The sequence below is a fragment of the Cyanistes caeruleus genome, chromosome 1, assembly GCF_971803275.1.
Source record: "Cyanistes caeruleus chromosome 1, bCyaCae1.hap1.1, whole genome shotgun sequence".
NCBI lineage: Eukaryota > Metazoa > Chordata > Aves > Passeriformes > Paridae > Cyanistes > Cyanistes caeruleus.
Window position 1 is genome coordinate 100,010,257 of NC_141701.1, and position 288,358 is coordinate 100,298,614.

At 40.7% G+C, this 288,358-nt stretch overlaps 1 protein-coding gene and 1 pseudogene across 6 annotated transcripts; both read right to left on the reverse strand.

Annotated features, from left to right (window-relative positions):
* Positions 1-10,574: 10,574 nt before the first annotated feature.
* GLI3 (GLI family zinc finger 3) lies at positions 10,575-218,829 on the reverse strand. 5 transcript variants are annotated; one of them, XM_086844807.1, is made up of 15 exons: positions 218,519-218,829; positions 203,165-203,327; positions 151,244-151,486; positions 106,459-106,564; positions 83,480-83,685; positions 78,495-78,641; positions 70,775-70,976; positions 55,459-55,675; positions 53,888-54,001; positions 52,475-52,615; positions 27,389-27,538; positions 26,645-26,809; positions 22,240-22,530; positions 18,716-19,043; positions 10,575-17,545 (listed from the first exon to the last, which is right to left on the reverse strand). In XM_086844807.1, the coding sequence occupies exons 2-15, from the start codon at positions 203,286-203,288 to the stop codon at positions 15,255-15,257; spliced, it is 4,725 nt and encodes a 1,574-aa protein (XP_086700933.1). In that variant the 5' UTR covers positions 203,289-203,327; positions 218,519-218,829; the 3' UTR covers positions 10,575-15,254. The 5 variants fall into 5 exon arrangements, with proteins under 5 accessions (XP_086700933.1, XP_086700916.1, XP_086700941.1 ...); XM_086844790.1 differs by having other exon boundaries at positions 53,888-54,004; positions 218,519-218,826; XM_086844815.1 differs by lacking the exon at positions 218,519-218,829 and adding an exon at positions 217,908-217,987.
* LOC147655770 (uncharacterized) lies at positions 216,728-218,929 on the reverse strand (annotated as a pseudogene). Its single transcript, XR_015273980.1, has 4 exons — positions 218,849-218,929; positions 218,003-218,643; positions 217,414-217,759; positions 216,728-216,918 (listed from the first exon to the last, which is right to left on the reverse strand). The product of XR_015273980.1 is annotated as an uncharacterized LOC147655770 (transcript).
* Positions 218,930-288,358: the final 69,429 nt, after the last annotated feature.

The following is a 288,358-nucleotide window of genomic DNA, read 5'->3' on the forward strand; positions in this document are numbered from 1 at the left end:
TTTGAGCATGTCATGAACCAGGTCCTCTCTTGAGGGATTTGTGCTAAGGATCCTCAAGGCCTTATGAGCATCCATGGCTGTAGCCCATGAGTAAGAGTGTGAGGCATGTACACAAGATAAATAAATAGTTAGACAGAGCTTCTTCAAGTCAATTTCCCCTCCCACTCTTTTTTCCTTTCTCACCATTGAAGGGCAAACAAAAGCCTAAGTGATGTCATGGGGAAATGCATTTGTGAAGTTCCTTGCTGCTGCATTGCAACATGCAATAAGGCTATTTACTAACCCTATTTTTTCCTTCACCAGAGGTGATGTGCAGAAATTATGGCTGTGCCTGTCCAAGCAAAGCAGAGTGCAGAGGAGACATGAGGCTTTTCAGATCTACTGCAACTGGTTCTGCTCAGTGCTAACCTGTGCTAATGCATGGGCCAAATGCCAAGTTTCCAACTCCCTGCTGTAGGTTGTTGGCTGACAGAGGGGGGCTGGTGCTCTAGGGGATTTTAGTTTCCCTCACAGAAAAAAAAGATCAGAAAAGTGAGTTAATTTGCTTAAAAACAGGCAAACAAATTAACATGTGTGTATACATATATATTTGCACCTGCACATGACGTACTTTGGAAAGACCTAAAGAGGGGAAGTCTTCAGAAGCTGATGTTAGAGAATTTAGTACCTCTCCTGAACTCAGGACTTAGGCTCCTCAGTCTCAGCAAGATGGTCATGAACAATTTGTCCTGGGACTTTTCAGAAACTGCCTTTCCTTAGGTGACAGGCAGAACTGTGATTCTGGTGCCTTTAAACCTGCCAAAGGATTTAGTATCAAGGCACCTCCTTGCTCTGTGCTCTGATATTTCTGGGAAAGCTGGCTGGTAAGTAAGGAGAGGTATGTTCATTAAGTGCCCTCCCTTGGAGTTAAAGGGCCAAGCACACTTCTGCTCTTCCTCCTTCACCCTTCAGCAAGAAGCTCACTGGGAATAAATAAATTGGTTAAGGGGGCATGATGAGAAAATAGCCTGGTAATTGCATTACCCTCATGGTGGAGTGGCTGCTGGTAGAGCCCTGGATGAATGTTGGTTCCTGTTCCCTCCCACTAACCACAATCCCTCTCTGGGACAAAGAGCCATCTTTGCTTTTCATTCCTTAACACATTGGCTGTGTGATTTGTGTGTTTGAGGGCTGACCTGCTTTGTAGGATTGAAACAAGCAGACCCAGATCACCTCCCTCACTAGAGATGCTAATTCCTGGGTTTCCCAGAGATCCTGTGTGTCTGCACCCCATGACTGCATTGGTACTAATACCTATTAATAAAAGTAGAGGACGAGATTGGAAGAGGAGAAGATCGCAATTCTTTACTGGCAGTGCCTAGCTCTGCTTGGGTGGAAATCTTTCCTCACCCCAGTGCTTGTGCACCACGTTTTCTATCTATCATCTCTACCAGGATATGGATAGCTTTTTTTTTTGCTTCAGAGAGCTAAGAATCCACCCCACACAGCTGAGGCCTCTGTAGCACCCATGCAATCTCTTTGCCTCACATTGAAGCTACTACAATTTTGCTCTGAGGTTCATATTCTCATCCCTTACTTTCACTATTATGGATAAGAAGCTTTAAGCTTTCCTGAAGGTAATGCGGGAGAAACAGCTGAAACCATGGATTTCCCTCCTCCACCAAGAAATATATCCAAAAATGTTTCACTGTTTCAGTCCATGGAAAAAGAGAGCTGGACTGGACCCCGTGCAGCTCTGGGCTTGCAGTGCTCCAAGAGCCAAACAGTCATGTAGGCACTCTAGCTTTAAGAATTGATTTCCTAAGTGAACTGTCAAGTCCCGGTGGCTGGAAAAATCTGCAAACAATTTCTAGTCTCTGAACAAAGCAAATCTTTGTACTGTGCTGTAATAGTTCATTATTAAATAAAAGCTCCTTTGTTAGGATATAAGGAATGGTGTATACTCCACCACTCTTCACAATGTGCCTTGGTGTGACTTTGCAATGCATATGAAATTCCATTTCATGTCCTGTGAAAAGATGACATAGTGTGTAATTTTAATTTTGGCAGGAAAAGCTCAGGGTGAAGTAAATATCACAACACAGCTCTGGTGATTGAACTTTATTGCCGATGCATTTGATTCACAACCATACAAGAGAACACGGAGACTGGACTTTATCTCATTTGCAGAAGAGTAAATGAGGAACCACATGGGCAAAATGACTGGTGACAATACTGAAGGAAAACTTTAGCAGCTGCAGTTCCTACAAGCTGTGTTACTTACTGGGCTGTCTTATTGCAATTCCAGGCTTAAATGAGTCAAAACAGGAATCAAAAGGCGTCAGTGTTTTCTCATCCAGAAAAGCAAATGTGTTTCCAGCTCCCTTTTTTCTTTCTTTTGCTCTGCACCCAGTGAGTTTCCAGTAGTCTGCCAGTTTGGGCCCTACAGCCACATAGCCCTGTCACCCTGCTCAGCAGCTGCTTGTGTTGCACACTGATGTTGCTTTGCAGCAGACCAGGCCAAGGCACAGCTGTAAGCCTGTACCTTTTGTCAGGCTGTGACCTTTTAACTGACCCCATCAGATCATGATTTAAGATTGTATCCCCCAAAGATTTTCTTCTCTTGCTATGTTTTGCATGGGGTTGGCAGTGCATGAACAGGAATGTAGTTTTCCTCATCCTTCCTTTCCTCTGTCACACCATCAGGGCCAAAGGAAACCCCCAGAGCTGGTACTTCCCTCGCAGCTGGAAGAGGCGGCAGCCAGGGCTGAAGTGGGCATTGGGCAAGAGATTTCTCTGAGCTCTGTCCACTTTTGTCTCTTGGCTGGCCTTAAATGAGGCTTTTCTAATAAGTGTCCAGCTCGGCTCAGGCTGAGGCTGCTAATTCCAGTCGTGTGGGTGATTCATATGCCATCTAATAATAGCAGCTCCTGGCCATGCCAGCACAATAACTGACCATGGAAAACTCCACACTGCTTTGGGCTGCCAGCCCATCAGCCTTCCCAAGCTGAGCTGGCCACAGCTGGTGGTTTGTCTTTGAGGGCAGCACTGTGCAGCTCAGCAAGAGGCTGCAAACTGTGCCGTGGGCATTGCTGTGAGCAGTGCTGCTCCTCCAGCCATGGGACCCCTGTCCCAGTGCCAGTGCCACCACCGGGCCACTTCAGGAGCTGTGGATAATGGACTGCTCCTCCTGCTGCTTTATATAAAGCAGTTGCTATTAATTACCTGCACCAGCAGCCAGCTTAGGTAGTTTGCTTTCAAGGGCAAAGCTGTGTTTGTCCTTACTTGCCATCCAAATACTGTTTAGAGCATATGCAAAAATCTGCCACATGGCTGCCAAATTCATCTTGGCGGCAGAGTCACTGCTGTTCCTGCTACTGAAAGGCAGCAGGGGGGTTGATTGGGATGCCTCATTCACTTGTTTGGATGCTTCCAGGGAGGAAGGGTGATGACAGGGCAAAATGACACACGTGTTCCCCAGACAGACTTCTGCACCACCTTTTTGCATGCTCCAGTGGGATTTACTCTGCCTGGTGTTTGACCATCTAAAAACAAAGGCAGGAAAGTGGTGGTGGAGGCTGGAGAGGTCTCAGTCCAAGGAACATGCAGCTGAAGCCTTGACAGGTGATGGCTCTATGTCTTGGCTGCAGACCAGAAGCCAGTCCACGGTGGGGGTGAGAAGTTCATCGCTACCCCGAATTACAGCCCCAGACAGTCAATCAAGGATCTCCATTCACAGGGGGACAGTGGTCCCAGCAGAGCCCACGGATGGGAGCAGCATGTCCACAGTGGGGTATCTCTGCAGCCAGGCTGGCACTGCAGGCTGGATACAGGGCACATCAGCATCATGAGCCATGATTCTCACAGCGTGGCAACACTGAACTGCTGCTACAGCCTCAGGACACTGGACACAAAGATGGTTCTTGTGTCCTGCTCCAACCTTTCACCTGCTTCCAGCCATGTGAGCTGTGGGCCAGGGGAAAAATGTACATCCAGGGCAGACAGGGTGGCTGCTGAGTCCTTGGAGGTGAACACCAAATACTGGAGGAGGATAATTAGAAGCTAGAAAGCCAAAGTATGATAGAGCCAAAGAGGTGTGTAAGACTGAGAAAGATGTGACAGCACAGTGAGCAGTACTGCAGCATAAACCAGGTGCCCAGCCCTCCTCCTGGGTGGAAGGACAGGGGCAAGGCAAACCCCTTCCCTCTTGCTCTCGAACCCTGTGGCTGCTTCCCACACAGGGGTCCTGCACAGGTACCCCAGAACTTGGCTGACTTTAATTCATAGGGATGGTAGCTGGTTGGGCAGGCCAGGTTGTGCAGGACATGTGCTCCTTGAACACCATCACTGCCATGCCCCTGGCTCCCACAACTGTCTGGAAGGGCCCCAAGTTCCCAGCAGTCATGGGGCTGTGCTCCCACATCACCCACACAGCAGCTGGGGGATTTTCCTGGTAAGGAACTGGCTCATTGTTTCGCTTTTGCCATTTGTTTGCCTTTCAGGAAGGATTTCTTTTATTCCTCCCCTGACCTAAGATGGATTGGGATTTTCCAAGCCCAGGGTCATGGTGGTACAGGTCAGCTCCCTGTCCCAGCTGTGCTACCTGGAGAAGGACCTGAAAGCCAGGCACCAAGGTCTGGCTTTCCTTGTACCAGTGGTGGTGAAACAGTGGTGGTGCTCAACTCCTGAGAGCTTCAGACGTGCTTTTTGGAGCCCTCTTGTATTGCAAAAAACATGAAATGGTCCCTGGGCAGAGGAGGAAGAGCTGGCCCTGGAGCCAGCCCTGAGACTGGCTGAGCTATGTGGCTACAGCTTTCAAGGACACCCCCAGTTTGAAACTGGGCTGGCTCTATTTTTGCTGAGTGGTGTCTCTAAAATAACTAAATTCTGTCTGTTTCCTTTGTTTTTCTTCTTGTAAATCTGATGTTTTCATTGCAGTGGACCAGCACTTATCAGCTCAAAGACTGACCAAATACTTATGCTCAGCAAACATAGCGGCACCAGCAAATCTAAGCAATGCCACTGTCTAGGGCACAACATTTGGGGTTTTGAGGCTCTCCATTTTTAAGTTTAGCACAAAGGCAGGCAAGCATAGGATGACTTGAGTCAGGACACTGTTGTCATAAAACTCATCATCTGGAGAAGAGGAAGCCAGTCTGCAGCTTGTTCTCTTGAAGGAAAATACTTTGAGAACATGCACAAAGAGGAGGATCCAGTTCACCAGGGCTCATATTTAACTGGGTAGATCAAAGCCTGCAATATTTGCTTCAGGATTTTGGGTTTTTTTTTGGTTTTGACCACCTCCTCCTCCACAATAAAAAGTCCAAGGGGATTTTATATTCTCCTGGGCTTTCTGCAGAATGGCGCTCTTTGCACCAGAGCTTCTAAGCAAAGCTTGGCACACAAGCCTCTGAAACTATGGGAGCTGCTAAAGGCACAGCTGACCCCAGCCCCCAGTCCTGTTTCAAACAGGAAAGCCAGGCCCTGGCTTTAGCATCAGCAGAGATGAGGGCAAGAGGATTCCCGGTTACATTTTGCTGGCTGATGCTCCAGCTTTCCCTTTCTCTGGTAATGTTCCAGCTAAACTGGAGCCCGGCACTTTCCGGCTGCCCATGCCAAGCAGAGCTCAGGTGAAGAGAAACTGAAACCTAAGACTGAAACCTAAGATGTCTCAGAGTACAAGGGTAAGCAAGAAGTGCTACAGTGGTTCAAGACTGCACTCCACAGAGCTAAGAAAGGCATTGCTGCCTCCCTGACTGTGTGGCTAACTCTCTGCACAGCTTCAAGTGTTTTCTGTAATTGGGAGAAAACAGCAGCAATCTCCAAGAGACCAGCCAAGGAGAGAAAAAAATAGCATGCAGTATTTTTGGTTTTCCTCTATGCTACAGCCCAGCCTTGAGAGAAGGAGAAAAGGGCAGGGAGAGGCATCCAAGGCAAGGGAAGGACTGGACACACAGCAGGTGTAGGAGCTGTGCCACTGGGCTTGTTCATGCTGTGCCAGCTTGCAGTGAGGCCATATGGTGGGTCTGGACTGGGACACTGCACTGCAAACTTCAAAGTGACATCAACTTTAATTCCCTACAACAAAAAAACATGGTGTGTCCTACTCATGGTGTCCAAAGGACAGCTCTTGGCAGCTGGACCAGCAGCAGGAGGTTGTTTACTCCAAAGGTGAAGAAGAAACAGTAGCCCTGGGGGACAAACCACGCTGCTCTTCCCTAGATGGCTGCAAAGGGCATCTTGATTTACTGTTGCTGGAAGGGAACAAAGCTCAGTGCCCACACAGGCTGCAGCACACTTTGCCACTTACGGCAGCCCTGCAGCCCTTGGCTTCTGCTGCACCAGTCCCCAGCCTCACCATGGGCACTGGGGCCTTTGCCATTGAACTACACTACTCTGAGGGTTCAGTGCCTGATGACTGCTTTCACAAAAGGTATGACCTGGGGATTTTTAGCCCTCTTTTACATCTATAAACTTCATGAGAGCTCAAGTTCAGCTTCTGGAGCAGGATGATACACACCATTTTTTCTTCTTCAAAGCTCTATCCAAAAAGCCATATTTAAGCAATGCCACACCATGAGGTCCCACACACAAAGTTGAAGGAGTTTACTGAAAGCAATTGACTAGAGGCTGAAGTGGTCAGCAATGACAGGAATGAGATATATCTGCCCTTTCCCAGCAAAAACCTTCCAGGTAAAAAAAATTTGCCTGAAATAGTGAAAGCATTGCCACAATTCCTTGGCACCGTGGGATATGCTGTAGGACTTGAAAATGAAACTGCCTCAAGGCAAAATAGGCAAAGCAAACTTTTCCTATGTCTTGGGAGGGCTGGCTGCTCATATAATGGGAAAGGGAAGTCTTCAAGCAGCAAAGGTGCAGAAGGGACCACGCTCAGGATGGGGAAGCGCACATTTCTCATGGTTCTCCTTCAGGGGATGCTGCCTGGAGCCACAACCCTTTTTCTACCCAGCTCTGTAGATGCCTCTGCTTTTTCACTAAGCGTTGCTATAGGAACTTAATTGCTTCTGTTCATCCAGGTCTGATCAGCTCCCTGCTCCCACTCCTCCTCTCCCAGGGCTGGCAGCATTGGGGCTCTGAGGACAGCGGAGGATGCTCAGGTACAGCAGGAGTGGGGTCGTTCAGCTCAGCTAATTAGTGCTACTATTTCTGTCTCTGGCCTTTTCTCGGTTTGTATCCATCTGGGCCTCTCTCAGTCATTATAGAGCTTTCCACCCTCTTGTTTTTTTCCTCTCTCCTCCTCTGTCTCCAGATTTTTGCCACTGTTTCATGTTGCCGTCCAAGTTATTTGTCTTTTCTCTCTTGCTCCAGTCGTGGGAACATTAGTAATGTTTTTCTGCAGAGCAGGGTGGCTTAGACACCGCCTTGCAGACCTGACAGCCATCCTAATGCTCCTGGCAAAGGCTGGAGCAGCTCAGCCAGCCGATGGGAAACGATCCTGTTTATGGTTCATCACCATCTGATCTACCCACTGCTTCTTGCTCCTGCCTGGGCCCAACTGTGCCGCTGCCGTGCGTGGCCGTGCGCGGGATGCAGTCCTGCTCTCTGCTCCCCGCTCTCCTGCCGCAGCCACCCTGCGTGTGGGGCGAAGGGAAGCATGACTCACATGGGCCTCCCACCCATGAGTAACAGTGTTGGTCTATCACGTCTCAGCCAGCTGGGGCAGCTCGGAGGGAGGGCGGCTGCTTCCTTGGCAAGGCATGAAATAGGTCACTCAGTCCCCAGAAGATGGGTGAGAACAGGGGACTAAGATTGCAAGGCATGGCAGCAACGAGCAGCCTCACATCAGATGCAGGAGCAGTAACCCGTGATGGGGGAGGGCAGGCAAGGAGGTACAGACATGGGCTGCAGGGATTCCAGTTAAACACCCTCAGTTCTTTCTTCTTCCTTGCCCAGACCTGCTCCTTTAATTCCTGGGAAATGAGCAGGGAGAGTCCAAAGCCAGTAAGAGAAGACGGGCAGAGATGGTGGGAACACAAAGCAGTTATGTGCTTCTCGGGGTGGAAAGAGGCCCAGGTTATTAAATAGCAGGCAATTTTAACATGAGTTATTAATACTAGTTGTTTGTACTGGGAAGTGGTGCCTAGGGGCTCCCATTGCACTAATCATGTAACAAAGCTGTGTTCCTAACACAAATAGCTTGTGTTTCAGCCCGAAGAGAACAAGTCGTCTCCTTCCCATTACCCTCTCTTTGAAAAAGCAGCTTGAAGATTACACAGTCAAGCCCGCAAAAGCTGGGAAAGGAAAAAAGTTACTGGGCTGCCCTACAGTGCCATCGCTTACACCCAGCCAGCCCAGTAACTCCATCAGCACTGGGGGCCCACACTGTCTGCTCTTCCCCTGCTCCATCCCCAACAATGGCAGGCCAGGTCTTAACCTTAATGGTGATTTTCGTGTTGCCTTCTTTGGGTTTGAGTGCAGTAAAGCCACACCACCTGTTTAGGGCACTGCTCGGCTGTGGGGGGTTTTTTTCTCCCTTGCTGATTGATGCTGTATATCTCTGTTGCATTTTTTTTCAGGTTTTGCAAACTGCAGTTCTCTCTTGGGTACATGCCCTTCTGAAGTAAGAAACCAATTTAATGAATTAAATTAATTCATTTACAGCCTTGGCACTAGAGCACAGACTAAAGGTCAACAGCATCTGCTGATTTTGGATGGTACAAACCATGACTGCCCCGCTATTTTTTGTTTTCCTGAGAACTTGGCATTACATTGAGCTTTACCACATGGCAACACAGGTCCTCCTGTCTCCGGCTGCAACTTTGAACACGCAGCTTTTCATCAGCCCAATCGCAGTCAGGCTGGAGGGCCAAGAGCATGACCTGGAGCCCCAGCCCTTCACCTAGTAGTGCTCAGCTCTGGAAATGCTGTAACCTTGGTGCCTGACCTCGCACCACTTGGCAGCAACTTCATCTGCAGCCTCAACACAGCAAACAACTAACGTGCTGAACAGGACAGGGGCCCCATCTCCTGCCCTCTTGACATTCATCCTGAAGTAGATCCAGCTGGTGGAGGAGTTACAGCTGGAAGATGAGCATGCAGGGGTTGGTTAAAGGTAGAGGCAGTGGTGCAAGTTTGGTGCACAGAGCAGACAGAGGAGTTGTCAGGCCAGGTGTGTGGGCTCCCTTATGGCAGCAGGCGTGCAATGCTGGTGACACTTGTTTAGCACGATGCTCTGCAGGTGTGCATGTGTGCAGGACTTTACTGCATTAGCATGTAACAAGTGGGAGTTCCCCACCTCCCACTACCTGTAGGCAGCTGCTAAGGCTCAGAAATGCCTTGATCAGTCCTAAGCTCCTGACAGCCATGATCTGTGGTCAGCATGAATCCTGCTACTGACCCACCAGTCTCCATGGGCCTGCTCGTTTCTCTGCTGGTCCATCATGTCTTTGTGAGGCTTGTTCCATCCCTGCTGCTCACCTCCTCTTAGTCAAAGTTGTGGGGATGCCACTGTCACATGCACCCATCCCCCAAAGTGAGCTAATACTGAAGCACTGCCAAACTCTGGGAGAATTTTGGATTGCAGCATATAAACTAAGGCACCATGGCCACCATCAACCCCCCTTTCAAACTGCAAGATCTCCTTCACCCCTACCAGGCCACTCCCAGGGCTCTCCTGCCTCACTGGCTTCTCAGCTGGGCATGCTTTAGGCTTTAGCTCTCCATTCTACCCTTGGTCCCTCCTAAACCTTAAGGCCTGTGCCAAATGATAAAAATGGTGAACAACAAAACAAAACAGGACACACACACACAAAAAAAAGAAGTTAACATGAGCAAATAATGCAGTTACCTCCCATCACTTGGGAAACAGCTCACCTATTTTAGCTGATGAAGGACTACAGCAGAAGCTGAGCGCTGATAGCTCAATAGAGCACTCTGGGTCTTGCCACCAATGGAAACAAAAGAGAAATGAGAACAGCTCAGACACCTTAAGACCAAGCAGCGCTACAACATTTTCTATACTGTAAGCCACCACTAACTTGACATCATCCATAACAACTGTGCTCAACAGGAACACTCATTAAATACGCCCAGCTTTGAAGATAACTGTGTCTAGTTCTTTGCAGATCACACTGTAACCCACCTGAGTGGACATCTACTGATTAACACAGCCAGGGGAACTTCTCTTCCTCCTTCCTACGCTTCTTCATGGGTGGGCAAGCCTTTGTGAGACACCCTTGGCAAGCAAGGGATGAAACAGCCCCCATAGATCAGCCTGAAGTTTAGTACGGCTTGGCTTTGGCCTCTGAACTGACTCCTCCTGCAGCAGAGTTAACCAGGTCAGTCTCTTTCCTCCCTTCAAACACTTTATCTGTCTGTGTGACACCACATTTTCATTTATTTTTCCCCCCACCACCTGACAGCCATTTTTCTTTAGCAAGAAGGTAAACACCCTGTTTTGTTTTCCCATCTGTATTTAAACTGTGAATGGAGTGAAGCAACAGGCTGGGAAGCAGAAAGAGGAAAGCAGCTCTGAGTGGAAGTGATACAAGCACTGATTGCAACCAGCTTTTCAGATGTATGAAAAAATAACTCCCTCCCCCAAGGAGATACTTTAGAAGCTGAAAGCTAAGAACTTAAGTACAAAGGCTTTTGTTTTTATTGACATTGTAAGAAACATTTTTTTTTTCTTTGTTACAAAAAAAGCTAAGTGGTTCTGAAAGCAGAAGTACAGTTCATATGTACACAGTGCTACAGACCCTTCAGATCAACCTAAGGCTTGAGAAACATCAGATCATAACTGCAGGTTTATCAAATGAAGACCACTAAGGTCTGTTACAGCTGAACACTATTCCTACCGTACATAAATGTATTTACACATTCTCTTTTTTCTTTTTTAAAAAAAAGGATTACAAGCTTTATAAAAAAAAAAAATTAAAAAAATTTTAAAAAAAAAAGCAACACTTTTTTATCTTACACATCTGCAGGACTGACAACAGTAACTGTTCCATAGGAGACATTCCACCAATCCAAGGACAATAATACATGAATACCAGAGGTTTACAAGACGTTTCAGACACTATTAACAGTGGTATGTGCTAGTAGCTCAATGGCAAGTACAGCCTCATCAGGAAAATTTGGCAACACATCCTGGTCCCTCTCTTTTACAGGGTCAACGCAAAATAAGGCACATACATTGTGGGAATACAAACACTGCTGTCCAGGTGGACAAGCCACAGCGGGACAGGCATGGGTGAGCTGACCAGCCATCTCACTGAGGGGCAGGGGAAGCAGTGATGGGAAGTCAACAGGCAGCCAGCATCTTAATGCACGCACCATTTGGGGCCATTCTCCAAGGAGAGAACAACATCATCTGCCATGTGGATGTGAGGGACCATTGTACTCCCCAGCAAAGCCCATGTGGAAGCCCACTGACTTTCATGCAAACACACCTCATCTTTACCTAGGTGTACCTGACAGATAAACCCTTCACTGGCAACTTCCACTTCGTGGAAAGTGAAACTGTCTGGAGAAACACACATGCTTCAGGCAGGCTGAATGTTACTGATGTGCCCAAGGCCAACAGTAACGGATATGGAAGACCCTCACAGAGACATTACAAGAAACGGCAATTTAGACTTATGCTGCAATGCTTTAAAAATAGAACATTCACAATATTTTGTGCATTTCCTCATACTCTTGGGTGATCAGTGTGTTTCCAACAGCTATGCAAAAATCAACTGATGTGCCACATACACAAAAGCAAGCTTTGACTCTGTAACTGGAAGAGCAGAGGGGTGCTAGTAAACTCATCCCACCAGTGTTGATGGGACTTTCCCCAGACTGCCACATGCTGAGAAGTGAAAGCTGGTGTCCAGTGTAACAGTGCCATGCTCAGAGAGACCAGTCTACCTTATCAAAACAGAACCAAAATCCAGACAGCTGGGCTACAATGTATTGCTACCCTCACAGGTACCAAAACCAGGCTCTTGAGTATAAAACAGGAAAGTGTGAAAAACCACTAAAAACTGAAAAGTGACACATGAACATAAGTGGCACATACATTTAATGGTGAAAATGATAAATCATTTGCACAAACTCTCCAAGGACACAGTGGAGTCTCTGATTCTTCAACTTTGCCAAATCAAATGGGATGCCTTTCTTGAGCATGTGGTTTCTGCCAAGACACACTGTTGGCCCAAAACAAGGCTAAGTGAGTGACGAAGGTTTGTCAAATCCAGGAAGGCAAACTGGCTACTCAAACAGTCCCTTTTAGCCTGGAGCAGTATGAATGGCTCCTTCTAAGCTCTGATGGATCACATCTGTTAATAGCTTCCCAGCATCAATTGCACCAGCAGATACAATTATGAACTGGAAAATTGAGTTTAAAAAATAGTTTGGGATGTCTGGGGGTTTTTTAATGTATTGGCTCCATAACAATAAAAGACTTCTCTCCCAAGCCACCTACTCCCAGGCTGGTCGCAAGTCTCCCTGTTGAAATTGTTTATAAACATGTAATTGATGGCTTTAATAAATAGCCAGGATTGGTTACTGAGAACTATCTGAAACTTGTCCAGCACAGCCTTTCCTCATGCCTATACTGCTGCTTCTCTGCAGGGCCATGAGCTCTATCCCCACGCTGCAATGCACAGCACAGCCCTTGGAACATCCCTGTCCCTGGGAACCTGCCCAGTGGGATGCATCCCTTCTTGTCCCAGCAGCAAGGCAGGGACAATGGTTGTGTACAGGCAGTAGGTCTCAACAGGGCCTTTGGGCAATGAGAGGGCAACAGGGAGCAGCTTCCTTCTGCTGCCACGGCCACTTGCCATGGTGAGCTGTGCCCAACTGCCTGTGCAGCCCAAGGACCACTGCAGGTGGGTTGTGGTAGCTGGTCAGGGGCAGGGAGGCTGGAAGGGAAGCTAGCAAAGGGAAAAGTGTAGGATGAGTGAATATGTGTGCATGAGACAGGGTAAGAAAGAAATACTGGCTAAAGATACAAAGAAAGACAGGAGCTAGATCATGATAAAACAGGTAGGTTATCTACATTTGTCTTGATTTCTGACATTCCAGCTGAGTGCAAATCTCTTGGTATGTGTTGTGATAAGCTCAAATATGGCCCCTGCACCAGATTCCTAGGATGTTTTCCTACTGATTTATAGATTCATCCTCAGACTCTAACAGCTGTTAACAGACCAGTGTTATCTGACAGATTCACTGAGATTTCATTCCTACACATTTCCTCAAATGCCATGTCCTCAATCAGCTGGTATTTCACCTTTTCTTTTACAACTGAAAAAAAATGCAATTTTTTCTGTAGGGTTTTCTAGCCTACAGAAGCCATCTTTTGATTTTGACTGGGCTAAAGTTTATCTGTATTTCAAAACTGACTACACTCCCTCTTCTCACTGTATGTCTACTATAACATCAGCTCCTTACAGACATCAAATCCATGACTGTAAATGCCTGCACAATTTACATCCTGTAGAAGGACTTCATTCACTTTTGGGACTTAACTGAGAAGTCTGCATGGGCTGGAACTCCATGCAGCTTCTAGGAGTGGGTGAACTTAAACTGTGGTCTTGTGCTTGTTCCCCACAGCAGCCTGTTCACCCAGGAGCACTGTGTGTTCAGGGGTGCAGACACAGAGCCCAGCAGAGCCAAAACAAGCCTGTGTTCACAGAGCAAATGCCACTCACCTCCACCAGCTTCATGATCACAGCGCCTTGGTTTCAGTTTTTTGCCGGTATAACGAACCCTGGGCACTGAACCACTGGTTTGCTTTGAAATTAAATGCACATGGTGTCACCAAGAGAGAGAGAAAGAAGCTGGGTTGGTCTTTCTGAGCTTTGATTAGTTGCCAGACAACTCAGCTGGTTAGAGCATGGTGCTAATAGCATCAAAGTTGTGGGTTTGATCCTCACACAGGCCATTCACTGAAGAGTTGGACCTGATAATAATTCCAGATCTGAACAGTCTGTGATCTCTGAATACTTGCTGTTCCCCTTGTTTCTTGGCTTTTTTTAATGGCAGTTTAAATTTCTTAATTTTGTAAAGCCTGGACACAGTGGAAAAAAACATTTAAGATTATCAGATTTCTTGCAACTGCTTTGATTTATTTGGCTAGTCTGAGAGCTGGGCCAGCCATTCATTTTCTGCTTCTTTTACATGACATGCCCATGATGTTTTTGAAGCTGTATGTATCCATGGAGCTGTCTGGGATAAAGGGGATGTACACAAAGTTTTACCAGCAAATAAGAACCAGTGGCTCAGCAAGTTACACCTCAGTAATTTGCATTACAAAAAAAAAATAAAATTCCCCAGTACGAAATACTGCTATTTTGTTATTTCATTGCATGAAATACTGCAAAAGACCCTGATCATAGCTCCACAAATGTGGTATGCAATGAGAAGACTATAGACTACCCAAGTCACTACACACACCCATAATTTTGCTATCCAGTCATTTAAAAAAGAAGGTTGAAAATCAGAATACCAAATACTGCAAAAGATGAGAGTTGGACTATGAACAGTTTTCTGGTCCTTCCTCTGAAACAGGCTGAACATGACACAGTCTCAGTAGCGTTATTCAAGGCAGTGACAGCTATCTCTGTGTGCATTTACAACAACCTTAAGCTTTCACTAGAGGTCAAAGGGCTGATGGTTTTTACATTTCTTATTTTCTTGAACCTCCCAACATTTTGTGCTCCTTGTCCCTGAAACTGCAGGTACCCAGGGGTACCATGGCAGTGCATCTCTAAACTGGTTTTCCACCTCAGTGTGATGTGTCCAGTGCATCCAGAGATGATTTCATTGCTGTATGCTCACTTCACATTGTGCCTGGTTATAGGTTCGAGGGGAAAAGTTGCAACAGTTCTACAAGGTCTAGCTTCATCTGAGTAACAGAAAATTATCAAGTCATTTCATCAGGCCTTTCTTTACCAAAAAAACTCCAAAACAAAACAAAACAAAAAAACAAAACAAAAACAACATGCACTTCACACGTTTACATTGGTTTACAATTAAAAAACAAAAGAAAAAAAAAAAGAAGCATACAGACATTCAAAAAGAATGAGAGAGGGAGAGAGGAAAGAGAGAAAGGGATGGAATGGGCGTAGCAATACTGATTCAAAACTGAAATGGAAGACAGTTTCTCCCTAGAACACTTTAGGGTTTTCAGAGTCCTTATTCCATAAAAGGAATATACTTGAAACACATCCCATTTAGGTGAGATGAGATTGCTAAAATACATACACAACTAAAAAATATGAGTCTTTTTTTTCCATCTGTTATCTCCTAAGTGTTTTTGTTTTTTATGTCTATTGCATAACAGCAAGAAACTTGCTTTCTTCTGCAAGTGAGGTCAACAAAGAGCTCATGTCCCCAATAGCCATGTTGGTTGTGCTTACAGGCATAGCTGGGAATGTAAGAGATGCTCGGGGAGTGGTGAGGCGTGAGGAATTGCGGGAGACATTTTGAATGATACTTGGGCTCAGGGCTCCCGAAATTAAGCTGACATGGTCCCCATCATCTATGATAGCATCAAAATCTATCTGCACACCCTCTAGACTGTTGTTGTCAATGCTGTCAACTGTGCTTGACACTTGGTTAGCCCCCGGGGAAAGAAGCTCAGATGAGTTTTCAGTTGCAGTCCCCTGCAGCAGGCAGCTGGCTTCTGAACCAAAGAAAGAACCTGTTTTCATAGCTTGGTGGCTAAAGCCCATGGTTTGGTCATATAACTGACCAGAGTAATTCTGCATGTTAGAGCAGAACTGCTGTGATTGACCTTGCATTTCCATCTTAATGGTGTTTACCCTGTACGTCTGGTTGCCATCATCTACTTGTCTTTGCTGCTGGGACAGGTTGTTTCTCAACACGTTTTGCCGTCTGTTGCTGCTGTAATTAGAGCATGACTGGTAACTTTTGGCCGCTGACAAGCCTGAAGGCTGGCTACCAATGGTGTGAGACACCAGTGGACAGCTCTGCGGCCCTTGATACAGGCTGCCTTGTGAGGTAGGACTAACCTGCCCTAGCATCATTTGACCAGAGTGATTGACTCCCTGGTAATGAACACCATCTCCAGCTGGCTGGCTTTGCAAATATTCCTGTTCCATCATGTTCCTGTCCTGCATCCCATTTGCCATACTGGTGGTTTGATCACTGGATGCCAGGGGATGGCTGAAATTTTGCTGGTTCCCATTCACCGGCATGCTGCCGATTCTTAGCTTCTGCCCTTGCACTGCCATGCCACAGGAACTGTCTGTCACCCCAGCCATCATCGCTTGCCTGCCCATGCTTTCACTGTAAGGCTTGTTGGAATGCATGCTGAAAGAATTCCCAGCTCCGCTGCCAAGAGTCACGTTTTGCTGTAAACTGTAGGAAGTGTTGTTCTCCACCAGGTTCTGATAGCCATTCTGCTGGGCCATGTTGCTTCTCTCCAGGTTCTGCTGCTGAACCATCATATTGTTATAAAATCTGAAGGCCCGAGCCTGCTGCACTGCTGACCGCTGACCACATTTCAGCTTTGACGGAGATAAGTCAGAACTTCCTGAGCTTACTTCATTCCACTGAATGGGCAAGTCACTCTTATTTGCCTCGGGACCCGCCTGCTGACTGCTCGGTGGAGGGGCTTGGTCAAAGTTGCTGGGGTTGTTGTTTCCTGAAACTGAGCTGTGATGCATTTTGTTGCTGTCTAGGACATTGTTCAACAAATGGTCGTACGTGCCCTGGTTCTGAGAATTCAGATACTGGACCACGTCATCTGGCAGGAGATCCTCATCATTCAGACTGCTACCTGCTTCCATGGTAGCAGCCTCCAGGGCGACGTTCTCACTGATGCTTGGAGGACAGGGGGAGCTGAAGCTGCGGAAGACGCCACCCTCAGAACGGGTGTAGTTCTGAAGAACAAGGTTGCGCTTTTCCATGGATGGAGGCAAAGCAGGAGGGTTAAAGCTATTAAGACTGTTGAAACGCTGGACTCTTGGGACAGAGAGATTGTCAGAGGCCATTCTGACTGGATCACTGGCTCTCCTTGTCCCATTTCCTAAAGCTTCGTGAGACAGAAAATGCCTCCTGCTGTAACCATTTGCCCCACCATCGCTACATCTTCGAGGGACATTCACTGGAGGCAGTGGAGATACTCCAGACTCCCTGCAGTCACCCAAGAGTGCCATCCTTGTCTTGAGGCTCATCCTCTCCATGTTAGGCAGTGGAGTTGGTGGGGGTCCACCAGTAGCTGCTGCATATTTAGCTTTCAGCCTGTATTGCTGGGCCGGGGTGAGGCTGAGAAGACTTGGCAGGTCATCACACTGGCTCGCTTCACTGGAGCGCCGGGAGGCATCCGTCGAGATGGGGTCGTAGGAGTCTGCAACGCTCACGTTCTGCGGTCTTCCCTCTGCCTGGGAGGCATCGCTGGACCTCCGGCTGGAGAAGCAAGGCGAGATTCCAGAGGACCTGCGGCTGCTCAGGTAAGCTGAACTGATTGTGCTAGTATTGCTGTCCCTCCTGTTCAGCATGTTCAACACAGTGATGTCTGTACTTGAGAGTTCATTCCTGTTTGGCAGAATAGTCATGGATCCTCCGACACTGCAGCTGCTGTTTGACTGGGTACCTGCAGGTAAAATTCACAGTTAAACAAAGAGGTATTATCCAGAAACTGGTGTGGAAAACACACAGTAAAGAACTCAGTGGAGTATAGAGGAAGAACATCAGCACACCCGATCACAGCAGTGCTCTTTCTTGAAAGAAGTAGGGATAAAAACTGTGTCCTTAGGTTAAAAGCTAATTCAGAGACTCAAGGGTAACATTTCAGTGTGAATCCCAGCAGAAAATTTATAGCCCATAGCCACAAACTGTCATCAGCTGGTGCAGTGCTCCAGCCTGCAGTGCAGCTCATGTGCCAGGAGGACACATTCATAAGGGAGCTTTTTATAGGCAAAATATAATTGAACAGGCATTTGCATGGAATGGCAAAATATACAAATTGGAGGCTATTCAAGGTCATTTTCTTCTTGAAATATTCTTGAAATAACTCCTAACAACTGCAAAACATCTTTGTTGGTTTCCTTGTTTTGTTTTGGTTTTAATAAACAGGATAAATGTCTTAATTTTACATAGTTTGTTTTGACTGAATGGGTCTCAGAAAACCTGGGCTGTCACTGCTGGGTGGAGCCCAGAAACCTACAGGCATGCTGTAGGCAAAATAGGGGCAGCAGCAACATCCAATTTGGTCATGAGCAGCTCTTTGGAGGAAAACAACTGGGGATCTTTAGAGTTCAGCCTGGCCTTGCTCCCATTCATGGATATCTGCTCTTTGCAGCAGCAGCAGCATCCGTACATTATGATTCCTTCTATGTGTGGGAACAGGTTATTTAAAGGGAAGCCCACCGCGCTGCTGCAAAGGCTGCCTTGCAAGGGCCTCAACAGAAAGACTTCCATACAATAAATTCACAGGTATTTATTTCTTCTGCCTTGCCTCAAAGCAGGACAGAATTTTGATGATCTTGGGTCAAAACCTTTAACTGTAGGGGATATTTAAAATGTGATTCATGGCTCCCCTGCTATCCCTTGTTCTGTAAAACACAGGGACTATCTGACTTTTCAGAGGGTGGGTAGAAGGACTTGCAATGAGGGCACAAACAGAAAGTGAACAATTTACAAACCATTTCACAGCTGCTGAGTTCCCTAAGCTGTGCAACTCCTGCAAGAGTTGCAAGACTGAGCTAGGAAGCAGCAAGATAAGGGACAAAAAGCATTATCACTCTTATTACGTCTATCTCACCATTTCCTATGAGAGGCGGCAAGGTCGGGGCTTTGGAAGGTGGAACGGGGTTCAGTCTTGGAAGCATTCCATTAACTTGTTTCAACCTTTCTAATTTCACTTGCTCCATCCATTTGGTCCCTGTCATATTCCTCCTGGCCTGTAAGCCAAGTGCTGTGGTGGCTGTGGAAATGGTAGAGTCCATGATTGGGGTTTCATCGATGACACTGAGGTCTCCTACACTACCACCACCGGTCAGAGTAAGCTCGATCCCATTGTTGGAATAGTTGCTGATGGGGGACTGTTCGCTGCTGCATGTAGACTGACCACCAGGGCTTGGCTGAGATGTCTGTTGGAGGGAAGTAAGAGACAAAAGAGTGTGAGGATTAAGCAAACAATGTCAACCAGAGCATTTGTGCTAAATGAAGGTCTAAATGGAGCCAAAGATATAGGTACAGAAAAGTTCAGCATTAAATGATAACAGTGATCATTCATATAGAAGCTTTCTAGATATTGGCTTCAACTGCAGTGAATGGCACTGTAAAGCACAAGACTAAAGTTCCCTTTCACATGTTGCTGATGGTATTTAATATATCTCCATAAGACATTTATCCAAATTATTCCCAGAGTTACTTCTATCACTTCAAGCCATTTGTGAGCACCTACGGATGGATACCATACTTTGCTTAATGTGCTGTTCCCAACTGAAGCTGCAGCTCAGAAAAACCAAACCAGAATTCAGCCATGTTACAAGGTATTAGTTTACACTGCTAGGCTTGCAAACAAACAAACAAGACTCCAACAACATTGGAATTTGGGTTTTTTTAATTAGACTTGTGGCCAAAGAATGTAAGCATTTTCCAGGCTTAAGGCTCATTGTTACAAGCAGTGGTTGGCCTGAAATGTTGGCATGTAATAAAACAGGGACAAAGCATCAGTGCAAAAAATACTGTGTCATATTATCAGCATCTCATGACCCTGGCAGCACTCAGGTCTAACTTACACCTCCTCTTATACCTCTTATACCACCTAACTTACACCACCTCTGGCCTGAATCAAGGGATGATCTACTGAATCAAATCCTTTGTTTAATTAGAATTTAAGATCTGAAGTGCAAGACTTTAAGTAGACAATACAGGCTGCTAATCTGAAGGGATATAAATATGCCACAATAGCATCTTCTTTCTTAACAGGGAGTGTTCCCTGCTGCTCTAGCAGAACTCTTGCTGTGGGGAAACACAGGCTTGATTTACTTTTCAGATATTTTATGAAGTTCTCGTAAAAGAATGGGAAAATTGACAAACTGACAGACAAAACAAAGACAGACAGAAGTCTCTGGATTTAATATCTCACTGTAAGGTTCTATCAGTGTGATCACAAATCAGTGGGGCATGCAGTATCATTTTGCTCACAAGAACAGTTTCGTGTAAGTATTTAACTTTTAGGGTTTCTGATGTGGTTTTGTTTTTTGGTTTTGTTTTTTTTCTGCCACTCTGTGATCTTTATGTACATCTTACTGAAAAATGCTGTCTTGAATTTCTGAAGTGGCAGGGACAACTCTCACTTTAAACATCAATGAATGAAGATTCAGATTCATTGCACTACTGTAGTTTCATGCCCTTAAGGAGTCCATTTGAGATTCAATAACTATTTTATTATTTCTAACTTGAATGATGATACTTAGAATTTATGAGGCCACACTGAGCAAGTTAATTTCCAAATCCTGGCCATAGCAGATTTGGTGACAAGAATAGAAATAACAGTTGTTATACAGAAGAAAGTTTGTGCTTCTGGACAATAGCTCCATGCCATATGGAAGAAGAGTAACAGTGATCAGAAGCCTGTTCTTGTAGCACATGTCAAGATCACAGTGAGGTAGGGTACAGAAATAAGAACTGTATTATGCAGGACATACATTTCTAAATGTGCAATACAGAAGAAAAATGGATGTGTCATCTAGAGGGGAAAGTACAAAGACATTTCTGAAGATGTTTCACCAATATAAGCCAGATTTTTCACATGTCAAGTGTTGCAAAATGCTCACAACATTACAACTGGGAATGTGCTTGATGGATTGCACATTACTAAATAAAGGAATTATTGAACAACAGGCAGAAGACTAAAATAAAAACATAAATAATGTTGCAATAAGAAAAACAGCAGAAAAGTTAAAATGCCCTCACCTTATTACCCACTGTCCTTAGGAAGTTAGAATAAGACATTTAAGAGCATTAGACAGAAAAGACATTGGATTAGTTGAAAACCAGAAAATATACCTTAATTCATACATGCAATGAAAAACAAGAAACAGAATTATTTTTAAAATATACTTTTCCACAAAAAATATTTAATACTATGTAAGCTATAGGCATTAGTACCCCTCTTGCACAAATTTTCCTGTTAGAACTGTGTTCAACATGCCTCAATAATGCTACATGTTTACCTAGCAAAGCAAAAGAGACTTTGCTCCTTTGTAAACTAAGGTAGTAGTTATCAGCAAAGATGGCAGAGGACTTCCTTTAAACTTCAGCAGGAGTTTACTCCCAGCCCTTCAAAGTTCTTTAATTCAGTATTAATACTGAACAGTTTGAGCATAAGCCTTAGGCACAACATAGCAGTAACTCACATTTCAGTGAGTAATCACTTTGAATTGCAGCATGATTAACAGTATGAGCAGAATTTGGAGGGCTCATATTTGTATTCCCCAGGGGCTGGATACAGATGAATCATAGACCCAGATGGGGAAGAGGATGGAGTGGCTGCCTTTGAATTAACCCTTGTGAAGAGGGCAGATGGCACATGAAATTCAGGCAAATAAAAGAACCTGTGTATTTAAGATAGCATCTCAAAAAATGGAATACAGTCCTTTCAATAGCTTAATGCAATACGTTAAGGTAAACCAGACTTGCAGACTGTCGATTTAGTTAAACTTGGACTAGGTTAACTTGAGTTAAGCATCAGATAAGCATAAGAGGTCACATCACAACAGAGATGTTATTAAAAAGATGCCCATCTGCTGTTTAAGAAACTCAATTCATCCTGCTTCAGTTTGATCTATAACCCAAAAGCCTCAAGCCCCTAAAATCTGATTGTTTCCCTAGGTTCTCCAAAAATGATCATCATCAATACCATCATTTTAGTAATCTGGATTTCTTGTGGTTTGGTTTGGTTTTTTTCTTTTTCTGGCTTTCAGCCTGCAAGATTCAGATTCACCATCTTTCTTCTGGAAACAGAAGAGTGGAAAAAACGTGTTATTTTTTTAAACCATGATTTTCTTATACTATGCTTATTCCAGAAGATGGAGCTTTTTAAGAGAAACAATTATTGTGGCAGCTGCCAGCACCACGCTTACTCCATATTACACATACTAGATGTCATCTTTTTATTTGCTATTAGGCTTTAAAAACATTTTGCCATGTAAACACAGAAAAAGACCTCACAAAACCAAACCTTGTGAGCTAGAGGTTACAGACTTGAGAATTTCATACAGGGATTATTAAGGAAGGAAGAAAAGGACAAAGGGAGTGGCACGGTGTATTGCATACCATTGGTTTTTCTGACTTGACCGCTTTCACTTGGAGGCATTCTTCACGCTTTGAGGTAGTGTTGCTGAGGTCCTTCTGCTCACCAAGTGCACCCTGAGTCTGATGGCCTGGTGACCGGGTCTGAGAGTGGCTGCCTGGGTCTCTTGGTGGAGGAGGCCGTGGGTGGATGTCTCCCCGCTGCTTCTTGGTGACATGTGCCTCCGGGCCATGCACGGTCTTCACGTGCTTCCGGAGAGAGCTGGGGTCTGTGTAGCGCTTCGTGCAGCCCGGTATCTTGCAAACATATGGTTTCTGACAAGACACAAAAACCACCTATGTCAGATTCAATTCCATGTGGGACTCCTGAAGAACTCCTTGGAGCACAGCTGGTGTCGCAGTTAAATGCTTTCACAGTGAATTTTTTACCTAATTTATGGTCTCTTCAACAACTGAATCATAGAATGATTTGGGTTGGAAGGGACCTTAAAGATTATCTAATTATCCACTCCCCTTCCAACATGGGCAGGGACCTCTTGGTAAAAGCCACATTCAAACCTGGCCTTGAACACTTGAACACTCCTTGAATGAAGCATCCACATCTTCTCTGGGAAACCTCTACCTCTGGGAAACTCACTACCCGCACAGTAAATAATTTCTTCCTTTTAACTAATCTAAATCTACCCTCTTCCAGTTTAAAGCTATCACCCCTTGTCCTGTTGAACTGTGACTGTACCCAGTCAAAACCATTAGCTCCCCTTGGTTCAGAAAGTAGCAATTAGTGCTGCACAGCTGATTGAGGGAAGAGTCTCTCACGGCTACCAACTAGCACAGCTTTCACTTATCTTAGCAGAAGAGTCAACCGAGCTATGGCCACTTATGAAGACTGGTCTAGTTTTCAACCTTGTCCCTTGCCCTCAGCAGTTTGATAGTGTTCCCCATATGCCTAATGCCTACTACTTGACACTGAGAGAAACAACCCACTTCAAAAGGTGCTGGGCCATTTGTTCAGGCAGAATTAACCGAGGAAGCATTTTTTTTTTTTTTCTGGCTCCTTCAGATCACCAGTCAAAGCATAAGATACAGTGCCATGAACATTTTCATGTTGCAGAAATAGATGCACTATTATTACTGCTACAAGCATAACTCATCACTCATTTTTTAAGAAACCACTTCCTTTATCTGTGAATTTCTATAGCTGACTAAGCAATGTAGAATAAAGTAAATTTACTGTCTTATAAATTAACAAAGCCTTTGTTCTTGTATTATGAGGGTATTAAAAAGAAGAGCTGAGCACTTCCTAAATCCTTTAATTGCCCTGGGAAGCAAAGTATTGTTCACACACTTTTATTACTGAATTATTTCCACAAAACTACTATTTTAAAGTTTTGGTTTTTTTTTTATACTAGCCTTCAAAAAATAGAAAGAGACCCTCATGCAGAGTTTCTCAGAGGGGTTTTGTGTCTGCTTACACATGGCACTGTGGAGCCTTGGACAAATATAGCTTTGCCATAGCTGTCTAAGGCCTGAGATTGCTTCCACTGACATCAGTGGAAAAACCCTCCCACTTACCTGAATAGGAGTAAAAATGAGCAGTTTAGAGACAATGTTGATCTACTAAGGCAGGTTTTCTCAAGTTGCTACAGAAGTACAAGTCCCTTAGTTCTCCTCTACATGAGTAAGGCATATCGTAATCAAGAGATGTCAGCTGCTTTTAAAGCTCTCTGTAGGTTACCTACTGAAAACCAAAATGGCACTGCAAACTGCTGAATTTGGTCTGTGTTTTTCATGGTATTAACATCATTCCACCAGTATAGGTTGCCCTAGAAGATTAGCCTGTTTTGGTGTGAAGTAATGGTGAAGTAAACATTTCATTTGCCCCCGTGGCTGCACCTATCAGAAATCATATGCAGCATAAAATTTCTCTGGTTGACTTACTGTTAGACACAAATTCTGATCTTAACACAGGGCAGGTCACATTGCTAAGTAAGAGAAGATCTAAATCATCAACTAGGCAGCATACAGATTAGTTCAGTGTATGAGAAAAGAAAGCTCAGGCAGTTATTGGCAAAACTCGGTGAACTTCCTTCTACCTTGGTGACCATTCACTAAATCACTGCAGGGCTTCAGTGCCATTATTGCTTGGGCTGCTGAAAACACAGCGGGGATGAGGAAACTCAGAGATGTGCAATGCCCTCTGCTTCCCTTTTGACTAACGAGATACTGCAGGGCAGGGACTGGAAGAAGATGAATGCTCCCTGGAGCATCCCTGCTGGCCATTGTGTATGCCTGCAACTACCCAGTACCAGCTAAAGAAAGATCCAAGCTGTGTAGAAATGGATATAGCTGCTATGGTACATCCCGCCCTCCCAGTACTTCCAGGTTTAGGCTAGAGGTGAAGGAGTTCAGGGACGTGTCAAGGAGAGGAGATTTGATTCTGAGTTGTGAGAATGAGACAATGTGACTCTCTGTGCAACTTGAAATAGGGTAATAAAACATGGACAATGCATGAAGATGGTGTGCTTCCTGAAAAAGGAGGAAGCAGTAACAGGAAACACAGTAATGAGAAGTTATGCTGAGTGTTTGGGAAACAGCTGTGACTGCCACAGCTGGTTTCCTTGAGAAAAGTTGTATTTCCTCTGCTGCATCCCTAGTCCCAGAATCACAGAATCACTGTTTGGAAGAGACCTTCAAGATCAACCCATGCCCTAATACCTCAATTACCCAATACCTAATACCCCAACTAAACCATGGCACTGAGTGCCATATCCCATCTGCTTTCTAAGCACATCCAGGGATAGTGACTCCACCACCTTCCCACACAGACCATTCCAGTACTTTATTACTCTTTCCATAACAAACTTTTCCCTAATATGCAACCTAAATTTCCCTTGGCACAGCTTAAGACTGTGTCCTCTCGCTCCATCAGTTGCTGCCTGGAAAAAGAGACCGACCCCAACCTGCCTACAGCCACCTTTCAGGCAGCTGTGGAGAGGGGCTAAAGTCACCTCTGAGTCTCTGTTTCTCCAGCCTAAACAGCTCCAGCTCCCTCACTTGTTCCTCACAGGGCTTGTGTTCCAAGGCCCTCACCAGCCTCACTGCCTCCTCTGGAGGTGCTCAAGCATCTCAAGGTCCTTCCTGAACTGAGGGCCCAGAACTGGACACAGCACTCCAGGTGTGGCCTCACCAGTGCCAAGTGCAGGAGAAGAATGACCTCCCTGCTCCTGCTGGCCACACTATTCCTGATCCAGGCCAGGGGCCATTGGCCCTCTGGGCCACCAGGGCACACTGCTGGCTCATGTCCAGCTGGCTGTCACCAGTACCCCCAGGTCCCCTTCTGCCTGGGCACTGTCCAGCCACACTGTCCCCAGCCTATGACACTGCAGGGGATTATTGTGGCCAAAATGCAGGACTCAGTACTTGGACTTATTAAACTTCATCCCTCTGAACTCTGCCCATCCATCCAACTGTTCCAGGTCTCTCTGCAGAGCCCTCCCACCTTCCAACAGATCAACACACACTCCCAGCTTAGTGTCATCCACAAATTTACCAATGAAAGACTCAATACCTTCATCCATGTCATCAATAAAGATATTGATCAGAACTGGCCCCAGCACAGAGCTCTGAGTGACACCACTGGTGACGGGCCCCCAGCTGGATGCAGCACCGTTCACCACCACTCTCTGGGCCCAACCACCCAACCAGTTCCTAACCCAGCACAGAGTGCTCCTGTCCAAGCCATGGGCTGCCAGCTTTTCCAGGAGTGTGCTGTGGGAGACAGTGTCAAAGGCCTTGCTGAAGTCCAAATAGACAACATCCACAGCCTTTCTTGCATCCACCAGGCAGGTCATAAGAGGACATAAAAAGGAGATCAGGACCTACCCCTCCTAAACCCATGCTGGCTGGGTCTGATACCCTGGCCATCCTGTGTAGTCCATGAGGTCTGCTCAGGATGGAAAGAAAGAGTGAAAGAGGCCAGAGAAGAGAAGAAAAGGCATTAACTCAGAACTTAAAAGGCAGCCCATGATTTCAAATGCAGAAACTGGCTGTCTGCAGCACCCTGAAGTATTCTGGGGAAGCTGCATCCCAGCAGATACCTGGTGCCAACTCAGGCATGGGGATGGGTTCAGGCACTCAACAAGCCCTTCCAGCATCAGAGGAAAAAATAATCCTAATTTTACAGGGAGAACAGGATCTGTCCCAAGTTAATCCATGTGTTTCCATTAGACTCCCTCACTCAAACTCTCTTACACATAATAAAATGCCAGGTCTGTATGACATACTGTGCTGTAAGAGTCATCCAGATCTTACATTCCTTTCAGGTTGCCGAGGGTTGCTGTGCCTGTCGTCTGTAATAGATTGCTATGACCACACTGAAAGTCTGTTCAACAATGAATTATATTAATCTTCTGAAGCTGTGCTTACTTACCTCATTGGAATGAGTCCTGTTTTGGTGCTTGGCCCTGTCAGATGCATTGGAGAAAGCTTTGTTGCAGCCTTCATGTTCGCACACATAGGGTTTCTCTCCAGTGTGAGATCTCAAGTGCGTTTTCAAGTTTTCTAGTCTGGAGTAGGCCTTTGTACAACCTTCAAACTGCAGATGAGAAATAAGTCTGGTTTAGTTTTAATCTTTAGACTTGCAGGAAACAGTAAAAGTGGACTTATAAAAGTTTAGAAGTTTTCCAAGCCCTCATAACCTTGTCCAATGTAGGTTTGATTGGGAGGGTTTTAATTTAACCCAAGCAAACTCCACCACAGCTCAAGTTAAAATGCTTTCAGCATTATGTAAATATTTTCTTACAGGAGAGCATAGTGTTTGCCTACTTTGACTAAGACTGAAATCCATTGCAAAGCCACCCAGAGGCTGGTGGCCAGCAGTAATATCAAGCTCTGTAAGAGAAAGTGTCTTTAAATAATTAAGCAAACTGAGCCCTGTTTAATAATGCCTTTTAGGGCTTCTTTACTTTAAACTTGATGAAGTGGGCCAAATCATCCTCTCCTGAAGCTTTTGCCATCTGGTTGTGATGGATAACAAAACAGACATGGCAGTCTCCTCTCCACAAGGGTCTGACAGACAAAAGCTCAGAGAATGCAGCACTCGTCCTGCTCTTTTTGTTCTCCTCACAGCCCCAGCTTCCCTGTACAAGCCTGGAGCTCAGGCCCCTTTACTTACAGTGCATTTGTGTGGCTTTTCCCCTGTATGTCTCCTCATGTGGACCACCAGCATGTATTGGGCTTTGAAAGGTTTCTGCTCCCGGGAACAGTCCAGCCATCGGCACACAAACTCTTTCTTCTCACCGTGTATGTGGTCATTGTTGATATGCTGTTCAGGTGGAACAGAGATTACAGCTTAACAGAAATACAATTACTGCAATTTCACACTGGAAAAGCACTAGAGATTCAGTTGAGAACCAGGTCCTTGCGGTACCGAAAGAATAAGATAATCTGCACTTCCAAGTGACCACAGGGTTCAAATTATAGATCCTACTGGAAGTCACTAAGGCCCATGGATTTTTTTCTACTGAGATCAACAGACTTTGGATCAGGCCCCAGGGATACAAGCTGATAAATGGATCCTGGATAATCTCATGCACTGGGTGATTCACACTGGGTACTGCTTTTGCAGAGCAGAGAAGTGCTCACTTAAGTGCTGCTCAACATAAACAAAAGGTTTACAAATCGGGCCTTTAGAAACATATCCTCCAACCCGAAAAATCAACACAACTGCTAAATCAAGTTTCCACCCCAAATTTCAACTCACTCCCTGTTACCCATATTTTCTCTCAGTAAACGCATTTGGTTCCGTAAATGTACAGGTCGTGGCGGTGGAAATAAACCCCTACACACTGTGAATATAAACTCTGAGTACTGAAGCATACATCAAGCCAGTTTTTGCCATTGCCAAGTCTGGCTCTGTCTGAATGTGTGTGGGAGTGACATCTGCCCCAGCCCTGCTGCCTCACAGGCATGTCTTTCTGTGGTCAGTGTCATCCACGTGAGTGTATCCAGAAGCAGGACAGGGCTGTGTACCTTCTACTTTTCCACAAAATTAGCCTGTTCTGTTTCTTTCAGTAAGATCTAGCTCATTAAAGCATTTTAAATTGGATTTCATTCTCTCTGTGTTTGAGTGGAAACAGGCAGGTGAAGTAGGGTCGGCCTCAAAATTGATTTGTTTTTTTTTTAAGGCTTAACTGTTTGAATATTTTTGCACGAGTTTAGAAAACAAAAGGAAAGAAAACTACACCTGGACTTTCAGTCTTTTTTCCGATAGGGGCTACCCGACTCATCCTCCCAGACTCTCTTGGAGAAATCATTCCACACTGCCGTACTTCTGTCATTGTGCCACTAGATGGCTGCATTACTCAGCGAATGACATTATTCCCACTAAGGTACCACCAAAAAAAATCTCCGGTTTTTATGTGATCACAGCGCAGGGATGCAATCTGTATCTGTTCCGTAATGGGCCCACAGAAAATGCTAGCCATACAGAAACTCAGTAGTTCAAACTGGAACACAAAGAAGATAATCCCAATCTTTTTGTCTTGAAATCAGTCAGAAAGCCACATAAAATCACGTATGTTCAAAATTATGCACCATTGCCATGTAAAACAGACATCCACTGCCTGTAAAAGATGACAGCTCTTTTCCTGAAACTTTATTGCCATTTCTTTTAAGCTGTTATGGGGCACAGGATGCATGACCAGAGCAGAGGTGCTTGGCAACATACGAGTGCAAAAAATCTGCAAGAGTTAATGTTCCTAGTGCAGCTTTGTAGCCATTGATAAAACACACACCTCTGCCAGAAGCAAGCACATGCCTTGCTCTGTGAAATGGTATCAAAAGAGTTCAATGGGTGTAATGTGTGCTCTCTCTTGAAAGAGAAAAGAAGTAACAGGACAAAATTTAATGCATTCAAGTAATTCATGGCCAAATCTCTCTGTAAACATTACAGAGTGCATTATGTGGTTAAACCTCCACAGCTGGGGGGGGATGAAACTTGAGTGTGTGACACAGGCTCTCCATTTGATACAAAAACCTCAAGGCAGGAGGTTCAATCACTTTACCACAGCACCTCCTTTTACCTCCTGCTGCGTGGACACTCGGGCACCATGGAGGCTCTTTCAGAGAAAATCTCCATAGGACAGTTTTTTTCTCTTTGTCCCTTCAAATCAGCTTGGTCCCTGTGCTCCAGACCTCTAGCCTTTAACAGCATGACAATCCTCTAAAACTGACCTTTCTCATGGGCCTAAAAGTCCTTTCCTCACTCCCTCCCCAGCCCAGGCTCACTGCAGCAGCTGACAGAACTTGCCAAGAGTGGTGATCATTTGCCTCTCTCCATCACCACCTTACCTGTCAAGTATCTTGTAATCATCCTCTGGTCTCCCACAACTGTGGCCCTCCATACATTCGCCCTGCTCTCTTATTTATCAATCCTTTCCTAGACTCTCTGATCTTCCTACAATCCAACCCCTCTTTGTGCTGTTCTCCCTGATTGCTCTGATGCTCCAAGTGGCCCTTGAGAGCTCACCCACAAATCCATCTCATTCTCATCCAATCCCTCTGAGGATCCTCACCTTTAGGGAAAGCCTGGAATAAATGAGCCTGTGATCTGCTAATTCAGGTAATTTATTTTGGTTCACAGGTAAGCTGCTTAATTGCTTTTTGCAGAGGGGTGATATTTTAGCAGACCTACAAATACGTCCAAATACTGAAATGCTGGTCTGGAGGAAGACACTTGCTAGACACAAAATCAGCACCAGCAGTGTACTCAGGTACAGAGATTCACAGTTTTTGTAATCCTGAGATTCAAACACTCTCACTGGCTCAAGATATGGTGAGAAAACTTGTCTGTTATCTGCTATGGACCTACAGGCGGAACCACACAAATGAAAGCCATGAACTAAATCTACACTGGGATTTTTTACCATTATCATTTGACAGAAAGAATGTACAATTTTTGCAACATGTTTAAAAAGGAGGGAGGTCTCACTGTGCAAACAACACCATTTAGAAAAGTTCAGAAGTTTGTGAACTCTGGCATTCAGGTTCCTTGACTCAGATAATTACCTTTGGATTTTACACGGTGTTTTTGGCTCCCTGGTCTCTATTATGAGAGGAAATGAACAGTTTTGAGCTTGTAAAACAAAGAACAGTCAGGAATAAGAGTATTATGCAAAGCAGAAGCTTTGGTACAGTACAATAAGGATTTATAGGGTTTCATTTTATAATCTGTTTGTAACCTTATTACACCCATGAAATGTCACATTCCAGGGACTAGATCAGAAGGATTTTTTTTTCCTGGTGAAATTGAATTTTGATGCAGTTTCAGGGTGTGAAAAGGCTTTTCTTTTAATTTTGTGGGCCCAAACCTGCAAGTTTTACTTATGTCTGTAATCCTTATTACAGTAAATAGGCTCATGAAAGCCAATGATATTACTCCCTAGTGTCAGGTTTGCTAGCATAAGGCTCTGAAGCACCAGCTCTGTATTATTAAGAATTTCTGACCTGAAAAAAAAGCCCCCATTAAAAGCTGGAATTCTACAAGCTATCTCCCACTGCACACAGCTCCAAAAAGCTGCTAAACAGGGGTCATTTGCAGAATACCAGTCACTTTCATGCTACTTCAATGTTCATTACCAAACCTCTGTTTGTCCTGGCTCATTTCATTTTCTTTAAAAAATGTTATTATTATCATCCAGTTCCAAAACACCCTAAAACGAACAGAGGGAGGTGACCTAAATACTGATTTTGGTCTCAGAATGACCTGCCTTTCAAGGAGGAAGCTCCAAGATGGATTTCAATTCCAGAGCATAAAACCACACCAGATTAATTGAAATGAAGCCTGAAGTTTGCCTGTCTTCTCTACTGGGCAATCTCAAAAAACACAGGTAAAGGGAAATTCAATCCACAGTATGCTGGAAGCATAAATGCTGAAATGGTAACAAATACTATTGAAAAGGGAATGCCTAAAATCATACATGGTCTTGTGTAATCCATACCAGCCATACCTGTTACTTGATACTGTGGCAGATGAGATGAGGTGACACTGGAGGTAGGATCTGCAACAATCTTAGTGCTCCATTTCCCTCCTCCAAGAGAGGTTTTAGGAGAAAGGAGAATATGCACACGCCCTAGCTGACTGCATGGTACCCGTCAGCTATTCAATACATAAACAAAGGCCAAATGTGCTCTCACAGTAGTCAAACAGCAGGAGGAAAAGCCTCTCCATACCAGTGGAAAAACTTAGGAACAACAGGAAAAGAATGTCACTGTAACTGAGACTGCACCTGAAAGCAAAGTGCTATTTGGTGGCAAGAGCAGAATACTCAGAGAATCTCCCATTTCTGTTTCCTACTCTAGAGTTTAAGAGAAAACTGGGCAGAGACCATGCTGTATTGGTATCATGTAGTAAGTGGCAGTGAAAGGTGTATCACCATTGCCAAAATTACGTTTAATTTCAGTTATATAGCGACAATTTCAGACTTTTATCTTCTCGCAGTTATTTCCCTGTATTTTAAAAAAAATTATAAAGGAAGTGCTAAATAATTTCTCACTAGATCTTACCACAGACATTAAGCAGAGGCAGCATTTAAACCATCTTCTAGCAGAAACCTCCCTCTGTACTGTACTGTACTGCTACAAGAAGTCCCTCAAACCAGTGGAGCTGCTGCACTTGATGCTTAGGGAACAAAGTGAGAAAGGTGAAGAGACATCGAGTGGAACGGCTGCTGAACACAGCTCGTCCCGCACAAGAGAGCTGTGGAGCCCACAGAGAGGACATATGCAGAGGCTGTGTCTGGCAGTACCAGACTAGCTCTGAAGCTGGTTTGGAAGGGGATTAGCTGTCCCTGACCTGCAAGTCCTGCAGGGAATGCTTTTATTTCTGTGTTTTGCATAGGGAATGTAGATTTGTCCTTAAGCCCACATACAGCTAGAAACAGGTTCCTGGTCATCAGGCCCATCCCCTCGCTATGGCAAGTCCCACTGCACATAATCCTGGTCATGAACAGAGCTTCAGCTTCTAAGTGCCTTGGTGATCAGCTCCCTCTGCTCCCAGCGGAAGGCTCTTCTAGAAACTCACTCTTCTGCTGGTTAGCAACTAATTTCTAGCTTCGATTTATTCACAGCCAATTTAAATTCATTTGTTCTCGTGCCAACACTATCCTTTAGCTTAAACAGCTCTGCTTCCCTGCAGTGTTTAGTTCTCTCCCTTCCCCACCTTAACTAACTGGCAGACAGCACTCTCCTCTCTGTCTTCATTTGCTGGATTCAATAAACCAGCTCCTTCTGGTCTCCCCTTCAATGATCAAGTCCTCATTCCCCCCTTAACCTGCTTTGGCTTGAGGTGGGGAAGCCCAAATTCCATTTGTCATTTTGTTCTCAGATTCCCCACTGCCACTTTGAGGACTGTATTAGTCCATTAGTGGCTCTCTCAGCCTCTTCACCTGCTCTAGTACAACTTCAACCTTCTTGACCAGAACAGTGTGAAGTATACCAGGGCTCACCAGACCTGGTGTAATAGAATTCTAACTTCCCTGTCCCCGCTTAGGTGTAAAGTACAGATCTCACATTCACTTTAGACTTGAGACTATTACCAAAGCCTCTGAGTACCTCATAGGTGGTGGACCTAACAACAAACTTCAGGAAAGAGTATCTTCTACTATGGCCACAGTTGAGGCAGAGACTTAAGGCCCGGGAAACCCAAAGGCCACATTCATAGAAGTATTTGGATCTCTGATTCCCACTAAAAGCAGTCACTTGTTCATGAGTGGTGTGCATACTTCTGAGGTTCTTGACCTACACAGCTCCCTGAGATAGCCAAGTGACTGCAAAAATGGTATCAGTGCTCAGAACAGTGACAGGACAGCATATAAGCAAGTGTCCAAGCTTGCCTGCTCCCCAGGGATGCACTATGAGACTCATCACTGCTCCTTGTTACCATTTTAGGTAGTCAGGCAACTGAGAGATGACATCAGACGGGCCTCCCTACCATCTCATTAACATCTTGATAAAGGTTGACTCCATGATCCACGGCAAGATGAACAGACAAAGGCATCGTAAAAAAGTCAGGATATAAAGGAGGTCCTGGTGAGCCAGGAAATCTCCTGTGACAATAGAAATCTCATTGTGAGGAGGAAAAAAAAATGCATCTCCATGGAGTGAAATCCCCAGCAGAATTCTTGGACACATTCCAATCACTGCAATCGAGTCTCTCTCTCTAACCTCGGCGACTCTCTGTTAGAACAATGCATGCATTTTAATTTCTTTCTTTCTTTCTTTCTTTCTTTCTTTCTTTCTTTCTTTCTTTCTTTCTTTCTTTCTTTCTTTCTTTCTTTCTTTCTTTCTTTCTTTCTTTCTTTCTTTCTTTCTTTCTTTCTTTCTTTCTTTCTTTCTTTCTTTCTTTCTTTCTTTCTTTCTTTCTTTCTTTCTTTCTTTCTTTCTTTCTTTCTTTCTTTCTTTCTTTCTTTCTTTCTTTCTCTCTCTCTCTCTCTCTCTCTCTCTTTTTCTTTCTTTCTTTCTTTCTTTCTTCCTCTTTCCATCTAATGGAAAATAGGTACAGATCCTGTCTTTTCCTTACTAAAGATTTTGCCTGCTGCTCAACCTCCCTGCTGCTCAAGTTGAGAGTACACTTTTGACCCCATGTCCTTAGGGTGGCATAAATACTTAAGCCATTTTTAGTTCCTGAGACGGAAGAAGCACTTAAGCTGCTTTAAGCCCTTATGGTGGCATAAACACTTAAGCTGCCTGCCTGCAGTTCCTAAAGCCAAGCTGAAGCTATAGCTATACATGAAGAACTCTGCACTTCCACATAGACACATGCCTGTGGAGAAACTCAGATGACTATCTCCAATCCTGCTTCCTTTCTTTTGGATGCACTTATTGTTATTCTATTAGAGTTCTTGGTGCTGTCTTTCACACTTTATGGAAGACTTAAGAAATGCTGTTGTGACAGATCTCTGCTAGCACTGATTAGCAACATGACAATTTATACAATTTGCTGATCTGCCCAAAGCAGGTCAGTGCCTCCACAGTCTTGACTCCTTTACTAAAATGGAATACACACAGTTAAGGATCTTAAAAGCACTGCACTGCAATTTCCTCGGTGTATAATGAATACACTAAATAGTCTGTGCACTGCACTCCTCACCTAGCAGTGTTTGATCTTGCCAACCAATCTCTATACTTAATTATCAACATTTGCCACTATTAAAAAATGAAGCCCCTTGCTCCCCCGAAATGTGTTCATGACTGTGAACCTAAATGAAGACTAGTGGCATGCCACATTTCATAATCAGATAGTTTTGGGTTACATGTGAGAGGAGTGTGGCTTTTTTAACAGCTGTAGTAATTTAACACTAGCCAACAACTACCTACCAGGTTCATTCCCACCAGCCCCTGCCAGCAGGATGGGACGAAGTGGAAAAAGGTAAAATCCATGGGTTGAGATAATGATAGTCTAAAATCCAACTAAACTAAACCTAAAACAACTAAGACAGCACTAATAATGATAATGATGAAAAGGGAGAAAAGAACAGGGACACGAGTAATAGCCAACAGAAACAAGTGACGCACAATACCCTTGGTCACCACCTGCTCACTGATGCCCAGCACACCCCTGAGCAGCAATTGTTCATCCCAGCCAACTTTCCCTGGTTTATATCCTAAGCATGATGCTCTGTGGTATGGAATATCCCTTTGGTCAGTCTGGGTCAGCTGTTCCCGGCTGTGTACCCTCTCAGCTTCCTGTGCACCTGCTCCCTGGCAGAGCATGGGAAACTGAAAAGTCCTTCACTTAGAGTAGGCACTGCTCAGCAACAACTAAACCATCTGTATGTTATCAACCTTATTCTCAAACTGAATCCAAAATATATAATGTACCAGCTACTAGGAAGAAAATTAACTCTCTCCCAGCCAAAACCAGGATAAAAGCATGCAGAATTAAATATATACTGCAAATATTTGTTACTCCAGTGTGACTAAAAATGTTTTACTCATTAAGAAAAAAAAAAAATTTAACTACAGAATGAACGTTTCATTTAAAAAAATGGTTATTTCAGAAAGGACTGAAGCATGTGGAAAATCGGAAATGTAACAACCTATTTTACAAACTTAACATTTGAACTCTCTGTCCATGACTGTTAATATTTACTTATAAGAATAAAAAGAGACTCCAGTCAGCACTCCAGCTGAATTCATGCTTGAAGCCCATTTATTACTGTGCTGTTCTGGATACCCATTTCTGTCCCTTGAGAACTGGTGACAGCAGTCAATGAAGAAAGGGAGGAATCAAAATTAGAAGCCCTAAGTCAACTGCAAAAATTATGATGATTTATAACTTGAGATAACACATGTATGTAGAAGGACAGGGGTGGCAGACACAGGAGAAGGGCAGCATGGAAACCAATATCTGGAAGAGAGGACTGAAGTAGTAAGAAAGAAGGACTTCAGTGTTTGAGGGAGCATCCCCAAATAAACGGCAGACTGAAGGGAACCTCAGAGATGTTGCAATAAAAAATTGGGGCCAACAGCTTTCTTGGACCAGACGAGCACAGCTGCTACTGGGAGAAGACTGAGTTTATAGTCATATGTAAAAATTTAGTAAAGATCTGAGTTCAGTGTAACACATGGACAGAGACTGTCCCTGTATCATGGGGCATACAAGTTCAGAAGCATGAAATGCACAAAGGCCAAGAGCAATCAAACTAATAATAACTAATGAACTTTTGCATTTTGTGGAGTTTACTGTATGCCTGAGCAGGAATCAGCTTTTTGCCTCAAATGATGTTTAAGCAAGCTGTGGTGAATCAAATGACTTTTTACGTATGGGATTGGATAAGTCTTGTTCTCTAAGTGTGAAACTGTATTACTAATAAACAGGAATATGCTAATTCAAAGGACACAGCTCACTAGGACTGTTTGCTTTTCACCTCTCTCTTTCAGCTGAAAATATAGGTCTGATATTTTTTTTTATCTCTCTGCCCTAACAACTGCAATAAAATTTCTAAATCACCCAGAAAAAAAAAGTTATTTTCTTTCTACTTCTTTTGTTCTCTTGCAGTAAATCCTGTAGTTGTCTTTGTTGCCTATCAATAGGTTAAACATATCCAACTTGTATGTTTAAATGCTAAAGACAGAGAAGTCCCCATGGATACGTCAATCATTGGCTCTTGTACAAAGAAAATACTGTATTTTGCTCAGAAGAGCTTTCTGTGGCAATTTAAACACAGTGAGACAGACACAATATCCTGGAGAGAGGAAAACCTGCCTTATTACATTCCTGACCCAAGAGAAAGGATCTGCCCTTAGGATATAAAGAGAATCAGTGGGGGGAAAACAAGAGAAAAGTTATCTAATCCTAAAAATAAAGACTGGTTCATAATACAGCATGACCTTCTTTTAATCTCTGATATAGCAGTTATCCAGTATGGATGTGATAGAATACCAACAGAGCAAACACAGCTTTCTCATCAGGCGGGGAACCAACTCCCTCAGCCTGTATCTGTTTCCAGGTTTTAGACAGCTTTTTGGTAGGCTCTGGTATATTCTGAGGAGTGAATGGAACTTCTGGGATATTGCAGGGATTCTTTCCCAATAAGATCACATCTTGTTTCGTTTAATACACATATATTCACGTATGCAGTACAGTTCAGTCTGCTAGCAGCAAAATGCACTCCAGCAAGGGCCATGTTTTACAGCTCTCCCTTGATTTCCTGTGTCAGAGCATGCAGCTATAAAGCAATGGGCAGAAATCACATCTTTATTTGCTAAACCTGAAAATCTAATAAATGAGATTCTGCCAGGACAGCAACAAATGCTGTGGACATGAATCATTCCAGTTTTACAGTGGTAGAGAATCTGTTTTGATGATTCTCAGGTTTGTTTCTTCTCTGATGTTCTCTTCCATAACTCTGTCAAAAATCAAGTGCCTTGTTTTTCTTGGAACTTGTTTTCTTATATTACTAACTGGGACACTAATAGGTTAAGCTACTACGGTGCAGGAATTCCAGCTTTCTTTACTCCTTATTTTTTTCCCCAGCTGTAGAAAAGTAATTTTTCAATGTATGCTGTCATGATAACTGGGTTTTAACATTTTCTCCAGCACTAATGCTTTGTATCACATTTGCCTTAGTTCAAGCAAGGTATCACAGCTTCCTTATTTTAACAACGTTATTAAAAAAAAAAAAAAGAGCTCCACTTCCCTCTTCAACCACCTGCCCAATCTGTGACCTGCCCAGGGACAGGCTAATTGCATATGCCTGAGGAGGCTGCAGAAGGAATTGGCAGTGGAAACCACAAGCCAAATGCTCAAGTCAATTGTCCTCAAACAGGGATGTTTTTGTTAAATCTCTGCTCTCCAAGCAGGAGCCCTGCTCTCCTGAGAACTGCTGAAGCAAGGAGAGATGCAAAAGGGTTACATGAGGATGACAAGTTCTTGGGGCACTGGGACAAAGGAGCCTGTAGGGCAGAAGTGCCCCTGCAGAGCTACTGGAAGAGTACAAGGGGCCAGCCACAAGCTGGGCACTCCTGGTGTTTCTCCCAACACCTTCTCCTACCTGCCTGCAGTCTGCAGTGATTCCCAGCTCTCCTGGCTGCCCTCCCAGCTCCCTGCGCCGCAGCGCTCCCTGCACAGCTCCTGCAGGTTGTCTTACACCCTCCACACCACTGCATGTGTGCTGGCAAACTCTTCTCCAACTTCCACTTGTTACAGGATCTTTCTTGGTGTAGTCTGTTTTTGAACACACAGGCTGAGAGCTGCTCTGAGCATCTGAACTGCTGTGCTAGCTGCACAAAAACCTTTTGTTGTAGGGTTTTTTCCTTTTTAAAAGGCAACATCACCGGTAGAACTCCATTGTAACTTTCAACATCACCAAGACTCCAGCAATGCACAGAATTCACTTTTACAAAATTTAGCTTATATATTATATATGTGTGTGTGTGTGTGTGTTATATGTGTGTGTCGTATATGTATGTCTTTGCCTCACTTTGTTTTTTTTAACACTCTTCACATTTAGGTCTCCCAACTACATCTACATTTCACTTGCCTTCTATGTAAAGGACGTATGAGAAAAATATAGGGTAATTTGGTACCTGCAGCCTAACAAGAGCCCCAAAACAGACTACCAAGGAGAGAAGTAGAGGGAGAAAAAAGAAAGGTGAAGTGTGTACCAGTGATAGAGAATTCAAACTTGTCTTGAAAGACCAGGGCTGGAAGGAGGAAGCTGATGAAGGCCATTTGCTGAAGGGTTTAAGACCCACTGCGGATTGTGATGAAACTGTGGTGTTGATCTTTATAGTGCAATAGCAAATGAAGGTGGTCTTCTCCAAAATCCTATACCCCAGCCCTGCACTGATGACCTTCAGCCTGTTCTGCCTGCTTTCCTATCATTCTTCTCCATCACACATGCATCCAAGCTCTCCCACAGGCTTTCTGAGAGGTGGCTACAGGCAGGAATTCTACAGCTTGAGCTGCAAGAAGATCTCCTGCCTTCAGGAAACAGCTCTACAGCATGATTGCAAGGAGGTGCAATGCTTTTTCAAGTCATATGCTCACAGGAGTGGAAATTCACACTGAAAGAGCTCCACATTCCCCTCAAATCCATTAGACATTCCTCTCTCAAATTAGCCAAAGCAGTTGTGCACAAACAAGAGAGGGGTTTTCCTACAGTTGGATGGGGAAGAGGGTGAAGACTGGCCAAACATCTGCCCTTCACTGGTTCCAAGACTGCCAGTCAATGTTGCCTAGAAAATGTACTGTCTGATACCTTCTAGGAGTGGCTGAATATGGAAGGAGAGAAAACCACCTGAGGCTCAACTTCTAAATTTTCTGCTTCATGATCTTTGCATTTAAGGATAAAAATTGATTTTACGTGCAACTGCTGGAGAATTTCCAGGAAAACCATGTTAAAAATCTCCCTCATAGACAGTACCCAAGGCAAGCAATAGCTTACTCTTCTTTACAAATCTGAACTTGTGTACATCTGTGTACAATCTTTAACAAAAACATACAGGACTTACCTTAAAAAAAAAACCTGAAAAACTTGAACAGCTCGACACTTAGCACTCCTACAGATGTGAGTATAACACACTTAAAAGCATATATTCTGTTTCTGGATTTTTCTCTCTGGCAAAGACAGACCACAGAGAACTCCTGCCAGCACACATGAGAAGGAAGTAATCATAAAGAGGCATTACAAAAAGGTATTTCATCTTATTTGCAAATAGTATGAAGAGTGAAAATACCGTTCCTGCTTTTGACAGAAGCACACCAGCACACACGAGGCAGAATTAAATACTTTGGATGTTTTCCCACATTTCTGCAAAAGACAAAATCTATAGGCCTCCTTCCTGCCACCATAACTCATCTGACTTCAATGGAAATCAGACCTGCTGTATATATTAAACCTGAAATTAACTATTCTCCCACCATATTGTTTGGCTTTGATAAATTCCAGCCATTGCTCCTGGCCAAGATGCACATATCCTGGTTCAGTGAGCTCTTATGGCAGCCTGGAGCCCATTAAATTCGACTGGGTCCAAACACACTGAGCTCTCTGCAGGAGTGAGGCTTTAGCAACTCTTATAGTTAGTTATTGAACCATGGGTTCAGATCATGCTAGAAGTAATAATATTCTCCTTTAACACAGGGCATGTTCACAAGAAAGTAAAATTGGAAGAGATTCCTAATCTTTACATTCCATAGCACAGACAAGAGCAGGGGAGCCAAGAAATAAAAGCTTAAGAGTAACGATGCCTAGAGAAGAAAAAAAAAAAAAAAAAAAAAAAAAGAAAGTACCCAGCAAAATATCCCAACAACTGCTGCACCAAATGAATGTATAAAGAGAAATGTTTTATAAAAATTGTAAGGCTGTAATGACAAAAATCTGTTAAAATTTACACTGCCTTTCAGTGCATGTGTTTGGAAATACACTGGACCAGTTTAGAATCAACAGACTCTTTGAGTTAAAATGTAACCTTCTATTCTAGCACCTTTGTACAATTTCATATTAGCAGAGACAAACTGCTTAATTCCATGAACCAATTTAGAAACCTATGAAAGGCTATAGCAAGAGAAAATAAGGAAAAGCTAAAAAGTACCATTCAAATGAGATTTTGAATTCTTCCAAACTCCGGCAGTGGTACAATGGTTAAACTATCTATGAAGGAAGATTAGCAAAATACCTGATCCTTTACAAGAAAGTTAAACCACTGCCCCTTTTGCTGAAAATCCTTTGTTCCCAAAGGGGATAAATAGCAAGGTAAGTGTCAGATATTTAAATGGGATCTGCATTTCAAGGTGCATTAAACATATGGGCACTAGTACTAAGCCTGTATATAGGACTTGTTGAAAAACATGCGCCCCCTTTGGTTTAACCTGGGACCAAATTTTGTAAAATCATGCTTCTACTTTTAGTACTTTATTAATAATTACAGCACAGCTAATACTGATCCATTTAAAATGAAAGAAAATGTATTCCTCAGCAGGATCTTCCTGTGTAAATCAATCAGTAAATCCTTCTAATTTTTTGTAAAGAGAGCCCCTGTGCTTACCGCATGGACACATACAAATTGTTTGTATGATTAAAATACCAGTGTTTTGTCTGCAGAAAGAGACTATTGAATAACAGCTTTTTTTTTCAATAAATGCACACAGTGTCTCCTTATACATAACCTATGAAAGCTGCAGTTCATCTTAAGAGATAATGCCTGATCCACGTTTAGCAATGAAAGGCACTAAGAACTTCTATAAAAACTGGAAATATAGTGACTTAAAAACACAGAACTTTCCACAGAAACTACAAAGAAAAATGCTGGTAGTGATAAGCAATGCCAAAATCTCCACTAGGCAACGTGTGTTTTAACATTTCTAATCACAGAGGAGACCCTGGTAGAATTAATCCAGCCTCAGTAGCTGACAGCAGCAGCAGTGTGTTAAAACCACGACATCACAACTGGAATGGGTGAAGTAATTTGGGCTCTTCCTCCTAACACCTCCAAGAAACATGTCTAGCAAGCACATGCAGCAGTTTATTGCTTCTCTAAGACCTCCCTCGGATTTCTTTTACCTAACATCCACTTAGAATTTTCCTTTTGAATCCATGATAGGCTTAATCATCCCTGTCACATTCTAGCAAATTCAGAGCTAGCAAAGGTCTCTGTGCCATTTTAGAAGAACACTTCATGTTTCAGGCAGCAGCAGCAGCAGAGTTACCTTCTTTCATCTTTTTTTGCCGTGGGATAACATTTTTCTATCCTCTTATAAGTGCCATAACAGTCCTGCACTGAATCTAAAGATGTATGTTTGAGCTGTTGCGATGAAAACTGTGCAGGAATTCTTAGAACATTGGAGTATCACCTAAAATACTTACACAGGACCAACTCTTTTCTGCCCCTGCATTCCACACACTAACTTTCATTGACTTCCAGTGAACTTACAAGGGTATTTGGTAACTAAAAATCAGTCCTAAATAGTCTGGTTTATCTCAAAGATTCTTATCTTTTCCTATATACTGTGGCACTGGCTGAAAGAGACAGACTTGTTCTGGCAGTCAAACACAGAAATCTGCAGCAGCAAAGCAGAGGGCAGTCCTGTATCTCTGTAACTCTTCCTCACGCAAAAGCTATTCAGAACTGGAGGCTGGCACCTTCAGAATGTCATATAAAACACACTTCTTTGTTCAGGCTTTTTTTACTAACCGTGTCGGGATCCCCTTGGCAATTAATTTCCTGGCTGGTAAACCCTTGGCTCTGATCCATGCAGAGAGAGTGGCTGCACTGGAGGGAGGCGTGCAAGGCACATGCTCTGACTTTGCAAAATGAAGTGGTCTCTTTATTTAAATGACAGTGGCCAAGCCTGAGAACTTTGTACTTGCCCTGCATAATGGAGTAAGCTAAGCTCACTGTTAAACACTCTTTAAAGCCAAGTATAATGTGGCAAATGGTCAAACACTGCAGGCAGGGTTTTCTTGGTTATCTGAGGCAATACTACAAATAATATAGGCACAATAAAGAAAAGTAAATACTACCCCAATGGCAGTGAGATAGAGGAATTGAACAATACATTGGTCGATAATTAGCACTGATAACAGTTTAAAGGATACAGCCCTTCACCTTAAGAAAACTTACTCTAACAACAAAATCACTGCATATCCACAGTGTATTAAGATTCTCTACTCTCAGCTCTTGTACAGAGGTACAGAACTCCTGTGGCAATCCTGCCTGATGCTGGAAAAACACTACAATCAACAGACCAGAGCTACAGCAATGCTTCTCCCTAGCAGCCAGGCCAGATGGGCTTGATCAGTTCTGATATGTTGTTTAAGATATTCAGAAAAAAAGGAACAGAGAGGCTTCTATAGGTAGCCAAACTCTCAAAAATTTTTTTTTCACTAAGTTTCTTTTTGTTTCAGACAAAGGATTTCACAGGAGAAAGAAAGTTGGTACCATGCTCACATGTGCTGTGAATAGTGAGATATTACCTTTTTAATTAATTCAGCCTAAACTAACGCAGTTGGTAAGTAATGTGCTCCAATCCTGAATTCCTCAAATTAGGAAGCATCAGAGCCAAATAAATATGGGAAGGACACTTGTCCTTCATGCTACCGAATCCTAAAATAACACACCACAACCTTCCCCTCTCTGGACCTCCCTGGATACATTCAAGGTGTTGCCCTTACCTGGCAGGAATCACTTCTGAGGTAAGGTACTAACCAGAAGCAAAGGATGAACTTATCTGTACTGTGCTTCTCTCTGAAAATTTAGTGAGTGCCTACCTGCTGCTGTGCTGCTGCTGTTCTTTCTTTTCGTGCTTTCTTGGCACATGTAGGAGAGGATAAAAGCCTAATGGGTGCGAGTGTCAGCACAATATAAATTGCTGCAAGAAAAAACTTGATGCATGGCTTGGGATCTGAAAGAAGAATGTCCACCATTGTTTGTGATTATGGATCACATCACAATCTAATAGCAATTTTTATTTAATCAATAATTTCCATGCTGAACAGACAGCCCTGTTACAGAGAATCGACAAGCAAGTACTGATAGCGACTAGGCTTGTTATTAATCTTTACCCTGCCAACATTTCAACCAAACTACTGTAAAAAAGCACCACCAAGATGGATTTAGAAGTAGGTTTTTGGGGTTTTTTTTCTCTTTTTTTTTTTCTCTTTTTCTTTCTCTCTCTCTCTCTCTCTTTATCCCTTTCTTCCTTTTGCTTTTCTTTTCTTTTTACCTACACAGTCCCATTACCCTTCTCCCTTTTCAGATAGGTAATGTTTCATACACTTTATATTCTAAGTTTATTTGAAAAACCTGGGGCTTGAATTGCACAAAAAGGCAATTCATATTAAGCAATTTCACAAATCAGTGGGACCTAGCCCAGTGCTGAGTGTTAGCCATTATAGGCTAATAAATCATACTTTCTCTTTGAGATGTCAATCGCCAAAGTGCTTTGTAAAAATGTTGGCATCTGTAATTCAGCGAAGCCTTTTCATCTTGAAATAAGATGCTCCAGACTGATAACAAGAATAATCCTCTCTTGATCAAAAAAAAAATCTGCATTTTACCAATTAAAGCTGCTGCCAGAAGCCAAACGGAGCAGCACTGAGACTCCACTGTAGTTTATCTCTGCTAAACACAAGGAGGGATACAGTTGGAGCTTTGTTTCATTTTCAGCTTGACTACTTTATCTCACGGAGAACTGCAGCATCTCAGCCCTGCGATACACATAAGAATGGTATATGCAGACCTCATACCTACAGTGCAAGCCACCAGAGGACCCACTCCTGACAAAACCACCACCCATTCATTTTATAGATTAGGTAATCAACATCTTGAAGAAAAGTCACGCTCACACTTAAGTTTAAGCACGGGAAAGAACTAGATTTGTTTCCCCATGATAAAAGGCTCATCTGCTTTTCATTTTTCTTTTTCTTTCTATTAAGAGGTTACACAAACAATAGAGACTGCAAAAATGAATCCATGCAGTCCAACCCTTTCTAAACCAAATTCATGAACTTCACTTGTGTCTGTATTTGAGTTGCCTATCTCTGCCTCCATTTGTACATGCTGATCTGCCACTTCTGTCTCAGAAAAAGCACTTCCACATGCAGCTGAGCCAACACTCACAGGTATCTATTTTTCCCAGGACTGGTTTAGTATGGGTAGATTTTTCTGGTAGAATACAGGTGACAAAAGCAGTGCAGAGACATTCCACACCAAACACAAGGTAGATCTCTCACCTAATAACACAGGCTATGTAACAAAAAAATTGAATCACTTAACAGAAGCAAGGCATGAAAAAGCTGAACAGAAAGAACAGCTCTGTCCAGATGAATCTGCTTTGTCCTGGCCCTTTGGTCAGGACTGAAAGGTACCTGAAGTCCATGCACAAACCCAGCCCACCTGCAGCTATGAGGCAGCAAAATTACAGCAGAGAGGGACTTCCCTTTTCTCTCTTCTCCATGACATGCCAATAAGGGTCAGGAGATGAAGAGTCAGAATAGTTTGCTGCTTTTCTCTTGTCTATGCGTTTGTCACTCAGTCAGCATGGGCTCCCCTGAGACTTGGCTGGCAGCTTCTTATCCTACATTTCTCCCCAAAACTGGAAGTCACCTATAAAATATCAGTAACTTGGAAAAGTTCACCAGCTGAACTCTCAGGCAAACACTTCAAGTAAGTATATATATATGCACAAACCACCTAAATAGTGCTGTGTGATTTAAAGCACAGACCAAAGTCAAGCCTTGCACAACCCTTTCCATCCCAGTGCCCACTCACTATGGGTAGAGTGGGTAGAGGAACTTCCTAGGGCACAGGAGGATCACTCTTCATTCCTACCTACAATAGTGAAAAAGATGTGTTATTTAAAGGACGTGTCATAGTTTAGCAACCTCTTTCAAGGATACCAATTCAAAGACAATGACTTTGGCAATTCATATGAACAGAAGCCGCAGCAGCAGCAGACTAACAACAAGTTTTCGTAATGCTGTGAAAGAAATGCTAATTACAGAGGAATTAAAATTTAAAAAATGATTACATTTCTCTCTCTAAATCCCCTCTTAATACTTCACAGATTAGCGTGGATTTATTTTGTTGTAAACCTTTCTCTATCAAAAAAGAAATCCCCATGTTATTTTTTTTCCCCTCTTCTTTTCTGTGATTCATCAAAAGCCAGACTCTAGGCAGGGAGACTGCTGATGCACTTGTGTAGTGGAGTGCTCAAGAGGACCTGAGCCAAAGCACAGCTGGCCTTTGGGTCAAGCCCACAGTGGATAAGATCTCTTCACAAGGCAGCACCGATGACTTTTAACACTGCTGGGAGGCAAAGGGCATCGCGGTGACTGACGCAGAACAAGGATGTGCTGAGAAGCACAAGCTGGGGCCATGCCAGAGCCTGGGGGCTACTGAGGCTCCAGAACAGCAGTGAGGTCTGTCTGTGGTTACTTAACCTTAAAACCCAACAGCACTTACATGGACACCTCTGATGGGGGGTTAAACACTTGCTTAATTTAAACAAGCCTGTGTTAGGTACCCAGACAGAAACCAAGCGAGAATGAACATGCTCTCAAGGGCACAGATCTGCTTAGCAGCTTTGCTATGCCATCTAATAAATTGCTGGCCTACAAACAATTCAACAATTCCGGCACAGTTCAAAAGGATGGGCTCAGCAGCTTATAATCCGTCACAGTAAGGTGGTGTCTTAATTAGAAATCAGCCTTTAAACAGGTAATGAGGAAGAGATTTCAAAATCTAAAAACTTCTGTACAGATGTCTCTTATGATTATTTGCTATAATCTCTTCTTCCTTTCCTTTGTACCCTCACAGCTACATAGATCAAATACATCGAGGGGATGGACAAACTGAAAAAAAGCCATCCTATGGCACTTGCTTGCCAATGAAACAACTCCCTGCCTTCTCCAAGTTGTCCCAGCTTTCAGCCCAAGCCTTGGGCTTTTCTCACTTGAAGGACTGATTTCTTTTTTCCACAGCACTCCTTCTCCAAGTATGAGTTAGGGTCCAGACCTCAGTGAGTAAAAAATAAAACAAGATGAAACAGAATAAAACCACCAACAAAACCCCCTTTGCTGTTGTACGTCGAACATTCTCCTTTTGTCAGGAAAAAATGATTACTATAATGGATTTCATGTTCTTATCTAGTCCTTACTCTTTTCAATTTAAAGGAGACATTCCTGAGCCTTTCAGAGCAATAGCTGTCACTGCCATGCACAATGAGTTTGTGAATGGGCTGAGGCTTCTCTATGTTACTGTGCTAGAGCCAAATAAAACTATAATGAAAATGCACCAAAAACTGCCTCTGCAAAGAAGAATTAAATATTAAATAAATCCCTGAACATATTTTGAGAAGCACACAAACTGGGATGCGTAATTACAGCCCTTTGGGATTGTAAGGGACTTGCTTCACCAAGATGGGACTTCACCTGCCCCACAACCAGCAAGCACACCTCCACGACCCAGAGAAAATAAACCATTAATGCATGAAGGATAATCTGTTTGTGTGCAATTGCCTCCATTTGGGTGCAGATGCCTGCTCACACTGCTGCACCCAGCACTTGCTTGGCTTTGGCAGCTTTGGGGCCCTTTGCTCACAGGGCAATTTCTCCTCTTTCAAGTGGTGGGCAATGTGCAACTCTCAGGGTCACTAACAGGTCTGCTTCAAAGTAGCTGATACGCAGGGGAACTGCTTTAATCTGGCTTACCCCCCTATTGCAGTTGGATCTTTGTTTAGAGAAGAGCAGTGAAGCTCTCTCCAGTCCTTACCTACAGCTGTCCTACAGGAGAGGAGCTGAGGAAGAAGCCACAGGCCAAAGTCAGCACAGCAACAGAGGAAGTGGGACTTTCTAATCTATTGACTTTGAGTGTTTTTATTACTGGGCATCCAAAATCACTCACTGTAAAGTGGGCTAATCCTTCAGAGCGGTGTGTTCCCCACCTCCTGATATTCCTAAGTGTTGCACAGAATTGATTAAGGTACCTCACAGATGCTGTAAATCTAAGCAGAGATTGGATGTGGGCACAATTTGGGGTTTTGGTAGGTGTCCATGGATTGCTGGCCAATTCTGTTGGTCAGGGTTGAACCCACTGTTTTCTGTAGGAACAGAGAGCAAAAACATTAAGAAACTCCAGTCTCAGAGTTGCATGTAATGGTTCTTTTGGGTACCCTCAGTGCACTGTGATGCCTTGGGAACACCTGAAAAACACAGGAAGCTGCCCTCTGCCGCAAGAAGGGAACCATGTGGAGCAGTACAATCCTCAGGGACTGCCAGGGGAGTGCTCCAGTCACCAGGGCTTTGCAAACAGGCAGGAAGACCTCAGTAAATGGAATCCTGAATGTCTATCCATTCCTGATAGTTTAGGGCTTTTTGATCTCATCTAATCAAATGTAACAACAATGAAAGAATTTTATTGCTGCACAATTCAGGAGAAAACACTAACAAAAAAATAGCTCCACAGTTCTTCAAGCATGTTTTTGAATAAAAAATAATTATCATCAAGGCTACGCAGCAAGGGGGATGAGAAATAGGCAGCACTGCATTTTTCTGATTGCCATTGTATTAATATTTAACAATAAATTCAGTCATTTCCTTGAAGGATAATTTTCTTAAATAAACTTTTATCTTTAGCGTCTAACCCTTTTGCAATACTTTATTCTTAACTGATTTCTGGGGGAGAAAAAGGGACAAACTGCAACAAAAAGCAGATTTATAAATATATACAATATCTTATTAGCTTCTAGGCGCTCACATATTTAAAACAAACTTGAGCTCAGCTAAGCCCAATTATAATATCTCGCTGGGCAGAGAAATTAATTAAACAGCTGAATGATAAAGACCCCAGCAGCAAACTGAGGCTTTAAAATAAATAAGATCTTTTTTTAATTTTTTGAGGAGAAGAAAAAAGGGGAAGAAAGAAGCCTGTAACAGACATTTCAAACATTAATGTAACAAGGCTTTTCAGGAGTGCAATGCACTGTAAATAAGACTACCTGGCGGGAGAATGCCGTGGCAGCTCTAACGTGGCTCACCAACTTTGTGTCTTGCTAATGTGCAACACAGGCACCCCTTTTGCATCGACTTCACATAACCCTGGGATCTCAGCAGTGCAGCTCAGCAACAACCAGAACAAGGGCAGAACTTGTCAGGATTTAAGAGCTTTCAGCAAAACCCTTCAATTGCAGCCGGTACCCTATTCCATAGAAGGATATCAATTATAGATAGTGACTTGCTTTAGCAGCGCAGTCGGTACTGTCAGACGCTAGATAGACAACCATGAAGAATCATGAATCTTTCTATTAACTGTAAGAGAAGGAGGGGGGGGAGAGGAAGGATGGATAGGTGTTATAAATAAGGCAGAGCGTCTGATGGTTTAACACCTTGCCTTTTGGTGCATGCATCATGAAAATTTAACCATGCTGAATTCTAAGTGGCTCGTATCACTGGAAAATAAGAGCACCCATGCCAAAATCATTTCAGTGTCAGACCCTTCTGGGTGGGTCAATAATGTTTCTTTTAGGTAGCTTTCCAGTTATTTATTCATAGCAGCTCAGGTTCTGTTCATAAATTAAGTCAGAAAACATTGGGACCAAAGAACACTTTCAGTGGCACCCACATTTTACACTAATAACTGCAGGACTTTGCTACAGAAATGCAGAAAATGACATCAAATACTGACTACTGTGCACAACACTGCAATTTCTACTGTAAAGCTATACCACATATTTAGACACATATTTTGTTTGCATTACCATTTAATACATGCTGTCACAAATCACGTTGTAATGCTGATTCAAGTGCAGTTGATTTCAAAGTAAATCAGGTCTCAAAATTCTCCAAGAAATAACAAAGTTATATGACAGAAGGACCAGAATATACATGAACTCATATTTACCTTTTTCAAAACACATGAAAATGTCCTTGTGTACACTCCATAGAGGGATAATGACATCTATACCATGAACTGTGTGCACTGTGTATTGTGGAAAAGCTTTTCTAAGCTCTGTTCAACCTGGCATGACTAGAATTCACACAGAGCTACCTAACCCTTCAAGAAACAAAACAAACAGCTTGCATCTCTTCCCTTAACACTGCAGCTCCTCTAAAATGTCAGTGCGTTGGGAAGCAAGGCTTGGATAACAGTCTGTCCTGTGCCACTGGACATTCTGGGTCTGATCTCTTGCTATTGTACATGGTTATAACCATACAGAAAGATGGCAGATGTTATTTGGATTAGTCTTGCTAGGGCAATTTAACCCTTTATTACTTTTATCTATGCCAGTTGCCCTTATCTTGGTGATTACCACCCCACAGCAGAATCAACAAAACCCGATGGTTATCTATACTTTTGACATCCTGTCCAGCATCTTACTTCCAAACCTTCAAGCTCTTCAAGCTCAGCTGGAGCAGCTCAGGCTCTGTTGAGTTTGCCAGTGGGTTGGGGATCACTGAGAGAGCAGCAAACTGTGCAGCCACGAGAGGCATGGTGGCAGAACTCTGCTGCTAGATCAGGTAGCTCCTGACAGCACAAACAGCCCAATGCACGCGGCCCCGGAGCTGCAGGGTGAAAGACCTCGTGCCTGTGTCACCTGCACTCCTCCTCCCATGTCTGAGCAGCCCCTGGCATCGTGAGGTTCTGGGCTTGGCGAGGCCTGCAGCTGCTACCACAGTGTCAGGGCTGTGGAGCCAAGTGTGTTCATGGGCCCTGAGACACACGGCATGCCTGTGCTGGTTCGGGCACACACATGCACATACCACACACACAGCGCTCAGAAATGGGCTGACACCGGTTTAAGCGCAGCTACAGCAATTTGTATCTACTTGGATTTACCTACAGTATTTGGATAGGAGGCACACATGAGCCACGTATTGTAACTTTCTCAACTTAGATTTTCAAGGACCTAATACTCAGGGATGGAACACTTTCTACCAGAGTGACACACCTAAGCAAAACCAGGACTGCCCTCCTGTGAAGCCCTACTGAGACCAGACCTCATTTCCCTAGTTGCTGCAGATGTACATCAGAGGGCTGTGGCAATCAAGGGCAGACAAAATGTGCAAAAGGCAGAGTGAGGTGAGTGGCCAGGCTTTCAAACAGAGATAGATGTCTAAAGCCCTTTGCAATTCTGGGCAGAAATAACTCGCTCGAGTCCCCACAGCAGGGCTCTGCCAGAGCAGCAAAAGAAATCACAAACCATTGCCCCATCACTGAATCCCGCTGACTCTTACAGCATGATTTGTGCTACTTAAATGTGATGGTTGCCATGATGAATTTATTGTCTTCAGGGTATGGAGTCGAGTCTTGTACCTTGTAATCCTAAACACCATCCTAACATACCTGAATCCTGAGCCCTGCCAAAAAGAACTCCCTGTCACAGAAAAACTTTTTATATTCCTTTTCTATGTCTAGAGAAACTTGTTTGAAATGTTGCCATTGTTCAGAAGCATATGAAATACACTTTTTCAGTCTTGCTGTTGGCCATTACAATGCAGGCAGATTTGCTAGAAAAATCACACCAAAACCAACAAATTAACTTTAAAATTAAACTCCGGAAGAGCTAAACTACCACCCTGTCAAATTAGTTCACCTTCAAATACAAAACACAAGCTATTAGCTAACATGCTGGACTTCCATTAAGTTTTACACCTGGAACATCAAAAATCCTTTTTCTTTTTTTTATTGCCAAGGGTACCTTTATTCTGAATTTCTCTTTTATTTCATATATTTTTGTGCATATTATTTATCATCATCATCATCATCATCGTCATCATCATCATCATCATCACTGGGATCTCTTCTGAATACTGAAAGGTTTTCCAGGCATCATAAACAGCAGATATAAAGACTCTTCCTATGCAGAGCCCCATATGATGTCTGTTTGGTCTGTTTAAACAGAACCAATTCAAAGACCAACATTTGATCTTTTAATTTACATGTGTCAAACCACTTGCAGAAGCCATTCATATGGCATTTCTTCCCTCAAAGGTACTGTGACGCCAAAACAGTTTCTCCTCATATTTCAATTTGCCCTATTCAAATGCTAGGGCAAATGTGTGCAAAATGTCTCAAAGAATTCTTGGAAAAATGTCACATTTTGGCTATTATTCTAATTGTTGACAGTCTTTAATTTATCATTACTGTTGTTACTGCTGCTGCTACTACTTAATAAGAACCTAAAAATACATCTTGGTGAATAACTGCAACACCAAGAGGTTCTCACACTCCAGCAAGTGAAAGCTGACATTGCTTTACTAAAGTCAACTTTGCAGGATAAGTTGACCATTTGGCATAGTGTTTGGAAATATATGGTGGGTTTGTTTTTATTTATTTTGTGTGAAAAAGGGGATTTTTCAACTAGCTATTTCACAAGTACTAGCCACATTCTGCAATAGATTTTGCATGATCTCCAGTCAAGTATGAAACAGTTTTCTAAACTAAATACAATTCTGTCACATTGCTCATTTGCTGAAGATGTTCCTCTCTATTCTGTACTAAGAATTCAATTATTTTTCAGAATATTTAATATGTTCTATGATGTCAGTAAGTAAGAGAGGTTCTGCTAATTAAGGAGGTTAGAATTGCAGGGGATTGTACTTGTCAGGTTGTGTTCTGGATTTTGATCACTCACTTTCTGTCTTACAATACTGTCAAAGAGTACAAACTGTTTATTTGGGAGAGGTGGAAAAAAGGAATAAAAACAAAGGAAATAGAATTAATATTTGGTGTAGTACAGAAAAGATTATAGTTTGCTTTTCCTAAAATGACTGAAGTAACTCGGCCCCCATTTATTTAGCCAAATAATCCCTTTCAGTTTACACACAACAGTAAATTGATAGCAAAACCTCTCTTAGGGAAGGGAAAAATTTCCCCTCACCCATTTCTACTGTTACAGCCCCTTTGGGGAGAAAAAAATCAAACTTGGCTAAAGGTTAATAATCATTCATGTCCAGCTTACTATTACTCAATAACTATCAAAGTCTCTAACTCAAAATAGCGTTTGCTGGCTTACAGGATCAGAGCCATTACAATCTCTGTGGAAGACTTTATTGAATTTTACACTAAGCTTTAGCTGACTGAACAGGTCAAGCACTGTGGCTTCGAGTTTTCTTTATTCTCAGAAACTCATAAACCCCTCTCCAGTTTGCAGCTCTGTTAGCTAAGAAACTTGACTCAGCATAGGGTCACAGAACCTGACCCCCATGAAAAAGGTCGCGTAGTTTTAAAACCTAGTTCCTGAATACCATTAACTTACATGCACTAGCTGTTCCTGCGTGTCAAACTCCCGGGAACAGCCTTCCCAGTGGCAGTTTGTCTCATAGACCACTTCAGGCTCCTGTTTGCTTTCATCTTTGTCCCCTTCCTCCTTTACCAAGGTCATTCCTTCTGGCTGTTCCTGGAGAGAGGAAAAAAACAGGGGTGAGAAGAGAGAGGAAATTCTGAAACTGAGAAGGAAGAAAAGTGAATTACTTCAGCATTAAAAGAAAGATGATGGGAGTGTGTGTGTGAAGGAGGTGGGGGAGAGGGAGGATTATTTTACTCTCACTTCACTATGCTACTCCATTCTACAAAATACAGAAGCCCAAAACAGGCCTGATAAGCCAGAAGCCATTTGCAAACTATGCACATAAAATAAATTCATCATTCCCCTTACATTTCAATTTAAAATAAATTATAATGGCCTGGTTTCCCTCACACTTTATTTAAGCAACTTGTTATTTGTGCACCTGGCTTTCATGATTCAGTGGCACCGCTAATGTGAAAGGCACTATTCAGTATAGTTGAATTAATTGGAATTTGATTTTAGTACTAGGGTTGGACAGAAATTGGATCACCAGTAATCCAGTGTGTTTCCATTGTTAAAACAGTAACAGGTTTGCATGTTAAAACCTTTCCAAAAGCAGACTGGTAATTTTGGAGTTACTTGTTAGTCTGTTCTTGCCCTTAACATGTGCATAAAATGGGTGAGCAGAGGAAGAAAGTATTTCATTTTTGGGGTTAGGATTTCCCACCTCCAGTTCATCAGGGTGCCTCATTCTCCTTGTTATTTGCTGAGGGTAAGAGTCAGATGTTGGTGTAAACATTTGGTTCAGATTATGCACTCCTGCTATTTTTCCATTTCAAACCTGCTGAAGGATTTAGGCCTCTGCTTTGCTTTCATGGATTCACTTGCAAGACTGAGGCTCTGACTCTCATCTCCCCCGAGTCACTGTAAATCAAGAGTCACTCTACTAAAACCAGTGGCATTAACTGGTATAGAAAGCACAGCAAACAAGACTGGAGCCCGACACTGGAGCCTCAATGCAGTACAGCGCTAAGACCCAGTAAAAGTCAAGGTGGCCTTAAGTATTTCTGCTGAACAGAAAACACGCTCTTAATAAAGACCTGAATGTCTCTTGTTCATTTTTCCGTGGCAAACAGAGCGTTGAGCGTGCTCTGACTGGTCAGGGGTGTCTCTGCATCAGCCTCCTTCCCCTCTGCCCCCATCCTGCCACAGACCCTGCTCCCCAGGAGCTGCTCCTTTAGCCCCGACTACTGCGAGCAGAGGCTGCCCATGTGCGCAGCACACAAAGTGCAAGGAGCCTGAAAACATGTGTGTCACAGGAAAAGTTAATTTTCCCTCCAGCAGCAAGAAGAAAGGCTCATGACTGGAACCTGGCTGCCATACCTGCATGCTTCCTGCTCCTGGGCTTGGGAGGTCCTCATCAGGCTTTATCTTGGAGCGCTTGTTGTGCATGGGATCTCCTGTGCTGCTCACTGCAGATTCACTGGTGGGTTTATTCTGCTGCAGGCAGGTGGGGGTTTTTTTTCCCCCCAGAAGAAGACAAAATTAGACTGCAATAAATATGTGGCTCCAAACAAAAATACACAGCATCTGCTCAGTGACTTTGTATGGAGAAGCTGCACTGTTAATTGTATTGGATATGCAATTAAATTGTTCTTCGATTACATAGCATTAACTCATGGAAGAGCTGCATTGCTCAGCCTTGTAGCAGAGCAGGGAGGGAGTGGGAAGGGAAGCATTTGATGTAATTTCTTGCTAAAAACTTATGCTGGGTGTTTTTCAGAGCAGCCAAGAGGTAATAAGAACTTGATTTTGCACATAATTACAACTTTGGAAAGGCAATTTTGAAAAGGAAAATCACTATATGCTCAAACAAACACAAGAGAAACATTTATTTTTTCACACTTGAAGAAAAGGTTTTGCATTTAATATCTGCACACAAGATTTCAGCTTCTTCACTATTTTTCCCAATATAATGGGTGGACTGGAATAAGAGCTGAATGCGAGTGTGAGACTGAACCAAAAAAATCCTAGATGAAGTCCTGGATTCTCACAAGTTAATAGCAAAATAGCTGACATAAACAGGCCAGAATCTTGTTTTTCTCTTGTTGTGCTCGACTGAACACCATTATCTACACCTGCAAATGGATCTTGTAGGAATCGAGAGATCTTTTAGTGATATCTGAACTTGCAGGGACCCCACAAAAAAATCAATACATTTTCTACAGCAGTATGTTCTTCCTCTACATTTGTAAAAGCTAGCCAGGAGATAAACAGCTTCCAGACTGATAAATAACATATCCCAGGTCATCTAGAAACAAACAGCACTAGTTAATAACAGGCAAATCACAAACCGTGTTAAACTCCATATTAGGGGCCTGATTCACTGCTGCTCATTCCCAGCTTTCGAGAATACACCTTATGGAAATGATTCATTCAAACTCACTAAGTCAAATTTTTTCACAAATCAGAGAAAAAAAACCTTCAATCCTCTTCACTGTCTCTGAGTTACTCTCTTGTTCACTGAATTACTTGCTTCAGGTTACTCACAGCTGTACAAGGAGGGCAGAATATGACCCTGTATATCCTAGGGTCAGTCTGATTTGGAGCTGAAGCTGCTAATCTTTAAAACATTGGTGTTTTGATGTGTTTTACCTCTTTTCTTACTCCCCACCTCTACTAGGTTCCTGTATAAGATCGAGGAGGGGCAGTATGGAACAAGAAGCTGCTGCAGTACACTGGAATGTTTATGAGGACTAAAAAGCACACTCCTAATCTGGAGCTGCACCAACACTCCTGTGATTCATAATGCAGCGACTGCGAACACTGGAGCTACAAGAAGACTGCTATCGACAGGTCTCAGTTGACAGAGGTGATTAATTGCCATCCAGACAATGCCATTTATTTAATTTTTAAATTAATGGGGTGTAAAACTTTCTTTTGTTGTCTCTCACCTGTGTGGACTCAGAAGGTCCAGAGCTGACCTGGACAGGGTTCAGGACACTGGGGATGCCAGGGATGGGTCTCTGGGTAGGAAAAGTTGGAGCAGGATGGATGAGTGGAGGGCTGTGTCCAAAGGCTGAACCTAGGGTTTGCTGACGACTTATAATTTGCTGATGCATTTGCTGGAGGGATACTGGTGTAGGAGGGTATGTGAAACTCAGAGCAGGGCTGGATTTGGGAGAAAAAGGAGGGAAGAGGGAGGAAAAAGATGAGGATCATTATGGTAAGGAACCATACAGATGAAAACTTTAAAACATATTTGATATCTTTAAACTACTTGAAGCCAGATTTCCCCCTCCCCCTCATATCCCCTTCATGCCCCAAAGGATGATAAATCCTGATTTTAAATCCAGGCCTGCCCTGGATTTATTAGTGAGTACAAAAATGATACCAATAACAAAACATAACATTTTTTCCTAGCCTCTACCAGGAAACCACAGAAAGCTGACCGAAATAAAATTCAGAAAAACTGAAATAAAAGGCAGGCAGTTCAATAACAGCTATTTATTGCAATAACAAACTTTATATAAAGAAAAAGAATGGGTGCCTACATGCTTTATAGTACTTTTATTGATAATGCAGTTCCCCTATGTTCGCGTGTATGAAGCAGTTCCTTTAATCTTGGCTCATGCTACTCTCTTTCATATGTCTCTAGATCTTATTACAAGAGGAGAGAAAATCAATTGGTTAAATGTGTTCTGAACACCATGCTTGTCATATCACTCATTTGTTTGCAAAGATGGAAAGCTCAGTTCATCCAGAATGTCACCTAAAGAATTTCCATCAGTGCCGTTTGGTTACAGAAACTGATGGATTAACCTTTCCCCTTTGAAATTGGTGATCAATGACTTCCAATGTAGAAATATTCCAATGGGAAAGCACTTCTCCTTCTTCCAGTAAAACAACATTAAATGTCTATTAAAGCCCATTATGCATGTTAATACCTGTCATCACTTCATTACTTCACCGTATTTCCCAGACCACAGTGACTTAGGAGGAAATTACGCTGCCATCTAAGGACCTATTCCATGGGTAGTGCAAAAGCATTCTTTGTGTCACACTTGAGAAATAAATGGTGTGGAACTAAGTCTTCACACACAGGAGTAAGAGATCCTCCTGTAAATATTTGCCAATAACTTCAAGCCATAAAGGGGAAAAAAAAAAGAAAAATAATTTCATTGATTAAAAAAAAAAAACACACTGAACTATCAGAGTTCAAAAAAGCCACAGGAATATAAAACATTTGGTCTCAAAAGAGAGAGGTGTGGGCATTATACCTTCCAAGAATCAAGGCTTCTTCTAATGTCAAATTTATCCAAATTAACAGTCTGGAGTCTTAATTGCTGTTGCTGTTAAGTACATTAACTGAAAATACTGTAATACAAAAAGCCAAAATAATTTCAACCATTTTAAGTAATAATTCCACAGAAATTCTGTTCATTAATATGACTATACATTTTGTCTGTTTGAGTACAGTCCATAAAAAGATAGCTTCAATGTGATTACATTACTATTATTCCTGGTGAGAACTCTGCATTACAATAGTTTGCCCATTTAGGACAGAATATCATTAAGAATACCCTGGGAGAATTTTACTGGTCTTTGAGGAACTCCCTTTTCATTCTGCATTGTATTCTTTCTAATAAAGGGAGGCAGAAACGTAGTGAAAACAGTAATTGTTCACAGCAAGAGTTAGGGCGAAATCAGTAATAATATTCAGTTATTGAAGCTCTATAGTCCCTGCTAGTGCTCCTGTAAGCAACCATGAATGATTACAGCACGACTTAGCTAAGGTAGCCACTATGGATGATTAATAGGACATTAATCAAAAGATGCATATCAGGCTCAGAATTTGTTCACAAGCTTTCTTCTAATAGCTGATTTCATGTTCACTGAGCTCTATGCCAGTTTGTTCAATTTATTCTTCAGTGTACAAGCCATTCATCAAAGAACATAATGATTTAACACCCCTTTTCCTTTTTAGTGAACAAACATTACTAAGTGTAACTACTCTGGTCTGTTCATTAAAAAAAACACAATTACACTGCCATACATGAGGCTGAAAAAAAAATAAAGCCTCCTTACTATTACCTGGTCTTTTTTGCTTCCACACATACACTATGAGTTCACCTCAGACACTCAAACACTAGACGGCACCATCCTGAAGATGCAGTCAAATTCACCAAGATCAACAAACATGAGACACAAACAGTTTGGATGAGGTATTTTATTTCTTTCTCTGTGAGTGGTTAAAGCCTAGGAGACTTTCACCCTTCAGATGAGTCAGTTTAAAAGAAAAAAAAAAAAAAAAAAGGACTGATTTCATTGGCAGTTCCAAGCACATAGAAGCATTGGAAATGGTTGAGTTTTGGGGATTTTTTTGACTTTTTTTCCCATTTGACCATGCACAACAATACTTATCTTTTCAAGTCCAGGTTCAAAACTTCTGTCATGTCTTTCAGACTCTACATGCTAAAAAGACTATGGTATGACTCAAGCAGTGCAGTGCTTAGACATTTAGTAAGGATACTTGCTATTCCCCCACCGACATAAATTAAAATGGCCTCCACTAAAAGGATAGATTTTACCTGCTAGAGATGTCCTTGTTATCTACATCTGTCTTAACACTGTACAAGCAGTATCCACAAAGAGGATGCTAAGCCAGGCACTGACAAAATTTTAAAGTACAGTATAGGAGACAGACATTGTCTTAGCTAGAAGTTCTTACTGGAAAACAGTGACACCAGCAGCAGATGCATTAAGACAAAGCTGGACAGATGTGCTAGGGGAAGGAGGAATCCTTTTCTCTTTAGTATCTTTCTTTTACCCTCATCAGCAAGGGCTGAGTCTAAGGGACTAGGATTTTCCTATGGAGCCTGAAAACCTGCACTTCATTTCCTCTACCTCCAAACTTCAAACATCTCAGAATGAAATGAAAAGGTGATTGTGAGGGAGCAGAGGAATAGCCAGCACAGCTAAGGGGAGTAACTCAGAAATGGAGACAATGGTTCAGCCATCAGAGTGACTTCTTAAATAGCTCAGATAGCTGCCTTCAAATAACAATTCTCTCCAGCTATTTCTGGAGAGCTCCTCATAAGGCAAGTTGACCTGGCTGGGTTTAATGTCATTCACATGCAAGATGCTGTCACTGGGCAGCCTGGAGGATTTTTCTGATTTGAACAGATCAGAAGGTTCTGAAGAGAACAGAAGGTGGTAGGTCTTTCTCTGCCTTTCAGAAACCATACAATGAAGTTAATGTTGAGGGCCAAAAAGCAGAAAAATAAATCAAAGCTCTCAACATTGTGCTGGCATGGTGTGCTCTATTGGGAAGAGAAGGCCTGGATTCCTGCCCTCCTTCTCAAAGTTTTTCACAGCACTTTGTTCAGCAACTCCTGAATACAGGATGGATGGGGAATCTCTGTAGCCCAGAGCCCCATGTGATCCCTCTGCCTTGACCAGCAGCCATATGTTCTCCTGCTGGCCCTGCCAAGCTCACACTGCTTCCTCCTAGCCAGGTGGCCAGCACCAGCAGGGACGGTGGACAGTGGCACCAGCTGCCCTTCTCCAGTTGTTCCAACCATGTCTGCTTATAAATGCAGTGTCACTCAGGAACCACCTAAAATTTCATGCTTAAAAACCTGAAAGTAGCAAACCAACAACTAACAAGGAGTAATTCCAGAGGCCTCATTTTGAGTCATGTTTCTTTTAAGATAGTTTTAAGAGGCTGCATTTCAGACAAGGAGAGCTCAAGACTTCCGAAATTCAGATGCCAGAAGTACATGAGATTCCTGCCCAAATTGTTCATATTTTCCAAACACCAGCCACTTCCAAAAAATCTTGGATTCACAGAAATGTAAATGAACTATGAATCTTTTCCTTCCACCTACCTACTGAGATATGAAAATTTACACCACTGGAGGGAATTTAATTTGTACTTCTGTTTCAGACTTTAAACAAACTAGAAAAGGAAAAGAAGATGAAAGCATGTATGGCCACTAAAAATTACATGCCAGTTATCTTTTTAGTTGTTGAGTTTTATGAGGAATAAGGGTTAGAAGAAACATGTAATATTTCTGCTTAAGCATTCAATAACTCATATACACTGACAGAAAAGCCCATCAGTGATATCATTTATTTTATCATATAGTGGGCTTCTGTGTCTGTCTGTCAGTCTGTCTGTCTCTCTTCTCCTCATCTGCAAAGTCTCAAACTCCCTTCACTGGAGGTAATTCAGGGCAGTGAACTACATTGCAATTACATGAGCACATCAAATTTTAAAGAACAGACTTCAAGAAGAAGAAAAACAGACGTTATAATCAAAACCAAACTTTGTGGCTACTTTGTGGCTGTCCTGCTAACAAGGTCGTTCAGTTTCTGGTCACAGCTGCGGAATTTACCACAAAACATCTGTGAATTAAAGTCAGGAAAAAATCCTTTTTTCCTATGCATTGCATAGGTGTGCCTAAGAATGCAAAAAATGATGAGGAGATTTCAATTTTGTGAATACTACAAGGATTGTCTCACTATATCACAGTAGTTTTCTTCCCAAAGTCTCTGAAGGTACCCTCTTTGTGTTATAAAATACAAAGATGCATGGAAGACTTGCACAAGTATGAGTGCTTTCCCCTTTCTGGTTCTGCTTTGAAAGGTTTTAGGACAAGAGCTTCCTAAGCATAGTAATGAGGGAGCATTTAATGAAAGACATAGGGGAACAACTTGAAAGAGAGTTTAAAAAAAGCATTTGTGGACTTTTGGAATAGCTGCAGACATAGCCAACAGGTTCATATGTGACTAGACAAATCCTAAGACAACATGTCCATAAAGAAATACTGAAGAGAACAAGCAAGAGTGTGTACTTTGGAGTTGCTAACCTAAACGCTGGGAGAGCACTAAGAGAACAAAAGTGATCAAGCAGGGGGGGTTCATGTGCTTCTTTAACTAGAATCCCCTGTTTGCACCATCAGAGACATACTAACTAGAGTAACACCTTTAGTTTTACCCAGTGGGATATTTCTGATGTTTTTCGGGGTTTTTTTCTTTCATTTTTAAATTTCAGAAAGATAAATTTGTTTCTTTGGGGTATCTTTATTTATTCATATAGAAACATATAATGTTTAGTATAATACTTCTTAAAAGTTTCTTTCCTATCCTCTGTCTAAAATATTTCCTGTGTCAACTGAAGATCTAGCACTTTGTTATTCTACGTAGCACTCATTATCTGCCTTCCCCTTCCTCTCTTTTCTTTTTTAAATATTGGAAATTATTTCTATGCCTTCTTCCTGTCCAGTCTGTAAAAAAAACAGGTAAACTCTATTTCAACTCATCCATACAGTTTTTCAGACCTCTGATCTTTTTCTTTGCTTGTTCTTGTAGTACCCCAGCTGTCCAGCATCTTTTGAAATAAAACAATGTAGAAGAGGTCATCAGACAGGAACATGGGGTGTAGTGATACACACTGTCTCCATCTAGATCATGGGGCAGGAGAGGGCTTCAGGCCTTTTGGCCTTTTGTAGGGTCTTTGATGTCTGGGTGCTGCACTCACAATCCTACAACTCACTTCATGAGGGAGGGTGCAACCAGCACTGCACAGGGACATGCAGGCCCTTCCTGAGTCATGGAAAAGCCTTGGCACTCCCTGTTTGCTGTACAGCCTCCATCACCTGTTCTTGCCTTCAGGGACTTACACCAAATTATAAAAATCCCTCCAAAAAGAACCCCAGTTCAAGAAAGAGCTAAGTAATTTCTAGGTGGACTGCCTTCATGTTCAATAAAGCTGATCATCACAAACTAGGATAACACCTAGTTAACTTTAAAATGCACTTCTGTTTGTTTACCCACAATATATATAATACTCATATTCAAGTAGGTACAGATGTCACCACTTTGCCTCATTGTCCCTTAAGAGTTGCATGAAGCCTGTGAAGAAGGGAAACCGAGAAATCTGGGTTAGTAGGAAACCACTAATATTGGAAGAATATCTGGACTCACTGAATTCAATAATGCTTTTATCCTTCACTAAGACCAGGCCAGGATTTCACCTTCAGTTTTTCATTTCTATTTCCAAAGTCCTTATAAATTGTTTATGAAAGTTGTCGAGAGGCAAACAAGCACCTTTCTGTTTTACTAATGGACCCAGCTATTGTTCAGGAAAGCACCCTAATAACTCTTAAATACTTCAGAAGAGGGACTGACTTCAGCAAGTCCTTAAGTGCCGTCCTAAAGCCTGGGTCTTATAGACACAGTAATCTCCAGTAAGTCATAATACAAGTCACAAGTTAACAGTGATCAAATATAGCTTTTCACATGCTCATCTGCTGTTTTTTTAAAAATAAAACCTAATAGAAGAAACAGCTTCATTCATCCCATGATAAACTGCCATGTAGGAGCCACTATTCGAAATACATATGTAAGAATGGCTGGGAGCTGAGCCATGGGCGCTGAGAGGATCTGCGTAAGTTGACTTCATGCACAGAAGTTTATATAGATCTTTTGATGGAACAATGTATATGTATAAGATGGAGCCAGGAACACTGCATACTCAGATGTGAAAAGCTGTGGACAGTCAGCAGGACAGACTCATAGTCAGACCCCAGAAGAGGTGTAGAAGAAAGGGCAGTGAGTTCTCCTTAGACAAGGATGCAGAAGATAAGAAGAAACCAGTAACTATATGTAAGAAAACCATCTCCTGTTGTTTGAGTTGGCAGAAACAGGAATTAAGTACATTCCTTGTAAACACACAGGACCGAGTAAAAAGAAGTTTTTAACTCTGTCCTCTACTTCTCCTCATGGCACCAACCTGCAAGAGTGAATGATGATAAATTGCTCAGGACACATGAGTGACAAATCACTTGGCAGCCTTGCAGCCCTGAAGAGATTTGAGAAACTCTACTGTTTCAAGTATCTTAGACACAAAACAAAAACCAAACAGCATTACAGGAAGACTTCAAAATGCACTTCTGTTTGGAGCAGTTTACCCACAATATATGTAATACTTCTAGTAATAAAAAATTGTACTTTAAGTTCTGTTCTTCTCCCTGAATTTTTTAACTGACAACACTGTGCTTTGAGTAGGCAATGTAGAGAAGTCATCAGTAGTTTTTATGGCTTGTTACTCAAGTACAGGGGAAAACAATACCCAACTTTGGCTATGAAACACAGACTTCGACTATGAATCACAGACATACTGTAATCTTGAATGCAGGTATGAGACTTGAAATCCTTCGAAAAAATATTTCAAAAATGACGAGGTTTCAAATATTCTTCTGCATTTGTAATGTTGACATGTTGCATTAAAAATCATTAACTTAGAGACAAGTCATCTAAATGAATTCATAAAAAGACATATCTTGCATCTAATAAATTAGAGCATGTATTTTACTAGGTTTTCCAGTTTCCATCAGATAATAACCATCACTGTACAACTGCATTCAATTCACATACATCATTGCCCCTTTTTATTTTTTTACTTTTCTATTACCAGTTTAACAGTCTGTGGTTTGTAGTTTCTCTTCAGCTTACCTTATTATCTATTCTGTTTTATCTGCTAGGCTAGGTGAAATTTTTCTTCATGAATACATTGCCATACCCAGAGTAAAATGGCATCGTTTCACTGAGAGCAGTGGGGCCACGCTGATTAACCTTATGTGCTCAGACAGCACTGTCAGCTTTGTCCTTCTCACTGGATTATTCCTGTGAAGGAATCCTTAGTATCCTAACTGGACTTTGAATTAATGTTACCTTGCATAATTTATCTGTGCTCCCTCCATGCAAGCTGATGCTGCTTCTAGCAAACATAATGTTGAATTAAATTCATGGCTAAGCACTTTCAGGCTTCTAAAACTGGTAAAATTTATTACATTCAAAGTGCTAATTAATACTTGCTTTTAGGGTCTGAAAATGAAGTAATGAAGTGCTAAACTCCAGCACACTTGTCTTAGCTTGAGAACTTTGCTGGAACTAATATTGCTCTGGATTCGATGATTTTAAACTCTTTGAGCAACACTGAGCTGGTCTGGAGTAAGTTGCTTCAAATGGGCATTTAATTAGGAGATCTGTGACACAGATTTACAGGCATGTATACATAATCTCACTTGTATATAGGTGCACCTGTACATGTAAATGTGCATGCAATAGGTGCCTGCATAGTCTGCATTCTTTATGTTGGTCAGCTCCTTAGATTTTTCTCTTTCCAAAGGCAGAAATCCTGCCATTCATGGTTCTGGTGTTTCTGGTGAGAAACATCCACCACTTTCTAACACAAGGTGCGAGTGACCTCTGAAACAATGTCCCTGAATGTCACCCTCCTATAATCTACATGAGCTTTGTGCAGGAGGCCAGCTGCATGGTTATATTTCCACAGAGCCTGATACAGATGCAACTTTCTGTAATACTGGTGAATTTCACTTTTATTCACTTTGCGGCACTTCTCTGTCATTCACACTTCTTGAAAGAAGGTATGAAATGAAGCTATTATTGCAGGATAGAGCATTATATTCCCTTCTTTAGATTAACCACAGTACAAGACCATGGAGAATAAAGCCCTATATTGCACATATGTGAAGGTCTAGTTAGAGTAGGACCTGTTTCAGAGAGGTTGCACTCAGACTGAATTTGACTTAGTCTGAACGGAAACAAAGCTTTCATTTAAAACATATTGCATGCAATTAATTAGAAAGCTTTTAATGTAAAAAAGGCTTTTAGTCAAAGTCAGCTCTGCATATAACTTAGGCAGATCCCAATAAGAGTGATAAAAAAACAACAAAAAACCTATGAATGCTAATAATAATAATGATAATAATAAATACATCATTAAACTTTTTATCCAACACATCCTATCATAACAAGCTTCTTGCAAAATACTGCTGTGAATGTATTCTGTTCTACCTGTGCTATGCTAAATATGTCCTTTTCCATTTCATTAACCAGGATCTGATTGTGTCCTTTTACACAGACATAATTACAGAAATATACAAACTTACAACTTACAGTCTAAAACACCAATCAAAGGTAAGAATTAAAGTAGTTGGATTTAAGTAAAGATTAGATACAAATTCACAGATGGGGTCTTCTGTTTCATACTGCAATTGTCAGCAATCTGAGCATGGAGTTGAGAAATGAAAAAATTGTATCTGCATATGTGACAAAATTATTTTGAGCAGCATGGTGAAAGCTAAGTGGTTATCTTTAGAGCCCAGTATGCTAGATGAATGAGCAATACTGATAGCAAGATGCATATCGATACTGAAATGGAGTCAGAGCTACTCATACACTGGTTCTAAATTAACTGAGACAAATGACAAGAAGCACTTGCTTGTCTCAATGCAGAATTCAATGAAGGAATGGAAACTTGATCAACATGAAGCTATGGAAAAAACATGTTAAAACAATTGGCCAGGGGAAAAAAAACTAGAAAAAATCATGGTGCATTTGAATTGCTGGTCCTCCCCTGGAATATTATTGCATGTAGTAGAAGGAGACTTTCAGACAGTATCAGCAGAAAAGACAATGCAAGAACTCTAAAGAACAGACTGAAAACAACATCAGAAAGGAGATGAATAAGAGGAGACATAATAAGAATATATAAAATATTGAATAAAGAAGGAGGATTGAGAACATGAGGGCTTCCTGTCTTATAACTATGAGACATTCTGTTAAATTCAAAAACTGGATAATTTAAACCTGATAAAAGGATACTCTTTCCTTTTTTCTCTTTTTTTTAACAGAGTATAATTAGACTGTTGGTCTCTCTGCTAAAGATACTTTCACTTTTCTCTGTTGATATCTTTGTACTTCATTTGGATATCTTAATTCTATATTTATTTTTCTCTTGATTTTTTCTTTGTGTTTGCAAAGGAAAACTGGAGAAATTATTACCTAGTCACTCATCTCTAGATTCAATGCACTGACTCATTATACAGCAAGCACTCTATACGAGGAGCTTATATGAGATGAGGAAGTAACTAAGAATCCAATACCTGCTTGGAGAAATATAACTCTTCTTCACTGATGTTAATCCACTGCTGTCTAAGATCACCCTACAAACCCAGCTATCCCTTTCTAGTGCTTTTTGTGAAAATATCCTTTCCACCATTCCCTGATGCTTCAGATCAACTCAGAGCAAAGTGATGGGAGCCAGAGCAGCCAGAGTCTGGCTGTAATTAACCATGCTATGTTAATTGTTCTGATACTATCAGGGAAACAGGGCAGCTCATGGGGAAAAAAGAAAGTGCTACTGTGTTTTCTCAGTTTCTTTCAAACCTTCAAGGAGATCCCAAAGGGTTCTTCTGCTCACATGAAACTGAATTTTCACAGGTTACGAGACAGCTAAGTTATATTCCCAGTTTTATCTGCCTAGACCCAAAGAAAGTCTCTTGTAGTAGGTGGAACTACTGATTTAAACACCTTGGATCTGACAGGGAATTCAGATCATTTTCTGACTGACTTTATAATTTTGGTATCACAGCATTGCCAAGGGACTAGAGGTTCTAAATTTCAAATCTTACGGAACATGAAGTCCCAGCCTTCTGTGTTTATTAAAGACCAGTTAATCTTTTGTAAAGCTTTTAAATCAGTACTCTTAATATCATGGGAAGTGATTACCCCCTCTATACTCACTCTAAACCACACTGTCTCTCAAAAAGAAGTGCGACTGAAGTGCAAAGTCTAATAATTGTCACAGGTAGCAGATAGAACATTAAGTACATCTTGACAAAGGATTAATAGCAGGGGTGCTGCACTGCAGGACTGAGGCAGGTAACCAAATGAGTAAATGTCAAATGAAGGATTATCCTCATTTGATGCTATTTCACACACCTCCTTTCTGCATAATCTCTCCCAGCTGAGACCTAAACCAGGTGTTTTCAAATGCACAAAGTAGAAGCTCTACCTGGTGTGCTAAAGGAGATCCACTATAAGCTGTCAGCAGGAGTGTCATCTCCTTTTCAAGTACTCAGCCAGTAGTCAGGATACAGCACTACACTGCCAGCTGACAATGGCAAAGCACCCGCCAAGCCAAGCTCTCTCTGGATTGTGCTAAACTACTAGTATTTATTATTCAAACTACAGTAGTATCCATGTCAAAGACCAGAGCCCTTCTGTGCTTGGCTTTGTACAAACAGAGACCAAAATGTGGCTCTTTTCACCTGATTTCATCCTCAGCATCCCACAGTGCTCATACAGAGGATCCAATGCTGAAAAGCTGTGTGAAGCACAGGATGTACTCTTTCAGCCTCTTTTTTTAGCCAGTGCAAAGACCACTGAGGTCCTGGAGACACTTTCTTAACACAAGCAGTACCTTTACAAAAATGAGTGTAAATGAGCATTGAACCCACAAAATTAAACGTAACAGAAGTAAACCTGCCCACATCTTCATGTGCTGAATTTTTATTTTGCTTTATAAGCTTTTAGTTATGTGACAGCACACCCCTTTTCCCCTCCGCATGATTCTTAACTCATTCAGTCCACAAGACATGTGGTAGCCTTCAGCAAGAGGTCCTCTGGTATTTTTCTTCTCTGTGCCCAGAGTAATGCCCATAGGCCTTCCTTCCCTTGTATTTAAACCATCAGTGAATAAATAATTACTGACACCCTCCTGAGCTTCTCCACCGTGCTCATCACTGTATAATCTAATTGCTTCACAAAACATTAATGCTTTCAACCTCCCTCTGAGGTGAGGGGGAAGGATTCATTTTGCACAGGAATGTGAATCAAAGAAAGATGGAGGCAAAAAGCGTCACTCATTGAGGTCACCCAATTTCAGGCAAGAAGATCTGGGCTAGTAAACATGACACAGCACATGAAGTGTCCAAAACAGCTGTCAGTATCTTCAAGTCATGGCTGTGAAAAATTTGACTTCTCTGAAGAATTAAGAGTGGTAGGCTGGGACTTCAGAAGACAAACTGAGCCTGGCAGACACTTCTGACTAAATCAGTTTGCCCAACATCAGTCTGGAATTGTGATGCAAGAGCACATGAGGCCCTCCAGGGAGCAAACAACCAGGTACGAAGCTCCCTTCTCTTTCAGGCTGCCTGGAACAGGTGAGGCAGTGTCCTGTGGCTCTCACTGATCCACAGAGGATGTTCAGGATGTCCAGGCTGTGCACTGAAGAAGACGGGCCCTACAAAAACCGTGCAACCCTGAAGTTAAAGATGGTATCAGAGCACAATCACAAGGGGGCAGTACCTTCATTCTCCGAATGACTGACTTCTGAGTGCTTTATTTTGTAGCCTTTTCTCTCCTCTGCTCCAAGTCTATATTGTGTTAAAGAAAGGCATTTCACACCAACTTGCTTAGCTTGTACAGTTTCTGGGGTGTCTCCTGTCTCCTCTAAAGATTGCTTTATGTTTCAAATAACTGTTATGGCTGGACAGACAGCTGAGACTCCACAGGCTTTCCAAGGAGGTACCAGAGCTGCAGCTGCAGGGAAAGGTCCTCCTTCCCCTCTGTGGGCCCTGGACTGAGTGCTTCGTTTATTGAACACATGCTAATAGAAACCTCTTAAGGGCTTATCACTTGGCTGAATGGGACAATTTCTCAAGAACAGCAAAGACCACATCTACATCATCTAGGCAACATTCCTGGCAAAGTTCAGCTTCCCAGTAAAAAAGGTAAGCAATAGCTCTTCTAGTTTGTACAGAAAAATCTCTTCTTCCCTAACTTCATTTGGATAAATTAATAACCTTGCTGATGTTTTTTGGAAATATTCAGCATTAGATAGGTATTTACCATGAAGAATGCTGCCAAGTGTAAACTATTTGGACTAAATTAAAAAAGATGGGAAACAATATCAAGAAGTAGAAGGATTGTGTAATGTTAAGTATAGTTAATGCTACTGATATTATAGGAAGTATAAATCCTTCCTGTCTTGCAATTCCATCTAGTGGCTTGCTGAATTGTACCATTTTCTTGCAGCAACTCTGATGACGTTAACCTGCAAGTTTCCAGAAGCTGGGATTTTAGACCAGGAAATGTTTCTTTACAGACTCTGATCATGGTTGCTGACAGGATATTAAATGGGATGAACCTATGGTTTTATTCAATACAACAGTTATTGTGCTGAATGCATTATTTGCAAGACAGTGGATAATAAATTAGGTTTTAATGACAGTCCTGTTGGCATTTAGTCTTGGAATTTATTAAGGAAATTAAATGTGGTTTGCATTTAATACCTTACATCACTGTTTTTTTTGGTTTGTATAGACAGGTTCACACTGGAGAAGTTAAAAGGGCACCAACAGAGGTGAGCTGAAAAGCAGGAAGAAGAGTTCTCCCTTTCCTTCCTTTCACCTGAGAAGAATGGAGGTATATATTTCCAAATTTGCAGGCTGAATAGACATACCCTTATAAAAATGGAAAAAAAAAAAAATCTTAATTCAAAATCATGTGAAATTCTGTATTATGCATTCCTGGGAAGTATGACCAAGAGGGGCTGAAAGCTTTGGTCAACCACAGGTTCAGCCACACAAGCATTGCTTTCTCCAATGGCACCAGTTCACCAGACTCACTTTGAAGGCTCCCTAGCATCCTTACTCAGTCTTTGCCCACAGCTCCCTCCAGTTCCACAACTGTCTTCAACAAAACTATTCATCTGACTCCAGCTTTGCTTTGGAAGAGTAAGAGAAGACTTACTCCACTGCAGAGACTATCCCAACTTTCATGCACCATTTGCTTTACCAAAGTCACAAGCTGTGGGAAAGGAATTTAGTTATTAAGTGCCATCCCACCCTAATGACAGTGCAGATAGCACACCTCTGCACAGTTACATGTATTTGACAGATGTGGTCCAACTGCTGACAGCCATTGACATAAACCACATTCTTCATTAAGGAGCTTCATGACTGGGACCATGGCTCCATTGACTGCGAAGTTGTACTGCAGAGCTATGACACTGTACCTGTGAACTACTACACAGCTACTCAAGTACATCAGAGCTACGAAGCATGACTGTTTACAAGTGCTTAGAAAGGAAAACACAGCACTTACAAAAATATCAATATTTACAGTGTTGTCACTCTCAGAGTTTACCAGGCTCACGGTTTCTAACACACCACTTGCATGCTCCCCATCTTCTCCAGGAGTGAAAATCCCCATAGCCTGTTTTCAAAGCTGTAAATGTGTCATTTTTGCCACAGAAGCATTTCAAGATTTCACAGAATATTCTGAGTTGGATGGGACCCACGAGGCTCATCAAATCTGACTTTTTAAGTGAATAGCCCACACAAGGGGACAAACCAATTATCTTGGTAGTGTTTTTGAGCCTTGCCAAAAATGGGTGCCCCATCTCAAGAAACTGCTATAGGGACTTGCTCCTTTGCCTCATTGCAAATTGAAGGTGGAAGCTGCTGTTAAGCCAGGGCCCAGAAGCACTCTTTGAGGGTTATAACTGCAAGCCCAACATCTTCTGATACTTTGGAGAGGTGGGGGATTTTATTTTAGAATACCAAAGGAGCTTTTCTCAGTTAACATATAGCCATGCTACAAATAGAAAAATGTTCTGCAGTTGCATCTCCATTTTTTCTGCTGCAGCTCTTAATTTTCTTCCACTCTTTTGTTTTTACACTATTCCTTTAGTGCCCTCTCCTTTGTGCCTCATTTTGCTTCCCTTCTCTGTACAACTCCTGTCCATCTCTTCATTTGCTACTCTGTTCTTCTGCCTCCAGAACAACCATTTCTGACTGTTTTCTTGCACACACAAGTGAAGCAGCAAAGTCAAAATCACAGAATTTCTGATGACAGTACTTCCTTGGTGCCACAAAAAAAGAGAAAAAAAATTAGCCAGAGAGTGTCATATCTTTCAACACACGAAAAAAAAAATATAAAATTGGAAATGAATACCCAAAAGTTAAAGCCAAACATTTGAATTGTACAGTACCATATTTCTCTTCTTTACTTTCTGATGATTATAATGTAGGAACATTTCACTGTCCATCATATCTATGGCTAGAAGAACCCAAGTGACTTAAGTCACAAACCTATCCTAGGTTTGTGATTCCCGGACACAAAAACACACACCATTCCTGCTGGTCAGACAAAATACTATCTGCACTGGACAGTATTAGGCCAAAAAGTTCCTTCTGGTTACCTTTCTGAGCAAGAAAATTGTATTTTATACTTTAAGTTCCAGTGAATACACATTATAGAAACTGTAAAATGCACGTATTCACAAAAAACCCCCACAAGTTACTTAAAGATGTGAGTATATGTTAACATTTGTGTGTGTGTGACACATAAACGAGAATATACAATTCATGTAGAAAATACAATTCTTACCTTATTGCACTTGCAGATAAGTGGCCATAAGAGCCACTGGCTGACGAACTGCTACGAGAATTATTGAGAATGGTGACCAAGGAATTTGGAGATGTCCGTATCATGGTCTGAAGGTCAAAGCTGTGATCAGACAGGGGGGATATGGACAACGTGCGCTTTCGGCTCGGTCTAGCTGACAACCTCGGGCTCGGAAACCTGGCACCTGTTATGGAAACAAAAATAATTACCCACCAGGGTACTTCATGGGATTTATTTGTTATCAGTGATGGGTAGAGGGAGACACCAGCACACTGTGACAAGTCCGCTCACTTCATTTGTGATCTACTGGCTACGATTGAGGAAAATTAGGAAGAAAAATCTTTCTTCCTATGGCTTACCTCAGGGGAGCTCTGTTTATTAATGTGCAAGCAAAATGATAAATGGCTAAACAAAAGGAAAAGACTTTTATGAGTTATCCCTCTCATTTCTGGTGATTTATGAATCTGATGGCTTCTTAGACATTCACATCATTAATTCAACCATGAGCAATGAGACAGTGGTTCAGATGGGGGATACCAGCAAGCCCAAACCACAACACTTTAATACACACAGCCAAACCTACACATGTCAAATACAGTATAGAAATGAAGAGGCAGTCTTTCCTTTGTTGACCGTAATTCTGCCAGGGGGATACTTGATGCAAAACTAAAAATCAGGCCTAAAACAAATGCTAAAAGGGCCAGATCTATCAGCAGAAATTAGATTGACATTCAGAGCATTCACATGAGAACAGTAAGCTTTATTTGAATTTGTCCAAGATCCCATGATATTCTTTTGTTGGGGTGTATAGGGGCCTACAACTGCTAAATTTCTTTAAAACTGGAAATCAGACTTTTCAAAGCAGCAAAATGAAGGCAAACATACAGATACCACTTAAATAAATACATATTACATTTCTAAATTTTATGTCCTGTCCTGAAAATCTTTACCTCTTCTGATCTATTTTACCATGTCATCCCAACTCTCTGCAGTCCTGACAGAAGATATATCACCTTAAATTTATTCCCTTTATTTAATTATTTTCTATCTTGGTTGAAAGCAAGGAGAGAATTAGCTTCCCCACTGCGTACTGAACAATTTCCTTTAACAGTACTGCTGCTTCTACCCTTTTAATCCCTTTAACCTATAGCAAAGGAATGAATCCTAATGATCCTGACAGCCAGGGTCATGCAGGTCTTGGGTTTGATGCTTACTTTACAGCTACTTCTCCTAGAGTCCCTGACATTCTCTGTAACTTTCTAATAATTCACAGCTGGCCACAAGTATCCAGTATAGGTCTGTCTTTCCTATCTGTGTCCAGGACCAATTTTTTGCAAGGTAATTAAATTTACATGTCTAACAATAACCAGAAGAAAAACCCAAATGACTCTAATTAGAATAATCTTAAGACCTGAGCTAGATTAGAATCTATTAGTATGCTTTCTTAAACACCTGAGTGGGTTCCCCTTCTTTCTGTGCATGCTAGCCAAGATTTTAATACAGTATCAAGGGCTGCCATTTTATTGCTGTTGTGACTGTGTGATCAGATCTTCATTTATAACCCTTCTCTTTGGCATCTGGGTAATACAGAGTTTTGTTCCTTCCTGCTCTGTCTCCAGAATAAGCCTTAGTCCATACAGCTCCAATCTTTCAGTGAATAATCAAGGCCTTGATTCATCATTAAAAATTTAGGTACAGCCATTTATTTATTCGTAAAACCTACCACATGCTATTTTGTGTAATCTGTTTTATCTCCTTTTTAGGAGTTTGCTATTGTACTGAGTCTGATATTTTATTAGTCCTGTGCTTCATGTCTTTCAAAGGCAGAGATCTTTTTCTTGTGCTAAAATAAGAAACAACAACGATCAGCAGCTATAATAAACTGCAATATATCTAACAAGGAAATACAACATACATGTCATGGTAAAACAAAAATAGTAGTAATTTGCACTTGCATCTTTCATCCGCATCTCTTCTCTGCTGACTGCTCAGCTGGAATGAATTAAAACAATGCCTCTGGAGTTAGTGCTTCTAATGTAATTTACCCCAGATGAGGATACAATTCAAGTGTTTTATCATGGGTTTACAAGGGCATAGCTAAGTACAGGCATGATATTCCCTGCAGTGCCCTGCATAGTCTCAAAAACTGCAGAGACTTCCCTCCTCCTCCTCCTTGCCCTTTCTGGACTGAACCTGTCTCCTTTACCCCCTGCCTAAATCATGCTATGGCTCTTGCATGTCTGCCCTCTGCTTGTTACACCTTCCCCTTGCCTGCCAGCTGCTGCCAGGGCATCCCTGTGTCTGCTCTGGATGCAGGAGATCTGTGCCCAGGGATGGAGAAAGACACTCCTTACAGCTGCCAGGGGCAGCGCCAGCACTTGAGCCACACATACAGTAGTCTCAGCCTTCCTCTGTTCCTCCAGGCAGCACCTGTTTCAGGCCCCATCTAGCTCTGGGAATTCAGCAGCCCCTCCATCTACCTGGGACAGGAACAATCTCCTAAGGGAGATTTTGCAATATCCTACAAAAAGGGAACATTTCTGCTTCAGCCAGGAAAGATCTCTATGGAGTCTCATCACAGGAGACAGGGATTCAATGCAAGGGGGGGGATTCAATTCAATTCAACTTAAAATACAATTGAATGGAATTACTGTTTTGCCAGAATTTCGTGGTTTAATTAGGTCTCATGTGCCTAAAAAGTCTTAAGCATGAGCTGGCCATTCAGTACAGGACATTTGCTTAACCATTTATTTAGCATAACATCAGTTTCAGTTAGTATGCTACTATGAGAAGGAACAGGTCACAATTTGTCAGTGCCTCTGAACACTAAACCAAACTTCCCAGCCTTGCCCGGCATTTATTTTAAAAACAAACACTTGGATATTTACTTATCAATTTGAGATGTTCATCTGCCCACAGTGCTCTCCCACTGAAATATTACATTCCCTACTCAATAATGCTTTAAAATCAGAAAATGAAGGAGCACTGATTCACTAAAAATCCATTTACCTCTGTGGAAGTGCTGATAAAAAAAAACATCAGCTTTGGCAAAGCATGCAAATGGAAGCTGACAGTGAAGATTTGCTTGGAAATGTCACCCTTTTGGAGTAGACGTTATAGAAATAAAAAGTCAGTAGTAGACAGTAAAGACTTGAATGTGCCAACAAAAAATTCAGCAGGTGTCAGAAAAAAAGATCTTATTCTGAGGTGGAGATCAATTCTAAAATAACAGATATCTATCTCCATCATAAATTTCAAAAATGGAATATGCCATCCAGCAAATTTGCCCATGAATTTGATTTCTGAGTTGAAGTTTTTAGCATTGCTTAATCATTTATAAGGCAATCTTCAGACATGTATCATTTATTCCATCCCTTTAAATCAAACTTCATCAAACCTGTTTTATTCCCTTCCTTTAAATCAAACTTCTTTGAACATGTCTCAGGCACTAGTTTTTATTGAAGGCTGTGAACATGGGACATTTGTGAGGGGTGGGTTAAAGTCAAAACTTTTTTCTTTCTTCTCCTCCTGCCTTCTGTTTACAGAGGCGTAAAAACTTTGTTTTCACTTTATGAAAGTTTATCATAAATTCTGTCTTAGTTTTCAAAATGATAAATCTGTCATCAGTATGAGAGAAGAAGGAATGGATTTGATACTCCACCCTCATTCCCCAACTGTGCTTGACAAACAGAAACCCAACCCAGTCCAAAGCTTCTCACTCCGGTTTAACTCTTTGGGCTGGTGTTTGGGTCTGGCTGAGATGATGTTCATTTTTTCCCACTGCAGCCCTCGCAGTGCTGTGCTTTGCACTGGCATTTGGAAAACAGTTTTGGCTGCTGCTGAGCAGTGCTGGCACAGCCCTGTCTTCCAACATTCTCCCCCCATGAGAAGGCTGGAAGTGGGCAAGATCCTGGGAGGGGACACAACCAGGCCAGCTGACCCAAACTGACCAAAGGGATATTCCAAACCACGTGATGTTAGCTCAGACATGAAGGCTAAGGAAAAGAGGGAGTGAGGGAGCATTCATTATTCACAATGTTTGCGTTCTGGAGCAACTCCTCCCTGTGCTGGAGCCCTGATTCCCGGGAAGTGGATGGACATTGTCTGCTGGTGGAAAGTAGAGAATAAGAATTTTTGTTTTCTCTTTGCTTCTGCACATGCAATCTTTTACTTCTGCCTGAATAAACTGCCTTATCTCAACCTACATGTTGCTTTCCATCTATTTTTCTCTCCCACATCCGCTGAGAACAGGGAGTGACAGAGCAGTTTGGTGGGCATCTGGCATCCAGCCAAGGTCAATGCACCACAGCTGCCCAAACTCTTTAGGTCAGCTGGGTTACTAGAGTCTCTAATGCCAAAAGGAGTAGGCCAATACCAAATACCTTTGAAAAAGAGAAACCTCCTGTTCTGAGTGAGGATAGACAAAAGTAAATCAGAGTGAGGATATTAATAATTTGGAATCTTGAAACCCCACAGAACATGCTTGTGTTCCATTAAACCTCATTTAAGAGAGCAGAACATATTCCCCAAGTGAAAAATGCACCTATCAACCCAAAAGACACTGATTTTTAAAATTGTTATAGTGCTTAAAGATAGTTTTGGCATTCAGTATCTTTACAGCCACAACAAGCAATTTCAGTTTTGCTGCTGTGGTGCTGTCAATACCTTCCACATCTGTTCAGCTCCTGTTCTGATGCTACACTTAAAGGTAACAAATCAGACTATTTTAGAACAAGCAAGAAGATGGCAAGGCTTGCTCAAGGTCTCTGGCCACCAAAACTGTAGAGAAGCTTTATACTAGCAGAGAAAATTTTGGTCCAGTTTTCATGCTGCTCAGGACAGGATGAAGTAGAATTACAATTAAACAAGCATAATCTTGGAAGATTTAGCTTTATAATACATTGCAGAAGAATAAAGAATAAGCTTTATTATTCTGCAATTAGACAGCTCAAGGACAGTGAAGATGTCAGAGCTGCAAGAAGTCTATTGCTCTTTGGATAAGATTTAACCTCTGATTAATAATTTTCCCACTCTTATAATCCCCATTTGAAAACAGTTTTCCAGCACCACAGAACAAAACAGAAGACCCCAAACGGCACATACACAATACACTTTGGAACTCAGTGCATGCTGCTGTTGGAATTATTATTTGCACTACAGGAGGGGGTAGAGATTCCAAATTTCTGTGCTAGATGCTGTCTAAGCACACAATTAGGAGACAGACTTGCTTCAAAAAAGAAGAACAATGTCTTGCTTGTATCTATTTGGTTGTTGTGCAGAATAAATGAGCAGCAGCCTTTCAGTCAGTTGAGTCAACTTGCTCAGAATTTGATAGCAGATAATGAGGGAAACTACTCATGTGTCTTCTGCTTCCTTTGACAAGACTGGCAAAGGCAAAAGACTACTTTTAAGATCACCATATAAATCCTTAAGAAGAAAGATCCAAACAAATGGCATTGCTTCGCACTGATCGCTGTACTTTGTTATTAAATGCATACATGGGCATTCTTACTGGGGACTTTTTTAAAGTCTTAATATCAGCTTCCTGCTAATTGTTTTGTTCTTGTTTCTAATCTAAAAATCTGACAAAGAAGAAAGGGGTTTTCTTTAGCATGATGAATGATAGGACATTCAGATTCCTATTTAATGACAATTAATTTACTGTATACCCATGCAAGTTAAGATAGTTTTAATTAGTTTTTACAAAGTAAAAGGGTAACTTCATACTCTATTTAGATAAAAGCAGCTATTGCCTGACTAAACACATTCTCATCAAATACAGAAGGTGAGCTGAGTGACCTTACTAGGATTCACTCTTATTTTAATTCTCTATTTACTATTGAAAAATAACCCATTTGCATAATAGTGCAGTTTTTGTCTCTAACTCTGAAAAAATGCCTAATTGAAAAGTTGCTGGTATAATTAATCTCAAATGTGTGATCTTAATTTTTAAAAACAAACACAAAACAAATTAAAGTGTGCATTTCAAATCTATCCTAGCTAGAGCTGGTGAACATAAATATCCTTATTAAAGATGATGGTTAGGTACCTTTTATGAATGGACTGAAATCATGGGCAAAGGTCAAAATATTTCCCGTTAAGTAAGAAGTGATAACATTCTTGGGATGTAAAAGATGCAATTCTATGAATATTACAGCATACACAATCTCTACTAACACATGGAGATCCTTCTGCAAATGCATTATTTGCATGAGTGCTGCAATGTCTTCTGTTTTTCTCTGGTTTTCTGGCATATATATGGGTATCTAACTTTCTAAAGGCTGAATAAACCCATTAGATCAAATATGCATCCAAGAACGTAGTTTGGCACTGCTACTTATGTGCATTCAGACACTCTCTCACAGTGGGAACCAAAACCCTTGAAAATTTAAAGTAACCCTGTTCGTGGCAAGTGAAGTTTGACTAGTTGACCTTTGAAGTTCACTTCCAACACAAACTATTCTAGGATTCTATGATCCTTTGCAAGGAAGCCATGCCCAGTCACACAAGCTGGGGATCTGTCCTTGTGGTGGAACACAGCAGCAAATTTACATTACCTATTATTAATAGGCCTTCAGTGCATTAGCAGTGTGCCTCATCTCTCCCTATTCCTCTCCAAATCCAAGGAAACAGAATGAAAAAAGCTTTCCTGCATAGTTTCACAATTATCTGTCTCGCCTGATTATTATAAAAATTATTGGTCAGTCAAGTACATCACACTCCAAGGCATGTGTTCTGCAGGGATAGCTATACATATTCCTATATTCCCATGTGTTCCAGAGGTAAACCTCCCAACACCCAGGCTCCCTGAGATCGCCAGCTATGGTGTGCAGCCAACAGCAGGAAGAAATTGCATGTGAACAAAAAGCTTAAAATTCTACAGGAAAACAAGGTTGTCAATATTCTTGTATTGTCTGTACTACCAAGCAAAAGTCAACATCACCACCTTTTCTTGCCACCATTTTTTACTGCCCTCATCAGAAGGAACAGAGTACATCCTGAAAAGCATGTAAGCATCTATGACTCAAGGGAATGCTCTGCATAATCCCTTCTGGTTGATCAAAAGAAGCAGTAGCAAGCAGTTTGCAAAGGGGTCCTCTCTTTTCCTCCTTCAACAGAGAAACAGAGACAGATTAGAGGACTGAAAGATGCTAAGTGGATAAGAAGGCTCTTAATATTATGGAAATATGGAAAACTAAGTCAGGATCCTTGAGAATCCAGTAAACTGCTTCACTATACAAGTGGTTGCTGGTCTATTGGTCTATGATACACAATTTGTAAGTGCAGCTAGCACTCTCTGAGAGGTGCAGGGCACGCTCTCCTAGCAGAAAAACAGATGTAAACTTTCTGTTAACAGAGAGCTCATCAGGGAAATACTCAGACTAACTATGAAAGTGAGTTACTGATTGCAAATAGAAAAGGACATTTTCAAAAGCACTCAAGCCCTGCTAGAAGTAAAATTTATAACCTGCTTTCAGGAGCAGTCCTGCTCCTCTCCCTACTTTCTTTCCAAGTTTACTTTTAGGCTTGACATAACCCTTGTGCATTTGGCAATCAATTCTCTGGCCCTCTAGCCTCATGAGGAGGCTTATGTTGACTCCCACTTCTCTATCAGCACAGAGGCCTTTCGGGTCAGACCACGAACAATCCACGTGGTTCCCTTTATAGGAACCTTTCTACATTTCTAGAAAATATCACTCACTATCCATGGCATGAAGATATTCCATATGAAGAGCCCCGGCTCCTGCAGTGGCAGCTGAAGGAATGATGTCTGCATATGGGCTGCGCTGGCCTGCCAACAGAGCCATCTGATGATAATATTCAGCTGGACTGACGCCAGCATGTGGAGCTAGAAAAAACAACATAAAAGTACCATTAGTGACGTAAGATAAACAAGAAGGAAAGTTTTATCACATTGCCGGTTTCTCTGGCTATTAAAACAGCTTGTTTATTTTTTAATGTAATGCAATGTCTGCAGTATGCCACCACTGGTCAGTATTTTTAACCAATGGTACTGTAAAGACACCATTCACTAAAACAGCTCGACATAAAATATTAATGAGCTTGGTGATCTCATATTTTTGTATTTATTATTAAGTGACTCAAAAAGTGACAGGCTGACAGCAATGGAAACTAGTATGATTTATTTAGTGACATAAAAAAGCAGGAAAACCTTCCTAGCATTTTATTCGCATTCACCTCATCCCTGGCCCAAAGGAATCTGTCTCTAAGGTAACAGTGTGGCTGAACTTCCGTAAGCATCAGGTATCTGGAGTCTCTACTTAGGGGGCTAGAAGATTCTCCCTCACCACGTCCCTCTGTGTCTTGTTTGCCTCTTGTTTGTGGAGCAAAGAGCATGATTCCAGGACAAATAATAACTGTCCACAGACAACACAGTCAGTTTTTTATGAGGACAGACTGTAGTCAATAAATGTGACCATCCCATCCTTCAAAGTTCAAGTATAAATATGCTTGACACACAAGTCTGTTTGCAGAGTCAAAACTACAGACTGAACAGATGCTACATCAGTGAGGTTATCGTGATACAGTCTTCTGATAATGATTTGTATTAGCTGCTGTCTCATTTAAAAATAACATGAGAGCTTCCTGTTCCCCTCCAATTTTCAACCAGGCCTTCAACTAATGGGAAACCCTGGAAAAATACAAAAATTGTCATCACTTTAAGATCACCTCCTCTCAGCAAGCTTCAGGTGCTACTGAAGGTAGAAGGCTATTTCACAAACTTGTGTAAAACATAAAATAAGCTGGGCTCCTTCTCCTTGATCCTGACCTGCCATGAAACCTGAGGTGAACAGCCCTTCTCTCTGGTCTCTCCCTGTCCCACCTGCAAAACAGTTTATACTCTGGTCATCACAAGATGGTATGCAAGCTTGCCTAAAACACTTAAGGTTCCTTAGGTTAATGGGCTGCACCCCAAACTGGTATACCAGATCATTTTTATATTCTTTCATATAATTTGATTTCTTTAATCTCAGCAGTGGAATCTAGAATGAAAACAAAATTTTAGGCTGAAATTCTTTGAATATTGTTACCTACACAGAGCTACTAAAAAGGTACATTTTCATTAGAAAAGGTGATCCTAAATGTAAACCTTATAAACAAAGAATCAAGATTTACACTTTTAATGTTCTTTTGAACATAAACAAGGCATTGGAATTTGGAGAAAAGTTTATTCAGTAAAAGATTGCTGAAGTGTATAATCTGCCTTTATTACTACCAAATAAAATGAAAGAATGTACTTTTGATATTAGAATGTTAAACATAACATATAAGAAAGGGTTTTGAAAAAGAGAAGTATGTCAAACAGGAATAGAAATGGCCTAAGAATGAGCTGAGAAGAATGTAAAGTTGCTGGTATTTTTTCCAAATTACAAATTGATTTCACAATTAAACACCATCTTTCCACTTTCTGTGAAATGGTAAAGAAATTATTCAGACCAAATTTTCAAAGATGGGTAACTTACACTGAATCACTGATTTTAAAGTTTTACAGTAGTAGGCAACTGTGGTATATTTCCAGACAGACTGAAAATACTTCCTGAGCTTTCTGACATAAGTGTCTGGGTTAACTAATAATAACATTGGCTGCAAACTTTAAAATTAACTGCTGCAGAAAACATAGTGAACACATAACTGCATTACTAAATGTCCTATATGCCAAGAAATGCTCTGGTGCTCTTAGAAGATTATTCCTTACTATCTCCCTCAAACATAAAAAATTAGCCTACTAAATGATGTATTGTGTGAAGGGTAAATGAAGGATAAACAGGAAGATCCACAATCCTGAATTTTTTCCTGTTTATTCACGGGTAGTTTCAGCTTTTTTCCAGTTTTTCCATAAGCAGAGGCATTTGCTTCTGCACCGAGGCACAGCTGAGCTTCATTTGAGCACTGTCCTCTGCACACAGCAACAACTCCATCCTTACCCCTGCTCCAAATCCTCGGAGAAGTCCTCAGCCACCCCTGACCCACCAAATCTGCTGTCTAAGGAGAAGTGACAAGAGTTATGTTCCAGATTGTTTTGGCTCCTGGCCATCCCTAGATCTGTGAGTCAACAGACTGAGTCCAACAGTATACTGATGTAATTATCTAACTGTCCTAAAGCAATTAGGGTAGCAAGAGAAATCTCGCTATGGCTTTCAGAAGAATGGTAAGAACTTACAAGTTTTCACAGCTCAAATGCTGTTTCACTTAAGCCATGGTGTCCATCATGTTATTAGCATGTTATGTGCATGTACCCCTTTAAACCACAGGCGTATTTCATTGGCATTCTAGAAGTGCTCAAGCCATGATTCAGATTCTCTGATCCCAGGAACCACATCCAAAAGAGGCATTTCATTGTATCCCTGATGGATCATACAACAGACTATGGATTCCAGGGGACAAACCTGCAGCTTTTCAACAACATGTTGTTTGACTGAGATATCTTCAACGCCTCAACCAAGTGACTATATTGTCATTGGATGCTGCACAACACCAGGGCTGTGGTAACTGATCAAAGATGAGCTGTGAGCCTACAGAAAGTGTGAAGTTACATGTATTTGTTTAAAACCTGAAGAGACATTCTTAAACTAATACGTTTAGCATGCACTTATGACAGATTAAGGCTGTGTATACAGTCAGGAGTCAAAGCTCAGGGGATGAGCATTAAGACAGACTGTATTCAGCTGTACTGTCCACACCTGAGTGTCTCATGCCATTGAAAGCCTGGGAGTGTCCAAGCTACAAAGGCTGGCAGGAGAAAACTGTCTTTCTGAGGTGGCAGGTGGAGTTGAGGCAAGGTATTTCACAGTCCTGAACTGACACCAAGCACCTGCACTGTATGCAGATGAACCTTAGCACCTTCATAATTATGATGGAGCTCCAGACTCAGCTGCTAACACGCCAAGTGTCCGTTTGCTGGGGAACTGAATAGTTCCTTGAGGCTTCACTACCTACAACTCACTGGACTACAGTGGCAGAACAACACAGCAGGATCACACATTTCTGTACTGTACACAAATACATTTAGGTGCCAGAATCTGAAACCAAATTCTACCCTGTGACATCTCTGTATGTTTCTGGAGTGTCAGTTGGGTGCTGGGTCAGAGAACACTATGTACCTACTGTTTTGACGTGAATTCAGGGTGGTACACCTGAGACCATGACTGTATACAGTTTAATGTAATAGGTGGTGATAGGCGGTTTCCTTCACACCTACCTTTGTGTGCCACTGGAACATACCTTAAGCATAAGTGAAATTCTGCAGGAATGGGACCAGAGGAGTATTGAAGATAGCGAGGTATTCTGCATATTAACTCTTGTGAAAAAGCCTGAATGTACACTGCAAGAATGGTCCCAATATATGCCATTACATTATAGCTCTGTCATTTTTGTCCTGTATCTAAAGCTCCAAAGAGCCTGAAGTCAAAACTTGCCTTTCTGACCATTCAAATTTATTTTTTTTCAAAGTGTTTTTTTTAATACCTCTGCTAAAACAAAAAGGGTAGAATTAGCAAGAATTCATGCAACACCCTAAGTACTGCTAGGAAAGCCCTATGTGAATGCCATATACCTTGACTGACAATAGGTCATTAAAATTTATTCTCATAAGAATATGTGCCCATAACTAATGGATTAACTGTAAAGGTATATATTCTTATAAGCGAGGATTAATTAGTTATCCGTTTGGATAGGGTGCACCGCTCATTTTTCAAATTCAGCTAAAGGCAGTTTAACTCTGGTAAGTTTCTGAATTCACTGGGAAGATCTTTCCCATTGTTAAAGTACCAGTTTAATTACCTTTCTCTACATAGTTGATTCTGAATATGCTATATTTTGGTTCCCTTCAGCAAATGCTACAATTTTGAAATGTCAAACTGCTTATGTTTACCCACTATTGAAAAACTTAGAATTAACAAGACAGCCTTTTTTTGCAACTCTGTTGATGGCTCACTTTGGTAAAACTCCCACTGAAATGAATAGGAAATGTGCTAGAGTAATGACAAGACTGATCACAGGAGTTCACTTCAGCCCAAATAGCCTGAAAAGTAAAAGCCATGGTCACACCAAGACCTAAAGCACTGAATTTCAAGTATACTGCCCCATTTAGATTAAAAGGGACAATCTTGATCAACAGTCACTTCTACGTAAGCATCATTTCATTTGGCCATGTTGTTGTCTAGGATAAACTGAAATAATTCTACATACTTTAATAAATCTATTGACTAAATGCAACTAGTCAGTGTATGTTTTATATGATTGAAAAATACTATTTCAATTAACAAGGCTTTTGTGCCTGAAGAATTCCATGGTTATACACTGACATGCACTCATGAAGAATCTGACTCAATTCAGTGCGGATACAATGGATTTTTGGGAGATCAGAATTACACCCCATGTCAGCCCCACAAACAAAAGATATCACAAGACATACACCACCCTTCCAGTATAAATTTTGAATGAGGCAGCTTTTTTTTTTTTTCCTCTTCTCCCTGAAGTTTCAACATTTGTGAGATGTACAAATGAGCCATGATCGGCTGATGAAGTATTGAAACATTTATGACATAATGAATATGTCTGACAAACCTGGTGAAGCTGCTTTGAACAAGGGGGAAAAATGTTGACAAGATTAATATAACTTAAGTTGCTACAATGACAGAAAACAGGAAGCCTGTCTTAACCCACCGTCTGTTGGGCTGAGTCCGCGGGCTGCCGAGATCATGGAGAGGGACGGGCTGCTGTGCAGGGACCTGATGTAGTCCATGTAGGGGTTAATGTATGGGTGAGGGGTGCTGAAGGGAGACTCTGATGTTGCAGCAGGATTTCGGTGCGGGGAAATTCTAAGGAATGGAAGCTCTGAGTATGTTGGGCTACTAGATAAGGCAGAAGGCCTGGAAGAAACAAAAGGAAGAAAAACAAAACCAGCCAGGTTATCTATACAATAAAAAAAAAATACTATAAAGGTAACACACTTGTTTCTTGAAGAGTAACAACTAGGTTGCACACGTACTGAAGTCAACTGCCTGGAAAGAAAAAGGATGGGAAATTAATTCTTCTTTGTCCCCATTATTAGCAACACTTCTCCGACCAATTTTAGCAAGATTTTATATTTGGTTTAATCTTTACACCCCTCAATACCCTTTCCCCAAAGAGTTAAGGAGAAAATCATTTCAATTAGTGCAAAATAAGTACACTATATTACATAGTGATTCTTACTGCAATATGAAATTCATACTGAGATTCAGAATAATTTACATCTTCAAAACCATGTGGCTACTGAAAAAGGAGCTTTGAGAGCCACACTGCACCCATGCCCATCATATGCCAGCTTACTCTTTCTGAGAATGCAAGATAGCATGTTTATACAAAAATCTCCTCAGGAGTCCCAAACTCTGTAAGCCATTAAGACAGATGGGTCCTTTGGAGCATTTTTTTTTGTTGCTGTCCCTTCCCATGAAAAATTCACAAAACTTGGTGGCAGAGGAAGAAAGATTGCCGTGTATGTGTGTTTTTAGTATGGCACAGTGACCAATGTGTTTTAACAAGACCCCATTAATAAACTACATCATTTTTGTGAAGGGAAAGCTTGGTGCCCCACTCATGCTATGTGTGATGAACCAAGGCTGAAAGCTGAGTTTACAGCTGACAAAAGATAAATAACCCGCGATAACCCTCCCCATCATCCCACCCTGCCAATACAACAGTGTCTGGGCTCTGCTTGGAGACTTTTCTCTCACAGCATCCCATCACCAAAGGCACTGGAAAAAGTTCAAATTTCATCAGAAGGGGTTGGAGTGCCTGCCCTTGCCAACCTGCTCTTTGGCAAAAGACAATGATTAAGCCTGTCATGCATTTTCTGTAGTCCAACTGGCTGACCCGAACTAAATGCCTTTTTGTCCCTGTTTTTCCAATTAATTTAGCATATATACAGCACAGACACAGGCAGCAGCTGTGAGAGCAGTGAGGGCAGCCTGTTCCTTTGATGCTGTTGGCTTACAAAGAGTAATCAAACAAGAAATGTATTTTTTCCCCTTTAACATACACATATCATGATCAATGGAGGTAGTTGTCATCACCTAAAAGGCCAACAGAACATAATCTTACATAGGAGCCAATTCTGCCCTGCCATCAGCTCGGAAATGCTAGCATATGAGTGGGACAGTGATCAAAGTCATGAATTCCTAACATGACGCCAGCTTCCCTGCCACTAAATCCATGAGGGCTTGTAAAATCTGAGGAATGAAGACTTCTCCTGATGTGTTTTTCTCCCTCTTTTCCCTTCCCTATTTGACCTTTTTTGTGTTTCTTGCCCTCCAACAGCTTTCTGCAAGGTAAGCCTGTTCAGCCTTCCTGTATGAAAATACCTCCTCCTAAAGCTTTTTAGCATTTTGTGCAAGCAGCAGGTACCAACAGTGCAGTTACTCCTCTGGCACCCAAGAAAGTGACCCACATAAAGCTAAGCCACTCACTAGCATGCCTTCACCATATTTGAAATGCACTGAGAACCTGAAACCAGAAGCCAGCCACTTTCCACCACTGTGCAAACCAGACACCTCCCTTTCCTCAAAGAACTTTTTGTCTGCATGGTTCTAAAGTACCTTTGTTTCACAGTGGAAGTGCATCTTTTATCTTGGTACTATGGAACCCCATCAGACACGAAATATTCGTTGTCTCCTGATTCCCTATGAGGCCAAGTTTGGTGGGCAAGGGCTTTAAAAATCATGGTCATGTAGGAAGCAAAAGTACTACAGCTGGGTATCACATTACAGAGTGAATTTCCTATCCTGGCAGTGAGGAAAATACAGTAGTACAGCAAATCTAATACAAGAGTAACAAAGAAACTAAGTTCGGATGTCATTTTACAAGTGATTCTTTTTAAGTGTGATCCCAACTCACAGTTAGAAACACGAAGAGCACGCAGGCAGGCTGGGACCCTAGCCTTATCTGGTGCATACTGAACAGAAAACTCTTTAAATGCTTATGCAAGAAGGCTGAAAGTCTGTATCGGCCACAGTGATTCACTCTCCAGCTGGCCAACAGCCAAATGCTGCCGCAGGAGCAAGATTAAGAGCCAGGCTGTCAGCTTCTCCCTCCAGATCCAACAAGAGCCATTCAAGGACACCAGGACTCAGCCGCTCTTCTCCTCAGCCCTGCCTCTTTCTCCTCTTCTGAGCTCCTCAGTTTTCCTAGGAGTCGACGCAAAGGACACTGACCTGGGTAACATCAGTCAACAGCAGGCATATAAACAGTATTATCTGAGGCAGAAATAAGGAGTCATCAGATTCCACAAAGAATTCCCAGCTCTGTACTCTGATGTTTCCTAATTTCACTCAAGCATCTGATTTTAACATGCTGCTAACCACTGTGCTCACTTTCAGTCTCGACTTCTCTCACTACTCACTACTCTGTGTTCCCAGATCCTCTTTTCCCTACATACCCATGTTCCCTCATGCCCTCTTCATCTGCTCTTAATCCCACAATTTGAGTCATCCTGATTTATCCCAATAAATGTCACATATCCTTCCTTTCCCTCTGTGATTAAATTTCACTGCGAACAACTACAGTATTAACTCCCTCCTTCAAACTAAAATGCAGCTTTTAGAAAGGGTGTTGCCAAACACCCTTACTGTTGTTTTGCAGCCTAATTGTGCAGCAATAAGGAATGACTTCTGTCCTGTAAACAGCAAACAGTACAGCCCAGGAGTGCCTCTGCAGATGCTCATTCAGTGACAAACCAAATCTCCAGATGTGAATGGCAGTCCATCCCTATCATTTTTATTTCACATGTATAGAACAATATAATGGTTTGGACTGGAAGATACCTTTACCAGTCATCTAGTCCAATCCTGCTGTCATAAGCTGGGAAAGAAGCTGGAGACCCTCCTTCAGACTCAGGACCCTTGAGCCCAGCATCTTGAAACCTAGCCATGCATCCTTTGGAATGGTGTTCTGCCTTGGGTCTGAGGCTACTCCATGGGATGCAATGAGGCTTCAGCATGAGAAGAGGCAGGGAGATTTCCAGTGATACTGATTGACAGTCTATGCCACACCTCTAAACCATGGGAAGGCAGAACTTGCCCTGCATCTTCTCCTGTGCAGAGGTTCTTCTGTTATTCAACATATTCAGACTACTTAAGGGAGGGAGCAAAGCAGATATATGCTCTTTTCTGAATCAGGACCTCTGTGTCTACTTCTAGAGACCTTGCAAACTGAATTCAAATTTGATACAAAGCTGATCACAGTTTCAAGACACAGTTGAAATGTTTTTTAAAAATATTATTTTCTCAGGAACCTTGATTATATCTACAACTCTGATGTAAATGAGAAGGAACAGAGAACAGGGCTAGCTGTGAAGGCATCTCCTTCTTTCTGTCTAGAAGTCCTTCCTGTTCACTGCTAAGGTGCTGAAATATCCTGAGTGCCACACAGCTTCCATAACTAACACAGGACTTCCCACTCCCCACCCATATCCAGCCTGCCAGCTTCTTCCTGTCCCAACTCTGATGCTCTGGGGAATCTCAACTCCTCAACTCACAAATGGCACACAGATGCTGAGGCAGGGAGATCAACATAAGGGCAAACAGGTGTATTTTTTCCTATTAGTCATGACACTATTTTGATGAATTGTTGCAGAGGTGTCTGCACAGTCTTAAAAGCTTACATAGTCACACCAGTACAGCAGCTGTGAACAGCATCCGTTGTAGGGCAAATCACAGTATATGTGAAGCTGCTTTTTTAAAGAATGGGTTCTCTTCTGACCACTACTGAACCACAGGTGAGCTATCTGTGGGATTTCAGTTATTACTCATGAAAACAGTGTGTCATTTTGTTTTGTTGCTTACAGCTGCAATAGATGAACTCTGCACAAGAAGACTCGCAGCAGGGCTGGATTTTAACCACCACAAAAACTGAATCAAATGAAACTCCCTTTTCAGCCCATACAGCTCTTTTTTCACTGGTGAAGGAAGATCATGGGAATCTGAGAGTTGATGAGGCAAGCATGAGCAAGTTATACATATTTCAAAATGATCTGCATGCACAGATCATTACCTAGGTATTATCTCAAAAGGATCACACATTCTTTCCATCAGCAGAAAAAAATGAGATACAGGGACTCCTACCACATACTTTAGGCTGCTTTTTGTACTTAAGCATTAGCCAGTTTTACAAAGAGAAAGATGGGATTGCCCAAATTCGTATCCTATCCCTTTCTTTGGTACTAATGGAACAGGTAACTTGAGGTGAAATATTGCTGTCTGGCTATGACTAGAGGAGAAAGTTCCTGAGTAGGTGAGGCAGCACAGAGCTTGTTGACCGTGGATCCTTTCAGCCACCCTCTCAGTGCTCCACTGATGGGATTAGAGGATCAGCCCAAAGTCCATGAAACTATCTTAATGTGGATTCATGCCCGTAACTGAGTTAGGAATTGAGGAGGAGGGGACAGAAAAAGAGACCCAGTTTAGGGTGCTGGGGAGCAGCAAAGGCCAGCTGCTCCCCAAGAAAAGGCAAGCCAGGAGCCAATCACAGGCAATGTACTCCATGCCACCAGATCTGAGTGACCAGAGCCAGGTGCTAACACAATCAATCAGCAATCTGAGACGAGGCAAAGTGACAGATCAGGTCCGGGTTGGGCCAGTCAAGTGCAAAAGGTGACAGGGACAAAGACAGGTGAAAGACAAGCTTCACCATGGTTCTGAGGGCTCTATGCAGCTCCACACAGCGCAGATCCTGAGCTCAGCCAGGAGCAGGACCAGAAATTGGCACTACTTAAACCACAGGTCAGGCAGCTCAGCTAAAAAAGGAGTTCCTGGATGCATGAGGTGCTGGTAGAGGTCTCCGGTGAGGCCACTCAAGACAACTACAGCCAATTAGTAGCCTCAGGATACTTATTTGCTTTGGAGTGCTTGAACTGTTTTAATACACACCAGAATACCAATACAGTGAAAATTGTCCCTGTTCTTCTATCTCTTGCAACTGTGAAAACTACAGGAGGCCGCTGGGCACAGTACAACCCCCACACTTGTCACAGGCATTCTTCAATAGCAATGTTTTCTGGAAGCAGATGTAAAGCCACTCAGAACTGCCATGAAGGTCTGCACCACAGGAAAATCTGGACTACTGCTTTTGAGGTTGGTTTGGTGTTAGAGATCTCTCATAAACGGTTTCCAAATAACTTTAAGCTGAGCTTGAACAAAAACCTCTTCTAAGCATATCCTATCTTAAAAAAAAGAAAAAAAAAAAAAAATCATGGTGATTTAAGCTCTTTCTGATTTTAAAGGAAACTATAACTCCAGGACTGGAAATCTTAATGCCAAGTTTTGTCCTGTTAAAATTTTAAATGGCTCTTTTATGAATCTGTTGAAAAATACATTTATATTGAAAACAGCAAGTGATCCTTAACTATAACATTGTAAATATGACACGGAGCTGAGGTTACAGATGGAACAATAATCTATCTCACAGAACAAAGCTTGTCAACGAAGTGGGATGAAATATTGTAACATAACCTAATTTATTATTGCCTTTTCATCCATCTTGTTATATTATGAATGTGTCAAAGTTCAAACCTCGATATTTAATCATTTAACAGTACGTTATTCAATGCTGGAGCAAGCATTGATGGCATAACTCTCATACCAATGATATCCACACTGTTTCTCTGATACCTGTTCAATTTGGTCCTGCCTGGAGAATTGAAAAATATTAAACTCATTACACTGCCTATGATACTTTTATCTTTTTCTCCTTTTTTTCTGCAGTAATCTTCTGATGTCTGCCTAAAAAACATTAACACTCATTTCTAGTAGAACCTGGAAGATGGACAAACAAGGACTTTCTTGGTATGTGGTGACTCCTATTCTAAAGCACATGGTTCAATTCCTTTTGTAATATCTCCCATGTTAAGTTTCTGTTGTTTACTTAATACCATAGTTGTTTGTACAGACTGACCCTTCAGCACCAGCAGACAACTGACTGATAAAAGGTTTTTATATTAACAAAGTTGAGATCTGAGATTTCAATGTAAGGAGATTGAGCCCAACACTGAGCATTTTTAAAATGCAAAAAGGACTAAAAACATTCCTTTTTTCACTTCTCATTGAATTGGTAAACAATCACACCTATAAATACATACTATGTGAAATCAGTAACATCATTTTTAATACCTATTTTCTTCCCAGCTCCAAAGAGGCACTTCATTCTCCTAGAATCACTCACGGCATCAAAGCTGCTGTATCACATTCTTGGACTACGGAAAACTAAGCCAGTTACTATGAACATTTACAGAATTATTTGAACACACAGGAATGTCAGAGCACACTTCATATAAAACAGCTCAAGTGCTGCAAAAGAGTAAGCACTGTAACTTAATAACTGTATTTTCTTAATGGTGGAAATGAAGAAAAAGGAGAACATGAGCATGTTTTTTAAGTCCTAATACAAAAATACTCCTCTTGATTTCCTGTATTATTTTCCATGTTCCAACATCTAGTGAGTTTGCTCACTTTTCCTCCAGAATTCACACTGGGACTGTAGTCAGCATAGGGAAGTAAGTCACAGAATCTGATTTGGTAACAATCTCTCATTCAATAGATACATGTTCAAATAAATCATGAGTGGGCCCATGCCTATATAGTTCACACAGAAGCTAGATCAGGTTTTAAGGTAGACAGACTCTGATTTGGTTTTGATTACTTATCTGCTGTGCACCTTGTACAAGTTTGTTGTCTCCCTGATCCACTCTTCACCCATCTTTAAAACTGTGGTAAAGCACTTGGAAAACGTTCTGTATTACAGTAGGGAGGTCATATCAAGACATCCAATGTTATGAATATTTTCTCACTGAGGCAAGGACAGTGACCCTTATAAAATGTGTGCAGTTGTGGTATGTAAATTCTTAGAATATACAAATAACCTCACCTAGGGTTACAATAAAAAGTTTCTCCCACATAAAGTTAATAGGCATCATAGCAGAAAAAAAAAAAAAAAAAAAAAAAAAGGACACAAATGACTGTACAAGAGATGTTCATGGTTCAGGAAATGTGCACGACAATTAGGCAATGACCGACAGCAAACGAATATTACTCCGGTTCCCCTTTCCTTCTTTGGGAAGTGTTAACATTATGTAGTTACAGTTAAAAATTGACTACATTAATCAAGCACTAAATCCTTAGTCAGTGACTGTATTCCTATTTTTCAACTGATGGACTGCCTGAACATAGACCCCAGTTTTTTACATACACCGTCTGCTACTTTTAAGACTTCATAAATAACCCAGTCATCAGCTTGTGGATTTCCTCAAGAGCAGCTTATGCCATGAAAAGCAATGAATATTCATTCTGTTGTTTAACAGAATGCTGTTTACATAAGGTCAGCTGTAACACTGGTGACCTTCAGCCCACAGAAACACCTGTACTGACTACAGCAAGCAACTGCTGCTTCAGGTGATACAGCCTTGACTTGGAGTATTGACATCATGCATTCCTTCAATGTGTATGCTGATACAGTTTCAACTGTTTAATTTTCCTTCATTATGAAAAACATAAATAAAACTATCTACTGACTCCCAGTATTTCTCAAGTCAATTCTCCTTGTTCTCTTCCTCACATGCATCTCCCCACATCAACCTGCATCTCCTTTTCCTCTTCCTTCCATCCACCCACCACTGCTGCTGCCTCCTGGCACTGCTCTGAAACACTGTCCACTTGGCCTTTGACATACAGAGCATCCCAGCTTTCCTCTCCTTTCTCCAAATCCTTCCCAGGATCCTGTAAAGAAATCAGTGACTGGGGGAAGATTATATGGATTTACTTGGCAATTTCTTTGCGTGTACAAAGGATGCAAACATTCAGAAAAGTAACCAACAAAAACTACTCCCTGCAAATGTCACTTGCCCATTCTAGGCTTCTGCTGGAGGTTATCTGGCAAATTTTGTGCCAACTGTGTAAGCCTCTGAGTACCCAGCTGGTGCCTCTCCCAGGCAGAACATCTCTGCCTCTGGCCACTTCATTGCCCAGTTTCAGGAAGCCAGAGCAAAGCTGTGAGGCTGTAAATGGGGCAAAGGCACATAACCCTGCTGAGGGAGAAGGGATAATCCCCAGGGCAAGGAAACAGCTGGGGCTGGTAAACCCTGAGGCCATCAGAGCTGACTCACCAGAGTTCATTTGCCAAAGAGGTCTGACTTCGAGCTCTTCCTGGCAGAGCTCCTTGTATTTGCACAACACTCAGCAGAGCTCTGATCCTGCACAGACACTGTTGGACACTGCAGTAATGTAAACAGTAAATAAAAGTAATGCTAACATGGGATTTCCATCACTTGCTTCTGCTAGAGCCTTACCCAGGCATCACCTTATTTTGCTCAGCTTGCACTGAACCACAAGTAGAGTAATTATATATAAAATTACCTTATATCTTCATAGGACAGCCCAACCTCAGCACTGGTAAATTTTTCCTCCCCTGTCTTCAGCTGGTTCCAAGTTTACTGACTTGTAAATGTAATGCACTGACTTGTACATTAGCATAAAGAGGATCATGTAGCAATGTTGCATTTGATGCAGAAATCATCATCATGAATATAACACAGATGCACAGGACAAGAAAGTGTTATTGGAATAAGATTGACATGGACCTCCACACATTATTTCCTCTTCAAACTATGCTGTAGGACAAAGTGCAGCAGGAAAATCTAAAACCTCTACAGCCAACTCATTATCTATTGTCAGTATTAACAGACTGGGCAGCGAAATTACCAACTGCATTCCCACAGCAAACTTCTCTGCTCTGCAGTTCTCTTACGATGCTCTAGAGGTGGTCCCATTTGCTATTCAAATTTTAGACTCCTCTAGGCTACAGGCAGAGCCTGCCATCCTTTCCAGTGTTTAAGCAGAGGCACCCTCATATGAGTATGTGGACATATATAAATCTGGACTGCATTAATGTACCCCTTTCTTGCCTCCCTTGCTGCTCCTCTCCTCTCTCAGAAAAAGTGGGTCAAAGGAGTGTCAGAAGCTTTCTCACACTTAATGCTGTTAAGTCAGCTAATTGAATAAACATTTGTTTAACATTTGCTCCTATTTCACTAATGCACTGTGAGAATGAGAAGAATTTTATTCCCCTTCTTCCCCATCCTCCCCCTTCCTCAGGAGTGCCACTAGCTGTTATCGCAGTGACTAATGTGCTGTATGTGGCCATTATAGTCCTCAACTCTGAAATTACACCCAGGATGAACGATAGGCTCTGCCTGTATGCTGATTGGAGTTGGATGATGATTGATTAGAAGAAAGTCAGACTACGTAGCCATGCAAAAAGAACTGCACTAAGCCACAAGCTTAAACACTAAAAGAGCATTTCACCAGTGGCTTCAGAGCTATTAGATGTTTTCATATGAACAACATTTCTCACATCCAGGTTTGCGCATTTTATCTTTATTCTTTCAAATACTGAAATTGGTTGGATAAGAGGGTTATATATTTTTTTATATATATATATTTATATATATATATTTATACACATTTCTAAGAGTAGCCTGAACTTTTAGAGGAAATTGAAGAGGCTTTGTGTCAAGTACAGCTAAATCCAGCCTTTCTATATCAAACCCCTGCTAGAAAATTACTGTGCAGATGATAAGGCTGAAAGATATAATAAAAAGTGACTCTACTCAATTTACACTGCAATATTGGTATGACTGAATATTTTTCATTCAGGTGACTGATAAAATCACTAAACTGTATTGCAGATAAATAAAGGAGGCTTCTGTCAAGAATAAACACCATTAATCATGAAGTCTCACCCTCTGAGTGGCTGTGCTATGCAACTGCACAAATGCACCATCACAAGTGGCATGTGACCCACTGCCTCCTTTCTTCCCCCAGCTCCCTGGTGATGCTGTCCTCTTAGGAAACTTTCCTGTTGCCTTTACAACATTTGGAAGCCCGGGAATGTCTTTTCTATTCAAGTTTATACACAACTGCAATTGAAATCTGAATTTTAGTGGCAATACATTCAGCTAAAAATTGAAGCCCGGAGACAAAGTGAAGCCGCGCAGAAGGTGGCTGCATTGCTGTAAATCCAGCATTATAGTGAAAAGCCTGTGTTTAAACCGGTGAGGATGACACCTTTATAATTCTAAAGCTGAAACCAGTAGGAAAATTTTGCCCCAAGTCTTCTTCCCATTTTCTTCCAAACCCACGCATTTTCTTACTGGTTTTATTACTTAGTTTTGGTATTTCCAAATAGGTGCTGTGTTTCTTTTTGAACATACAAATACAAAATTTCTTAACATCATAAATCTACCTCAGTAGAATGTATGGGTCTCCTTTCAAAAAAGCAACTTACATATTAAAAAATGCTCATGAGCCGAAAGAAACTTACCCAGCAAAAGCACAGTCATACAAAAAGAAAAACAGACAACTTAGGTAACCTTTTTGTAACCTGCTTTAGAGCAAGTGATGATTCAATAGTGGCCATGTTATTAAGCCAGAATGAAGCAGTGCCCTACACACTAATGAGGTTAAAAAATGTAGTTAGGTCTTCATGTTAAAGGCACTTAGCAAGCAGCCTGCTTGGCAAAGACCAACTGTGTGCTGGAGCAGAGGACTAATCACACAGGCAGGAATCAAATCGACTGGAAGAATTAGGAGACTTGCGGCCCCGAGGAATGTAATTCATGCAGAAAAGCAGTTGTCAGAGCGAGGCCAGGGAACTGTGTGGGAAGAAAGCAAAATAAACAGCTCAACAAAGAAAACAAAGACGCTCAAATAGTGGCTTTTCTAATGCTTGAGTACACTGAAACTTCAGTGGGCACATATGACAAAAAACTCATCAAAGACGACCTCTATAAAAGCAATATACCAGTAAATAGTGAACTGGTTCAAAAACACTTAGAAAATGCCTGTAGGAGTTTAAAAATAAACTTGATGTCATTATGCAGGACAGAGAAAGTACACATATATACATGCATGCATGATAGGGAAAAGAAAAAAAGCAACCAAACGGTACAAAGCTAAGAGAGTTGAAATGGTTTCTACAATTACTCCTCATTTCTCTCTACCATTCATAGATGAGAAGAGGATGCAGTCTGCATGCAAGGAGTGCTCCTGCCTGTGTGCAGCAACACTCTCCGTGGAAAAACAGCATTGCTAATTAGGATCCACTCCCACGGCGTGAGGACCAGATTACTGCATCCACCAGGGGGATTATCTGACCAGAAAGAAGAGTTTGAGGCATGTCCTAAATCTCAAAAAAACTCATGCGCAATTCATGGGAAGTTTTCCTCATGACAGGTATGACCCATGACACTAAAATTAAATTTTTAAATCAACCAATATATATGAATTTCACAAATACTTTGTTCCCTTGAAAAACAGTATTTTTAAATAATGTGTCATTACTGTCATAATTTAATGGGTTTTTTATTTTTATTTTTAGAGAATGAAGCTTTTATCGCTTTTAATATTTTGGAACCTTTCTCCTCAACTCATTCATTCACTTATGATTTTTCTAAACTCTTCCTGCCTCAGACTCAAGAATGAGTTTTTGCACACCATTGTTCCAGTAAATTCTAGCTTCTCTTCTTCCCTTAACTCCCTCCTCCCATTAAGGCAGGTGCTCCTTCTCCTGGAAAAGCACCAAAAATGCTTCTCACATTACCTCAAATGAACACTGTCCTCAGCATCTGTTCTGTAATGCTAAGAAACACTCTTTTCCCAAATTCAAAACCAAACCACAACAAACCCTTTCATTTCCAGTACCTACTCTAAGTCATGTTCATAATATTACAAAACTAGGATATGGGAAGGAAGGAAAACTTGTCTTTAATTCTTTTATATAATAAAATTAAAACTTCACTGTTTAAAACAGAAACAAGTTGGCAATAACAAAAGAGAAATTCAGGGACTGAGTATTTCTCCTATTGCACTTGCTACCCGTATTTGATTGTGAAGGGAACATTTGACTAAAATTCTAACTTTACAGGACTACAGTCCTGACAAACCAGTGATGTGAAGGTTCAGCATTAATCATTTCTGTTAAGGTATGGTTGGATTTGCTTCAAACCTTCGTACTATCATCAACAGACAGCCCAAAATTGATATTCACAGGGATTAGTGACTGTTACTGAACAGAGTATCAGCTGGCATTTCTCATCTAAAACTACATGCAGCAGGAAAAAAAAATAGATTATACAAATCTATAGAAACTCCGGAATAGAATTTCATATATATATACACATTTCTGTATAAAACAAACAGATTATTTTCTGAAATGCATCCTCCCCCTTCCCCTAGACAAATACATGATTTGGGAAAGAAAAGCCATTTTGAGACAGCACCTGAATGACAGTATCAGCTGCACAGAACACATTTATGCTGTACTCAGGACTGGAGTCAAGGGGTGACCTTATGAAAACACGACTTCCAAGCTTTTCCCGTCCTCCAAGCACCACCACAAACAGCAGGTGCGCTAGTCTCAGATCAGCACCAACAATCACGAGGGCAGCAGGATTCACAGGTACATGAAGCACCACATACATCAAAGGTGAATGCTACTAAGGTACAAGAGAGGAAGAAAGATATTCTGCTAAGGGCCCCTTCTATTCTTTCTGCCACTATTGAAGGTCCGATTGAAGGTATGGGAGCTGGCTGAAGTGCAACCAGAGATCAGGAAAACACTCAGTTCTCATGCCAGGCTGAGAAGTCCTGTCTCCTTCAGGCCAGCTCTTTGATCCTGCAAGCACTGAAAGACATTTTGCTGCTACATAGTCCAGAGTACTAGTCCTAACAAATGGTAAACATATAATGGCTGGAACACTATAGCCAACAAAAGAAACAAGAGATAAAGTCCTTGCACTGCTACTCTTGTTCTACTTGTGTGAAAAACTGGAGTTAAAAATATTTCCTGGGCAAACCTGTAACTTTTAACAAGTGTAAAGGAAAATAATATTCTGGCTGCATTTTTTTTTTTTTTTTGAAAAGTAGTAAATTCAGTTTTGAAATCTTTGAGGTAATTATCTATATGTTGGAAGCATTATTAGGTCTCTAAACAGAGTAGGTAGCCGGGTGTGTAAACGAAAACCCTAAGGAGAACAACTTGGCCAGCTTGGAACACACCTGCACAAGCTACACATTTGCTCCCCCGGCACCTCTGCAATTCAATCTATTCACAGGACTAGAAACACAGTTCCCAGAAAAGGTGTCAGGATGGAAGCCTGATGTCCAAGGAACAAGCACGCAAACGAAGACAGAGGCAGGCTACACAAGCTTTCTTGGTACTGTCTTGATGATATACACTGATAGTGATCTTCCAGGGTAAAGCAGAGAACACCTGATTGCCCCTGGTCATTCAGCTACTGCTCTCTCTGCCAAATCTGTCTACAATGTTGTTAAATGGGGCTATTTGCGTTGGTGGCCTCTATAAACTGGACTAGACTATCAATCTTTTCTTCCACGGGCCAGTGGAAAAGGCATGATAAATCTAGGCTGAATTTCAACAGGAGATACAGGACTGAAAGATGTGTATCTTTAAAGAGATAGCAACTTAAATCTGATATGTTTAGAAATTCTCCCTGATGTGAAATACTCCCTAATTTTCTGTTGATCCTTAACACCAATGGACACAACACCTCATAAATAATGCTTTCAAAAAGATGTAAGTTAGTTCATTCCTTCAGAAGCTTTGTACTCCTGACTCATGAGCTGCAGGATGTTTTGCCTCTGTGTCTAACCTCCACAGAGTCTCCAGAAAATTGCCAACACACCTATAAAGCTGACTATAAATGCAATCATAATCTACTGTAAATTCAGACCTACACATTTGGTGCTGGAAAGGATTAAGCACCTGGTCTTTAGTGGCAACTTCATGGGGTCCAGCTTCAATGTAAATATTACCCTGACATAAGGTCCCAAGCCATCTCTTGGTCATGCATCCTAAAAGCAAAAATCAAACAGAATAACATTTTTCTTTAATTTTTTTCCTCTATTATTCAATAACATCAGTCATCAGTGAGAGCTCAGCCTGGTCCACGCTGCAGTGATGAAACACCCATTGAACACAAAACACAACCCTTGCAGTGAAATTAAGGTATCATTGGGTTTTTCCTAGCATCACACAACACAGAATATGCAAAGGACAGCTATTTAGTCTCCTACATCTCAGAAGCACAGCTTCAACAGCCTATGTTTTGCTACAGATATGTAAACAAATATAGACTTACACACACACACACAAATATTAATATATAATATATAATATATAATATATAATATATAATATATAATATATAATATATAATATATAATATATAATATATAATATATAATATATAATATATAATATATAATATATAATATATAATATATAATATAGTGGTATGAGTAGGTGATGCCAAAAAGGGAAACAAGGTGTTAATTTAACTTCTGTTTTTTTCGTCCTTTGGGAAAGGAAAACTCTCAACTACATTCAGTCCATACTCCAAGATTCTAGAACTTGATGTCTTTGTTGGGGGAGGACGGAGTTTAAGTCAAGGAAAGATTGTGTGAGAGTGTGATGAAGATGCTCTATGTTCCTACAACACATCCTGCTCATTACTCACATTTCTTGGAGTTTATAACTACTCTAACTTTAGGTAACTTCCAATCACAACACAGGAATCTCATAGGTATGCTTTAAAAAAAGAAAGGAAAAAAACAAAAAAGAAAAATCCCCACTAAGACTGTAACATTTCAGCTCTCTTTGAAGCAAGATTTAACATGAGTGGAAGAACTGTACTGAAAAAAAAGGAGTCTGTCACAGTCCAGTACCTCACAGGCTACTGCAACAAGTTTGACAGCAGCCTCTATAGAGTTGGCTTGCTTCTGGTTCACTGCACGTGAATACCACAGTCAATATCTGCTCACTCGACTAATACTGCTGACTACAGCACAAAGAACACAGGAATTTTGTCCAAGAAACCACAGGCTCAGAGCCTTTGAATGTGCACTATATTTAGAGCTTGCATTCTTTGCAGCTGATAACAGAATGAGATAATAGAAATTTCAAGCAGCAGAACTCAAGCATTGCTGCTATTCAATATATATTTTTTTTAAATGTTAAATGAAGGTAATGATCGACATGTTCTCAAAGGTTTTGCTATCAAATATTTTTTCTAAGTATTTCGTTAACATTTTGCTCTAATTTTCCATCTTTCTCACACTCTGAGTAGCTCCTTGCATTTCTTTTAACTGCAGAGATCTAAAATTACTCAGTCCATGACAAATGTAAGGAAAGATACTCACCCTGTTATGTAAAGAGAATACATGCACACACACACAAACTGGCACACTTGTACACACATCTGCACACAGCAAGCACCCAAACAGCTTGAAATCATGTCTAGTTATTCCTCAGTCTGCAGAAAAATGTTACACAGAACAGTGACCTGAGGCATAACTTTGCTGGCCATTCTTTTTGCTTCCATCATCCCTTAATTCATGCTGGTATGAAAGCCCGCCTTAGGGAACCACTTCTCACTGGCAGCCAAGAATTCATCTAAGGACTGTTAACTGCCCAGATGGGGTAAATCAGCTAAATGGCAGTGCTGACGAGTGCTGATAGACACCTTACTGCTGATAAACCTTGGAACTGCTCCTCTGCAACAGCATAATCCGTAAAAACCTCTTAAAGAATCCCTTTCGCTGGACTGGGCTCCACCAGACAAACCTGTGCCTCTCTAAGTCTCAGATGGGAATAAAGCAACCAAACCCCTTTAGACCATGGGAGGAGTGTTCCCGAGGGCTTTCCCCAATTTTTCCTCCCCCTTCATCACACCAGGAGGACACCCTGTGCGTTGTTGCTGCTCTGGAGTGCTAAAGAGAGGTGGTCGGCCAGCTGCCACCACTGGAGGCATGTCTTGCTCATTAGGGCTGGGGGCTCCTGCCACTTGAGTGCTTTTTTCAACATTAAAAAAAAAAAAAAAAAAAAAATTAACCAAAGATTTGGGGGAACTTTCTACCAAGGATTTTCAACAAAACAAATCATTACATTTTACAAGCTTTTCCTTCTACATTAAAAACCTCACGAAAACTTTCCTCTAATTTCAATTGCTGCAACTTCCCAATACAGCTCGAAATCAAGCTGGCTGTATGAAAAGAACAAAGGGCCTCTGTTAACTCAATATTTATCTACTGCTATTGTTTCTCCTTTATAAATCTGTAGTTCCTTGGCATTACAATTAGCTACTCCAGAGAAAATGATTATGTCACAAAGTATTATCCACCACAGAAACAGATGAATGATGTGAACCAAATGTAATCTGGTGTGCTTAGAGGCAATTCTGTTGACTTTCATGTAAATGTGCTGGCTTAAAACAGGGATGGGTTTTAGCAGTGAATCCTTATTTGATCTAGAATTTATTTTTCAGCAGAAATTAAGTAAGATAGCTTTTTTTCTAAGTACTGCTTTTTCCTAGAAGAGAGCAAATCAGTGCGAAATACAGAAGAGTTGAACTGACTGTGCAGTAACTTCAGACTGCAGCTTACCTAAACAAATGAATGTAACTGAACTTATGTAAAACAGTACATCAAAAATATTTAACTATTTTTATCCACATTTTAACCTACTTTTTTCCTTTAAAAAGTAGCTCAGAATTAAAAATTTAAGAGAAACTGTTATCCTCTTTTTATCTGCAATGCAATACATGCCACTACTAATTTGCTTTCCAAACTTTTCACAGCTTCAGATAGTTTGTAAAAACACTTCCTTTCTGAAGCTACTCTGCAAGCATTACAAAGCTTACAAAGGAGAATTTATGATCCACAAATCTTAAGGTAAATGCCAAGAGTAAACAAGGAAAAACAAGAATGAACAGCTGAACTTTTAAAAAACACTGACTCACTATTTTAAATGATGCAAAACTATACACTGAGTAAGATATCACGGTTTTAGCCCAGACAGAAGCTTCCTATTCCCAAGCTTTGTAAAAGGTCCACCACTGAATGAAAAAGACCTGCTGAAGTTTATGTGTGGGCATCTGGCCCTGGTATTTTACTTCCCTGAATACCACTAAGAAAAGAGGGATACAAGCTGCTTGCAGAGCCTACAACACGCATATCTGTGGCGCATAACAAATTCTGAGTAACCTTAAAGAGTCACCAGACCATGCTGATTCCTTCTCAGAGGCTTGCTATAAAAATCCTCCAGGCTATTAGCAGCCGCTTATTCTTCATGCTGCACTTCACTTCCAGGGACACGTTTCTTGGGGTGTTTCCCATTTAATACAAGATTTCTTCCTGTTTAAAGAAAATACTTTCACGGATGATTTTGGAAAGCTGTAACTACAGTCATCTTTTCATGTCCCAGGAGCTTCCCAGTCTTTCTTCTTTGATGGCTCCTGGCTAAACCGTAAAACCCATTCCAAGTCTTAAAGTAATTAAAGCCAATTCAATGAGTGATGTTTTTCATGCTGGGTGGGGCTCTCCTTCCCGCTGTGAAAGGATCAATGAATGCTCTGACAAGCTGACAAACTCCTTGCCAACTCTACAGCTTAGAGGTACACTAAGGTAAAGCAGCAGGTAAAAGATTTAAGAGGTTTAAACACTCAGATTTTAAAAAAGAAATTAGAGCTTAGAAATTAAAATGAAAAGAAAAAATCATAACGTCAGTGACAAGGCTGGGAAAACGTAAACATCCTATCCAATGTCTGGCTAGCAGTTTCTCTCATAATTGAGGATATGCTTTAATCTTCTCACATTTGGGCATCTCCTTTTTTCTGCATGGTCCAAAATCAGACAGTGATGAAAGCTGAGTGTCTGGGCCCAACTGCTTTTCTTTCCACCCTTGTCTAACTGATGTGTGTATAAACTAGGTATGAAATAATATATCTAAGAATCAGACTCCCTTTTTATCAACTTGGAGCTGACTGCAAGCAAAACAAGCGCTTTGGTTTAGTACCAGAGCATTGAGAAAGTTCAAAATACCTGCTCAAGGCATTCATGTGAGGCACACGCACGGTTATCAGCATGTGAATTATTTCAGGGCACAAGACTGACAAACTTGCTAGTGTCAATCAGCAGTTAGGGGGAAAAAAAAGGAGCCTGGAGTATCATTGATCCTAGGAAGCTAAAATACACCAGCTGTACCTTGCAGCTTCCTCCTGGCAAAGGCAGCCTGCCCCGACTGTAAGCATATGGATGGCATCAGTGCACCTTGCCTCAGATTTACCTGCTCACTCTTCCTTATGTGCAGTCCAGAGCTACGGTGAAAGGGGATAGCAACAGAAAGAGATGGAGACTAAATGGATGAATGTTTTCAAATGTGCATGATGCATCTTGTAATTTATTCTGCCCTGAAACTTTAACTTTCCACTAGCCTCCTGCAACACATGTATTTACCGCTCCGAAATTTACACAAGCCACTGCCCCAGAGCCATCCCTGATATTGCCACCTGACTGTTGCCTCCTGCTTCATCTCTGCAGGAGTGCATTCCCTCCACAGCCACGGTAACAGTGCCTGAAAATACCAGGATAGGTCACCTTCAAAGGCTGTCCAACTCAACTTTGAAATGAAGCATACTGGGAAAAACCTACTGATGCAACTTGGCTGAAGCATGGGAATGAATGAATTAATGGCCAAGAATAGTAGCTTCCTGAATCACTGAATTTAAATCCATCAGTAGAATTTTGCCTCTGCCTTAGGAACTTTTTAATTAATAAATAAAAACTCTCGTCCTGGCTAAGATAGGTTTTAAAAGTTGTGGGACTATAAAGTTATTTACACTTGCACTGTCATAAAAATATACAAGATACCCTTTTTCTTCTTCTCTTCACTGCTAACAACTCTCATTCCAAACAAAGACATCAAGCAACTGTAAGTCAGCCAATAATGAATTTGTGATTTGGATCCTGAAGAAAAATAGCACACTCATGGTATTAATTTCAAATAAACACCCTCATTAGTGGCATGATTTTGAATCACTGCACACCAACCAGAGAAGGCATCACTCTTATAGATGACCTAGCAGATATCAAGAACCAAACCATAGATAAGCTTCAGCTCCTCCTTTAATACTATACTTTAGAAATCAATTTTGGAAATTAGGAAAGTGATCAACAACAACAACAACAAAAAGAGCACAGAATGTGATTACTAAAGCAACACTTCTTTTGTTAAGTTTTAATCATATAGTGCTTATCGCATAACTTAACCTCCTAGTTCAATGTAAAATTACAGTTTACTGGATTTTTTAAAACTGAATTTGAGAAAACAAAATAATAAAATAAAAACATGAGGTCCAGCCTCAATTCTGCTATTCCTCCATTGCCACTGAAGAACAACTTAAGTTTCATACATCTTCTTGAAGTATATACCAAAGATGTACTGTAGAAATTCCTAGATAACTACACAGTCCTACCAGGTTTTGGTAACACAAAGTGACACATTTCAGTACATATTCATAAGGGTTGGGGGTTATTATTGGGCTGTAATTGCAGTTGTTCTAACACCTAATAAGGCATGGCTGGAAAAACAAAGGCAGGTTAATTTGTGATTTCCTCTACTCATTCAGAGGCAAATTAAGTGTCAAACAGCTAATACAGAACATATTTCATTTTATGAGATTTTAATTTAATTCTGCACCATATCGTTGATGCCTTAATGTAGGGTGGTTTATCTAAGAGGAAGAGCAATTTATAAACCTCTTTCAATTGAAATCTTTAATGATAGGATACGATAGCATAATTACAGCAATGCCTGCTAGTCCTACTATACATAAGCATCTGTCAGCAATTCGATCATAAACATAAACCCTTATTTTAAGGGTTTATAACTCAAATTATAAAATTTGGCTCCAGGCTGAAATTTGGGATGCAACAGTTCTGATCATCAGCAATTAAACAGTAAGGGTCACACATATAAATATATATATATACCTTTCTAGAGCTGCAAGTATGCGAGAGCTCTGTAACATCTTTAAAATTCCTGCTTTTTTTCTTTTTCATTTGGCCAGTGTTCAAAATTGTGTGCAGACACTGTAGGTACCATGCAGACAAGGCCGTCCTCACATTTTTTCTGCTCTTGTATTACACCTAAACTAACTCCACTAAGGCCTGACAGGTTCTGGAACATATTTCAAGGAGCCTGGATAACTAAAATCATGCCTTTTTTTAAATTTTCTTTTTAATTTATATTACATACACACATTTGAGAGTACTAAAAAGCTAAGGAGAAAACCACTCATACAATGAAGTAATTGTTGAAGCTGTAGGTAAACATTTGCTTCCTGACTGGTTTCTTGCCATTTTCTCTCAGAATTCTGAAATACCTTCTCAAATCCAGTTCTTTCTTTTTTTCATTTTTTTTTTTTGGGTGCCAGGACAGCAGTTCAAGTAATAGCTCCAAGTGATCCCAGGTGATCCTAAGTGCTACTCACACCAGGCTCTGTAAAACTTGGCAAGAAAACCACTGCGTGCCTACCTCACATGTATGTACTTTAATATATTTTCCTGAAAACTGCAGAAGCATGACAAACACTAACATCCACAAAGATGCTAAAGCCATAAGGATTTTTAAGTTGCTTAATTGCCTATTTATATTAAATTACAGCAACCATAACAGCTCCAAGGGTCCACCACAGCTCATCATTCCAGTGGTGACATAAACCAAATGAGCAAAAGAATCAACATAAGTCAATGAGGAAAAATGGCCAATATCTAGGCAATTTTGAGTTTAAAGCTTGGGCTGATATCAGAGTATATTTCTAAAGCAGCTGCCTTCAGTCATTGCATCTGGCTAAGGTCTCCTTGCCTCTGCAGGGCCCAGATGAATCACCACTTAATCAGGGAGCAGGGGTGCAGAGCACACAGCAGGGCACCTTTCCATAGAAGTAGCATGATTTTGGGGTCAGAGGGGACAACCCCTGAATGCCAAACAAAGTACGAAAGAGGCATTTCCAACGTATTTTGGGACTCTTACAGAAATCTTGGCACTGAGAACAGTGTAGACTGCTAGTCCTGATTTCCCACTGTCATCCAAAGCAGGTGACAGTGGTCTACCCACCCAAAAGACCTGCTTGGGGACTGGGGTGCCATGCTATGGACTGGGTTCATGGGACTGAGGCTCCAGGAAGGGCTCAGCTCAGCAAATGCAGTCAGGAAGGGTCCCACATGGCAGAGACTTCCAGAAGCCTCTTCCAAGCCGGTAAGCAGTACTTGTGTCTTGGATGATGGTCCTCTGCTGATGCAGGTTACAACTCCCTACCCCATCTGCCCAATACAAAGAGAAAGGCAAATCCCCCACTAGCTTCAGAATGGGCAGGATCATCTCCCCCAGCTCCAAAACATCCAAAAAACATCCATCCATGTAGAATATTGACTGCACTGCAAAATGTAGGATGACCCTGTAATGACTGTCTGAGCCTGCCACCTTCAGCTTACAACAGTATTTAGCAGCAAATTTAAGCATGTATTTGAGTGTACTTTATTATGTGGTAGATTGTGGTGTAAATGGTGATGCATCTGAGGAACCCTGAGGAATAAATCACGAATTTCTGTGCTCTCTCTTTCTATAAATACCCACTTTCCCTCTAATGCCCAAAAAGACTGCAACACAGATTTATTACTTACCTCCAGGCAAATTTGCTCTGAAATTACAATTCAGTAATAGAAGACTGACCCAAAAAAACCTGTTAGTAAAATATTGTGTGTGTACTTGGGCATGTAGTTAGGATTGTTAATATCAATTAATTCTGCTCACAGAGGAGGACTTGTTTTAAAACAACTTCATTTTTCTTCTGCATATATGTAATTACACAGCTGTAACTAATAGCCATAGAAAAGCAATCTGCCATCTAAACAACTAGCATTATTCTTCAAAGTATTACTTGTGCTTTTCTTCTTGTATTTTCTCAGTGTGAGAGGTGATTAGTAGATATGATTAAATGTATACATCAAGCCTTTTAGTGAAGTACCAAGCCCTGCTTTTCGGCTCCATTTTAAATGGTATTTAGCAGTTTTCTGGACGCATCTACTGGTTTATTCTGCAATGCTGATGCCCGTCTCCCTATACAGAATAAGATAAAATTTATTTCTACAGGATTTCACTACTACCATCCTTTTCTAATGCATGTTATCACTGGTATTCATTTCTTTTATCTTTGTGTAAACCATGTGCTCTATCACATTTGCCATTTTGTTTGGGTGACATTCCCATCAATCAACCGACTGCCTATATGTGCACACAACAGGGACTAAGAAAATTTACCAAAAATTTCATTATGCTTCGTAGAAGTCACTAGGAAAAAACCCCAACCTTTTGGTTGTTTTGTAAACAAACCTTTGGCATGAAAGGAAATTTTAGCTATGAAGAATACCAAGCTTAATACAGATTAAATACATGTTTATCTGACTGTATTTCACAGGGCTCAGCACTTCAAAATTTAGCCTTTATAGAATGACATAATACAGAATAAACGTCAGCAAAACACATAAGTAACCTTTGCCAGCTACCTATTGTAAGAGGAATTCCTCAAGCACCAGCATGGGTTTTTTGCTTTATGAACAGATAAACTCAGTATTTTCCAAAAGTAAATCTCGTACTCTGGCAAGACTAGAAAAGTGCTCCAGATACATGTTTCAAGCATTGCACAGGTTCATGTATTTGTCCATTCTTGCAGGAAGCAAGGGGGAACACTGAATACTCACACATGCAGAGGAGGAATGGGAGATGGTTCGTAATGGTAGCGTCCCTCATGATGTCTCGCATCAATTGGTACAGGAGGGTGGAATGCTGGAAAAAGGTGAGGAGGATCTGAAAAAACAAGCGAGGTTCCCAGATCTGAGTATCTCCAATGATTCTTTAAAAACAACATTCATAAAGACAGAACAGATACTGAAAACAATGTGTTAAGAGTGCTATGACTTAGGGGTCACAATCTCTTTCCATGCTGCTGTCAGTCAGGTCTGTCTGAGAGAAGAATTTGGCCCACAGTGTTTGCATGAATATGTATTTACTAATTTTAATATTCTCTTTTTATAGCTTAAATGGAAATGGGCATAAAAAATGTCTTTAATAAATAATTATGTGCCCATATGCGAAGCATCAGATCAAAAGGACCATCATGGCTTTCATAAGCATTCCTGATTTATTTATTTTGTATTAAAACAAGAAAAAAAAAAACTTCCCAGGACAAAAAGCCTAAGCAGAGAATACAATGCAATAAAAAAGTATTTCCTCAGAGCTGTACACACAGTCCTACAACAGAAAGCCAAACTGAAGTGACTGAGAAATAAATATAAGCAAAACTGGAGTAAATCAGACAACAATACTCAAAGGCCAATGCGACTGGGAAGGGCCATATTGGAGACGTTTAAGTGCACCACACCAATGTCTGAACCTGGAGGAATGTGTGTGAGGACAGAGGAACTCATTTCATACCCAGCTCTTATAAAGGAAGGGTGCTTTCTTTGTCCCCGTGGCTGGAGACCCAGGCACTCATGGCTGCAGTCAGCTTCCCTGCTCTGTCTCCTCCATGGCTTCCACAGGATGGGGGATTTTGCAGCTGTCAGAACTCCCGCTCCCCGCTGTTTCCGCAGAGCCTCAGAGACAGGCTGACAAAAGGGAGAATGCGCCCCTGACACCCCCATGGGCCCTGCCCTGAGGAGTCAGGCACTGGCCTGCCCTCCCCACGGCTTCTGCAGCTGGATTGCCTCCCAGCTTGGAGGGGCACAGTTCACACAGAGCACAGCTCTCCCCACCAGCACACCGCTGCAATCTGTGCGCCTCAAAATGTTATGCACTGATGTTAAGCACCTCCAGTGGCATGAAACAAACTGATCCTGCACAATCATTACCCAATTGCCACTCTGGCTGATGTCATGTGTTTATCTGTCACTAAAGGCTGAGAAGTACACACATTAGGTCATGTCATGGATTTAATAAAATGTTTCTAGAAAAAAAGAAGACTTCAGTTGTGTGCTGCCAGTAAAATTAATTCTACTCCAGTTTTGCACACCAGCTCTTGAAGGTATCTTTTCTTTATATTGCCCACCTTTCCTATTGAGCAAAATACAAACCTCCTCTTAGATAGTATTATTTGTGAAAGCAGTTCCCTGGTCCCAACTAGACACAGTTAAAAAAAAATAAAAGGATTTTTCCTCATCATGTTTTAAAAAGTTAGGTTGCTTTATTATTGTATTTTGAAGTGAGAGAAGAATGAGAGGAACAAACCTCATTGCCCTGAGGGAATACACACAGGGGATGAAGGGGAAATAATTTCTAAGGAAATATTCCCAGTATTTCAAGAAAGCCTGGAAACATCTGACATAGACTGTCCAGTTACACGGCTTGATTTCGTGAAAGGCATCAGCATGTGATTAGCCACAACACATTTCAGCCATTTACTGACTTAGGCACCATAAATGAAAAATAATTGTGGCTTATGATGTAAAAGCTGGGAGCTCAAACTCACAGTGTGTTTAATTCTGGTTCTGCTGCACCAACTGGACCTTGGCATGCAATCTCTTATGAGCTTCACTCCCCATGCCAACTACTCGTATTCTTCAATGGAGGTAAAAAAATGGGTCACAGATGATCAGGAACATACTGTCATTGTCTGAGTGGAGAATGCTTGCTGCCACCTCCTGAAACACATTCCCCAGCAGACACTAAGGCAAAGCAGAAAAGGGACATGGGAAGTGTGTTTTACCACATCCCCCTGCCTGCCCTCTTCCCTGCTAAACTGGTATTTGACTACAGCGGAGGTTTCAAAGCAGATGTCTAGCATTTCACAATACAAAGTCTGCCACCATTTTTTTCAGCAAAAAAAGGAAGTCACTCATACCCTCATAAAAGCACAGGGAAATCCTTCTCTGCTCTGTGCATCTCCTTCAAAGAGTGAGACTCTTGTCTTGAGAGCACAGGTAAGACCATAGAGATTTTGCAACACATATTCATGTCAGACAGGAAGTGCTTCCCCTGGCCAAAACATGAAACCCCACTCAGGATGCCATGCTTCCTCACTGTCCCACCCTCACCCAGCTAGACCATCTATCCATTAAAAGCAGTCCAAGTAATTATGTAGTGAAACACCATTTGACCCTTCTGGAGATCTATTTACTTTCTGCTGAGAAATGGAAACTTACTGTTAAGCAACCCAAAAAAAGGTATTTTTCTTTGTGGGGCTTATGCAGTACATATCGTCAACAAGTTTTATTTATGCATAGGCTATAAATCTCCAAGAACATCTTTTTCAGTCCTCTCACATTAAGCTCCTTTGTATATCTTGGTTGCATCTTGTTTGTAGTTTCCATCTGGGAAACAGCCGTACTCCATCATGGCACAGGGAGCTGTCTCTGTCAGCCCTGAGCTGTCCGGAGCAGAGCTGCATATCAAACCCCAACATAATTATCCATCTCAAAGTTTATTATTTACACATGAGCAATACAGCTGGTGAACATCGTAACTCAAGTGTATGTGTAATAAGTTACTACACTGTAGCCATCTCTTGTTGCAACCCTTAAGAAAAACCACATGATGACTTTTCCAAAGTCAGGCTAAAACTGCTGAAGCAGAATAAAGTGCCACTAAACCTGGCTACCTCCTATTTATCATACAATTTCCTGACTGATGGTTCCACAAACCAGCTGCTAAGTGCTGTGTACTCTACTGTCAGCAGACTAACATGCTAAATGGGAGACAGGGAGAATAATGTACAGAACTATAGAACTGGTGGAGTCAATTTTACAGATGAAAATCAAATCCTGCCGTGTTGGGTCAGCCCTCAGCACAAAAGCAGCTGGTAAATTTAACGTGCGTGGGGGCCCAAGACCACTCCACTTTGAAAAGCACTGAATATTTACATGGAAAAACTCTGAGATCAGGGAGCACCCATCGTCCAGGGCTTCACTTGGAATTCACTTAAAATGGCATAAAATGTAATCAGTTTACATGTATTTCTATGGAAATAGATAATAAGTTTATAAAGCAGTTACTGAGGCTGTTGCTAGTTTCACATTGACTTTTCATATCCCACCCAGTAACTATTTCATTAAAAGCACCATCAGAATATTAACGGCACATTCTGCCACAATTATTGATACTGTAGGTAAGTAAAAAACTGAGACTAATGAGGCTAGAATTGAATCTGAACCTATCTGAGCCATGTTTTTTTGTGTGAGATGCTTTACCTATCTAGAAATCCAGGGAAAAACTCTGTGGCTAAGACAGGATAGCTGCTCTGACAATGTTTTCATTAATTCATTTAAACTGTGAGGACAAAAACTCTTATCTTCAGCAAGGAGAAACTCCTCTCACCAAAACAAATCGATAAAATCTAACTTCCTATTCTGCTAAGGAAATTACTTATGACCTTCTTAAAAATTCTAGCTATGAAGCAAACTTACACAGAATATGCCAGGCAGTTTTCTTACAGACATCCAAATGCAACTGTGACTTCCTGGGCCCATCCTTGCAGAGGCTGATGTAAGTGTACAGTACACACAGCTGGCTGTGGTGTATTTGCAGCCCTCAGCTTCAACTCATTAGAAGTACCTGATTCTGTGCAGAAATTCCACTGTTTTCAAGAACTTTTAAGGACATGCCAAAGCACTGGAAATACATTTGAAGACATTGCTCACACATTGCTGAGTCTGGTAGCTGTTGCTGCCTTCTGAATTGTCTGCTGCCTACTACTGTAAGCTTCCTTCAGATACTCTCCTGTGTCCTGCACAGCTAGTGGGATCTACTTAAAACAAAGTGGGAGACACAGCTTGCCTGTAATGCTACAAACTCATCAATTCTATCACTGTGAGATTTTCTGGAAAATATGTCAATTTATGCTGACTTTCTGTTGTGCAAAACCTGCCTTCTTATTTCTCCTTCAAGAACCATTCTTGCCTTCTTAAAGAAGTGAATAGGATCATCTCTCTCCAATTACAATCATTCCCATACAGGAAAAAAGAGACCTACTCTTGTTCTCTCCTAGTCTACAACCGAAGTCTGCTGCAACATCAAGAGAAAGAAACTGGGAGAAAGGACAGGTATGTATGATCCTTGATGCTGAACAGCAAACCTGAATTGAAGTCTGATGAGATGCAATTCACAGCAAGACTTGTTGGAAAGGGGGGTGATGCCAGCTGGCTCAAAGGTGCTGTGCAACACCCTGAGATGATGGCAGAAGCATTAGGCAGCTATGAAGCTCACTGAAGTTTGTGATAACTTTTCTGTACAGTCTGTAGTCTCTCAAATAAGCCTTACGTAGGGGATCACTACATTTGGGAATGTCGGCTGTGATGGTGATACTAGTAAAACACTCTGCCCTCAGCCAGCTGACTTGCTCAAGCACCTTGTGATTCCTGCCAAACGCTTGAGGGAGACTGCTGCTGAAATGACAAGCTGCATTTTTCAGCACATCAAGAAAACATTTGCTACCGCAGAAGATGCCTGCACTGGCTTGAACTCACCCAGTGTGGCCCCGATGTCTGCACCTTTGTCATGAGGTCAAGGCCAAGAAAACAGAGGTCCCAAGCCCAACACAGGAAGCCCTCGTTATGCTTCAGCACGTTTGTCATTAGGACGATCAGCTCACCAAATTGCATGTCAGAGCTGAGCCAGGTGAAAACTTCTATCTCAGATCCAACCTGAGGTGAAATCTCCTTCCTGCTTAAATCCATTAGTCTTGGTGCTGAACCACAGTACCAACCTTTCACATGTAACAGATACAGTAGGATGCAAAATATAGCCTCCCTGTTAATGTCTTTTCAATATGCAGAACAGTTTTGAAGAGTTTGCCAGCAAATTTCTACACTTCCTTTGGTTTGCAAGCTGATCACCAGATGAGAATTTTCTAATATTCAGCTTTGCAGAGTCCCCAAGGGCACCACTGTTTCTTCACGTACATTTGCTTCAACTGATCTGAACTTAATGGTATTGCCAGGTTTTATGGCAAGAATTACGTTCTTAGTTGCCAAGCAAAGATCTTTTTTTGGATTTCTGTTTAATTACAGCTGGCATTAGGGCTCAATAAGAGCACATGTTGTCTCTGAGGGTTTTTTTTAGTTCTCTTTCAATAAGGGGTGATTTATATTTTCTACGTCTGCTCATACAGAGGCTTTAATCAGAAGAAAAAATGGCTGAGCCACAGCTACACGTTAATGCACGCACTTAACTCCGTGTACTTTGAAGAGTTCCCCTATGGTGACTGGGGCTGCTGCTTCAAGCGTGGCTGGTTGCCATCTGAAGCACTGCCTGTTTGCAGGCTGATCCGCTGCCGTGCTACAGACAGTTAGCTCAGGATGCTTTTCTGTGTGTCTGTCTGTGCGCGTGCACACACACGCTTCCAATGTGGCCACAGTCACATTGACACGGACACAGCTAACTCACCATCCGACTTCACAGAGAAGGGGATTCTACACAGGAAAAAGGAAAGCCATGGCAAAGCAGGAAAAAAAAGTCAAGTATATGTATAAAGCCAACAAACAGACAGAAGGAAATTGAGGAAAAGAACTTTTAAGGGGCAAGTGCTCTCCATTCCAGTAGCACTAAATGTTAATTGTGGTAACATACAGTAGATGTAACACATTCAGAGAATACACAGTTTTCCATTGGCTCACTTCCTTTCCATGTGTCTGTGTGTATTAATGATGATCAAACTTCTCCTTTCTACTCTCTGCTGGTAGTACTCTCACAGAGCCTATGTACTGATCTTAAAAGTAAACCACAGAAGTTCCAGGCCAAGCCTCACAAACCAGAGCAGAGCTCCAGCTCTTGTTATGGCTGAAAAATAATTTCTATCTTTGTAAAAAAAAAAAAAAAACAAAAAAACAAAAAAAAAAACTCTGGAGCATCTTCAATTCCTGCCATCCATTTTAATACTTTCAGTTTCTAAATCTAAACACCTTGTGGGAACATGTTTTATTGTTAGCAGTTCCACAACAACCATTATGCCAAACACTTGAGGGAGGAGTAGTTATCGTTGTGCTGGAATAAAAGTTGCTGGAACTGGCTTCATCAGCTGGCACTGAGAGGTGTTTTAATATGCCAGATTTGCTGCAGGTATTGGCTAAATAACTGCTGGATTGATTTCAGTTTGAACACTTTATTATTCTTTCCAGTCAATGCAACTCTGCTGTCTAAGGAGCAGGACTGCCTTCTGGAATACTAACTAAACTTTCTTAAGTCCATTCAACAGACTTCAGTGCTCACTGCCATTTGCCCATCTGGAAATAAAAATAAATAAATAAAAGATAAATGAAAAAAAAAGTAGTAAGAGACAGACTCCCAGGGTAATAAATATATTGCATGTACAAAACACCTTGAACAGAAAAGCCTCCAATTCTTTCAGAACATAATTTATGACTCATCACAGCCCAGTGATTTGCAAATGACTCTTTCCACCTGGATGGATGAACTGGTAAGTGAAGAAAGAACTCCTTTCTTCTGTGCTGCCCTAATCAAGCTGCCATGAACTTGCCTGGTGAGTAGGGTGGGGAAAACACTGCTGCCCCACAACGCTCTTGGGACATACTTTTTAGAGGAGGAAAGCCAAGTCACCCCATTAGCCCAGTTTGCCCAAGAACAAACAGCACATTGGTGGAAATGTATCAGGAATATCCTGCCTTCCACCCAAGCAATACTGGCTGCCTCATCCTATAAGGAACCTTAAAAAAAAATTGGTGTAGAGGAGCACAACTGCATATACCCAGCACCTGTACATTGGCCCATGGTTTCAAGATGAGAGGATGATGAGCCCCAACATCCCATTTCGTAGAGGTATAATTGTCTCACCTAACACAGCTGGTTCTCGGTAGAGCACAGCACATCTTTTTCATAACCTCTGGATCACATGCAGCATTTCTTAAAAAAACTTAATAATGTGGTTTCTGCAAGAAAATGAAAAATTGCCCTCTGCCAGGAAGCTGACAAAAGAGATCCCTCCCTCTTCTACATCCAAAGGACCTGCAGTAATAAAGTAATTCAGCTTCTCCTTTGCAACACAGTTGCCATACTTGCAGCTCCTGCCTCTAGCTGCTCCTGCCACCATGTGTCAGTGCAGCCTTCACCACTTCAAAAACCACCCCTAAAAATTATGAAAACCAAAATGAGCAACCATGTCTAACTCTCAAGAATCACAGACAAGTGGTTTTAACCAGCTGCTCTGGAATGTTTCCCATCTTTTATTACTTGGTATGAAGGATCACATCCTCAGCACTTCCTCCTCTGCAAGCAGTGAGTAACTAGATCTATAACCACAATATATACAAAAATAATTTGTACCTATCTACCTGTTCATATCCATTTCTGTAGAACACTACAAATTCCAGTGGTTGAAGGTGAGCTACAAAGTGGAAGCTGAGGAAATTAAAAGATTACAAACAAAATAAATCCTGATCCACACTGGTAAGAACTAAAGAAGAAATCTCACACCAAGGCTTTCAAATCCAAAGAACTTCTAAGCAGAAGTTTAACATGGACTTCCTGAACAGTAGGAAGGAGGTGCTACCACAGGTCAGCTTGGTTATTCCCTAAGGCTCAACACAGCTCAAAAAATGCATCTTAATGTCCTGATATCAGCTGACATCAGCAATGACAAATACCTGTAAGATGCAAAGGTAAATGTGGCTAAGGAAAGGCAACAGATCTAGAAACCGGCAGGGGGGGGGGGACTAGAAATACCCATGGTATTGCTGCTGATCTGATGTGGGAACAGATGAAGACAAGTTAGGTAATTCAACAAGCTTTGGTGACATTCTTAGAAGTTTGTAAACAGCAGTGAGTCAGTCTGCAAACATTATTTGTTTAAACAATGGTTTGGAGACTTAAGAACTCTTCTGTGTAGCAGAATCAAGTTTAAAAGCTATTTGAAAGGCCAAACCTCAAACAGTTGGGTATCAGTATGGCACAGGGAAAATCACTGTAGCTAAACAGATTTTCAGCAGCTGAAGGTCTGGACCACAGTGTGAAACACCTGGATATAGGTTATACTCAGCAGCTTTGATGAGTATTTCATGGCATAATAGGAATTAGAGAGGAAAATGTATAATTAGATCAATGATGTCTAGATATTAAAACTCAGATTCTATGGAAAGCACAATCAGATGAACACGAAGAGATCTCTTTTCCCTGCCGTTCAACCAGATTTTTAAAAATTTCTTCCAAATATTCATAATTATTTAGCTTCTCTCTGTATCATCCTTAGCAATTACTCTCCTTCTGAGGTGTTTATATTCTTCAAGCTCTTACAGATGAGCAGATAGTTATTACATGTTCTATCAGGCTATTTGATAATATACATTTAATTTCTCTGTCCATGTTCTAAATTAATCACAGTGACTTGTTTCTGCTTTCTGTGTTTCTTCCAGCCTGGGTTGTCATCCCTGCACTCTTTGGCACTGGGTTTTCATGTAGGCTGACACTGTTTAGGAGGCAGCCTTATAAATTTATAATAGAAATAACTATTTCTGAAAATTCCCCTTTTTCAGCAGGGGTATGGATTTCTTACACACAAATCTCCAAAACCATTATTGTACATTTTCCCACTATGAGACAGTGTCTCATTCATTATGTGGCAGTGACCTTATCCATCATTTCTAGGGGACTTCTGGTGAAAGAGGCACTGCTCAAGTCAAATAAAGTCAACACAAACCAACTCTTGGTTATTATTTCTTGACATTTCTAAATACTTGACTTTAAGCTGTTTTCTTCCTCCATGTTCTCTCACCTTCCATCAGCTTCTTAGAGAGCTCTTCCTCTGTATTTCATTTTCATGCTGGTTACTTTTTGTTTCAGATCATTACTGAAGATGGAAAGCACAGTGAGTTCCCTTAATTTGCCATATTGACATTTATTCTAAGTGCTCACTCAGCCTATTTTTGAGATGCCATATTGTCAATATTCCAATCAATCTTAGTTACTTTTACAAGCCAAAATTTGAGGAAAATATTTTTAACAAAAAGAGACATAGTTATTATGTCACTTCCCTGGGCCTCAGCCTGGTCACCGTTAACAGAGAGATAACCCTTTCTGAGACAGTCTAAACCTCTTCAGTAAAAAGTCCCAATAAAAAGCTAAAATGACAGCATTTTATTAACTCCCCATTATTTCTTCTAAAAATAGTGGCTCAATTGTCTGAAACTGCTTGTTCTTTTACTAATCTCTCTCGGCTTTTGCTCATCACCTTTTATTAAGTTCATTTTTCTTTACAGACAACTTCTCTGTTTCCCACTACTCAAACACAGGATGAGAGTATCAGCTTTAGATAAAACCACACTTTTTTTTATTTTTAGGACTTTTGTTAAGATTTAGGATTCCCCAATTCCTCTTCCTCACCAAAGGGCATTCTCTCTATGTGAAAATATGGAAGTTCTCCAGAAAGTCTTATCAACACTTTCATCCTCTCTCTCGTTCTCTGCAGATGTAGTGGCAGGATCTGACATATACTTCTCTTGTTTTGGAAACTAAGTGCTGCTTACCCAAAGTGACCAACCCTTTACATAACTGCTTAAAGCTGGCTAAAACACAGGAAGAAGGGCACATATGTCTGAGCACAGTTATTTAGAAGCACAAATCAAAAACGGACAACCTCAGATTAATTAATACTCCTCAGGACAGCCCTGAGTCAGTAGTGCCCACATCAAGAGCAGGGGCACACAGCTGCAGAGGGCACCTGGCTGCAGAACCAGCTGCACCATCTCCTGAGGTCTTCTGCCTGCACTGGGTCCTACTGGCACCAGCATCATTGACAAAACTCATGGGTAGGTCCAGTTTCACCAGTGAGGAAAAACACTCCCACTAATGAGAGTAAAGGGCAAATGGAAGAACAGAGACCTGAACAGCCAGAAGCATAAAAATACAGTAGTGGGTAAAAGCAGGCCATAGCATGAGCAAAGATTTTTTCTGTATTGCAACAACATAAAAGCAAAGTCTTCAGGGGAGTTTCTCTCTTTACATCACCTGTCTACAGTGCCTACCGCAACAGGGCCCCAGTCTCTGACAGCGCTTTCTGGCACCATCATAGATGAGCATAACAGTATAGCTTTCTCCAGCCTCCAGTCCAGGCAGACCAGAAAAAAAATTACATAATCTGCCTGTGCACAGCCAAGTTCTTCAGTTTGGTGATTGCAGGACAAGACAAAAGAAAACGTAGAATTAGGTGGAACACAAACCCAAAAATACAAGATAAGAAGGAAAGAACTGTTCTGCTGCCCATCCAAACGGGTAAGGGGGCACTAAAAGGGAGGCTTCTTTTCATTACTCTCTACATCCTAGAGGAGAAGCCAGGGCTGCTAGAAGGAGACAAAATGAGCCAGAAGACAGGAAAGATGGCCAGATGAGGACAAGGCATATCATACCCTGACACACAGCCAAGTAATACAGGAGGCTATGGACACGGGAGGTTTGAATGGCCTCAAGTGGAAAGTCACAGAAAAGAAGAGCAGTAAAGATCTGAAAGTGCTGAAACCATAGGACCAAGGAATTCCTCAACTAAAAATTTTGTGAAATTGACAGAGGAGCAAAAGGAAATGAGAGCCACCTGTGAAGTTCTTATATTATCCCATGGCATCTGCTTTTGGTCATTGTTTGGAAATGACACCAGGCTTGACAATAGAGTCCCTCAACTCTGTGCACTGCTGGCATGTTCCCCAAGGTAAACCCCTTTCTCTGGCACTCTGCCAGCACATCACCAAGGGCAGTGCCAGTGCTGCAGGGTTTCACCTCTGTGGCATAATCATGAAGCTATCCCAAGCCTGTAAAAGCCCATCATTCAACTGTATGTTTGTATAAAAGAAGTGATGGTAAAAGTAACTTAAGATGTCCATCTCCTGTCCACCGAGACACAATCCTCACTTCTACAGTTCTGTGTGGAGTTCAGATGCAATCAAGCTGTAAGAAAACAGGGGACTTCATTTACACTTCAGCAGAAGAAGGGAAGAGAAGTTTTCTTCAGTCCCACCCTCTGTCAGTCTTGGACCTTTTCCAATGCATTAAGCATCAGTTTCCCGCCAGTGAAGTGTTTGATGCTCTACTATAATGCAGTGGCAGTGAGAGAGGTATAGTAACCCTCCATATGGAAAAGCCATTTGACACAAAGGTTGGAGGTCAAAAGTTTAAATGTTCATGACAGAGACCACAACAGTCCTTTTCTGGTCTATAACATCAAAGGGTTTGCCAGCTCTTAATGCTACCGCTGTCGCATGTTTGGATCCTATTGAAATTCTAGCATATTTATGGCACTCCGGGAGCATAAGGACTTTTTGTTTGTTTTAATCTCTGTGCTGAACCCAAGGAGTCTGAAGTGTTGTGAGTCCCATTGCTCCCAAGGAGAATGAGCAGAGAAACAATGCCAGAGGATGTGGCATTGTAGTCCCAACCAACTTGGTGCTTTCTTCCCCGCCAAATATATAAATGATGGATGGAAACATATGGTCTCTATTGGCCAGGGCTGAAATCTCTGCTCCTGAAGTCCCCGCATGCCCGGTTTTAATTGTTCTGTGCTATGACAGGGGGTAAAAAAGCACTCCCCACCATCAAGGTCTGTTTTGCCAGTCATTGTTGAGAAACGCTGTGCTGCAGCCGACTGACGCTCCCGCTAGGCACGACTGTGGCGGAGCCAGAAGCAGCAGTGAGGTTCTCTGAGTCAAACTGAAATGCCTTAACCACAGACAGTTTCACTTCACCCAGCCCTCCTTGCTCTCTGAACTTCTGCTTGCGGTTAGGCAGAAACTTACTACCAGAGCTCTGCAGAGCATGTTCCAGGCATTGTATTGCCATCAATACCTCATGCCTTGCCAGGAGCGGGATCCGAGTTCATTTGTTCCTACCTTCCTCAGATTCCTGTTTCCCTCTCCACAATAAGGATTAGCAGTTTAAGTTATGTTGCTGACCTCCATCTGGCTAGGCAGAAACAGATGTCTGTGCACTCGGGCACGATCTTATTTCAAAGTGGGGACTCTGGGTTACTAATGACGTTATAAAGGCAACAGCATATGTTGGCTCTCAACAGTCCATTGTCTAATTGGGATGGTTTTAATCAAATATGAATGTACCCGAGTTTTCTCAGCTAATGAATAAATCCCCCTTTTAAATAACGACAGCAATTTTGAAATCTCCATCGAGGCAGCATCCTGAGGAATGCCTACATGAGCAGCAGTCATCACTGAAGGCCTGTAAGAGGCTGCAGCAACATCCGCTGCAGCCCAGTTCATTGTTTAAACAGTTCCTAACTGCCCTTCCCAGAGGTAAACTGCAGCCAAATTGTTTTCCTTCATTTCACAAACCAGATATGTGAACAGCTTATGTGAACAGCCCTCAAGTTTACTTTAGTCTCTGTGTAAATACCTTCTACCACATATTTCAAACAAACAGTTCACTTCATTAGAAAGGCAAACAGCGTAGCCGCAGAATACGAGCACTTGAGGAGAACCACACCGGGCAGAGAAATCCTCTGCCCCTGTGTAAACACCGCCTGCTCTGCAGCTCCGGGCAGCATCCGCCTGCAATGCCACTTCAAAAGCCTTTTCACAAATACTTCACATGACTGTTTGCAAGTAAATGATAACCCAAAGAGATTATCTGCAGGGCTGAGAGCCCTGATGACTATCACCACCACTGCACAGGCAGAGAAAGAAAAGCCAAAACACTTGCTGCCAGCCCGGGGTGAGATATGAAACTATAATAAACTCGGTGGCAAACCAGTAACATCAGCTAAACCTGTTAAACTGGAAAAGCAGTGCTGCTTTGGTAGCCTGCTTTGGTGTATTTGGCTCCACAAAGGGCAGCAAGTTTTACCCTTAGCAATGAAAACATTATTGCACCTCCATGGTTTTTTAACTGAGTTGTTAAACTGGCAAACATCAGAGAGCTGTACAAAAGAGTGAGAAAGCTTCATAGCCAACAAATCACCAGATAAAGCACTAAGCTAATTCCTTCTGCACAAAACACATACAGCAATTCAAATGCCTCAGGAGCACACAAAGTACTGTTATATCCCAGAAACAGAAGTCCAGAAGGTGAAGGGAGAAAAAAGACAAGGGGACACAGAAAGGAGAGGCAATGGAAAGCAGCCAGTGTTAGGAGGCTCCTCTCCCCCCCCTCCCCTTCTCACAGCCATGTGATTCCTGGGGACACTCATTGTTGAGCTGGGAATGCACCTTCAAGAGAGATACGCAGCTTAGAGCTGCTTTATGTCAGCTGAAGAATTTTAATCAAAATACTGTCATTTGCACATTTGAGGGGAAGGACAGAAGGCAGGTTGACACAAGTTAAGGGCACTTTCACTGTGTTCATCACTACTGTCATCACCAGAGTGATCACAGCAAGCTACAGGGATGGCATCTCTGCATCAGTCATAATGCACAGACCCCCAGTAAGCCCAGAGCTTTCACATAGCCTTCAAAAAAAAATTATCAACTATCCATATGCTCCTAAATCAATTCTCAGGAAAAAAAACCCCAAACAACCAAAAGTCTAAATATCCTTGAGAAGGTTTGTGAACAGGGACACACTGCATCTGGCTGTACAGTGAGGCCTCACAAGCTGTTAAAGTGCTGAAGTTATTCCAAATATCATTTAAAGAGGAGAACAGATAACAATTTTATTAGGGAGAATCAAGTCTTATCAAATATGGACAGGAAGGTTAGGACACCTCAGCAACTGTAACATCAACCCTGCAGTGATGCAAAACATACTTTTCAGTTATTTCCACTCTCAGGGTAAAATCAAATCCCACTAAGTCAGAACTGTTTTATCATTAATTTCAGTGGACTCAGCATAGCCAGCTCTTGCAATTTTATCATAAATCTTGTTTTTCTTTTCAGCTTTTTGTTTGTTTTTTTTTTAAAGCTCCAGTATTTTCAGTCATGTCAGTGAGAATTTCAGCTTTCATTTAAAGGGGAAAAAACCCCACAAACCAACCAAAAACCACACATATGTTTCCAGCTGTTATGGTTGCAGAGAAAAACTGGAAAATGAGAAACTCCCAGGTTTCATAACATATGAGAAAATAAAAAGCTCTAAAAAAAAATGTATATGAGCAGGTATGTAGGTACAGACAGGATCTTGCAGTTGGTATGTATGTATTTTGCATGATCACACACAAAGTTATGATTCTGAACTAGATACTAGGTGATGGCAGGACAGTACATCTGTGTCACAAATGGTATCTGTTTGCATTAAAATCTGTGCATTTTAACAGTGATTATCTTTAAAGTTGTTTGCAGAGATTTTGTTCCATACCAGAATTGCTCTTCATATTTCAATGATTTTTTTATTTGACTAAGTAGATGCTTCCTGTACACAGAGTAACTTTTGTCCTATCTATTAAGAGTTGAGAATTCTTCTAAATTCTCCTTATATACCCAGATTATAGTATTAAAAGAGTGCTTATTGAAAGACATGAGGTAGAAAGATGCTTGCTGAGAATTTTAGTAGAAAGGCTGAATTTATGTTTAAAGTGGAAATAAGAATACTAAGTTTTAGCATGAACTAAAGAAAATTACAATCATAGCCAGCTCTTTTAGGGGCTACAGTAATACAAGCAATACATTTACTATTCTTATTACAACAGATAGCACGAGCTGAACTAATGCAACTAACAGATGTTCTAAACCAGTTCTTGGAGAGCTGATAATACTAACCTTTACATGCCAGGAGCTGGGAATTTCCCAGTGTACCAAGATGGTTGACTTACTGACACTAAAAATAGAACTCCAAACCCTGCTGCTCCTGTGGTTTATGTACAGTATGATTTTCTTCAAGCAACTCTGATCCATTCAGAAGGGTGAAAAAAAAATAAAAATCTATTTCTTTCAAGATGTTTATGGCCTGAGGCTTTTCTAATACAAAAAGGGGAGAAACAATTTATTTTTATTATGCCATTCCCCAATCTTCAAGTTAAACCAGACCACTTCTGCAGTTTTTTACAACATTCCAGTGAGTCCTCTGTTGCAGTTTTTTGTTCCCTGGCACGTTCAGCTAGTAGCTGAAAAAAGTTGTGCCTACAAAAACAACACATGGTTTTGTGGAGCTGGTGGTTCAAGGTGCCAGAGTTAATCTAAGCTCTATCTTAGGCACCAGCCAACAGACCACAGCTTTCCTTCCAAATCCATTAAGCCCTCCTGCCACAAACATCCAACCTGCATGGAAGAGTCAGTTCAGAGAAAAGGAAATCACACATCCTCTGACACGCAAACACAGAGAAGAATCCTAGAAACACAAGAAAAGCATTATCCCATCTTTCTCAAGAAGTATCATTTCTACTCCTCTGTTTACTTGAGCAGTCTCCAATTAGTTCCATTTCTTCTGACCATACTGCAGCAATAAAAACCTAAAATGAGCTAAAGAGAACAACTCACATTAGGCATCTTACGAATGCAGTTTAGGAGTGAAATACATAACAAACATTCAATGAAGAAATCCAGGGCTCTATTTTAGCTCCATGAGATATCACCATGGCTTGTCTTTTCCAAGTGTTTAACTTGGGGTGACATTTCTTTGCAAAAAGTGACCTCTCACTTGATGCCCAAGGCCAGGGTCATCCTTGAGAGACTCTCAATCACGCTTGAGTTCAGCAGCCTTCTTGATAGAGGAATGTGAACAAGTCAGATCAACAATAGCCTGTGCTCCTAGATTCCTCTTGATGACATACCCTTATTAGTCAAAATGGGATGGCAACCCTTCACTGATGTTTACAATAATGGTGGCACAAGCTGCCTTTCAGGGCAGATGAAGAGCACGTAAGAGGGGCTTCTCCCTTTCTCATGCACAGACAACATCAGGGCTATAAAGCAGCAACAAGTACACTTGGCATTTTCTTCAGTTTACCAAAACAGATCTCCAGAACTTCCTGAACACTCCCAAATGGTTTAAACAGGTAGCAGGTTAGTAGGTGGAAAGCTATTTTTCATAGGACCCATTAGTACATCATGGATAGAACCTGGGGAAAACCAACAACAGAGGCCATCACAACCACCAAACTTTTTCTGGGATGTAGTGAATGACCCTATGATGAAGTATGGCAGAAACTGAAACTAACCAAAGCTGTTTCAAAAGGGCCAGTATCTACCACCTTCTTCTTCAAACAAATGGCTGGACTCTGGCCTGTTCTGGCAAAAATCTAAGGAGCTACTTCCTAAAGCACTCAGGCTGTAAGTTCCATTTCAGGCAGCATGTAAATCCTCAGGACAAGAAGTAGGTGCCTTTCCTCCCCTTTCACCTGAAAGATTTTAGGACAGTCAAAGTGAGGCAGCAACAACCATGTTTTAAATGGAGAAGACAATCAACATTTGAGCAGCAAGCAGGCCCTCATGGGCAAACTCAGGGAAGGCTGCCCCATCGTGCCAGGTACATGCAGGGAGTTCTTCTTGGCCAGGTGGGAAAGCTGTTTTCAAGATGAAAAGCTCCTTTTGGCTGCTTTTGCTTCTGGCATTCATTCCTATTTGTATCTGATTACGGGTTTGGCACAGAATTTGCCTTTTGAAAAAAAAAAAAAAGAAAAAATCAGGGGAGAGTTTCCTTTTCAGACACAGGCTTAGAGAGAAAACAAGGGACTCACATTCCCTCCTCTCCCAAGCTGCACATAACGGGGTGGAGGTCAGGGGGTGCAGCAAACTCTCTGTAAGTAATCCCCAATTAAGTTCATTCTTAACTGAAGCACTTGGCTCACGGGCAGATGGCGTTTCTCCTGTGCACGTGAGCTCAGCAGACAGAAATCCCCAGCTTGAAGCTCTGTGCCTTGAACAGAGAGAAACTCCTTCTTCTCTGGCACTGAGCTGGTGCTCACAGACAACTGTGAAGACCTTGCTGAAACCAGAGCCCAGTTAAGGGGACGTGCATAGCACCAGATTTGCACCAAAATGCTGCTCAGTAAGACTGAAAATCCAGTTTAGCCACGTCACTTACATAAACCCAGCAAACTACACAGCAGACTTGGATTGTAATGACTTTTTTGGGAGCCTGAAAGAGGAATTTAACCAACCCAAAGTCATCTTGTTAAGTGCTGCAATGTATATTCCATTCTTTAAGGAAAGCTCAAGACTACCAGGAGTAGGAACATTTGGTGCATGCATAGAGCAGCCCACTGAGGCTTTGCCTGCATGCAGGAGATCTGACCAACATGTGCAGACATCAGACAACAGCAAAGCTGTGCTGAGGACTGGAGCAGCCTCCCATGCATGAGCCATACAATGATCTGGTATGCTCCTTCCGCCCCAAAATGCCATGTACAGCTAAGCTGCCATAGGGACTCCCTCCTGCAGCCACAGAAGGAGGCCACAGCCTCCCTCCTCTGCTTTGGCAACACTCTCTCCTCGTCCCTCATCACAGCCCCCTGCCATTGCTAATATAGCAGGGACAGTGGAGTGGGATTAAAAGCCTGGAGTTGCTGCAAAGCCATGTCTGCTCTGTGTTTGCTCAGTCTGATTCACAAGATCTCCACAAGAGCAGAGCTGTGGTAATATAAACCATGATAGCATAAACCCTGGCACTGCAGCTACCATCCTGGCCTGTCTATTCAGGCAGTGAGCCCAGAGCTGGGGCAACCTGCATGTTGCCCACCACCTGAGCTGGTGGGATGCTGCTGGGCACAAGCACCAGTAGCAGACACACCTCTGACTGTGATGGACTTGCAGGCTCCACGCTAACTAACCCTCCCATCCCAAGGTCTGTGGGCACAAGCCCAGCTATGGCCAGCAGGATGCTGAAGTAATGCTCCAATTCTGCTCCCAGGGCAGCAGTGATCAGAGCCAGCACCTCGAGTGGGGCTCAGCTGTAGTAGGCACTCTTTGACATATACGGACACATTCGCTCTCCTGTAGAACATCATACCTTACCAGCTCTTTAGCAGACTGAGGGCTAAAGCGGGCCAGGGAGTTTCCAGCCCGTCAAATAAAAAAGGCGTCTGCTGGGAAGAGCTTTACAAGCCAGTGTTCTCTATTTAATATCCTAGTGCCTCTTCATATGGTGTTAACCCCATCATGGAAACAAGGGGAAAAAAAAGGGGGGGGGGGGTGGGGTTTGGGGTGGATAAAAATCAGACTTTGGACACAATCCAAAACCCACATTCCCAAAGCGGCTGAGAATCACCATGGGGACAATTCAGTACACACTGTTATTCATTTGACAGCTTCAGACTCAAACCCCCAGGCGCTGGCATGGGGGACTGTGCATTTAAATCCTGCCACACTGCTCCAGCCACAGCATCTGGAGTGGCTGCAGCAGCCACTGCCACCATAACAGGTATTGCTTTTGCTGCCAAACCAGCTGGGGGAAGAGGAATTGGCAAAGATCTGGCACTCGGATGTGTGCAAGGGCTTTTAAACTCCTTTCCCCCCACCACTTGCTGGCAGCAGCCTGTGCCAATACAGACGCTTTGAAACAACAGAAAAGAACAGAGAGAAAGTTGAAGGAGAATCAGGAAATAAAATACAAACTAAAATAAAAAATCCCCAATGAGCCAGAGTCCAGCATGAACGCATGTTTTAGGATCTGTGTGGATAATAAGCAATACTAGAAAACCTCTGTGAGAAGGCCTCATAGAGCTCATTTGTTTCTGAAATAGGTACAAATCTGGCAGGCAGCAACTGCAAAGAGGAGTAAGAAAGGAGAAGGGAAAAAGAGACTGGAGTTTGGCTCATGGATGAAGAGAGAGAGAGGGAAACTGGCCTCCTGCCAGGATTTTTGTGAATGGGTGGGTGTGTAGTATCCATTTCCTCCCAGTTCCAGGGGGGAAAAAACAACAAGGAGGTAGGGAAATGCTTCGAATTATATGTTATTTGGTCATGCTTCAAAAATGTGCAACTACTGTCACATAATTTGATATTTTCCTAGTACTATGGCTATTTTCCTGCAGCCTAACTTCTTTCTTAACAAAGATATTTTTCATTGTGTGCTGAATGTATTCGTCTTTTACACACTAAATGTCTATTCATAAAAAATGCAAGCCCTTTAAGTGAAAAATTCTGAATTTATGAGTATAAAGACTTTAATGTACCTTAACTGTCTTAAATTCTCATTTTGATTTCTACTGAGCTAACATTTGCTCACAACATAAAGGAGCAGCAGCAGCGTTGCAAGAGGTCTAAGAGACAATTTCACAGGTGTTGCAAAAATCACAATTTCTCTGAAGTATATTTAAAGCGTAACTATTTTACTGCAATGCTGGCAAGACAAAAAAGGAAAGACCATCTGATGACAAAAATAATAACTGAACACACAAATGAAATCAGAGGTCTAACATGGTGAAGTTTGAGGTGTTGCTGCTTTTTCCAGAGCTGTACAATCAAATCTTGTCTTTCATTGTTTGGATTTAATTTTTAAGTACAAATGTATATTAATTATAAAGCATACCAATTGTGTGGTAGAGATATTCTAAGCTGAAATAATCAGGCAGCATTGAAAAGATTACGACAATTTGAAAGTTAGCTGCAAAACACATCAAGCTAAACTGCCAGAATATGTCACAAAACTCACAGGAGGGACCAGACCTAAGAGGAAGGAATATACAATAATTAAAGCCAAGGCTAAAAGAGTAGGGCTCCCCAGAAGAGACTGAAATACACAACTTTTAGATTTCCTAAAGTTATTATGCCCTAAAGTAAAATCAAACCCAAACTCCACCATTATTGACAGTTAGTTTTTTGAACATTCCAATTCGGGTTTTCAGCAAGCTTGGTAGTGTTTTCAGTGCTTGGTGAGAACTGTAAAGCTCACAGTAAAATACTGGAATAAGTGAATGATATTTAATTCAGGTGAAATATAAAAAAAATGAAATATAACTTAGCCTTGCCACCCCCAAAATGAGGTGGTTTAGGTTTCTCCTAACCAGCAGAAAAGCTGCAGGACTGCCCTGTGAGAACTTCAGCAGCCATTTGTATAGTCTGTATACCAACAGGTTCGACAAAGAGCTTTTAAACAAACAGCTTTCAGTCATCTCTTACCAAGGGGGACTTCAGCCCCAGAGTGAGCCAACCTTTCTGAGTCTGCTTCTGCACCACAAAGAGCAAGTAGGGACCAGCAAAAGTAGAAACTCTGCTTATAACTCCTCCCCAGCTCAGCTTCACTGCAGGATTAAAGTAAGACCTCGGGGCCTACCTGTGTAAGAACAGCCTCCAGCCCTGAAAACTAGTGCATGCTTGAAAAGCATTTTGAAGATGCAAAGTAGAGGCTGTCACTTAATAGAGCACAAGTATTAAATAATGCTAACCATTTAACATTCCTGCAGAGCCTTTTGAGTCAACAACTTGTCACCTTGGGCTCAGCTGACAGAAGAGCAGAACAGTCATGCAAAGCAAACAAAGTGCTCCTTGAACCTCCTCAATCTCTCTCTCTCTCAGGATATTAGAATTTCTTACAAACTTTTTATTTTTCTTCCAGTATCTTACCTTCAGAAAGGTTATGTATTTTGTTGCTGTCCTGCCACACTGCATGAATTCAATTTTTATTCAAGCACAGACATAGAAAGAAAAAGAGAAGAAACCCCTTTTGGCAAGATTATTTAAAAATAAATATATATTCAGCCCCTGAAGGCTACTGTGGTTTCTGGAACAGCATATATTTTGGTTTTTTTTTTGTTTGTGCTTGTTTGTGGTTTTTCTATATGTTCAGTACCATAATTACACATGGATCTGGTAAGCTGCGTACACTTAAATAGAGTACACCATACATGATTTCCACCATCAATATTCTTATTTTCAGTTCAGTACAAGTTCATTCAAATACCAGGATGTGAACTCGCATGCTGAATAGATGTATCAAGTATATTCTTTCACCTATTAGGTAACATCAGTCAGTCTGAGAAGAATCCATGCTTCTAAAGTTAAATGGAAGTTTTACTGAGAAAAACATCTATGAGGTAGATGGGACTACAGAAAAACCTATCACTTCAGGCATGTTCTAGAGTCTAGCAAACACAGACACAGGAAATGGACAATCAGGTTCTTCTGAAAAGCCCTGAACGCAGATCCCTTTTTACTAAGAGGTAAACTGGAAACAAAGATCCCCACAAGACAATTTGGTCATGTAAGATGTGAACCACAAAGTGTAAGAATCACTTATATATTCAGTGGCCACCTGGGAATTTGGTGACAGGACTGACATCTGCACACATTTTCATCCCTAGGATGGTTACCTGGTTTCTGGAATGATGCTTGCACCCATTTTTACACGTGTCTCCAACCAGGCATTCGAGTGAATGAGGAAACTGGGCCATCCAAAAGTTTAGTGATCAGTCCAAGGGTTTTTTCCTACGCTGCAAGAAAAATCAAGGACCCAAACATCTGCAGGACCAATTTACTCCACCTTAATGAAGGTGTCTACACATCACAGGCTGCCCTGCAGGCTTCCAGCCCTCACCAGTGACTACACAGGCCTTACACCAGTCACCAGCATAATCTCCCCTTATTTATGTTCATTTTAATTCTTAGCCTTCATCTTTCTACCACTGCCTTCTCAATAAGTACAAACCAAAGGAAGAAGGGAACAACCAGAACACAGGCTATGAATAAATGCTCTGCAATACAAGACACATACATACATGTACAGAGCAAGAGAAACAGAGAGCAAATGTATTCCCACACCAGGAAGTTGGTTATGACTTCCATGTGAAAATAATTAACTACAGGCAGGGCCACAGAAAAATACAGAGAGCATCACCAGTTTCTTTCACAAGAAGAGGGAGATCCTGATGCATTCTGTAGCATGGAGAATAAAGACAAAACAAAGTGTCACATCAACTAAAACCTGTGGGGTACAAGAGAGACACAAGTGAAAACAACCAACAACAACTGCACATATATATTATCAGATGCATATGCAGTTTTCCCCTACACAGTGGAGTCTGAATGTATGAGATTGTTGTTTAAATGTGATCACCGGAATAAAGTATGAAAGAGCTCTATGCCCTAAATTTTGCTGCCTTGTCCTCTGTTAAACGAGAAACTCACTGTAGCCAGGTGTTCTGAGCCAGGGTGCCCATTAATCAGTATTTAAGCATGCTGCAGAGATACTGTATGAAAAGAGAAGGAAAAATATCTTACTGAAATAAAGTACAAAGTGAGCAGAATCTAAGAAAAAACAAGCAGGAATGGAAGCAATATGTATGTAAAATAGAAGCAAAACACCTCTAAGACAAACTCCTCTAACTTCTTGGGCACCTCATCCTGCTTCCAAAATTATGTATCTAGAGAGCTCTTAGAATAGCCCCAAAGACACGGTGAGGAGGTTAATCCATACAGATAAGCTGAAAGCCACTAACTGACCTATTGATAGCATATAGACCAGCACTGACATTAATAAAGGCCTTCAGTGGGCTGTCAGCCCATATGTTGAATCAGGCATATTTTTTAAGGGGGTGGTATTTATTTTAGAATTGATTTTCCTTCCCTTGCAATTAGAATTCTATTTCAGTTTACTAACACTTAATGTTATTTTCAACATTAAAAAAAAAAAACAGAACTCATGAAGAAGCTGTATTTGCATATATTAACAGTTAAAATTAAATTTTTACCTAGAAAAATAATATGGGTAAGATCTCACAAAGACTTTGTGGTTATTTTTAGCTGCCATAATAAGTTGTTAATTCAGTGCAATAAAACCTATTATTAACTACTGAATGACTACAAAACCACTTGCTTAGTGAAGATGAAAGATCCGTACTGACTGCATTCCAGTAATTGTTTTCTATGCAGAAGTGACAGCTGCCATGATTATTTTTTTATCTTGAAGATGAATGGCATTAGATTTACCTACAAGAGCATAAGAAAAAGAAATTTGAAAACATGCAAGCCCACAGCTTTTTAATGTCTTCTACATAGTAGTGGTGCCTACACAATTAGGCAGAGCAGTTAGACACGGGATAAACTCAAAATTTATCTGCTGTCTTAACCTAAGACTGTATAAATCAATCCAAGGTGCAGGCCCATTCTTTATCCAACCTGCTTGTCCTGAGCTCAAGTCAGGGCTCAGAGCTGAAACAAGTCAGACATCACAGCTCACACAAGGGACCAAGGGAGCATGAAGATGGTCCTTGACTTTTTCCCTGATACACAGTATTTTCAAGGTAACAGGTTCTTCCTACAGCTTTTTTTTTTTCCTCTCATTGCTATCGATTAAGATGGCCAAAATTAAGCTACCCTGGTTTCCCTCCACAGAGGAGCAACACAGCATGTCGAATCAAACTCTCCACATTCCACCTTGAAACTGAACAACTCACCTCATTTCCCACTGACAATGTCTGATTCTCACCAAGTTATGCCTCAGCCCAGCACCAGTGGTGCATCTGTGATAAATAGCATCCACTTTTCCATGAAGTCAGAACAAACAGTTAATTCAAATAAAACTTTCATATGTATGAGCTTGCTTTGGCACCTGGCTTTCATGTCAGCATTGTATGAGTATTAATAGGGATGCAAAAGTATGACAGAATCATCCAGGCAACTGTATGGGTAACAGCATCCATGTACATCAAGCTGTTCATGTACCAGTTTTGAGAAGAAAGCTTCCTTACTGACAACAAGTCACTCACGCTAATTGAAGTCCCACGCTAGGGTATAGTAAATGACAAACATCTTGGGATCTTACATGAGAAAGCTTTCCTTTGATACATCTGCAGGCTTGTCATGCTTTTTTGACTTAGTGTAAAATAAAGACATGGGACAGGAGGCTTTTGAGACTCCAAAAACATGAAGAAAAATAATGGAACTCATTACTGAGCACAGTTTTGACTTGTTTAAGGTCTGCGTTTGGTAGTGAATGGAACAAATGATGTTACGGGGTGAAAGCTGCCAAGTTTCATTAGAGTACTTCTGTGAAAGTGTATGATCTCAGAGGCTATACATGTTAATTTACAGTAGAGTTTAGATTAAAGTGATGAATGTGTATCTAGTATACATTTAAGCACAATTTTAAAAGAAAACCAGGCTGAGGCCTTCCTGTTCAACATGCCACTGCAGATTCTCCAGCGTAAAAGCAGAGCACCTCAAGCAATTGTTACGGTGTCTACTGGCAGAATAACACTGTATTTAATTAAATGTCCACTAGAACTGTAAAGTTCATTTCCTAACCCTGAGTTCAGCTATCAGAATACAAGTGGTTTAAACAGTGTTTCATATCTACTTGATGGGTAAAAGCTGTCAGAAAGTCCTGTCAAACATGAAACAGAGTAAAAGATTAATTTCCTGGTAAATTTAGTTGTGTCTTTTTTTCTCTTTAGCTCAAGATGCTGGTTAGCATTTAGTTGTTTTATTCCACAGTGAGCAGACCAAATAGAGCCCAGCTTCTATTCATATTTTTTTTCTCACTTATCTCTCCCAAAGCTATTTTAGTATTTTTTTCCTGTTTTTACACATAAATGAGACAAACATGGGTGCTATGTATTTATGCAGAAATGTGGCAAGACCATTCTTCAGTGAGGATGCATTTAGATATTTTTGTTTGTTTCCCCTTAACACATGCTCAAACCACACCTAAACTTACACAACTCTAGAACTCCAGTTCTGTCATTGATCTAATAAATCACACAAGCAGGCTTCCTGCTTGTGTCTCACATACTTCTTTAGAAAGCAATAGGTGATGTCAGGCCAGCTGGGCCTGCATGAGAAATTACACATTAGCCGCAAAAAGCAAAACATTGCAGAGAACCTCCAAGTCAAAACCTCCCCAGCTGGTAACTTACCATCAGAGCAGAGCAGTGGACAGATGATGTTCCAGGGCAGGACACCCAGCTCAGCCCCAGACTGGCAGGAGCAGCTCCCCAGGCTGCACTGGCACCTTTGGTGTCCCAGAACCACTCCAGGCAGCAGCTGGATGTGCAGTCCTGCAGCTCAGCAGCACAACTTCATGCCAAGTAGCTGCAAGCATTTTGATCAAAGTTCACTTTTTTTTTTCCCCTTTTTTTTTTTTTTTTAATCAGTTCTGTTTAAACTGAAATTGAACATTGTGCTTGTAGAAACAGGACCTAACAACAGCATCTGCTGACAGCTGTGCTGATACAAGCACAGCTCCTCTTCAGCGTGACACAGGAAACTGGGGAATGGATTCTGCTCTCTGCTCTGTGATTGCAGGACTATCGACTTCAGCCAGAGATGCAGACAGACACCAGCATAAAGATCAAGAAAACTGCTTCTCAGAAAAGACTGACTAAAATCTCTACCATTCTCCATGAACTGTAGTAATATCCTTGCACATTTTAGTGAGAGCAAGACTTTGAACCATCTAACTAGCTGAAGAATGAGGTACTCAGTGGCAAGCTAATGTACAGAAAATAGGTATGTATTCTTAAATGTATGGGGATGTTTTGGATGATAAGAGCATGAGTTGTACATAAATAGTAAGGAATCAGAATGATACTCAGGTGGTGTTTTCTTTTACACTGAAGCCTTCAAGCTAAAAACAAAGGCTAGTAAAATAAGAAGTTGTGTTTACTGGGTCCCTAGACTTGCCATCTAATACAGCTATTCATCAAAATACTGCATGCTTTTTGCATGACACATGCGTCTTGTTCAATCAGTGAAAAGCAGCAGAAAATCTCCTAAATATTCTATTCTAAACAACACTTTGCAGCTACAACCACAGCCTGATTTTGATTTATTGAATAATTTGACTGGAGAACACCTTAAGTCACAACAACATTAAACGCAATAACTTTTCATTCCTTTGCTGAACACCATATGAAATTAAACAAAATAAAAATTGACAGCACCAAGTTATCTTGAATCTATTCCAGATGGATTAAGTTCACTGTATGTATTAAGTGGAGATTTTAGCTTAGGTTTGACATTGCATTTCACTGACTCCCCAAAACAAGTCAAAAAATAACCTAGGATGTGTTACCAATTCCATTTTAAATCTAAATATTTCTGATACTAATTATAGAGTAAAAGGAGAATGTTGAAGACATTTCAACTTTAACAGCCCTGCCATTCTGATTAAAAATATCAGCTTTACATCTGCAAGAAATTTATAAAGTGGACTCTTTACAAATTGTTAGGGAGCAATTTGTGCACAGTTAGTTCTTTGTTTAATCGAGAAATCTGCCCAAACCCTGATTGTGTGCTTATTTCCCTAAGGCTGGGAGTGAAGGTTATTTCATTATGCCTTTTGGGAGCAGCAATCTATCTAATACGTTTCTGAATTATTCCAGACTGAGCCGAAGCTGAACATGAGAACAAAGCCTTGCTTCCACAGCAGAAAGACCAGACTAACTCCCAGCTGGGAAGATTTAGGCAGAGATTTATAAGCACAAACACTGAAGAAATTTGCAAGTAATTGCATGTATTTACTCTCTGTTGTGGTATGCAGTAAACTAATATTTATTAAAACATATCAGCACAGTACTGCTCATTACCCCCTTCCTAGTCTCTTATTGCAAGGTTGCAATGGTTTGTTTTGCTTTTTTTTCCTTTATTCTTTCAGGGCAAGAGGACTAGGGAAAGGGCAAGAAAATCAGGATTACTGAATGATGCCTGCTGTTTATGTATGTTATAATGCACACAAATCCTATCTCTGTAATTAAATAAATATTGTAATTTCTGCCAATGAACAGTTCTCCCATCTGTTCTGTTATAAAAAACAAAAAATCTGGATACTCAACCGTATTATTAGATATCATTGGTGCTTCCTGCTACACACAGAAAATACTGGTTTATTTTATTAGCACCTACACACTCTGCAGGTTCATGCTTTGAATCAATGGTCAGTTTAATTTTTGCTGAGGTGTTGGTTCAGCAAGTACTGGTTAAGTCTTACTGGGCAGGAGCACCAGTTGCTTTGGAGATCACTCAGTGCACAAGAGTATGGCACTAAATATCAATACATTTACTTGTCCCTGTGGTACCCTCATTCAACTCCAACACAGGTGGGGCATTTGGAATATCGGGATCTTACTTCATGGTATCTACTTCTCAAAAAATTTTGTTAAAGTTCAAGGCAATTTGAAAGCCATTTTCTTTCCAAAGGTTTCCTACCAAAAGGAACATCTGAGAAGTTACCTGCTTTTGGAGAGTGCCAAGGATACCCAGGTTTGTTCCATTCGATGATAATTCAAAACTCCCTATTCTAAATACAGCATTTCAAAAGTCTGTTTAATACTGCTGGGTGACAGAAGCCTACCTAGTTCGCACATCATTTTGAAAACCCTACCGATTTGAAAGTCAAGAAAGGAGTACTGCAGACAAAATTTAACTCTCCCTGTACCCTCATCAGATAAGGGGGCCCTGGGATTAGCTCAGCTGGCTGGAGTGGTGCTGGAACACCAAGGTTGTGGGTTGTTAAGGGTTGGAGTTGATGATCCTTGTGACATAACTTATCCACTTACCCAACCTACCATGTCACGGCCTGAACTGCTGAGATTTCACAATTGCATTATATCACCTTATCAAACTGTTTTAACTGTTTTGTTTTAAACACATGCTCTGTTTTGTAAGCTTATTTGAAAGCAAATATTTCTGTTTAGCACTTCAAAATGTCAAAAAAATATTTTCCTGTACAATTCTGTACCAAGTTCAGAAGGATATGTTTGTAACACAGATTTTGGTAAAAATTTAATAGCTAGTGATTAGTATTTGAGGTCTTAAGTAACAGATCATTAATAAGTACTTAGCATAATATATCAGTTTTAGTAATCTTTCATACAAGATTTCTGTGTAGTTCTTAGTATTGGACACTACAGTTACAAGAGCAGACTTGGGGTTTTCCAACCAAGAGTCCAAATTTAGTCTGTCTCCTTCTACTACAAAATGAAAATTTCAACTAACAATTACTTGGGGTTGAATTAATGTAGTTTAAAGTTGATAAGAATAATGTGCTTATTTACTATGTAGGTAGTGTAAGATTTATGACAGCCTTAACTATTAATTTTCACATTTATAAGTGCGAGGATTGTATAAACTCTGAGACAGGTTAATTCCACTGTTGTCATTTGGTAACTGTAACTGGCTATTACAATGAGTGTTTTCTTTAGGGAGTTTCCCCATGAGGTCCCTACACTACCTTCTGTGTCCAAGTTCCTTCGGTTGTTTTTTTTTTCTTCTGTTGGGATATGCAGTTTCAGTCTTATTGCATGGAAATCCTATCTCAGTAACAATTAAGCCAATACTCAACTATAAGAGACTTTTTGAAACAATCTGCAGTTTGTGGGTTACAAGGACAAGAGTATACCGCAATATGACAATAAGCTTAAGAGTATTTTATTTTTTTTAATTAAAACAAAACAACAACCAAAGAAACAAAAAATAACAAACAAAAACCCCCACAAAAACCTCTTTCACTAAGTGGGGGAAAAAAAGGAGTCCATCATGTAAAAATCTAGGTGTGAGTAGAGCTGGCCAGGCTGATAATTGCTCCTCTGAGACCTGACGTACTCACTGCACACTTGACATCATCTGCACTTTCATTGTGAAGCAAAAATTAACCACATACATTACAGCACAGTTCATACTCACCTTGGTTACTGGCAAAATACACACAAAGATCTCCAACTTCAAGACTAGAAACTAGGACCAAGATTTTTAGAAATCAGAACTCAAAGTTAGACTTTAAGAGTGAGTTAGAGAAACACTCTTCATTTTCAAATTACCAAGACACAAAAACCTTCCAGAAAAACTTCTCAATGCACAGCACTTCTGACAATTCAGCCATTTACTTACACTGCTGCATCAAGCTGTAGCTTGGCCCCAGTTCTTGAAGCAATGTTTACAGCCTAAACAATAATCATCGCTCAAATTACTGTCCCAATCTCAGTTTTTAAGCTTCTGGTGAAAAAATTCTGACAAACTACACTTTGAAAGGGCATTCCAAAAAATAAAAGGTTAAAGAAAGTTACCCAACTTGAAATCCAGGCTAGGAAGAAAGATTTGAATCCACTTTGAAAGCTTTTCTAGTTAATTAGTAAAGCATGAGCATAGCACATTAGACGAAGGTTTTTATTTGTGGCTTTGTCACAAACTGACTTGGATATCTCCAGCAAATCTCCAAATGTTTGCCTGTCAGCTGCTACAAATGGGAAATGGGTCTGTGCATACCTGCTTTGAGAAAAAATAGAACTTCATACAGAACATGACATGGGGCCTTTCTTAATCAATTCTGGAGTTTTGTTCATTTTTTGGAAAAAAAAAAAAGTGGGTCAGTGATGAAAAAACATTCTCGACTAATCACTGTTCCATACCGACTTTATGAATAATCATGTTTTACAACTCCTTTACTATCTTAGATAACTACTTGCAGGGACATATGGAAAAAATTACTTTCCTTGTCCCTCACCAAAGCTACAACTTGAAAAAACATGTAGCACAAAACAGCAAAGTAGACGGTAGACCAAAATTCCAAAAAGGAATCACTTCTAATCAAGCTATTTTTAGGAGCACTTCATCTCTATTCTAGTTTTAAGATTATAAAACCTAATCCTGAGCACACTAGAAAGTCTTCAGCTGTTTTGGGTGTGATGGGATTTCATCCCTAATGAGTCCAAAATCAGTTTATTTGCTCTACAGAACAAGCACAGCTTTACTGAATGAGCTTTTCCTGCAGAGCCAAAGCCAGTGTTTCACATTGCAGCACCCACCACAGAAAACCCCTGCTGGCCACCTGATATCCAAGACTTGTGTGTTCTTCTAAAGCTGCAGGGTGTTTAGACAAGAGGAAAACGACTGGGCACCTACTGAATGTCCAAACCCTGTCAGAGCTGCTTGAGTAACATTTTGATTCTGATCTGACACCCAGTATTCAGGTCTTTGCTAAGATGAAAAGGTTTGCAGCACATGCAAGCTCAGGACAGTATCCACCAGAGCAAAGTGCACAGAAACAGCCTAAGTTTTGAGGATTTTTCTCTTAGCATGAACAGAAGACAGATCAATAAATCCAAAGCAGCTCTAGCTCTGGGAGATGGGTCAGGAAAAATGTATACAGAGCAGTTAGGAAAATTAATGATCCTGTGCATATTTAAGCATGAAGAGGAGACTAATATTGGAAGATAAGGGAGGAGTGCATAAGGCTTCACAGAAAATAAGGAGAAAACTTTGGATTACCTTGGCAGAAAGACAAGACCAAAAAAAATTCATGGGCAAGGAGACTCTAAAAGGCTCTGAAAAGACAATTTGAAAACTCATCCATTTTTTTGCTCCTAATCAAACTCTGTTAATATGATTTGAATCTTTACTTAGTGTTTAACACAACACTTGGTAGCTAAAAGTCACGGAAGCAACTTAACTGAGGTGAATTACTACAGTTCTCAGACCATATTGCTTAAAATATATTTTTGAGTATATGCTTTTTCTTACAGGGCTAGCAAGTACAATTGCTACAGCCACTTCTGAAAGTAATTTGTACGTGATGCATTCAGCACCTTATGGCATCTGTGTATGTAAATAAATAAATAAAATACTTGTTACACACACCTGTGTATTGCTTTTTTGAATTCCCAGGTTGTTAAGTATTTTCTAAGTACAAATAAAGACACTGTGGTATAACCACTAAACTTTGAACAACTCTTAGTCCACTCTACATGTGTTAACATGAGATCAATTTTGACTACAATTTTGTTCTGTTGTAGAAAAAAAAAAAAAAGGAAAAGTTAGATTCCACTGCTAATAATACAGAACACAGAAATTACTACTATTGAAAAATTTCACACTCATGAGAGGTATAAAGGCCCAAAGCGGCAAAGGAATTTTTAATAAATATATATATACACACACATACATATATATGAGAGGTTTGGGCAGCACCTTCTGCAGTGGATTTATATGTCTTACAAAACCCTATTTTTAGCCCATTATAACTTTCTGAAAACTACTTCTTCAGAAGTTTTCCATTATTTTTTGACTCAGCAGAATTAAATATAATATTTTTGCTTTATGTCACAACAGAGAAAAAAACTGAAAACAGACACACAGGTTTTCATTTTCATAGATTGATTTACTCTCACAATGAAAAAATGGCTGAACCTTACACTTTGAACTCCTAGGATGGCTAATTCCCACTGAATTTTAGTTACTTTTCTTATTTAGAAAACACTAATAGTAAATGTTCCCATGGTGTATGCACTAACAGTGCAACAGCCAGCCATTTCACTTCCTTGTCTCCAAGAAACATTATTTCTTACAACCTGGATGAGGACAATCCCAGGAGTCAGTCCAGGGGCCAGAAGGAAGCTCTATCCATTTCTTGCCTCGCTGTAGACTGTGCAATTGAATCTTTGGACCACAGCGACACATTCCCAACAAGCTGTCTGAAATCAGCCCTCCCCTTTTTCCTATCCAGCCCACTTGTGTTTGGGTGAAAAAGGAGCCAAGGCTCTTTAGAACAGAGGTCACAACTTGGCTTGGTGTCATCAGGCACATTTTTTTTACCTGAAAAACACTTAACTCGCTGATGAAACATTGTTAAACTGCAGGGCAGTTGACATTCAGTCTGAAAAGATGCTCCATAATGACACCTTTACACTGAAATTACATAAATATCCATTAAATTCAGTTAAACTTAGCACTGACAGCTTTCATGCATTTATCATCAGGTGGAATAAAAAGAACCTCACATTCCCTGTGTTTTATGAACTCAGAAACAAAACAGCAACCTCCTGATTAGTTCCACAGAAGTCCAAACTGCTGACAACTAGCTCTAACATGAAATTGAAGAAAGTGAACAGAAATTTAACATCATGCTATTGAAAGTATTTGTAGCTTAGAGTTAGTAATATAGACTATTTTATTTATAAACATATTCAATGTGTGGATCAAGACTACAGCTACAGCACTTGATTGCATGTGCATAAAATGGCACACCTGTCTGATTTATATAAAGTTAGTCTGCCAAGAATATGTCTGTATTTCTTCAGACAACAGGTCCTCTGGAAGGGCTCTACATACAGCACCTCACATCAAGACTTTTCATTACCTTTATTTGAGTTAGTATTTTTTTTCCTTACTTTCTACTACTCTCATCCTTCCACCCCCTCAGAATGAGCTAACACGGAAAAAAATTGTATGGGCAGAATTTAACAATCTTCACAAACACAGTAAAAATTAAACACGTGCACTAATTTTAAATTATGTGTAGCACATGAAGGCAACATGCATATTTATGGCTATAATGGCACCATGCAGTTTTATATAGCCAGCATTAGCTATAGGGTTTCCTATAATATTTTTATATATAAAGAAAACTAATCTACTATTACAAGTACATATATTACAAGCCCTCTTTAACATACCAGATAACTCCCAATAAGAACACTCAAAACAAAACCCAGAAGCTTTTTGAAGGTGCTGTTTTGTTTGCCTGTTATTCGTAAGTAGAATCAATAAGTAAGTCATGACAAGTTATTCTGTAGGCAATATGCACAAGTCATTATTTTAAACCAAAAGGATTCAACTTATAGCTATTGCTGAGTTTTCTAGGCAGAAATTGTTTGTTGCCTTTTCTTTTTTTTTAAACCTAAATACACTATCATTTGTTACAATAATTTGAATTAGGACCATCAAGATGCTCGAAATGGGTTCAGAAGCGCTAAATTTTAAGACTTACACTGCAACATAGATATGAGTCGCTTAAACTAGGTATTACCCTCAGAACAGTAACTGTCCTTTCACCTGTCAGGATCATGGATACTGTTTTCAGCAGAAACTTTTCAGTCTTGCCACCATCTTGAAGTTACAGTATCAAAAGGACTTTGTCAGTTTTTTTTCAGTTTGGTAAACAGTGAATGACACTGGGAAAACAGACTCCAGTTCAGAGTAATATTCCTTTCCTTGGCATCAAGGATGCCTGCCTTTTTCCCCTCTTCAAGAGTCAGATCTGTAACAGAGTTACACAAAAACAATACCAAGAACAGAATCTGTTGGGGAGCTGGAAGGCACTTGCCTGCCTACTGCATCTCCAAAACCAGGTTTGATTCCCCGATGAGTGGGAATTTCAGCGAAAGCAAGCTTTGTCGTTTCAAAGTAGCAAATGCATTTTCATAAACAAACACTTATAAAGTGCCAATATATTCTTTTGATAAATTCATGCTGATAGTTGACGACATTCCCATACCTTGAACACTGAGCAAAACAGCACAAATGCAAAACCCACTAGTGCAGGCATGGGAATAAACCAGCAAAAGGATGATTTCTGATTCTGAAGCCAAACATCATCACTCCCCTCCTTTTAGAAACAGAAAGGGGGGTGAGGACAAAGAAAGAAAAGAAAAAGAAAGACAGCCAAAACCAGCAGGCTAAGTAGAGTAACCGGAAGCGTACAATTTACTGCTAATGGTTCAGTGTCTGCAAAGGACTGCTCAAGCTGTGCTCAACAAAAACTCAGTAATAGCCAAAGAGGGAAGTAAAAAAAAGGCAAGATGTTTGGCTTTACTTTCTGTCAAATACTGTTAAATATGAGCCACTTAAAAAAACAGAATGAAAGAATTCAATAATGCTTTGTACAGGTGGTAGTGAGGTCCCTGGCTGGGCCTTCAGACAAAACCATTCCCACGTAAACCTTAAAGAGGATTAATCCTCAAGGGCCACTGTAATGAGACCTTAAAAGGCTGAACAACAGCAGCCTATCAGGGAGGGAAGCAGTAGCCTGCTCCCAGAAGTCTTCTCTAGCAGAGTTACATCAAAGCAAACTGGGACCAGATAGCAGGATTCTGCAAGAATCCCTTATCTCAGCGCTAGCGGATGCTTCTCCTCTGATTGTCTTGAACTGCCACCTGTCCCAGACATCTTTGAAGGCAATGCTAAGCCTGTGATGGATCTGACCTCCTTGAGCTGAGATTCTTTTATGTCTTTCTTCATTTTCTGCTCTGTTACATTCTTTCCCTGCAACGCACACTACATGAAACAAAGGGAGTTCTCACTCCTTGACTTACTGTCCCCAGCTATTTGAAAGCAAAAAAACAATGTTAAGGATTATACTTCACCCGCAATATGGAGCTGTCCTCGGGAGACAAGCCTCTTATTTTTGAGAGTTATAACTAGATGGCTTTTACACGAAGGGACTTTAAAATGAGGTTCAACATTGCTGGGAGCCAAGATATGAAAGCTGCATATCAGAGATAGCTTAAAAAAACAAAAAGGTTTGTAATACAGAAGTATACAAAAAATCACATTACGAAAATGAGCAGGAAAATAACCAGGAAGCACCAAGCCTCAGAGAAAACACCAAATTATTGTAGTATGTATATGCATCCCATGTTGTTCACCAATAGCCTTTAATACCAGTGTCCACCATACAGTGCCAAAATCACCCTAGATTAAAAGAAAAAGAACTGGTCACTACAAATAAAACAGCAGGTCTTCTACCTGAGACACGCGCCCACAATGACATAAAGTATTACACCCGGCTCCCACAAAGGGATATGGCTTCACCACAAATGTTTCACATCAGGGTTGGTTTGTAACCAGTGACGCGCTGGCAACCACACTCGCGCTGACTTGGTGACACGTACTTGTAGTAGGATCAGCCAGAGTTACTGAGCTGAAGATAAATTCAGGGGACTATAATCAGATTTTTATCTCATAGCTAGCTACAAGCCATAATATACAAGTCACCATGGCTCTAAAAAGGCTGGCTGGGGAGGAACACTGCTACAACTCCCACCTCTGGTTTCCCACTTTTGCACTCAAATAATTCTGGACTATTTTATAAGTCCTTTTCTTCTAAGTACATGGCACTGTCAGAAGAAGCAGCAAAATACAGCTAGGCTGAAGTGGATTGCTGCCAGAAGCACCTCTCAGTTCCCCATGCTGACAAAATAAAAGGGTGTCATTAGTTGCAGTTAGGTGGGATTCAAGGAAGCACTATGCAGCAGGATGGAAGCAGAAAGAGTAAGCACCCTTCTTGAGTGCTTTTGATGCTCCCTAGGAAATCACAGCTGGAAGAATTCAACCAACCAAATAAATGGTAAGATTCTGAATCAAACAGCTGAGCTAGACTCTGTGAAAGACTGCAGCAAACAATGAGCAGACATAGAGTCTGAATAGTAAGTAAAAAAAAAGGCATTACATGGAAAACACTGAGCAGACCCTGGCATTTTCTGGAGCCAAGACCTACCGGCACACGTTGCCAAATCAATGTGGCCTAGAGGCATGCTCAGAAGGAATGTGAAGATGGCTTTTTCCCCATCTATAAAACAATTCCCACAACAGGGTATTGTGCTTCAAGACCACAGAGCAGCGCCAGACTAAGCACCAGACTCCCATTAGGAAAATAGAAAAGTTGTTTCTCAACAGACAGCAGAGCACACCATTTCAGATTAGTGTCCTCCTCAGAGTTGTGCCAATACCTTGTGTAACCTTAACAAAGAGTATCCATGTCTACATCAGCTCTTAAAGCCAGCCCAGAGGCCACCCTCTCATGGTAAGGCACGACAACCTTGCCAGCCTCCAGGCACAGCCAGCAGCAACTGGGCCAACATGCCTCTGGTCCAGCAGGACCAGCATGCCCAGGCAGCCCCCACGTGTTAAAGCAACACAGGCAACACTCCCACGGGCTATTTACTAAAAAATTCCAGACAGGGAGGCTGGTCACAACACAGAGACACAGCATGCTTTAACCCACCTGTACAGACCACCTCTTCAGAGCAGAATACACACAAAACTCCCATCTATGGGACAAACCACTACAACAGCCTTTGTCCTCCTCAACTCTAGTTTATAATGCACAAAGGATGAATGGTAGTACTAAACGTTGGATGTGTGTTAATCTGATAAATAACTACTGAAGAAATGTGCTATCTTCCCACAAGAAGTGGAAGTATTTTCACAGGTCAGCATTCTGTGCTTCATTTAGGTTTTTAGTTTATTCTGTCGGATCATATGAAGCCAAATCAGGCCTTTAGCCTTTATTTAAAGGGGTTTCCTCCATTTTGCTTTATGTGTTTAAATTAAAAACAAAAGAAAATTAACCAAAAACTTGTAAGAGGGAAATAAAGCACAGACCATAGCCATTACCAGTCTCATGCAATGTAAAGACTTAGATGAGCAGGACATACATCAGGCTTTCCACATCAAACATCCCAAACACTGGGCAGCTCAATAATTATCTAGCAATGTATGATTAGTGCTCCTCTTTTCCCTCCTATTTAAAAGAAAATAAAAATTCCACTCCTATCATAGTGGTAATAAATGTTTTTGATGTCTGGCACCAATTTTATTGTTAACAGCACAGTTAGTTCAGTGGTGTTAATGCCAATTCAAATATTGTCCAGCATGAAGAACAGCTTTGGTGCCAACAGCTTCCTATCACTGTACCATGCTGGCCCATCCCGGTAAAGTGAGAAATCAATGTTTATACATAATATAGGCCTTGATCCAAATTTCAGTCATCCAAGTAACCCAATTCCATTTCTACAACAATGTCTAACAGAAGTCAAGGCAAAAGCTTGTAGTTTTCCTAAATTGTATCTTTATATAGACTGGTGAAAAAACCAAAAACACACCAATCAAATTCAGTACCTTTTCACACTAAGGAGTCTGACATGCTGGAATGAAATTTAATTCAACACATTCTAACTCGTTAGTTATTTGCTTCAACACTCAGTATGGTGTTAGACTCAGCCATTACTATAATCAGACATTTATTCTGAAGTATTTCATATGCCATTACTTTTGGCTTGTTACCACTGGCTACTTCAATGGGAACTGTAGATGGAGGAGTAACAACGTTCAGCTCTTCATCTGTAAAATGGATTCTTGGCAATTACTGTTTCAAACTACAACTAGCATGGAGAACAGGCAATATAAAAGGGTAGAATCTAAGGCAACTGGGGATTATTTTAAAGTTTATTGAAGGCAGCAGCTGTTGATTCATTGAGTTCTCTGGGTTCTGGATCAGCATCATTCAACTGTTTGGGAAAAATGATGGCTCAGGGCAGCACTGAAACATGAAAGGGACTAGAATGGGGGACCCTCTATACTACCTTATTCAGTGTGAAGTATGAAAGAAGCATAATAGAGATTAGAAAGTGATTCTGTTATCTGGTGAGCTATCTGTTTTGAACTCCAAAAAGCTGCAAGACAATAAAAAAAAAAAATGAAGTAAAATCGAAAGACTATTTAGTTAAGTGATACCTCTTACTTTTAAAAGGAAGGATGAAGATATAAAAACCTGTCCATACATACGCTGTCATGCATATATTGCCTTTCCTGCTGCTGTGTACCCACCAGCACACATGCCAATGACTACATGGCAACACAGCTTTAAAACTCAGCTATGAATACATGGGTATTGAGGATAATACGGCTTCCCTGCACTGGCTGCCTCGGCTGTAAGCTATATTATGAGAAATCAATAAAGGCAGCCACTATGGGTAAGCATTCCTGACATGATCTCCAGACTCAAATGTGATCCACTCAGCAAGCTCAAGAGCCCCAGTTGTAAGTAATCTGAGCAGTGTTTTAATAAGAGTTTAGAGAGTACTGTGTAAACTACCAAGGCTAAGAGGTAAAGAGCCAGACTAAGAGGAAGCTAATTGTGCTGGTAGGTGTGAATAAAAGGAAGTAGAGGCTATGGCTAAGTGGCTCTCCTAAGTACTGAGCGCAATTAAAAGGAATAAAGTATCTGCTAGCCATCCTGAAAATGGTTTTGCAACAAAAGCATTTAAATTGTTGCAAAATTAAAGGCCTGATAAACCGGGCTCCAAAAGGAGGATAGTACTGGGAGACTTCCATGGGACAAGCTGGAAACTGCACTTTGACAACAGGGACCATGCTGTCTTTCAAATCCTCCCTTAACAAGTCTATGGCCAACGCCATGCAGAGAGCAGACCCATGGTACCCACACGCTCCCATTACTCCCGCTGCCCACCTGAGGCATCCTCTGTGACACAAAGCCCTCCTTCTGCGCCCACACAAGGGCCAGGGGGCAAGAGCAACGAAAAATAGGGCACATCCAGATCTCAAGCACCCAGAATGAAAGAAAATTAACACAAGAGAATCATGACAGAGGAGCATCCTTGTACATATACTCTTCAATCTAATTATTGCTACGGTTTTCTTAACAAAAGCTGGATAATAACAGCAGAGATGACTCCAAAATATCTGAACTTAAATGTTTGTTTTCTAGATTTAGACACAACAACTGAGGATTCTGCTGCCTAAATACAGACACATAGGGCCATCTTAGATCCCTGATATATCTGGACATTCATATAGAGTTAAAAGACATGACCCAGGATGCAGGGCTTGGCCAGGCTGGCAGTCAGACCACTTAGGATCCTCATAGGCATGAAAATGGCACTCAAATTCCAATCTCTACTTAGGCAACTAAATTCTCTCTAGTAACATTGACCAGAGAGAGCACCAATGCATCTCACATTTTCCCCCACCTTCCAGCTGCTGATACCACAGCAGTTACACTGTAGGCACACAAGATCAGCCCAAATCCACTACAGACCTTCTCTTTTAAAAGCATTGTGACAAATGTCCATGTATCAAGGGATACAACAACTTCGAAGAAGCTTTTCACTCTCTCCTGATTTAGGGATAGCTGATCAGCCTTGATGCTCAAGAGATGGATGACATTACTTCTTAGCTTTTTCTTCACAGTTCTTAACCATGATCCTGTAGCTCTGAGCAATGAATTCTGCCTCTTTCCATGAAGGCAGTATTCAACAAATACATATGTAAAGCAGCTAAAAAAAAACTTTATCTGGAAAAAACAAATCAAATCCATTAGAGAAGTGTTTTTGCATTTGTCCTACCTTAATCTTCTCTGTTTATTAAATAAACAAAAAAAAAAACAAAAAAAAAAAAAACACCACACATAAAACCTCACTCCACAGCTTCCTTAGGTGCACTTGAATACCAAAATAAGGAGACATTAATAGAACATTTTTAACATGCTTCTCAAAGCATTTTTAGAACTTTGAAGTCCAAAAGAATTACAGGGCTAGAAATAATTTCTATAAATTCTTCTGACTTAGAAATAAGAAATCTCAAACATTCTTCCCTAGCAAATTAAAAAAACAAAAAACAAAAAAAAACTCAAACAAAACACCTAACAAACAAACCCAAAAGCCAAAAATAAACAAAGCAAACCAAACAAAAAAAATTATCCAAACCTACAAGATCACCTTTGAATTGCTCAATCACATTACACTTCAATATTTTCCAGATACTGGCAGTTCTGGAGTCTGTCTCATGCTGAGGAGAGAAAAAATGCATGAGAAGGAAGAATGTATCTACATACTGTAAATCTACAGGTGCAATTGTTACTTCCAAATGAGACCATCACACAGGGGCAGCAACTCCAGGGTTCTCAGGAGACACTGTTGGTTTCACGGGCCTCCAGAGAAATGGGCAGGAGTACTTCAAATGAGCAATTTCAAAAACAACACAGGAGGTTTGGAAGGCTTCTTGGAGAAGCTATTCCAACTTATAAGCTGCTAAGCTTACAAGGTCTGCAGCACCTTCCTAAATTTCACACTGAAGTTGCCTCTGAGCATTAATTTGAATTTGAGAACAGTGATGTTTTTGTGTTGGAGTCTATTGAAAAATACTATTATATTTTAGATTTTTAATCCCAAAAATGTTTTTGCAAACACACTAATTTTTTTAAAGACCCATACTTCAGTTGCTCAGATGACATGAGCAGTCTGACATTCACTTTTCTAACAGAGGCTTTTTTCCTTGTGAGTTCTATTAAAAGCTTTAGATTTGGCTTTTTTCAACTACTCCTACTTGACAACATTTGGAAACCACCCCATAAATCACTGTCAATAGGGAGTTTTGTTACTAGAGTGCTTAAGCCTCTCCCCTGCAAAATGCTAGAGTTGAAGTAGGATCCAGATTCTCAGAGGCAGTTTGAAATTGAAGAGTGCCTAAATGTATTTAAAGACACTGATCCTAAATCTCACGGACTCTCCACTGACATTCTCTTACCACCAGGCCAGGTAGAAACTCTCCAAAAAAGTTGTCCTGGTCTCCTGCCACCCAAAGACACTGGGAAACTAGAGATAAGAAAAGTGCCTGCTTTGGGGCTATCCAGAAGTGTCTCAGTTGTCTCTCCTGAGTCCCAAATTATGCCAGGGAAATGAAAAGGGAGGCCACCACCTACCCCTCTGTATGCCCTTTCCATGAGCCCATCTGCTGGTGATTTTCCATGACCCATCTGGATGGCTCTCACTGTCAAATGTGTCACACATCGCTGGCCACTGTGGTCCAAGAGTCTCTGCCATGAAAAGTCATTGCTTTCCAGTTACTGCATTTTAAAAGTGTTTCCAGCTAACAGTTTCCTTTTTTAGAAATGGAATCCAATTCCCCCTTTTTTTTTTCCCCACAATCCCTTTTCTTTCCCTATAGGCATATATATGATGGAAGGGGAATTCTTGTCAACAGAAATTAAAACTAGTAAACAAACAAGTGCACCTAGTGAACCAGCATTGTATTTGTCTTGCTGTGGTCTTTTGTTCATGTTGCAAATTGATTTTGAGGTAACACTAACACTGGGTAATCTAACTTGGGCAGTTATGCAAGGCCCAGTCCTTACAAAGCTAAGTCCAAGAACGGTCAGTGGGAACTCAGGGCAATCAATATTTGTAGGGCTAATCCTATGAAATGTGCAACAAGCAGTTCCCACTTCCCCAGATAGATACAGAAGCTTCAAAACCAGCAAAAAAAATCCTTGGTAAGAAGAGGGGGGAAAAAAACAAAAACAAAAGGAAAAGGAAAAAGGAAAAAAAGAATAAAAAAGAAAGGAGTGAGTTCCTGCTTTCAGCTAGTGCAACCTCTTTGAGATGAAGTGATTTACTGCAAAGAAAATCCTGCAAGGGCCATACATTCCTGTATAGATAAATTTTTGGATCAGAGCCAAGTGATCTGTCACTGCTTTTTACTTAAGATAATTCTTCAGGTTTTGCTAATTAGGTACTAACAATTCTTTCAGACGAGCTCTGTAACCCAGGGAAGAATATCAACAGTATGTTTTAAATCAAAGTGTTTACATCAGGAATGATTCATTTTTTCCATGAGGAATGACTTGTGAGACAGGCAGTCTTAGCACTGCCATAAATCTACATGAAAATTAAAATTGTGGAACAGAATAACAAAGGCAAGTTGCTATCCCCATCTTCCCTGCCTCAGCCCCAACCCTAGAGATGGAATTTACATTAACAAGGGGCTCCAACTACCACTGGAATTAGTGTCTGAGAAACTCAGGATTTTAAATCCTTTTAAGAAACACTGTGATTAAGGTCAGTAACTCTGCTCTTCTCAACAAAGAAAAGAAGCTAACTCCAGCACTTCTGTCATCTGTTCTAAAGCCTTTTGAAAGAAAAAAGTTTTTAAAAAGTTGGACAAACAGAAACACATACCCTCTTCTTTTGTGGGCTGTGTTTAAATAGTGGTTAAGAAATCCATAACAAAAAAAAAGACAGAAAAGGCAAGTTTCTGGTTTAGGCCTGTGTTTTCCCGTTTATCTGTTGGAGGATAGAAGGCTGTGAGCTGAGCATGGGACTGCACTCACATTCTCAGTTGCTAAATGGTTGAGGGGCTCTCTGACAGTGCAGAAGGGCCGGCTCCATAGCATGTTTCATCCCAGCTGTTTGAAAAGCTGGTTCACTTGAAACACAACCATTATCTCCACCCACACTCTGCAGGAGAGCAAACTCCCCCTCAATGAGGGATTTATTCCACACTTATGATAACTATTATTACCAACATTTACAACATCAGTCATTTTAATTAGAAAAAAAATTAAAGCAAAAAAGATCCTGCAATGCACAGACAGACACATACATATTCACATGTAAAAATGCAAAGCACTCAAGTTGTTTCTATTAGCTGCAGCTCATGGAAGGGATATGCATTCCACACACAACTGACTTAAACACTCTTTTTCTTTTTTTGAATCATAAAAATATACAGATGTCTTTCTTCTAAAAGATTCTTTTCCCTTTCCCTGTGTTACAGGAAGCCTGCCCACACTTTTAAATACAAAGTGGGTATAAAAAGAGGCACAAATTAGGTATCTTGAAAAGTCTGTATTTTCCAACCACAGAGAAACTAAGAAATTACTGTGAGTGTTTACACATCCGACTATGTTGAATTAAAATGTTTTCTATTCATAAGCCCAGCAAAACTGTCAAGAAATTGAGAAAGGAAAACAATGGCATCTCCGGTTCTTTACCTGTTGCTACAGTTTATATTATTCAGCCTTCTTCATACGGACCACTAAAAGTGTCAGTCTGAATACAGTTGACACTCTGATGAAAGCATATCCTACATATATAAATGATACAACTACTATGAAAATTTCAGTAAGACTGTCTGCTTTACTATAAATCTAACTAGACATTTGTCTTTTTAGTTGTCTCTCTGTATCATAGCTATTAAAGGTAAATAAAAGCACGATGGCTCTTTTTATGACATTAATAGCTTGAGGGACTTTATAAATCAGTGAATACAAATGTACTACTCATTACAGGAGAGGGAAGCAGGTTTGTCCATCTGATGCTTTCTGACTTAGATTTCTGCTTTAAGATCTTGTTGCTCATTTAAAATTAACTCATCTCCTGTTTCTCTACTGCCGTATGGTGGGTAACTTCTGGTGTTCTCTCAACTTTTGACATCAATGTTTTTCTAGTAGTCTAACTAGCTAGCATTAATGGTCACAATACAGATACAGTAGCTTCACTAAATCTTGACAACTCTTGTCAAAAGGTGAATTTGAGAAAATAAACCAAAATAAACTCATTGTAAACCACTCAGACACATCCTGACTAACCAGATCTTTTTCTTCTGTCTGAACCTTCAATAATTTCAGCAACATTCTGAAGAAGATTTCAGGGGTGATCTGGCAGCTGGTCAGATGGTCAAAATGGCAATCTTTCCCACTAAATTCAGTGTAAGGTTTGTTGTTCGTTTGAGGTTTGTTTTTGTCACACATTTCATTTCTCCCCAGCTGTACTGCCTACAAAAACAGAGAAGCTGTATTGCTTCCCAAATAATACTTGCTTGTTTTGATGGGTTTCTTTTAAGCTAGATTTGGGCATTTGTTAACCAGAAGCTAGGAATGGTGCCTCCAGCCCCCGAGGTAATACTTGCACGCACTGCTGTGCACGAGTGGTGTTTGCACTCATGCCTCTCTGGCAGGAGTCTGCCACTGGTGTGCTGCAGCACATGCACCTCAACTGAGAGATGAGTAACTCCCCCTGAGGGTTTGAGCAGGTCTGTACGAGAGCAGGAAAGGAGGGTGCAAAAAAACCCACTGACTACACTGAGAAAGAGCTCAAAAGCTTAACTGCAGACTTTTTCCTAAATACTGATCTAAACTATACAGACAACAAGTGTTCGTTTTCTCATAATACCTCCATCCTTATTAACAATCAGGCTCTTTTCTTTTTTTCTTTTTTTTTTTTTTTTTGAAGGAAGGAGGTTGGTGAGACTTAAGGTTGTGCAAGACATACTTTGATCTGCACCCTGATGAGTGAACATTCCCCTTTGCTGCTAGCCCAACTAATGAAGGGATAAAATTAGCTTTTATCCCTGGCACTTTCTTTAGCAAAAAAACATGCACTAATCAGCTGTCCTCACTAATCAGTCGTCTGGCTAATGACCTTTTGCCTTAAAACACTAAAATTTCTGAATGATGTTAAAAAAAAACCAGAAAACCAATACAGACTTCACTCTCTTTGTGGGTCTTAAGCCTATCATCTGGAATTGGAGACTGAAAGGTTAAATGGCAAATCTGTATCCTGACTGGGTGATAAATCTATAATCAAAAGGCACAAGCCTTGACACCTCAAGATGTACTTCATTACTACACAACTAAATGATCTTTTTTCTCTTTTTTTGTAAACCAGAAACAGATGAAAAAAAAATTACTTAACTACTTCATCCTTTGCCTGTGGAGAAATCCACTCCACATCTGTGTTCAAGTGTCAGTTAATTTCTTACTTTTTTATTAATGCCTGAACAGGAATTCAGAAGTTGAAACCATTTGCCTTTTTTCCTCCCCCTTACAACTTCAGGGAACTATAGCTGGGGAAGAAAATTGCAAAACCACTCCATCAAGCCTGCATTCTCAAACACACCCATGAACGTCTAAAAAAACCCTCCAAAACAAAACAGAGAGTACCAAAGCACAAAAACAAGCCTTCCATTTCCCCAAATTCTCAGTGTACCGGGCACAGTCCTTCTATCTCTCTGTAACATACTTCAACATTGTTTTAAAAGAGGGATTTTTAAGGCCTGTTTCATTTTCCTTCTCTGCTTTCTATAATGAGGCCCATTTTTCTTCATGTATTAAGGAGGTGGAGCAAAACAGAACCCTGGATGGCTGAGGAGGATTAGCAACAGATGAGATGTCCTGTGGAAGTCGCTTTGCAGAGGCCTGAAATAATTTCTAGCTGCAGTGCAACTGCACCCTGTTTTTTAACTTCAGGAAAAAGAGACTGCATTTACCACAAACACCACTCCCTCCACATAAAGCAGTTCTCCCTGGGGACGATGCAAAGTCACAAAATCACGTTAAATTTGACAGCCTTCCAACTTTGCATCCCCAAATGAGCCAGCAATCAATACTCACGGTAATGAGGGTCCATGTAACCGTTTCGGGGGTCCATGGTAAAGAGCGTCCCGCGGTAAGGTACAGAAGGTTCGGGAAGGTGCGATATAGATCCATGGATCTCCTTCTTGATTAATGAGGCCCTTTCCTCACTCGACGTGGAAGGCTCTTCACTGATCTTGCCGAGGCCTTGCCCACCCTGCGGCTGCATTGTGATCGCGTTCCTTCTCTCTCTGTGATAGGTCTGCCCAGGACTTTCATCCTCTGCAAAAAAACGAGGGAGAAGAAAGAGAGAAGGGAAGAAAAAAGAGAGACACACACTTTTAGCCCATTTATAGCAAATACAATAAAGAAAAGTTCTCCCCCCGCTGCCCTCCTCCTCCTCCCGGTGTAAGTTTGTGACAGGAGGTGCCTGTGTGGCTGTGAGGGATGGCCTGGGGATGCTCGCCCGTTCGGAGCCGGCAGCAGCGGAGCAGTAGATCACCGTCACCCATGCACTGATGCTCCTACCAGCGGGGCTATCAATTGTGCAGGAACAGAGGCTTGCTGTTTCCCTGCCTGTGGGACAAGGAGGCTGGGAGCTCCCTGACGGGGAGTCAAGAAATGATTTCTCACATGGAGGAGAAGATGAATCCCACCAGCTGGGCCTAAATCATGCACAGCCACCCACCACAGCTCTGTAGCCCAGCTCCAGGTCCCTGGGGTTTGCCTGTGTGAGGGGCTGAAACCTTGCAGGGAGGTCAGCAGTGATCAGAACCAAGGTGGGCAACAATAAAATGGGTACAACTGCTCAAGATACAGGACCAGCAGCATCAGGCAGGCACAAACAAGGCCACCTGCTCTGACAGTATCACCATGCTGGTGCCTGTGCAGGATGGCTGAGTACACTCAACCACCTCTTTCTCCCATATCCACACAAACAAACAAAGCCATAAACTATGAATGAACAAGGCGGAAGAAAAAGCAGGGGGAAAAGTAATAATAATTAAGTGGGTCAAACCCAAGCCCTTGTTTGGAGTAAGCCTCTAGGCCTGTGGTACCACTTGTAAAGGGAAAAGAGCCTCCTTACCATGGCTTTACCAGTCTTCCCTGCAGACAACTCCAGGACTAGGCGCTAAAACAACCCACTGCTCCCACGTGAATTTTAACTCCTAGGGACTACACACACCCTTCAAAAACTAGACAAAATGGTTTTGCTCCTCAGACAAGTTCCTAAGTATATTTCACACATGCCAAGTGGCAGAGGGGCTTTGCTAGGTACGTTAAGTCTCTAATGTAAACGCTCTCCTCCAGTTGCATTATTGGTTTAAAATAGAGATGTTTCTCTAAACAAGCATGATTGCTTGCTGACTGTAGTCCTTGGCCAATACCAATGCTCCCGGTACAGACTTGTCCCAGCAACCAAGCTGCACATGCAAACATACACCAATACATCTTGAAGGAGTAGTGATAAAGACTCTTCATTTCAAAGTTGCTCTGCAGTTCTAGAAGTACACAAAGAATCTCAAATTAAATGCTGGGCACAAAAACAGCAACTAGAAAAGGAAATGAAAACACCCTTAGGAAATAAACTGAAGTGCTCTTACTCTACAACCCACACGCAAGGAAGAATGATTGACACCAGTGCCAAGATTGCATTTCAGTTGTCAGAGATTTGAGGTCAGGGCTAAGTTTTCACTTGTACCTTTCCCTGGTGTACTTGTTCACAGAGCAAAAGCAGCAGCCAGCAATTCACCAGGTGACTACTTTCAGCAAGCCTGACACCAGTGTAACTCAACTCAACCTATGTGCCTTTATATGAATCAGATTAGACACAGGCTCTGTACATACAGATACCTGGCCATTATATGAATAAACTAGATACACCATTGCTTTGAATAAAATGCTAACCAGCTTTTTCCCTGCCCCTTCTCCCCCCAAGTAGCAACAACACAAAACCTCAGCAGCATAGCCTATTGAGCACTTAATTATTTTTCTATCTCCAAGTATTACAGCAACCAAGGTTTGCTGACTTATCAGCATCTTCCAGCAATGGAATTCTTTTTACAGCCAGTAATTCTACATACAGAGCTTTTCCAGGACTGGGTCTGAGGAGAAAGAGTTAATGGAAATAGACAACAACATTACAGAGTTTAAACCCTTTGCCCTTTTCTACTTTTTATTAATATGCACAGGCACTGGTCCCTGCTCTGGATTAGCAGGGTTTAAGGTTTCAACTTTTTACACTGAAGCTGGTTTTAGTTAGAGAACTGCAAATAGAGGACTAAAACTTTAAAACTTATATGAGCTTTTAGAAACCTGCTCGTATAACTAAAAAAAAAAAATATATATATAAATCACCCCAAAGATATATTTTCCATCAGGTTTCTCTCTAGCCAGAGTCTTTTATGTTAAATTTCAACCTAGAGTGAACTTTCACTGATGAGACGTAAATTCCTATAAAAATAGGGTATTACACTCCATTTGAAATTCTGACAGACTCTTAAGTAGAGCAAGCTAACCAGTGCTACAACAGTTCGGAAAGAAGAAAGCTACAGTGATTTGTGGGGCTGTATAATCACTCAGATGATCAGATAGGATTTCAGTTCTTTTACTTTTCCATATAAAGATAGTATTTGCTAAAACTGCCATCCTGGGATACAACAAGAAGCTGACATCTGACTGCGGGCTCCACTTCCATACTTCTATTCTCAAAACATGCATGTGTCATGAATCAAGGTACTAGTGACTGCTATGGAAAAGGCTGATTTTTCGAATTGCTGAATGAAATTCAAAACCTACTTTCAGTAACTTAGAAATTAAAGGAAAAATATGGCTTGTTTTAATAAGCTTTTGCCTTTTTTAGTTACTTGAGAAAAAAAGAAAGCAACACTATTTTTCCTTCTGCATCAACAATCTCCCTCCTCATTATGAAGTTCTTACCATGTGCCATTACAACTCAAAAGCGTCTGTATGTTTTCTGCCACCCAAAAATTGCCCCAGAACTATTTAACTGAACATGATGGCATTTTTGCAATAATAAGGCTTATTAATTGGCCAAACAGCTTGCTAAGCATTGACTTCCCACCACTGGCTTGCTTGTGATAGGGGGCAGGTGAGAGACTGGACAGCACCCACACTCCAGGACACTAAGAGCCAAGCAGTTTGCAGGAGTTCCCCCGGCGCCGAGCGGGAAACTCCTCCTGCAATAATGCTGCCGACTCTCACGGCAGGCGAGCCACTCCAGTGTGCCAAAAGGGGAAAGCTGTCTAATCTTGTTCTGGTTCAACTGAAGCGTTCAATAAAGTTTCAAGAGTAAGTGCGGGCAAAGCACGCCAGGCCAAATTATTGACAGAAACGCACTGTCCACCATGGCAACAAGTGGGATTCTAAAGCAAAAATGTAAGCAAACAGCCCACTTCTCCAGCAGCATCTGCCAAAGGGGTTTTACAGCCAAATAAGTGAGAGCCGTTCTGTTACCGCTCTGCTCACGTTTCAGATGTGGTCAGCTTTGGGGTCAAAAGAAACATCTGATTTATTAAAATGTTGCAGAGAGACAAATGCCAAAGTGAAAGGTGAAGTTGGTGGCAACCCACCACCTCCAGTATAATTCCTCACACCTTTTGCCAGTGTAAGAGTGAAGGGTTAAATAAGAAAAGAAAAAAGCAATCATGCCCAAGAGCAATCTGCATAAGCTTCTCTTTCTTCACATACACCCTTTCTCCGGCTTAACAAGCCAATAGCCAAAGACACATGTTAGAAGTGCCCAGTCTTGAATGATCACATTAATCCAGGATTCTCACATCCACTGAGAAATACCTGATTTAGTCCTGCTATTTTGATCAGAAGCCAATTTTATTAGAAGTGCTGAGCACCTCACTTAATGGAGCACCTCTCACTCAATCAAAGAGCTTTCTCAAAAAACTTACACTGGACAGCATGCCTGAATAAACACACTTTTAATTGCACAGCTAATTTACTCAGAAAGTTTTAAAAAAATCAGCACAAGACAAACCCTAATGCAAAAATCCTTTAAACTTTCTTTACCTGTTGAACTTTTTTGCTTTTTTTTACCATAGACCAAGACAAAGTAGAAGCTATTTTACTTTAAACCACCTGAAGTCAACGACTTAAAAAAAAGTTAAAATCTAGTGATAGAGCACACTAAAAGTCAATCCCAACACACTTCAGAGACACCCCTGCTTAAACAAGAGAACACCAGCCCAGTTACATCTCTTAATATATTAAGTTTCATCACCATATTTCTGCCTGCAACTTCCAGAGAGCATTACTATCTCATGAGAGATCTGACAGCACTTCAGCTGAGTAAGAGAAAAAACAAGGTACTTACAACTCAGTCCAAGCGACCCTGGCTGATGTTCCCTCTAAGCTCTTCTCTTCTCTTGACCAAAATTCTCTGGCTACCAGGACATGGGCATTCCTCCCTCTTTTCCTCTCTCTCCTTTCTCTCTCCCCCCTCCACCCCCATCTCCCTCCCTCTCTCTCAGAGGCAGTGCTTCTCCCATTAGAGGAATTAAAAGTGGTTGGTGCCATGCTAAATTTAACAAGCTCATTAGTATTCTTCCTGTGTGCTTCCTAGTGAACTCTCCCTATTCAAGCGGCTCTCTCTAGCTGAGGGGTCAGGCGGCTAATCATTAAATCAAACTAATGTCACCCTATCACAATCAGCCTAAGAGAAGGAGGGTTTATTATTTCAGTTTATGCTAAATAAACGGTTTTACAAATGGTCTCCAAGCAAGGTCAACAGCAGCTTCAATTACAAGACAAACTTAACAAGAGTTGCTATAAACCAAGTGCTCCATATTGACCTAAGCACAAGCTCAGCTCTGCATATTGCCACTAGCAGGATTGTACAGGAATGCATATTGTAAAATAAAGGAAAGGGTAATCTTTTCTTTGCCAGAATTTGTGACTGCACAGAGACTGCTCATTCACCTCTCCCCAACCAGATTGCTGCTCAGCTCAATTCACCCCACACAAAGGCTGAAGACCAGACCTCAATGGACCGAGTGAAACATGTTCAAAACTAGGCTCTCTATTGTGACTGAATTTCTTAACATCTTTTCAAAAAGCGGAGAATGCCTTGAGGCTAAAGGAAGAAACAGGCTAATGGTGAATTGGGAATACTGAGCAAATTTCAGAGCCCTTTCCTCCTAGCTTTTGAGGTTGAAAGCAAGCTCTTTCCTTTCAAGTTTCAAAGTCCTTTTTCCTCCCGCAGTGTCACAGAAGGATTTGAAAAGAAGGTAATTGTGCTCACAGTCCCCCTGATCAGAGCTTACGTCCTATTTCTGGTATTTCAGAATACTTCTTGCAATAATGGTGCATATAGCTCAATCCCTTAACCGTCCTGCACTCTGCAATTGCTCATTAAATGAACAATTGCTGGTATAAAATGCCTTTTATGTTCAAGGTCTGGATATAAGATAAGCATTCTAGTACTCTAAATTTGGTTTACTAAGGAAACTCTCCATCATTAAATTACAAAACTGAAGTCAGAATATCAGTCTTTCCCAGAAAAGTAGCATTTTAGATACTGTGAGCCAGAAGGAAGGGGGAAGGTGGAATGTAAAAAAGATCGACTACTTAGATTCCAAACAGAAAAGATTCCTAAGTAAGAAAGCAATTTCCTTCCCATTTAAGAAAGTCTTAAGTTTTTGTCACCTGATATTTTCTTCCTAGAAATGACGCAATAGAGCAATTGCCAGGCTCATTAGGACACCTGTACCTGCACCTTCTTGCATACACACACTTTTCACTACTCTCTGACCACCTTAAGAGAAATGTCGGAGGAAATAGATCTGCAGAATTGTGCCAGCCTTTAAAAACAGCATATGTTGTAAGCAAGATTTTGTTTTGGGTGAGTACAATAGTTTAAATTGGACACTCTCGATCCCCAGTTTGTCATTTGCCTGCATTTGGAGCAATAAGCACTCTGGAAACACTAACACAGATATGAAGGGTGATGCCCATTAATTGGTTTTAAAAATAGACTCCAATCACACCAGAGGCTACAAAATCCGCTAAATAACAATACTGTATGCACTTTATTTGCAATGCTTAAGCATACCTTATACAAGACCTTTGTGCTCATAAATAACATACATTATCTGAGCTTACCACTGAAAAGGTATAGATTTCTATTCCCACTTGCAATGAATTTTTAGCTTAGTTATTTTTTTCTTTATCCTATGTAGAGCATTTTACAAGAATTGATTTATAATCTTTGGAATATGAATACACAGCTCTTTTGTGGTTTTGTTTGTTTTAAAAAACACGTTGTACTCTTTTGCTGTCAACTTTAGCTTTCATTGGAAGAAAAAGGATTTATCAATGAAGGAGAGAGGGGACCCAATCCCTATAATACCTACCTAATACTCCACGCACACTCCATTATTTTCCTCCAGTGACACATACATTCATTTTTGCTGCATCTGCTGCACAGCTCAGTTCATCTCCTTTTTTGACAGTACAGAGCAGGACAGAACACAGTGCATCAATACACTGCCTATGACTTTGGAAACAGAGCGTGATCATGCCTTCCTTTGGGTCAGTGGCAGAGTTCCCACTGACCTGGACAAGACAAAACTGGGCCTGTAGAGAGTTCACACCACTCCAACACTAAAGCAGCAAAGCATTGTTTTCAGGAGAACATTGCTCACAGCCTTTTCCAAATGTGTGAGTAACTCTTCCTTAAGATGAATGGGGAGCCCCAGAATGGCACAAAGCAGCTTAAAAACGGTAAAAATTTTCAGACCCCTGAATCAGAGAGAGCCTTGTTGGTAGCAATGTCTTTATCTCGATTTATCTCAACCAGTCCAGATGACTTTACAGTGCTTGTTGCCTCTCCAGCCACTCCCAACTAAAACCAACTGGCAGTAGCTGAACAGACATACAGAAAATTATATAAAATAACACCTTTAAAATTTCATACAAGCAAACACCTACGGTATTTAACTGAGAGTCTGCATTTACAAATCCCTGCATCAGACCTATAGGAAAATGCTAAAAATCTCATATAAGCTGAAAAAAATCCTACTTAGGAAACACAAGAGATAGCTGCAGACACAGCTACCTACACACCAAGGCAGAGTGCTGTAGAAACCTCCTTGTCAGTCCCAGGACTCAGCCTCAGATGGTGGACAAAGAGGGCAGGAGACAGGGCTGGGCTGCCTTACACATGATCCTGCGTCTCACTGATCATGCAGGACATGTGGAAGAAAAAGGAGTAACATTTGGGCATATGCCTGAAGTTACTGACCTGACACTTGAGCCATCCCGCTCTCTTCAATGACTTCAGAACAAGCTGCCGAAGTTGCTTGCCGTGAACCAGATTTCCGCAGTATCCTGTTGGCCAAGCTTGCCTCGAGCTGCCCAGCTGAACCACCACCTAGCCAAGATGTGGAGCCTGAACCCGTGCAATGCCCAGCCACAGCCCCAGCCTGCAGTGCTGAGACTCTCTGGGAAGCTAATGGAGGGACAAATTCTCAGCAACTTGCAGGGTCAGTCTCCGAAGAAGCGGGAGCCTAACTTCTGAACAAGCCCTCTCGCAGCCCGCTTCCACACGGGCTTTAAAATAACAAAAACAAACAATTTAAATCAAAACAGCTGAAAGCCATTTTGTCCCTTCTCAAGTTCAGGGCTACATGTTTCTCCCATGGCAGACAGTGGATTACTGCGGTGATACTTAACACCGCTGGCGAGTGCAGCCCCCAGCACTCTGGTTTAGGTGTTAGTGACGACATTGACTGCAGCAGGAGAAACACTAAACCCTGCACCTAGGTACCAAGCAGGTGGCAAGATTTTAAATTTACCTTTGTGGCGCCTACAAGGCCCAAATTTTGCTTGCTTTACTCATACTGAAATTCTGGGGATTCAGTGAATCTACTTGTGCAAGTAGAGCAAGATGGATTCATGCCCAGCATCAGAAACGCTCCAACCATTGGGCACAAATAGTCTGTCTGGAAAATGCACTGAAGATGTTGGTTAGCACGTGGAATTTTCTATCATTAGCTTGATGAGAAAGGGGCTCTGGGTGGTACCAGTGCTTTGCAGTTCCAGTGGACAAGAAGAAAAAGAAAGCCGTTATGCAGAAGCAGAAGACATTTGGAGGTAGAATTGATTGGTAAAATTAACATGTAGCCTGCCATTTCTCCTTTTAAATTTGCAGAACTAGAAGGTAGTCAAAAGCATTTCCTTTTCTTGGCATAATAAATTTTATGTTTTGATTTTGCTACTTGAGGACTGGGAAACTCAAATGAGAAAAAAAATTTCTTTCAAGAACAAACTTACTTTTTCATTTTCCCCTTTCAAAAAGCTGTTCTACCTTTCAAAATTCAGCAAAGACTGCAAATTACTGTGCAACAGCCTCAGCAAACTAGAACATTTGCTCAAAGACTGCTGATCAGGGCTAAAACTCAAGCTTTGCACGTTCAGAATATCTTCAGGATCACTGCCCTTCTCCAACATCTAGACTGTTCAAAGAGCCAAGAGAGTCAAATATAACTAAAAGACAACAACAGATATTGGGATCTGACCTTTGGCAACTATTTCTCAGAAGGAAAAAGCTCCTCAGCCTATTGTAAAACTCTCAAAAGGATCCTGATTTAAAAACATTATGAAGTTCCTTCCATTAGCCAATTATTAAGACTGTTAGTCATTGCTTACTTTGAGCAGGCTAATTAGTTACATCAAAGGCGCTACAATGAATTCCCAGGAGGGTTTTGGGGGGCATATACTTCTCAACCATCTAATAGCACGTTTATGCCTATCTGTGGGTAACTGCCTCATTTCACTCAGACACTGGGGGACATATTCTGTGCTGTCACTTTCTACCAAGCCAGCAGCAAGACCAGGCCTTAAAGCCATTCGAAGCCTGATATAAATTTGATTAGCCATGCTTGAAAGCCACAAAAGAGTGAAAGAGGAGTTATAAACCCTTTGGTGCACCATCTCCTTTTGCAGCATCTACAGCACATTAACATCGAAAGAATAAAAAAACAGTTATTTATAGTGTTTCATATGAACAGAATTATATTTCTTCCTTTTTTCCTTGGGTTGGTTCAAACTGCTAAATGGAATCATTAGCAAATCACTAAGCAGTTTGCAACAACCCAGGCAACCCTTCAGTTCAGATGGCAGATATCACCTATTTAGTTGCGAAATTTACTTATTGCTGCATCCTTTTGCACAGTTGCAGTAAGACTTTTGTTTCCATTACATCCCTGTACTTCTGGTCTCTGATAAATACCAGTTGTTTAAAAATATGTTATGGGTTACTCTGCCCTGATTTACAGTGGCTGCAATCTCCCGACAATGATTTCACCGAAGTTTTCTAAGGGCAAAAACTGGATGCCACCTACATTTCTCTGTGCAGATGTGTATGTACTTCTGCACACAAAAATGTAGTCACAGGCACCCACAAATTCAGCTCCACTTGACATTCCATAAAATCCAACCAACTGCGGATGCGTGATACATGATGTCCGCAAATAAGTGTCTACACAGGCAGGCTGGACATGTGAATGTCGAAATGAGCCTTTTCACAGTCCTCACAAGTAGTCTAAAAAATTCAAAAGAATGCTGCAAAACAGTCATAAGATTTACAGCAAAAGATGTTTTCAAACAAAGTAAAACTCTCAAGCCCTATACCCTAAATGATTTGATGCTTTGAATGATCTTCTGGACATCAGTGCACTAGTTTAGAGCAGCAGAGATACTAATCCACATATTGCAAAATATTCCTTTTATCAACACTGCTTCTCTAACAGGAATATATTCTGAAGGTACCATCTGTTTACTTCTAAAGTTAAAGCTCAGGAGCTTTCTCCAATGCCTGGAGACACTGCTTACAACAGAAAAAAAACTCTCCTTAAGCCTTAGTAAGATCCTGACCTTCCCAAAGACAAATCTGGTTTTTTTCCACTCTGCTCATTTTTTTCTCAGTTTTCTCCCCTAAAGAGGATGTACAAGCTGTGGCAGAGGTGCATGCTGCCATACTCTCATAGTTCCTGCCCTCACATTCTAGTCATCAAAAATACTGCTATTACAGCCACAGCAAGCAGCCTGGGTCCCAGGATGGATGCATGTGAGTGGGCAAGGAGTGATGGAGATTGGAGAGCCTGGAAAGGACAAATAAAATTCTTCATACCATGATTTCCCCTCCTGTCACCTAAGGGACAGAATCTTCTCAAAAGCTTTGGATCTTTGGATGAATGGAGCTGAAGAATTAAGACAACTGACTACTACTCACTAGCTTCCTTGTCAGTGCCTCTTTCCTCCCTTCATCACTTCTACTGCACAGTTCTTGCCAGGCTTTCCAGCTCTAGTAGGGCCTGCCAGCCCTGCCTGCTACATTCAAGAAGAGACAAGAAAGCCTGAGACACACCAGCCTTTTCCAGCTTCTCAACACAACCCCACGGGGGGAGAACTGAATGCCAACAAGACCACTTCATGGATGAAAACAAGCTGATGTTTAATGTTTTCTGTTGAGCTTCAGGGATGAGCAAAACTGGTTTTGAGACTTTGCTTTTTTGATTACTTATGCATTTGTCTTTTAATGATGGTTCTAAAAGACAGTGGAATATTGGCACCAAGCTTTTACTGTTAAACTGCATACATGTACTTAGGTGCTTAAAACTGCCTTAAGCAATATTTTATATTTCCATTTATCAAAATGCAATGAGCACCTGAGATCATAAAGACAGCCAACTTAGAAAAACACTCCGATGTTCACAAAGAAAATGGCAGAACAATTTAAAACAGCACTCTCCTCCTACTACAGTAGCCATGTGAGCTCAAAAAGGGCATTTTTAAATTGCTAATCAGGTTCTGCTGGCTTCATCTGTGCACAATCTGGCAAAAGGAGATTTCAATGTTTCCTTATTATTTTTTTCATTTGTATTCTTGGCTACCTACATTCTCGGGCAACATCCATTTCAAAGAAAAATAAACTAAGTTTCATCCCTCAAAAGCATAAAATAAGCATGATTTGTATGGAAGGAAGGCTGGGGAAGGGAAAGGGAATCATCTGCCAAAGTTCATTTGGCTATATACAAAGGAAAATAGAAAAAAAAAAATCAGCACGCAACACCCAGCAGTATAATCAGCTCCGTTACTCCTGTGTGCTGCAGAGAAAAACTGTAACCAGCACAACGTTGTCTTCTTCACTCATCAAATGCATAAAATACTGATGACTGATTTCATAAGAGAAAAAAGATTTTTATACAGCAAATATGCACAGTGTGATTGAAGGATTCAAGGTCCATTTGATTTATATACAGAAACATACACTTAGATTTGAAGGCAAAATGTGTTGAAGAGTTAACCCAAAGCTGCCCTACAAATTGCCATGCATATTAAATGTTCCAGTTCCAGAAAAAAAGTGTGCCTCCCATCCATTTCTATGACATCAAATACGTGTCCACAACTTGCACAACTTGCCCACAAATACAAAACTGTTGACTAATAACTATTTACCATGTCCCTCAGAAGGAAAAAAAAAAAAAAAAGAAGAAAATACATAAAAACACACAAAACCAGAAACCAGAAGAAAACTAATAAATCAACATTCAAGGTGTTATTGCTGTGAATTCAGTAGGCCTACCCCATCCAGACCCCCTGTTATTCTTCCAGCAGCAGAGAAATCTCAATCAAAATGCTCTGCTTCCCCATCTCATACCAACTACCTTAAGTGCTGAATCATGGCTTTTAATAAACATCCTGAATTACTGAATAAATGTACCAGTATCTCACCAGGTTGCTAAATAGTCAAAGAAGTTTTTTTTATCCAAATAGCAGCTATGTTCATTCTTCCCCAGTGCAGGACAGAAGTTCCATCTTGCTGGCATCAACAACAATTCATTTTTTCCTTCATAGATCATAGCCTTTTGGCTATGATTTCTAAAGGAAATACAGACACCTCCCACATCATACTGTCAAATTAATCAAATTAAGAATAATACTTTTATGCTAATCTCATTGTTCTTACCAGTTTTACCACAAGTCTTCTAAACAAGAAAACTAGAAGACAACTTGTAGTCTAGATACCTCCAGGTACTTCTACAGTTATTCATGACTGTTGTGAACTGTGCCACAATCATTTGTTGTAGCAACACATCCTCCTTGCAGAGGGTATGAGACTTAACACATTCGTCCTATAAAATTCAATTAGCCATTTCACATGCACCAGAGTTGTAACATCAAAACCAGCTAGCTTTAAAGAAGAAATTCCCATTAGAAATCGTAGTTTTTTCATGGCAAAAAGACTGACAGTCCACAGCCTTCTCACGGCAGAATGCATATTGGACTTGCTTGTTGCAACTCCTTTCTAAAGACTAGAAAAAAAATCTTTTCCAGAGCAGTAGGGTTACCACTGTCAGCTACACTGAATGACATACTTCCCTCTCTTTCAGGTCTTATCTTCAAAAATCATGGAAACAAAGATGTAAACTTGGACATTAAAGAGTGTTAACATCAAAGTATATACACTACTTTTGATATTAACCAAAGCCTTGAACCAGCAATCTAACTGGCACAAATCAGGGGTGTCTACATAATTTCAGAAACAGCTGAACTGAGCTCCATGCCGTGGCCTGCATTTGCTCACCGACTTTTCAAAGCACAGTATCCCTGTATGTTTTTGCAACTACCTGCCAATCAAGAAAGCAGCAGGAATCCAAATTCACTTCTTGGCATTTTCACCATTTATCTGTCCACATTTCTTAACACATAAAGTTTTCTCTTTCTTTCTTTTCCTTCACTACATTTAAAAAGTTTTGATATCTCCATCCAGAGATTGAATTTCTGTGCATTGGATAAAGTCATGGCCCGTATAAGATCCCTGCCCTTTGGTTTACATAAAAATTACTCTATATCACAATTCTGCTGGAAAAAAACAATATACAACTGCATAAAGATTTAGGTAAATAGATGTCAATAATAGATTAACATTTGTGTATTATCTCACCTGTATTCCCCCATCCTCCCACCCATTCCATCTATTATCATGTATATCACTCTTAGGAGTCTGCATATCCCAACAGAGCTTCAAATTATCTCATCAAAGAAGTTAAGTAAAAAAAGATGTTTATGATCTCCTAACCTTCACTATTTCCCACAAAAATCTGGGTTTCCATCAGCAGTCACACACACTCCCCCTTGCTGAAGACCATTCCAACGCCATCTTCGTAACTTGTATTCAAATGAGTCTGCGCCAGAACTCACACACAGGACCTTACAAAAGGCCAGTGAACACACTCAACTAAGCAGGTGTCCTACAGAAAAGGCAGCCCAAAAAATGCAGGTAGATAGCTGGACAACACTTTGAATTTTAACTTTCCCTTGTGCTTTAACTCACCAGCTTAGTTCATACCTAAGTCTACACAAGATGCTCACTCGGAACATGTTAACTCAAAACATGCCATAAAACTTTACCCGGGGCAAAACATCATGCTTAAACTATAGCATATGCATCTCCAGTTACAAATATAAACTTCAGGATAAATGAAAAGAAGACAGGAAAAAAAAAAAAGCATAAGTTTGGATTCCTAGCATTTTTGGTACCCTATTAACATTTTATGTTAACAGGACGAAACTCAGGATGCCAGGATGCGTGCTGTGATGCAACTCTCTGTGATGGCTCTCCTCCCATAATACAACATTCTTTCCCTCATTTCTGAGGGAAACAAGACTGAATAGTATCAATGGAAGGCAGAAAGGAGTTTGGTAGATATTCTACATATCTTTGAAACTTATTGATTGGTTTAAGCCATTTTCGTCTGAGGCAAGAGTTTCTATACCAGATTTCTACCAAGAAAAAGGCAGCAGCTAGGTGGAAGAGATGCTGTATTACCAATCCTCTAGCATTGATGTTGTGGAGTAATGTCTCTATAACATACAGAAAGTATTAAGGAGCAAGGTGCAATAAGCATCTCACCAGAAAAAAAAAAACAAACTTTGATCAGAGCCAGCATCTTGCCAGACACCAGAGAATTAAGAGAGAAAGCCACGCCCTGGAGGCATATCCCAGGAAGGTCCATTTTTACTCCAAGCAGCTTTGCATTTTGAGCAGAGCTGCTGATTAGTGATGTGATCTGGAGCAAGTTTCCAGGACAAATCTTACAAAAAATCAGCACCAGAGTGCCACAGACTCACATGAGGTTCTGTGGGCTTCAGCAGTATAGGATGATTCAAACATCTGCAGTGCTTTCAAGTTATTGAGTAGTCTCTTGACGACTAAGAGAATACTCAATAGACATTTGTCTTCCACAGTCCCCCTCAACCACTGAGGAACAGAATGCACAGGAATACTTCCATATACCCAGCAGGTTTATCAACCACTCATGAACTATATGCCAGCATGAAGATGAAGACTGACTATAAAGTCTGCTATATAAGTCAGCATGGCTGCAGAAATACCAGATTTTTATATCAGAAGCTGAGTTCACTGTCATAAGGGCTCTCCTCTCAGCTTCTCACCAAGACCTCTCTTCACTTCAGCAGAAGCAGGAAAAAATGGAGGAGTGGGCTCCAAGGAAGATGGGAACAAACTGCACCTTAAACCAATAAAATACCCATGGTCCATCAAGTTGTCTTGTTACTGAGAAGTCAGTAATTAAAATTTTAATGGCATGCAAGCAGGTTTCTAAATCATTAGGCAACAGAACACAGTGTCAACAATATCACTGAACAGAGGGATACAGAAAAATCAACCACCACTGCTTAATCACTTAGGACTCTGTCCTGCAGCTATTCATCTGTGGAGCAGAGAAGTCCCTTATACCACTGTAACTATCTGCTCTGTAGTCATAGGTAATTAATTTATCCTCCCTTATCTCAAATTGTAATGTTTTACCTGTAAGGACTTGAGAGCGGGTATGCATTTCTGCCACAAGCGTAAAACAAAATTATTACGCACTCTTTACGAAGCATTACACATCTATGCATACACAGAACTGTTGGAACATGAATAACACAACAAGGAAAAGGATAATTTGAAAACAGCATTAAGCCCACAAGAGAAAGGCATGACAAAGTTATGCCTGTGCAGCATCACATGTCTACCATCTGCTTTAAGACTCCGACAAAGTAACATGCCATTTTTCTCTGCAAGATTGCAACTTTATCCAGCACCACCCATGGCATGGACAGTGTATGTTTCATGAACAGTTTATCACTACCTGGTTCTCATCTTGGAGTTCAACATATGCCCCTCTGCTCCATATGCAGGCTTCACTGAAGCCCAGCCCTACACATCTATTAGTAATTTTCTCCTGGACTTTCTCTGACACTCCTTACAATACCCAAGTGCTGCAATAGTAGTATGAAAATGTTCATCACAACAGTTTCCGCAGGTGAAGAGATGGTCTGTCCACTACCAACAGAGACTACACACTTAGTGTCCCCAGCTGTACATGCACAGTCTAGAGAGCCTGAGAACACACTTTCAGAGAACACATTTTCAGAGTATTTACCATCAAATCTGCTTTACACAGTTGGTGTTCTCAAGAAATACCCGTAACTGTATTTGTTAGCATGCACACATGCTTGCCTTTCTGAAAACCAGATGCAAGTCACATACCAAGAAACAAAAACAAAAACCTTCTACATTGGTGATGTTGATTTGCTCCAAGTAGTAAGAGCTCTAGATTCAATGTAGTAATTGATACTGCAAAAATTCCAACATATTTTCTGTAGTTCTTCTGTAGTTAAATAAAAAGGTAGGAATTTTGACTGAAGAATTCCTCACTTCTGGGACCATTTATAAAATATGTCGCTGTCCTAGCAGGGATTTTATTATCTAAATATGAGTTCAGTATGTAAAATCTCCTTCTATGGTAGCTAAGAGATATTTTGCCTCCTTCATTACGTATTTTAATGAAATTCAGAAATTTTTATCACCAAGACCTCCACCTCACTGTCAATGAAGCAAAAGTTGGCCAAGGGGGTGACAGACTACTATAAAAGGAAAAAATGGGAGGGAGATTGAGAAAAATTATAGCTGCATGTCTGTTTCTTCAGGTCATCACACAAGGAAGGGATGAATGCATGTGATCATATCATTAAAGACTGCACTGTAATGGACAGGCACAAAGAATTCTATGTTGGCATTCCCGATTTTGTGATATAAATAATATTCCTTTATTTAATTACATGCATGTAGCTTCGCAGTACAAAACAAAACAAAAAAAAAAAAAAAGGAGAAAGCAAAATGGGAGGACACATATGGCAGCTATAAGAAATGGATGATTTAATTCAACCCACTGACTCTCTGAAAGCAAACAGAATACCTTGTAAACTCAGTAAATTATCATTTCCCAAGACATTCAGGGTAGAAGACGACAGACAGCATATCAAGGGTTTACAGACAATTGCTGGTAAGAAGAAATTTTGTATGTTGAATCCCATCCCAAGCTTTAAAGAGGAAATTTGCTTTAGTGAGAACAAACTCGCTGCTTCTTCCACTAAAATTTATGTTTTCTGTTTCGTCTTTCCCTTTGTAATTTTGAAAATGCTTCATCTTCCCCACTACTATCTCCTCCTCCCACACCTATTTGCTATTTCAACATTGCAGTCCACAAACCTCTCATCTCAGACCCTTTTTCTTTAACCAGTATCTGCTAGCCATGAAGTCTAAGCTCTTTGTCCTATTCCTTGTGGGAAGAACCTCCTTGCTCTGTCATTCCCATCTTCTCTCTCAGTATGTCTTTTTCTTAATCTTCAGTCATGCATGCCAGTCATTGTGCCCCATTCTTGATAACTCCTTGTCTCTCCCTCTAGGTTCTCTGTCCAGTCTCAGCACACTCAGCTTGGGCTCCTTTCTTCTGAGCTTCTTTTTATGGGATCTTTTCTCTCTTACCCCTTTTCTCCCTTCTGACAAGGCTCCCACTGTCCAAACCACACTAAACTAAACAGAAACCTTCTCCCATCGTTCTCCGCAACAAACCCTGGACTAGAACAGGAAAAGTGGTGGTGGTGTCCTTCACATGATACTCAGAACAGCAGATGCTGTAAGATCTTCTTCAGTTTCCTCTTGCTGTTTCCTTTATGTTGTTTGCATTGCCTTTTCTTTCATGCAGCTGGCTCATTATAATGATAGAAGAAAAATACAGTCCTAAGGTCCACTTGCATGCTTTTCAGGAAGAAGAAAGACAATACCTGAAGAACAATTATCTCTCCAACTCTCACAGCTGCAGTTAAATGTATGGAAGATGAGAAATTCCATTTCATACCATAAGAGTCATGAACTAGGATCCACCTCACTTAACTCTAATGTACTCTTGTTGTCTAGGCTCCTTCTATTGTTGCCTGAGAAATAAATGATGACTCCAGAGTATGATTCAGGCTATCTCAAAATGAAAGGACTCATTCTTTGAATGTCCATCACCGACTACAGATCACCCAGTTAGACATTTACCTTTCAGAAAGATAAGGGTAGATAAGATGGATCTACTGTCCAGCTTTCAGAAATATGGGGAATGCAAACAGTTTTTTTCATGGTTTTCAATAGAAGGTACTATTTTTAATAATAATAATAATATCTGCATTCAATCTTCAATTTACTTTTGCAACTGTTTGGTCTGATTTAATCTTTAAATAACATAAGAAGTCAATCTGAAGCTAACAAATTTCATTCTGTTTCATTACAACAACTAAATACTGCTGAGGAACTTGAAGAGCAGTGAGTAATTCTCACTTTCAGATGACACATCTAATCTTTACTGGAAAAACTTAAGTCCCAGCGATACATGCAGTTTCTTAGGATAGACCTGATCACCTTCTCTCACTGCTTAGATAAGGAAGCCAAGCCTAAGAGCACCAAAAATGAAAAATCAGCACTGACACAGCAACCAAACATTATGACTCATCTTGATTGGTTGTTTTAATCAAATATACCAGTCTACCATTTTGTAATAAAGGTAAGATAACACAGCCAAATCAATACAGCCATATTCTTCTACAGCCTAGAGGAGAACACCCAGCATTTTGAGCCTTATAATCTGTAAGACTACAAAAGGTGCTTTATGAGATAGCTAGATGGACCCATTCCAGAATCAGTTCCCTGGGTCAGATGTCACACTTCAGAGATACCTCACTACAGACATCTGACTGCCTGAGCTACAAAGGTACTGAATGCTGGCAAGACCATTTAAACCACTGAATTATTCAGAAATGTTCAGTTTCAAAATATACAGACTTTATCACCACTATGCAATTGCAGTCATGATTTACTGACCTGTACGTGTTTAGCAACTGAATTTCAAAAAAATGCCTGTCCTAGTGAACAACTGGTATTCCAGTCTGTGCCTACAAAGAAGTCTGGAGATGCAAGGGACCAGGATCTCCACAAATGTTGTGCAGCTGGTACTTCTGTGACTTTTGTCTCTCTGTCGGTATCTGTTTTGGCTCTTTTGATTATAAACTCTCCACAGCAGGAACTGTATGTTATCAGACATAAATCCACAAATGAGCAGAATGAGGCATCTCAGAATGGGTCCTTCAAAAGCACCACAAAAATGTTTTGGCTTTTTTTCAGGCTACACAATTAGAGTTTCTCAGAGAACTACCAGAGACCCTGTATTTAAAAATCAGCTGCCCAAATAATATGTGGTGTTTTACCATTGCAAAAAAAAAAAAAATGGTTCATTCAGTGTAAAACATGGTGAGGTCTTAGTCATGTTGGAAGTAAAAAGGAAGTACAAGAAATTTCCCCATGTCTAACTGGCATGATTAATGTTTTACCAAGTAATCTTTTGAGTGCAACACTCAGAATATTCACCCTTCCCTTCCAATTTTCACTTGAATGTACCTTTCTTCACCACTGCAGAGGTAGTTTGCCTGAACAAAAAAGAATTTGGAACATTCAAGTATTCCACTCTACCTCCATCACTGTTACTTCAAGTAACAATTGGGAAATATCACTTGAGTTGGGAGAGCAGTCTGCTGCCACTGGTCTGATCAAATGGGAAAAAAAAAGCACACGTACCCTATATTTCTAAGACCTGTTAAAAAAGAAAAAAATCCAGGATCCGGTGAAGATTGATGAACTGTACAGGACAGTTAATTGTCACTGTTCCCAGATGAGTTATTAAAGCCGGGGAGTAATTAAATCACATCTCAAAGAAGTCTTTCTTCTTACACAGCCAGGACAATCTCCATGTTGGAGAAATGAGAGTTGAAATAAGAGAGAAAAACTATAGATTGCTTTACTTGCAGAGCTTACGACAACTTTGAAGCAGCCCCCGCTGGAATACAAAATCATTCAATAATTGTTATAAGTGTGGGTGTTTGTAAATAATAAGGGTAGCCTTATAAGTTCAAGAAAAATTCTCAAATATTTGTGCTTAGCTAGCATACATTTGGATTTTATGTTTTGAATTTTAACTTCCATTATCAAAATGTTTGATTTCCAGTTTGGGAGAGTCTATATTTACCATTGAGGGATAATGAGTTTTAAAACACTGTTACCATCACTTAACAGCTAACCAAACTGGAGAGAAAATCAACCACAGAACAAAACTGGAGCAAGGGAATTGTTAACAAAAAAAATACTTCTTCCTTCAGCTCTACAAAGAGATCAGAGAACAGTTCTTTACTCAAACCAGATTTTAGATGCTTCCTTCCGTGCCCAGTACATATGGCTTGCATCTAGTTTTTCTTTAAAACAGAGCTACATTTCTTCCTGTTAGTAAACATATCAAGGCTTTTAGGAAAACTAACAGCAAAACTTTTCTTGCTTTTAATGCAGATTGAACACGGGTATTCTAAATAGGAAAAAATTTCTCTGACCATATGCATAAGCTGAATGGCTTTGTAAGAGCTAACAGGTAGAAGTACTGCCTTACATAAAAATTCATTCATTTTTACACAACTAGCATCTGAGGAGCTCTGTGTCTAGCATAAAAGTACTTAAACAAAAGTGAATTTAACTTGACAAGAATACCTGCATTACCTCTTCCCCTCCAAGCTTACTTTCCCACCTTTCTCCTTATTCCACTTTTTTCTTTTATACGCCACCCCTTTCATACTTGCCTTTTTTCTTTAACAAAAAGTCACTGCTGAGTAAAATATAAAACGCTAGCATAGGAACAGATAATTCCTTCCCACTGCCCTATCACCCCTTCCTCTGCCATCCTGAAGGCAATGTAGTCACATAGAAAGAAAAGTTGATAGCAATTTTAAGCAAAGCTAACTGAAATATCGCAGGTTTTCATGCTTCACGCTTCCAACATAACACAGCATTGTCCACCCACTCCAGCAACTGGCTCCAATGTATTTCATTTCCTTCCCAATCTTCTCAATTTGGTATCAAATACAGAAGAGAATTTGAGCGTACATCTAAGTGGATTGTTAGTCCAGATTGCTAGTAATGCTATTTGTCCATTTTGCACCCAGAGGGTGGTGAAAAAAAGCAAGGAATCTGCATAGAAAAATGTATAAAAACTGATTCAGCAGCTACATCTTGCTAATATTAACGATAAACCCAGCTGGCAGAAATCCAATAGCAAATGAGAGCATAACTGAGATGTAGAGAGATAACAGGATCTGGGAGCAGCTTATGCAAATATAGGCAAAAAAAGGCTCTCTGCTGTATGAAAACAGAGCACTGGGGGTGGGGTGATGCACAGCGAAGAGGAAATCCTAGCTTAATCCCATGGGCTACTCAGCTCTGGATGTGGCACTGACTTCCAGCAGCAATGTAAGTCTGCAGTGGAAGACAAGAAGGGTACTGAGGAAGACAAGTCTGAAAAAGAGATGTTTAAATGCTCTACAAATGAACTTCAACAACTCTAGACGCAACAGAAAAATATGCCACGGTGTTGGCACCCAGCCTTATCTTGGTGACAACTGTTCAATGCAATGAGCTTGGAAATGGCCAAAAACAACTACAAGCCAGTAATTTTGAACAAAAAGATCTGCTGTATCCACCCAACTCAGACAGACTAGTTATTTGATACTAATTGGGCTCTGCTAGCAGCATGGCAAGAAGAGGCTGTACTCTAGGGCTACAGACAGCAGTCATTTATCTACCCTTAACATTTTAACAGATCTGTGTTACCACAGCTTGGCATCAATACTGTACTCTGGAAAGTACCGTACCCTGAAAGCCTCTCACTCTGGTATTTCCACAGTTGCTACTATGTCAATCACAATGACTTTCTCTGAAGCATCCAACTTTCCCAGCAAAAGGCACATACTAAATAGAGACAAGCCAAAAGCTCTCTCATTAACAGCCTTTTTCATCTGTCCATCCATCCATCCCCACAAATTACGAGCATGAAGTGCATTGTTCCAACCTTTGTCCATACCTTCTCTTCCCATGGTCAAACTGCCCAGACATCACTGCACACAAAAGCATCACAACAGTATCCTTTTTTTTTTTTTTCCGTGGGTACCATGCAGCTCTTGACAGAAACACAAACAGACAAGGTTTCTTCCCTCTCAAAATCAATACACATAAACCAGTATTTGCAGGTTTGCATGCAACTGTGTATCATAGATGTTACACTGTTGACATTTTACTTACAGCCTTGAAGTCAGGGGTCTTGCCCATATAATAAGCATTTCTTTCAGTGTAGATGACCACCCACAAGTATGTAGTGGCAAGAACAGCACCCAAGCTGTGTCTACACACCATTTGGAAAGGCCCTGGCTAAACCAGCTTGTGCTTTTCTTGAATTCATTTCTAGAAGTATCTGGCCATCTACCTCCAAGGTCTCTAGCAGGAGGCAGAGTACAAGCAGACCAGTGACGACATGCACTGGAATGCTGCGAGGAGCTGCCCAAATCAGACATAGAAGGATGGTTACAGCAGCCCACTGAAATAAAGGCATGGCTGGCCAGTAACACAAAACAGCAGGTCTTATGCTGCTGGCCTTCATTAGCTCTCGGGATCCATTCACATCATTGCTTATAAACTCTTCTCAGTAAGAAGTTGTAACTTAGCAAGGGAGGGGGTAGGCAGGGTTCAAGACAGGACTTCTTTAAAGCCCCTGACAGTTATCCCTCATTAGTAGAGATGAACATTTCTTGGAATCAAAAATACAAAATTTGAGGCTAAAGGAAGAGCAAGTTTGGTTTCACGGCATCCAGAAGGACATGACTTTGAAGTGTTTCTTCTTTGAAGTATGAGGAGTAATGTCAGAAATATCAGATTCTTGTGAATGAAATTAAGCAAGAAAAAAAGTCAAAATACTCCTAGCATTCCTGAAGCATGCCAATAAGCAAGAAACAGCAACTAGGCTAGGCTACATATACTCCCACTCATGATACTGCAGTACTTCAACCAAAACAAGACATACTGAGGAAGAGTTTTAACTGATAATATCCCATAAATTCCCCTTCCTTCTCCTCTATGTCCTTTCAATTCCCAGCATGAACAGAAAAACAAAACAGCAAACTAGAGAATATGATTTCAGTCCATCATATCAGCTGCTAGGACTAGCTTTCCAGGACAATAAATCACCTGGCTATGGATACACAAAGTTCACATATTCTTAAGGTTCACTTTAATGGTGAGAGATAAAAGATCCATCCTTTCTACAGCAAAGTCTCAGCACTGAGGATCCATCAAACAATAGCACCTCATCCTGAAAGGCCTCTAGAACTTCCCAGTCAGCTCCAGTGACACCCTTGAAGAACATTAGCAAAACCAGCCAGTCCTCAGAACCCAGGGTTCCAGGATTTGGAACAGGGCACACCAAGGCAGAGAGACTATGCTATCAGCGACAGTGCTGGAAGTACACTCCAGCAGCTGCAGTTTGTCACAACCACACCCAAAACACTCATCATCTTCAAGCTGCAAGAGACCGTGTGGTCAAAAAATCTTCCTCTCAGTCGTGCCAGTCAAAATCGTTGCTGAACTAAGTCCCACAAGTTTTAGCAAGCTAATAACAAGGAAAAAAAAAAAATCTTCAGTCCAAATGATCAGTGTCTACTCAGTGTGACAGTGTGATGATGTTTACTCAGTGTTTACTCCATTTAAGATCAGTGTTTACTCTGTGTGACCTCATGTCTTTCCCTGACACATACTAGCCTGATATACTGGGTCAATACTAGCTCAGAGCAGCCTACATGAAGTGCCAACCACTCTTGCATCAATTTTTATCAAGTCAGATGGAGTTGTTGTATCCAAAATCCAAATGCTTTGTTTTATACCTTTCTTGTACAAATTGTTAAAGGCTTTGCACTGTTAAGCATCTGGCAAAAGTTGATTACGCACCATTAAATCTCTTCTTGCATAGGAGTATAAGTGGGTTCAGGGCAGCTATTAACATATGCCAAGGTAAAACAGCATCATCCAGTAATACCTCCATTTGAAAAAAACATCTTAAACAGTGAAAAACACAAAGAAAACACATATCTTTCTGTTCAATATTATACCTCTTCATTTAACATCTGTGCTGTTATTCTTCCAATAACAGAACTTTCCTACCTTCTTGGGTGAAGACAAAATCTGCAACCTGCTCCTTTAGAAGAGAAACTTTTCAGCAAGTCTTATGTTTAACACAGTAAGCACCATCTAGGTGACAGCCAAAGAATTTACATTTGATTTATCCAGGCCAGAAAGTTGCCTCAGAGTATTAAAAAATCCCCAAAGTACCCCCATCCCCAGAAATCATTCAAGTAAAAAGAAAATACAGCAGGGTGCCTCAAACTTCTTATGAAGTTGCTCAGAACCTAGTTGTTAGATTGGCTTAGAATCTAACATTTTTAGTATTTACATCACATATACTGACAGCAACTACAGAAATTACCTGTCCAACAAGAGTAACTACATGCACCTTCTAGCCGTGCCTAATGCATTGCAGCAGCTCCAAGCAAGCAAGGAGCCCCTGTTATGTGACCAGGCAGCAGAACAGCAGCACAGACAGGGCTGGTCAGCAGGTAAGCAGCAGTGGTATATCAGAATTTCCTGGAAATAATCTGGTATGGACTAACAGAAACTTATGGACCTGTGCATTTAAACACAGACGACAAGTCACACTCAAGTTGCCACATACACACAGGTGTAACTTTTCCAGACAGCAGAGGTTCACTCAAATGTGGAGAGTGAATGCCCCAAATCTTTTACAAACTTCAGCATGGGGAAATCACTACAATCTGTATTACAATGTTACGAGCACAGATATGCAGCACGCACAATGCAAATGATATATGCGATTCTGCCTACGCAAGTCAATGAAATATGATTAAGTATGTGAAATAATTCCAATGAATTCCATGGAAGTCTTCACCTTACTGGCCTCCCAAAGGCACAGTAACAAGCACTAGCAGCCAAGTATCAAATCCTCTTCAGTAACTCATAGTGTTCCACACATGTCATTATTCTCCTTTTTAAAATGAAAACCAAAGACTGCTCTTCCCCACTCTTGTATCATCCAGGCTGTAGATGGTAGCTGTGGGAAAAACTTGAAATACAAAATTATAGAGAGAATGGAGTTTTCCTTTGTTTTCTGAATTTTGATCACTCTCAGCAAGCTGAAAAGAGGAAGCAGGCCTGTCTCTGAAACTATTCCAAACACTACAACATAACCTCTCCAAAAATACTCAAATTTCCATCTGAAGAAACTGTTTTCATGTTTTTTCTGAGTGTCAGACTAAGTGCTGACCTTTCACTGTGAGGTTGTATCATTCCTAGAAATGTGACAACACAGAAATCAGAGAGGATATTCTCTTGCAGCTTTATACCACAGAATACAACACATTTAGACAGATGCATATTTTAGTTAATTATGTGTTCAACACATTCAAAGAATCTGGTGGTAACAGTTGATGAAGTGCAAGACATTTGTTCTATATAATATCTGTTTATAAAACACACAGAACACCTCCCCACTACAAGTTCTACACAGAAGGCACTCAGCAGCACCAGCCCTGCTGAGTAGTGTTCAGTTCAGTCATTTCAGCTTTCACAGAGCTCTCTGTAGTGCTGGTCACCATCGCTGCAACTGCAGACAACGCCTGCCATATTGATGCATCTACAAGATTACCTGTTCAATACGTCACATTCCTATCTGAGATATTCAGAACTAACAACTTTTCTACTGACTTAGCTCAAACCAGCCTCCAGAAGGGCTGCAGAATGAGAGAGAAAAGCTGCTCAACAACTGGACCTGGGTTTCAAGGAAACACTTGTTTTTATGTTGGGCGTATTTCTGTTAGCTCTTCCCAATTCTTACAGAAAGGACACTTTTGGGAGAGGAATTAACAACTTCCCTCTCAGCTTTATCTGGAAAATAGCAACCAATTAGTACATCAAAATAAATATCAATGAATATATAGCAGCAGGCAGAGTATAGGTGAGGGAAATGACAATTATGAAATAATCTCTCTTTGTGCCTTGAAACACATTCTGTCAAACTTTGTGGCATCCACATCGCCTGTCAGAGTGTAGCCTCTTCACAGTCATGAGAGCAATACTTTGGCACTGCTGACCAGTATACACAGGACTAATCAAAGACTAACAAACCTTGGCAGAACTTCATTTAAGAAATTCATTTTTCTTTAGATCAACATTTGGCATTGAAATAAACATTTATAAAATGAGAAACATTTTTTTTTCAGGCATACACACTATCAATAAGTGAACACAAAACAGCAACAGTAAGTTTGCTCACTGCAAACTTTGCAATAGTAAAATCTGTTTCACACTCATTTCTAAACCAGGTTTGAATGCCTACACTTGCAAACATCACCATCATGTGTCTGTGAAGAACCGCAGTGCCAGTGTGCACAACCACTTATGTGATGTGATTCACAGATTTTTCTGTGTTTTGTGTATGTTGGCATATCTTGAGGGCATGCTCAGTCTAGTGTGTTGCCTGTTTTTCATTAAATGAGAAGACCTTTTAAAACAATAAATATAGGTTTTCATCAGAGCCCTGAGGCATCCATTCATCATCTTATCTTGTCCCAAACAGGTTTTGAAGATACATGTAATAAAAGCATTCTCATTCTGCCAACTGCATAAAGGATTTAGGGATGGTGAATGGACAGAAATAAAATCTAGTTACATACTTTCTACCTTTCATTTCAATGTACTATCAATGCTGTCTCTTTCATTCTATCCTACAGTGACCAGAGTCACTTCACTAATTCAGTGCTTGAGATTCTCACTAAAACTAAAATATACAGGTAGCAAAAAAGAGAAACTTTGATAGATCTCCAACCAACCTGAAGAAAACTAGAATTGCTATTTCCATAAATAAGCACAGCTGAAGAGCAGCTCTAGAAAGCTCTAGGAAGATAGAAGGTAGTAAATTCTGCTCCAGTTACATAAAGCAGTAAGCATCAGAGACAAAGTAGTGCTGAAATCAAGTAAGGTTATGATGCCAAAGCAGCAACCAAAGATAGGCAACCAGGCTGAAAGATGTAAAGAAAATCACACATGAGAACCTCACAACAAAGGGAACTGAGGGGAGAGTTGTAGTGAAGACAGGGAGTGTGACAAAGCAGATGCTTGCCTCAGAAGTGCAAGGCAGTTTTAAATGGGGTCAGCTTAAGAAATGGGCAGAAAAATGAGAGAGAACAGAAAAAAATTGAAATGAGCATTTGATAAGACAAAAAAAAAATGAGAGAGCAAACGAGGTGTAAATAACAGGAACCTGGCAAAGAGAAATTCTTAGCAAGGAGATCAGAAGATCAGGACAAAAGGGTAACTTGAGAAAACTAAGTGAGGAAGGGAAGAAAACTGAAGAAGAGGTAAATACAGGAGAAGAAATAGAAATGATCACTCTTGCAACAGCATATACAAACAGAAATCTAGTCCCAAATTCTGGCAAATCCAGCAACTTCTTGTGTTGTTTTTCCTCCTCTCCCACTTCTGCAGCCTTATGGTTTTTCCTGAAGCAGTAACTACTGCTGTCATCCTTCCCTAGGCAACTCTTACCAGGAACTCTGCCACCAAGAAGCCAATGCTAGCTGATTTATGCTGGTTTAGTAAATACCACTTTACTTCCATGTTTACCACTTCATACTACACCACTCATCACTTGTAGTCTTAAAATAATGAGAACACTGGTGACTCTCAAAATACTTGCAAACTGAGGTTTCCTGTTGTGAGAGTCATCAGTTGGGGCCTGACTGAAGATTGCCACCAAACTGTGGGAGAAGTTATTTTTGTTTCAGGTTTGTTTGGCTTTCTTAAGGAAAAAAATTCTACAGGCCACTTCTTATGCATGAGGTTGTTTCAGCAGAATGTCTGGATTTCAGCTTAAGCTGTGATCTCACCATCTCCTCCAACTTAAAAACACTCATACAGACTGTTTTTCTAACTCTCACCATCCTAACCAAAACATGTGACATCACTCTTTCTATAGGTGTAAAAATGCCATCTCTCTTTTCCACACACAGTATTGAATTACTTCATTAATCAGAAGGAAACTCTGAGTTTGAGAAGCAGGGCTAGAAACTGGGGTTCGGTATATTAAAGCAATGGTATGTTAGTTTGTCATTAAAACGTCTTTTTTTTTTCAGACATGGATCTTTGTTGTATGTTTTTCTCTATTTGGTGATTTTCTGTTTATTTCTCTCTATCCTATTTCTACTACCCTATTGTCTTTTCTATTTAGCTTTTGATTTACCACAGATGTCCTTTCCCAAAAAAATGCTCACACGTTCATTTTTCTTTTTCATTTTAAGCTTATGTCTGTCTTCCTCCACCCACTTCATCTCTTTCTCCTAGTTAATTAACACTTATTTTTAGCTTTGTTTTGGCTGTCTTACCTTCTCTCTACCATGATTTTAAAAGTGTATTTATCCTATTTTATTATTATTTTTTTTAAATCCAGATGTCGTTTCCCTTACCCTGTCGGAAAGTCCCCTTGTTTTTTGATCTACTATCTTTCACCACTTCCCATTTTATTTTCTAGCATCCCATAGTCCAGTCTTACCAGTCCAGGACTGAATCATGCCTCCAGCAGAATGCAAAGCATAGGCAAGGAAAAGATGAACCAAAGCAGGGAGCAAATAAATACAGCCCTGACTTAAATTCCCATGGTAAAAACTGGACTGATTCCCCCACCAGCTGGTGGGAGTCCACTCCCTTTTCTGAAGAAGAGGAGCAGCTGCCTGGCTGCAGTGGCACCCAAGCTTGTGAGCCCTTGCTCCCTTTTCTGTCTTAGGAGAGCACAGGACCTGCCTCCTGTACCACTCCTATGGTACAGCAGGTCCCTCCCCATTTCTCCTCCCTAGCCCTGGCATGAAGGAACATCTACAGCATTAGCCCTGCTCTGAGCAAGGCCAGTTTGATCTAGGCTGCTGCCTCTGCCAACACCTCCAGCTGCAATATCTGCTGCCTGTTACCACAGAGACAACACACCATGGAGGCAAAAGGCCTGGGAGGAGAGAGCAGCAGGAGCTCAGAGCGGTCTTTCATGGGGATGCAGTCAGTGCACCACCCTCTGCTTCCCACTCCTCCACTCCCAGGCAGCAGGGAGTGAAAGCCTGAAGAGATCCTCCCTCCCTAGGCAGCTAGTGGAAGCCACTGCAAACTGTTCTATTGTCCTGACTCCTCTCCTCCTCCTCCTCCTTTTGCAAGGGTGGGTAAGAAAAGGAAAAAGATCTCATTTTTCTGGTGAACTGAAGCTGCATGATACATGGCTTCAGATTAACAGCAAAGTCCCCAGGAAGGACAACAGGCCTCCTGCTCATCAAGGTACCAGTTTAAACATCTACATCCAACAGCCCTCTGTATGCAAAATTCTTCCTAAACAATAGAAGATTAAGTGTAAGATCTATAACCCTCCCTTCAACATACTCTGAAAGAATAAAGACCCAAGTTGATCAGACTCAGATTGCAACTGGTTTGGTGCCCAGCTCTTGCTCTCTACAAAACAAGGCTGCCTCGTTTTAACCATAAGAAACAGCTTAATATTTAACAGTCATTTATTTAAGAAAATCTGGTGAGTGTAGGAGTTACTTTTATTGCTCATAAGCAATTAAGGAACACTATTTACAGGCTCTGTAAAGCTGTTCTCAGTGACTGAAAGGCAGGGTGGATGTGATTACAGCCAGGGCAAATCACAATTGCTATTTAAAAATGTAAGGATCCCACTTCCTGCTCAAACATTCCTGGGGAAGACCTCAGAAAACACTTCCAAAGCGCCCATGACACAAAGTGGTATGAACTAAACACTGCAAACTCTCACTTAAAATCAATGTAAACCAAGAGGAGCCATCCAGAGAAGCAACACCAAGATAAAACTGATCCAAGCCTCTGAAGGAGCACTGCCCTGGGGAGACGTGTTTCCCCCTTGCCCAGGCTGGCTTACAATCAATGACTGTCATTGTTCTCACTGCTGACTTGTGACTTCAGTGACTCTTATCTCATGGAGTTTCATGAGCAAAACTTACCCTCTGTATAATAAAGCCTTCCTAGGGCATACTATCACTGATTTAGTTGCTAAGCCAATCTTAGCTGGTCTGCAAACACCAGCAACTCCCTATTGGCACCCAAGCTGACTTTTCTTGTGTTATAGCACAAGGGCTCTTGCCATAACTTGATATAATAGCATCGCCTGCTTGATTTCAGCTCTCACAGGTTGCTGCTTATTGTCTTGTTTTCATGTCTGGAGACTAAGATTACCTGTTACAAAACTAAGAAAATATCATTAAAAATGCTTCGTCACTTACAAATGGAGCTGTAGCTGTGCTGTAAGAAACCAGATGGAAATTCAGTTCATGATTCCAGTAAAAATCTCAGTGAAATGGAACAAGAAATTCCTCAAAGAAAGACCAGTGGAGCACACATTGTTCCAAAATTTCAGGGCTTATCAGGACCAAATAAAATCTGGAACCTACACAGCAATGGCTGTTAGCCTCTTTTTTCCATGCCAAAATGATTCTTTCAGAGACATAGAGTCCATATATACAACAGTCAAAGTCTTCTTTTACCTGGTGCTCTGGTGATTCCTGCAGAACTGGAAGAGACTGGCAAATAAAAATAAGAAAATGTTTATACTAGTTTCCTGATAAATACAAAACTGCAACACCTGGCATTATTTTGGTATTAACTTGCCACTGTAATTACAGTGATACCATGAGCTCAAGTGAGAATGGCTGGCAAGGTTTTCCAAAATGGAATACTTTTATACCACCATCCCCACTGGAGGTACCATTGAGAGTTTTGGGGTGTTGCACACCAAGTAAAATAATGCAATTTGCCTTTTGAGTTCAAACATTAAGCTTGGTTTGCATTTGTTTGCACAGTACCATCCACCTGCAGCAAACAGTTTGGTGCAGGTGAGAATACATGATTTTGTTCAGATGACTCTACAAGATGGAGTCTGGGAAGCTGTCAAACTGCTCATCATCAAGTCTTCCTGAGTTTTGGTGGGGTGTCTCACCCCTGTGTTAAAAAAGAGACAAAAAACCCCATGCTGAGTACTTTCAGTGCAGTGGTCATTATGAGGTTTGAACAGAAGGATCAACAGGCTGTTTGCACTGACATAGGTTGTGCTGCACAAAGCTCACCAATTTCTCTGAAAGCAGAGTTTAGACAAGACAAACTATAATACCACAGTAAACTGCTTCCAATGGATAAATACTGGACTACCTTCCTTGCTCCTCTCATCCTCACAGTCTAAATGTGTGCTCCACAATTCTCTGAAAGCAGACCCTGTGCCCTTAATCCCACATTTCCAGACAGACTGACTCCTGACCTCTTTAATTACCATGTTCCTTTAAAAAATGGAAATGATACACAAGAGACACGACTGAAGTAAATCCTTACATCGAAGAATAACATTCTTGTATTGTGAAGTCTAAAGTGTTGTAGAACTCAGTTCAACTCAGTCAATTGTTACAATATCCCTATCATTTTGGCTTCTATCAAAATGCACATAGTCAAATTAGAATTAAAAAAAAATAATCCAGAAAGATCAAGATATCAGCCATAAAAATAGGAAAAAAAAATAGCAATCACACTTTAAATGAAATATGGTTTCTATGAAACAATTCTTTTTCTAGGAACAAACTCTCAACCATCACACCAGAGGGAATCTGCTTACACTCATTATGGTGGAACGTTACTAAGAAAAAAATTTGCCTTCTGTGCTTCTTTATTCAAAAGTTACAAACTTCGAAGAAGAGATTTCGTAACTAAATGAACTGATTACTTAAGCCCTTAACCTGTGAGCAGTCTGTTCATATACTTAGATTTACAGACCTAAGTAAACAGGTCACACAAATTACCTTGACTGTTAGTTTTTTGGCTATAGCAGTACAAACCAAAACTCAAGGGATCTACATGACTATACAGTGCAGCTGTATCTATGCGTTGAGAATTCCTGTAACCAGTGGAAACAGAAACCCATGTTTCCTCTAATATTTTAAATTTGCTCAGCAAAGAAAGTTAACTAGAGACAGCTAATTTTTTTTTCTACTGAGTAACACAGGATAAATGGGAAAGAGACTGATCCTGGACGTTAACTATATTCAGTCATCCAGGTATTACAGTTCCTTGCTAACAGTCTGCTAGAACCATATCAGTATGGGAATGCACAGACCAGACCTTCAAATATTTAATAAAATATTTCCTTACAACTCTGATGGTGTGGAGAATAAAAAAAATATTAAAAGGAAAGGGGAGAGGGAAAGGGAAAGGGGGAGGGGGGCCTGTATGTGTATGGAAGGAATGTGGGTTCAATATACAACAGCACTAAATATTTTATCTTTGAACCAAGTTGCTACAAAAGAGTCCTGATTAACATTTCATTGCAAAAGATGCACCACTATAGTAACGGCCTTAAAAATCTACATTTAAATGGAATACAAAAAAAATGTTATTCAAAAGCATCCTCTAGACATTCCCCTTTAAAAGCAGTAGGTTAAAGGTTTGATCTATATAGACTTTAAAGAGGTTATACACTGCCTTTGTCACATCACAGTTTAACTGTGTAGTTTCACCTCAGCTTCACATCTATGAACTGGATGAAGACAATACCACTTCTGGTATTGTCTTCATCAGAGGATGAAGCTATTATTATTATTATTATTATTATTATTATTATTATTATTATCATTATCATTATCATTATCATTATTCTGTTAAAAAATTCCTTTTGGTACATATAAATGCTAACATCTAGCCTTTGAGGTGTTACTTTTACTATTCTTTTTTTGCACTTATTTCCCTGAAAAACTAACATATGCTACAGGTTTTAATTTTATTTTACAGAAAACAGCAGATGAAAGCATTGCTGGAATATTTATTAGATTCATCTGTTATCGTTTGGTTACATGATCTGCAAAGAAGAAAAAACATACTCACAGTTATACCAAAACAGCATGACTGGTGCACCATGACGGGTACAATATGGACTGGTAGTTCCCTACTGGACCCTACACCACAAATGTGGCTTTACCATATTTCAGTGTGTTAACAAGCAGTGCTATTTGAATTATGTAAGGACTCTGTTGTCCATCACCTATAGATTAATAACTCTCACTCCATGCAAAATCCAACTAAGCAAAGGACAAGCCCTGAAGATAAAACTCAGCACTTGCTATTCAGTTGTTCAATAGTGAACCACAGCACAGAAGGGACTTGCATGGCAGCCAGCCTCCGTGGATGCCAAACTGGGGGCCCATCTTCCCATCTAACCCCCACTGTTTACACAGGCAACTGGTGAGAGATACTAAGCAAAGGCACCAAGCCACAGGAGAGAAGCCAATATTCTAATAAATGCAGAACACATCACAACCTAAATATGTTAGTGTAAATGTTGAATGACTCCTAATTATTTATAATCAGCAGTCATTAGGAGTCATGCTTTTCCCCCTTGATTCCTTCAGCAGAGAGGAGGCAAGCGTGAAAAATGGGTTAGCAGCCTTTCTGTGGGCCAATTGCTCCTGTTCTCAGAGCGACACAGCCAAAGCCCATTAGGAGGGTACTGACCTCAATCTGCTGTGGATCAGTCCCTGAACGCCACAGAAGTCTCTAGGTTCCAAAAAGGTTATGCTCCCCCAGGCTTTAAAGGCAGAGGGAGAAGACCTGAGAAGCCTTGTGCTACAATCTCTTTCCCAGAAGATTTTTAAGTGTCCCATGAGATGCAGTCAGAGGTCAAACAGTGCATAACACCCCCTCACACAACCCACTTACCTCCCAGAGATTTGCAAAGTGGGGGGCACCTTCTGCAGAAATTAAAGGAGGCAGGAGTAATGCAATTATACAGAAACTCAAAGGAATGCCAGGTGTGACCAGCATTGATATGCCGCTGCAGTATGCATTTGCACCTGCAGATTGCCTGCTCCCACCCTTCAGAGAGCACCTGGCTGCATAGATGTGCACAGGTAGGTCCTCCAAAGGAAATGGTGATCTAACACAAAAAAAGCATTTTTAAAGCATTCTTCAGTATTCAGACAAAAGAATCATTTTACGTGTCCTACCTCATATCAGACCTTTGTTATCCTCAGTGAAGCCCACTGCTTTTCTGCTGGGAATGTCTCTTGTGCAGAACAAATGCAATCCATATGTAAAGCCTACTAATTGAAAGAGCTCCTGCGGTCATTAGCCAAATTCTCTCTCCCGTCATCCTATCCCAACAAAATAAAACTTCTAACCAAAAGTTCAGAAATGCCAACTGGAATACACATTCCTTGATGGTGTTGAAGACCCTAAAGGAGAAACACTTGACAAGCTGTCTGTAATGTTTGCAAAACATTAGAGAGTCATAGTGCAACATCTTCTAAATAGATGATCTGATTGTACAGAGCTGCTGAAAAACACAGTTTGTGTTTCCAGCTACTGTCCACAAGCCCATAATCACAATGCTTCTAAAACTCCAGGATTCTGCACTGTAGGATACTTGATGACATAGCAAATAACTCTTCCATTGATGCAGCAGTAGCAGCTCTCAGAAACAATTCTGGCATTTACTCCCAGAGAAGTAAATATTGACTTTACAGCATCTACCAGAGCATATGCAAAAGCCATACGAATGATTGCTTCTGCCAGTGCAGACTCACACGTTCAGAATCACACCTGCCACTTTATTCTAAATTGTTGAACCATGCAAATCATGAGAGAGAAACCTCCTCTTACAACTGCAGAAAAGAAGCCAAGAGACTCTCTTCCAATTTCATCCAATCCATAAGTCTATTAGATGGGCATTTTGCATGCAACATCCCAGTCCTGCCAACAGACATAAATATAAATGACTCCAGAGGAACAGCCTGTGCAACACCCAGTGGCATCCAAAGACCATTCGCTACTATGTGGACCTGGGATTTTTAGGTCAGGTTCTTACCTTTAAGCAATCACTGTTTCAAGATAATTTAACAGTAAAAGGTTGGATTAGGACAACCTGTGTGTTGTGTAGGAAAGCCCTACACAACAGTTTCCTCCACTCAGATTAATGGACTTCAGCCAAGGAACAAAAGGGACTTCTCCAAGAACAGGAATGGACCCCACCAGTTAGACAGACAGCAAGGAATTTAGGTAACATAAATGATTGCTATACAACTCCATGAGGTGACCTGTATCACCTCAGCTCAGTGACCACTGTTACTATCCAACCCAATCTCACACTGCCCTAAACAAATCTGCCCCACTCTAAGTCTTGCTTGTTCTGCCTGGAATGCATCTCTCAGCTCTGCCTGGGAAGATCTTCACGTTGAATGACTCTGTGGATCACAAATACCCTAACAGGTTTCTTTTTATCATGAAATGTGTCTTAGGATGTATTGTCCTTGCCACTCAAAGCCTCTCAAGAGTCCTCAGGGCATTCCAACCCGCAACAAGAACTGTAAAATGCAAATAACTAGCATCATCAGACTTAATAACCAATACCAAGGGCTTATTGCCAAGCTGAGGGCAATTCTTGATATAAAATTAGGCCAGTAGATAATGAAGCTAGATTGCTCCCTACTGGCACAGAATTTTGAAAGCATGACTTCATGCTTCTGCATGAAATAACCCAAACAGAAGAATGAAGGGGTAAATTGGAACATGTATAGCTCACCCAACATGGGCTCATTTGCAAATTCCAGAATGAAATGTGCATTCATAGAAGAAAGGGGTCTGCCTCCACAAACAGATACTTCCCAGTGCTACCACCATGGCAAAGACAAGAAGATACAGTCTGCAGTGCTTTGAGATTTCAACTGTCTCATCTGCCCTAATGGTGACTTAACAATATTGGTCTCAAAATATGAAACTCATGAACTTCTGTTTGACAGCAGCAGCTATCCAATGGAGTAAGGACAAGGCTTCAAATCCCACCCTAACTGCAGCAGTGCTGAGAGCTGAACATACATCTACAGAGATAAAATACCAGCATATAAACAAGCTGTGATGGCTTGTTTCTTGAAATCCAACAAGGCGGTCTAACACGGCAGTCACACATCCTTGATTATGCTGGCTCCAAAACAAGCTTAACTATCGTTTAGGCAATTCCAAAAACATGGCAATTGCAAAATGATGTATAACTCAACCATAACTGCTTATCGTAAGTAATGTACACTGCACGCTATTCTCAGATGATAGCACAGTAGAGAGGGGTAAGCATGCTGATTTGGCAAAGGTTTCTAATGACTGTCTTGCGTTAACCCCAGAAAGGAGAAACAGGAGAAACATCATCACCACCACCACTACCACTCATCTACTTCTGTCATCCCAGAGCTAAAGGGAACATAGGGATACTTATCCTGATATAATGAGTTACAAAATCATCTTCCCCAGAGGATACAGACAAGCTTATATAACCAGCAGTGAAACTGGGCAACTTTCCAGAAAATTTATCCAACTGCCTGCAGTCTCCCATTTCAAGGTAACTGGAAAAGCTAAATGCTGAATAAAGTCATTTCAAAGAAGAATAGAAAAGAACAGACACCTATATTAGTGTTTGTTAATTTTTATTTCCTAAAACACTGAAAGGTAAAACATCTTCTTCCCTTCACCTGCTTTCATGGCCTCTTTTAATTTAAGACACTCAAAAGCATTTCCAGCCCTGAACAAGAAGAAACACATGTTTATGGATAGAAGTGAAATGTTTTTTAAAAACAGAAATATTGTACCACATTCCAAATTTAAAAAAAAAAAATAAATAAAAATGAAAGCACTGTAAATTTCAAAGTGGAATCTTCTTGTCCCTTTCTATCACCCTCTACCTCTCCCTTTCTATTCCATTTCTTGAAGTCTACCAGGATCACATGATGGCAGTCACATGAGCCAACTTCACAGTCTTTGCTGACCTCTTAAGAGGAAATTTAGACCAGACAGACCTATCTAGAAGGGAACAGTTGAAGGAGACTGGTCACAGTTTGCAAGATCTTCATTTTTTTACACATTTTTATTTTTATGTTCTCATGTTTCAGGTTGGAGACTGATTCTGTTTGAAATCCAAAAGAAGTAAAGGGAAAGCCTGTAACCTGAAGGGACACAAAGCCAGGAAACAGATTTTCAGTGAGATCATTTTATACCTCTTCATGGCTTGTGTTTACTCTAGTTAACATCCACCTAAATTCAAGGACTCTACATTTTGAAGAATTGACTGTTGCTAAGTTCTGAATGCTCCCCCCGTTCAACCACAGCTTGATAGCCTTCAACATACACACACTGCCCTCTGCAACCTCTCCTGCAGAACCTAGAAAAACAATTTCACTGCTCTCTTTATTGCTAAACAAAATATAAGCCCAACATAATAAAGGGTTTTACTTAGACTCCTATAGTTTTCTCATTGTTTAGGTATGTTCCACATTAAAATAAGTTCAACCCTGCAGCACAGGGGACTTTCACTACCAGACTGCCAAGGATTTGGTTTACACAGCAGCCAATACTCCTGGAAATCCAGAAGCATCTGTACAAGGCAATACTGTGTGCAGCCACACCACGCCTGAGACTCTGCAGATAAAAGGGATGCTCATGACATCCTCAGGGAAGCTCCACTTGCACAGAGGCCTGGCCAGTAAGTCTGATTTCCCTGGGATGTCAAAAAGCCATCAGAAAATGTTGTGCTCACCTGAACTCTTCTTTTGTTGGGTGGAGGTTCTGTCTTCACCTCCCCAAGAAGTGAAGAGGTTGCCCTCTTCTCAGGGGGCAAGCGAAATCTAGCACAGTATGTCTGTGCAAATGCAAGCAAAAACACAGCAGTCCAAATTGTGTTCACACACACAAACAAAAAACTTTGTTGCTCTTCCTTCATGTCTAAGATTTTTGTCTAAAGGTAACGTTTTTCCCCATAATTCAGGAGTCTGAAATACAATATTTTTCTCATATTCACCTATCAGTAAAATTAAGCTTTTCTATATCAATTCTGCATTATTATTCTGCATCTGTAAGATCTTACATTACTGCAGTTAAAGTACTGGTCCCACGAACAACTACGAAATCTGTCTAACAGTGCTAAAATACTGATTTTTGACAGGTTCTAAGTCCAACATGACAACCAAAAAATTAATCTGAAATCTGCTTAAGAGCACCACAGAGGAGCACAAATCTTGCTTTTTCTTTCTTTCTTTTTTTTTTTTTTGTTCTTGTTTCCTTCTTTTAATCTTTAAATACCTGGTGAAACTTTTGATATCTTTGCTCAAGGTTCTAACTCACTTATAGACATAATTATTATTTTTTTAAGGAGTAGGCTTATTTTTAGCATCTCCTTGAGCCTTGAAGATAAATGTAGCAATAATTACAGTCCCTTGAAATATTTTATTACTTGAGATATTTTGGTATCATTCATACTAAGGTTATTTCTCAGAGGAAAAAAAATAATTTCTTGGTGCCAAAGAAAATGTATGCAAGGCTTAAATTCTGATTTAAGTTTGGTGGCTGAAGAAATAGGTCTTTGGGAATTTAAACAGCAAAACGAATCTACCTCCCCCTATTCTCGGAACAATCAAAAGAAAGTGTTCAAAGCTGAGACCAGGACTTTTAAAATTATTTCCATTCCTTTATATGCAACATTATTCTCCACCATATCAGCAAACAAAACGGTGTCTTGGAATAGGTATTTTAAGCTTAGGGTGACTGTCAGAAGATGCCGATACACCCTGAATTGAATATACAAAATAAAACCCAATATTAAAATTTTCCTTTGACCAATACCTAGAAAACTTGGCACTGACTTAGACTGAGATGAATGTTGGAAATTAAGTGGGTAGAAATCCCATGAGGGTTTACAGATCCATGCTTTTTTGGCAGGGACACTGTGATACTGTACCCATCCCGGTGTTTGGAAAGTACTAACGTCCAATTCACTCGAACTCTTCAGCCAAATGTCTCTGAAGAATAATTCATCATATACACCTTCAGAAAAGAGGTTTACAATAATGTTCAGAAAGCATCAGAAACAAGTCTGGCATTACTCTAAGCAAAATTGTACTGTTTTCAATTTTGCTGAAAAAGCTCTGAGAGGTGTGGTTCTTTATGAAGGCCCTGAAAATGCCTGTAAAAAACAGCAGGTTTTATAACACTTTGTGACTGAATATTTAAATATAGATTAAAATAAAGAATTCCCATGTTGTTCCCATGGAAGTCAATGGCAGTTGACCTCACGACAGAGGTGAAAGTCATGATCTTATCAAATCTCTGAAACCTGGAGTAGCTCAAACTACAAGGAGTGATCCTATTACAACTGCATGGGAACTAAGAGATCATTATTCTTTCCCTTCTTTCTGATCGTACAGAAGAGCCTTCAAACAGAACATCTGTAAAAGAATGTGTATTTCCAGGATTAGGTCCTGAGATGGCTTCATGAGAAGTTATCTCAAGTTTCAGAGATGTGATAATTCAGTGATCAAGGGTGCTGGGAGCCCAGATATCTTACTGAAGGGAACCAGCTAAGAGACTATGGCTTGAATAAGGACTGGAAAGAGACACCTAAGACTGAATATTTAAAGCCTGGACTAGTTAAAGTTGCTAAAAATATTTTCAGTATTTCACTGGGTTGTGAGCTTCAGCCTAAAATTAAATAAATAAATTTATTAAATTCAATATTAATTAAGTAAACAGTAAATAAAAATAAATAAATTGTTAAATTAATTTATATTAATTAAATATAAGTAGAACTCCATCTTACCACCAAAGAACAATATGAAATTACTACTACAAACATACCTTACAGACACCTTTCATGGGGTTAATTTTGTCTCATCCCTGTCTCACTGTGAATCCTACAAGTCATATTCCCTGTTTTGAGCCCTGAGCCCAGAAAGGGATGGATTTCCCTGGCCCACAGGGTGCAGGAAGCTTGGAGCAGCCACAAGAACCCCAAGAAGGGGTAAGGAAAGCACAGGCTCCTCACCAGAGATACCACCTGTAACTCACAGAAGCTTCAACTACCATCAAGTTAAGCGAAACACTTCAGGTGAGGACAGAATACTAAACCTCCCTCTGACCCCTGGCAGATGTAATGCCCAGCCACAGAGAGATCCTGCCTGTGAGAAGTTGAGGATTCCCAGACACTTCCAATGGGAAGATCCGTAGAGTTGAGAGAGAAGCACCACACGCAGTGCAGCCATCTCCTGAGTGAGCCCACTGTGCGTCACTGTGCCATGCAGTCAGCTCTGAAACCAGTCCAGGCTTAAGGGCTCATCACAGATGCTGAGCAGCCCAGGGAGCCTCCAGCAACTGGCAGGGTAGGGTCTAGCCTCCACCCTCCACCCTCCTCCTCTCCAGCAGAAATACAAATTTAAAAAAAAATAAAGCAGGAAGGCAGTTTATGAGGAGCATTTTATCTGAGTTAAAAGTTGGAACGGGCTGTAAACTCCCATGGGACATCTAGGTTTACACACTTCAGATGAAACCATAAATTGAATATTAAGCACACATTTTTATCAAATCATATTTCTCCCAGAGAAAGCCGAGGACTGCCTGTTTATTTTTATAATCTGATTCACTACGTTTACAAGTGGTAGGAAAGCTGGTTATATCAGCCACTCCATCTTTTTAGCTCTATTTGAATGACTTTGATTTTGTTTTTCTAACACTGCTAAGAAAACTATAATGCAAAAAAATAAATAAAATCTATAATCTGTGAAAAAGCACTCTGAAATCCATCAACCAAGTTGTATCCATAATTGCTTCCCTGGCTTATCAAAAAAAGGCTCATTTGCATTATCTGTTATCTTTAGATACCCATCCTGGTCTATAAACAGAGTTATCAATCCCGTTCAGAGGCCAGTCCACAAATTGAAGTTTTCTATAGAGGGAATTAGCTATAAACAAGCCTGAGGCAATTTTCTTTGACAGCCAATGGTAAACCATAGGAAGTAACTTCAATAGTGATTTACAGTTCTTCTCTGGTTTCCATCCAACTTTTCCTTCTTGTGCTTCTGTTCCATCCAAAAAGGAATTTTTCAGATGTTCTAATTTCCCATTCAAGATGCAATCAATCCCAAGTCTAGGTGTGTCTAATCCAATTTTTACGGTATGTTCATGGGCCAGCACCAGAGAAAAAGAACTCTCTTTTTATTTTCTTTCAATTGCCTCTGCTGCAATCACAAGACTTGTCATCTCCTGGTGTGAAATGCACAACAGCAAAAGAGAGAGCGAAGGAAATTTGAGAGAGAGGGAGGGAGAGAGAGGGAATGCCAACCTACTAAAAAGAAAGGGGAAAAGAGATACACAAAAATAACACTGACATTTTTTAATAACCCTACATACTGAAAACTGGCATTTAACAGAATAATTAATTAACTCAAACTTCTTGAAGTCTGTGTGGAGTTTTTAAGTCCTCATTCAAATCATAATATACCGTTAGGAGCAGGATATTTAGGAAAGGACTCCAGCTTTGCACCACCCATCCTCCTCATCTATACCACAGTGAAGTCAGATTCAAGTCCTGTACTGCTTGCTCATGCACACCACTTTTCTGCAGACAAGTAAACCCCATTGTCCAGCCTCCCACACCACTTAGGAGTCAGAGGATTGCTACTCTTTTACAAATGAAAGATCTTTTCTCTTAGCAGCTTAACATACATTTTGGCTAGCTCTGACCTTCTGAAAAAAACAACCAAAAAACTGAGGATTTAAAATATTTTTTTTTAATCTCTAATTTAGAAATATCTCCAAGGCACTAACATGCACAGTGGATCTTAACATGCACCACAGGCACAGAAAAGAAGTAACAAGCAGGGGCATGATTCCTCTCTGGGTTAACTACAGCAAATGAAAGTAAAGCAGCCAAAAGCCCAGTGTGAGAGAGACCTATATGGATTTAAATCTGTCAGAGAAGCAGCAGAAGAACAGAGAATTACACACAGGAGTTTAGCAATGAATAAATAGCCCCTGCGTCAACACAGACCAATAAAAACTGTTTCCTTTTATATAAAAGGAAAATATATTTATGTCTCAGACTACAGAGCTTGTACAATTTTCTCTTCCTTTTCTCTATATATGCATTTACCTGTGGGGCATATATGTGTGTGTGTATATATATAAATGCACAGGTTATTTTTCTCCTGACTGAAAGCTACCCTAATGGGTAGGCACTAATGGATTTGAAGCGATAAGGTAAAGGCAGACATGCAAAATGCTCCAGAACTTCTGTTCCTAATCAATCACCAGAGATCAGTGACATCATTCAAGCCTTTGATCAGAGCTCCCCTTTCAAGCTTAAAAAGGGGTATAGATTGACCCACACCAGTGGAGGGACTGAAGAAACACCTAAGATACAATTCACAGTGAAATATGAGAAGTTTCTGGCATCCCTCTTCAGAAAAACTATCCCTTCCCACCTTCCTCAAGGAACACAGCGTGCATTCCAGAGCAACCAAGCACAAACAACAGATTTATCTCTTTCCCCAATAATTAGAAAACGGCCACGGAAACAACACATCACAAAATCCTTTCAGATTTTATTTTTGAAGCCTGCATATACATTTTATCATGAGCAGGCAGTTTATACATTTGCTTGCATTTTAAAATCTCCTCAAGTCCATTAATAAAAAAAGAAAGGAAAAGAAAAAAGGAAAAAAGGAAAGGGAAAAAAGAAAAAAAACACAAACTTATTTTCCAGAATATCTGAGCAGCTTAAAGAAATAAAGGCTGTCATCCACTTTTAGAGAAGAAATAATTTTCAGGAGAACGACCATCACGGCAAGTTTTCAATAAATTTAGCACCAGCCTTTGTCCACATCAGGGCATTCAGTGAGTTTGGATCACTAATCCCACTTCAGCTAAAATTGAGCTCCATTGTTTCTCCATTCATCTGAGTTTCCATGGCCCTTACTAGGACTTAAGTGTTATTTACTTAGTGCAGTTTGTTAAAAACAACAACAAAAAAAGTAAGTCTTAACATGAGCATCGGATTTGTTTTACTTTCAGTAACCTCCAGGCGCAGTCAACATTTTACAGTCTTGGAGATTTCTTCCATGTAAAAAATCTTCAAGAAAAGCAAAGTTGAAAACAGACCTGAAAACACTCACTTCATTGTTTTGGTTTGGCTTTTTCCCCATCTGTACTTTTAAAAATCTAATTGAGCTTCCTGAACTGCAGCAAAACTGTAGTTTATTATCCCCCTCATCAGGTGATCAATGATTTCATTAATAAGACAGATAACAAAACTGTCATATCATCGACACAGTTATGAAAGATGATCCTGGCTTCTTGCTCCATTTTCCAAGGTCTGGGATTCTCTGTGGCAGCTCTGAGTCCATTCAATATTTTCCACAGACAGAGAAAAGTGAAAATCCATTTTGAAACCAATTTCAATTAGGATCCAGAAGCTGTTATCACAGGTGTCGCAGAATGGGCCCGTAAGTGGAAATGTCGCCTATCCATTCTGAAATGAAACCTTATCAGGGGCCACGAAGATGGCTGAGGACAGCCTATCTGTAAATTACTTTTCGTCCTGTGTTAACTCAACCCTAGTTCTGTCATATGGAATTCTTTCCAGCCCCTCGTAATAATCTAATGACTAACCAGGCTCTGTACCAAAACGGCTTTTATTCTGCTCGGGCTTCCCCCGCCAAACGAACAGGGCTGCAAATGCAAATAACCGGAGGCGGCCGGGCGAGCCCACGTATTTAGTAATATCATTTAAAGCTCTCATAGTTTATTACAGGGAAGTAACGGGCTTGCATTCTGAAGCCTGTCTCCACCCATTGCATTCCTGGTGATTTTTCAATTGCAAACTCCAAGGCCCAGTTATTTCATTAATTCAGCACCCAAGTAGTGAGGCTTTTCTCTCACATCTTTCAGTCTCCTTTTAGCAAATTATCCCATGACGGAGGATTTATTCAGTCAAAGACCTCGGACTTTGAGAGGCAACAAAAGAATCAAGAGACTTTCTGGTCCACCTGCCTGGCGAATGATGAGGCAGGGTAAAGCCTCCCCTAGAGAAACCAATCAAACCATTGTGTGGCACAGTCAGACCTTTTCAACTGTCAAGCCAGGAGAGCAGGAAAAGAGATGAAAGAACTCAGGATGAAGCTACCATTTACAGAACCATGTGGGAATGGTCTCCGAAGATTTAATAATTGGGATGGAACTCAACTTTCTGAAAACTAAAAGAAAGGGGGGGGGGGGGGGATGGGAAGAAAAGAAAAGAAGAGAGAAGAAAAAGGAGAGAGAAGAAAAAGGAGAGGAAGAAAGAGAGAAAAGTGAGAGACCAGGAGGAGGGGAAAACACTACTGGTCAGGCCCAGAAGGAACTTTTCCACACATAAAACCCTCTGTTGTTATGTATGAACCCCTACACTGGAAAAGATGAGAAAAGCAAGGGGCACAGAGATAGCACATGGTCTAAAATGCTAACTTCAGTTTCAGCAATTTATTGACCCATCTTAGGAAAAACTGCATCAGTACAAGCCTGTTCTATTTAACAAAACAAAACAAAACAAAACAAAAAAAATCCCCTTTCATTTGGGACATCTGTGTGTATTTTCAAGCCATTGCATTTGTGGGACTTCAGTTTCCACTTGGCTGCATGTGGAACATGCATGCAAAGTCATACTAAATGAATGGAAAACAGCGTATTTTAAGTGGCTGGCATGTGCAAAGAATGTGCTCCTGTATAGCAAGACTCCAGTTGACTGCAGGCACAAGATGAGGACCTGCTTTTTGATAATCTGACACTTAACGCTTTATAAGCCAAATTTTAAAATTATCTGCACAAAACCCAGTATTTCCTGCATAGTTCTCTTTTTCAAAGTGCCTCTGCACACTTGAAGTATGCATTCATCAGTAGGTCCAGATCACATTTACAAGCAAATCTTTTTTCTGAACTGCCAGCCTTATGAGCAAAAACAGAATCTGCAAATTAAATTGTGACCATTTGCAGTATACATCAAAGGCAAACACTTTTAATGGGAAATAAGATAATAACACAGCACTAAAAATTCATCTCATTCCCTTTTAGTTGGGATGTCAAAAGAATGCATCTCCCTCCCCTTCCACTCTCACCCCAAAATAATGAGATATGGCTTGGAAAGAATACATAAAATGTAGTTTTAATATGGCACCTTCTTTACACAATTACAGACTATACCCTTAGCTCACTTCTCCCGCTTATTGGCATATGTATTTAGTAATAATTTCTATGTAAGCAGAAGCCAAAGTTTTGATTCCTCTGCAAAAGAAGAAAAAAAAAAAAAGGAAGGGGGGGAAATAAATAGAAACATACAGAGCAGGGATATAATCAAATGCAACACTGATTCCTGATTATTTCCTCTTAACTGGAGACAGATATGAAATAGAAAGCATCTAGAAGAGAAAAGACGATTGCCATTTGAAAACCTGTTAAGTAATTTAATTACTTCAACTGCCTTAATTTACACAGTTCAGATAATAAAGCCAAATACTGCGCCTGCCAGAAGGGTTGCCAAGCTTTAAATCAATTAGAAGGATTTCTAAAAATTCTTTTTTATTTACTTTAAGAAGATGATCTGCTCTGCATAGCTCCTTGATTTGCAGATTCTCTTTTTTGGGACCCAGGACCCAGAAGTTTTCTGCCTTAATTTTTAAAGTGCCCTTCCAATCTTCCCAAGCAGCCTGGCTCGGATTTGTTTGTTGACACCCATTTCCAGCAGCTGGGAGGAAGATGCCATCACTTGGAGCAGCACTGTTGCTGCCATACAGCCTCCCCTCTTCAGTGGCACAGCACACTGCTGACACAGCAGTGCAAGGTCTTTAGGAGGCCCCTTCTCTTTTGGGGTATCTTCCCCTGAGACCAGCACTTGGAGGCAGTGAGTTAGCTTTTTTTGGAAGGCTTACAATATCACGGAAGTTTCAGCTGCCAGCAGACTTTTTTCTTTTAAAAATCACACCTCTTGGTTGCTTCCTCCTCATCAGTACTGTGGGCTGTAATGGCTGAATTTTTTAGTTCTGACTGACATGGCTCCTACAAAGAGCAAGATACAAAGCATGGTACCATCACCATACTGCAGAGGCATAGTTTAAACCCTTTAATTATCACTTCTATGTCACAACTCAGATACAATTTTAATTTGGCTGCTTGGGTGTTTTAGGGTTGAGTCTTTTTTGTTGTTGTTGTTGCTGTTTTTATTGTTTTTCAGGAAAAAAACTCTCCAGTGTAAAATTTCCTAAATTTAACCTCCACCTTGAACAGGTGGCAAGCTTCTGCTGCTAACTAATGTTTTCTCCTGATTCCACCTCATGTTATCCAGCAGGATGTTAAGTCATTACTTACTGATTACAGTGATTGCAGGGATAAGCCACTCAATCATCTCTTTCTGGAACTTGCAAAGGGATACAGGAGGATTGACATTTAATATCCCTTATGCCATTAACCACTGCAGGGAGGGGAGAGAAGGGGGGGGAAAAACGAGGGAAATCTCAGCAGAATTAATGAAGCAATACTGTATTGCACTTGCAGATCACTGGGTTTAGAGTGGGGTAAGTGTAGGGCTGGCTCACTGAGGAACAACACTAGAAAATAGTATCAGGCAGAATGAGTTATTACAGTCTACAATAAGCCATAACTTGATGACTGAAATTTTATTAGTAAGCATAAAGGACCACGGGTGCATTACTCCAAAAGAACATGTATTTAATCAGCTACTCACATCAGATTACAATGCACCAAGACATGCAGTCCCCATTTAATTACAACCTCCAATACTTTCATTTACTATACTTCCAAGCATCAGGGTAGCTTATTCTCCCCTAGAAAAAGTATCTTCTTTTAAGTTTATCCTCTTACAAGCTGACTGCAAATGTTAGGACAGAAGAATAAAATCTTACAAGAAAAAAAATCTTACAAGTTCAGGTCCTTGCCCTTATTCTCCTGAGCTACCACATGTGGCCAGTCTACCCTTAACTTTCATGCTGCTCTACACCACTTGTAGACAGAGATTACTTGTAGTACTTATCTTGCTGAAATTTGTCAGAAAAACATGTACACTGAGTTATCTTTTCCAGCATCTAAAACTATAGGATGTTGTTTCCTCCTTGCTGCATCCCCTTTGATTTCAAGGGAAGAGGATGGCATCTCCTGATCACTTTGTAGAATCAGGTCTCATATAATCAATTCAGGGCTCAATTTACAAGTCACTAAAATAGTACAGGCAATGTTTCTTGATACCTAACAACCTCTTTTGAACCCTGACCTCTCAACAGGACCCTGAGCACATCAGTCCAATGAGGGGGCCAAGAATGGGTATTATGATTAACACCTATTTTATGGTGAGGCTTGAAAGCAAGCAGCAGGACAAGCAACTAACTGAAAGTTTAAACAGGAAATGTGATTCTTATGGGGTTGAGACTCCTGAATACTTCCTTCAATCAACTCTGAAAGTACTAGGAAGAAGGGGGAAAAAGAGACCTAGATGAAGCTAGCTCTTCTTCTGAAAGAATCAAAGTGGACGCATGAACTTCCTCTCATTTATTCATCTATCAAGCTTGGTTTTAAGTTACATCATCATTAAGATAATAATTTCTGCCTTCTACCACTTTAAAGTATGTTCTCAATAACTATCAGATTCTGATAAAGGCAGTCAAGTCCACAACCTACATACGTTTATAATTAGCTTTTTTTTTAAGGCAGAGTAATAGGTTAATAAGAAATATCAGATTACACTGGAACAAGCTCATGGGTCAGAAACTAGACAAAACATATCAAACTGAAAATAAGTGCTTGCTTGTCAGACACTGAAGGAGTTCCTATACAATAACTGCATTGTTTTAATGAAACATTAAAAACATCAGTTTTGAGCCAAAATGTCCAAAAGAGGAAAGCATTCAAGTCACCAACAAAATTCACAAGCCATACAGTAAATAAATCAGGTTTGAATACAGCATCATCATTTCCTAATGTTCTCCAAGCAATGCTGTGAAGCACAGTCCTGCCTTGTACAAGTATAAATTCAGTCCTTACAGGAATTCCCTCTACTTTTCTGAAATTAAGGCACAAAAATTAATAACATCTACGGTACAGATTAAGTGAAAAAAACAAATGGCATTGATCTGAGGGCTGTGTTAAATTAGTATGGGTTTTTTTTAAGAGTATCTCTAAGGAAGCACCCTAACAGTAGATCCAATTCACCTACAAAACAGAACTCAGAGTCAAGCCTGGTAAAGCATTAAAGCCACTGCCTAAATGTAAGCATGCAAAATACCCACATTATTTATTAGGGCAAACAGAACTAGTCCCATGACTAAAGCAAGGCATTTGCTTAAGTTCACCAGACTGGAGTTCATGACTTTACTGCCCTGCTCAGGTAGGCTGGCAGCTCCTGGTGCTGGGGCAGCAGGAGGGCACTGCACCAGTGCAGGCAGCACAGCTGCACAAGCAGGGCACGGCAGCAAGCAGTTTTCTGCTCCAGCACTGCAGCACTCAGCCTGACCTACAGATTTGGCGTGCTTCTGGTCTCAGAGAGCTCGTCCGTCAGGCTGCGAGGCACGGGGGCCGAGGAGCAGCGTGGAGGAGCACTGGAGAACAAGCCCTCACACAGGCACTCATCACAATGCAGCAAGCCACTGGGCAGACCCCTGCAACATCTCCAGCATTCACCTGATGATTTCTTTCTAACCCTGGAATTACCTGAAATTACAGGAGGTACTGTGTTACCCCCAGAGGTGACCTGCAACACCAGCAAAGGCTCTCCAATGGGAGCACAGAACCAATGTTAATGAGTTTATCAATGGATACCACCCATAAGAAACCCATTCTTTGCACAACTTGATAGAAACCTGTATGTGCATGCAGCAACCTTCAGAACAACCTCAGTCCATGATCTGACATGGTAACAGGGTGCTTTGTTTCCAGAAAAGTGGCACGAATGTGCATACGGGAAGACAAGATCTGACAACACAGCCCTCGTGTTAGCGAGGTGGTCCAGGGCACTGGCCTCTGCTCCAGTGTAATATGAGTGGCACAGCCATGACATAAACGTGATTTATTTGTTGTTGTTATTACCTTGCCAAAGCAAATCAGCCTGAGGTTATCGAATCTCACCATACACAAAACTAAGCCTACTTTATGCGCTAGCACAAACTTTTTAATTCATACAGCCTTTCGTGAATTAACATCTCCATTAGCAGTTTTCTTTAGCAGTTTTTGTCCTCCTGGATATTAGCCTAGCAGTAAATATAGCAGTCAAACAAAGGATGAAAAGGAACAACTTGCAAAGGAATGTATCCTAGTAAACTGCACGCAGTTTGAGACACACAAAATGAAACACAAAGAAGAACAAAAGCTTGCAAAAATGAATTTAAAACAAAGCAAGAGTGGTTCCACTGGGAATTAAAGTGCACCAAAGATTTTTCTTATTACATTTCCTTATTACATTGTAGTTATTACAAATTATTATTTCTTTTTTAAATTTTTTATCACTTTCTTCTATTTTAAAAGAAGTTTTAATTTCCTCCAGAACACGTTTTGTCCTGGAGCAAATTTCAATGGTTTAGTTATAAATCCTGAAATTTAGGGGTTTATAATGGAAATGCTGGCAGATCTGTATCTAACACATTGCACGCATCTCAGCAACACAGAGTTTGTCAGCTGAGTGCAGCAGAAATCTTTATGGCACTAAGTAAAGTCAGGAAGTCAGCAGAAGTGTCTAATGTGTAAACTGTGGCCCACGCCTGCTCAGTGCTTGAGATTGCAGCGCAGCTGGTACCTTCCAAAGGGCACCCTTAGTGTGAGCCTCAGAACTTCATTGTTCAGGTTAACATGTGAGCTCCCCTTCCAGGTCACCTTTCCAACTTTCCCTTGCATCTAGATTTACACCAGACTCTTCAATACACAGTCTGCACGCTGATTTAAAAGTTTTCCACACTCAGTAGCCATATTAACATAGATCCTGCTCCTGGGTGTGTCACTTATTTCTGGGAACCGTTGAAATAAAGGCATTTTCTTTGTTTCTTCATGACTGTATGCTTTGCATAAAAGCTATAACTAGCAGCTTTCCATCTGTTTATGATCCAAGTTCTGACAGCTTCAGAAGACAGCAGAGCTACTGAGAAAATACTAGTCTGTACATCCCACCTCAGACAGGTATCAATAAAACTTTACCCTGCAAACTTTGTTAATTCATGAGTTGTCTAGAAGGACAGAAGCACTGATATTAGAGATGATTATGAGGTGACATGGTAGGATAGGCAGATGTTGCTCTGCAATGACATCAGTCTTGTGAGAAGAATAGCAGGGATCATTCTGCCCTTTTGTTAGTTTTAAGGGTACCTTACCTTGTTTAACAGAGCATTCAAATGCAAATCACAACATTTAACATTACCACAGACCTTTACAAAAAAAAAGAGGCACTGAATCGACAAAAGCTGCATGTTTTGTAGGAGTGGTGTCTTATAGCAACTGATGATGTTTTTGTAGTAATACTCATTCCAGCATTAAAGAACAAAAGATGCAAATGCGATGCAAGCTCCAGCTTTCATGCAAATTGTCCCTGTAACCAAAATTCATTATCATGACAATATCACATCTGCAAGAAGCAAAACTTTTACAACACCGCAAGAGTAAAACTTATATTTAAGTTCCTAAAGTTTTAGCACTAGTATTTGTTTTGGTACATGCTCCACGAAGTCTCTAGACTAAGAGGAAATTTTTCATATCAAAGAGGGAGTCGAATTTTTTTATCCTTTTGAAGCCAAGCTCTGCAGCTCTGGAAAGCTGTTGTGCCTCTGTTATGAATGAAGGCAGATTAGAAACCCAAACCTTGGAGATCCTGGTGACTTCCTTAAATACAAAGACTAACAAGGCCAATATTCACCCACTGAAAACAAAGTTAACTGCCATTGTCTTAAGGAAACCTTGGGCCCCAGGATGTGTACTACATTAGCATCTCCTTCCATCAGTAGGAGATAATTCCAGTGACTTTGTAGCCATTCATTAGACTTTAAGTCTTTACAGCTCTTGGGATTTTGATGACCCTGACATGCAGTAATACTCCCCATAGGTGAAGCATGTAGTTAAGAACTAATACTACCATTAAATAAAGAAAATTACTTGACCACATGGTACAGAAGTGTCAGAATTAGGCAAAAACATCTCAAAGCCTTTCATTTTAGCCCTCTAAATGTAAGTGTTTACTAGTAACATTCAAGCTAGTCCAAACAGTCAGAGATCAATGTTTGAGTGCAAACCCCTGATACATCAAAGAATATGCATATGTGTTTAACTGTGCATCTGTTCAAAAAGTTGGGCCAATGTGGAAAATCCTATTATCAATTAAATAAAAAAATACAATGGGGACCTCTTCAGCTAATGTGAACCACTGTAATTCTATTGACAGCAACGGATCTGTCCTGACTTACACCAGCTGAGGATCTAATTTCATATGCCTCTGAAAACTGATGCAACCTTTTCCATAGCAGCTCAAGAGTTTTTATGCTCTCATGGGGATCAATTCCATCTAGTAGGTCAGCAGGTGTTGAGTTTGCTTTGAATCTGAAGTCCAGTCACACAAAAGGATACTGGGACATGTGCCATCTAATTTTTACTGACCCACAGAGATTCCCCTCCAGTATGGCTGTAGGAGTCATGTATTTTCTCCTGTAGTCTAGTGGGACATAACTTGTTTCTTTGAGAAAGCAGGAACCTTTATTCAAGATATCAAAGTGAGAACCTGACCTGGACCACAAGCCCAGATAAGCGAGCATGATGGAAGCAGAAAGTGCGAATGGAAAATGTTCTGCCAGAAATACACCAGGACCACAAAATATACAGAAAAGTATTTTCTGGTTTTAGCCATTACAAGACTAATTCATAAAAAAACAGAAGTTAATCTGCAGCTATCCAAAATCCACAGGTCTAAGCTCTGCCCACACCATTTCAAGCAGGTTTTTTTCCTAATGCAACGGGAGTTTTGCATTAGTAGGAACCAATATGCTCAGCCCTCCTACACGAAACAATGAAAAGGTCTAGGGCTGGGATTAGCTCACACTCTTCTGGAGAGTCAGGGAGTATGTAAAATTGTCAACTGAGATATAATCTCTGGGGAGAATTAAGCAAACTACTCCACTTTTGCAAATCTACAAGCTGTACATTCACATCTTTGAAATAAATCCACCAGAGGATACACACTTAGCTTGATGTTTTGTTCCAGGCATTAAGGAACTTGGGGGAGGTGGGACAGCCCTTTTGTGAGAAGGAAGTTTATTTGTAAAAGAAAAGAAAAAAAAACCCTTTGCCATTAATTTTGACAGACCTACTTCTGTCTCTATAGTAATAACTAATTACCTAACTAGTGTAAGACATTTCAATGACCAAATGCAAAGCACTTGCAGGCCCTGCCAGGCTAATCAAGCCAATTTCCAAAACGCCCAAACCAGGAACTTCCTATAATAAATAACTTAGCACATTTACATCTCAAATTAGAACATCTGGAAGAAAGAGACTATGCCTGACGCCAAAACAGGCCTTATTGTATCCTACCACTTTCCACCACCACCACCCCTCCTCCATTCATTTTCTTTAGCCTTTCTGTAGAACAAACACTGATCCAGGTGCAAATGCTCAATTCACAAGGAATGCAGTGAACATAAAATTACTGTAGGTTTGGCTGCTAGTAAATCCCTGCTGTTACTCACCATTGGAAGTTGTGCTGGAGGCAACAGCTTTCTCACTGACATCTGTTCGACTGGAGCATTTCACGATGGAATTCTCCACTTTTTTCTTCTCAGTTGTGGTAGAGCTATGGGACTGTGCCTCCATGATGACTTCTCATTACTTCAGCTCTCCTTGCACTAATACCTGAATGAAACAAGAGAGTCATAAACTCTAAAGACTGTTTGAAAGCTTAGCCCAAATCTTCTAACCCCTCTCACCTGAAGAAGAGCCTGGAGCACAACTGAATTAGCAGTTCACAGTTCTGTAAGCTCATCAAATCATGTTTGCATGCATGAATTCCTGAGGAATTTAAAGAAATACTAACACCAAAACTAGGCATGTTTGCCTTTGAAGAGAATCAGCATCACAAACCACTATGCTGTTTGATGGGTAGGTCCATTTTTTTTAATTCTGTGGGATTTTAATGGAGCCAAGGGGAAAAAAAGGCCAGTATTTTTCTCTTCAGCCCAGAGAACTTTGGAACAAGGAAAAAAAAAAAAATCAAGACAGACCTTCATGTTGACTCTAGAAGCCAAATATTTAAATTTCAACATTGATGGTGTGGAAACACTGCAGCAGGAATTATCCCATCTATCTCTACACCTTGTTACTCATGTAAACATCCCTCACTTTGTTTGTTCAGAAATCTAACTCAAACAAAATTGTATTGGCGAAACACCCCGAAACCACAGGGAAAGACAAATATTATTGCTGGTGGCGGATAATGAGATCACTTTCTTTTGCATGAAAATGCTGGAAATGAAAAGCTCTGTAGAGGTGTGTATCTGGTTATTTTGCCTTTCCTGGATGTTCTCAGTGTCCTCTCCAGTGATACATTCATTTTATACCCCACCAATAATTTCTCCCTATTCTCAGATATTTTACATTCCTGATGGAAACACAAGAAGCGCAAAAATTTCCAAATGGGGAATCTCTGCTTGTGCATCAGTGCAGGCACACCAGGCCCCAAGACTTCTCCAGGCAGGGATCTTAGGCTGTGAAGGACACAAACATTAAGCACTAGTCTGCAATTCAACTTAATGCACACCCATCTGTGCAAGTAAGCTTCACACAAATCATCAATATTCAGCATACATCATGCTTAGAACCTAATACCTTGCTACTTTTGTAGTCTGAAATTCATCTATGGAACAACAACAAAAGTTAGTTTTCTGCTCTGAGCAACACTGCTTGGTAGTCAAATGGGTCTAAAATGGAAGGAAGTCACACTCTTCTAGGACACCATTTAAATGAAACTTAAAAAGGGCTTCAAAAAGCCACAAAGTATAATGAAGCATAATTTTATTAGCAGCCTGTTTCCCAAATTCTAACAGAGAAACAACACCAAACAAACAAACAAACAAAAATGTCTACAAAGCAAATTCATCACAAACACAGCTGTCTAGTAAACCTTCCCACCTTCCTAGTAGGAGTTCTTTTTAATAGTACAACAGAACACTCCAAAGCCTCATTGTTATACAGTAGGGATCAAAGTAGAGCCCCATCACTAAATGAATCATTATTTAGCTAGGTAGCACAGCCAAGGAACTGGGCTAGGTATCACATACTCTCTGCCACTGACCTACTGTCTAAGCTTTGGCAAGGCATTTTTCTTTTCTTGAGTTTCTTCCTTGCTAGAAACAGGAATAACAAAGTTCTGACTCCCATAGAAAAGCACTTCTAAGGCTACTCTTAAGATCTATCTGTGAATGTGCTATAAATATTATTGTGATTTGTGAAACAACTTCCTACCAGAATGCTACGGGGAATGTCAGGTGTCTTCAGAGAGTAGGAGAGATCTAACAATACTCAACTTGTAACAGCCCAAATTTTTACCCAGCAATGCACAAGTCTCCTTGAGGAGACAACTCACATGAGCTTTGTAAACAGCACCTTTCCAAAGTTCTCATATGCTTTCTCCCTCTTTCCCTTTGCACATCTCATACAAGGGCATCCCCAGTTTAGTTAGTTAGCTCAAATCTCTCTTGTCTCTCAGTCTCTTGCATTAGTAGAGGGCATGGGGGCTGGCACTGCTGCCAAGCTGTTTACCCCACACTGACAGGAACGTGTTTGTTTTCTCTACACAGCCCTGGCCACATGAACACCAAAACCTGCCTCTACCCAGCCTCCAACCACTCCATGAGTGAGTCCTTCAATGTACCCTCCCATCCTCTGACTAACCACCTTTGAGTTAAAATTCTCTCAAATTAATGATTTTCTATGCTTCTCTGAAGGAACTAAAAAAGCTATACATCTTCAGTTGTGATTATTTTTCCTTCCATTGACTTCCAAGGGCCAAGATGGCCACTGAGATGGCATCTTCATCTAAATCAAAGAGTATGACTTTGAAAACCTGGAAAACGAAGCTGCAGAACTCGTCCCCTTTTTGTTTGGTCCTTGGTTCACAAGCATGTTGATTTTGCCTTAAAGTCATGAAAGGAAGCCATTATACTCCCTATTCAACTAGAAAGGAAGAAGCCACATGCTCTGCCTCCATAAGGCCAGCAGAGTGGCATGAAACATTTGGGGAGAGATCACGAAAAGGATGACAGGTATCTAAAGTGGTTCCACTGCCTCCTGCCACAGAGATGTCTATGCATGTATGTGCAAGGAACCTTCATTTATCTCCACTTCCTCACTTATCTCCACCTCCTTCCCCTCTTCATCCTGATGGGACCTCCATCATAAACTGGTCCAACCACTTCTGAGAAAAGGAAGGTAATGCAGGTACTTTAACGAGTAAAAGCCTTAATCTCATAAAAAGCATCTTTGGGTTATTTACAATTCAAGAGCAACACGTGGTCGGACTGACATCATTTATTCTCTTGGCTACTTTATTTCTTTCCCCAACAGCCTACCATTGAGATTTTTCTGGTGCTTTGGGGTCATCTTCTTTACTGGAAAAGAGAATAGCAGACATAATTCAATAGTCTTCATCAGTATCTATCACTTCTCTGTTTTATGCTACCTGGTGTGGACCACAGTACAGAACAGAGGCCTAAAGCAGCACTTAAATTTTTGGACAAAAAATTGCAGAACTGGCCAAGACCTAATATAAACATCTGCTCTTGGTACTTTTTCTAGTTCATGTCTGCTTAGTTTACCTTCAGAAGCTGCTTTTATTCATGTCAGCATGAAAGAGGGAACACCACTAGAGTAAACTTTCTTACTCAGCTCTACACCCTGCACCATGAGCCAATGTCCCTGGCACTTCAGGCCTTTCTTCCTGTGCCTTCCTTCCTCTGCTCCCAACCCACACACACAACAAGGTGCCACGGACACCTGCAAGAATTCCTGCAGATCCAGCAAGCCCCCAGTGGTGCATCAACAGTGGCACGCATGGTTGGGAAGGTATGGAAGGCCAGAAGAGATGCCAGGACTAATAATTAGAGGAAGGTGGTTTGCTATGTTCTGCCAAGCATGCCCCTCAGGGAAGTGGTCATCAGGAGATCAATATGGTACCCCAAAAACTTATTTTTTTTTTTTTTCCCCTGAAGACTACCTTAACACTAAATTGAAAACACAAGCCAGACACACATCTTCTAGAATCATTCTCCTTCAATTTGGCTGATTTTTATTTTCTCTCAGAAACTGTACTGAAATATGGGAGCTGCAGATCACCAAAAAAAAAAAAAAAGTCCAAGGTTATGTAAAGATTTCTTTCCATTAGTTGTTAATCCCTATCAAAAAGCATTCTAAAAATCAGCCAGCCTGACATTGTCTCCACATTAAAATACAAAGTGGCTCATATTAGCGTGTATGTGTCTCTCTCCAGCATGTGGGTCAGTGACTTTCCTGTTCCCGCCTCCAGGCCTGAAACAATCGTCATCTATTCGCAGCAAGGAGTCTCACTTTCAAAAAACCTGAAAGCTAGTTTCATCTGCTAGCCAGCATCTCCATGTGCATATGAATGGCAAGAAAATGCTATAACAGTACATGGGCAAAAGCCTGAACTTCCATAGGTAAATAGAGGGATAAACATTCCTTCCTGAAAGCAAACATTCATGGCTTTTTCCCATTCAGCCATGCTTGAACCTTTTGTAATATCCCTGAAGCCTGCACAATTAATTCCAGATCCCCATTTTAAACCTAATCCCTCTCAAAACAGTAACCTGCCTGCAGGTGTGTCTCTTCTTTTTAAAATATAAATGTAAACCTTCCCCAAGTGCATATTATATTGGAGGAATTTTAGGAACAAGCTACTGGAATGAGAAGTTAAATGAGGAAAACTGTCCCTTTTAAAAGGAGTGTCAACAAATCACAATATGTTGGAAACTTATTTCAAACAAAAACATTCTTTCAAGTAACTTAATATTATGTAATTTCCGGTCCTTATGTGTGTTGGTTATAAAACGGTGCCTTACAGTAGTAAAAATGATCATATTAATATACTGGGGAGGAGAAAACCCACATCTTTTTGTTCATTTACTCACAGTCCAAACCAACCAAAACCAGTGGAGCAGCCCTGTGCTTGGAAGACCAAGAAATTTGATGCTTTCTGAACATACATTTCAATTTTCCACGAAATCTTCACCCTGTATCAAATCTCCTCTCTGAACTACTTTTTAAATCATTTTATTTATATTGCATACATTAGTTTTAAAGACCAGACCATGCAAATAATTATTGTTAGGAATAGGCTCGCTGACTTCAACAAGACTGCTTGCTTTGGTCAAAGTGCTCAAGTGTAAGCATTTAAAATTCTCAATTTGCATGTTAAGACTGGTTTATGTTTCTTGTGAACTTAAACCATCTGCCTTTCTTTGGTTTATTTTTGTTTTTTGAGAGGTATCTTTTAACATGCTGAATTAAAAAAATAAAAAAGAACAAGCAAACCCTTTCCCTGTTTTACTTGATGCTGCCACAGTTGTATTCAATTCATTAACAAGTGGTTTGCATCCGCTGAGAAGAGCTGTCTGAAATAGCAGTGTCACAGCATTCATCATCATTACATCAGCAGTAGGGAAGTTCATACTGATTGCTATCAGCAACCAGAGTGCCCCAATCAGCGTGCAAGCAAACATAGCATGTTTAATTTCTCAGAAATGACTCTGGGTAGTTAGGGTGTTCATAGGTACTACTTTGATCCACACTACTGGAAGCAGTCTTTGGGGATACAATACATCTTGAACAGCTCAACTGTATGAAAGTGAAAAACACAAGGGGAGGCATGAAGAACAATCAGGAAATTACAGTCTCTCTCAACCATAAAGGACCCTTTATCAATTTTATCAACATGGGTTACACTGTTCCTTGGGATTTTTTAAGGATAAAAAAATGCATCTTGTTCAGCTACATTCAAATGCAAAATTTATATGAGACAATCTTAAGCTATTATACAGGAGCTATTTCACACTGATTTATACAGGCTTGATTCAGGTACATTTAACTTCCAAAAATCCACCTAGATTTCAGCATTGCTTTCTATCAAACCTGCGGGCAAAGCGGCACTGACGAAGTTAGCCCTGACAGAACCTGATGAAAAATGTTCAAGTGCTCAGGCATTTTAAGAAGTATCTTCAAAATGTAAATTAAAGTCTTTGTATATCTCACAATTTTTGTAATATCTATAGAAACTAACTTGTATATTTTAAAAGTTTTATCCTTTCCCAGTTCTTTGTAAAGCTAAACCAGAATTCTGCAACCCTCATTAATTACTCCAGGGCAAATTTTATTTGGGTTCCTCCCTGTTGAGACAACTACTCACAGTAAGAGTAAAACGAATATAAATAGCACAAAGTCTTAAATCCACTTTATATAATATCACAACAATAAGTTGGGGGGGCAAGGTATCTTATATTTCACAATACCTATCTCCATTTCAATTACATGCAAGATCTACAAATGCACTAGTTTCTATCTGTATATGTCTAAACCTGTAGAAAGAAAGAGAGAGAGAGAAAAAGAGAAAGAGAGAGAGAGAAAGAGGGGGGAGAGAGAGAAAGAGAGAGAGAGAAAGAGAGAGAGAGAAAGAAAGAGAGAAAGAAAGAGAGAAAGAGAGAAAGAGAGAAAGAAAGAGAGAAAGAGAGAGAAAGAGAGAAAGAGAGAAAGAGAGAAAGAGAGAAAGAGAGAAAGAGAGAAAGAGAGAAAGAGAGAAAGAGAGAAAGAGAGAAAGAGAGAAAGAGAGAAGAGAGAGAAAGAGAGAAAGAGAGAAAGAGAGAAAGAGAAGAGAGAAAGAGAGAAAGAGAGAAAGAGAGAAAGAGAGAAGAGAGAGAAAGAAAGAAAGAAAGAAAGAAAGAAAGAGGAGGAGAGAGAGAAAGAGAGAAAGAGAGAAAGAAAGAGAGAAAGAAGAAGAGAAAAAGAGAGAAAGAAGAGAAGAAAGAGAAAGAGAGAGAGAGAGAGAGAAAGAGAGAAAGAGAGAGAGAAAGAGAGAGAAGAGAGAAAGAGAGAAAGAGAGAAAGAGAGAAAGAGAGAAAGAGAGAAAGAGAGAAAGAAAGAGAGAAAGAGAGAGAGAAAGAGAGAAAGAGAGAAAGAAAGAGAGAAAGAGAAGAAGAGAAAGAAGAAAGAGAGAAAGAGAGAAAGAGAGAAAGAAAGAGAGAAAGAAAGAGAGAAAGAAAGAGAGAAGAGAAGAAAGAGAGAAAGAGAGAAAGAAAGAGAGAGAGAAAGAGAGAGAGAGAAAGAGAGAAAGAGAGAAAGAGAGAAAGAGAGAAAGAGAAAGAAAGAGAGAAAGAGAGAAAGAAAGAAAGAAAGAAAGAAAGAAAGAAAGAAAAGAAAGAAAGTTTGACAGAATCAAATAATCAAATACGTGGATTTGTAGCTTGAAATTGAAAAGTACCCCAAGTTAAGAGACACAACATGTATTAATACAATCTTTCCAAATTCATTGCTATCTGCTGCCTTTTCTTGTTACTTTCCTTTGATTTCTTTCCCCCCAATAAAGAATGAAAAACAACTAGACCTAAAGCCTGGTTAATGACGATCTGATCTATTCCTGATAGGTTAAATAGCTTGTGGCAACAATAAGGGAGGATCACAAACACAAAGGCAATCAGCTAGGCAAACCAGTGCTATTAGCATCCTCGTGATTAAGATCCTAAGTGAGAAAATATTGTGGCGTACACTGAACTACTGATTGATGCTAATAGTTGCTTGACTCCAGGGGAATTATATATTTGCTTATGTATTTCTGCTACAGATAACTCAGATACCTAAAAGTTCTGAACATATTTTAAACAAATACATACAATTGTATCAATAAGCGGCACTTTCTACTGAGGCAGCACCTCTGTTGCTTTAAATACAAATCAACCACACCGCTTTACAAGTAGATTATATCTGCTTTTGTTTTCGGATTTAAAAAGCTGATAAGATAACCCCAATTAAATGTTTTTACTATTACTTCAACAGATTAAACTCTGTATATAAATAAAACAGATTTCTGCCAGGAAAGAGATGATTCATTTTCATACTAAGTAAATAAAACTTAATGGATAACAACACTGAAGGATTTAGGTCGAACTGCCCATCTCCAACTAGTCTATCCCTCACAGAAGCTGCTCTTTGGGAACATGCAGTACAAAGCTGATGGAGACAGAGCCCAGACTTAGTGTTTTAACAATTCAGATATGATATATCCTCTGAGGTAAAATTTTACAATCAATTCACTGAATTAAAGTCTTTACAGTAAGGAATTGAACTTTAAAATTAAGAAAAACAAACAACCAACCCCATAACAAAAACAAAACAAATCAAGTTAATAACTGTATTTAAGCATTTGTTATTTTTATCACATGGTCTTGGGTTTCCTTATTCCTTTTTTGACTCTCTTACAAACTATCTAAACACAATGGAAAGAATAGAGTTTATTTCTTAAAAAATAGAAAGTGCTATGTATCTTTCAAGTCTCCAAACACTTTAATATATTTGGGGACGGGGGAGTGTGTCTAAAACTAATAATGCACTTACCCTGAGAAATCAGAACTCCTTCCAATTAAACTGCCTAATATTGCTCAGAAACTCAGAATAAGCTGTTACTGCTTGTTTTGCAATCCTACTTGTTCTTGTGCTTCAAATTCTGCAGCAGGAAAAACTCTAATAATTATGTCAAAGTAAGATTAGCCGTAAAAGAATTAGCACAGGGGGGTAGGAAAAAATTCTCCTGTGGACTGTACTCTTTGTAGCAATAGGTTACAATGAGGGGTGCTACTTCAAATTTCCCTACCTATTCTACACTCTGTTTTTGCCCCTGTCTTTCTTCAGGAATTCAGCAGAAATAAATCCAAAACAAACTTAAGCAACAGTGCAGTGACTTCCTTTGGCAAGACATTTGTTTTATGAAACCTGGATTTTGGTTCATTCACACAGTCAGGATCTGAAAGGCCAGGGATATTCTGAGAGAGCAGCGAGGGGGACAACAGCAAGAAATGCTGTGTGGGTAATGTACTCTATGACTTCCTCTGCTGATACTGTTCCTAGGATACTTATGCTGACAGTACAGGCTGCTTTCACATTTGCCATTTTGTTTTTGCCTTCTTAGCTTGGTAAAGCAAATTACAAACATCTGCAATGGATGTGCTTTGCACCTCTCAGTCAAGTGAAAAGTCACTACAACTTCGACAGAAAAATGCAGAAATACTCTCATTTCAAGCATTGGAGCTCAACATTCCAGGGAAATGACCACTTTCTTTACACTTTTTGCTTTATCTCATCAACTCCAGCAGATGAAAGATTCCTTAGAAACAAAACTAGATCTATATATCAATGTCAATCTATACAGGAACTGAGCTCAAGAAGAATGTATTTAATGTACATATATTGCAAAGATGCGTCTTCTGTTCCCAACTTATGATATGCAAATGAAAGAAGAAAAGACTGTTTTCCATATTTTACAATTAGCATTTTAAAACAAGATCAAAGAAATCAAGTAGAATGTTTTTGAAAGTGCCATGTTTTGATCACAGTCCCATTCCTGGAAGCCTGTTTATCTCCTCAGCATACTCTCAGGTTAAGGGATACCTTCATCCACAGTTTCATGTTCGAACCCAACATGGATGATTTAGCATGTAAAAGAGCTAGGAAATCTCCATATAACCAGGAAGAACTTCAAGTGTGAATGGTACTTTATAAAACTTTATCTTCAGCTTTTATAGTTTACTTTAAGTTTTACACCTGTCTCCTAATAGCAGGAAAACTGCATTACGATTCCTTCATGTTTTTGTAACTGGACAAACAACGGCACAACTGAACTGAACAGCTGCATTACAAATGCACAATCCTCAATCCACTGTCCTTGTTAAAATAATGTAATCACAGAATTATACAGCTGTATTATTTACCTAGAAAAAACATCCATAGTGAATTGAAGAGCCAATCAAAACCCCACCAAACTATGTCTTGCTAGTTAAGAATCAGTAGTGCTAGGATTTCATTTTAATATACATGGTTCAGAACAGCGTACTGAACTGACACTAACTTGATCTGTGTTTCTGACTCTTCAGTTTCAGGTATTCATACATCTTATCTAATGAAGGCTTCATTCTCTGGGCAGCTGGATGATGTATTCTTTACACGCAGTTGATTTTCTTGACATTAACAGATTTGTATGCAAAGAAAACAGAGCCTCATACAAAGCAGCAAACATTACTGAGGGAGGTTCAGCTCTAAACCACCAAAAGGTCTGTTGGGTACTTTACCCTGAACTAAGTATCAGACACCAAAAAAATGCAGCAACATTTTGAGCATCAGAAAAAAATAAACAATAAATTTTTAAAAAGGCATAATCATCTTGATAATCAGTGTAAAAAATCATTTGACATTTGAGTGGCAACTTCAGCTAAGAAAATTATTCAATCAGATCTCCTTGTAGTGCATTCTGATATTATCAGCTCTGACATGGAACAACTATTTAGAGACAAACACATTCTATCCAGATTACTTTGTCCCTTGTTGTAATCTAAATAACCTTGCAGGGGTTTTTAACATCAATATACTGTCTCATTTCTTATTTTGTTCTTAAAGAGGGAAACCAACTCTTCAGGTCAGCAGCCAATTTAATACACTTTCAAGGTAAAGCAGGTACAATTTACATGTACAGAGTACACCACAACAAAACCACAGTATGATGCCAGCACAATCTTTAAGAAAGTTTTCCCCTAAATCTCTCAGAAAGGAGCCTTAAAAAAAGAAAGCAGGGATTAGAGTGAGCTGGAAGGTAGGGAGGGGACTTACCTCAAAACCAGCCAAGCGGAAATCAGAGCAGTAATTCTACCAGTCGGCAGAGAACACTTTTAGAGCTATAATGGTGAGAAGAAGTGCTGGGCAGCATTGCCTGAAGGCAGCACTAATACACTGCTGACTAATGACTGGGCCATGCGGACAATGAATTTGGGGGTTGAAAACCAACAGAAACCGTGCAGTACCTTGACAAATGGGCTTTCAAAATTTCATTCACTGAATAACCTTTAAGCACAAAATTGGCTCAAGTTCTCTCGGGAATAATATGACACATGTTGTTGGACAATAAGTATTTTCCTTTTTAATTAAAACTATTACACTGAATACATAAACATGATTATAGTGAATAAAATATAAGAGTTAACTATTTAGCACCTAGAAAAGACCAGACTCTGAATGTGAGGGGCAATCCCATACGTTCAGAAGGGTCAACAAATCCCAGGGTCAACCACCTGATTCACTCAAATTCATTCTTGGCAGAATATATTTTCCCTTCTTTGAGATGTAAAGGAGAACAAGAACTTCAAAGGTATGTTTAATGAGCTGCTACAAACACAATTGGTTAAAAGAGGCTCAGAAATTATGTACTAAAAGCTGCATTGTGCTTAGAATTACAACTGAAAAAGTCTCCTTTTAAAGAGCCCGGTCAAAGTCAAGCCCCATAAAACAAATCAAGCCTCGTATAAACTTTGTCACCTTGTGTACTGACAAACACATTGAAACAACAGAATCCCTCTTTAAAGGAGCTCCTTTTTTTTCGGTGCAACTCGGCTTCTAATTTGAAAATAGTAATTTTGGCTCTTTTTACAGACAGAATGAAATACCTAGAGTGTCCCTAAATTAACAAGTACCACTTGCCATAGACAGCATCGCCCTTAGCAGCTCCTAAAAACTTCAGAAAAGGATCTTAAAACAGGAAGCTTAGTGAGCTCATAAAACTGTTGTTGGAGCCAGGAACACATAGCATATTTAATCTGCAAACTGTGAGAGTCTACAATGATTTCAGCAAGATCTGAGGCATGCCCTCAAGGTTTGCTGGGATCTGGGATTAGGGAGTTGATAAGAACCCTCTACTGCCCATGGACATGTTTTTCTTCTGCAGTTAAACACAAATGCATAGAGACGTTTGACTGCTGCTTGGCGTTACTGCTCAAGTTATATAAAAGCTTTGCAGCTCCTTTTGCTGTCAATATATCAAAGTTTAAAAAAAATCATCAAAGTGTGAAATTTCATTTAAAGTCTGCCAGTCTACAGCTCTATTTCACAGACCTATCAAATAAAAGTAAAGATGAAAAATGCACTGAAAGAACTTGAAAAGTTTGCAGCAGCACCCATGCCCTATTTTTGTTTATTCTGTCTCATTTTATTTGATTTTAAAGTATAACAAATCAATTCCCTTATAAAAATGACAGAGTCTAAAGGGAGGATGTCTATAAAACCTGTGGTTAAAAGACAACTCGAAATCATTATTACAGCTGAACCTTTTGTTGAATAAGAAGCTTCCTCTGTAGCCATTTTAGCATTTTAATTGCCTAACTGCAAGTTGGCAGAAAATATCTTGAATCTTCCAAAACAACCAGAATTACTACAGAATATGAGTGCCAGAAAAACTAAAGCTTTCTTCAAAGTATTCTTTAGCTAGGGATTTACAACAATTGCATAAAGAAGAAAAGCCTGACTTTTAAGGTAATCTACTATAGTCTAAAAGCATTAACATTCCATTACTAAGGTTTTCCTGAGGATTTCATGACTCGTTGATTCACTTTTCCTTCAAGTCTGCTTTTTCTTTGTACATTTCTGTCTCCATATAGTTGAACACATGCAACACTGATCATTAAAATGCCTCCTTCCATAACTCCAAATAAACCCTGCTTTAATAGCCCTCAAATTCCTTATTTATCAGGCAAAGATGACTAACTTTTCACTAACACTCTGCAACATAAAAATATGCCATTCTTTTCTCCAAGATGCAGAATAAATTTCAAATACACTACAGGAGTGCAGGTAATTTAATCAGCCTTCCCCAAAACGAGGCAGGAAGTGTAACTGAAACTTTCATGGGTCAGTATCAGTGCATACATTTATCTTGTTAAGAAGTCAAGTAATCTGCAAGATGAACAAATTATAACGTTATCACCAAACTTGAACATTTTGGTTTTTCCAACACCGTTCAGAAAAAAAACCAAAAAACATTTATAACCATTGATACTTTTATTTCTTAGCTACAAACTGGTCTGGTGTTTGAAAACAAACAATCTTTCACAACTGATGATTATGTACAGCAGTAAAACACTTTCTTGGCCACTGTACACCTTCTCAAGCCAAAAATGTTACTCCACTTACGCAGGAAAATGCAGGTGATGTCTTTGTTTTGCAGTACTTCTACAGAAAAGCTTTGGAAAACAGCATGTCCTGCTGAAAACCATATGCTATTATCAGAAGGCAAGAGTGCATTCATTCGGGCACCTTAAGCCATAGTTTTGCTTCCACTGCTGCTTAAAAGAATACACATACACTGAGAGAGTCCTTTTCTTACTCATTCTTCCTACTCATTCAAAATCATATAATCCTGCTTTTAAAGAAATAATCCCCTGTCCTTAAAATAGCCTTCTCTCATAGTTACTATTATTTATGCTCTTAGAATTGGGCTATACACAAAACTGAAAGTATTTACATACTAGCTAGTTATACCCAAACCTTCATTATATAAACAAACTCTCAAGAGGCTGCCTACAGTTTACACTGCTAAACTCATTCACCATTACTTTTAATATATATTTCCACGACTGAAATGCAGTGGTGTGAACATGGCAATTTTTACATTTTAAGGTTACTTTACTTTTAAAACACTGCATTTGTCTTCCTTCAAAATAATCATGACATATATAATTAAGAAACTGTCAGATCATTATTAATTTTTAATAAAGGACCTAAATGAAATAATTATAGAAATCAATCAGTGAGGCACCTTTCCAAATTATAATGCAATTGCACAAATATTCAAACTACTTAAGGCCAGTTCTGGCACATTTCTATCCATAATCTCGTTGAACACATGAAAAACAATTTTGGAACACAGAGAAACCTAGTGATTTCTCACTATTCCAGCAACTTAAAACGATTTCAAAACAGATACCTACAGCACAGAGAGAGAGACAGAGAGGCAGCCGTGCCCTCTAAAAATGTTTGTTGGTTTAATCAGCCACATATCTCAAGGCCTCTGGAAAATTTCGCTTCCAAGTTTTTCTGTAGCACGCACACAAAAGAAACGAAGTCTGCACGCTGAAGCTTAAGAAATCATGTTTATTGAGCCTTGGAAATGAAGCGGGAAGTAGCAGGGGCGCGACGGAGAGGAGCATTTTGCAGTGGGCTGCTACTTAATGCTCCTTTAGTGAAGCAGCCTCTAAAACGTGACACTGTGTATCAAACGGACATCTATCCGTACCTCTGACTAAAAGGCTCTTTGAGATCCGTACAGTCCATCATTTCAAACTGAAGTGGCAGCTGGAAAATGTGGAACAGCTGGCAAGGAGCTGGGAGAAAATGTTTTACATAAATATATCTACATACAAACTGGCAGAAGGCCACGGACACCGTACCCGCAGGACCAGATAAAAACTACGCACCAGAGGGTTAAAAACAAAACCGGGGAGTGAGATGGGGAGCGGGGGGCGTGTGTTTCCTTTTACCTTTTCTCTTCACGTGGTGCGCGGCTCGGGGAGCGGGCGCTAGCGGCTGCGGGCCCGTCCGAAGGCGCGGGAATTGTGCCAACACCCCACCGACTTCACGGGACAATCGGAACCGCGGCGGACACGCGCTGCTCCCACCCTCCAGAGTTGGGCGGTGCACGGCCGGGCCGCGCTGCCGGCCCGGGGCGGCTCCGAGAGCTCCCGTGGGGCGGCCGCCCCGCTCCTCCCGCCCGGCCTCGGCCGGGCCCGTCCCGCCGCCCCGCTCCCCCGCCCCAGCCGGTGCCAGCGGCGGCGCGGAGCGGGCCGAGCGCCGCTCCGCTCCCAGAGGCGCCGGCACCCCCGCGCCCCCCTCCCGAGCGGGACCCGACCGTGCCCTTCCTCGCAGGGAGCAGCCGGAGGGAACGACGGCCCCCCCCCCGGGCGCGCCTCCGCTCCGCCAGATGTGACAGCGGATTCTCTCCCGCTCCTCTCGCCTTTCCCCCTGCGAAGTTTGTGCCGGCCTCCCGCCACACGGGCGTGAAAACGCCCGGGAGTCGCTCGGGGAGTAGGGCCGAGGAGAAAGAAGGGGGTGGAAATAAAACAGCAGCTGTCGCCCGCAGATCGGCAGCTCTGCCGCGGGACGAGCCCGGCCCGGCCCGGAGCGGGGACTGCCCCCGCCTGGCCCCGCACCCCGCGCCTCGGCTCCCGCGCTCCGTGACAGCCATTTTGGGGGTTAGACACCTCGGGCCCCCGGCCCCCCGCCTCCAAGTTAGGGAAGCGGGAAAGGGGCCGGGAGCGGGGCCGGAGCGCTGGGAGACGACAAGAAAGTGGCCCGGAGTAGAGGCGGGGAAACAAAGAACTTCTCGCCCAAGTGGGTACGTACCTGCCGCCGCTGCCGCCGAGCCCCCGCGCTGCCCATGGGCGAGGGCCGGGGCCGCCCGCTCGTCCCCGCGCCGCTCCCCCGCCGCCGCGGCTAGCGGGGCCGGCCCCCGCCGCGGCCGGCGGGCATCCCGCGGGGCAGGGGGACGGGACGGGACACAGGCGGGACGGGGGGCGGCAGAGGAGGGCCGGCGGGTGTTGTTGGTGGTTGTTTTATCCCTGCCCGCCTCCCGCGGGGAGCAGCCCGCGCCTCTGCCTCCGTGTGGGGGTGTGTGTGCGCGGGTCCGACATCAGTTTCAGTGATCTTGTAATCTGATCCCTTCTGACTCACTCGCACTGACTGACATTTCTGATTTGGTTCAACAAAAAGAGCGGGGGGGAGGAGAAAAAGAAGAAAAAGAAGAAAAAGAAGAAAAAGAAGAGAGGGAGCAAAAGAAAAAAAAAAGTATCCCCAAATCCACCGCCTGGTACCGAACGGTTTTGGGAGGGAAGGGGGGACCCCTCCGTGCCGTCCCGCGCCGCCCGTCCCCTCCAGCCCCGCCGCCGCCCCGCATTGTTTTGGTTCGGCGCAGCCACCGAAGGAGGGGAACAAACACATCGCGCCGAGGTACTCACGTGTCGGAAAAGTTGTCCCTCTCGCTTTTCTCCGTCTCGCGCGCTCCTCTCCGCCGCCTCCTTCAAGTTTTACAGATGTTGCAGGGCTGCTCGTCGTCGCCGCCCCCTCCTCCCAGCGCTGCCCTCTGGATCAGATCAGGGGAAAGGCTCTTTAGGGATAACTCCCGACTCGAACACCCTCCGCTAAACTTTCCCCCTTCCCTCCCCTTCCTCTGAGCGTCGGAGAGGGCTCCGCTCTCCTTCCCCCCTTCCCTCCGCCCGTTCGGGACGCGGCTGGCTGCTGCCCGTGGCGCGGGTGCCCCGGGCCCGGCGGGGAGCGGGGCCGCTTGCCTGGGGGAGCGGCGGAGGGCTGCGCCCCGGGGTGCGGGTCGGGCCGCGGCCTGCCGGGCTGCGACGCGCGCTCTCGGCATGACACCCCCGCTCCCCCCTTCCTCCTCCTCCTCCTCCTCCCCCGCCATCCCCCCGGCCCGGCCCGGCCCGCCCCGGCGGCGGCCCAAGGGCGGCGACACCCCGCCCACAGGCAGGAGGCAGCGCGGGGCGACGGCGGGCCCCCCCCGGAGCGGCCCCTCCGCCTCGGGTCGCGCTTCCTCCCTCTCGCTCCTCTCCCGCTCCATCCTTCAGCTCAGCCTGCTCCTGCAGCCCCGTTTCCCGCGCCTTGGGCACCCCTTTCTCCCGCCCGCCAAAAATTCAGGGCTTTTCGGGGGGAAACGTGCCCTCCGGGTGGGTTTTCTCTGTGTGCTGCGGCTTCTGGGCTCGCGTTTGCTCTGGTGCCGCAGGCTGACTTGACTGGAGGACTTCAAGGAAAGTTTCACCTAAGCCATGTGACACCGAAAAATTGCTCTTTTGGTGAAAAAATACGAGTGCTCGGGCGAGGGGAACAGTGGCGGTGATGCCTGCGTCTGCCTCCCCTTTCCCAGCCCACCTGCCAACCTCTCCAGCACCCTGCCAGGCTCCTCTGGCCTTCTCCCTACAGAACAGGGCTCTCCGCTGCCTCTTTGGCCATCATCTCCGTTCTTCCCCCGGGCTCCTTGAGAGCAGCATGCTGCGGTTCAGAAACAGCAGGAACTGGGATGCCATTTGTTCCAATATCTCCATCCTTCGGGAAATGATGTGACCTGACAAGACACCTTGCCTTTTTCTCTGCAGATTGCTCCCCTGATATTAAAAGAGTCTGAGAAACCGAAAATGAACATTACCACAACCATTTTCTATCCAGTCACAAGGTGGGACTGGCACTCGGGAAACGTATGTGTGTGTTTGTATGTACATACATATATATATATACATGTGTATATATATTTAAGTGTAGCCATTACAATGTCAGATATTTCATATGAACCTTTGTTCATAACCTGGCTCACAACACAGCCAAGTAAAGATTTGTTTCTGATACGTACAGTTTAGCAAGGTACCTGAGCTCGGGCTTCATTTGGAAAGTCCCCAAAAAATTAGTGGTTCTTGAAAAGAAAGGTATGTTTGCTGATGGAAATGAAAGACTGGCTTTTGATGCTGTGCATTTTATAAAGCATCCCTTAGCCTCACCACTGAAAATGTTCATTTTATTACAAAACAAAGCTGCAGGTATTTGTGGTTTGAGGGACTTGGTCCATGAGTTTTTTTAGAAACAAAGAGAAAGCAATCTTACCAGACTCAAAGGGCCACTTCAACCCTAATTTCCTCAGGCTAACTGGTTTGGAGTTGTTTTTCACCTGGAAATCTTCTCTGGGTGCAAGAAGTAGCTTTGGAGAGATGCCCACAATACCTGGATGTCCCTGGTACGGTCAGACTAATTGCCCTGGCAGGGCATCCCAGGGATGCCTTTTTTACAGCACCAGGTCAGCACACCCTGGCTTTCAGGACAGACACAGTAGCCAGATGTTTTCACACTGAGTGAGAGGTGCATATCATCCAAGGTACATGCACGTGCAGCATTGGAGGTGGGCACGTGGGCCCAGGATGAGAGCCTGCCCTGGTGCCATGCCTCCATAGCCAGCGATTTCACAGCTCACCAAGGGACAAATCCGCCCCTGCTCAGAAGGAGCAGCCCCTGGTTGCCCAAGCAATACTGCTGACAGGCGTAGCGCTGCACAGGGAAGAGGCATGTGCAACACCAGGATCTGAATACCAATATGAAGAGCTGGTATTCTTCCAACTTTTTTTATCTTATATGACTTCCTTTTCCAGTCTCATGTTCCCAGGATAATGTTAGCTGTTTCATGATATATGATAATAGCGGTGTGGTACTGCGGATGTTTTGTTTTAGCTATAGGTACTACATCTACCACCATGTGTATGTACTTTATGTAACATGTATACCACACCCTGATACACATATATGTGCGGGGGGAGAGGTGGTGTACAGAATGATTAGGCAAACCTCAGGTCCCTTTACAGATCTGTTTAAGAGCAATATGATTCCTTCAGCCCATTGTACCATTTTCTCATTTTCTGTCTATCGCATATTCCTTTCTATTTCATGCAATCGATTTTCTTAAACTCTTTTTTCCCTCTTTGTATAATGAAAACCCTTAAAAGTAACAGGGGAAATTAACCAGGATTCAAAATGATACTTTGTAAAAGAAACAAATTAATATGGAAAATCCTGTTTGCCTAATCATTTATAATTCAGTATTGCTGATGTTAAGATACTGTTTTTAATAATAGCTTAAAAGACATTCAAACTGGGACATGATTTTAAGTTGAGACTGGGCCTTCACATCAGTATTCATCTTAGACTTTTTAAAAAAGAAGTTATTTCCCCAGAGTTTGTACTTCTTGTTACATCATAAAATAAGTTGGTTTTTTTTAGTTTTTGGTTTGTTTGTTTGTTTTCAATAGTGTTCACACCAACTCTCCTCAAGACACATATTTCTAATTTGAAATAAATAACCCCAAACATTTCTCTACACTCAACTCACATCAAGATGGACAAAAAAAAAATACAAACTAAAGAGGTGATAGAATACTTTGAGATTTGCATATGAAAAATAGCCTTCTGATGCAATTCTGAGCAGTGAAAGTCTTGAGAAGAGAAACACAGAAACAATAACCAAAGTTTCTGCCTGTGCTTGTGTCTGCACAGGCCAAGCAGAAAATAAAAACCGATGGTGAGTGGGTGACATTTGCCATTTGAAATGTATTGTAAATGTTTCAACACCTTGACAATGAAGAGTGCAAAAGAAGCTTAGAGCATCCAAGACCCTTCAGCTAAACAAAATGAGAATGGGCAGCTCTGTTCAGGGAGGTGCCTTTCTTATCATCTTTCATGTCTGATTCAGAGGAATCACACTTGAAAGATCCAATAGGAAGACAAAGACTGCACATTAATAAAACGTAATGATTTTTCCACGTTTGGATTTCCCCTCCAAGAGAAACTGACCTGAGATTTGTCTGTGATGTTTCCCTGCAAGTAGGAATTGGCTCCTGCGGAAGACTTGTTGACCCATGCCAAAACTCATTTTCTGACTCAATATGCCACAACCACAGGGCATTTCTGCCATAAGTTATATCATGCACGATACTTTGCGTTTCTTCAGCCTACCTTGTGTCCCCACTCCTCCGGCCTCTGACTTGAAACTTACAGGCCTTCAGGCTGTGTGCTTGTCTTCCCTTTTTGCTGCCCCAGTTGTTACAGGAAAGCACAATCAGGAGGAGCAGGGACTCTGCTCACATAAGCTGCATGCAAAAGACCTGATATTCAGTGACACCAAGAGCCAGTCTTCTCACCACTCCCAGTTGCAGCACCACCCTCCACTTTTTCTTCAGTCCCAGTGAATGCTCTGCAGGACATATTCAAGGACCTTATGTTGTTGCTATTTATCCAGGTGATGTCCACTAGAAGACCAAGCTTTTAAGACAGTCATTTTTTTGCCAGTGGGCAAGTACCTTACAGGAATAAATTCTGTGAAATAGACAGACAGGTCTGCTGTGCTTTCACAGGGGCAGCCTCAGGTAAAGCACCTAAACATGGAGGAATGGCACTGATTTCTGGTCATTTATGCAATATCCATCACAAGAGACCTTCTCTGGTGCATCTTGCCCCCACCTATGCATCTCCCTTGTTGCAAGGCTGCCTCATGCAGCAGAGAGGTCTCGAGAGGTACCTAGTGGAAGGAAAAGAGGAGTATGAGATGGTAACATGTCAAAATCCTCAAAGTCTGCAGAAGTTGCAGCTGAGGCACAAGAAAAGGTTCATGGCCTAAGGTGGGATGCAGAACCGGTGTGTGCAGACGACCACATTTGGGAAGGATATAAAGGTCAGGGCAAAAACCTTTTCTGCGGTTACTGTCAGAGAATTGGTTTAGGAAAGGCAAATGGTGTGGGGCCTGAGTAGGGAAAGAACTAATAGTTTGGAATCTCTTGGTTTTGAAAGAAATTATAAACTGATGTACCACTGCACACTAGTGTAAATTAGTAACTTTGGATTCTTCCATTATTTGGATTTTTGATTTTTATTATTGCCATTGGAAAAAAATGGAAATTTATCAGCAAATATCCAGATGTGTCGAAGTAGGAACCCTCATTCAAGAGTCTGATTTTTCTAAGGATGCTCATTGCAGCCTTTCACAGACTTGATACACATAATTCCTTCTGGCAGTCCATAGCAAGGAACCTCTATGTCTTTCTCCTTCTGCTAACACTGGGGTTATTGCTAGATTTCAGCAGAAAAAGTACTGATCCCTAGTGATCAGATTTATCTTTCTACTCTAGGATATCATCTCTTGTACAACATCTTATTTCTCTGAATGTCTAATCTAACTAACCTAGCTATTTATAACATATATTCATCACTAGGTTTTTTTGAATGCTGTATGATGAAATTAAGCAGATCAAAATACAGTATTTTTTTTAGCCCCTTCTATTCTTGTAAATATGTAAAATTACATACTTCTTTTTCAAATTCCATTGTCATTACTGAAGGAGAATTAAGGGTAAGAGCTGAGTTTTACACGCAGACAAAAAAGGACAATTTCACGCAGAAAATTCTCTACTTTTGGGCTGTCTACATAGAAAGCCTGAACTCTTCATGTCTTCAATACAATCTTTTTTCAAGATACTTTTACCCTCCTTGACTTTAAATGTATGTTTGCATTAAAACCTTTCATTACTATGAACATTCTTCAGAAGAATATTTTCTTTTTACAGGAAATTAAAATGATTTTGTTCTGCCTGAGATATTTTGATATATGACCACCACAAACACACCAAACAAACAAGCAGTTTCCTTTGTTTGCTCTTAGAAGCGCCCTATACATGTTAATTATCAGGCAGGTAGCATATGGGGGGAAAGCAGAGTGTCTCTAACAGGCTACACCAAATAAAGATACAAAAATCATAACATTTCATGCAGAAATGGCACAAATAACCTGTTTATCTCCTTTTTACCATGCTATAATAAGAAATTAAATTGCTAACAGTGGTGATATTTAGGTTGTTATAATTAGCTAGATCATCATTAACACCCCTTTAAATGATCTGGGATACTTTCAACCTCTCTCTAGGGAGTTGTCTCAGCTTGTCTCCCAACTGAGCCATTGAACTACACGTGACAGGATTTAGCAGTATTTTGTAGGGAATAGTCACAAGCCCTTCTCCAGGAGATGTAGTTTATATGTATAGACTGTTCTGGCAGAATTTAAACCAATTTCTTGAATGAAATCACCTTTATCAGAAAAAAATACAGTTTTCCTAGCATGTCCTAAATTAACATTGCCTATTATAGTTGTGTCGGTCGGGATGGGGGATGGGGAGAATATCACAAATATATAAAGGATCCATCAAAATGTCTTTTATTTGCCGGTTGTTGGTGCAGTGAATTGGACAGACACATTCTAAGGTGAGTTCAGACACTCCCCTAGTAAATGACTAGGTTTTCCCCTAAATCTTAAACCTACTAGCCAACATTTCAAAACAAATGCTTTGAAATTCGAGCAAAGCTCATATACCATGGAAGGCTTGTAGTCTTCTGACTTTTTGTCAGCCTCCTAAATAATTATTTCAGTATCTGGTGGGTGCCCGTTGTTCTAGTCCAAATGCACATACAATGGCTTTGTTTTCTTTTCTTTAGTGGCAACAGAAAAAAAATAGATTAATAGCTTCTGTTTCATCCTGGCCTTGTATTGCTGTAGAGACACTGCTTAGTAGGCATTTGCAAATGTCTTTTTCATAGCGTGTTAATGTGCTGCCACTACACTTCTAGAGGATCATCCCCAGTTAGATTTGTCCTAGGCAAGGTGTGACAGTAGCATTTGTAAATCAGGTAGCATCCCATGGGCATCAAGGGGCCCCCGAGCACTGCTAGTTTATCCTCTTGGCCACCTGGGTGCAGATTCCAATCTAGTCAGGAATCAGGCCAATCTACTGGCCTTAATCTGTCCTTGGTGGGCATTTGTCCTTACAGAAAGATACAGTGCAACATACTTGATGATATCTAGACAGGAGACATCTGAGATTAGTGAATTTAAAGCATGAATTTCTCATCCATCAAGACCTCATATGATATATATATCTATATCTACCTCTTTCAATCGCTGTTTCACATCTACTTGTCTGTACCAGTTGCTCACTTAGTCTCATTCTGACTGGGACATTGAACTGTGCACCCACCAAATGGATCAAATAAAATACTGCATCAGACAATACTTTGAAGGGACTGTTGGTGACTGTGCTCTCACCCTTACTCCTGTCATCCTGCTCCATATCAGGCTACAGTTCAGATAGACACTATACCTCTAGTACTGGATAAAAAAATGCCTCGCCACTTCAATATAAAGCTATTCTGTAGATAGAAAGTCAGGACATCAAGAAGTACTAAAGAGCTTGTACAGTCAGGATTTATACCAGATGAGATCTTTTCTATCCCTCTGCAGTCAGCATAAAAAAAAAGCTCAAGCTCTGTCTGATTAATTTGGCAGAAAGGTGATCAGATACTCAGAGAAGATAAAGTTATTGCTGGTGTGTGACCTAGCAGCATGCACAGCTCTCATTAATGGCAGAGGACAACAGTCCCATGTACACATACACATGCAAAAATGCTGTCAGAGCCTTTCATTTTCCCTGCACTTATTTTTCTTTGAGTCTCATTTATGTCAGACTATTTGAGATCTCTCATTCCCTCTTCTGTAATGAAGAACATCCACAAAAACCTGGGAAGAACTGATTAGCAGGAGATTTGTGCTATTTCACAAGGGAGTAACAGAAATTACACCTCTCTGTTCACCAAACTGGAAGTCTGGGTAACAGACTGGAGACAAGAAGGAACCTGCAGCTTAAGGTCACACAGTTTTGTTCAAAGGGAAGCAAGGCCCTGCTACTTCAGAAGCAAAAAAATACATACACTGATATGCCAGGTTCCTTTTACCAGGGCTTAATGACACACCCTTGCCTAAACACCTTCAGCAAGATGAGCCAACCAAACATGGGATTCCAGGATAACAACCCATCCCACATGGGGGATATGCCCCCCTTTCTTGAAACTATCATCATATTTAGTTCTTTGGTACTGTCTTTTTAAATTTCTCAGTCACAGAAATGAAAAAGATAAAATACAGTAAAGTTGAGCTCTTCCTGTCCAGATTTGAGATCTCGGACTCAAAGACTAAGTAGATAGACCTCAAAAGTACACCTTGCTAGTTATACAAATTGGAAGTTTGGAGAGCAGCAGCCCCACTATCCTTGGCACTAGTCTGGCTGTAATGCACACCACTAGTGGTCCAGAGTGAAATACAATGCCAGGTGGTAGCTAACAGTAACTGAACTTTCTGGCCCTTTTCAGGGCTCTTTACCAAGCCAGGGCATCCAGGGATATGCAAGTCTTAAGTGAAAGCAGATGTCACATTTTCATCAGTCATACCAAATATTAATCTTGCCTCCCAATTCAGTATCAAGGCTCCCAGGTTTCATTAAAATGGATGCAGTTTTTGCCACAGGCTTTGGTGGGCATGAGGGATGTAATTTCAACAGTAAATTCTGAATGTTGCTGGAGTTACCTGCACGCTGAAAATAAATAGTAATCCTTTGTATGTTTGCAGTATCTCATCCTAAAGAAATTATTTGGAAAATAAGGGATAGAACATTTTCCTTAGAAAATTATGATGCTTTGTCAATATGCCTCAAATTTGTACACAGTTGGCAAGGATATCTAAAATATATGTGACACATTGGAAGAGTTATGTGTTATTTTGCTTGAACTTAAAAGGTTTCTGTCCTGTAGTGCTCAGGCAAAAAAAAAGGTCTGTGAATTTTACTTGAATAAACATTACAGGCTGGTGCTAACTTGTTATTGGTGCTGACACAGACCAGCAATTGGCCAACTAAGAAAACAGCAGACAAGGAAAACAATGTGAGATGTGCTATAATATATAGTCCTGAGTTTTGAACCAGTAAGACAAAACCAAACACAAGTTTAGAAAAAAATCACCAGAGTTTTTAAGCAGGAAGTATCTCTTCACAGTCTGTACATATACCCAGCACAGTAAGACCATGCTCCATTAAAGGCAGTAGAATATTTTACCAAGGAGACCAGCCATGATTATCGCCATCAGTTCAAGTAACCACCACAAATAGCTATGGAGAAAAAGCAAGCTTGCAGAATATCTCAAAGTCAAAAATTGAGCTATTGAAATTGAGACAAAAATTTTACATACATTTCGGGTGAAGCACAATCCAAAAGAAGAATGTCAAATACCATAAATGTGCATCTATCCTATGTTCATTGTAAGTTTTCAACTTTTCCCTTTACAAAAGCACAGCTATGGTAAATGGATGAGTTCTTACCCTCTTGTTTGATCTATTATTTTACCCTCTCAATTTTATTCTGCCCTTGTGTTTATTTGTTTACTTTATTGAACTATTAAACTAGGCTTAGAAATCAGATTCTTCCTGCCTTTCAAAATATTAGTTACTAGGAGCACAAACAGGACCAAACCACTTCCATTTTTATGTAGCTTTCTGAATGTATTTGGTGATTGATGCACATGATACTGCACTGTACATAATAAAAACCAGAGACATCAAAGTGTTCAAAACCAATGAATTTGACTCTCATACATCATGAGATGTACTATAAAAAGATGGAAATTCTACTGAAATACTACTGAAAGTAGTATTACCAGTAGTATAATCAGATCCTTCTGGTTACTCAGATGGTGAAAAGAATGCTACAGAAATTGAAAATGTGCTACACTTAAAATTTTGCTTTGCATCTGTGGAGGCAGGGAGTACACAGTATAAAGCACTGCAATAGCTGATGCTCACAGGATTCTGGGATCTGGAGTTTAAACGAAAAGAAATAAGCACTCACAAAACCCCATATGACATAGTTGGGTGCCTAAGTTCTGAGGACACTGCACAAGGAAAAGTTTTACAAGGCTGAAAGGAGAAGAAGGAAGGTACTTTCCATTTTCCAGAGTATGTAAACCAAAGGAAACTCATAAGCAGAAGATGGTAATACGATCAAAAGATGGCAGAGAGCTCTACTCATCCTTCACCATACACAACTTTGTGACTACTCATACTATGACCCAGATACAGATTAAGATCAGCTAATGGATGGAAAACAGAACAGCAAAGATAAAAATTATGCTGGTGAGCAATAAGAGCTTTATGGAGAACTAGTAGCTGGGATACTGTGTTCAGCTAAATATATAAAAGCATATTAAAGCATTTGGCAGTGCATTCCACTGTTTGAAAGAGTCTAATCTTCACTCATACTTGTGAACAGACATCATGTCAACTGTAGTTTAATGGTCTAAAAGCTCATTGTCCAGTATGAACTTCTCATCTGGATGGCCTTGGCAGTCCCTGTGTTGCAATTCATCTCTTCTAAAACAGGTGACTAAGACAGGATGAATCAGTCTTTGGAAATCCAGGGCCAATTAATCTTGCCAACTGCAAGGAAGTCATGGGAGGAGGTAAGCATCTGGCTGCCCCCAGCACTGTCTGGTGAGACAAATCCCACCTGGGCTCTGACCTGCCATCTCCCTGAGCAGTGCTTCCTTCCATCTGTGGTTCCTTCCTGGCAGCCAGTGACCTCACCTCTGACTTCTGCCTTTGCCTTCTTCACCTTTGCCTGATAGAAGTATGCCATACAACACTTCTGCTATCAAAACATGAAAAAAAAAGCCCTGTTCATGAAACTTCCTTAGCAGCACAGACTACTGCAAGCAAATTGACCTGTCCTCTGTCCTCTATACTGGTTTCCCAAAGAATCCCAAAGAAGATGAGAGTCCTCATCTTACTGTATCTAAAAAATATGCCTAATGCTTCGAGGTGATAACCACATAATAACATCATTCCTCAGACACACTGGAGCCTACCAGAGAGAATCTTGTTTGTATAGGAAACTGGGCTAAGGCAACAGTGAGGCAAAATCTTTACTGTCTTCTGTTCCAACCACAAAGCTGCGAGCTTCTACCTGCCATCTCCGTACAGGGAAGAGAAGCACAAACAATTTAAAAAAAGCAAACAGAAAACCTCCAACTGTCAAGGCAGACCTTCAACATTTGTGTGCAGGAAGACAATGAACCCAGCTTTGCAGAGCCTGGAGAGGGTATGACTCATGAGCAATATGGAGGACAAAATATTCTGAGGTGGAGTTGAGGAAAGCTTAATTTATAGTTATGGCCTCCAAATCCCATTTAGCAGGCCAAAGTGTGATTAATTTGTTCTACCACATTGGGTTGTGTAAGAGGATGTGCTGAATGCTAATATGTGAGCAGTCCAATATCACAGACTGTATCAAACCATTAAAAGAGCCCAGCCTACTTGAGGAGGTTACAGACAGACAGCAATCTAGCTGTGCTGTATGATCTTTGATGCAATTATGTCACTCTCTGTATCTGTTCAGAAAGAATAGAAGCAAAGTCCAGAGAATGTGGACTTTTTTAATAAACTCTTGGATCACACATAAATTATTTTCATATTGATATTCTTTATATACCACACAAAGAGCAGCATATCTTTATAGTCTAAATCAGGCAATTTGTATGGAGCAGGGAGAATGTGTTGGCTTCAGTCACATATGCATTATACACTTGCATACACAGTTCCAGCAGTATAAGCCCAGGTATCAAACCTGGTGATTGATTTGTGTGCTGTGCTCCTTCAGCCTGGGTGCAGGTCAGTGGGTCATACTCTGCAGTCCTTACCCAGCTGGTTCTAAATTGGCTTTTTACTGCCTGAGTCTGGTAGACATGAGAGAGAAAGCTGCCTTCAGCAAGAACCGCTGAATAGAAACTTCAAAAACGGGTCCTGTGTTTGGTCTGTTATCTTTTGAAAAATCTGCTGAGACTTGTGGTAACAAAATGAGGCTGTAGCTTCTCAAGACACTGAATAGCAAAAAAACCAAAACGAGCCTATTCTGCAGAGAAGGACAAGAACTCCTTGGCTCTTCCCAAGCATGAAAAAGAGATGGACTCTGCTACAGGGCCTCTTAGTAGCAAGCATGACACCCTCAGGCTGGAAGAAGCTCAGGGACTTACTGAGATGCCTTTCCTCCCCAGGGCTCTGCTGGAGGCAAAGGAATGCTGCTGATGTTGCGGAGATGCTTGGCAAGAGGGTAAGAGCCATCTTTGTAGGTAGACCAGCTTCAGGACGGCATGCAGCTTAACAAATCAAAGCCAATGGCAGTACAGTGTGCTCAGAGCAAGGCAGCCCCAGCTGGAAGCTTCTCCAGCTATTCCTGAGATGGGGCCTTGGTGGAGATCAGTGATGCAGTGGTGAGTCTGCACGTGATGAAGGCATGAATCACAAGAACAAGGTCTGCCTTGGGGAAAAGGTAACCAGAGATAAATGTGAAGAAAAATATCCTTCTCAAATAGTCTTGGATTCCAGTTATGCAGAAAGCTAACCAGAACTGGGAACATGAGTAATAAGTGGCAGGTACACACCCTCCCAAAGGGGCAGATATTATCCATACCATAGCTCCTGATTGTTTTCTCCACATTATTAACAGCAACGCAGTTTAATCAGGATGGCACGAGCGTCAGCTGGCCTGCCCCAGTGCCCCAAACCTTGTGTGTCAGGGGAGACAACCAACCCTTCCAACCAAATCAGTAAAGACAAAACCAGCACTGTACTTTACCTGGAAAACCTGTAACACACAGCAACCCACACATACATACTCTCACTACCTGCCTCTCTTGAGTTTAGGATCAGAGATAAAGAACCACAAGGCCCCAAGTTTCCCTTGCACTTATTCCCAGGTCAGTTGTGAAGCTGCTACTACTTAGACTCCATTTCATGAGCTGAGAAACCCCTCCTTTCTACAGGGGATAAGGCCTTTTTTCCCTTCCCTTCCCTTCCCTTCCCTTCCCTTCCCTTCCCTTCCCTTCCCTTCCCTTCCCTTCCCTTCCCTTCCCTTCCCTTCCCTTCCCTTCCCTTCCCTTCCCTTCCCTTCCCTTCCCTTCCCTTCCCTTCCCTTCCCTTCCCTTCCCTTCCCTTCCCTTCCCTTCCCTTCCCTTCCCTTCCCTTCCCTTCCCTTCCCTTCCCTTCCCTTCCCTTCCCTTCCCTTCCCTTCCCTTCCCTTCCCTTCCCTTCCCTTCCCTTCCCTTCCCTTCCCTTCCCTTCCCTTCCCTTCCCTTCCCTTCCCTTCCCTTCCCTTCCCTTCCCCAAGGTGCCCAAACATGTCTGGGCAGTACAACAGAACCAGAGTGATTTTCATAATCCTGAATAAAATATATTAAACAGTATTGTTTTCCTTATAAAGGATATAGAATTGTGGGTTTCATATAAAATCTCAATCACTGTTACTTTTTTCTTTAGTGTACAACTGAGACCACTCTGTTAGACACAATACTCATGAAGCCATTTACCCTATTTCAATGCCAATCTTTGCCTTACTTTTCAAAAAGCTGAAGATTTCACAATACTTCTCATTAAAAAAAATAAATACATTTCCACTGAGGCAACCCTGATGACAACCAATGGGTTGCCAAGAAAAACAAAATAAGTACTTATTTTTCTGAAACAGTGTTACCCTTCCCCACCACCACTGACCTGTGAGACAGGGATTGTTCTGAAAGCGTCATCTCCGTCATGCTATATAAAGATGTGGTATAGACAAGTTTTCCAACCAATGTCAGGCTGGACATGGTCCACCTTTCACCATATCTCGAATGGGTAGAGTAAATCAACAAATTGACACCCACCTTCCTACATAATTTGCTAAAGTTTTTCTTATCATACAGAAATGTTACATCTGTTGCTAAAGATTCAAATGTGGAACTGTACACAGACTCACATTTGTGCACAGACACTAACACAGTATTTCTAGTCTAATCTTGGGAAGGTTCCATATACATTTGTGACTAGGCCAGAGTCCAAATCTGGTGGGGGAGGAAAAGAAAAAACTTTTTTGCTTAAATAGTTTTAGACAAAAAAAAAAACATCTTGTTAATTTTAGCGCACGGTAAATATCTAAATACTCAAGCTGGCTTTGGGAATGACAGTCTTAATCTCTTAGTGAACGAGTTTCTAGATTTCCTTTTTCTTCTGACTAAAAAAGGCTAAAATTTCCTTTATAGTGTTCAAAATTTCTCCTTGTTATAATTGTTACTGCATACAATCCATGAGTACTTGGTTATCCTGGTATAAATAGGTTGCTCTAATTTAGCTTTCCAATGTGAATGACATATTAAAAGAACAACATTTTTAATTCTCTTAAGTGTTGACATTGGGAAGGGATTCTTTAAAAACAAGTATGCTTGTTTTTCATCATCTTAGAGCACATTCAGAGCAATTCTGCTGATCTCACTGAACTTATCTTGGTGTAAATCTGGTTTCAATGAGGCAGACTTGAACTAAAACAAATAGGTATTTTTGACCAGTCATTGTCAAATTAATGTCTCTCATGAGCAAACTCAGAGGGCAAGGCTTACAACCAATGTTAAAGTCATTGCATCTGCTTACATTCGAGGTATGTTTGAATCAGAATCTTCTTAAGTGGTGTATTAGCCAGAAAGTAGATCAATAAACAACACAGAGAAACGAATATCTTGTTTAGAAGTGTGCAAGTGTTTCTACAGAAGAAGGAGTATGACCATTAGGATGTTTTTTAAACTGTAAACACATCATTACCCAGATGTTTAATTCCCCTCTTAGACTGAACAACAATAAATACAAATAAATGCTTTTAAAGCTCTGGTTAGCATTCTTTGGAGCAACTTATCAAACTATTGTTTTTTTTCAAGTCCAGGAAATTCTATTTGCATTCCTACTTCTTCACTACAACACACCTAATATTTTGGTCTAATGATCCTCAAAGCTGTGTGTCTGCAAATCCCACTGGAGTCAGGAAGCACTATTGGATTGTTGAAGTCACTTTTTCTACATCTTTAAAAGATGTCTTTCGAAATTAATTTTGCTTATCTATGAATATTTTAATAGATAGAATGTAATTCTGCCAAAAATATTGACACAAGAAACTGAGTAGGAATCTATTCAGTGTTTATAAGGATCCCACTTTCATTAAGGAACTGACCTTTGTCAGTCCTGTGAGTGCTCACCATAAACAAGTTCACTGTGTATGTCCACACTGCCTATCTCTTTCCTTCCCCATGCAATCTACAGGACAACTGGAGCTTCTAATCCATTTATTTTCCATCCTCTGTCTACTTACTGCCCTGGCAGGCTTTGCCCCATCACTTGCATTGGGAAAAGCTCTTAAAACCTAGCTGGGAAATAACAGGGCTGTTGGGCCCAGACAAGGAAATTCAGCTCCAAGTAAAGATTTAGGGAAGTGACTGGCAATGAAAGGATTTCATTACACAATGATGGAAAGTGTTAAGGGTAGAAGGAAGAGAGAAAACATGAGAGTGGAGAAGAGTCAAATATCTCACTGGAAAACTCAGGCAATATTAAAGAAATAAAAAAAGAGAGAGGCTAGAAATACATCAGCCCACAACTAAGTCCATTACAGCAGCAGGAGCTGAATTCAAGATGAAGGAGCTGGTTAATACTCAAGAAGAAAAGGGTGATTTTCATATATTTAAAAAAAAAAAAAAAAAAAAGAAAAAAAAAGAAAAAAAGAAAAAAAGTAAGCAAATGAAGTGGAAAAGGAATACATTTTCTTTTTCTTTGACTCACTTCTTTTGACTTTGGTGTTTTTTTCAGTAAGACCTGGCAGGGATTTGCTCTACCAGGGGCACATCACTGTATTACTCCTCTGTGGCTGCACTGGTCCCAGTTCCACCTACAAAAAGACTTGAGGGCACTGCTATGCCAGTGGGAAGCACTTTGCTGGGGGTATGGTCAGGGCTGCAGATAGTGATGACCCAGGCAATTAAAATGCATGGAAGCAACATCTATTTTCAAGCAGGAGCCACTTTTCTAAGCATTCAGCCACAAAATGACTGTGCAGCACGAAAAGGCTGCCGTGGCATCCAGCTGCTACAAACACTTCGAAAGACCCCATTTGTTTAGATACATGAAACTTCATTTTCCCAACCTCTCAGGTTCTCTTTACAGCTTTTAGGGAGGAAAACCGACTTCAAAATTTCTACAAATGCTACTATTTCAAATTTCAGTATCTGTCTCTTTTCATATTTTTCTTGCTTTGTCTATTCTGTGATTCCCCCCTCCCCCCCCGCCCCTTACATGTTTGGAGATTGTCCAAAGAAATTAATTAAACTTGAAGGACATGATATTTGTTTCTTGTTCAACCTCTTTCCCAGATTCCTTCTGCTGGGCGTTGCCCTTAATTAACAGCATTTTTGTTTGAAATCACATACTTAATGATCCCTATGTTCCCACTGTTTTGTTTGGTTTGGGTTTTTCCTATTTCCTTCTTCTGTTTCTTTTCTTTTTTGTTTTGTTTTGTTGTTGTTAAAAAATGTAAGTTTATTTATTTGCAAAGACTATACTGTTTATGCAAGTGAATAGTATCTTTAAGTGGAAAAATAAAAGCCAGGGCAATTTTGTTGCTTCTTTACTGTCTCAGCTTAATAGCTCTGTGGTTTCTATTTTTTTTTCTTTCTTTTTGTGTGTGTTTCTAATTCCAGCTGTGCAACACACATCAAACCAGACTGTGGTTACACTTCTTGGTATACTATGCTACTTAACATTTCATTTAAAAAACAATTAGACTTTCTTCCCCCCAAGAAAACAAAATGAAACTACAATAATATTCTTTCAGTTACATCCACAGATATAGGATAATTGATTTCCGCTGTACATTAAAAAAGCTTTATTCTGTTTTGTTGGCAACACCAAGTCTGTTTTATTTAATTAATGTTTCAAAAGGTAAACTGATTCAATTAGGATAACTTTTCAATGGAAATTGTGAGATGCAGAATAAAGCATTTTCTAAATCAGTTGAAGGATCTTGTGTGACTTCCCCATGAGAGGAAAACAGCCAGCTTGAGATCAACTGAGTTTCATCAATAAAAGGAGAATGGGGCCTAGTGGAATCACTCTGGAGCTCAGCTGCTTGCAAAAAAACACCATTTTATTTCCCACTAACGTTAAAAAACTGGGGAGCTTATTATAAGGATGCTTTTCTCCCCCCTGCCACCTGCCCCCCACCAATAGCCAGCCTCATTGAGCCAAAAACAGCAAACAAAACACTTCTGCAAAAAAATCTGATGAACGCCTTAGAGTTTCAAAATGAAGATAAAATCTTGCAATAGATAATGGATGTGAGAGGAGTATAAAATGTTTAGGGCTGCATTACATCTTAAACAGAAAATAATGTTACACCCTCCTCTTAGGAAGTTTTGTTCCTCAGCACCTCCTTTGTGGTAGGTGGACAATTACACGCTGATGATGTGCCAGAAACCATTAGAGACAGGTACCATCCATGGAAGGTGACCTATTTGGACCAGCAACAGGGCAGCGAAGCCAACACTCCTTTCACATCCATCTTCTCCCCCTTGCTCTGCCAGTGCACCAGGAAAGAGGCTGCTTTCTCAGTCTGTGTGAGGATGGACTCTAGAAAAGGACAAGAATAAGGAGAACCAGCCAGCTCAGACAGTGCAATCTGAGGACTCTGAAGTCTGAAAAAGTCCATGACTAACCCCACTAAAGCCCCTGCCTATTTTAATAGCTCACAAGAGTAGCAACACTGTTTTATGAGACCCAAAACTCATCCTCCTCCCTTTACCACTAGGAGTGTGATAATGTTACCCTGAAGCCGGCAAGAAACAGTAATTCTAATTGCCATATTCAAAACCAGATACTTTTTCAGTACAGGTTTGTGCAGTTCCTACTGGAGCCCCAAAACCCAGGAAAATCTGTTTTTCATTAAGTCGTTGGGTCATATGCCATTTTTCTGTGTGCATGGCATCCTACAGATAGTGGCTTGTGGGACTGGCACAGAAGAAAACCAGTGTGTAGCCCCTTTCGTGCTACATTTCTCCAGTAATGTACAAATTTCTCCATTTGTACCTCAAGCTGTAAATGGCTTAAAATGCAGGTAACTGCCTCTCATTGTTTGTGCCCAGACTGCCCAGTGATGCTGCTGAGGAGGGGCATGTAGGAAATGCAGGGTATATTGCCTTATCTCATGAATGGAGGTTATGGCCCTTCCTTCAAAAAATCACATTCTTAATCATCAGGAATGACATCTGCTTTTGGTGAGAACAACTCCAGTCAGCTAAAAGATTGTGGGGAAATGGCCTGCTTTCACCGCTGAAGTTACTAGATAATAATTTGTCTCTCTTATAAAACAGGAATCATATTCCTTTTAAATTTAGATAAGGGAAATGGAACACATCCAGCAAAAAATGCTGACTATCCTCCAGCAGATCATAGAAGTCAGACAGATGCCAGCACTGAAGGAGGCTCACTTAGGTAGACAGGAAAACAACTGAATTCACACACTACTTCTCCCCTCCCCAAGTTGTGCAATGGAGAATTACAAAGTCTCTGAAAACATGAGCTAGCAGAGTGTGCAGGATGCTCAGAAATGCCCACATAATGAAACCTAGAGGACTGGGTTCTGCAGCGTGGTCAGCCAACAGGACTTTGTGTTGATGATGCAGTATCTGTAGCTTGATAATCTGCTTGAGAAATGTGATGAAGTTTCTAGAACTATTTTGATCTGCACTGGAGCTTCCATGTGTACTTACTTGTACAATTAAAATAAATCTGTGTTAAGAAAACAAATTTCTTCACTAGTTGAACTTGATGGGTAGTGCAAAGCCCATCTCTCCTCTCAAGCTCAGCACTTTGGCTAACAGGCCAAACAGCATTGTTGACAATACAAATTACTGACTAATTTCTTTCACACACCTTGCTAAGGAGATAAGATAAGCCCAGACACAGTAGGAGTGTTTACACTGGTGTGACACCTTGATATCTCTGGTACCATGTCTTACTCTCTATTCATCTGCCAAGGAGAAGTCAATGGGGGACAGGAGGGGACAATGACCAGTCTTCACACACAGTAATACTGCTCAGAGTATGAACAGTGAAAGGTGGTTCACTCTTCTATCCTGGTGAGACTCGGCCATGGAAGTGGAGGAATGAGTTGGATGGGGAGAGGAACAAAGTAAAACAAAAAGTTTTCCCCGAGTCAGGAAAATGGAGCTTTTCCTGTTCCCATCCCTGTCTAGACACATTATCACGATCCAAATGGAAAGCATTTAATTCATACTTGGGGCAGGAAGCAGGATTCACTCCTCCTGTGTTAAGGGAAAGCCACTCCAACAAACCCCCTTACTCTCTCAGCCCTGAAAACTCCTGATCAGACTCAAGGATATCAACCACAAGAGTACTTTACAACTCGGTATTATAAAAAAATTTACTCTCTCAACACATTATCAAATCAGGCAAGTACAGAGTCACCCTCCTTCCCACCCAAGCCCCTGTCCTAAATTCCCACTGGGAACAAACAGATGCCCAAGGCTTCTGGTCCCACCATCAACATTCTTGTATCACTTACAGCTTTTATGTGACATTCATGGAATGAGGATAGCTACAGTTATGGCAATAATATTTTCAATATGCCTCATGATGTTCCACATAAAGCCATACCAGCATGTTTTCAGAAGGTAGAAAAAAGGTGCAAACACAATAGAAATAATAATCAAGCAAGCTTAAGCAGTGAGGGAAGGAAATGAGCTAATTTCCAAATGCTCAGTGCCCAGTCATGGAGACCAAGGGCAGGTAAACAGGAAAAGAGAGGAAGGAGGAGGTCATTACACCTTTGGCTAGAGAAGCTTCTTGGGGTAGTTGTTTGAAGCAGCTGCTGCACTTTAAAAGATGGAAAAAGACATAGGCTGAAGGACAGTCTGAAGAAGGCTAGACCTTTGGCTGTGGAGTCCATACAGCCTGCCATACAACTCAGTTGAAACATTGCGGTTGTTAGATGCTTGTTAAGGCTCTTGCTAAATGTCTTTTTGGTTTGTTTTTTTTTTTGTTTGTTTGTTTGGTTGGTTGTTTTAGTTTTTTTTTAATTTTACATTACTGTAAATCTACATTTTTAATTCTTACTTTAAGTTACAAGTAAAAATTCATCTTGGCTAGGGATAAAGTTGATTCTTAGCAATTTAACTCATGATATACACAGTGAGAAATTAAAACGCCCCAATCTCAGCTTCCTCCCATTTCATTCCATTTATTTTCATTTGAATAGTAAGGGCTGAAACCTGAAAGAATACAAACTCAGATTTGTTGAATGGTCCAGACTCACTTTGGTTCCATGGTGATTTGCGAAGTAGAAGCCCATGGGCTGCGAATTTACCAGAGAAATATTTTCCCATCTCAAGGTACAAAGATAGGCTTTTCTCCATACCAAGAGTACCAGGAGTGGCCAGGGGCATATTCCATAAAGAGATTTGGGGTTTTTGTGCCCAGCCATGCAATACACAAATAAGGCAGCCTGCAGAGAGGGGCTTCATGGGTCATGATCCAGTTGTCATGCTTCCCTGAAAAACACATCCGAGGGGTGAAAGTGGAGGATACTTAGGACACCACAACATCTATGCAGATTAGCACAGGCACAGCAACATTTAGGCATCTGAAAAGCCCCTAAGTCTCTTAATGGATCTTCTCTTAAGCCTTAAAAAGGTAGAGAGGACCAGGGAATCTGAGGAATTTGCCAATTAAGTGACTTCAACCCGTAGGAATTTTGGGGGATCCTGGACACTGAAGTCTGGGAAGTGTGGCAATAGGACACCAACAATAACATGGGCTCATTTCCCTCACAGTTCAAGAGAGACACTGGCACAACAAAGTGTAATTTTAATTTCCCTGCTCATGTTTCAGGGATTCTTTGAATTTGCATTTAATTCTCTTTCTTCTTTGCTACTTGTATTATTCTCTCCTTATCCCAATAATCCAAAAGTGTTATTTTCTCTCTAATTTGTTCCCACAGATGGCAGGGTAGGGAAATAGAAAACAGAAGTCAGAGACCTTGGGAGTATAATGAAAATGAAATCATGTGCCTCCAGATTAAAAAGAGGAAACGTATTAAACCTTTAAAAATACAGATTAATCAATTATGTATGCAAAAGAGGACACAAGAATTACAGTCATGAAAAGCGGAAGGAAATTCAGAAGTACAGTATATGCCTCTGGGATCCTCCTGACTCAAATCCAGCAAAGGGATGTATTTTCCCTCCATGCATGCCCATAAATCCCATGAATGTCAAAGGGACACTGTTCTTTTAGAATAGGCCCAAAATTTAGGTTTAAAGAAAAGAAAAATGAAAGAGGTTTCATAAAACACTATCATAACAGCAACAGCTTTAAAAAATTTAAGCACATTTCAGTGACCACTAAGCGGGGGAAGAAAAAGGGAGAATGAACAACTTCTGTCACATTGTTACAATTCCCACACCAGAGACTATCCTTTACCGACTCTGCTGTATTGGCTTTCATTACACATTATGCTAGTGGAAGAGCCCTGTGGCTCTCTGAAATGGATGCACCAGGGAACAGTGTGGGGAAGCACCCTGGAAAGGATGCCTTGTGCCCTGTAGGATAATCCAATGACCTGGAATGCCAGCAATACTGTAGAAAAGAGAGTGATCAGAATGTCACCACCTAAATTTAGTGTTTTATTTTCTACTGTTGCAAACCTTGAGAGATACTCAGGGTGTCTTCTGGGTGAGAACATAAAGAAGGAAAAAAATTAGGTGCCCACTTATATAAGTGTGCTTGGAGGGCCAAATTTTAGCCAACCAAATTGTCTGAAACAGTAAGCTAATTCTTAAAACCAACATAAAAGTGACTTCTTGCGCTGTTGGTGGTGTTTTCCTTCAGTTCTTCTATTATTCTGACTAGGTTTCCAGGACCACATCCTTTACAATGAGGAGGGAATTCCTCCCTGTTGTGTCAACAAATTACATAAATGTAAAACTTACATCACTTTATATAGAAATATAATGTGTCAGAAATCTCCTGTTGATTCAAGTCCAAGAATTGATTATCTCAAGCAGTCATCAATACATTAAGAACATTTTTAATTACTGCCATAACAAAACTAGTGGAATATTTCCCTAGGACCTATTTCCAAAATTCTCAGAACTTGCCCTGAACTTACTGTAATACTAACTGAGTTGCTTTCTAGGGTCGCTTGCAGGAGAGCCTTTCTAGATCTTCACCACTCTGATGGTTCAAAAGCTTCTTGTTTTAAATGTAGATATATTTGTGGCCAGTGGTTTTCCTTTCTGTTTGTATCAACATTGACCTGAATAATGCTGAAACACTTCTTTCCCTACCCACTCTTTATCCTTCTTATCACTGTAGAGTTATATACTTCTCCCAGACTTTGTTTTGCCAAGTCTTCCTGCTTTCATCTGATCCATCAAAGTTGAAGCTCCTGGAGAATCCTGCCAGTTCTTTCTTGCATTTGCTTGAGATCCAGTCACTTAATATGGAAGGACACAACTACACAAACAGTCACTCCAGCTGGCTCTTTCTCATACCTAACACAACACTCTTCTAACTTCCCTGTCTCTGCTGGAAATACCTCACCAGTGCAGTTGGGATGGCATGTTACTGCTTGTGGCCGTGTATCCATCAGTCTTTTTCCATGGGTGTTGGCAAAACAAAATCTCCTGGCCTAGGGCAGAAATGCTAGATATTAGATCCTAAATGAACATTTTTTGCTGTTAACTGCTGTTAACACATTACTACTACCTTACTTCTCAGAATCATTCGCACAGCAATTTTTGCAATGTATTCTCTATAATGCTCTACAAAATGTCGGCAATGTCTTCCAATTTGCAAGGTCTCTACGAAATTTTGTTATTATAAATCTTATTGTGCTGTTCATTAAGAAAAATATTAAATAAGGTCTCACACTGGGTACTGCTGACTTCAGCTGGCTACATCTTAGAAAGCATTGAAAGCGTTTGCATAGTTAGAGAAAAACAGTGACATTTCTGTTGAAGAGAGAACCAGTCAGTAGTAAGAGGTGAAGATTAACAAACAAAAGAGATAGTTACACTCATGTCCAAAAATATTTTAATTCTGGGTTTCCTTCTGTCCCAAAGGAATCTTTAGGTCTATGAAAGACACATGGCTTTTCTTACCTTACTTTTCTTTCTTACTTACATATCTTTCCATAGTATCAGAATTGTCCATACCAAATAGTTGATATTTTATTCCTTTAGAAAGCAGCTCAACACTGTTGACATTATGGATGCTTTTTTACTTTTTTAAAGTAAAATATGAGCACATATAATGCAATAAATAGTTATGATTATGCTATTATTGTAGGTGTCATGGAATTTCACCAAGACCTCTGTAGAATCTGCATCACTTTGCAATAGGTGGGCACTTACTCTTTTCCTGCAGTTACATGAGAGCTTGCAGCAACTACAAAATGCAAATATGCTATTTTGTCTTAGCCCATACACTATTTGAAGCATCCACCAGTTTTCATGGCTAGCACAAACTTCTTAGAAATAAAAATAAGTTTCACTCATGCTTAAGAGATTTCTTTGAGATCCCTGGGATTAACAAGATAGCACAATCTAGTACCGTTTCAGCCAGTGTATTTTGTTTTCATTTAACTTATATATGATTTACTTTTCCTCTAACATTATATGTAGGTACATTACTCCTACCATTTTTCCCAGAAAAAGTATATCAGCTGATGGGATTTTGACTTTGGAAGGATCCTTCCTTTTTTTTCCATCTTGATTTTTTCTAACACTTCATTTCTTCATCTTTTTTAAGCTTCTTATCTGAATTCACTTACAAACTGCAAGCTTATTCAGAGAAATAAAATCAGTTAGTTAGTTATGTCAAATATACAGAAAAAAAAACAAACCCTGAAAAGACACAGATAAGCAAACAATATTCCTGTGTGTGTGTCTGAGGAAAGTACTCTGTCTACATTTATCAAAGAAACAAATGTTGTGATTTCTGTGAAAGGAAGCGAAGTATACTAAGAAAACTGTTGTGACTGCAACTTTGGAAGTTTTTTCATTGTGCAAGGAAGAAAAAGACTTTCGCTGCACAGTGCCATCAACCTGCAGTAATACATAATAATTATCACACACTATAATAAAAGCTGAGAATTTTCACAATTATACACACATGCCATGACAAACATCACAGTATTCTAATCATCTACGAGCAAGAAGAATTTCCTAATTCCCTTTCCAATTTGTTTCAACATTAAGGAATACATCCCCTTGCAAATATATACACTGACTTTATGAGGCAACTTAAAAGAGACATGCAGCCATGGCACAGACTATCATGAAGGAAGCAGAAGTGGGTGTTTGGGGCAAGGTCCTATTATGCTGGGTGCTGACTCATTCAAAGTTGTTTGCAGATGGATAATAGGTAGTACACTGTGATTTCCATGCAGCAAATGGGGGTGCTGGGAAGATATGCTGTATGCTCTCAGTGGTTCTCAAGCTGTTTCTGTCTCCATGATGTTGCCCTTCCAGCGACCTGCTTTCTTCAGAATTTATTTCAAAAATAAAATATGCTTTTCCTGCTACTTTGAAATTACTTCACTTGAGGATCAGCTTACCTTAAAATAAATAAAAAAAATTATAAACTTGTACAGTGATAATTGTCTGTTCCTCTCAAGTTTCTAAATTAGAAGTTACTGTGATCACTCCACTTTTTTGTCCTGTATGCACTTAACTCATAAGCAACCACACAATATAATGATTTCATATAGTATAGGGTACATTTACCATAGTAACTGTAAGATGTTGACCCAGTAGCTTCTTCTTACAGGACTTTTGTTCCTTAAAATACAGATCAACTCACTTACAGTGATTGCCACATGAAATTGTCACTCTTTTAGAGTGATCTTTTAGAGATCCAGCACAGCAGCCTGACCATCTGTATTTACAGGGTTGAGTTCAATACCTTTTCTCAAAGTTTAAGTTGCTGTTTTAATAGGGTTACTTGCCCTGATCACTTGATGCATCCACAAATTCAGCTATCAAATACAGAAGTCAGATGTCTGTGCCATTCCCTGAAAAGCACTACCAATACCAAATTATACATTTCCCTCTTCCCAAGCTGCAGCTAATTTTCTTCTGCTCCATATAACACAAGCAACATTTGTTAAGTATCGCAATACAGGCACCATTCAATGAAAGTTTTAATGGGAGTTCAACGCATTCATTAATTTACCGGAATTTCCCCCAAAATGCACACATCTGACAATGTGCAAGAAAGACATGTCTCATTTCATACGGTTTCTTAATGGCTGAAAATCAATTCTTCACTTTGTTGTTTAGCATTTATGGTGTTCAAAAGCTGGTGGTTTTGTTCTGCAACATGTTCAGTGGTGCTGAGGAAAAATAATTTCAATTTTGAATACACATCAAAAGTCTCATAAAGAAGGAAATAAAACTATTTGAAGGTATTGAAAATCATTGCTCCCAAAGCAATGAAACTGTGTAAAACTTGGAAGGTTAAGCTGAGCTTCTGAGCTCAACTCAGGTTAGGCTCTGAGCTTCCTTCCTCCTTCTTTCAGCTAAGAATTTCTTTCAAAGACCAAGAAGTCCTGGAGACCTGACTCCTGGAGCAGGCATTCAGGGAAGATATTTGGAAAGCAGGCAAGATTTCATGATGATGCCATTAGCGCTTTGTCAGAAGGGTTTTGAAATGGGTAGGCTTCTGGAAATTTGTTTTAAATTAGCTTTTTAAGGAATTTTCTGCTGAACTAAGTATTAGAAGTGATTCAATGGGTTGTCACTTTAAGCAAGGATGAGACCATGATGTGCTCAAGATTTTAAAATCCAAACCACAAAGCCATGTATTAGTGCAGAATATTGCTGTGAACACAACGTAGCCTTCAGTATTATTCTGATGAAAAATGAACCCCACCAGTGGTCTTCTACATTAGAAATAGGTCAATACCAACATAGAAACTCATATGCCTTCAGAACTTCTTTTTTATTTTTCTGTAGACTTCCATTCTCAAAAGACGTGTTTTTCTTTACAAATGTTTTGCTTAGGAAAGCTGAACTGAAAACTGAGCTGCTTCAATTAGCATGTCTTATTTGTCTATGTTTCTGTTTCTTGACTTCATGTGCTTAGGTCTTCAAAGCAGATCTTCAGGGCAAATTCTTGTGGATATCTATTCCCAAATGCATTTCCCACAAATAGCCTGTAAGATATATTTAAAAATCAGATATTTTGTTTAACATTCTTTCTAGATGACCTTTCACTTGTCACAGTGACCTCTTCCTACCCTTTCTTCCAGTCTCAGTGTTTGCTGTTATCTGTCTGCTCCCTTCCTTTTTCCTTCACCTCTCATTCTCATTAGACTCTTTTCTCCCCATACACTACAAAAATACCTTGTTTCTTCTCCTAGCTAAAATCTCCTACTCTTCACCTCATTTACATCTACAATTTCCACCCATCTCTTTTCCTTGCAAACAGGCTGAAGATTCTCTTTACAATAAATCCCTGAATTCCTTCCTTCTGGTTCTACCTTATATTCACATATATTTTCTTTTCCCTTTACCTTGCAGAAACCAAAAATGGCAAATCCTTATCTAAATCTCAATAGTCCTTCTATATCTTCAACTTCCTGCCCTGTGAGTATTACTATCAAATAGTCTCCTCTTGACCACCTTTCCTTTCTTTATTCCTAATCCTTCCCCTTCTTTTCTCCTCAATGTATCTTCCCTTCTCTTGCCTTCTCTAAGCATTCCACAAGATTCCCTTCTCTTCCTCTTCTATCCTGTGTGGATAATTTCATGCACTCATGCAAACAAATCATGATTTCCATAATACAGAATCAGAGCTCTGTTACACAGCAATTTATTCCAGACATGTCTTTCTATCCCAAAGAGAGTCTTGAGAAGTCTCTGGGTATCACACTAATGGTGATTAAAAGCCCTGAATGTTCACAAATCCTTTCTCTCGTCTTCATCTTTGATTGTGGTGAGAAACACTGATTTCAGCCTTGGATGTCCACATGTAGAAGCACGAGATCCTCTCTTCTCACTGAGTCTCCCATCTGTGCTCCCGATTCAGCCCACACCATGTTTCCACACGCTATCTCTAAACAATAGTCTTTATTGTCTCTTCTTACTGCTGAAGTTCTTGTCCGAGCCTCATCTCGATTAGCGCAATGCCCTTTTCTCTGGCCCTCACAAAAGCACTCTCGCCCTGCTCATTTCAGGCCTCAGCAATATAAATCATTTTCCTGGCCTGTTGTTCTGACTATAGCCATTATCTTTGAACCCTTTCAATGATTCCTTTTTCCTCTGGGACATCAAGCTTATTGTGACTCTCTTAACTTTCAAAGCCCTTCATGGCTTACTCCCAACTTGTCACTTTTTATTCACTATCAAAATATAAATGCCCAGCATCAGTCGGCCCCAGATGCCAGCTTCAATTGATCAATTTGTTAAATTTTCCAACAAGCATCTTTTGTGCTTTCTCCCTTGCTGCCCCTCAGGCTTGAGAAGAGCCTGCATGTGCATTCATAAAACCAACTGTTATCCTCTTTGAATCCCTTATTAAAATTCTCCTTTGCCAAAAACTTGAACATGGCTAGCTTACAGGCGCATGGAAAGCACCCCCTAGTATGATCTTGTTATTCCCTTATTCTTATCCATCTGTGTTCACTGGTCTTATGTTTCGATTACATTATTTTAAGCCATTTGGGACAGAGCCTGGATGTTTCATGTTTCTCCAGTGCTCAGTGCACAGTGGTTCTAGACCACAATTTGGCCTGCAAGGTGCTGTGGGAACACAAATGAGAAAAAAAAAAGTATAAAGAAAAGCAGCAGAGAGAGAATCAAATGAACAAGCAGGGCAGAGTGATTTTATTTTTTTTTAAAACATTTTGTATGAACATTTGCAAGAAACTTCCTGCTGGTTTCAGTCAGTGCAGAAAGGAAGACTAGACTGTTTGGACAGTCAGGCACAGGAACAGGAACATGGCAGACAAATAACACACCAGTAAAGACCTTTACATATTCATGCCTATGAGTTGAACACAGACTGTATTTTTCAGAAACATGGATTGGAACTGCTCACAGAGCCAAGTCAGTTACAGCAAACAGAGTATCAGACAGTTTAAGTTGGTTTGAGCTTCCAGCACATAAAAAGATGCATACTTACTTTCTCCAGGTTTCTAATTTAATTTTTTTTTCAAGCTATTCAGTGGTACAATAATGGTCTACTATTTACCTACTTTTTCATGCACCCACCTCACTAGCAGAGCTAAATTGTTCAGTGTTTCCTTCCATTGCAATGCTGTTGAACAAAGTTTTATGCTAAATGTTTTGAAGGCAGATGTAGGATGGTGAAAAACATAGCAGCTCAAGTACACACTGCACCGACTGTGTGCTTTCTGGGGGACTGTCCAGAACACTCCTGACCTTCCTTAATTTTAAAGAGATGGCTGGGAGAAAACGTACCCTACACCCTATCCAAGATTTTAAAGTAACCACAGCAAGCCCTCTTATAATTAAGCTGCTCCACTCCATTCACTTTCTTTCTAAGTTCGCCGTAACCAAAATTGCAGTGAAAGAATTCAGGACCTTTATTCTCTTTCATTATAGCTAGACTTTTGCTACATGGGTGATTCTCAAAAGGGGGATTGTTAGTGGTGGTTTTTCTCTCTGGCTCAAAATTATAGCACCTATTTCTACTTCTGCACGCACAGCTCAGCAGCTCACTAGGGTGCCTGCTGCTTGCAAGACAGAGTTTCTCCTGCTCTGGGCTGGCTTTACAGCACATGTCTATGACTTATGTATGACTGATACTTTTCAGGAGCTTCATCTTTTCACCTTTGTGAGATAAGGCCAAGTGCTGCAGGAACAGAGCTCACTGATTAGAAGCTGCATGCTAAATGCAACAATCAACAATTGCTTTAGCAGCAATCAGGTTGGAGAAACAAAGGAAAAATGAATTGGCCACATGAAAAGCTTTGGGTTTGTTTTGACTTAGATTAATTCAATTATGTCTAAAAAAAAAAAGTTCCAGGAATAAGAAATCAGTAAATTTACATAGAGATTAGGTAATAAAAGGTCTGTTGCACCGTATTCTCATTGGATGTCATGACTTTTGCTCTAAGTCAGAATTACAAAATATCACTTTTAAGGAGATATAGGTGTCTTAAATTCCTTTCTCATTTCTTTTTTTAAAAATTTCACCTAAGAGCTCAACTCCTTTGCCTTGCACTGTAGAGTGCTGTATGCATATAGAATTCTTATTGCCGTGCTTTAGAGCTGCAATGCCCTGCAGGCTCCCCCTCCCTCTGCGTTGTATCCTATTTGAAGACCTTAATGAAAGGGCCTGGTTCCAGAATCACAGCAGCTTGTCTGCACAACCAAATTCCATCTCCTAATGAGTTCCTCTAAATCTGCCATCAGGTGACTTTATTGACTCTATGATCATAATGAGGTAGCAGCTCACTTTCTGCAGTTCTGCTGGTTTCAAGCCTGAAGTTCTCCTCTGCTACCGGACTTTAGCTGATATTTAATGATGAGGAATCAAGCAGGGGTTTAATGTCTGCAAGAAATGTCCCTGAAGTGCAAAAAGCCCCAGACAGCAGTCTTGAAACTTTCCAGAGCCGTATGACTCTCTAATGGTACACTAACAAACAGGAAATCAGCCCATCAGTAGCTAATTGACACATCTGAAGGTTTAATTGCTTCCCTATTAGGGAAGGTGATGCAGTATTCAAGTTGTCATTAAAACAAACACGCTCTTTAATACATGAGGATTCATCTGAAACACATATCCCTATCTAATCTCCAAACCCTTGGTTTGAAATTGTTCATCTCCCAACATTGTTTCACTGTTTCATTCCAGGGTAATTGGAAGATTATCCTATGACATGTGAATAGGTACAAGCTGTTCAGGAAAGAATGTAATCTTTAATGAGTGCAGTGCAGGCAGCCCAGACACACATGGAGTCCCATTACCCTCAGTAGTCTAAGTGAAATTTCAGTGAGCGACAGCATCTTCCTACGTGGCTGTAAAGCATCAGGCACACTTTTGTTCTCATATATCTAATAAGGGGATGGAAGTGTGGCAAATGAAAGTGAAGAGGCCACCTGCCCCTAACTGTTTTGTCATGGTTTTATCTGAGTTTTCTTTAACTTTTTCACTATAATCTTTAAATAGTTTCATTTGGTCCTTATTTGTTCAAAAATTGATCATGAAATTTTAATTATACTTGAATTCTTCAGATTCTATTCAGTCCTGAACTCACCTAGAAGTTGAGCAAATAACACTCAGGGATGGACAATGTTTATCTTCACTTCTATTTTTTCCTCTCAGTTTTTGGTCTTTTTTTCACTCGAGATTAGAATTCACAGTGTCCAGTCACCAGCAAAGAATCAAGCTCAGAAGATTTGCAATATCCAATGTGGTTTTGCAGATTGGATAGAAATTTTCAGATAAGATGTAATTTTTTTCTGACCTTTAGACTGAATCAAACTGAAGTTGAGGTTCAGATCTTCTCTCCATGAGTTTTGGTAAAAGGTAAGAATCACAGAATCATAGATAGCCAAGTGCTCTTTTGGTAATTTGAGGTATTTAGCGAGAGAACCCAACCTTTTACATTTCTGCTTTAAAGTTGAGGAAAGATATTTTTACTATTCCATTTTCACTGATCCAGTATTTTTCACATTTTCCCCTCCAGACTTGTAGAATTCTCACATTGCTGGTGGGAATATGTATGCATATATGTGAGTGAGTGTGTGTGTGTGTGTATTGTATAGTTAGTGTAATCCTTTAGGTATTAGGTCAGGACTGTTCCCAATCATAGCCTCTCATAAATAGCACCTTTTAGCAGAACATCTGGAATAGGTATCAGCTACTACACTTTCCCCTGTTCAGTTTTACATTCATTCCATACCACTGACAAAAGGGATATCAGCCAGAGGCTGATAGTAAATATATCACTTCTGGCTCCCAAATTTTATGCCAATACATTAAAAATTATTCCGTTAAATAGTGGTCACTCTGTGTATTATAGTCATGTAATAGCATTCACTGGCTTCTGTAGCTCTAACTGCAATATAATTACATAATTCATGAACTCAAAGGGGGCCAAAATTGCCAGCATGAAGAGATTCGGTCCTTCCATCAGCAATGGAAACACAGAATAGAAATAGAAAAGCACATGAGAAGAAGAAGTGTGAATTTGAACAATAGGGAAAAGTATCTCGAAAGATGTTTTCAAGAGTGACCATCTAAAACAGGATTTGCCAACAGTGATGGCCCTGCAGCCCAGCTAACTCAGAGATGATGTCAGGCATTTGAATGCATACACATGCAGCACGTCTGAGTTAGCTGCACAGTAAGGCTGGAATCATGCAGGCAACGCTAGAACTGGTCTCAGTGTGCTCCTTAACCAAATTTGGAATTCCCTGTACCTACAGCCACATGTACAGTCTCAGACCAGTCTCCCTGCTGACTGGTGTGTCCCTACAGGAGTCTGGCTGGGTAGGCTTAGCATCCTCATTTCACAGCGCTGTGTGTCAGGTCAGTACTGAATTAAAATGGAAACCTGAGCAGAAACTGGAGGTGGCTGATCCCAGCCAGCCCCTGTGACAGCTGCATCAAGGACCTGCACTGCTGCTCAGCTCCTGCCTGGCCAAGGTGCTACAAAGATTTCATTAAATTAATCTGTGATCACCTAGACTGATATGAGATGAAATAAATTGTTGAATACACCACTTTTTTTCCAAAGAGAAATAGCAGTCCATGTTTCACCACTGCAATAGCACCCTACCTTGGAGGTGTGAACATCTGTCATCATGGTTATTTGAGAGACAGCTGGCATTTTCAGGGCAGTGGCAGTAGTAACATGTCTGTCACTGATCTGTCTCTTAAACCCCTTCACTGATGTTAGGTGAACTTCCCTGGACCCAGATATATTCATTTTTATTAGGGTTGAAATTCAGTCATCTTTGTGTTGCAGATGCTGTCAAGCATTTAGGGAACCAAACTGACATCAAGGTAGTGTTTCTGTCATTAGGGTTTGTGAGGCAAAAACTCAGTTGGTAGGATTTTGTACTGTTTGCTTTAGAAGCATATTATTCTTTCATAAAATATTGTAAAGAACATCAATAAAAAGCCACACATATTAAATCTCTTTAGTCTTCTTAACACTAAAATCATATCTATATATCTCCTTTTTACCAGTATGAAACATTGCATGCAGGGAAAAAATGCCCAGTCTTGCTTGGGCCTACAGGATTTCAAATTTTTGAAAGCCTGCACGATCAGAAGAGCATTCCAGAGACCCAAGGGACCAGGAATTCTATTTTGGTGAATTAAACAACCAATCCTGTTTTGATTTCCTATGTCTAGCATCTATGGCATGTGTACAGCAAGAAATTTTCAGTGGAGGTGTTGGTGAGATTCCCTTATAAGCATTCTCCCACTTTGCATCCAGTAGCAAGCAGTGGGGCAGGAACAATGTGGAGACCGATTTGAGCTCCAGAGAGAGCAGAGGTGAGTATGTCTTTTAAAACTACAGTGCTAGAAAACACTAGTGTATGACTCCAGTTCTGAAGGGTGTTGGACCAAGGAAAGTGGGAAGGAAAGTCTGTCTTGGTGAGGCACCTGGCTGTGCACCATGGCTGCTCCAGGGCAATAGTGAGATCAGCCATGGGATTGCAATACTGCTCCCTGGCCAGTCTCTTGTCTTCTCTTTCTTGTCTGATATTCACTCTGGGGGAATATCAACATTTTGCCTATATATTTTTGTGTGCACAGAGATGAAGAGATGAGGATTTACCAGTAGACACTTCTTAGCAGCACCTTGGTGTTGCTGCTGACTGAGGAGCTCATGAGAGTCCATTATTTTTATCAAGATAGTTCACTAGGCAGAGACACATTTGGAAGCAATTAAAAAATAATGGGCCAAACTCACCCTAATATAACCCCATTGAAATAAGTCACTGAGCTTAGCTTGGGGAATTAGTTTTATTGCTCCAACGACAGTTTTGACCTCATATGGTTTTTCCTTAGTCTGCTTTAGACTTGGAAAACTGAGTTTAAGACTATTTAATTGTTCTCTTTCTCATCTTTACATGGTGGTGATTCCACTTCTATAAATATAAATTTGGTGCACAGCAATCTTTCTGATCACATAAGGTAGAATAGGAAATTTTAATTTTTTTCCTAGGCATGAAAGTGATACTTTGTATAATCATTAAGAGTAATTGTTGTTGCTATTTGCAACACTGTTCAAAGGCTGCTGTTGGACTGGGGTTTCTTTGTATTTATTGTAATGTCAGAATAGGGAATCTTTCTCTTCAGAGAAATAGAGGCAAACAGTAGAGTCAATATACTGGGACAAATAAGAGTGGGGTAAGACAGCTACATGCTTCCTAGAATTCAAGAATTCTTTAGCTTTAATTAAAAGATTATAATCAAGGAGAATGTGTGCAGAAAAGGAGTAAAAAAGGGAGGAACCACCACTGGTCTTTCTTTGGCCAGCAGGCTATCTCTGGCTAAGACCATCACAAGCCTAAGCCTTAAGAAAGGGAGTGAAGAAAGAAGTTCCATGCTTTTTCTTAATATGGTCAATGGGGTGGCATGAAGGAAGGAACAAATGTTTTTAATAGAAAAGGAACTGTGTTGAAGAAAATACTTGATGTCCTCATAAAAGACATCAGAGGCTGTCGCAAAGAATTTTAATGGCAAGACTGTACATACAGAAAAGTTGCTTTTCCCTTCCAACTATATTTTCTCTACATTACATAACTTTCTGTGGTCCTCAGAATAGGAAAATAGTAAAACTGTGAAGAGGAATTTTTTTTCTCTCACACATAGTCAACCAAATTGCCTTTTATGTCCCGTTCACAGGCAAAAAACACAACAGGAGCTGAGAATTTGGATTGATTTCAGATCCCAGTTCATGGTTACAGACCTTATAGCCAAGCATGGGCAAAGGTTGTTACACTTTGGCTTTCAGTAGTTCTAGCAGTGCAAATGGAATCCAACTTCTCCCTTAAAACCTTTTAGATGAAGCCCAGCTGAATTCCCTGTTTTGCTGATGTACTCACTTGCAAGATAGTGTTATGCCTCTGTGCAAACAAAATTAATTAGATTTGGAGTAATGAAACTGACAGGTAAATAGAAGAATGAATCAAATGGACATTCATCTCTTGTCTGAGCAGGTCAAGGGATTTGTCCAGTACCTTAGGCATCTCTGGTTTTTGTTGTTCACAGAGATGAATAATTAACAGCTATAGGGTGTGAAGTCTACCACAGACTCTTGGCAACTGGGAACCAGCCACTATGTATGCTTTATTAAAATTCCGATTAAATTATTGGTAGTGCTGCACTAGCAGTAAGAACAAACTGATCGGCATCATACGGGGTCATTTGCTCCTTCCTGCTCCTGCTTACTAATTAATTCTGGCTGTAGTTGTGCATTAAGGGAGGTGCTGGAGGCATACAGATGCTGTGATATATTCAAGTCATACATCAAAGGAGGTTACTGAACTATTAGCCTTGAAGAAAGGATCTCTGGCAAGATTATTAACATTCATGCTTCTTCGCCCTGGATTCTTTCTTTTGTTTGGACGTACACCAAGAGTTCCCTGTGTACACCTAGGTTTTCCTGTGTTGCTGTTTGTGCTGGCAATCTCACAAACTTCCATGAGTTAGAGGCGATAAGCACAGTGCTTGCCTTGTGCAGTTCTGGGGATAGGAAGCTAATACATTAGTGCATTAGTCCTACATGAGCTTGCATTATGCTTACAGCACACTCTCTCCAGGGTTATTTGCCTGTTAGCATCACCATGGAAGAAGTGTTTGCATTGCTAACACTTCGGAAGTGTATGTTTCATCTTCCCTGTTATTTCCCATGTCTAATGTCATTTGCTGATCTGAGTCTTACTAGTTTTTGGAAGCCTAGTTCCCATATATATTCCTTAGCTAGATGACACTGCAAAGCTATCATGCTTCTGTAGGGGAGGTGGGAGCGAATGTAATTTTTGCCATGATTTGCTTTCCTTACACTTTATGTTTTACATGGCTAGTCTGATCTAAGAAGATTCTAGTTCCCCACAACTCTAAAATCTTTCAGTTGGACCAATTTAGACATGAATGAATTCAAGCTTGATAGAAATATAGCAGAAGCCGAGACGAGGATCTGAAAGAGAAAATATCAATAGGCAGTCTGAAGCCCCAGGGAAGTATCATACAGAGAGTATGATCAGCAAAGGATTGAGGATGAGTACTGCAGAGCCAGGAACTGGAGGACAGTAAGGCTTCAAAGCCTGGGAACCCAGGAAGCAATGAGATCCAACACACAACTTGACTGAAGTGAAAAAGGATGACAGAGAGAACCAAGGAAAGATTGGAGAAGGCAAAAATCGCACCCATATGAGCTGTGTCTTGTTCTGATTTAACTTGTGGGAGTCAAAGGTTCATTGTGTCTTGAAATGTGGGGGTTCACACAGATAAAGTTGTATATCTGTTCAATGATTGCTATCTTGCAAAACAGAACAGGTCTTAGTTTGGAGTTCTGTTTGAAAATGGAAAAAGAACAGTAGGTACACAAAAAATTCAAGAGAAATATATAGTCTTCATTTTAAACCCTAAGAAAGCTGATGAGAGTGCCAAAAAAGAAAACTTCAATTTGGATGAGCTGTCTCTTTACACTAGCATCCTTAAGCATCCTCAAAATGAGAATTTAAAAAAGCACTGGCTAGTAGGAATTAAGGAAGCTTTTTTTTTTTAGTGAATGCACATTCATTAGCAAAAAATCAGTGTTTCGTGGAAAAAAGATGATTTCTGAACATTTCTTATTTTGACAAAATTTGGGAAAACATTTTGAAGGTCTCAAAATACTATTTTAATGGTGTTGAAAATAACCCGCCCTTTTCAGTGTAAAATTTTACTGGTTTGAACATTATTGGGTGACAAAATACAATATTTGGGTTTTTTTGTCTTTATTTTATTTGAGACTTTTTTTCAAAATATTAAAAACTTTCAGAGGATAAGAAGATTATTTTCAACCCCCCCATCCCTCACCACAACTGGTGTCTATTCCAACAGCAGATAATTTACTTAACAGTCCCATATGGACATGCGCTGATTTGAGCCTACTCCAGCTGTCTGAACTGTCTTCTAAAAACCCAACACCATGGACTCACATGTGAAAATACATCCCCTTTTAACTTCTCTCTATTAAATATCATCAGTTTTAAACCTTTTGAAGCAGAAGCATCCTGGCTCAGAGCTACACAACAGTCATGAATGAAGAAGGAGCCACCCCTGGGACATCTCCCAACAATATTCCTATACTGAACCATGAATACATCACAATTAGGAGTGCTTGACTTTGCTTTTTTATTAAACCTTTATATAGGGAAGTATTTATGGGCCATTTTTAATCAAAAAAAGCTCTTAAACTTTTTAGAATAATCCATGGACACCTCAACCTTTTAGATACACTTACAATCACCTTGTCAATCTTGTCAATCACTTACAATCACTTGCCATTTATGTTTGCAGCTATGCAAAAGTTAGACTTCAGTTTGAATTTTTTTTCATTAATTTTCTCTTACATTGTTTTCCTACTGTCTTCCATATGTGAATATCAGAGAAGAGTCATGTCCTTTTGGAAGAGGTGGGAATTTTAAACTATTTTATAGCCTAAATCTGATTGCTATTGGTTCATTAAACAAAAAAGTTAGTAACATAAAAGTAGGAAATTTGTCTGATGGTAGAACAAGTAAAACCAGTAAAATCAGAGAATTTGCAACAGAAAGTAGGTATTACTAAGATCTGAAATACTCACTTAATTGTATTTAGTTTTCACACACTAAATGAAACTAAAATGAAACTAGTTTTTTCCCCTTCTATTTGTTTAATTTTGCAATGAGGGGAAAAAAATCAAGCTTTTGGTTGAAACCTAAAATAAGAAAAAAACCCCAAACATTTTCTTTTTTGTTTGGTTTTTTTTTTGTTTGGTTTTTTGTTTGTTTGTTTTAGTGGGGGTTTTTTTGTTTGTTTTTAGGGAGAACGAGGAATGACCAGGATAGCAGAAAGCCAGTTTGATGATAATTTTTTGAAACCCCTATTAATTCACAAGACATAGAATAGCTCCAGAAAGTTTGCCTTAAGTTGTTAATGAATTCATGGCAATCTGGGGAAGGTTTTGAACACTGAAATAAGAACTCAGATAGGGCAAGGCCTTTGCAACATATTGAACTTATGTGGGGGTGTCTCCCCCTGTTCACTGAGGTGGAGAAAATTTGGGTGAGCTTTTGAAGGCGACTGACACTGGATCAAGGTCTGGACTGTGAGTTTGGCACAGTACATTGCCTGAAAACTGTGGTTATTTCTTCCTGTCACAATCTCGCAGGCTAACACAGGCAAAGAACAACCCCAAGCACTTAAGTGTGAGCAGATCTGAGATCTAGAGGGTAGGAAAGAAGATGGATGTCAACTCTGCTTAGACCAAGAAAAGCAGCAAAGATTTGTTGTTTCACTCAGAGGAAAAGAGACCTTTTAAGGCCTCTCTTCAGAGTGCCCACGGCTGGCATGAATTAAGGTAAATTCAATGTTTACCTCAAAACTTGCATTCCTCAGGTATAACAAGTGGTCAATGCTAAACCTTCTGACCAGTTCCTCAGACTTTCTGACCAGTTTTTCATTTGCAACTCATCACTCAGCAATGGTCTATTATGTGTAAAGCAAAGTCAGGTACAGCACTGATCTTCCTCTAAATGGCAAGAACCCCTGCCTCCTTCACCACTCAGCATCATGCCATGCATGAGTCCTACAAAGTAACTAAAAAGCTCTGGAGCCTGCTGGGAAGTTTGTTTCATGATGGTTCAGGCACTTTGAATCTCTTTCAGGAATAACTTCTGGTGAGTGGGCTAAACACTGGGAAACGTACTTTTACAGAGCAAAAGCTTAATTATATAATATACATAATGTACACAAATATGCACAGTATGAGTAAAGAGGGCTTTGCACTTGTGGGAATTTCAAAAGAAAGCAGCAGCACAGATATAGCAGCATGTTTTGTAGAGCCAGAGGGGAAACAGACACTGGCACACCTCATCAAAAGCATGTATCAAGTATTTCTCTAAGTTTTTTTTACTTTTTGGAGCAAAGAAGCAAACACTAAATCTAACTATCTTAAAAAAATTAAAATTATGTTCTGAAGCTCCATGAATACTCTAACAGTCTTCACAGGTTGCTATTGAAAAGTTGCTCAGCACAGGTGGTTTTGCAATGATGCACTGAAAAAATCCATGGTGTTTAGTGGCTCCTTCGGACATCAGCCTTTGGAAGATGTAATGTTCCTGCTCAAGGCTGCAGTACAGAACATACTGGAGAGACACAAGGCTTCAGACCAGAGCTTCAGACAGAAAAGGCCTGTTGTCTCTGGGATATGTGAGTATTAATTGGCACTAGCTCTTCAGTGACATCTCCATGGCCTCAGTATTCTCTTTCTAACCAATACTTTGAATTCAAAGATATGCCTTCTCCAAGAAAATGGGTTTCCAGAATGTGCCAACCAACTCCTTTAGGCTAATTCCAGGGGAATTTCCTGTTAACCAGACAAGAGCGGGCAGCACACAGCCCCACTCCCAGCTGGCTCCATCTGACACTGTTTGACAGCCTGGAGATCACTTAGCAGCGTGAGGGATGGTGGCCTACCGAGGCAATGGGTGGTGACCCACTGCCCAGAGGCCAGGCAAAGGGGCCACAGTGGCCCACTCTGCTGCTGCTCTGCAGGAGGACAGGGCTGTACTGTGGTGTGGTGGTGGCTGCAGCCATTCCTCAGCAAAACTGGTCCCACTGAGTGGAGCTGCAAGCTGTGCTTAGAGCCAGCTGCCCTGCTGTCTGGTGCAAGCTCCACTGCGACGGTCACGTAGGCACATCCGCGTCTGTCAGGCAGAGCGGACTCTTGAGAGCCAGCAGGGAAGTGGAGGGCTGCTAGGGAATCCTGAATTACCCAGTTCTGAGAACAGATGGTGTTTCAGCTCCAGCAGTCAGCTCAGCAACCTTCACAAGCTCTGAATGCACCTGAAAAGGCATAAAGATCTTCTCTCCCACAAGTGTTACTTGACATCCTCAAACTACAGATTCCCACCCTTGTGCCTGCTTTGAGCTAAGGACTTATTCATGTGTTTAAAATAATACCACTCCACCAAAGCAATATTTTCCTTTGCCCTATCAGTTCCAGCTGCAGATTTCCATCCAGTCCCTGTTTTGAGTTACACTTCAATAAATATACTTGCAATTGAAATCATCTTTCCTTTTTGTCCTCTCTGCACTACAGATTCCCACACTGACCCCTCCTTCAAGCCACAATTAATACATAATTTATGTCTGAAATAAAAATCACCTCCTCCTCCTGCCTTACCCACTCCAGCTGCAGTTTCCCATTGCCATCCCTGCTTTGAGCCATGATTAATACATATGTTTAAAATAAAATAATAAAAAAGTAATCTCTAGCCTCTGCTCCCCAGCTGCAGGCTCCCATTCCTATCTTATCCTCCATTTCCAGCCTGTGAGCTCTCCTAGCGTTACCTCCCTGTCAAAGAGGGGGCCTCCCCCTCATGGCAGCAATGGCCTGCAAGGCACTTCTTCATGGATCACTTCCATCTCCTTCAAGGATCAAACCCTACAGCATATGAGGGGGAGGTGGCAATAAGCCTTTCTTACATCACTGACATTTTCAGGAACAAAGAAAAAAAACATGCAGTAAGTTAACAGTCACCAAACAGGGAGCTGCCCACATCTGGGATTTTCTCTTCTCACCCTGTGAGGTTTTGCTGTTCTGTCCATTGACAATGGGTTAAGACCCTACTTCAGTTCTGCCTTGGGAAAGATTTCCAATTGATTAAGCAGAGCCTGAGTGACTGCATAACCCGGTGTGAGATTTGGCCTTGATGCGTAGCCCATGGCAATGGTTCCTGTGGATGACTCTCCCTGTGGAGCTGACAGGATCCTGGGTAGTAGTCAGCTCATAACCCCTTGTCCCCCCATTCTGTATACATTTATTTACACAAAAATCCTTTCACACATGAAATTTATCAAAAGTGTTGTGTTACACTGAAAAAACCCACCTCTGTCTTTGCCCTTCTTCAAAGAATGTCGTCTTCAGTGGGATAGAAAAGGGGCTACCATTGGTGCTGACAGGAGGACAGGACAGCCTGGGATTCTTTACCAGTGGATTCAGAGATGTAGTTGTCAGGACTGACTTTCTGATCTCTGATAAGATGGGATCAAGGTCTGAGGCTGGTTTCCCTGTTGTTTGGGTGTTTACCTGAATTGACACCTGAAACTCTTCACACTACCTGCATCTTCATATTTTTCTCTACTGTCTTCAGCAGACATGAAAAAGCGTTTTCTTTGGGAAAGGTAAGGACAGAGAGAAAAGGGAAAGGACCAGGAAGGGCCTGGGGTATATTTCCAGCCATGGAGTGAAGATGAAATATCCTGGAACTTCAGTGCCTCCCCAGGCCTCTGGTATAGTCAGTTTATCTGTGCACTGTGGCTGTACAGAAAAAGCATGAGCCTGACAAAAAAGCTTTGTTCTGGACTAGGGCTGGGGAATTCCACTGTGGGAAGTCTTGCTGCCATTCTCGCATCTGCTCCTCTGAGGGACTCACGCAGAAAGGGCAGGATAATGGGGCACTCCCGTCCTGACCCTGCTGCCTCTGGGACAGCCCGCTCTCATCACTCTTGTTAGCTCTAATTGCTTTTATTACAGATACTTGACCAATTTATTTCTGTTTTATTAAATAGTTTTCAGATGGTACAGTTAGCAGAAGTAGCAGCTTGTTAGTTGAAAGCAAACGTCCTCCCAAGAGAAGAAGCAGTGTGAGTTGGCACACAGACAGACAGCTAGGTGACTGGCCCTGTCTTGCACGTGATGTATAATCTCATGATCTCTTTACCTCAACCTTTGTATTTAGCTCAGGGTATCATCAGGGAAAGGGTTTCTCTCCTTTTTTTGTTTTTGCACTATGCCTAGTACATTCAGGCCTGACTGCTAGTTTGGGACCTAGAAGTACTGCTATAAATTGCAAAATAGCAATTGTTCAAAATTACAGGAATTTGGGATTAAGTTTGGTTTGCTCATTAAAACAAATATCTAAAATCTAAATTTGAAATCCATGTGTTAATTGGCTTCTCTGCCAAGGGAAGTACTTTTTTTAATAAAAGTAACCTTGAGATGAAAACACTAGTAGAAAGTACGTGGCAGCAGATTCTGCTTCAGATATATTTCTCACTGCACCTCCTGGGAACAGGGATCAGTTTTTTATTTCTTAAAGCTAATTCCAGAAAAATAGCCTCCATTCCACTTGCCTCAGTGGACATTGAAGCCCCTTCCAGGCATGGAGGAGTGTCAACAGTCCTACCCTGCAAGCATACAAGACTTGATCTTCTCCACGAAACCAAAGAGGGGAAGAATGATGAGGACGGAAGCAGCAGTGCTGGGAGGCTTGGTTGGGAGCCCAGGAGATGCACACTTTTTTTACTTAACTCATTAGTGAAGGCCTTTGAGATCTATTCATGGAAAGTCCTGCAGAAAAGGTTGGCATTGTTAATTAAAGCTTTCATCTCTTTCTTACTTGGTAGGAGATGAAATGCAGCTGAGGGCGTTTGCTGTCCTGTCTTTACAGCTGTAAAGATGTTGGGCCATGACCTTGGTTATGTACATGTTACCTGCCCTGCTTCTCAGCCATGCTTGTGTCAGCTTTCATTTCTGCATTCTGGGTTGAAAAGTTTCTGTGGTGCTTGTTTTAAGTAGTGTCACTTGCCTGAGAACAGCAGTGACAAAGGATTACCTGACGTGTGCAGACCTGGTGAAGCATATGCGCACGTTACACAGCACTGCCCTCTCCAGTTGCTCACACCCTGAAAATTTTGTCAAGCAAAGCTGTTGGAACTCCTGCTTCAGCTGCTGGGCACGACTGTCTGGCAGGACCTGAACTCTGCAGGTTGGATGGAACATCACCAAAGGGCAAGAGAAAAATCCTGGCCCTGCACTGCTGGGTCCACACTCACAGGGTTTCACTAAAAGGCACATCTCCCTCCTGCTCCCTGAAAAATTTGGTTTGCAATTTTGCTTGAATGCAGGGGATGTATTCAGTCATGTCAGTGTGCTGAGGACTGAGCAAACTCAGCTGATTTCTGCCTTGGTGGAAGGTATGTTAATCATGGGCACAGGGGACCCATAAAGCTCTGAGGACTGAGAAATCAGCTGTGGCTCAAACTGAGTGTCGCTACTGCTGTGAGTTCAGTCAATGTGCACTCAACAAGAACGATCACATATATTTAAATTTTGATTATGTATGAAATGAAGGGGGGAAAAAACCAAAATGAAGTTAGGATTTAATAGCTGTTTTGTAGCTTTTGAGGCATTTATGAACACTTTGTGTATGATGGATAGTTCTGAAAATATGACTTTCTCAGGAAAATCAGTCCATTTTGCAGCTGTAATGAATCGTGATATACAGTAGTCCAAACACTGCTTGCTAGCCAGCTACCTTAAAACAAGATGCTAAGGGAATATTTTTCTTGATTAGATAATGGGCTGGTTGAAATTCCTTCAGCTTTACTGAAACAGAAGTTAGCAATTTCAGACATATCAGATGATGCATCAATTTTCTGTAAACAGAAGACTGTGCAACCCACTTTATTGAAAAGGCCTTTATACCGAGTTAGATTTAATCTCTCAATTTGAGAAGCAGCCCCATGAAATAAGATGTTTGCATGCAAAATCTCCCAGATTTCCAATGGAAATATAAAACAAAGAAGAGCATGTTCCCTTGGGGACTGCACCTATCTTGGATTAGATTTTCTCTGATGTTTTTGCATCATATTACCAATGGCTTCAGGGAAGTGAAACAGCAGTTTTCTTTCTTGAGAACAAAGGCTTGCAGAGTTTAAAAAAATGTTAATATATTTAAAGCACTTTTGGCCACTGTTCTTTTTATTACTTTGAGAATTCTGGACAAAAAAGGTATCTTATTGCATTATTTTATCATCTATGTTAATGAAATTTGCATTTAAGGCTACAGCCTGAGAATTCTGTAAAGGAAAATTATTTCTAAATGAGCACTTTCTGTTTCCCATGGACATAGATGCTTTAACTATTAGTACTAGTACTGTTCTGATAATACAGATCTGACTCCAAAACACACTGGAATCCTTGAAAGTATTTTCCATGGTGGTTTTTTTGTTGTTGTTACTGGGGTTTTTTTATTGTCTGTTTTATTTTGGGTTTGGTTTATTTTTTTTCTTTTTTTGTTTTTTTTAGCTCCATGGATTTTGGAAAAGATTTGATGGCCACCCATGGAATGTATGAAAACCTTATGGAAAGTTTTGGAGACCCAGGATCAGGACTGTGTTCTCCTACCCTAGATTTCAGTTCTGACATCTTCCCCTATTTGCATGAGTTTTTCCCTTGTTAACTACATTTGGCATTAGATCAGTTGTAGGAGCACCCAGTGCAGTAGGTTTTGCTCATGTGGTGTGTCCTGCTGGGTGCAATGGATAGGTGCCATGGGACAGAACAGCAGCAAGCACTTTAAGTAGTTCTGTGCCTGTTCAGATCCAAGGAAAGCTCTTTGCTTTTGCTTTGCTTTATCAATGTAGCAAAGAGTTCCTATTATTATAAATAAATTAATAATTTAAAATTCTCATTTATTGATAAATAATTTAAGACTGTGGGCTTTGTCTTCCCTGTTTGGCCAATGTGAATAAAGCCCTTTGCAAAGAGGCAATACTTTTTAAACACTTCAGGTGGAAAGACTCAATTTTGTGTTTAAAGCACTCAGTGTTGACCTGAGCATGCTTTAATTCTGAGAAGCATTATAATGCTTTGTTATAGCTATAATGCTAAATGCTTAAAAAAGGTATTTTTAACAGATCATCCCTTTCCCTCAATAAGAGATTAGCAAGAGGTGCTATAATTTAAAAACAGATAAAATAAAACCCGAGAGAGTAGATGGTCTGGGAATTTATATTCAGCCTTTTTAGAATATTCAGTATCAGGGAACATGCAATGATTTGGAAAAGTATCCAAGGGAAAATCAACACAGAAACAGCTTTTCAGTAGGAAGCTCATTTGATTGTGGAACTCGTGACCTCAGAATGGTAAGAAAGAAAAGCAATGAGCAATTTGTTTTGGTTTTCTTCATTCTTTGGGGAAGTGAGGGGAGAGATTTGGTCATTGCTACAGCTGGCAAGAGTTTCTGGATTTGTGATTAAGTATATTTAAAACAAAACAAAGAGCTTGGGAATTATGTACCTACAATTCAACTAGTTATAAATAAACAGCTGATTCTTTGATCTGAGTAAACACCTCAAATACTTACCTTAATCTTCAGGTATCTCAAAATCTTTGTCTGTATCTGCTGGTCTAGGAGAAAACCCTAAATTAATCTGTACAATAGTATACTAGCATTAAAACAATTGTGGTTTTACATTTTGACAGGTCAGCATTGACTGAGGAGGCTTCACCATATTCCCTCAAATTACTCTGAATCAAACAAACCAAACTGTAGACACAAAAATGGTATGAAATACTTTCCTGGAAGTCATGTGCCTTAATTTTCTTTAAAAGGCTTAGCAAAGGCCAGTGATGAAATAAATCTTGTTATCTAAGCCTGATGAAAATAATTTGGAAATGAAAAGGAGTCAGAAACTGGAGCATAATAGAGTTGGAGGTAGCACCTGGATTGGCATGGTGGAAGGTAGTTGCTGAAAATACAGCTACATGTTTACTTCCCTTTAAATTTCACATATCTGCTCTTTCAGCCACCAAGAATGCTCTTGAAGCATGTCAGTGCTTCATTTAAGTTCCACTCCCAGTTCACAGATTAGCTGGGAGAGCAGTATAAAACAAATTAGCCCACTCAGCAAGATGATGAGTTAACAAGAAAAAGAGAAGATTGGGAAGAAGAAACCAAGCCACAATGCCATGGATCATGCAGCAACAGCTGTTTCTATTGCCTGCAAGATGAGGAGATTTAAATTTCACAAGGTCAAGGAACACAATCAAGCCTACTGCAGAAAGCAAACAACAACAGAATACTCTTGATTAGTACTTCCTCTGCTTGTGTTGCTGGACAAAAAAAAGCAAGGGCTTCTTGGACCTCTGGACATGGAGAGTAGTATGTGGCAATCAAGAAACCAGATAACCTTCTTGTAAGTTGCTCAACTAGTTGTCCACAAGCCATGTAGGCAATCCTTTGAGTAAAACCTTTATTGTTGTAAAGTAAATCAAGGAAGAAGGAGTAGAATAAAATTTCACATCTGACATAAAAAAGGCAACACCACTGGTATTGGGTGCAAAGGCACTAAAAATACTTGTACAAAGCAATACTTAAATGTACCATCCTATTGCTGTGCAGACATTCCAAGGTTTATATCCAGTAATAAAGATCTTTGCAGTGTTTTCCCAAATGGTTAACATGAAACTCTACCTGTTCCATATAAAATCCCTTTGAAGAACATCTAAATTTCAATTTAAGAGCAGTATAGTTCTGCTCTGCATTAGTTGCCCTTCAATTTCTCAGAAATGCCTTCTGTATGGACAATGTTTCAATGTCCATACATAAGAAACATGTAGATAGCTTCAGAATCTGTGTGTGTATATGTCTACATATCTAATGAATATGTGATAAATGGACACGTATTTACTATACCCAACATTGCTTGTAATACAACACTGCTACCTGTATCTGATGTGACAATCAAAAAATGATATAGAAAGAGATGGAGTTTTAATTTTGTCATTTCTAACATTCAACCCTTGAGAGGAGTTCATCTCAGCTGACCTGGGACCTCAGCCTTGGACTAGTGGTCCTTATTCCTTTCATAGCCCATGGAGAAAAATACATTCTTGTATTATATCCTTCACCACTTTGTAAAGTGGACACCTTACACAGCCCTGATAAATCTCTCCTTGCATGGTCCCATCTCTCTGTAAGTTATCTGCAAAGTCCAGACAAGGATGCCAGAAATGCTACCAGCCTAAGTAGTGAGCACCTAAATAGGATGTGACTAAGTCTGCTCTCAGATGATGTAGGTGGAGGTCTGACCCTCCACAGAAGAAAAGAAAACAAAACAGAGCTAGGCATTCAATATTCAAATTGTATAAAGATGCCAAGTCCTCCTGAAGCTCACTGCTCCAAATTACTGGGTATCTTTGATTAGCTTTTTATTTTTTATCCCAGTTCTCCTTCCCTCATCTGCAAAATTGAGACAACAGTCCCACTGCATCTCATATTTCAGATATCAGTCTCACTGTTTTGAAAATGTTCACCCAAGTCTTGCTCTCATCACTGCTCACAAGTGAGCCTACAAGGAAATTAACAATTCTGTACTCACTGCAGGGCCTGCTGATACGTATTAAATAAAGCCTGGGGCCTCATGTCACCTGGGGGAATAAAAATAAATAATGGATGCTTCTCTGAATTTTAAAGCATCACAGCGGAGTGACACTAGCAGAAGACAAGAATAACAGACAGGCAAACTAACATCTTAAATTCCAGTGTTACACATAGTGAAGTGCACACAGCATCACATATTTGTGCATATACCCATTCAGATGCATTTTCTGCCTAGTTCTAAGCTACATTATGGCTTGTTGAATACAGACCAAGTAGGAGGAGCTTGAGAGGAATTATATCTAAGATATAATTCAGTCCTCTTAATACCAGTATACAACTAATACAGAAAAAAAAGCTCTATTTATATAGACACATCCTCTTCTGATTTTAAAGAAAGCTGGCTGATCACTACCAAGAAAGAAATACCACCAATATTCATGCCTCTAAGCATGAGACAGAGAGGGGTCACCAGGACTGGTTATGTTATGAGGTTTGGGGTTTCCAGAAGCGGTACGGGGAGGTTCTAATGGTCGAAGGGTGTTTACTTACAGCACCAAGACCATTCCTATGCTGTAAGACACAGTAAATACACATATGGATGCAGAATAACTGTCTGCCTTAGAAAAAGACAGAAAATGAGAGCAAAAATCTAGACTGATATGATAAAAATATTCATATGTGCTGGTATGACCTCCCCTTTTCTCTGAGTTACCCTTTCTTGAGTTCAAGCTTTGGATAGAGCAGATTTGCATGCTTAACTTTGGGCAACCTTATCTTTGGCCTGTTGGAATGAAGAGGTTTGACTGTAACTGAATTTTCATCTCTGCTGTGAGAAGTGCGAATCTCACTTCAAACTCCACATGACCCTCTGAGGCACAGTGCAGTGGATACCATCAGGCCTTTCTAGGTTATCTGCAGCCCCTCTATGCTGTGTTTCCCTTTGAATCATATACTATAAGATAAAAATGAATGAAACATGCTAAAAGAGCACACAGCTAAGTTGAAGGCACACAAATGTATGAGATCGGGTAGGATTTTTGAAAGGATGACTGAAGGAGAGCTCTTTTCAAGCAGCTGGTTGCTGTGATAAAAAGCAAGTTCTCCCTGACCATTTTGTGTAGATATGATCTCATCTCAGGTGGTTTAAGAAATCATCTCATAAATGTAATTAGGTTAGAAAAACACGCACACTCAGATCTGGAGGTTTTGGAAGCATAACATGGATTTCTGGTGAAGTATGACTGAAAAATGCAGATGCAATATCACTTCCCTCATCTGGTGATGTGGAGTTGTCCTAGGACACAGAAGTGCTGGAAAGGCAGCACAGAATGTCAAGCTCTAAGTACCCAGGGAGCACAGCCCTCCTTGCTAACTCTCAGACTGACCTCTTTAGGTACAGAATTTTGGACCCCTCTTTCAAATCTCTTCTACCCACACAGCTCATATTTCTAACACGCTTGCAGCTTTCCCAAAATCAACTACAGCACTGAGTCACAGTGGTATTAACAGGACTTGAATCAAGGGACCACACCCAAGAAAACCAGAGACCTCCAGAGCTGGGCCTCTCGGTTTGGCCAGCCAACTCCTACTGCCTTCATTGGGACTTCATGGAACGAGAACAACTGTGCTTTGCAAGGCTGAGCGCTTTGAAAAGCAAGGTCCTTCAGTTTATACCTCAAAACATAGGAGGTGCTAACATCAGTACTTCCAGTTGGGTGGATGACTCCTTTGCAAGCTGGAAATTGTGCTTGGAGACAGCTCCCATACCCCTAAGAGAAAACATTCCTCTGGGCTTCTTTCAGCAGCAATTCAGCTCCTCCAAGCAACCAGCAGAAAAGTGCTACAGAAGACACCCTATCTATCCTCCATTTAGGACTACATAATTCTAGGATATTAGAAAAGTTCTGGAGACAATAAAGCTAAGAAAGACTGTTTGGGATATTAACCTCATAACCTTGCACAAGTACATTTGCTAAGGTGACTGGGGTCTTGCCACTGAAATTCAAATGCTGATGGATGCAATCACCTGAAATATGAAAGGATTATTCTAATTAAAAACACTGTAGAATGCACAGAAAAAAAATATGTTTGTCTTTAAAAACATGCAGAAGTAGCATGCCAAGCCTCTTTTTCCCTGAATTTTTCTTCCAACACTCATGGCTGAAAGCAATGTAAAGCTTGAGTGCTGTATTGTGCAACAAAAGTTCTCACAGACAGTGTTCAATAGCCTGCCAGGCATTTCCCATCTGAAAATAATGATAACTTTCCATACCTTAGGATAGGTGTACTTAGTACAAATGTCAAATAACCACTCAGCCTTGCCATAATTGGGCTTTCTCTGCATTGGAGAAAACCCATATGTTGATTTGTAGTCACCCCTAGTAGTGTAGCTTGCAGGGAAGAGATAGAATATAGCCAAATGTAAAATGTAAGCATAATTACACTTTAAAGAAATGCAGTTTTCAGCTGCATAAACTGAGATCATCTATGATGACCAGGTTCTGTTACATCTGGAAAAAGATTAATTCTCTGACATTGAACCCTGAATTTCTGTTTTGTTGAACTTACAACTGTTTAAAGATTCTTTCTAATATAAACTTGAGATTGGCATATGAGTACTGCAGATTACTGTGTAAAGCCCCAGCTGGAGCAAGTCTCTGAATGTATTGTGTAATTGACTCACACAGGAAGGAAAGGAGAACCTGGTAAAATACTTCATTCACTTATAAAATATGAGCTAAATTTTTGTCTCTACCAGTGAACAGCCCTGAATTCAATACACAGTTATATACAGGTATAACTGAAAGAAGAACATGTCAACTTTAAGAAACAATACATCTTTTGTTTGATTTGCTATTTCTTAGTAAGATATTTGTATAAATAAAACACTGGATACTTTTATAGCTGCAGATCTTATTGCCACTGGTTTTAAGGAACAAAAAAATGTAGGAAACAAGAAAAAAAAAGCAGAGTCTGCCTATAAAGAAATGAATGAAGATAGATGCTTGCCCTTTTAATAATTTCTGATGTTGTGTCTTATTCTTTTAATCCTATCCACTTGATTAGACAGAAAAAAGATTGTAGGAAAACTATCAACAAAAGATCAAAGCAGTGAAAAAAACCCACAATTTTTGTCCTCTGTCCTACTCACAGAATCCACCAGGTATAAAACACATAACTCCATTGAGATGAAACAATCTGGATAGGTTTCTCTTAAATGGCCAATACCATGAAATATGATACAATCAGCAGCAATGGAGTTAATTACAGTGGTGATTTTTAGATATCTAATATACTGCCAGTTTGTGATCAATTAATTAATTTAAACAGCATGTGACAGATCCATTCCAAACTATAGCACTTACTAAGTACTGAGAGAAAATATCAAAAACTACTAAAGGTGCAATCCAGCAGGGAAAAAATTCAGTTCCTGTTTTCTCTTCTTTTCAATATACATTTTTATGGACTCCTTCAAAGGGTGCTACTGCCAAAAAGCACCCCTCATATTAACCTGGTGCTCTAGCACCATTCAGCTGCTAGTGGCTGTGTTCCAGATACTGGAGATTATTTTTAAGTTATGAAATAGTTTGCTTGCTGATTTCCTTCCCCTTGTCTGACAGTTTTACTTAACAGAGGTTCTGAGGTACACACACACGTGCTCGTCCTGCACACCCTACACACAGTACTATGTATACATATGTGTGTGCAAACAAATGCAAAAAGACTCAAAAAAATATTCTACAGGTACATACACCATGTCTGCATCTGTGTCTCTTGAAAGAGGTACTCATGTTGCACCCAAAAAATATTATTTTCCACAGGGACAGTGGTATGGAGTCTCCAAGTATAACATGACAACACAGATCCTACAGACTGAGTGGCATGGGAAAACTTTGGTGCTTCCCTGGTAACAAAGACAAAATATTTCAGGAAATGCACAGAAAGGCAGAAGCCCAGTCACAAAATATTTTGTTGTCCATTCTTATTCCAGTTCTTATTTAGTGGTTTTAAATCTGATATTAATTTTGCAATTCTTTCAGATATTTTACCTCTCAGTTCACTAGCCAAAATTAACATCCTTGTGAGCCAATACTCCAACCATCCCCATGCCTACAGCGAGCATCACCTCATCCAGATGTTCCCTGCCAAAAACAGGCGTAATGCGTGTGGAATCGAGATACATGTTGTACTTACCTTAATTTAATAATTATTCTTCTGGATGACAGTGACCACATCTCAAACATTAATAGCCTCTATTGTGTGATCACCGGTATCAATCACAGCTGTTCCATAATGAATCTCATAAAAATATTCAATCAGTGATGGAGAGGGCCTTTGAGATCCACAGAATGAGTTTCAGATGTTTGCAAAGTACTCTGAGGTAGGCTGCAGCTCACACAAGGGAAACTCTACCAGGTGTTTGCAGTTTCATGCCTGCTGCATAAGTAATGTAACCCGTAAAAAGGATTTTTTTTTCCTCCCTCAGAGCAACTCAGCCCAGGGAAGCAGAACAAATAAGAAGATAAAGGAGCACTTTTACAAATGGAAATTTTGACCAATAGGGGTGAAATTCACTTTAGTGTTATAGCATTGGATAGGAAGAGGGTAAAAGATGTGGGATTTTCTTTATTTTTTTGTATCTTTTTTTTGGGGGGGGTTGGTGAATGAGGTATTTTAGATGTAGAAGAATGATTGGATATAGTCTGAATGCTGAAAATCATAATGTGTTTAACTTTGTGACTGAAATATTCAGCATGTTCACAAGTTCTGTGGACTATTTTCTCTCCTGTCTTGCAGACAGTATCTTAAACGTAACTAAATACATCTAAAATTTTCTCCTGGTAGCCTTTGTGTTCCAAGCTATGCACCACATTACTTCCCTCTTAAATTATTCCTTTTGTTGAATCACAGTATACAAAACCCTAGAATTTTGAGCTAGAACACTGTGCAACTGTTCCTGGTTTGAAGAAAATGATGGTATGTGTTGAGAAGGCAAAATGGGATAAGGATCCAGAAAGTTTCATACTTGGTTTCAACAATGTTTCCTTCCAATAACTGGGGCTATGTCCACTGAAAGAAAGCCAGGATGCTGCCCTATGCACTGGTCTCATGTTGCAGATTGCTTTCAGGCCATATACCATCACAGTTTTCCTTTAAACAAGTCTTCTCTTCCATAAAAGCTAGTTTTTCTGTGACTATTGCTCATCTCTGGCAAGAAATTTTACCCCTTTGACTCAGTATATTTGTATTTGTGTCAGTGTAGGATCCATTCAGTCTTACAGACAGGCCAACCACTGTAACATACATTCCAATTATCTCATTCCTTGTACCTCCAAAACAAGGCCATTACACAGCAGTTTTTTCTCCTCTGAAACCTACAAGTAGTTGTGGCATTACTCACAAGAGGAAAGAAACCCCAAACCAGCAAAAAACAAAAAGGCCAAACCCTGAGAGGGAAATCCCATGAGAGAAAACTGTCTTGTTAAAGTTTCCATTGGCAGACCAGCCCACCTCAAGAACAGCTTTCTGTGGTAAGCAAAGCTACCTGTTTCTGGAGACAGGTGGGAATGTAAAATTGGAGAAGATTAAGAGGGGGAAAAAAGATTAACCAGCATTTCTTTCAGCCTTGAAGTACTGCTGGACTGGACAGCTCTGTTGCATACAAGTGCTCACGTCCCAGGCTAAATACAGAGACTCCAGCAGCTGCCATGGCAGAGTACAGTTGGGGCGTCAGTCGGATGCGCTCCTTTGATTCCCTGCCCAATTCCAGGGTAGCCTCCAGCAGTCTGAGGCCGAGGGACAGCCTTAATTTGTGGCAGCTGGACACAGTCATTGAGGAACCATATGGCAGCTGGGAGAAGCCAAGTCAGGCCAGCGCCTTTCCCTGCCCTGGGATACCCTTTGCAGAGGTGGGAGGGAAGCTCTGGTGCCACAGGGATTCCTCCCAAGCCCTGTGTAGCTTCAGCCCTGGGTCTTGCCAGGTGTCTTAAGGGGACTGCAAAGGGTTTCATGCTAATTTGTCTCCAAATATCTGTCTAGACACATCCTCCAATATCCAGAGAGACAACAGTTGCTACCTCCTCACGAGAAATATCCCATGGAGTTAAATGCTCTTAACAAACTGCACAAAAAGCAAGACCTTTGCACCAAGCCCATCATTTCTGCACCGCTGTGGTAGCAGCTGCTGGGACACCCTCCCATGGTGTATCTTGGGTGACTGCAGTTCCCAGGGGTTATGGATTGGACAGAGCACCACAGATTTTGGAGCTAAATGCTGCAAAGGCATCTGGTTTCAATAAAACTGGAATCTGGGCCAAGTTTGGTCTGCAGAAGTTTCTTCCAGGTACAGCACTGACATCTTATCTCAAAGGCATCTTAGCTTTTCCATACCCTTGCATTAAAAGTTAAATAATATTTATGTGGATGCACATACAATTCATGTGGCAATCTTTTTAAAATAAATTAATGCAATATCTTCATAGATGAGACAGTAACAATACCAAAATTATAAATTACTGGAAACAACAAATCACGATATGTCTCTCTGCATCCTTTAGGCCCTTTTGTTTGTATTGCAGGATTTAGAGTTGTTGGTTTGGTTTGTTTTTTTTGTTTTTTAATCTACATGCAACCTAAGACAGCAGCAGTAAAAGAAAACTGAAAAATGTCTGTCCAAATCTCATATGTGAAAATTGGTTTTTCTATTTGGTTTGGTCTAAAGAAACAAGACAGTCTACCTTCCCAAAAGGGCCAGACATAGAAACAACTTTACTTGTGGCTTCAGACATTCATCAACATTCTGGATTACCTTAAACTGTTAGGTAATGTAAGATTTAAAAAATATTAGCCCTTCCATAAACCAAATTCATAAACCTTCAACTGAATAGCGCATTCATGTATGCATAACCCAAGAAATAAAAGTTTAATAAAACCTTGTATTCAATGACTAGATCAGGATGTGTCTTCTCTTTGGGAGGTTTTGAAGTACATGCTCACACTGAGCACAAAACTCAACAGCTTTTTCATCAATTTCTGGACTTCCTCCACAAAGGTTGTTTGGCTTGTGAGTATGATAAGCCATTTTTAAAATTGTTCAGCTCACTCCTTTTTGAGGTTCACTATTGTTTGAAATATCTGTTTTTTAAAAAAAATTAATTAATTAAATGAGAAAAATATACCATGTTTAAAAGTGTTTGCCCTCTGCTACCCATAGGTTTTGCTCAGTGAAAAAATCCACTATCAGATAGTCAGTGTGACTTGAAAACAAAGGGAGAAACCCCTTACCTTGTCAGGTTTAAAGAGTTTAAACTTTCCCTTCTGGCCTCACAAGGCAATCACCAGGGCTCCTTGCAGGCTGGGAAAAGTTTCCTGTTAGATTCAGGTGCAAAACAGAAAATTTTTTCTTTCACAGAGCCTGGCACTCATTCTGAATATGATGTGTGACAATGTGAAACAGAAAATACATTTGGTGCCAAAGATATTATACTACTGAAAAGAAGCTGGATCCTCTCTTTACTGGTTGTCAGTCAGTCCGTATCTTGCAGTCTGAAGCTGCAAAGGCATCTGCTAAATCTGTAGCTGCAGTGATACAAAACTGAGGTATTACTCAGCACTAAGAGCTGTGCGAACAAAAGATGAGAGCAACAATGTGCACCGTACTTGGCTCTAAGAGCTGCCACATTAACTCATTTCACTCCTCTCCTCTGTCTAGAACTGCAAACCCACTAATTAGGTGTGGGGATTCTGGGCCCCTCTGGCTGTCTGCCTCTCCCCAAGTGGACAAGGAAGGGCTGTGACTGTCCAGGATAAGGAAGGAGGTGGTGGGATCAGAGAAAAAAGTTCTGGTAGCAAAACAGTGTGGGACAAGGATGGGCTTGCCTTGGTAGTACAATGACAGACTCACCTTATATTACTGTAATGAGATTTTGTTGACAGATTAGTTTGGAGCTGTTGAATCTCAGTCTCTCTCCTCCTCCCTGTGCCTCCCATGTTTTTTACTGTATTCCTTCTCAAGGTTTCCCTTTTGAGGGAAGACGGGGCAGAGGTGCAGGAGGAAGGCAGTCTGCAGCATGTACCCTTGGTTAGCAGCAATCAGAGGATGATTTGGGTGGAGGACCCTGAGGATCTGTCAGGGGTGAGCTGCAGTGATCAGTCACGTACAGGGCACAGGGAGATCGTAACAGAAAAGAAGAATACAAGCCATGCCGAGGATCAGAGGCTGCTGTGATTTGTATCTGTGCAAGTATGTAATGGCAAAAAAATGGCAGTACTTTGAATTTATAGTGGTAGACTTTAGGTCAGAATGAGACCCACTGGTCTGAAAAACAGTGGAAAAAGGAAAACTATGCAGAGAGCAGTCTGTGAAGGCAAAACGGAGAGATAATGAGAGGATATGCTGCACCAGGATATTGTATCAGCAACTATGGAAATATGAAAGTGGAAATGGTTAAATTAAATTACATTTTAATGCTCATACTGGTCTGCTCATCTATCATGAATATTATAATCAAAAGATTGATAATTTTGATATCCTAGCAGAACAGAAGTACACAGTCCCCAAAAAGTGTTAGATTGTATCAGCGTGGAAATCCCACTAACAGGAAATTTCAAAGATCTCCAGACAGATCCTTAACTGCTTCTGTGGCAGTGCTCACTTCTCTAAGATTACATTTTGTTATTTAATTTTTTTAAAATATCTCTGCTAATAATTAACACAGATTTGTATCTGAGAAAACAATCTCATTTGCCTGTTAGGTAGGAGGAGATCAAAACTTTGCACAGTGACAGTCCCAGGGGACAAAGGGTGGCAGCTCCAGCACTCTGCAGTGCCTCATCAAGCTAATTCACAGTGTCACAGGCAGCAGGAACCCACAGGTGCTAAATACAACCTCCACTATGAACTTGTCCTCAAGAACTTTTCCTGAAGAACCTTGCTTTTTGCAAGGGAGTTTGCAAACATGGTATTCTTAATGACTGCTCTTTAACCAAACCAATGAATGAACCAGCCCACTCACTGAACAAAATAACTGAAAGCAAATATATCCATCCATTGGGCTCCCTGTCTGTCTCGTGCTAGAGAACTTAGTAGTGTGCCAGAGGTGTATTTCTCATTGTTGCTGTGTAAGGTAGCGGGTGTGACAAGATTTTCATAACTTTACCCATAAGTGCTAATGATTATGCCACTACTGAGAAAGGATACAGTGATGGGAGGAAAAAAAGCCAAGTCTTCAAAATAGACTTTTTTTCTAAGCCACAAATGGCAGCTCAGCTTTCCCTTTAATAAGCATTCTGAGTTGGATTGCCAATGCTGCTGTTGCAAGTATCTGCCAAATTTCTTCTGCAAATTTTACTCCATTTTTAGTCTATCAAAATCACATTCACCTCAGCTAGAGTTTTATTGGCATTGTAAATGAATGAAAAACCTGAGCAAGGACTTTGGAATGTGACTGAGATATTATATGTCTTTTCATGTGTGTTTATTCATCTTTAAACATTATTATTTATATCCTCTGGAAGCAAGAGAAAAGAAAAAAGAAATGAAGGAGGGGATGTACTATAGGTTAGTTTAACAAAACAACAATGATTTGCATTGCTGCTGACAACTATCTTGACTCTTCAGTGCTGAGAAGTGCCAGATGGTGAATTTGGAAGAGTTAACAGCAAAAAATGTGACCATCCCAGGTTCAGGGAGTCTCTGAAAGGAGGATTTGGAAACTGGAACTCCACATAAGGATACAATCCAGAAGCAGATCTCACTTTTATTGAAGAGGTAGCTGCAGGTAGCATGCAATGCATTAAAAGTTCTTTAAGGTTTCCATTCTATCCTTTGCCTTCAGCTGCTAAAAATAAGAAGGAAAAGTCTCATCAGAATGTGTGTATATATATATATATATATATATATGGAATTATATATGTATATATATGGGGGAAGAAGGAAATGGTAATGAAGAAGTCAACTTAATAAATAGGTACATCTATCATTGCAAGCAGGAACCTAGAGCAGAGTTCCAATTCAATGTTTTTGGGAAAGATTCAGTGAGTATATCTATAATATTTGCTGCCCAAACTAACATTTTCCATTGACCGATGCTACCTGGTGGGATTTCACACCTACACATTTTACTGGGAAGAAGTGGTCACATGTCTGGCCAGCCAGGATTAGAGTGACCAGCTGGGACTGCTGTGTCAGGGAGACAACATATGAATCCAGCCTGGGAGACAGATGCATGTTTCTCTTCTTAACAGTGTCAACCCTGATTAAAGATAGGAGGCAAAAGAAATGGCGCGTGGCATTGCTGTCCCAAAACTTTGCATCTCTAGTTAGTTATCCAGGAGCCCTCTAATCTGTCTAACACCACAAGTCAGACATATGATCTGTGTGAGTTATCCCATCTGGAGGTGCATATCTAAGACATCCTGGGTAAATCCTGCCTTTTAGGGTACATATTTTTCTTGACTAGACTGAAAGTCTTAGGGTGAGATCTGAGTGCCTGAACAGACACATCATTGTCAGCACCTGAGGGTGACCCACCTGGACTCTTACCAGAAGGGCACAAGTCTCTTGTGGATCATCTTCTTTGGCTCTGACTTTTAAAGGAAGATTTTCGTTGCATTTTACAGCCCTGTTGAAATGTCCTAAATGCCTCACACATGGACACATTTACAGTGTAGCCAGGCACCTGAATTGCTCTCCCCTTGGGGGAGCAGTAACCAGGTAAACACAAATCCATTTTGTGTTGTCAAAAAAAATTTGCACTAAAAGAAATGACAGGAAGGCATTGCATATCACAGCAATGGGCCACTGAGCACATTATGCTTTCTCCAGCTGTGGCAGTTACATGGATACCTAAAGAGGACAAGGAAAGACAGGCATGTTTGAAATTTCTCATTTGGTAATGTCCCACTCTTCAACTATTTTCAGTTTGGAAGTTCTTGATTAGGATATGGTGCTTGTGTATTTAATAATCTTCACTGGTTTTTCCTCCAAGAACATGTTCCATCTGGCCTTGAACTCAAAGTGACTTTTACCAAAAACAGAAGCAAAAAAAGACAAACATCCTGCCTTCCCCAACCACCAGCAGTACAGAAATGTATCCAAAAATAGAGAAAGTCCTCAAAGACCATGCAATCACTGCTGGCTTAGTAAAAGATAAACAGAGTGACAGAGAAGAAATAATTTCCAATTATATTCCCCTAAAAGTGGTGTTGGGACAGGTTACAGGTACGACATGTAAACATCCACCAAGTTCCATGAAGGCAGGTGCAGGAAACCCAAGAATGCTAGTCTGGAAAACACTGGCTTTTTTTTGAAGTCCTGGGGAAGTAGAAGGAATTATGTCAAGATATTTTTTATCTATGCTAAGAAATGAAAAGAAGTGATTGCAGTATAGATGGAAAATGAGTTCTCTTAAACATCCAATATGCATCCTTGCAAATCCTTCAGTAAAAAACTCAACTTCAAAGTAACTTTTCATTATCAATCTCAATATTAGGACATTCTGCTTTTCTTCCTTTCTCCCATTGAATCCAAATTTAAAATGAGTGTTTTCAAACCTCGTACATTACTATAAATTTTACAATTGTATTTATATCACCTTATTGCTTCATAGGTTCATTTGTTAAATTAATTTATATTTGAAAATACTGGGGGAAGATATCTTGTAGTATATAAATATTTATTTGTAAAAGCAGAAGTGTAAATACTGAGATAGAAAAAAACATTGATGTGGAAATCCCATTTGGAAGTCCATTTTAGTGAAGGCAAGAACATCTCAGTAGCATAAGACTTCATGTAGGAATGGTGACTATTCCAAACCACATGTAATAAATTCAGGAAATACATAATGAGTATGGGAACAGGCTATACCAAAGTGCAGAAGTAGAGAAATCAAACAACCTGACAATGATCTCAGGTGACAATGATTTTTTCTCTCCTTTGGAGTCTCCAAAGGGCAGGATTAAAATAGTCATGGATATAAATAACTACAAGAGAAGATGGTAAATTAATTACTTGGACAGAAAAAAGCAACATTGGAGTTCTCCTAAGGAATGGATATTTAGCTATTGCCTTGTGATATAGTTGAAGATACAAGAGACCTAGAGTAAATTACAGCGCCTCTCTGGAGGCTGCTGTGTTCATAATCCCAGAAACTGTATTTCAAATGCTCTCTGGACAGCCTTTGGGGTCATTAACAGTTTTGCAAAGCCAGAATAACTCCTCTGGCACCTCTAGATGTACTCTTTGAACTCCAGGGCTGTAACAAAGATGAGGGGTGTGCCTGGGGACCTTCCACAGGACCAGGTTTTGGGACTCTGGTGCTGCAGCCGTCAGAGAATACTGAATGGAATAACAGTAGGAACTGGAGAGACTTTGGTAGATGTTTTCATAAGTTTACTGAGTTCAGAACTGGTCTCTGAGGAAAAAGGATGACTAATGCATAATGGCATAACTTGAAAAGTGAACCTATAGAGACATAGTAGGAAACTATACACTAGTCAGTTTGACATGAGTTGTGAGCAAAAGCCTTTGAAACTCTTTTAAGAGTCAAAAAGGAGAACATTTGGAAAAGAGCAGATTAACAAAAAATAGCCAGCTTGTCTTCAGGAAGGGGAGGTCACCGTGGCTCACTAGCAGAGGGGAATTCTTTGCGGATGTTACTGCTGGGCTAGGGAAGGGGCTATGGTGCACCATTGCTGAGGCTGGGTGTTTCTCAAAGCAATCTGACAAGCTCCACAGTAGGACTAAATGGACAAGGTACAGAGTTTGTGGAACTGGAGGAGATTCGGACATTCAGACTGAGTAGGAGCTGAAGTAGAGACTAAAAATGATGACCCAAATGATGACTTTAAAATTTTAAAGGTGACAAGTAAAAGAGGGCTACAAAATGCAACAGGAACTTGAACTGGCTTGAATAAAGGAAAAAAAAATAGAGATACAAAACCAAAACAAACAGAAGAGTACAAAAAAGTGAGGAAAGCTTGTTACTGATTTAGCAAACAGTGACCAAGATTATCAGTCCTTGGAAAATAATAAGCCTCTCAATGTACTGTAAGCTAGGTAAGAACTGTTATGGTCTTTTCATACAAGAAGGAAAACAGAAGTACCACAATATTAATGGTTTGCTCAAACTCACACCTCCTACTTCAGCTGTCTGGCTCATCAGCAGCACTCGAAGGAGAAAGGGAAAACCTGGGACTAGGATCTTCACATGTAAGCAAAAGGGAAAATATTTTTTCAATATCTTGTTTTAAAATGAACATTTTTTAAATCTGGGGGGAAATCTTGTGATACAAGGGAAGGATATTGATTGATTTTCCCTAAGAATCTGTACATTGAATTCCACCCTCTGCTCTCACCACTCCCTGGTGGGGTCGCAAATCCTGAGAGTTCTCAAGCACCCAAGTGCGATTCAGGGCGATTTTTTTCAGAGTTACCCTCACAGCAAGATATATTTCAAAAATCACCACCCCTTATCTCCTGCTAGAAATACATCATACCCGCTGAGGTTTCAAAGATGCAGATGAAAATAACACCATAATGCAACTGCACTTCACCTGTTTTCCAGCCAGGAAACAACACAGATCTATTCATGCCAGAAAAAGAAAATATATCCTGGAGGAAGGTCCACAAACATGTATTGCTGTTACCACCACGTTGCTGACAGCACTTGCAATAAACCTTCTTTTTATTTTATCAGTAGCCTTCTGCTGTCCCTCAGTGTCACAATTCCCAGCTGCTGCCACATGGACACCAGCTCTGGGAGCCATGCCAGAGTGTAGGTGCAGAAGGGAGGCTGCAAGCCTGTCAGTGGGGATTAGGCTCTTTCCTTTGGTTTGGTTTGTTGTTTGGGTTGTTTTTTGTTTTGTTTCTTTCTGTTTTTTCAGAGAAGTCTAGGTACTTAAAGCTCAGGTCTGCCGCGTGGGAAAGACTGTGATCCTGGAGCGCCTGGAACTGCCACGGGAGCAAGGAGCTCTGTCCCAAGCACAGAAATGCTGGGGCAGCTCAGCCTCCTGTGCTATGTTAAACCTCCCCTTAGAGTAATGAATCACAGAGCCACAGATTTCACTGTACAGCCTTTTCCAGGCTTCTCCTGCTGTTGACGGGAACTATAAAGGCCAGGACTTTCCTCTGACTACTTGTGGGTTTCAAGGCTTCTTTTTCCTTTCCTTTTCTGGTGCTTCTTTGCCCTGTCTTACATGTTGTAATTAGCTTTCCTGGAGGAGTTTTACAAGATGAAGATAAGAAACAGCTTATCCCAGGCAGTTGTTTGTCTTCACATTTTCCCTTGGAAAAGAGGAAAAAAAATCCTTCTAAGAACTGACTTTCTATCTGAACCATTATTTGAGGGGCTAGAGAACAGAAATGCTCTGGGCGGTCAAGCAGGGAACTTTAAAAGGAATCCAGCTGAAATGCAATAATACAAATATTTGAAGGGATTTTTGAGGAATTCCAGGACAACCCACTCCTCCCTTTTTATTAGCTTCACCAGTGCTTGGTAAGGTGGCTACATTTTCCAAGTGATTGACAAAAGCCACTTTTTAACCACCATTTAAGAAGCAACTATGTGGCTGCATGATTGTGTTACCCCACCAGGAGAGAAGATTTTTGAGACATGCATTGAGTTGATGTTTCCCTTTCCCAGTCTCACTATTTTTGGGAAAAGAAATATTTGCTTTCATTTAAGATTAGCTTTTGGAGTCAGCTGAGTGTAGCTGGGAGACAGCATGACAAATATTGCTAAACTACAGGGTCATTATTTTTAATAAAAGGTCGTGACTTGGGTCTTTCTAGATAGTCTGGTACTTACTACTTCTGTATCCTGTTAGTTTGATTTCACAGTCAACAAACATCATTTGTTTTATCAGCAAATTGATAAAACTGAACTTAGCTTCCCTCACACATTCATTGCAGTCCTGGTTCTAGTGTCATGATGGACGTCAAGCTCGTTCTTTTTACCCAAGGGGTTTTCTTGCTCAGAAAAAAGTGTGGAACTCCCTCCTTCCACTCCTGGCTGTAGAAGTCAAAATACCAAAAAGCTTTAAAATATAAATAAACAAATTAATGGAAGTCCACAAGGGGCAATTAAACACGAAGATACACATTCCACAAACACGAAGATAAACTTCTAATTCAAAAATGCCTAGTCTGGAGACTGCCAGAAAGGAGGTAGAAATATTGAGCAAGTATCATCTAAGATAACCCTGTTTTCATGTTAAGATATTCTTTTTGGTAAAGCAATGATGCAGTGTCCACAAAAGAGCTAAGTAGCCTAGCAGATGTTGAACTCAGAGTTGAGCCCTGTAAGAGGAAGTAATTTTTCACAACACTGAGCTACAGCACATATATTTTATTCTGCACATGTTCCTGTTGCCATCTCTTTTTTTCCTGAGTTTTGTTTTGATGTATGTGCAACTTGTGTTCAGCTTATAGAACAGGAGAAAATGTAGGCATGGGTACACACAAGAGGGCTACAGCACCTGCCAAGTGTCTGGCTGCAAGGCTGTGTATTCAGAGGAGGTTTCTATATAGGGGAGAATGGGAGGTCTAGGAGGTGAATTTATGATGGATTGGGGAATGAATGGCAGAGAATTTTGAAGTTTGAGCTGGGGTTGGTGAAAAGAAATGAGGAAATTTGATTACTGGGTGGGAGGATAATGAAGAAATGAGGTTTAATGTAGACACTCTTTTACCTCTGTTCTCATGGGCATTTCTAATCACAGTCACACTACTTAAGGGAAGAAAACAAACTTGCTTTCTTCCAATATTATCTTTCTCAAAGACATGTCCAGGTAAAAAAATGCACATGTCCCTGACTGTCCAGTTCATACTCCACTTTCCCATTTTTGCTATTGGGACCACAGTATAATTTCTTTATTCTGTTGGCAGAGTTTAGGGTAGGGAGAATGTCTTCACTTTGATTGGTGATCTTGACAAACTTCAGAGAAGTCTGATTGTTGAGCAGCTTCCCCCATGGGAGAAAAACATCAGACTCTATGGCTCACTCATTCCCCATCCCAACCCATCCTGTCTCCTCCCTTATTGAGGGGAATATATATTTGAATCTCTGCTTCTTTGCTCCTTCTTACCTAACAGATTTTTAGTTCAAGAGAAGAGGCTCTTCTGTTTAGGTCCTGGGGTTACAGACTAAATATCTGGGAATGACCCAATTGGAGGCTGTGTTATGGACATCTCATCCCAGAAGATAATCAATGAATCTCAACTTTGTCACGTCTCCTGGGAGGGAGATTTGTAGCAGTTTTGGGGTAAATTGCAAGAACACAGTTTTTCAAAGACATCACAGGAGAAGATAATTGGTTGACCAGAATAATTGTGTGAGTTCAAAAGGCTTGAGGAAGAGCATAGATATACTGACTGCCAGAATATACAGGCAAACACACTTTTAGCATAAATAATATTAACCAAAGTAAGTTCTCTGCATTATTATGGATTTTGTAAAATTTTTACATGATTTTTGTAAAGGAAAAAACAAACAAACAATTTTAGGAAAGTATTATGAAGTACTATATGCTTACTGGGATTGCTTTCTTTGTGTGTCTTTCCTTGGAGGGAAAGGAAACTAACCATAGCATTTTTCTAGCTCAGGATAAATGATGAAGTATATAATCTGAAATAGTTACAATGAATTTAAGGTCACCATCAAATTTTCATTGTATGCAATCTCTCTACATATACACTTGTATATTTTTTCCCTGTCCTTATAGTACATGCATGTCTATCAAGCCTACAGCAAAATAGAATTTAAATGCCTTCAAACACAAGCAAAAAAACCAAAGCCAGAAACTGTTCCAAACCACACCTCAGCCAAAAATATCTACATCTAAACAGTCCCTGAAATGTTAAGAACTTGAAAGTTTAAGACCATTTTCACTGCTAATAAATCTATCCTTCATTATTAGCTACTGCATGGGTGCTTTAATTTCTGTCCAAGAAATTTTGTCCTACAGACAAAGCAGACAACAAATGTGTTAAGTTCTGTATCAGATTTTCTTGCCCTTATTGCTGTGCACCTTTCCTGTGTGCTGATGACATAATGTCATTTAATTAACCCCAACAGCTCTTTTCCTTTTTTCCTTTTTAAGAAAATGGATGTGAAGAGCATTCTTTTATGTTGTATGGTTGTATGGTTTTGAACATGTAGTATTTTCTCCAGAGTAAAAGCCATAGTTTTTAATGGGCTCTGTTTTTTTTGGTTCAGGCTTTGACTCAGTCAAATTTTTTTCTTCAGCGTTATTGAAAGAGGTGGTAATTGATCTCTGAATAACTGAGGAGAACTAGGAATGGAATAGAGGGAAGCAATATGGAGGTGAATATTCAAAATACAGAATGTAGTCTAGTCTATCTGTCCTTTCCTCTCCTTGGCAGACTACTCTGAAAAGGGAGGCAGAAAACAAATAAAGGAAGATGAAGAAGGTGAGAAATATAAAGTGGCTTCTAGACAAATGAGCATTCTTCTTCTCTGAGAGGCGATGACTGTGAGAGGTCATGATGGAAACAAATAAAATTATGGATAGTCTGTTTACTAAACACATTTCTCTGGTTATTGCAATAAAATGTAAGAGCCAACCACTGAAACTGGCCAGTGAAGCCACTTGATGGAAAACCAGGTGGAAAGTAAAGCAGAAATAGTACTTTCTAGCTTACCCTGGCTTATATCAAGCTCCTTATGCTGGGACATCCTCTGTGACCCTATTTCCCTCTCTCTGTTCGTGATTTATTTTTTTTAAAAAATATATTCTGCATTGCTTTTCACATATCAAGTTGTCTTGCGAGTTTTCCCCTCCATCACGGATGGTGATCCTCTTCTCCTGCCTGTATGTGTCCTTTCTAACTGGACTGTCCCCCAGGCTATTGCCTCACTTCACATCCTACTTTATGCTACATTCCCACCAAACCATCTTTCAGTTATAATTTACTCAAAAATGTTGTGGAAGTTTTTTGGCAGACCAACCTTAGCTCTTCCACATTTTGCTCTGGATATTCATTCAGGGGATTTCAGAGTAGTAAACGAGGTTTGCCACACTTTTGGGCTTAAGCCAGCATGACTCTGCTGGGCCATTTTTACACTTTTCTAACAGTCCTTCTAATTCTTTCAGGTTTAGACTTCCATAAATCCCACTATTTGCCCACAACTACCTTGATTTTCCTGCTTCTATAGCTGGAGACAGGAGCTTCCAATCAGAGTTCAAGTAGTTTTGCAGATGGGCATACCGGCACTGGCACTCTGGAGGCATAAGTAAAATTAATGAAAATAAAAAGAAGGCTCTGTGGGTCTTTTGCATGTTTTATTGTGATATGGATTCTTCAGTTTTCTTTTGTCTTGCACAGCAGGTTTAAAGACCATCCCAACCCATCTGGCCAGTGCAACTTGGAAGTATATTTGCCAAAAAGAACAAAAAAATATGTGGATGAAAAATATTCATGGCACATGAAATAAGAGAGGAAGTTATTCCTTCAGAGAGAGAAAAAGAGATGATAATACCTAAAGTATGGGAGATATTAATGACTACTGTAGTGCTGGTAAGAACATGTCAAGAATTGGTGCACATATGCAATTCATAACTTTTTAGACATAATCCTCTTTGCTGTACAAATAGATTTACAGCATGTTTTTAACCGGCTCAGTAGACAGATGAAGAAAATGGTACAGTGTGGCAGAAGACAAGTATTTTCAATTCCTCTACTACAAAGATATAATATTCTTAAAACAAGGCATTTCTCACTCCTTTATCTCTGACTACTCTGCCAGAACAAGTCTTTTGGATTGGCTCAGATTATACGCATGCCAGATTTAAAATCCAGAGTGGAGTACCCAATTTTCTGACTTTGGAGGTGTGGATTACTGGCTAGTACCAGTCTCTATAGCCAATGAAATTAATCCCAGAGTTTCAACCTCCTTAGTGAGCACTGTATGCATTTGAGTTTGATCCTTCCAAATCCAAGTCTTTGTTTTAGGTACTAGTGGCCTAAGTTATGGAACAGTACACACCAAATCATCAGGTGCACAGCGTTTATACACTGTCCTTCCATGGCATGGAGATCTGGCCTGAGAGACTGCTGAAAACAGTTAAACCCAAAACTATGTTTAGAGTGAAGAAACACAGGAAATATAGCAAGTGCCCACATCAAAGTGTCTGTGACTGCTCTGAATGGCATCTGCACTTTCAGGCTCCCACAGTATTATTTGCTTTAGCATTTGTGGTTGATCTGCAGTCAGACCAAGCAATATACTTCAGGGATATCTGAGTATAGTGCATCTGAGGAGATAATCTAAGAAAACAATGGGCTTTTGCTCTATTTCCTGAAGAGCATCATCATCAAAACTTTCTGAAATCAAAAACAAAAACACAGCAAAGCACAAAAGGGTCAAGTCTCGGTCAGGCTGGAACCCAGAGAGTGACACATATTGCTCTCCCTCCAACCAATGCATTCCTACATCTACTTCAAATTAATCACCAAACAAATCCTTCTTGGCCCTAAATGGGGTGCCAAAGAAAGGCAAATTAAGATAAAATAACAGAAATGAAGGAGGAATTAAGCTGTGGTCAGAAGCTGATTTGAAAATTATAGTTAAGCAACCAAAAGACTACTAAATTTTACCTGGTGCTTGTGAAGTGACCACAGAGGTTCACTTGTTCTGGGTCTTCTCCATGGCTGTGGTCAGTGGGATGTCTGAGTCCCTAGTAACAATGTCAGTGGGTATGTGAAGAACAGCTTCATGCAGCACCTCTCAGCTGCATGCAAGGGATGGAATGCATTAGCAAGGCACACAGCATTGCAGCGCTGAAGCATTGACCATTTTTGCATGTCTGTCATTGGTTCTTACAAGTTCCACTCATATTCTTTCAAACTAAGGCTTGATGAGCCTTATTTTAAAGAAAAGCTTAGAATCACTTGTCATCCTCAGCCTGTTTCATTACTGTATCTGCCCTGGGACAGGAAATGGAAATTACCTATCTTAATTATTCTTTTTAGATCAGTGCTGAGGCTGGATGAGCTCTGCAGTTGGAACATTCATATCACTATAAGTAAGTACAGCCCCTGGCACAAAGTATCCCAAATGAAAGGCACCACCAACAATAAAATATACACTGCCAAAAATGATTCCATGAGGAATGAGACCTGTAAGTAATTTTGCATATTATTTTCACAATGTTTTATAATGTCCTGTCTATACAATGTTGTTTTGATCTTTTTTGTTCTTTACTACAAAATGTATTCTTAAGATAGGATATTCTTTCGTAGAGTCATTTCCAATATTAACTGTAGGAATTATTCCTGGAGTAAGTAAAACACTAAAATTGGAAAGAACTTCTGAAGTTGGATCTTCTAGTTTCTACACACCATCTTATCATTTTTACCCATGCAGAGTGAGTGTAGACAGTTACCAGGACAGAACAACAACAAAAGGTTGCAGCAGGACTTCCTGGGAGCCACAGGAGAAGTTTAGTCTATGATCTTTTCTGTATTGCATGTTCTGAGTCAGAGACTCTTCTGCTTCCCGAAAGAAAGAAAGAAAGAAAGAAAGAAAGAAAGAAAGAAAGAAAGAAAGAAAGAAAGAAAGAAAGAAAGAAAGAAAGAAAGAAAGAAAGAAAGAAAGAAAGAAAGAAAGAAAGAAAGAAAGAAAGAAAGAAAGAAAGAAAGAAAGAAAGAAAGAAAGAAAGAAAGAAAGAAAGAAAGAAAGAAAGAAAAGTGTCTGAGACAAAGTCCTACACTGTCATCATTTTCCATCCTATTTCAGGGTAGAGAAAAACCAAAACCCACGTGCAAATACTGTCTTCAACTTTGAAATCAGAAATAATCCAGAGGATAATAATTCACTAAGGAACGACTTACTCATTTTATGTTTCTCAGGTTATAGTCTCAAGTGAAATAAGTGACTGAGTCTCAGGAACATATTCATGTATGTCCTCTCAGACAGCAAGTACCTCACACAACAACCCCTCCTCACATAAGAGCTGCTTTTTCTTCTTCCACATGCTGTTAATAATTCCCTGAGTTTTTCCTGCTTTCGCTGAGTTCTGATTTGCCTGTAGTCACTACATATGGGCACGGCATCCCACATGCTAAGTGAACACATGCCTCATACTTAATTGTCTAATGGCCTACTAATATTTTCCATGTTATTTTCCCTTCTGTTCCTAATGCAAAATTATTCCATTACTTTTTCAATTTTTGTTTGTTCGTGTTTTTTACCTACCATTTAATATTTGGCAGATATCATTACTGATGTGTTGACATTAAAACTATTGATTTTTTTCCAAAACAAAGTAATGACATCCAACATAAATACACTTTTGTAAATAAAGACAGCAAACTTAGTAGCTACTGAAAAATTCGGCCCCCCCCCAAAAAAATATAACTAATTTTCAATGCACATTTAAGGACTAGTGACAACCAAAGGATCATCAATTAATTCACCACATCTTAGATAGTGTGTTTGGCACTTAACTCATGGGATGGTGTGTCTGTTGGCTGATGGAGATTCACAGAAAGCTTCTGCCCAAAAGTAATTTCATTACTACACTTGACTCTGAAATATCTATAAATATTTTTACAACCAAATTTCTTCCCTTACTGACGTGCCTCAGCAATACATAATATAGAGATAAAAACAGGCTGAATGAAAATTCATTTTAATGTGATCTAACCCTTTACTGAAGAAGCTTCATGGTGTGTGGCCAGTTGTTCCTTGTTCAATAGGCAACAGTAGTTGCTACAAAACTTTCAGTCCAAAAAATATTATTTTGCAGTTCAGCATATTGCTATGAGTTTCAGGACCAGCTTATTGTGTGGTTGTGTAAATTTTGTTATATTGGAGGAATTAGGAAATTATGGGATAGTAGCTGGAGATCCACAATGTCTAATCTCCACAGGACTCCAACTCTGACATCAGATGAACATGGAAGAGCCCAAACAATAGTTAATGGTAGAGTGGTCTCTTTATAGAATGAATGTATTACTAACACTGAATAAATGCTGACATGAAAGCATCTCTTGTTTATTTTTTTTTTTTTTATTCCCACGTGAAAATATGGTAGATTTTAATTTCCTCCACAAACTTAAATCACTTGAAAACTATCCAGTTCCTTATTTTAGCTTCTTTGGAAGCCTACATGTCAAGCAATGGCCAAGTGGGGGAAGTTGCAGTTAGCAATGTGCAGTTAGCTTTGTATTTCACCATGTGTTTATCTGTGCACAGTCAGAATATTCATTTCTAAGCTTTGCATTCTAGGAGATCTCTTATTCCAGGAAATGTGTCAGGCAGCAGAAAGCAAAATAAAAAGATCCTGATTGCAGCAATCCATGAGAAAGAATGGAAGATGGAATGGATCTGACCAGCAGTCCCTTGAGCTTCAACCAGACCACAATTACCCACCAAAGAGCTCACTGACGATGCAATAGCAGAGCCCATCTGTGCAGCAAACCCTATTACTCACAGTCATCCCAAACAACTCACCTCCCAGACACAGAGGAGCCAGTTGGGGTACATGGTCTTGCATCTCTTGCACATTCCTTCAAGCGAAAAATGCCAACAATTTTTATATAGGTCTGAAAACTAAGCATTGTATAAGGCATGCTTTTATATGCACACATATGTTTAGGCGTGAAATAATCGGTCTTCCTTCAGTTATGGATTTTAGCCCCCCTCCCCTTTCTTCATCTCCTTCTTTATTCATTCTAGGTGATCTCCTTGCATAGACAACCTCTCTTATCTCTGTGCTTTCAAAATTATTTCCAACTGGAAGTGAGGAAGATATTCCTTTGTAACTCATCTCATGGATTTATAAGATACTACTATTACTTAATCAAAGCACACGTCAAAAAACCTTTTGTTTATTATTGCAAACAACACAAATTTTTACATTTCTCAGAGAAAACTTGTTTTGTTTCAAGTCCTGAATTTTAAAACAAACTAACCCACCCAAAGCAAACAGAAACAGACCCACATACTGGAGCAAATGAAATAAAAGACAAGAACCTGCACTCTCAGAGGGTCCCTTATTATTTTAGCAAATCACACCCAGCTCAAAAATTTCAGGAACTTTGGATTTCGAAAATGCTTGAAAAGCTAATGTAGATAAAGTTTACCAATGAAAAGTGTTTTTGTTTTAGCACAGCTAAAACCCTTGTGTTTTCTATTAATTTGAGGATTATAAAAGATGACAGAATCCATAAATCAAACAAAAAATATTAGTCACAAACAGTCCAACATATTTCCTCATACTCATACAAGAAGTCCCCTATGCATTCAAGTCATTCCCAGGATCCATCTTTATGCACTTTTATTAGACTGGCATTCAGAGACTTCTGATTAGTTCACTCTTACAGTAACAGCAGTTAAAAAGCAGAGATGCAATAATGTACATACAAACTTTATGGGATATACATAGGACCAAAGACCACAAAGAGATCAGCAATGTCAGAAGAAACCATCTGGCAGTGAGGTTTTTGAAAACTGCTAAATGTGCTATTGATTTTTATTGCAATACTGTATCAATAGAGACTACAGCTTATTGCCTACTTATAGCTTTGTATCACTGACATTCTTGACAGTCAATGTAGTTTCTATCAAGCAAAGAAAGCAATCTGAAAACCAGGTACATAAAGGAAAAGACAAACCAGGAAATTCAGAGATAGAGGTGGGCAACTTTTAAAATATCTGATTAAAACACTAATTTCTTTTGAGTACTGCTGTTACTAATCTATCTGAGCTCTGGGATGTGCATTTCCCTTTGCATCTGCCTTGCGGGGTTCACCTGAGCAGCAGTGGCTAAGAGGAGATCTGGGCTCCCCTCTCCTCTCAGGTGTATCAGCAGTCATGTGGATGATACAGCCTGTGGAAAGTACATGATGATCAAGCTTGTCTTCTCAACCTTTTTCTCTTTTTCCCCATTTTCTGCCAGTTCCCATGGACCCACACCAAATTGTCTCCCCTGCTGACTGAGGTGCGGCCTCCTCCTCCAGATGCTAGTGTCTTACAAGATGTTGTCCTTCCACAACACACAAAGTCCAAGGGTCACACTCCAGAATTGAATTCTCCCGGTTCTCAGCCCAGGGTCACAGCACCAGAGTGCATTGCAGACA

Bases quoted from the DNA above. Each gene is read 5' to 3' on its own strand.
- GLI3 (XM_086844790.1), bottom strand. From the start codon at position 203,288: ATGGAGGCACAGTCCCATAGCTCTACCACAACTGAGAAGAAAAAAGTG. The intron at 55,676-70,774 runs GTAAGAATTGTA...TCCCAAATCCAG, and splicing joins TTATCTGCAAGTGCAATAAG to CCCTGCTCTGAGTTTCACAT. The intron at 27,539-52,474 runs GTAAGTTAATGG...CCACCTGAACAG, and splicing joins CGCAGGAACAGCTAGTGCAT to CATATCAACAATGACCACAT.